We start from the raw sequence: 218,293 nt of genomic DNA, 5'->3' as shown, positions 1-218,293 counted from the left end.
TTCAGGTTACATATGCTTCAGGTTACATACGCTTCAGGTTACAGACTCTGCTAACCCAGAAATAGTGCTTCAGGTTAAGAACTTTGCTTCAGGATGAGAACAGAAATTGTGCTCCGGCAGCATGGCGGCAGCGGGAGGCCCCATTAGCTAAAGTGGTGCTTCAGGTTAAGAACAGTTTCAGCTTAAGTACGGAGCTCCGGAACGAATTAAGTACTTAACCCGAGGTACCACTGTACTGTCTACTCTGACTGGCAGCGGCTCTCCAGGGCTTCTGTCCCACCCCAGCCTGGAGATGCCAGGGATTGAACCTGCGACTTTCTGCATGAAAGATGATGTTCTGCCCCTGAGCCACAGCCCCTCCCAGCAGTGGGGTGTGGGGGGGGGGGGAGATACTGCAGTGTGTATACCTGCATCCACTGTCGTGGATCTGATGCTCACATGCCCTCACCACTACTGGGGGGGGGGAACTCTGTTGCAATGGGAAATAAGGATCTTTTTTGCTTTTCTTCTGCTGATTCCTGCCTCCATCCATTCTTCTCTTACCAATAATGGACTTAGGGGATAATGTGTCCCTTGGGGGAGCTGGGCTGTAAAAGCCAACCCCCAATTTTTGTATAACACCACCGCCCCGTCCTGCCCCATTCCAGACCTAGTGCATGTCAATGCCCCCACAGGCAGGAGGTGGCACAGGAGCAGTGAGCCGTTTGACATGCCACGACTGATGCAGTTTCCCAATGCTCTGAGTTCGGATGCATTTGCCTGTCACTCTGCAGCTAAGTTTCCTGGCCTGGCCATGGCTGCAGAAGAAGTAAGTCCCTCGAGGGCCACAGCTCCTGCCTCTCACAACTTCTGGCTCTGTGGAAAGTGGAGAGAGGGAGCAGCAAAGGTGTTAGACGCCACTCCCCAGTTGCCAGACTTTACAAGTGCCACCCCTCTGCTCCTGAATTTCTGTTGATTCCAGGATCACATTGCCACTGCCCAATTGAAGCCCATGGCTTCTCCCAAGGAATCCTGGGAACTGCAGTTTGCTAAGGGTACTGGGAATTGTAGCTCTGTCAGGGGTAAACTACAGTCCCCTTTAGGGCAGGTGCCTTGGCTCTCCAGATGCAACTGAACTATAACTCCTGTCATCCCTGACCACTATCTATACTTGCTGAGGCTCATGGGAGTGGTAGTCCAGCAACATCTGGAGGGCCAAAGATTCCCCACATCTGCTTTACGGGAAGCCGTGACTGCTGAAGTAGTTTAAACGTGCTTTAAATGGATAGTGTGGATGTGACCATGGTCAACAGGAAAGTTTTTTTGCAAGGAGTATCAAGTATGTGAGCAGTCAGAAGTGGTACCTCAGTGGTAGTCAGAAGTGGTACACGCCCCCCAAGAAAACATTTTTACCAACTCAGAAAGAAGTAGGCCTGCAGTGGGGAATCTGTGGCCTTCCAGATGTTGAAGGACTCCAACTCCCATCAGCCCCAGTGAACATGGCCAATGGTCAGGGGATGATGGGAGTTGCAGTCCAACCATATCTGGAGGGCCACAAGTTCTCCATTCTGGAACAAGGCCAAATATAGCCCCTCTCAATTATACTTCAACTCTTGTCTCACATACAGCGGCCATTTCTCACACCTCTGCAGTGGGATGCCCACCATGGTTGCTTCAAAGAGCTTCAGTGCCTTTGGGATGAGGCTTCTGTACCAGACAGATGCAGGCTCCAAAGTTTACAGAATGCAAAAGACAAGCCAGGCCTGGAGCCTGCCAGGAAGTTATGACTTATTTATTTATCACACATATATCACCTCTTCCTTCAGGAAGTTCACAGCAGCTTATATGGCAATAAATGGCCAGCTTTTTTGGCAAGGGAACCCCCAGCCAAGTCCAAAGTATGAGATAATGTAACTTCAGGGCACAAAATGTCTGCAGGGTGCCGTTTGCAATGTTATCTCTTGGCAGCTGAGAGGGAGAGGGAGCAAGACGGGAGCCCTGATTTTGATGCCACAGCCCAGAAGAAGGAGATGTCCTTCAGATGTTGCTGTACTACAACTCCCATCATTGCTGTTGTTGTTGTTATTTATTTGTGTAGCTGAAACCATAACAATACGTGTATAACTCCCTTCAGTCCTAGCAAGGATGGCAAATAGCTTGGGATGGCGGGAGTCGTACTTCCGCAGCATTTGGGGAGCCGATGGTCCCCCCCCCCGTCAGAGCAGCTGGCCCACTGACCTTCCTGCTACAAACCCTTAGCTCACGTGGCCCTTGTGGCCAGACACGCTCCAGGTTTGCCTCTCCTGCTTGGCCACTGGGAGGACAGGATGCCGGGCTGGATGGGCATTGGCCTGACCTGGCAGGGCTCATTTTAGGGTCTTAGAGGTGTTTGCAGAGCGTCTCCCATAGAAGTATTGATAGGGCAGAGGCTGGCTGTTCTTTAAAGATGAAAGACCACGAGGAGCATTCTCTTGTGGAGGGAGGGAGCATCTTTATTTTATTCATACACCACTCTTCTGTCAAGATTGGCTCCTGAAAGTGCTCACAATTAAGCTCACAAAAATATATAATTAGGGCTCTGTGGAGGTGTTGATGGCTGGGTGCAGACCAGCACCCACAGGGGGAAATGAGGCCCATGGATCCCGACTTATTCATTTATGAGAACATTTATATCCCTCTTTTCATAATAAATATCAGAACGACTTAAAACAATCATTCATAAAACCAGTGCTTTTTTCTGGGGGGGGGGGGGTGGGACACATAAAAGGTAAAGGTATCCCTGACCATTAGGTCCAGCTGCAGACCACTCTGGGGTTGCGCACTCAACCCCTAAACATTTTGTGAATCTTTGTACTTTTGTCCATTTACTGTATTTATTTTCCCAGTTTGAACCATAAAATGGTGATTTTCTTGAGTCAAAATGAGAGTACCCCTAAACATTTTTTTAGAAAAAAGGCACTGCATAAAACAATAGAAGAAAGACCATATGACCCTTCACCCGAAGTTCACAGGGCAGATCAGGGCTTTGTAAATTCATACAAGGACATTGAACCTGACTCTGTAGTAGTTGGAGCTTCCAGTACGGCTGTTTTAACAATGGCGTCACATGTTCTCACCCAGATGCCTCCATCAGCAGGCCTGCACCAGTTGGAGCTTCTGAACCAGGTCCAGGGGCAGCCCCACATGGACCACACTGCAGTAATCCAGCCTCAATATGACCAATGCATGGACCACAGTGGTCAGTAGATTGGACACTCCAACCTCAGCCACACAGGGCTGCCAGCGAGGTGTGCGGGTGCCCTTGAAGCAGCGGTGAGGGCTGGGCTGGTGCAGCTGCAGCGGGCTCCTTCCACTCCCTGCCCCCTGTGCCCCCCCCCAAAGGTAGCATATGCTCCACCATTGTGCAAACTGTCCTCCATCAACATCAGGGGGCATGGTTGTACCCAGGGGGGGCAGTGGGGTGAGTGTGAATAAACAGAAGGTAAAATCCACATTTGGTGCTCTGTCCACTTTTTCCTCTGCCAGCATGTGGCCCCCAGAACATTGCGTATCTGGCCCTTGACCTACAAAGGTTCCCTGCCCTTGCTTTAAATCACTGCCTAGTCCCCCTTTGAAAGCTGAGGTAGCTCAATGCCCAAGAGGGCAGGGGGCTCCTGCACCTGCGATCGTTGCATAGAAGAGACTTTCAGCAGGTGGAAGCTGACATTCCGGGAGCCCTCTTGCCTTTTGCGTCCGGCCACCCTGCTTAAAACGGCCTAAGCTGGTGGTCATGTTTCTACTCCAGTGTTCTCGGTGTCTGGTTCTCTGCTATTGTCAGGATTTCGTCAGTCCCTCTCTGAGCTACCCTGCCACACCCTCATTGCCACCAGCATGGTGAGCATCTCCTATGAGCAAAAGTGTTGGGACTATTTGTGGTGGTGGCAGCCATGGCAAATCTTGGGCCTGGCAGGAAACAGCAGGCAGACATCTGTTTGCAAACAAATTCCCCAGCAACCAACCAACCACCATGAAAAAGGGGATGTGAAAGTGAGCGGTGTGCTTGTGTGAATGGCTCACTCAGCTGCTAGACCACGCCTAGATCCTTCCTTGGATACTCTCAGTTGTCTGTTGTCCTCAGTGAATCCTGGTTTCCCATTGGGTTTTTTAAAAAATCAATCCATGTTCTTGTACTTTAAACAGCAGACATTAGCAGATGATATCGTTTTGTTTTGGTCAGCTGGCGACCCTGTTCATAGGTTTGCAGCCTACTGTATTGTGCTTTTGCAAAGACACACTGGGAAAATGGAATTGCACTACTGAATTTGGCAGGTGGTGCTTAGCAGTATTGCCTCGGATGAATAAACAATATTTACGCATTTTGCTTAGTTTTTAAAAGTGTCTCAAAACATTTTGACATCGCGAATTTGGATTCTGAAATGTTGCCAAGCTTCACATTTGTGTGACCCATGCTTCCAGCTGCAGTGACTTTCTCCCACTGATGGCAGTTGAAACTATGGGGAGGAAATGTTTAAACATCTGATCTTATTCCCCCTTCTTCCTTTTGAAACCATACATACAGAAAAGGCAAAATGACAACATGCTTCCCTGTCTATCTGCATCTACCCGTCTCCCACTTCTCTCATCAGTCTGCCCTCTAGATTTTCATCAGAGGCGTCTTCAGGCAGAGGGCTGGGGACTGTCTGCTGAAGGTGTGCTGGCTCTAGGATTTCCTGCCCTGAGCAAAGGCTAGGACTAGATGGCTTAGAAGGCCCTTTGCAACTCTATGCTTCTGTGATCTTGCCTGTCTTTTGAAGAGCCATGAACATTAGCCAAAGACCACTGAATGACTGAAGTGTATGAGTGTTAAATGAACATCCCTTAAGTGAACTGAAGTGCATAACAGGTGTGATTTTTTTTTAAAAAAACGTAAATAGTCATCAGTTGGCAACAAGTGATACAAATACATTTCAAAGAATGTCAGTTTTGCTGGTGCTCACTAATGTGTTAGAGAAAAGCAATTGCATGGGGAAGAGGATAATGGGAGACAATTGCTTGAGCTTTTGGTTTTCTGTGGTCAGTCCATCACTGAGAAAGAGGTTCTATTCTCATCAGGGGCACCGACTTATAAAAAATATTGGGGGGGGGGCCATACCGGGGTCCTGCCCCGGGAAGTTTTCTAAATTTTAGATGAAAATTAGTGAGTTTTAAAGTTTTTTAAAAGTATTTTAGAGTCATATGATCAACATTAGAACCCCGAAAACTCGACTCTCTATAACTCCACACTCCAGGAAACTCGACAAGCCTGAAACACTTTTTGGCTTTGAAAAAAGAAACAAAACATAAACACGCACGGTATTTTCATAAAAAGCTAATTTAATTTACAGTAACAATTATGCTTATAGACTATTACAGAGCAGTGAATATATAGCTCTGAAAAGACTGAAATGATATTTAAATAAATCCTAAACTATCATTAAAAGAATAAAACATAAAATATTGCTGTCGCACAGTAATAGCACTTTGATTAATAAGTGAAATAGCTAATTTAAGCTTACTTTGAATAAGGCTTAGGGTTCATTAAATAAAAATAATATCTCAAAGTTAATGCTTTAATACAGTTAATAAAGTTAATACAGTATGCCTAATACTGTATGTAAATACTGTAATACTGTATGTAAATAACGGGCTTTAATTGGGTCTTACACCCTAAAAATATTTAAGTATTTGAAAATAACTAATACAGTACTATAGTAATATAGAAATACAGTACTAAACTAGTACTAATATTTCTAAACTGAAAATTTAACATTCTGTATGTATTTAATTCTCTATTTTATAAAGATTTTAAATATCTGACAGTGAGTTTGGAGTAGCCCAATGCAAAAATCCTGAGGATCCATGTGGATCCATGCTTTGTAACCACGTTTTTGCACCACTGTGACCCTAGGCAACAGTGGGTGCATGATTTTTTTGGTGCAAGATGTAGCCATGAACATGCTATGTGATCTGATGGTGAATTTGGGGTGACCCAATGCAAAAATCCTGAGGATCCATGTGGATCCGTGCTTTGTAACCACGTTTTTGCACCATTGTGGCCCCAGGCCTCAGTGGGTGCGTGATTTTTTTGGTGCAGGCTGTAGCCATGGACATGCTATGTTATCTGATGGTGAATTTGGGGTGACCCAGTGCAAAGATCCTGTGGATCCATGCTTTGTAACCACGTTTTTGCACCATTGCAGCCCCAGGCAACAGTGGGTGCGTGATTGTTTTGGTAGAGACTGTAGCCATGGACATGTAATGTGATCTGATGGTGAATTTGGGGTGACCCAATGCAAAAATCCTGAGGATCCATGTGGATCCGTGCTTTGTCACCACGTTTTAAATGGGGAGGGAAGGAAAAACACAGAAGGGACAAGAAGCACAAGAAGGGTGTGCGGAGAAGCAGCTGGCTAAGAATGCAGGGGAGGAGTTTAACGGGGTGGGGGGGAGGAAAGGAAGGCAAAAGTCCCCCCCCAAAGCCAGCCCCCCCTCTCTCTCTCCCACCTGAGAGTCCCTAGAGCACGGAGAGGAGGAGGTGGTGGGCTGGAGCCTGCACGCAGTGTGACTAGGAAAGAATTAGAAGGAAGGACTCGATCCTTTCCTTAACCCTCTGCTTGCCAGGAGGGCAGGGGATTCCCTGCTCTTTGTTGAGTTTGAGCAAACGCAGCAACAGAAGCGGGTGGGCAGTAAGACCCTGAGGCACAATGCAGGAAAGCAGCAGCTTCCGCCTTCCCTCCGCCCGACCTTATTTTTGCCTGATTTTTGCCCCTGCGCTCCGGCTCCAGGGACCACACATTCGCTCAATAACACGCACAGACATTTCCCCTTACTTTTTAGGAGAAAAAATCTGCGTGTTATAGAGCGAAATTTACGGTAATAATTTTCTTAAATTATTGGGGGGGCGGAGCCCCCCCAAACGAATTTTTGAGGGGGCTCGGGCCCCCTCAGGCCCCATGGAGTCGGCGCCTATGATTCTCATTCTCCCATTGGATTCAGACATTCCCTGCAAAATCAGCACAGTAGACATCTTGCTCTACCTAATACCTTATTTCGGTTAAGCAGGCAGCAGCTAGGACTTGTAGTTTGCTCTCAATGACCATGGAGGGATGGAGAGGGGTGGAGGACATTTTGGGGGGAAGATAATAAAGGGGTAGGATGGGGACACATCATAAGGTTGCCAATGCCAACAGCTTACAGCCTTTGCATGTGGTTATGAATCGTGGAACCAGATGAGAAGACATGTTTGCTTGAAGAAACCTCTGGAGACGGCGCTTCCCTTACAAACTCACTCAGCTCTGCAGAGGCCCTTCTCTATCTATTGCCCACACAACCCTCCGCTCCCTTCATCCCAACCCACAGCTCCTCCCAGGTCTTCTGAAGACTTCCACCGACCCCAGTCTCTTCCCGCAGAGGCCTCTTCTTCCTCCTCCTGGCTCCTTCCCAGGAGCTGGCCACCCTTTGGGCATGGCATGTGGCCACACAGCTCAGGAACTGCTGCCAATCACCTTCCCACCCACCCAAACCCCCCTCCTCCCTTCCAAAGTCCAAGCTGTTTATGAACACATGCTCTCAATTTAAGGCCTGATCCAATAAGCATGTTTGATCCTCTGTGGCTGAGGTTGCCAGATCAAAATTGGAAGAATTAGGGAGAGTTAGAAGGAGCTGATCTGCTTCTCCTGAGGATGAAAAAGAGAATTATTTCTTTACAGCACAGTTTAGGCAACCCAATACACTGCCAGCCTTGGAGAGTGCTGGTCCTGTGCAAAGCTGAGGTCAGCATCCAGGATCCATGGGCAGCTGCTGGGTTCTCCTGCCCTGGGAGGGCCCATCGGCTATGAGCCCCCCCTAAAACATTGTCACAAGGTTCTGGAATGCCTGACATATGTATCATTCGTGGGCATAAAATGGCAGCCCCCATTTGAATTTCCCACAATTCCTCAGTGCAATCTCAGAAGTGCATTGTCAAGTGCTCCAAGGCATTGTGGGAAACTTAGAATGGCAGCATCCTAACAGTGACCAGAGAGGCAGCCACCTGGTGCTGCCACTTTGGGGAGGGAGGACCCCCTCAATATTGGAGCTGCACCTGCTTCCTCTTGAGCATCAAGCTGCACCCCTACAAAAATTGAAATTCATTGTGTGTCCTCCCCCCCCCCCCCCCCCGGAAAACAGCACTGGTTATAAGAGGAAATACCTGCTCTTGCATCTCAGCAGGAGAGTCTCCTCTCGCAAGGTCAGGCTGAAGAAGGAAGTGGGAAATGAGGTCAGCAACCCTATCAGTCTAACATCTGAGTGAAGGTCAGCACAGGTTAAATCAGGAGGACCCTCTAGGAAGCTTGGAGGTTCCTCTCTTTGTCTACTCTTTCCCATGCACGCACATCAGCCTTCAGTGAAAGCCGACACGTCCAACACAGGGCACTCAAATGTGGGGGAACACATGCCTTTGGATGTAGAAGATCCCAGATTCAGTCTCTGGGATCTTCAATTAAAAGAAAGATGATGTGAAAAACCACTGGCTGAGATCTGGAGGATTATGGCAGACAATACTAGGTAAGAGAGGCAAATTGCCAGACCTGGCCTAAAGCCACTTCCTATGCAAATGCATGCAGACTCATCTACATTACGAAGGCTGCCATCCTAGATCCACCCCACTGGGCAGGGGGTGGGGCTGGATGGGATGGAGGTCTCCCTCTGTCCAGCCAAACAGCTCTTATGTTCTTTGCTCATGGAGTGACACCAGTATCACTTCTCTGGCATGGAGCTCCCTGTTCCACCTTTTGATGGGATTCCCACCAAGAGAAGGAAGGCCCCAAAATGTTGTGTTCTGGGGTCAAGGGGTTGGGCCAGCCTGGGATCCACCCTAGTTTCCTCACTGCCATTACTTAATGGCATCAGGCCCAGTTGCTATGCCAGCTCACACACCAACCTGCTTTCAATGCTGTTTGAGCCTGCAGATGTTTTGGGGCAGCCACACTGCTTGATTTCCCATCAGTGCATATCCCATAACTTTCTGCTGAAGTCCCATAGATTTGTATACTACAAATGCTCTGTTTTATTTTTGTCCTGCTCCTGTTGTGCTATAGCCCCTCGGGACAGATATGACGCAATAGTACTGGAGAAGCATCGCAAAATGAATCCCCTGCTGATGCGCTAATATTGTGTCACGTGAAATAAAAAAATTAAGGTCTTATATATATAATAAATGTACCAAGCAAACACGTACATAAATATATAAACCACATGTTTGAAGCAGCACAGGAAAACAGCCCTGAAACCATTTTGACTCCCAAACTGACCAAAGGAAAATGGAAAAGCCTCCCCATTGTCTTTTCCTTCACAAATCCTGTCTTAAGGGTATGTCTGTGTATGAATAGGGTGAGCCTGTGATCTGGCTCAGGAAGCAAGTATATCATTACAAAAGACTGGCCAAGCTCCCCCCCCCCCCCCCGGGTTTCCAATCAAGTAACCATTAACAGGTCTGCCAGACAGGAGATAAACAACGCATTCAGATTTCTGTTGTAGACTGCTCTTTCTGTGATGTAGGTATGATGTTTCTGGGGGGTGGTCTTGGACTCCATGGCGGGCAATTTAAAATGTCTATATAAGGGTGGGCACACCTTGGTTCGGGGTCCTCCTCCTTTCCTGCGTGTGAGAGGAGCACCCTGTTGCAACAGTTCAATAAAGATCAGGCTTACTAGCTGCTGTGCTTCTCAATATTCTCTGGTTGGCCTCTGTGATTTTCTCTGACCGATGGAGAACCTACAAAGGACTTTATAAGGGCTCTTTTGTTCCCCATAAGGGAATAAGGGCAGATTTTTGTTTATTACACAAGAACATGCTGCCAAATACACCTGCAAGAAAACACCAGTCCGGAGGAGTCCCTGCTGAAGCACAGGTCAAGGGTGTCATTCCCGTGTATTCTGAACAAATTCAGGCCCTCCAATAGTTCACAGGCAAAGCCAGCAACCTGGCTGTGTTCTTGCAACATCCCTAATCCTAAACACACCGAGTACTAGTTCCTGCAACTTCTCCCAATTTCTTTGCGTGCAGCTGTAGGCATTACTCTGCCAGCTCTGTTAGTTTACTCAACCGGAGCCCTGGTTTCACACTGGCTTCAGAAGCAGGGTGTGGATCTAGTAAAACTGACCAGAGTGTTAAAGAGAAAAACCCAGACACCCGACATTTGCCCTCTGATCTAGTGCGTGTTTGCTTAGAACAAAATCAAGTGCCTGCAGGATTGCAGTCGTAGGTACACAAATGTATCCCCGCTTTCCATTTGTGAAAATGGTGGAGCGTCTTAATCATTAGGCTCGGAGCTCTCTGCACAGCACGACTCAGATAAGCCATAATCTAATGGAGAGCGTGAGGCTGAGCTGTGACTGTGATTGACGTGAGGCTGCAGTGGAAGTGCAGAGAGTGATAAAGCATGAAGCCAAGGAAAGGGGCCCTTGAAAAGGTCTCGTTCTGTGGTGTGTGTGTGTGCTTTTGCGGGTGTGTGTGTGTGTGTGTGTGTGTCAAACTGTTCCCACCACCTGGCTAATTATGGTGATATTCATCCTGGGGCCTGTGTTTACAGCGAGTTTCCTTTGAGTCGTCACTTGTCAGCAGTAGCTCTGAGCTGCAGGGAGCCAGGCCTGATGCAGTCTTTCTCCAGGCAGCAGATCACGCCACGTGCAGACCCTATATAGCCATGCCAGGCAGAGCGGAGCCCGGCTTGCCCGCAAAGTGGGATGTGAGTCCTCTGGCCTCCCTCTCCCTCAGCCACACGGTGTCTGGGAGGCAGCAGGATGCTCCTGAGCAGGGTGGAAGCCAGAGCGTGCCTGTATGTGCGAGATCAGGGGATCTGTATGTGCCAGATGCAGAGAGTGGAGCCAAGCCTGCTCCCTGCTCAGCACTGCCAGGGAGGAGTGCGCAATCCTGTGCACAGTTCCTGGGGAATAAGTCCCTTGAGAAGCAATGGAACTTACTTCCAGGTATCCATGCACAGGATTGCACTGGAAGAAGGGAGTGGGCAATCCTAAAACTGAACTACAGGCCAGGTTCACCTGAAGGGTCACTTCCTTCTCTAGTCCAGCATCCTGGTCTCACAGTGGCTGACCCCGGGGCCCCTAGGGAAGTCCCAGACAGGAAATCTCTTTAGCACTGCTTGATAGGGAGCATCTGCCCAGCCCAGTCACACCATCATTTAAAGCAGCGCCATGTCACTTTAAGCAGCTGTGCCTTCCCTCAAAGAATGCTGGGAGCTGCAGTTTGTTAAGGGTACTGAGAGTTGTCAGGGGATCCTTATTTCCCTCACAGAACTAGAGTTCCCAGAATTCCCTGTGAAGATGAGTTGATTGCTGAGCCACTCTGAGAACTGCAGCTCCATGAAGGGGGTGGGGGCCTCCTAACAACTCTCAGCACCTTTAACAAACTACAGCTCCCAGAATTCTTTGGGAGAAACCACAGCTGCTTAAAGTGGGGTCATAGTGCTGTAAATGTGTAGTGAGAATGTACCTCTGTCATCTGCCTCTGTGGGGAGATCCATTGGTGGGGAAGTCCAGCCCCCCCCCCCCATGAGGAGTATGCCAGTGCACCTGCCCAAGCAGCTACTGCCACCACCAGCATCCCTACTGGTGGTAGAGAGGCAGTGATGTAGGCTGGGCAGAGAGAGAGAATAGCTGGCCCAAGTCCACTGAGTGAGCTCTTTATGGCTGGGGCTGGGGGGGGAGGGCGTGTCCAACACTAAGTGCTCTATCACAGCAGCTCTCACGTAGCTCTCCTATATCATTTTATGGTGCCTAAATTCTGGCCCAGCAGTAGGGCTAAATCTAGTTTGCACTTCCACCAAGCTAACCTGGTGGTGCTTCCAGATGGCCAGAGAACTGAGCCTTTATCCTGGTATGTTTGCTGGGTGATTAGAGGATGTTGATTCTCATTTGTTTGTGGGGAGGGTGGGCAATCTGGTGTAAAAGCAAGTATTATCTTGCACTTTCCAGGGCATTTCTCTATCACTTTACTTAGTGCAGAAAGCACATTCTTTTCAAGTTGGGGGTTCATTAAACAACCTGAATTAAACAACCTGGCATGTCAAAAAATCCCAGTCTTCAGACAATTCTTTCCACTTGTCTGCCATGGAATATCTGTGTGTGTTGCAGATTCTGGGATGCCAGATTCAAGAGTGCATCCTCAGTTTACATGGGGTGATAGCAGGCTTGCTGGGCTTCGCATTGCTTTCATCATAATCTTATCCTTACCCCAATTCTCTCGTGCTTCTGACATGACTTGATTTAGGGAGGGTGTGTGTACATCTCATTTTATTAATCTATATGTGAATGCAACAAGCAGGTGTCTGGAAGCAGGTATATCATTTTGGGACAGTCTCCAGAGAACTGGCATTAGTGATGACTCCCTGGGAAGCAGACATTTTATGGCAAGCCTGGCTTTGCTGCTGCACAATAAGTGGAGCAGCCCTCCATGCTCTGTTAGTGAGTGTCCTGCTTCATCCAGTTCCCAACCAGATCACTTTGATCCCACCCTGTAAAACAGTTCCCAGATAACTGCTGTGCTGAGAAATAAAGAAATACTTTGATTAGGGAGGGATCAGGCTTGGGGTGTTTCCAGACTAGGGGCTCCTAAAAGCAAAAAAAGATATCTTGCACGGATGGTTATGCCTCCCATAACCAAGGGGGAAGTGTCTGCAGAAACAAAAGCAGAATCATGCACTAGTGCTGTAAAACAGAAGCTACATTTTCACAGTTAGAGAGGTAGAGTGCTGTGTTTGTGCCAGAACAGCTCACTATATTCCACTTGCACTAGACTAAACCAGGGGTCAGCAAACTTTTTCAGCAGGGGGCCAGTCCACTGTCCCTCAGACCTTTTGTGGGGCCGGACTATATTTTTGGGGGGAATGAATGAATTCCTATGCCCCACAAATAACCCAGAGGTGCATTTTAAACAAAAGGACACATTCTACTCATGTAAAAACACGCTGATTCCTGGACTGTCCATGGGCTGGATTGAGAAGGCGATTGGGCCGCATTCGGCCCCTGGGCCTTAGTTTGCCTACCCATGCACTAGAGGCTGTAACCCAGCCATGTGGGCAGGGGAGGAACAATGTGCTTAAAGCACACTACTTTAGCACTGGGTTTTTATTTTATTTTACTAAAAAACAGTTTTAACATTTGCACTAAACCTTTTTTTGTTTTGTTTTCATTGCTCAATTGTGAAAATCAGGAATGGGGAACCATTTCCTGCTGCCCAAGGCCTGCATTCCCTTGTGGGCATCCTGGGGGATGGCACCAATGGTGAGCAAGGACAGCAGAGGAAATGAGTAGAGCAACGGGTGTGACTCTTACCTTCTAGTCCACTGTAGGAGACTAGAACTTAAGCCACACAAACAGAGATTTCTACAGACCCCCCCCCCCGCCTCCAGGCAAGTAAGAGGCATCTTTGCAAGTCAGGCAGGCAAAGGCACTCAAAGAGGACATGGGTTAGAGAGAGTCCCAAGGGCCAGGTGGAAAGGCCCAAAGGGCCACATTCGATACCTTAGCTTGAGAATCCCCACCCCTACTGTAAAAATAATTGTTTCAAATGAAAGGGTGCTTTTAAAAGTTGGATTTTGTGTGCTCCTTAATGGAAAAGAAGTGGCAGAGGGGAAATGCTGGCAAAAACCAAGATGATGACCATGTCACCCAGGTGACCCATAAAGAAAGGCTGTCAGTTCTGGAGTAAACACCCCCCATGGAACCACCCCCAGCTGACCTGTGAATCTGAAAGTCTATTCCTGTGGAAGGATGAATCCTGGCTTGTCCCAGGCTGCCACCGGTGATGCACAGCTTAAAGACTGAGGTTCAGTAGGTAATCAAGGTCCTATGAGTCAGTGTGTCTGATGCTTTGGTGGGGGCAGCACAGCTGATTTCCCTGAGTCAGCCTTTCTTGGGGTTTCTGTGAGCTGTGTGACGCAGCATCACATCTCACTGCTTAGAAAAGAAGAAGTGGGAATCAGCTCTGATCCCTGGGGTGCTCATGGCATGCGGGAGAAGCATGGGCTAACTCATGTCTGGGGAACATGTAGGTGCCTGCCCCCATCTCCAAAGTCCCGGCACACACTTTCCACAGTATGCCACTCCAGGCTCTGTGGCGCATCCTGGGGCATTTCTGTTGGCCTGCTGAGCCCTTTGGCACGACACATCATTTGTTGTTCAGAATCCCAGGAGTGGGTGGTGGCGGCTCCCCCAACCCTCCCAGCCCTGGGGATCCAGGCTGCCGTTTACCATACAAGTAAAGGAATGTGAAGCTCCCCCATCGCTCCTTAGTCAGAGAGACAGACAGAAAACGGGAGCCTTCAACGGCCCTGTTTCCAAGAAGGGAATTTATTACTCAAAGTCTTGTGGCTGCAACGGTGCCTGTTCTTCTGAAAGGGCAAATAGAGTGTGTGTGTGTGTGTGTGTGTGTGTGTGTGTGTATGTGTGTGTGTAAATGCCATTTCCCTGTGCTGTTCTTGCTCAGGCAGGGGCGATCTAGGGTTTCCCTTGCTAAACAAGGCAAGGATGAGGAAGGCTGTGCAGATGCTGGCATTTCTCACGAGGGATTTGTTGTTCTGGCCCCTTATCACTGTGCAAAGAGATCCTAGCGTGAGGTCATCTTCACTCCATCCTGGCACCCAAGGAGTCACAGAGCACACTTGGGTGGTCACACCCACCCATGCCATACACTGAAGACAGTACCATGCCGCTGTAAACAGTCACTCCAAAGAATCCTGGGAAGTGTGGCTTGATAAGGGTGCTGAGAGGTGTTAGAAGATCCCTATTTTCTTCCTAGAGCTGCAATTCACAGAGTGGTCTAACTCTGTCACTCTTTCTTCCCAGGGAACTCTGGGAATTGTAGCTCTGTCGGGAACAGGGACCTCCTAACAACTCTGTATCCTTAAAAAACTACGCTTCCCAGGATTCTTTGGGGGAAGCCATGGCTATTTAAATGGGTGTACTAAGGGCTCAAATGTGCAGATGGAGCCATAGTTTAGCCACTTCACAACACTAGCAAATGGAATTCCTTACCCTGCAAACCGTTTCCTTCCTGTGAAGGGTAATTATTCAGAGAAAGGTAATTATTCAGAGAATAGTCAAGTTCTAGTGAAGGATAAATATTCAGAGACCACTCTTTGAGCATGCTCAAACTTTTTGTTATGGGATTTCCACATCCCCAAGAGAGGAGAAGTTCCCAGGAGAGAGTTCTTGGTTTTGGTTTCATTTGGACAAAAGATAACTGGAAATTTATGGAACTGAATGTAAAGTCAAGAGAAGGTCAGCCTTTGGGGTTGCCCTATCTCTAATTAAGACAAAGGTGGGAGATCACAAGCCCCCTGGGAATGCACTAGGTCCCCACCACCCAACCTCCCAGCATTAAGTCACAGGATTATTCCACTTCATCCATGGGAGGAGGGGACTAATATGTTATTGGGGTAAGATTGTCTTGGAAAGCTTATAGCAGTGTACTTCATCCTTGGGTTCCCAGATGCTGTTGGGCTACAATACTCATCAACCATGAGTTGTAGTCCAAGAACATCTGGGAGCTCAAGGTTGAAGAACACTTCCTGGGAGGCAGGACACACTGCTTAGGAAGCTGTGCAAGAACTTGACTGTGCTTGAAAGGGCAGAATGAGCAATAGGAAACTCCTGGCTCCACCCAGCACCCTTATGGGAGGCCTCAGTGTGGCCATTCTACAGTGGAGGCTGGTCCGTTAGGAGAAAGGGGGCCGTGCCCCCCCCAGCCACAGTCTTGATTCTGCCAAGCCACCTCCCTTCTTGCCTACAGCCAACCCTTCTTGCCTACAGCCAACACTCCCACTTTGAGTGGGACATCCAGGAATTACAGAAGCTACCCCAACTTCTGAATGGATCCCGGAATGTCCCATTTTTGGGTCTTGCACAAGTTAGCTGTTACAGAACTCAGCAAGGAAGAGGGAGAGGACCAAAGGAGAATTTGTTGCCTCCAGTTGTAATTGGCTTTGGCTCCACCTACTGTTGAGTAGTTCCACCTTTACTCTGTCACCCAATAGCATTTCTCCATCTTCTCCACACAGAGGACCTACTACTTGCTTGTTTTTCCTCTTACTTCAGACATAGCCAAAGAAACATTTATTATTTCTAACCTCCCTTGCAAGCCTGAGCTCATTCTGAGCTTTAGCCAGCCTGATTCCCCACCCCCACCCCAGCAACTGTTAGCTATTCGCGTCTACTCCTCCTTTGTGATTCCTCCTTTCTTCCATTTCTTATACATGTCCTTCTTAACTCTCAGTTCATCTGTAAGCTCCTTATGCTGCCACACCGGTTTCCTGAGATGCCTCCCACTTTTCTTTCTTGTTGGAAAGATGTGGAATTTGCACCGGCTAGAAAGGAAGCAATGTCACCACCCCAAAACATCTGTACGCACAAACAGTACTGAAAGCAGGACCAGATATGAGCTTCCTGCTAGCATCAGCACAGATCCTCAGGAATGAGCAATAAGGAGGATATTGGTGGGTGGAAACTCCTGGGCACTATACTGTGTGTAAGGATTGCCAAGGCTTTGCAGGGATCAGGGCTGGTGTGTTTAACCATCACCGGCACACAGTTAGCATTGCTCTGGAACAAGCACAAAGGCCTCATCAAGAATCTACTCGGGGAATTGTTGGTAATGAATTATAGACACTGGAAGAGGGCCATGTTTAAACTGGATGTACACTCTAGCCAATTTAAGCTTAATGTTTGAATTACAGATGCAAGGACTGCGGAACACTGATTTAAGCATCACTTGTGAAAACAAACCTTAGGCTTTATTGCAATTTGTAACTTCTTTACAAGGCCCTGGGCTCAAGCCTGCCTGGAAATCAAACCTGGCATGGAAAGAGTTTCCCCCAGATCCCAAGAAGTATGGGGAAGTTTGTTGTGACTATGAGAGGGAAAACACTCGGCATATGCTCAGTAGAACTCCTTAGAATTATCCTTTCGCACTTTTGAGGACTATGCCATCAGATCAGACTTTTTTCTAGTGGAAAGATCTACATCGTACATTCAAGGCACATTAAAACACACAGCTTCCCCAAAGAAGACTGGGAATTGTAGTTCCCCCTGACAGAGTAGCAGTTTCCAGCTTCCTTAACAAATTATGGCTCCCAGGGTTCTTTGCAGGAAGCAACATGCTTTAAATGTGCTCTGAATGTGCATAAAATGCCCAGAGCAGGAAGGGCTTACCAGGCCTTGAAATCAAACTCCTTCTGGAAGTCCCAGGAACTTATTTCAGTTTTACAAAACATGCAGAAATAATAACAACAACAAGCCCCTTTGAAAACATACGGAATGCCATTCAGAACTAGTCCCACACATTTGGAGTTAGAGTAAGGAAAGGGCAAAGTTCTCATCTCACGGTATCTAATGATGGACTGAGAACACTGCTACAAGATCTCCACTTTTTTCGGAGAGCTTTGAGGGGCAGTGCCGCAAGGGTTTGGCTTCTTTTGAGACGTGCAGAGTTTGTGTAAGTTGGGGTTCATTTACAAATATGCAAGCGGAGTATCCGTGGAGATAAGCAGCATGTGCATTCCTGCCGGGCAGCAGATCTGCACCCTCGCATCAGATTCTCAGTGAGATGTACTTCATCCCAAGATGCTCAGCCTTGGGACTGGTAAGGCAAGAGGCAGGAAAGGCAGCAGTAGGTGGAGCCCGGGCAAATGACTGGCAAAGCCGCCCCAGTTTGGTTATAAGCAAGAAGGCAGGCCGAGGTGGGGGCTGGCAGAGGGCAGAGGAGGATGGCAGGCGATGGCCAGTTCGCCTCCGTGAACCAGCTTGCCTGCTTCCTCTTTTCTTCTGCCTCTGCCCTGAAAGCCCCACCCCCGACCCCCACCCCACCCCCTCATACACACACAGCCTGCCTCCTTTATTTGATGTGGCCCTTTCCAAGCACTGAAAAGAAATGCAAATAATAACTGAAGGGTGTCTTCTGCAACATGTTCTTGATGCAATAAAAGTGCTTTTGGGGTGGAATGATTCTGCTTCCATTTGTTCTGTGATGCTGCCCCACTGCTCCCACATTATTGCTGTCTGGAGGGAGCTGTAGTGGAACAAAAATGGATCATGAGTTAACCCAAACATTTGTAATATAAAACATTATGTTGGAGTCCAGCAACATCTGAAGTGTCACAGGTTTCCTACCCCTGCTTTAGGCAGAGGAAAGGAGATTGAGGACAGGAGAAAGTGTCTTGCCTCAGGTTTCCAGGCTTCCCAGCTGAATGAGTTTTAACTCTTGACTTTCGAGTTCACAATCCAACTGCCCTCTACACTCTCCCTACTACCCTGAGCCACTATTTCTCCGTCGATATTTTATAGTGGAAAATAACACTTGTTTTGCATTAAGCGAACAAGCGATTCACAGTGTGACGGTGAGAGAGCCAAATGAGTGAACCTAGACTTCTGCGGAGTCTTGCAGTCTGTGCTGCCAAAGGCTTTGTGGGCTGGTTTTTTATTTTCTGATGAAATAGTAACTTTGAAATGCACATGCTCCTGCAACTCTAAATGCACCATCCTGCATTTCAATATAATCAATTTGTAAGTTTTTACAGTCACATGACACATCTCCATCCCAAAATATTAAACACTTCCAAATTTCAGCTTTAGCCAGATTGTACAAACCCCCGCCCTGCTCCTTCCAGTCAAAGAGCACTTGCCTGCCAAAGTAAGCTCAGTTTGCCAAGTAAACCCCAGTATTAGGTACAAACTGTACACACAATGAAAGAGTAAGTGCTTTGTCTGTTAGGGTGAAGACAGATGTACCATTTGGGGGGATCAGTTTGGCAGCAACCTCACTGCTAATGGTAAACGCCCCCTCCCCCATTCTGGGTTGAGCTCTGTGGTGGGGTGGGAGAAGGAGAACATTCGGCAGCTTTTAAAAGTTTCATTTTTTATTTGGAAAAGCCAGTTGTGCACCAATTTGCTGAATCCAAATGGAACCTGCAACAAAATGTTGCAGTGTGAAGTTTCCAGTCTTCTTCCCCAGTCAGTCAGCATCCCTTATCATCTGAGCATTCTCCTCACTGGGCAGCTGTGGAGGTTTCCCCCCTCAGAGGTTTTTTTTTAAGGGGTGCTCACACATTCGCTTGTACTTGTGTACAAGTTGTCTTTACCTGGGTTCAGCTGCTCCTGAGATGAGCCTACATATGTTGATTTTTTGGGGTGGGGGTGGGGAATCATCATGTGTAGCTGTTTCCTGAAGAAAGAGATACTGTATTTTGCTTCCAGGTTGACTGTCTCTGCATGCTCTCCGTGAGGCTTTGGTCAGGCGCAGCCTTTCCTTTCTAGTGACGTTTTGTGCTTCTGCAAACCTCAGGGTTCCCCAAGACAGCTGCTCCCTCCCTCTTGCACATGTATGATCCTGTTTGTTTCTTTTTGTTTGTTTACAGAAGCAGTAGTACTCCCTGAATGGCAGAAATAGAGGAACTGATTGATTGATTGATTGATTGATTTCAAGTGTTGTATTTATAGAGTCTGCTTTCCAAAAAGCACAAGTTACAGGGAGGTGGGAGGGAACCTTTTCGATTGTGATGGCATCTGGCTGACATCACCCACCCAAATCTCTCAAGTGCCAAAGGGAGGTTGGCAGCCCACCTGAAGTCTGAGAGAAGTGGTATGACTGAACAAGCATTTGGCTTACTGTAGGGCTGGTGAACAGTCCTAGTTTGCTCCTCTTCCATTAATATCAACCTGGTCTGCAGAAACTAGAATCAATGGGGTTTCCGGTTCCTATCTGCCTTAATGGAGGCAGCCCCCATGACACCACAGGGATAAAAGGCAAAGAAAAACAAGAATAATAGAGGGTAAATCATTCTTGGAAATTCCTACCACAGAAGGGCTGAACTGGCTTCACACGCAGTCCGTCTCGGTACCTGGCTGTCACTTCAGCATGGAATGTGGGGCGGCAGGGAGGTGCTGAGTGTAAAAGCACTTTGCCTAGCAAAAACCCTCCTATGCCGCTATTAAGAAGCAGAGGTTCTCCTGTTAATTGGATTTTTAATTGGATTTAAAGTCAGGCATGCTCTGAGAGAAGAACTGCGGAATTGCCCAGCTGCATTGATCTGAGGTTTGGAACTGAGAAAAGATTTTAATCGGTGTGGGCGGTGGACGGCGGAGAGGGGAACCTCCGGTTTCCTGTTTACTTTGAGTTTCTTTATTAATGATTTGGCAACCCTCTCCAGATGCAAAATTTCAAAGATACAAAATGAGGTTGGCTTGCAGTATGGAATATAACTTGAGAATAAAAGAACAGTTAGCTGAGTGTGGTTTAAAGAGATGGGGGGAGAGCCCTAATGCTGGAATGGATTATCTTGGAAAATTAGAGCAGGTACAATCTCTACCCCCCTTAAAAACAACAGAGAAGAGATACAAATTAAGTGGACTTTGGCCAAAATGCAGTTGTAAAGATGAAAGGAATTTGGAGCCATGGACCAGGGAGGCATGGAGACTTCGATGCTGATTAATGAAAATGAAATACTCCAAGACCTCCTGTGGCAGAAGCTGGATCCCTCTTTCTTGGGCTGTGGAAATTTCTAGATGTTGAGAGTAGTGAGAAAGAGTGGGCTGTTGGAGTATGATGTTGCCTGGAAACAACGAGCAAGATGAGAGCACGATGGGAGGGAGCTGATGAGATATTTTGAGAATTCTCCAGGATTATAGCCCCACCCCAGTTGCACTGAGAGACAACAGCAATTGGAGGAATTTCAAGAACTGGACAACAGACAAAGGACTTTATATCTGGACATATTCAGACTGGGACACGCAGAGAAAAGGAAAATAATTGGAGCACCTCATTTGAAATCCTATGGAGAGTTAGATAAGATACAAATAGTAATTGCTAAAAATGCAGCTATTATCTTAATGATTAAAATACCAACTGAAATGTAATTAGATGTTAATAAACCACAGCAATATAAGAACTGGACAAAAAACATTGATCAAGGAGTGTGGGAAACCACTTTGATTAAATTGTATGAATTTGGAATTAATTGTAATTATTTTGATATTAATTGGAATCTGTATAACTGGCAAAACTGTGGTAATATTGGGTGAATATTGGAAAATTAATTAAAAAAATTAAAAAAGAAAAGAAACTAGAATCAATGGGTGAAGTTTGTTGCAGCAACATAGCGATGAGCATTACCACCTAATGCAGGGATGGCCAATGTTGTTGCACTTCACCTCTTAAAATTCCTAGCCATGGGGCTGATGGGGGCTGGAGTCCACCAGCATCTACTCCATTTTTATTAGGTTTTTAGTGTGCCAGTTCTTGACTTGATTTTATTTATGATTTTTATTGCTGTTCTGGGCTATCTCAAGCGCCCCCAGTAGACAGAATGGTGTGATATGTACACTTTTAAAAATAGGATTTTATGATGCCAGTTTCTGAAGGTTAGGAATCTTGAATTAAATTCTTATATGCACGTGCACATGCACACACACACACACACATTAAAATGGGTTAGTAGTTAACTGCCATATATGGAGTGCCCCCATGCTTGTGCTGACTGCCCTATATTTAGGGCATGATGACATAGTAAGGGTAAGTGGAATCATTTTCCTGGGAATTAGTTCAAGGTAAGAGCCTTCTTGCTCCACACTTGCTGGCTCTTCCCATTTACTGCTTTGTTCAACAGGTAGGGTTGGCATCCATTCTAGAAAACAGAATTAAAGCAGAGTTGCTGCTTTGTGCCTGGAAACCAGCAATAGTTTTTAAGAGAGTTGAAAGTGGTTTGAGAGAGACTCCACTTCCTATGATGTACAAAGAACCAGCAATTATTATTCTTTTGCCCCCTTGTTGCCTCTGGATTAGCAGGATTGAAAAGTTTTTTTGAAGCAACAGAACCTGTTTACGATCCAGAGGCAATTGTGGGATGAATATACACACCACAATCAGTTATCCTGTTCCTGTACAATGCGCAGCAATAGAAGGGTGGGAGATTGGTGGGAGACCTGGAATGCAGAAGAATGCCAGCTTTAAACCCTGGACCCTCCATGTCATCTCATGTAGCCAATTTAGAGCTGAGCAGAAATGCCCTCTCCCAATTTGCCACCCTCTGGGGGATGGATTGAGGCTGATTGGGGGGGGGTATAGTATGTGTGTTGGGGAGGGGAATGCATTGTCTCCAGGTGCCAGACCCCAGCAGCTCCCAAGAATGATGCCAAAATGGTGTAAGCTGAACCTGCCCCTGTCACTATGGGCAGAGCCGTTTTGGTAGTGGCACCCAGCTCTTGTATTCTCTCACCAGACAGGCCCAACTGGGACTCAGATTGGGAGTTTTTCGGTGCCGGGGGAAGACATTCTAGGCTTCTGAAACTTTGTGCTTTTAATTTTAAAATGTGTATAACCTCCACCTTCTTATATCTGTTTTGCTTTCCCCCTTGTTGGATTAGTGTTATTTTTATTGATGTTCTACTGCTTAAATTTGTTTTTATACTGGCGTTGTGTTAATTTTGTGCTGGTGCTGCTTTTGCTTTGATTTTTTTCGCTGTTAATTGATCGTATTTGTATTTTACTGTTTTCAATGGATGAGCTGTCCAGGGGATAGGCTTAATTGTGTGTATATAAATGCTGAAATAAATCAATACAGCTAAATACAGCTTTGTCTTTCAAAATGCCTCCAGACAGACACCTGTTGCTTGTCTCCACTCTATAGCTTCAGAACAAAAGGAGTGTTCATAGCTCAGAGGCACATCATCTGCTTGGCATGAAGAAGGTCCCAGTTTCAATCTCCTGCACCTTCAGGTAGGGTTGGGCAAGAGCTTCTGCCCATGAGTGTAGACAATCCTGGGCAAGATGGACCAATGGTCTGACCTGAAAAGCAGCTTCCTCAGTCCATGCCTCCACATCTAGTCCCAGTAAATACTGTGCACAATGAACACTTACAGTACCTCCTGAAGGCAGCAGCAGCAGCAGCAATAACAAATTCCCTAGCCAGGTGACCAGTCTAATAATCCATTGACTTTTGGAAGGTGCTACAATGCAGACAGAGAGTTCCTGTGTGTCATTTCCTCCTTACAATGCCTGTTTCCTCGCAAACTCTTGGATTTCCCACAAGGCGCTTTTCCTCCCTGCGCAGGGGAGTGAGGATGTGGCTGTAGTGGGGGTGGGGGTGGGAGGAGAGTGGCCTTTGTAAAGCCAAAGTGGGCTTCCCTTAGGAAGCTGAGAAGACAGTGGCTACCATGGTTGGTAGAAGATTCAAAGGCGAGGGGACACCTTAGCATGCATACCCACCACACATATACACAAAGCGTACAAGCATTTGAATTCCACAGAGCAGTTCAAAGCTGTGCTGCATTTCCACTGGTTTGGGAAGAAGAGTAGCTCTGCAGTAAAGCATCAGCTCTGCATGCAGAAGGATGCAGAGCTGGGCATGTCCCCTGCCAGTCAGTATAGAGAATATTATTATGCTATGTGAACCAGTGGTCTAACTCAGTACAGGGCAGCTTCCTGTGTTACTATGATGCTGTCTGACTGGTATCGCTTTATGAGCTACAGTTCCAGTTTTCTTGCAGATGTACATTCTATGATTCTATGTAATGCTGCTCCCTTGTCCAACCATGGTCAAGTGATATGGCATGTCCCATGAACTTGTTAACTTTGTTGCACCTGGTTCTCTCTCACATGAGCATTCAATCTCCCACCATCCTAATGCTAAGCACAGGTAGACTGGTTAGTATACCCTTTTCTATGCATGATAAACTGTGATTAGCGTTAAAAGTGCTGCACAAATAACACTAACTAGCCCCAGCCCTGTTACTTGAAGGAGCGCCTCCACCCCCATCATTCAGCCCAGAAACTGAGGTCCACCTCCGAGGGCCTTCTGGCCGTTCCCTCACTGTGAGAAGTGAGGTTACACGCAACCAGGCAGAGGGCATTCTCAGTAGTGGTGCCCTCCCTGTAGAACACCCTCTCATCAGTTGTCAAGGAGATAAAGAACTACCAGACTTTTAGAAGACATCAGAAGGCAGCCATGTACAGTATAAGGAACTTCTAAATGTATGAAGTTTTATTATGTTTTTATAAGTGTTGGAAGCTGTCCAGAGTTGCTGGGGCACCTTTCCAGTCCAAACATATCCAGCACCTTCCAATGTTCCTCATAAGGCTTGGCTGCTAGACACCTGGTCATCTTTGTTGCCCTCCTCTGCACACCTTCCAGCTTGTCAACATCCTTCTTAAATTATGGTGCCCAGAATTGGACACAGTATTCCAGGTGTGGTCTGACCGAGGCAGAAGAGAGCAGTTCTATGACTTCCCTTGATCTGGACACTAGACTTCTGCTGATGCAGCCTAGAACAGCATTGGCTTTTTTGCTGTTGCTTCACACTGTTGACTCATGTGAAGCTTGTGGTCCACCAAGACCCCTATATCATTTTCACATGTACTGTTAGTAAGCCAGGTGTCCCCCATCTTATATTTGTGAATCTGGTTCTTCCTGCCAAGTGCAGAACCCTATATTTGTCCCTATTGAAATTCATTTTGTTAGCTTGCACCCAGATCATTTTGAATTCTGATTCTGCATTCTGTCGCATTAGCTACCTGTCCCAGTTTGATGTCATCTGAAAATTTGATGAGCACCCCCTCAATTCCTTCATCCAAGCCGTTTATTAAGACGTTGAACAACAACAGGCCCAGGACAGATCCCTGCAGCACCCCACTTGTCACTTTTTTCCAGGATGACGAGGAACCATTAATGAGTTCAATTGTAAATGGTTCTGGCCACTGGCTGAACTGCTCTGAACCAAGACAGAGGTACAGTAGGCAGGAAAAGCATTACAAAAGAATAAGAAACCACTCCCTCCTTGTAGTTTAAAGAAATAATCCATGCCTAGACAACTTTCCTCCACAGATGACGACACTGGCATGCTAACTGCCTGCCCAGAACCTTTCACTGTCTGCCTCAGTCCTCTTGATTATCCACCAACCCCCATCTCTACTCCTGCAGCTTGATATTTCCTTATCAGGAAGAGCGGTTGAGATGCCTGTAAAACTGAATTGCCTGCCTGCCTGTGTTTAGCTTTCAGAGACTTCAAAGGAAAGCATCAGCCACAAAAGCAAACAATGGATCTTGTCTTATGTTTAGAATCCCGTTTCCGTTAGACTGGGCTGGGGTCCAAGGGACAACGGGGATGGCAGTGAAGTAAGGAAACCCGCCACAGCCTGCACTGAGTCAAAGAATGCAAGTGTCGTTCCTGATACTGAGAAAGCACCCGCTCTGAACAAGTTTACCCTTGGCTAGGGTCATTGACTCACGGGGCCATAACACCCTGTGACTCTAACAAACAACACATGCCATATACTGTATTTAAAGCACGTCCCCCTGCAAAGAATCCTGGGAACCGTAATTTGTTAATGGCGCTGGGAATTGTAGCACTGTGAGGGGTGGACCACAGTTCCCAGGAATTTTGGGGGAAGTCATGTGCTTTAAGTGCATGGTGCGTATGCAGCCCATAGAGCAGGCTTTGGGATACTGACAGTTGCTAGTTTGCAGGGAGGTTTCAAGCATATACTGGAACTTTCAGTTTGCGCAGTTGAAGTGGATTAAAGGACTTCGTCTCCTAGCAAAACAAATCCTCTTTAAACAAGAATCAGACTTTTCACAGTTTAGAAAGTGATGGTGAAATGGCTTGGAAAGTTTGGGATGAATGAATGACTAACTAACAGGAAGATGTGTAGACACGCTGCAAACAAATCAGGATGAATGCTCATTGTCATCTAACCAACCCGCAAACACATCAGAATGAACACTCAGTAAAGACCAGATGCAGTCTAAATTCCAGGATGAATGCGCAGTAAGCCAGTCGTGTGCAGAGGCCCTTCTTGTCCATCTGCCACTGACTCCGCACAGCAACCTGGCCAAATCACTTCTGGGCTGCGTGTCACTCGCAGCTGCACCTCTCCTTTTCTCATCACTTGTAGCAGATGTGGGAACTGGCTCTATTGTGATGCGGCTGTGAGGTGATGTCATCTTAGGGTGCCCGTGAGTTCTGCTTTGCAGTCCTCAACTTGAAGGGCTGTTCAAGCCCAGATTCAAAGTCATCCACATATGCAGGTCAGTGCTGGATGGCACCAACATCCACATAAGGGTCATACACATGAGCCAACCTTACATGTCACACATTCACATATTAGGAACATAGAAAACTGCCTACACTGACTGGCCTCAGCTCTCCAGGATCTTGAGGCAGGTGGCATTCCCTACCTGGAGATGCCCAGGATTAAACCTGGGGCTTTCTGCATACAAGGTAGATGGTCTACCACTGAACTGTGGCCCTTCTGTGTTGAGAAATGGAACAGTGCCTTTGAAGGCTCTGTGAGGCAAAATGTTTGCATGGAGTAGCTCCCCATGTGGCTGTAGCTGCGTATTTCGACCTTGCTGCAGCAAGCTTCTTCTGCTGCTGCTGCTTCATTAAATTTGTATACCACTCTTCATCCATAGATCTCAGGGTGATTCACAACATAAACAATATACAATATAAAAACACAAAATACATAATAAAAGTATGAGCAGAAACAAGCCAGTCATCTAGGGTTGCCACATTTCAACAAATCTAAAAGACCACCAGATGTCAATCAGCCAAAGGCCTGGCTGAAGAGGAACATTTTCGCCTGGCGCCTAAAGATACATAATGAAGGTGCCATCTGAACCTCCCTGGAGAGAGCATTCCACAAATGGAGGGTCACTGCAGAAAAGGCCTGTTCTTGTGTTGCCACCCTCTGGACTTCTCAAGGAGGAGGCACACGAATAAGGGCCTCAGAAGATAAATCTCAGGGTCCAGGTCAGATCACATGAGGAGAGGCAATCCTTGAAACATTGTGGTCCTGAGACGTTTAAAGCTTTGTAGGTCAAAACCAGCACTTTTATTGGGACCCAGAAACTAATTGGCAGCCAGTGAAGTTGGGCCAGTGTGATGGCCTGGGAGTCTGATTCAGAAGCTGAACCTGAGGAGTCCCAGCCTGCACAGGAGTCCCCGCTTCCAGGGCCGGCTGAGCTGGGGCAGGGACTTGGATCTGAAGGGCCTGCACCTGTGCCGGATCCTCAGGAGCAGACACCAGATGTATCCACTCTGGCTCCGGAGGTGATTGAGGGCCCATTGCCTGCAGGTGCGCCTCTCCCAGCCCTGTCAGGGGAAGGTGAAGCTCCTGGGTCCAATAGCCCTCCAGCCTCACCTGAGCTGCAGAGGCTCAGGGCAGAGAGGCGGAGGGAACTAAGTTCTCTGAGGAGGAGTGCTCGCCTTAAGGCCAGGAGAGGCGGGTCACCTGTGGGCCGGGACTGCCTCTGGCCTCAGAGGAAATAAAGGCCAGTCAGCCCAGTCCCAGGTTGCAGAAGCAACGTCGTTGGAAACCTGTTTCTGCCAGCACCCAGACCTGTCTTTCTGGAGTTCCCAACCACGCCCGGCTTCTTGCTTTGAACCCAGCTTCCCCCTTGGTGGACAGTCTCCAGACCCTTGGCCCAGGACCGGAGTTTGACCACGCCTCACGGTACGCCCCCCCCCCTCGGGACCAGCACAGCCAGGATCAGTGCAATATGCTCAATCTGTCTTGCCCTAGGTTACCAGAGCATAGACAACAGTAGTTAGGCAGTCCCTGTCCAGACAGGGGTGCAGCTGGGCCACTACCCAAAACTGATGGAAGGTACTCTGCGCCACAAAGGTACTCTTGCAAACAAAGGTCCGTATAGTAAAAGCTCTGGTTTTCCCAGTAGTGATGTATGGAAGTGAGAGCTGGACCATAAAGAAGGCTGATCGCCGAAGAATTGATGCTTTTGAATTATGGTGCTGGAGGAGACTCTTGAGAATCCCATGGACTGCAAGAAGATCAAACCTATCCATCCTGAAGGAAATCAGCCCTGAGTGCTCACTGGAAGGACAGATCCTGAAGCTGAGGATCCAATACTTTGGCCACCTCATGAGAAGAGAAGACTCCCTGGAAAAGACCCTGATGTTGGGAAAGATGGAGGGCACAAGGAGAAGGGGATGACAGAAGACGAGATGGTTGGATAGTGTTCTCAAAGCTACCAGCATGAGTTTGACCAAACTGTGGGAGGCAGTGGAAGACAGGAGTGCCTGGCGTGCTCTGGTCCAGGGGGTCACGAAGAGTCAGACACGACTAAACAACTGAACAACAACAACAACAACAACTCTGCTCCACTGAGGCCCCCTGAGCCTCAAGCTCTGAAGCTACATCTAGATTTTGGATTTCTAGCACAAGTGTTCATTGTCACTGCCAGGGTTGGTCCAAGACACTCTGCTAAGTACAGCAAGGCAAAGGAAGAAAGGCAGTCCCCCAGGCCTCCCATTCCACATACAGAAGGCAAGCAGAGAGCAGCTGAATGCTAATTCAAGACTTGCAATGGGGCAGCATCCACCACCACCACTGAGGGCAGCAGGCTAGCTTAGTGGGAACAGGGCAGGCTATGTGGCACACATAGTTCTGTCCTCTAACACCTGATGCCACTCTCGGCCGCTTAGCATCTAATGGTAGGGCCGGCTCTGGCTAATACTAAGGCTGGCCCTGGAAACAGCTTCACAGATTTGCCAGGCCCTTAACCCAGGTCATTCAGAGATGGGGTGTATGACCAGGCCCCCTCCCACAACTCCCCTGCTGTCTGTGCTGAGATATAGCACTCCTTTCTGGCGGACATTAAGAGGACATCTTTACTTGTTCTAGAGTCCAAGGCATGTTGTTCTAGGGATTGTTGCCCCCTGAGACATCTACTGTCTCCCGGTGAAGGAATTCCAAGATTCCGTGTTTCATTTCACAGGATGCTGCTGGTCTTTATGGAGCTCTGAACTCTGCTCACACCACTGCAGGCTAGAGATAACAACTCTGCCTTTGTTTACATGACCATTTATCGAGGATGAAAGAGAGGTGAGTCAAGAGAGAGCTCCCCTATCTTGCCAGTTTTTCTCTCAAGCCCAGACTCTGATTCACCCCATAAATGTGTAAACAAATGAAGACCTTGACGTGAATCGAGGGCCTGATGTGGTCCCAGAAGAGCAGCTTACAGGCTTCCATGGCAGCAGCATCCATATTAATCAAACATTTTTGTTATGGGAGCAAGGAGTGTGGATCTGATTTGGTTCCTGGGCATTTCAGTGTCTTGTTAAAACACTGCAATTTGGCTCATGCCTCGCTTTCAACCATGGTTGTTATCCTTGCTATGATTATGATTATATTTATTTGTATCCTGCCTTTTTCCCTGACAAGGACTCACTAGGGTTTTCTTACATTTTTTCCCTCATATACTGTATATAGAACACTTTTCTCTTGGATTCGCCTGGAGCAGACCCCATTGTGCATTTCCTAGTGGATTTATTGTCATTCCAGAGAATTAGGAACATAGGAAGCCGCCTTACAGGGAGTCAGACCATTGGTCCACCTAGTTCAATACTGTCTCCATGGACTGGCAGTATCTCTCCAGGGTTTCAGACAGGGAGTCTCTCCCAACCCTACCTGGGGATGGCAGAGATTGAACCTGGGGCCTTCTGCTGGCCAAGCATATGTTCTACCATTGAACTATGGCTGTTATTGGGTGCATCCTGTGATGCTCCTTTTGGCATGGACAGCCAAAGACATATTGCTGCCTGAAGCAAAGGACAAGATGACCCCACCCCCCAATTTCACATGCAGAGACCAACTGAACTGGCAGTTGACTAGAATGTCAGCACTGGAAGCAGAAAAGCACCCTCCTGCGCCCTTGAGTGCAGCGGGCCACCTTAGGGCAGAAATACCTCAAGGAGCCTTTCCCCATATGAACTGACCCAGATCCTGAGATCATCCTCTAAGGCCCTTCTTCATGTGCCTCCTCCACGGGAGTCCAGAGGGTGGCAGCATGAGGATGGGCCTTTTCTGTGGTGGGTTCCCACCTGTGGAATGCTCTCTTCAAGGAGGCTTGCCTGGCACATTCATTATACACCTTTAGGTGCCAGGCAACAAAGTTCCTCTTCAGCCAGGCCTTGGGCTGATTGATATCAGTATATGTCTTGTGTTCCCAGGAACACAAGATCTCTAACCAACAGCCGGAGCATAATTCAGATGAAACCTATAGTCCATAAAAAGGACTTTACCTGGCACAAGGCTAAATGTCAGCAAAAGACCATGGCAAAGACCTTCTTCCTGGACCTTTGCTACCAGATCTCTGATGGTGTGAGTGCCTAGAGAAGAATTGATCTGACAGATTGGGCAAGCTGATGTGGGGAAATGCTATCTTTTAGGTACTCTTGGTAGGTCTCAGGCTGTTGAGGATTTGAAAGGTCAAGGCTTTCAACTTTGAATTGTGCCTGGAAATTCAGATTGGTCTATTGTTGGACAGATATTTTAGTACTGGCAAGCTACATTATGATCAACGGATCTCAGTTAACCGCCTAGCAGCTGCTGGGTTGTGAACCAGCTGAAAGTTTCAGAACAATCTTCAGAGCAACCCTACATACAACACATTCCAGTGATCCCTTAAGAAAGATACTGAGAGGGGGAAGTGGTGGTTTAAAACAATGACAGAAGTTTACTAAACAAAGATGGAAGAAATTGGGAGGAAAATGGCAGTTTCAAGCAAGTGTAGAGGTGTGAGTAAACCAGGGATGGAGTAATACTGAGAGGTAAAAAAGCAGAAAATTTAAACAATGGCAGAGGTTGGAGTAGAGCAATCGGGGGTAACACTGAAGTGCAGTCCCATGCCGAGGGGGGTGGGCGGCTAGGTACACTTGCCCTGGGCCTTGGAGGGCTAAACCGGCTGGGGGGCCCTACAAGGAAATGGCTGCTTTTTTGTTTGGATTTAGGGCCGCGTGAGCAGTGTGGTCGCATCTGAGAAGAGGACCCTGCCGGAGCCTTGCGCCTCCTTCCCAAAGCCCATTAAGAAATGTAACTTTACGAATGTGCTTGAATTTGTTTTCCCCTCCTTGCCATCTTTCCTGTTATATCATGTCTAAATTGTGAGCCTGAGGGCAGGAACTGCCTTAGTCCTGATTTTTGTAAGGCAGTCTCGAGAACCCTTTTGGCTAAAGGGCAGGAGATAAATGCTGCCAAGAGATAAATATTACATCCCTATCTTCATACAAAGGTTGAGTACCATTCACACAACATTTTCTAATGTATCTATTTTATTCTATAATTTAACATTCTTATTGTTACGTTCAGGAGGTCACTTCTTGCCATCTGCTACAATGTGCAATAGCCTCTCAAGCTCTGGCTTTTAAAACAGGATGTGTGAGTAAACGGACCACAGCCATTTCCTTCTTTAAAACATAAAAATGTTTAAAAGGGTGTTTAATCTGACAACAGATCTGGTTGTACTTAATCTAGAATAGCTGCTACTTGACCACATTCAGCAACATTTGCTCAATGGATTGACAACTATTTGGGATGGAAGGGGCGAGTAAGAAGCCAACATAACTGTGTGCACACTTAATACATATAAATACTATCTATTGGGTCTCCCAAAAGAAAGACAGGGATACTGATTTACCAATGACAGATACCAGGAAACAGAGCTTATCCTTGATAGATACAAACCGATGGAAGGCACAAGTGGGTCTTGCAAGGAAATGTTGCTGTGTGGACTCCCCACGTTCAGGATAATCCATTCTGTTCCCTTTTGCCTCTTCCTGCTTTTCCTTCTACACACCCCAATAGTCTTCCTGTGACCACGGAGCAGGCTCAGTTATCAGGCTGTTTAGGGGTTGTTCTGCCTCCCTGGCCCATGATCTTTTGTCCTTGACTGATACTCCATTGTGGTGCATGGGTGCGGCTGGCACTTGGAGAACTGAGGTCGCTACTGGGATACAAGATGATGATGATGGAACCTGTGGATGAAGGCTGCACCAGCTTCATGCACATTTTAGTTGGAGATGAACTTAGCAACCCGGCTGCTTAGTGCGCACACCTGGCTTGCAGAGTAGGAAGGGACCACGAGGGTCACCTAGTCTGAACTCCCTGCAGCGCAGGAACTTTTGCCCAACATGGGGCTTGAACCCAGAACCCTGAGATTAAGAGTCTCATGCTCTACCAACTGAGCTATCACAGCTAATATTACATTCATATCCCACCTTTATCTCCAAGGAGCTCAAGCTGGTCACACACTTATCCTCACAGCAACCCTGCGAAGTAGGTTAGGCTGAGAGACAGTGACAGGCCCAAAGTCACCCAGTGAGCTTCATGGCTCGAGTGGAGATTTGAACGCTGGTCTTCGAGGTCCTAACTCCAGCACTCTAACCACTGCACCACACTGGCTTTTAAGGATGAACACATGAAAAGGTTGCTGCTGATTTCTACTCGGCTCAGTGCATTCTGACAGCTGGTCCAAAGGTCAATATGTTGGCCAGACAGCATTTCCCCCTGCTTGGCTGACAACTCTGGCATGAATCCGCATTAAAAGGGTTACCACTCCCCCTCCCTTTTTTAAAGCTGTTTGTTGTGCTCCTGTGTCCTTAACAGCAGCCTGAACTGCAGATGTTTGGGACCCTTTTCCTAGCAAGCAAGGAAGCAAATCTGGAGAATGCTTTTCCTGATTAATTGTCCCACGAAAGGTTGCTGTTAAAGAATGGCACCCATTTGAAAAGTCGCCAACCCTAACTCTATAGAGCCTAAGTACAGCTCTGTTAGGTCCAGACCAAAGTCTTGCACAATGGGGCTTCCCTTGTCTCTGTCCCCACTCAGCAATTTTTCTGTTTGCATCATGGGCAGGTAGGGAAATGAGAATGAAACCACACCCATGTAATATTCACCTTAGAGCAGCAAACCTCTGACATGACCCTTAGGAGGAAGAAGGGCTGAGCTCCTGTAGATCTGCCCTAATGAGACACCTCCCTTCCTTGACCCCACACGACCAGCCAAGGCCGAGTTGCGGAGGGCACATAACACCCTGCTCCCTCACCCTGCCATTTGTTTGCCTGGTTCGTGCCGCTTCGGCTGGGCAGGGCCTCCCTCTCTCATTTCCTCTGTACATTGTTCTGAGTTTTTCAATATGGGGAAATACACAAAAATTATCCCTGTGCCTTTGCCAAAAAATGTATTGATGGGGGATGGAGCTGGCGCCATTGAGTAATAACAGCGGTTACAGGACAAAGAGGAGAGTGTGAATTTGGGGAGACTCCTTGGGCTCTTTCAAGATGGCACAGTGCTAGTGGAGTGGTGGGCAAACTTGTGGCCATTCAGACATAGTTGGACTCCATCAGGCCCAGCCAGCACGGCCAATGGGATGATGGGAGTTGGAGTCCAGCCCCACTTGGAGGGCCACACTTCCCCATCCCTGCACTAGTGACCAGTGTCTTCCCCTTCTGCCGGACGACGAGCTCCCTTCCCCACTGCTCTCCCAGGACCAGAAGTGTGAAGAAGGAGGAGCAAAGAGAGGCGTGTCAGCATAGTCTCAGATTGTTTGGGGAGACTTAGGCAGCTGTGGGAAGGCAGAGACTTTCAGTCTCCCCCACTGCCTCGTAGGAGCAAGACCAGCCCAAGAAGAGATGCTGTGCTCATCCAGCCTGGCACTCCTGAGCAGATCCTGTTTCTTCTATTAATGTCACTCAGGGGCATAGTGTGGTGGGTTCCCGGGGGGGGGGGGGCTGTGGTCCCAGGTACACTATTTTTGAGGGGGCGTAAACCAGGCACCCCCAGCGTGGCCCAGCCTCTCCACCGGCTAAGGGCTGTGTCAGCCAGCCAGGCTCCCCCCTGCGCCAATGGGTAGGCGGCTCTGTGTGGCCCCTCTTTGCTCCAGTGGGGGTGCCATCACTCAGGCAGTGCAGGTGGTGAGGGCTGGGATGACCCCCCCAAAAAAAACTGGCGCACATACACTCTCCCCACTCACCAGTCACCAACTTAACACCACTGACTTCACTTACTCTGTGTAATTTATTGCTGACTTGCACCTGACAATAAGGTAGTGGTTAAGAAGACAAGCTGTGTGCTGGGAAGCCCAAATGTCAAATTTCACCCAAGCCTTGAATTTTCTGGATGATCTTAGCCAGCTCGGAGGGTAGTGAACTACATTCTATTCACAGTAAGCCTATCAAAATCAGTGAACTGGGTTCATTTGACCCCTTTGTTGGGTCTGCTCTAAGTAGGACTCACATTGGCTACAACCAGTGTTTTTTTCGGGGGGCACAGGGGTACGCAAACCCCTAAACATTTTGTGAATCTTTGTAATTTTGTCCATTTACCATATTTATTTTCCCCGATTTGAACTACAAAATGGTGGTTTTCTTGAGTCAAAATGAGAGTACCCCTAAGCATTTTTCAGAAAAAAAGCACTGGTTACAACCTATTGTTGTTGCTGTTGTTACTTTATGTGGCCTTATCTCTCTACGCTGTCCCTAACAGATTCTGCAGGTAGTTTTAGGACATATTGAGAAAGCACCACTGGTTTAGGAAAGTGATGAATTAATTAGGGACGAGGGGCTGGGATGTGCTGGAGATCAGCTGATGAGAGTGTGGTGCTGAAAACACCAAGCTTGCAGGTTCAATCCCCATATGGGACTGCATATTCCTGCATTGCAGGGGGTTGGACTAGATGATCCTCAGGGTCCCTTCCCACCCTACAGTTCTACAGTTCTATTATCTATAAGAACATGTGATTAAGCACCTCAGCTATAAATTTCTGCTCTGTCCCATGCATTGCTCCTTTCCAAGTACAGTACATCACAATGTACAGGGACATCTAGCGGTTAAATAACTGCACTGCAGGGATATAGCTATAAGTAGAGATAGAGCCTTAGACAGAAACATGCCATTATTCCATGGTCAGGATCGGGGAGATGTATTCAAGGGAAGGTCTTCTTATGAGTGTGTGGGTGCCACACTCCCCTGTTGTGAATTTCAGACTCCCCTGTGGTATGAGTTTCTGGGTGCCAGACAATGAACCCCGGGACTCAGCAAACGTTAAATGATAAATCAGGCCGGTTTCCAGATGAGGAAATTGCATGGGATGATGGAGAACAAAAGGAAGGTGATGAGCCCTTGGAGAGAGGAGGATCTCTGCCAGAGGGCAAGTGGCAGGGGCCCCTCTCTCAGCTCTGAGTCCATCAGAAGACAAAGGCAGAGATTTAAACTAGAGTTTTGTGGGGCTGGGGTGCGGCCTGGTAACAGGCTGGAGCAGGGCTCAGAGTATGATGGTTGATTTCTGTTTGAATGCAAGGCTGTGGCTATGGGAGCAATAAGACCTTCTTGGGGTGACTATGCTATGAACCCCTCCATCGATGTATATGGGATCACATCCTCTACCACACTTGAGCTCAGCAGACCACTTTAGGGGGCACAGGATAGGCTTTGCGGCAACAAAGGAGAATGAGAGCTGCTGCCCCCTCCAATCTGCTGCCTGAAGTGGTTGTCTCACTTTGCCTCATGGCAGGGCCGGCAAGTGCCTGGAAACAACATGTTCAGTGCACATGGGCCAATATGACAAATCAGGACAGAAGTCTTGGGGAACCAGTGAGCTTTTTCCAAAATCTTTTTTGAAATACCGACTCTATTCTGAATTAAGCTGAGGGGAGTTCACTCTCATGCTGCCATTCAATTTCCATGTTTGAATCTTCTGTTTGCTTATCTCTCTGTAGTCTGAGCCTGGACAAATGTTTCTGTGCTGTTGGGAGTTTCAAACTAATGTGTCTGATCCTCCATTTTAATACAGAAAGTGGCAGGAAATGCCATGTAGTTTTAACTGTGCCTCTTTCAGTCATTTGCAGGCTTGAAGAAACCATCTTCTCTCTGCAACTTGTCACTGGACGCATGAGAAAGTCTGGCCAGGATCAGCTTGACCTCCCAAGCAACCCAGCAATCCTGGGCAGCAGCTTTTGGAAGGCTGCTCATAAAGCAGCCTGCAGTCTGAGAGATAAGACTCAAAAGAACTAAGAAGAGACTTGCTGGACAGGAGCAAAGCTCCATCTATCCAGCATCCTGTTCTCACAGTGACCAGCCAGATGCCCAGGGGAAGCCCAAAGGTGGGACACACAAAGAGCAGTACTCTGGTCCTCTGGCAAATCCCAGCAGCTGCTGTTCAGAGACATGCCTGCCTCTTCTTTCCTGCTCATCCCTAACATTTGTGTGATGCAGGCAAAATTATATTGCTCCACATTTTACTCTTAACCTTGTAGGCTGCTATCACATTCTTTTCTACACAGAGATCTGTAACGCTCACAACTTGCTGCTCAGCTTTTTCTCCTCCGGCTAGTCAATCGTGGGCTGTTGCTTTAGCTCTTGAGCCAGCTGTCTGAATATCCATCTGGATGATTTTCTGGATCCTCCCCTGAGCAGATCACACAGCAGGAACAGGTTCCTTGATGATGTGTGCCCTGTAATTAGACTCTGCCACAGAGGCCGATGGCTCCCTCTGATGAGCCACCCACCAAACCCAGTTTAATCCTCAGCCATAGCTGAAATAAAGGGAAGGGGGTTGCAGCAGGTGACCCTGGATGACAGCAAATTTATCCACGGTTCCCAGTCCTAAAATTATAATCTATGTCATGCTTGCAGTTCCTTCCCCACCCCAAAAAGTATGCCCATGTGCCTTAATTTATAGTATCTGCATAATTTTATATATCATTTATTTTACATGTGTCTTTACTTTACATTATAAATAAAGAGGAGGAAAATAAACTTCTCAGAGGTAATGAGACACTGCTATTCTGGTTCAAGGTAAAGTGAAAGCAGGGTCAGACAAGATTCTGTCCCCCCTCCCCATTCCATATCTGGCTCTCCTCCAGATGCATTCATCCTCATTTGCTTACACAGAGTTTATGCAGAGGTTAGATTATATCTGGTCTTTATTCAGCATTCTTTCTGATTCATTTGCAGAGATAATATTTGACAGTGAACATCCCTCCTGCATTCATCCTGGTTTGTTCGTGGGGTGCTAACACGTCTACACGCTAAACACACCAAATGTTCATTCACTCCACACTTTTTAATGCATTTCCCACCCTGGTTACTTTCCTAGCCACAAAAGCCTGTTGTTGTTTTAAGTGGATTTGCTGCTCAAAGGTGGCAGAGTGCTTTAATCCATTTCCATTGCACAAACCTAAATTTCCCAGTATGCTCTGAACCCCCCCTCCCCACAAAACACAGAGGGTCCGGAGGCAGCCACAAGGAAGCCCCTTGGAGTGCGGTTGAATGCTGTTTCAACACTGACCCTGGATCAGGCTCCTCCTCCACTGCTGAGGACAACAGGCTAGTCTGGAGGAGCAGGGCAGGCTGTGTGGCAGGCACAGTTCCGTCTTCTAACACATGGCCGCTGCTCTCTGCCCCAAACCATCTGCCGCCTGAGGAAATTATCTTACTTCCCTACATCATGGTAGGGCTGGCCCCCAATCAGCCCAGCTTCTGTGGTTTGATCCCCCATGCCATGGGTGCTGTTATAACTCCAGGTTAACCTGTGCGTTTTTAAAAATTCCAGATGATTACCATCAGTCAACATTTTCCCTCCCTCTCTCTCCTGTCGACCTATTGCTCTGCTTACCAACAACCCTGAATAAGAGTTCTGAAGAGCTTGAAAGCTTGCACACTATTTCGTAACAGTGTAGTTGGCTCTAATACGGCTTTCAGATGAACTTTGTTACAGCAAGTGCAATCCTGGAAACAAAAAAATCCTGAAGTTCTGAAGCCTCCACTTGCATTGCCCACCTCTGTCCCCATCACCCATTTTAGTTTTGCTTTCTTCATGAGAAAAGCATGTTGTTTGGGTCCCAAGTGGACAGGGTCCCCTTCTACGAGACCTGGCAAAATTGCAGACATGAAGTGGTACTGCTGCTGCTAGGAATCCTTACATTCTAAGAATAGAGATGCAGGCTCAACTCTTCTCTGGACACGATGGGAAACACCAGAGCCCAGTCTTAAAAGCATGTCAATTATGTTTTGTGTTGTTGTTTTCAAAAGTAATATAACAGTAGCTCAGTGCAGACCAAATGGCACTTTATGCATGCTCAAAAACACACTCTCTTGTTCCATGCATCTCAACAGTGCCAGCCCCGGATCTTTTGCTTTGATGCATTGCCCAGATGGGATTTCATTGGCAAATTTAACAAAAGCTGATGCGCTCCCACTGAGCTATGGCCCCTCCTTTGCTTATCCTACCAGGAGATTCCTACCTGCCTTCTGCCCAAGCCTGGGCCTATGTGTCTCCTAGGCTGCTTGGTGCTTTGTGGGTCCCTAACCTGGAGCTTTGCCCAGTTCTCCTGCCACTCGACCAGATCTGCCCTGGCGCCACCATGCCATTTTCTATTCCCTGCCCAGCGATCACCGTTACTGCTATTGCTGCTCCTGTTTTCCAAAAGACAGAGAGAAGAGAAGCACCCGCCCTGGTGTCGACCCCTTCTCAATTCCCACTCTCCCAGCCTGAAGTCATCATGGTTACTGGTGTGTTTGTTTACACTTCCCCTCATCATCAACTCCAAGCCCCCCCCCCCCGCCTTTCGCTCTCTCTTCCCCCACGAAGGGCCTCTCCTGGATCCTGCACAGGAGCTGAGGATGGGATTCTGTGATGAGTCACCTCGGAGGGAGAGGAGGGAGGGAGAACAGGCGCGTCTTCCAATCAGATGGCCAAGCGCCATTTCCACCCCTAAGGCGTCCGGGGGGGGGGGGTCGTCCTCTGCAGCTGCTGCCTTTGCCAGAGCTAATGCGCTGCACGTGTCACCGGGCATCTTTCCCAGACCTCTCTGACCACCGGAGCATCTGCACCCCCCACCCCACCCCCTGGGAATCAGAAGGAGGGGGGAGCTTGAAACCACGCCCCTCCCTTTCACAGATACAAATGAGCCGCGATGCTTTTATAGCCTTTCAAAGCAGGATCCTAAAACGGGGTGACAGGAGGATACCGCGGCTGCCCCCGACCACCCGCTTCCTTCCCACTCAGCCGGCGCCCAGGAAAAGAGCATCTGGTTTGCATGCAGAAGGTCCCACGTGCAATCCCTGGCTCCCCCAGGGAAACCCTGGAGAGCTGCTGCCAGTCAGTGTAGGCAGTATTGAAGTAGGCAAACTCTGCATAAGGCAGCTTTTAAGTTCCTATGAAAGGTGAGCACACGTCTTTCTTACTTTTCCTACAAGGAAGGCAAAGTGTTCTTAGTCTCTTCAGTTGGGCTTATGGGATCAACACAGAAAAATAAAAACCCCTCCTTACCCTCCCACTATATATAAGGGTCTGGTAACTTCTGTTTCAGTGTATCTGAAGAAGTGTGCATGCACACAAAAGCTCATACCAATAACAAACTTAGTTGGTCTCTAAGGTGCCACTGGAGAATTTCTCAATTTATTTCGACAGAAAAATAAGTTTCTGTTGCCAGAGTGGGGAACCCTTTTTCAGTCTCAAGCATAACGGTGCCGTTTCTTGCATGTGGCAACAGACAGAATCTTGCCAGTGCCATTTCAATATTGTGTTCTAACCATATAGCTGCAATTTAGTTCCACCTACCTCATTAAAAGACAATTTTGAGAGGCTGACGTATGTTCCACAAATCTAATGATAAGTCCTTCTTTGACTGTACTACTCCATTTTGCAAGGGAGGGGGCCACATTTTTAATCCTTGCTGCATATAGCATACCGGGAAGAGGACGAGGTTTGGACCTTTTTGGTGTGCTAATTTTATACATGTTAGGAGTTATCTTTCTTTTATGGGGGGGGCACTGAAGAATGCAACTTCCCCTTACATTTGGTTTTGTTGAACACAGTTTAACTTTTAGTTGCTCCCCTGCCACTGAATCTCTCAGTGCCTTCCTCAGCCCTGAACTGTTCCTCCTTGGAACACTGATTCCTAGTCACATCCACAAATTGGGATCACAATATCGTAGCCGTGCCCCCTCCCCCCCCCGTGCCCTTGCCTTTAGAACATGCTGTTTTAGCCACACCTTCTCTATTGGACTTCAATATGCATACTGAATAGGGCTGCCATACATGCAGATTTCCCCATACATGATCGGGATTTCAAAGGCAGAATTGATGTCTGGGGGGAATTTCCAAAATGAAACTCAAGAACTTCGGGGTTTCCTGGTTTTTACTTTTTGAAATATAGCAACCCTGAAGGGCTGATTCACATCTATTGATTATTCTCACTGGGACCTAAAACCTGCTTCCATAGAAAACTATTTTATCAGAAGTGATAAGAAACTTCTTTGTGGAAGGGCTGCTTCACAAAACCACCTAGGTCAAAACGTGATGTTGCTGCCACAAGATCAGCCACAGCCCATCTAGGGCCAGATCTTTATGCCCAGGGGAAGTTAAAAGGCCTTTATCCCTTCCTAATCCCCTGCAGTTGTACCTTCTGCATCATCCCCATCCTTCCTGCACCTGCTGCCCTCCAGAGCTTCCTGCCTATTGGCCTTGCTGGATGGCGGCTGGTGGGAGTTACAGAAGCATGCAGCTGTAGAGTTGGAAGGGAGCCAAAGGTTCATCTAGGCCAGCCCCCTGCAGGGCAGGAAGCCAACAACATTAGGAGCACCACAACCTCTCCACCCCTACCCAATATGACCCAACATGTGACAATGTTTCTCTGTGCAGACAAATTTGAGCCTGATTTCTATGAAGCAGAAATTAGCTGTCCTCTGAACATGGAAAAATTGTCACAAACAATTACTAAGAAGTCCCACCAGGCCCAATGGAACCCTAACCCACTCAGAATCTTTAATATAAAACACTTTTTCTTTACCAATCTAGCTGAGTCCCAGGTCCTATCATAGAAGAGGTATTTCTCCACTAGCCTCCTATAACTTTTGCAACGGCTTATATTGAAAATATTTTTTTCCAGTTGCAGGCCCACTAATCAGCAACACCTTTCAACTCAGATAATTAAGTGATTAATCCATGAAATTGTGCATGATCCTCATTTCTCATGTATGAATGCAAGAACTTCATTCCACCCTGTGCAAAATGCAACCAGTCCTTGACAAAGGGCCTGTGGGGAGGCTGCACATGCAGCAATTTTATACAGCAAGGCTTGGCAAGGCAGGCAAGGCATGCTGCACCCAGCTGGCAGCGCACAGGGAAGTTTATGGAGGTGGAACATAAGCAAGTCAAACGAAGTGGCCAGGACTGCAACTATTAACACCCTGGTGTCCTTCATTCCCAGCTCACTTCAAATCTTCCCGGGCTGATATCCATTCCCTGAAGCTCCTGCTGCTTCTTTGCAGCTGAAACCATTATTTCTAGTACATGTAAAAACATTTGACAGTACTTGGCAAATGTGTATTCCTGCTTCCATTCTTTGTTTGGCCAGTGTCCAGAGGCTTCCTTAAATTTCCTTGCAGGGGCTTCCTTAAATTTTGATGTCCTGAGGACAGCAGCTCTGATTGTTGGAGTCATCATTACACTCCTGATAAAAGGGCTGTTCTGTTTGTTTCCTGGTTGATTTGAACTTGAAAGGCTCAGTTGTCCAGTACAGTACTTAAATCTAGGAGCAATGCATTTAAAAACACAAGGTGTCATACATGGTTAATTTATTCATTTAAGACCAAATGATAGTACAAATGAAACAACAAAATAAAAAAATACCATAAAACCAAACTATGCCTTGAAATGCAAGCTGAGCAAGAAAGTCTGTCAGGTGCCTGAAGTTCAGCAAGGAGGGGGGCTGTCTAATCTCAGCAGGGAGGCAGATCCACAGACTGGGGCCCACTACATGCATGGCTTCTGGTAGTTCTAAATCATGAACCTGAGCCTCAGGGTACCACCAAGAGAGTCTCCCCCAAATATCTCAGTGACTGGGGTGGGATATAAGGAGCCAGGTGGTCCTTACGATATCCTGGACCTAAGTCTTTAACAACATTGCAAATTAATACGAGAACTGGTAACACATGGGCAGTCAGTGCCAGCTTTTATGCACTGGTGGTAGTCTGTCCACATCAACCCTCCAGCCACACCATTTTGCACCTGCTAGAGCTTCCAGGCCAGACACACAGAACTCCTTGCAATACTTGTGTCTTGTGGGTGACCCACGGCCAACTTCAGGCTTGAGGGGGCCCTAGACAATGCGTCCTCTGGTGGGCCCCTCTACTAGTGGGCCTTGCAGGGCTTTTCTGGCTGTGGTGGCAACACTCCCCTTTAGATTACTACAATGCCCCAGAATAATGCCAGGTCAAGTGCATTGTGGATAATTAATAGGGTGGGTAGCTTCATTGGCCTGGCATCATTCAGAGTGCAGTAAATAAAGTGAGGCCTGGGCAAAGCGCCAACATCCTGAAGCCTTGGCAGCTGCCCAAGGATGCTGGGTGCTGATGCAAGCCCTGCACCGGGAAGTTCTCCTGCACACAGCTTCCATTTGTACTGATGATGCTCATGCAGAGTACAGTTATTTTGGGAAAAGGTATCTGAAGACGTTTCGTCTATTACGGAACAGATGATACAACCTGATCAGTGCCTAGCTTTAATAAATCTGTTGTTAGATGGCCATAAGAACTAATCTTTCCTACATGTACAGCTAGACACTGATTAGCACAGTATTGGAAAGCAGATGCTCCAGAAGTTCTATGGAATAGAGCTCTTGTGGAGAAACCATCAAAGCATCTTGGAGCACTAAGAAACACAAAGACCAAATCTGATTTTGAAATGGTAAAGTACATTTTTCTATTTAATACACAGGAAAGGACAATACTGTCTCATCACCACCAACTCATGGCTCACTCTCAGACAATCTGTTAGGATGGAGGCTAGAAGACACTTAACGGTGCATTCAACTTTAAACTATTATACAAATCTGCTTAATTTTTGATTGTATAAGTTACATTACATATGCAGGGAATGTTTCTTGTGGGATATGGGTATAGCAGGATTGTTTGTTATATTTTTCTAAATGAAACTGAAAAATAAAGTTGTCATTTTTAAAACTGGCTCTGTTGAGGACCACTAACCACTACCACTCAACTTCTGGACTATAGTTCCCAGGGTTTTCTGGGGACAGGGTATGCCTTTTAAACTTGCTTGTGATGTATATATCCTTTAGAGGTTTGCTTTAAAAAACACACCTATCTTACATCCTTAAGGAGCTTTTCAGATATCCCAGTCAAAGAACTATCAGGTCCAGCACTGAATCATATGCATTCTATCATCTCATGAAGAATTTCAAAAACAGCTGTTCAATTCCTGTTTTTATGACATAACATAAAACAGTGTCATGCCATAAGCCATCATTCCCCGGATCACTGAAATTAAAGCCATCTGGATGGACCCTTGGTGAGACACAAGGCAGGGTCTCCCCTCAAGTGACAGTCTCACAGAGACCCAGCGTCATCTTTTATAACATTCCTAGCACATCACATGCCATAGCAGCACACAGTAACACACAGAGAAAGGAGCAGAGAGAGAAGGAGAGAAAGAGAGAAGCACAAAATCCACGGCAACAGCCCTCCTGGACTTGGGAGGTGGACGCAGTTTCCATGTGACATTTCAAACCATGCTGTTGACTCAGTCTGGGTGGGGACCTGGCAACTGAGGCTTGGAAAAAAGCAGGACTGAGAGAGAGAGAGGCTAGGCAACTGTGGCAAATGGAGAGCTGAACCCTGTCCGATGTGAGGCAGCTGAGCATCTGTCAGCTTGCAAAGTCATGTATTCGCATTGTAATGCAAGCCCAAGAGGGGGACATAGAAAGTGTAAACCACAAGAGGTTTTCCCCACATAAGCAGAGCCCTACTGGATCGGGCCAAAAGACCCATCTAGACCGGTAAAGGTAAGGGATCTAGACCAGTATCCTGTTCTCAGCAAGCAGATGCTCACACAACGCTATCCCTACATACTGTCCCTGCAGCCTGTGTTTAGGGTTTGGTAAGGTTCCTGTTTTCTCCTGCCTGCCTGGGATAGCAAAACAGGATGATGACTGTTGCACACCCGGCAGGGCACAACGCAGGCATGCTGGACTGCAAGCCCACTATAAATTCATGACCTGGACCTGGTCCTCACCAATAGGGAGGTAGTAAGGGAACACTTCAAAGGAACTACTTCAAAGGAATTCAAATCTCCAGCGCCTGATGAGCTGCATCCAAAGATACTAAAGGAGCTTGCAGGTGTCATCTCACAGCCTTTGTCTATGATCTTTGAGAACTCTTGGAGAACAGGTGGGGTCCCTGCAGACTGAAGGCGGGCAAATGGTGTCCTTATCTTCAATGGGGGGGGGGGAGGAAGACCCAGGTAACTACTGACTGAGCTGCTTGACATCATCCTATGTTCTGTTGTTGTGGTGATCCTGGAGCAGATCTGCAAAACACAGGCCTGCTGAGCCAACTGCAGTCCTCCAAGCCATGCATGGTGTTTGCATCTGTCTGTCTTGGGAGGCAAAGGAGTGTGTCTCTGGAGAATGACAGCACTCACGATGGCCGCGGGGACCAGACCTGCTGTCTCCTGCCTGCATTGTTTTCACTGCATTAGCAGCACCAAGGTGACCTCGCTGGGGCGCAAGCCTGGGCAGTGTGTATGGAGGTCCTGAGCTGCCCAGACAAGAACCCCCCACTCTCGGCCCTGCTGATGTGGACCATCCTGTATATGGCAACCTTGCATTTAAGAGCTATCCTGAAATACAGACAAGCAAGATTGCTGGTGGAGGAGGCACAGAGCACTTTGTTCCACCCTGCACTGATGTAGAAACCAAGAGGGAAGCCCCCTCCTCTGCACCCAGCAGAGAAATGCAGCCTTCTGTCCCTCACCTTCCAGCCCCCAGCAGATTAGGGAAAATAAAAGAAAGCTAATAACTTTTGATGGTTTTTTTACAAGGCTAGTGTGCTCTGCCCAGGATCATAAAAACAGGGTGGGTATGGCAATCATACCTCTGGTACGCCAGTAGCCAGTGACAAATAAGGTAGAGTCAGTTTGGCTTAATGGTTAGTGCTGGAGTAGGATTTGGGAGACCAGGGATCTGAATCCTGGAGTAGGATTTGGGAGACCAGGATTCAGATCCCCACTCTTGCCATGAAACTCACTTGGGTTGTTGTGAGGATAAAATGGGGAGGGGGGGGGGGAGAAAACCAAGTATGGTGAGCTCCTTGGAGAAAAGGTGAGCTACAGATGGGATAAACAAATAGAGCAAAGAAGATGATAGGAACCGGCCGGAAGAGCTGTTGGTAGATGGAGCCTTCCCCAACATGTGTGGCTGTTGGGCTTCATCTGATATGCAACACCTTCTTATTTCTGAAAGGAAGAAAGAGATTATTCCCTGTAGTTTCCACCTCTGGAAGCCTCCCAGAAGAGCCTGCTTTGGCTGCAGCTCATCCTGTGCAGAACCATTGAAGGACCATCATGCAGGATGGTTAGGAGAGCTAAAAGGCCTTCGCTGGCAGGCTCTGAAAGGACCTCTCTCTGGGTCAGAGCTCAGGATGGTCTAGGAAGCAGGACACTGACATGTTCCAGGTGTCTCTCCAACTCTGGCCAGCAATTACTTTGCTTCCCAAGGCCAGAGGATGTCATTACACATCTCTTGGCTCAGTGAGAGTTTCCAGATTATCCGCTTTCCCTGCCCAACCACCCCACCTCCCATGCGACACCGGAAATTCACCAGTAAAAGAATATTTTTTTTTTCCATTTGGGAACTTTCACTGTTGCTTTCTAGCCAGTGCGGTGTAGTAGTTAGAGGGCTGGATTAGGTTCAGGCAGACCAGGATTCTAAGCCCTAAATTGGCCATGAAGCTAACGGTGGCCTTGCACCTCAGCCTAGCCTGCCTCACAGGGCTGTTGTGAGGATGAAACAGGGAGGGGGGAGACCAAGGTATGCTGCACTTTTACAAGAGCTCTGTTCCTAGATCAAAGCAGAGGGTTAACATTTGGTAGCACTAATGGCACGGTGCTATCAGGTGTTGTTATTTTGGGGCTGGGGTATTCCACTGCTCCACCACCCTCCCTACCATTGCCTCTTCTTTCCATTCCTGGGGAGAAAGAGCATAGCCTAGTCCAGAACTGGATCCGCGGACAAGACGGTGGCTCTTCTCCCTTTTACCTCCACAACATCACCTAATTTGATTCCCTCTGTGGGTGGTATAAACATGACCATTTGGGCAAGTTACTGCAATTTATTTAAAAGCATTTCTAAGCTGCTTAATATTTCACAAATATCTAAGTGGTGCACACTATGTACAATATAAAAACAATATCCTTTAAAACAAAAGTAAAGCCAATTTAAAAAACAGTATAAAAATGTATAAAGGGATAATATTGTCACCAAGCAGACTCAAAACCTACCCGTCAAAAGCACCCTTCAAAACTGAAATCAATTTTAATATTTTTAATTGAATTTTCAGCTCAGATTTGCAAATACTCCTGAATTTCATATCCTGTTGGTTGCTGCTGTGGTGGTAATGGTAAGGGGTATCCTGTGTAGCCAATTTGTTCAGCATTCTAACACCTTGTCTTTTATAGCAGTTGCAATCTGTTTCTGCTGCACAATTGCATCCATAATTATCCCAGTCAGATGCTATCAGAATCACACCATTTGTTGACTGGGCAATGCACTGATGTGAAGGATCAGAAAAACAAATACAGCCATTAACACAATGCTGGCCACTTGGGTTGGTGTTGCCTCTTGCCAACATGTTAAAATGAGGAGCTTGGCAGAGTTGGAGAGTTGGCAACAGCCCATGAGAGGCACTTATCTCAGCCTGTTTCCTCCAGTCCACCTGGCTACCAAAGAGAAGTTCCATTATCCTGATTTCTGTTTCCTTGAATACCTAGCATTTTTGAATAAAGTTCATGGGTTATCCAGCCAGAACTGGGAGGGAGCATGTGAGGAAGAGTTGGAGAGCCAGCAGCAAGTAAAGAAGAAATAAAAAAACCATTGTCTGTACAACTTCAATAGCCCTTTTTTTTTGCTTGAGAGACAAATTCCCTCATAGGCAACCTTATGGGAATCACATGCCAGGGTAGATTGGGCTAGAGCAGGGGTCAGCAACCTAAGGCCCATAAGCCGGAAGTGGCCTGCGGAGGTCATTTGACCGGCTCCCGAGCCACCCCCGAACCATGCTGCCCGCTCACACACTGTGCTAAACTTCCACAGTGCCGGAAATCGCATCTGTGCACATGTAGACGCCAAAAATTGCAGGTGCGCACATGATCCAACCCACAGAGGGATCTCTGTGGGACCGATCTGGCCCAGGCAAGATAAACCTTGCCAACCCCTGGGCTAGAGGCAAAAAAACAGTCAGGCAACTACAGTGGTACCTCCATTTTCAAACATAACCCGTTCCAAAAGACTGTTCATGTTCTGAAACATTTGATAACTGAAAACTCAATATGGAAGCCTCAATCCGGAAAACTCAATACAGAAGCCACGTGGCATCTTCAACTTCCGAAGCTTGATCGAAAACCAAAGCATTTACTTCTGGGTTTACGGCGTTCGAAAACCGAACTGTTCGAAAACGGAGATGTTCGAAAACCGAGGTACCACTGTGTATGACTCTTATTACCTTCCAGCCATAGACGAGTCAGTGATGTCTATGCACACCTTAGTCCTCCATAAGGACAAGCAAGAGGCACTGTCAGAGTTCAGGAGCACATTCCAGCCAAATGCACTTGAGGAGAGTGTGAGGTGTGTGGCCTGGGCAGTGGCGTAGGAAGGGGGGGTGCGGTGGGTGCAACCCACCCTGAGTCTCATGACTGAGGGGGGTGACAAAATGGCAGGCAAGTGGGCGGCACACCTCGCACCCAGCGGCAGTAGCCCTCCTCAGCCGTGGCGAGGTGCACCCGGCTGCAGCAGCTCCGTGGCGGAGAGCGGCAGCAGAGTGAGCAGCAGCTTCCCCGCCTCTCTCCTATCCTGAACTGTGGCACATGGGAGGGCACCCTCTGCGCCCCGCCCCCCTCGGGAACGTGCCCACCCTGGGCAGCACGGGCATGTGCTCTGTTGCTGGGCCTGGGGAGAGTCCTAATAGAAAAGACTGGAGGGCCACATTCAGCCCTCAAGCTTGAAGTTCACCACCCCTATTTTATCAGGAGCTGAAACAGAATTTTCCTATCCTTATGGGTGTCTATAATCTAATGATGGAATTGTAACTTGGGAATTCTACTTTTCCAGCATTTGTTTATTAAGATCTTGGTCGCTTAGAGACATTTTGGCATTTCTGTAATCCAGCATTTCCAATAATGTCATGAATGTGATTCCACATTCTTAAGCATCTTATTAGCCATGATGTTTCTTTAACCTTATCATCAGATTCTTATCACCCCAAGATGCCAATGTCTTAAGTGATTCTTGCCAAGAGGCAGCAAACAGTTCCAAGCTGTTGTCTGTTGGCATCCATCTGTCTCAAGAGACAATGGAGTGTGCCGCCGGGGGCAAAGTCTAACTGCTGTGTTAGCAGCCCTGAAGTGATCTCCCTGGGGCACAAGCCTGGGCAGCGTGTGTGGAGGTCCTGGGCTGCTCAGACAAGACCCTCCTCTCAGTCTCACTGATGTGGTCCAAAGGAAAGCAGAACAAGTCACCTGGAAGGAGGCATACAAAAGGCCATCCAACCGCCTTAAGGACACCCCTCCCGATCTGTGTAGGGTTTACTCCATAGCCTCTTCTTCTCCTGAAGACATCTCACAAGGCATTAGAGGTTTAGGATCAGAGTTTTCCTTCTCCTAGATGGGCTCCCTTCCAGGTTTGACAAACCCCACCTGCCCCTCACTTCCCTCTTCAGCACTTGCAGAAACTGCCTTCTTGACCATTGGACCCACTATCGGTCTCGTCCAGTCAATCCACCAGAGCCTGTTTTCCCATGCAGGGGGAGCCCCTAAATCGCCAAGGGTCTGAGACCCATTAGCTCCCCTCACCTGGTTTAGCTGGCCAATTGAAGCCATTCCTGGGGTGTGGCTGCTGTCACATGCTGACAGCTTCTGGGAGCCACAGGCGAGAGCTGAGTGCAGGGTGGGGACCAAAAGTGGGCAAACTAACTCAGAAGGAGCATGATGTGTCCCCCATCAGAGGTGCTATCCCTCTCCTAACATCCCATACACTCCACAGTTCCACTTTTCTATCCTGGTTCAGTCCATCGTCCATCATTCACTGTTTGCTGAAAGAGGATTCCTCAGGCCTAGCTGGAGGCATATGCCCCAGAGCCGCTTCAATCCTGTCACGGGAAGCAGGTTCCAGCGCTCAGCCTAGCCTCCTGTTAAACCCCAAACCAGCCATCCAAAGGCTGCTCTGCACCTGTTTGTGCATAAGCTCTCCCTGAGGCAGCCCCTTCCCCAAAGCAAGGAAATAAGAAAGAGGTAATTGATTGTATCCCTCAAAAGGAAGCAATGTGTGAGCAATCAGGCAAGTCAGCACATGCTCCCCAGCTGGGAGCCATAAATCCCCTGTCCCCATGGGACCCTATGGGAACGGAAGCCGGGGTACCGGAACTGCGCTCTCTCCCAGGATGTCCTGCCTGACCTAGCTGACGGAAGTGTGCCATGTGCTGCTTCCTGGAGCCCCTCGCTTGCTGCTGCTGCTGCTTCTTCCAAGCTTTGTGTTGGCCCTTTGTCTCTGGCTATGCGGTATAGAAGACTCCAGGGAGTCAAGCAGCACAAGGGCAAGAACCTTGCCTGTTGAGCAGAGGAGCTGCGCTGCCCTCTGTACTGAGCATGTGCTCCTTCCCTCCCACACATCTGGACGAGGCACTGGCTCCACATGACAAAGTCAAGATCTCATTCTTTTCTTACAGCTTCAGCAGAAAACACTCATTCAATCCCCCACCCCCCAAAAATACCCCATGACAAAACACGGCTGGATTTCCCTGCTGCAGATGTTTTTCACATCTGGGCTGAAGAAGACAGGATGGGGTGCTCCATACCCAAATGTCTATGAAGTTACAATGTTTCCCTCTGGGTTAAAAGACGGGAAGGCTCTTTGAGGAACCGTTATCACAATGGCCAAACTATATATGCAGCGTGGGAGGAATAGTAATAATCAAAATAAAATTATTATTATACCCCGCTCATTCCCAACCCACTGAAGTGCTGTGGGTGGAACCTGCCGATTAACATAAGCCAGTTAAGGGGACCCTAGGGAGAAACCTTTAAACCCGTTCCTGGGATCTTATCAAGCTCTTTTGAATCTCTAAAGGGTGCCGCTGATTCATTGATGAGTCTTCACATTTGCGGGCACATGCGCTAAACCCTGTCTGTGGTGCCTACCCCTTTACCCCAAATCATGAGACAAGAGACCAGAGTATGGGTTCAAATTGGCCACAACTTTATTGAGCTTCAGATGTGGGAAACGTGGCACAGGCCTTGGGAGGTAACCCTCTCAGCCCGCCTAGCTGAGGATATGCAGGCAGTTGAGGTCCAGAGAGAGGGGACTGCAAAGCACAAACTTACACAGCATGTCCTTCCACTGATCTTGTCCTGGAAGTTTGACCTACATGCCGCTGCTCTAGGGCCAGGGACTCCCAGTTTTTGCCCTTTAACGGGCCCTGCAAGCGCCGCCGCATGGGGAGGGAGCATGAATGCATCCCCCCGACTTGATGATAGACTAAAGGCTACCTTGCCAAGGCCTAAAAACTGCCAAAGCTGTGACGAAGGTGAAACCTACCAATGCAGGGGAAATTCCTTCCTGGTTCTGAATATAGCCCTGAGCCCAGCTTCGGCTGGGGAGGGCGGGATATAAATAAAATTTTTTATTATTATTATTATTATTATTATTATTATTATTATTATTATTACAGCAACCATCTTACGACTGCAGCAGCACCCGCTGACCTGGAACGCAAAATATTAGCCTGTAAAGAAAGGCTAAATTGGAGATTGCAGACCTAGGATGAAATTATGGAGGCAAGAAATTATTATTTTGAGGATGGGTGGGTGGGTGGATGATCCTGGAAGGAAGAACAGCAAAAGAGGCTTGAGCCGAGGAGTCAGCCTCTTTTCTTTTGGCCTTAGGCCCACCCCCAGCCATCCTGCCATTGTCCTCCCTGGCCGAGAGTGGGCCAAAGGCCGGCTCAAGCAGGTGGGTGGCACCCGCCCAGGTGAGCTGCAAACCCTGCCCACCTGTGGGGAAGGGAGAGCGGATATTCTGTCACTGAGAGACCAGGGCACAGATCCCTACTATGATTGGCAGACAGGATCTGTTGGTAGGTTTGAGTTTGGTTGTATCAGGGCCAAAGTACAAGCTATGTTAACTGGGAGTATCTTAAGCCCCACTCAGCTGAATGGCACTTTCTTCTCTGAGACTGCGTAGACACCACACATTTAAAGTTCACTAAAGTCTGGGGCAACCAGGAACGGGTTGCCATGCCCTTTAATTCAATGTTTATCAGTTTTGTATGTTGTTCTAGTTGCTGGTTCTTGGGGTAAGTCCCACAAGTTTGAAGTCTGTCTTCTCCTACAGTATGATATGGCATATGTGTGCTCATCTCCTGGTCTGCCCCCTTCCCATCCACGATTCTGACCCATTTTTAGCCTTTCTGCCAGCAGATTTTTGCAAGTGCAGGAGCTGCTCCAGTGGCACGTGCTGCCAGAATAGCCAAGCGACTACGGCAACGTCCCTTTTATGGTGTCCTATTGGATGATCCATCAGTATCACAGGGCTTCCGTTATATCCTGTATCTCCTCAGTCAATGTACTTCAAGTACCGGATTGCACCCAAGGCTGCAGTCTCCTATGCATGCTTAGCTGGGAGTAAGCCCCATGGAATGTGCTGGGAGTTGCTTCCAAGGAAAGAGATGTAGTTGTATGAAGTGTGAAACTAACAAAAAAGCAACCTAGGAATCAGCTCTACTGTTGGCCACAATGTCTGTTTGTGGTTGTCTGTGTTGGCAGCTCTGTCCAGTTATCCAATTCAACGTTGGACATCACTATTTTTTCCATCTAGAAAGGTGGATCCAGGAATCCAAATTCCAAAGCAAGTACGGTAACTTTGCAAAATTACAGAAGATAAGCAGGCTTGCTTGCTTGTAAAGCTCTGGCCTCCTGCCTCTGGCCAGAGAGGTACAAGGTGGGACAGCAGCTCCAGCTGCCCTCTGCCCATATGTGTGCTGATGGAAGTTTCAGACTAGGGAATGGTGCCTGCTTGGGAAGGACCAGCTCTTCCTTTCTCTGCTCTTTACATCTGCTCAACATCAAAGCCCTGCCCATTACAAATGTCACATATTCACACCAGAAACTAGGGCCAAATGTTTCACAGCAAGGGACTGATTAACAAGTTTCCCCTTTGCTTGAACATCACAGTGAGATTCCTTTGCTTGGCTGGTGACCTTATGCCAAGTAGACAGACTGAACGAACAAACAATCAAACAAACAAACAATGAAAATATGAAATTCAGCACCTGGGGTGGGGGCTGAAGAGGAATCTACCCTCCCTCCCTCCCTCCCTCCCTCTCCTGGTCAAAATAAGAGGTCATACCTGACGGGCATTTCATAAATAACTGGCACCTTGAGCCTCCTAGATTCAAGAAAACAAAGGTCAAGGAGAGAAGAGGCAGGTGGGTTATGTGATGCTGTAGGGGAAGAATGGGGAAACTGTGGCCTTCCAGATGTAGTTGGTGTAGATCATCTAGCATGGCCAAGATGTAATTCAGCAGGTTCCCCATCCCTGTCTTAAACCTGTCTTCATCAGGAAGACTAGAACTGGGGAAGGAGTGGGGAGCAGCTAAGAGAGTCGGGTCTTGTGTCATTTAAAGCATTACATGCTCCTTCACCAGCACAAGCTGGCCTGACATCCCACTGCGTGTTCCTTAATCTAGCAGCAAATGCCCATAAAATGGGAGCCATGTGCATGCTTAAGGTTTCTTTCTGTGTCTCCGACGCCACTTTGCCTGCAGTCTTTTCACAGTGCCAGATTAAACTCTGTGGAGGCCCCTAGGCAGTCTAAATCTTGCCCCCCCCCCCCAATCTAGTGGGATAGCATTGAACCAAGAAAGCTTGACTGTAATTTTCTTTCAAGATCAAATCAATATTTGTTGTTGTTGTTTAGTCGTTTAGTCGTATCCGACTCTTCGTGACCCCATGGACCAGAGCACGCTAGGCACTTCTGTCTTCCACTGCCTCCTGCAGTTTGGTCAGACTCATGTTTGTAGCTTCGAAGACACTAATCAACCATCTCGTCCTCTGTCGTCCCCTTCTCCTTGTGCCCTCCATCTTTCCCAACATCAGGGTCTTTTCCAGGGAGTCTTCTCTTCTCATGAGGTGGCCAAAGTATTGGAGCCTCAGCTTCACGATCTGTCCTTCCAGTGAGCACTCAGGGCTGATTTCCTTAAGAATGGATGGGTTTGTTCTTCTTGCAGTCCATGGGACTCTCAAGAGTCTCCTCCAGCACCATAATTCAAAAGCATCAATTCTTCGGCGATCTGCCTTCTTTATGGTCCAGCTCTCACTTCCATACATCACTACTGGGAAAACCAGAGCTTTTACTATACGGACCTTTGTTGGCAAGGTGATGTCTCTACTTTTTAAGATGCTGTCTAGGTTTGTCATTGCTTTCCTTCCAAGAAGCAGGCGTCTCTTAATTTTGTGGCTTCTGTCACCAACTGCAGTGATCATGGAGCCCAAGAAAGTAAAATCTCTCACTGCCTCCATTTCTTCTCCTTCTATTTGCCAGGAGGTGATGGGACCAGTGGCCGTGATCTTCGTTTTTTTGATGTTGAGCTTCAGACCATATTTTGCGCTCTCCGCTTTCACCCTCAATAAAAGGTTCTTTAATTCCTCCTCACTTTCTGCCATCAAGGTTGTGTCATCTGCATATCTGAGGTTGTTGATATTTCTTCCGGCAATCTTAATTCCAGCTTCGGATTCATCCAGCCCAGCCTTTCGCATGATGAATTCTGCATATAAGTTAAATAAGCAGGGAGACAATATACAGCCTTGTCGTACTCCTTTCCCAATTTTGAACCAATCAGTTGTTCCATATCCAGTTCTAACAGTAGCTTCTTGTCCCACATAGAGATTTCTCAGGAGACAGATGAGGTGATCAGGCACTCCCATTTCTTTAAGAGCTTGCCATAGTTTGCTGTGGTCGACACAGTCAAAGGCTTTTGCATAGTCAATGAAGCAGAAGTAGATGTCTTTCTGTAACTCTCTAGCTTTCTCCATAATCCAGCGCATGTTTGCAATTTGGTCTCTGGTTCCTCTGCCTCTTCTAAATCCAGCTTGCACTTCTGGGAGTTCTCGGTCCACATACTGCTTGAGCCTTCCTTGTAGAATTTTAAGCATAACCTTGCTAGTGTGTGAAATGAGTGAAATTGTGCGGTAGTTGGAGCATTCTTTGGCACTGCCCTTCTTTGGGATTGGGATGTAGACTGATCTTCTCCAATCCTCTGGCCACTGCTGAGTTTTCCAAACTTGCTGGCATATTGAGTGTAGCACCTTAATAGCATCATCTTTTAAAATTTTAAATAGTTCAGCTGGAATACCATCACTTCCACTGGCCTTGTTATTTGCAGTGCTTTCTAAGGCCCATTTGACTTCACTTTCCAGGATGTCTGGCTCAAGGTCAGCAACCACACTACCTGGGGTATACGGGACATCCATTTCTTTCTGGTATAATTCCTCTGTGTATTCTTGCCACCTCTTCTTGATGTCTTCTGCTTCTGTTAGGTCCTTACCACTTTTGTCCTTTATTATGGTAATCTTTGTACGAAATGTTCCTTTCATATCTCCAATTTTCTTGAACAGATCTCTTGTTCTTCCCATTCTGTTGTTTTCCTCTATTTCTTTGCATTGCTCGTTTAAGAAGGCCTTCTTATCTCTCCTTGTTATTTTTTGGAAATCTGCATTCAATTTCCTGTATCTTTCTCTATCTCCCTCACATTTTGCTTGCCTTCTCTCCCCCGCTATTTGTAAGGCCTCGTTGGACAGCAACTTTGCTTTCTTGCATTTCCTTTTCATGGGGATGGTTTTCGTTGCTGCCTCCTGTATAATGTTGCGAGCCTCCATCCATAGTTGTTCAGGCACTCTGTCCAGCAAATCTAAATCCTTAAACCTGTTCCTCACTTCCACTGTGTATTCATAAGGGATTTGATTTAGATTGTATCTTACCGGCCCAGTGGTTTTTCCTACTTTCTTCAGTTTAAGCTTGAATTTTGCTATAAGAAGCTGATGATCTGAGCCACAGTCAGCTCCAGGTCTTGTTTTTGCTGACTGTATAGAGCTTCTCCATCTTTGGCTGCAGAGAATATAATCAATCTGATTTCGATGCTGCCCATCTGGTGATGTCCATGTGTAGAGTCGTCTCTTGTGTTGTTGGAAAAGTGTGTTTGTGATGACCAGCTTGTTCTCTTGAAAGAACTCTATTAGCCCTGTCGTTAGGCAGAGGGAGGGGGCTGCCTTGGGTGGCAGCTGCTGAGTAGCAGGGACCTGAACTGCACCTGTTGGCCTGCTACCCTCAGGCAGAAAGAAGGACATTGCCCCATCAGCAGGTCTGAAGTAAGATTCAATTGCCAGACTGGTCCACTTTGTAAATGGAATGGGGAGGAGCACCATCTTGCACTTCACCTCACCTCAGGAGGCAGCAAAAATACCTGTTGGGCTGGGCCAGGCCTCCCTGGTCAGCTTCTGATTCCTAGGCTGTGCCTTAGGTTGCACTCCTAGGCACCTTACCTGGGGAGTCAGTCCCACTGAACACAGTGGGACCTACATCTGTCTAAACACACCTAGGAGTGTATACTTAATATTTTAGCCTTGCCTGCGGCATTCAGCACCTTTGCACATGGAATGGTAGCTTATATCTCTTTTATGAGATGACTCTGAGAGCAGGTAAGGTTTATCCAAAAAGGGCCAATGCCCAATGGGCTTCTCTTAGGAGGAAATTCTATAAATAAGTGAACTTTAAAGAAAAGGATTGTTTCCTGGTGGACACCAATTTCACTTACCATGCTGGCTGAACCTCTAAAACAGGGACGGCGAACCTGTGGCTTTCCATATATTGTTGAACTACATCTGCCATCATCCTTGATCATTGGACATGCTGGCTGGGGTTGATGGAGATGGGAGCCCAACAGCATCTGGAGGGCCACAGGTTCCCTTTGCCTGCTGAACAAGCATCTCTGTTTCGGACGGCTGGGTTTGTTTTTGTTTCCCTATTTGGAGACAGCTTATTCAACTAGCCTGGATGTAAGGGCTTTTATAGTTAAGGTGAACACCTCTTGAGGACATCCATTCTTAATTATGGGGAAGGGGGCACAGTGGGACACAGTGTAATAACATTCCTAGGAGCATATTGTGTGGGATTCCTTGGAGCCAAGGGGTTTCCTATTGCCCTAGGCTGAAGCCAGCCTGACTGCAAAGGCATAAATCACCAGGGAAAGGGCTTGAGGGCAGGCGCCGGCCAAACCTCCTTTAGCCCCTATTCATCTCCTTAGACATGCTGGCTGAACTCTGGGCCCATGACAAAATGAAGGCGCCTGAGCTACATGTCAGAACTTAGCAGAGGCATAAATCGTCCTGTGAGCAGGAGCCAAGGAAGAGCCTGGCCAAGTCCGCCTGGGGTCAGCATGGGAGCGGAGATGGAGAGAAAAAATGGAACACACAAGATGAAACGGTCAAATCGGCTATGATAAAATGGGCACAGGACATTGGGTACAATATCATGTTTGCTGACTGGGAAAGGTTATGGACCACCGGTCTGAAATTCACGGCATGTAATGCCTTGAAAGAAAATATTATGAAAATGATATATATGGTACATGACCCCAGTCAAGCTCGCAAAAATATACCATTTGTCTGATAATAAATGTTGGAAATGTAAAGAAACTGAAGGAACGTTCTTTCACCTCTGGTGGACCTGCCCTAGAGTTAAGGCTTTCTGGGAAATGATATATAACGAGTTGAAAAAGGTATTTAAGTATACCTTCTCTAAGAAACCAGAGGCCTTTCTTTTAGGCATCGTCGGCCAGAGGGTGTTAAAGAAGGACCGAACATTTTTTATGTATGCAACAACAGCAGCAAGGATACTAGTTGCCAAGTACTGGAAAACCCAAGATTTACCCACACTGGAAGAATGGCAGATGCAACTGATAGACTATATGGAGTTAGCAGAAATGACCGGCAGAATCCGAGACCTGAGAGAAAAAGCCGTGGAGGAGGACTGGAAGAAATTCAAGGACTATTTACAAAAATATTGTAAACTGTATGAGTGTTGAGAAAGATGCAAGATTATAAATAATATGGCACCATTAAATTAGTTGAAAGGAATATGAAGATAAGTGAAAACATATGAAAAGCTAATCTTTGGTTAAATAATATGTTAAAATTAAGTTTTTAAGATTGGGGTAAAATTATTTAACATTTGGGACATAATATCTGAAAGTTATAAAATAAGAATTGAAACAAGGTAATAAATTGCTGGACAAAGTTTGATAAACTTGGAACACAGGAACGAGAGACGTGAGGAAGTCCAATGAAGTGAAGAAAGTATGATCATTGTAAAGTTATATGTCGTTTTGTTTGTTTTTTACATTGTATTAAGAAAATTTTGAATAAATATCTTATAAAAAAAGGAGAGAAGCAGCCAAGCTGCAGCCCTTCAGTCCTCAAGGGCCAGAATAATAATAATAATAATAATTTTTTATTTATACCCCGCCCTCCCCAGCCAAGGCCGGGCTCAGTGGGTCACGAAGAGTCGGAAGGGTGTTGTAAGATGACAGTAATCAAGAAGCAGCTTGGGTCCTTAGAATCGAAAGCTGCAGCTTAGTCAATGGGAATCATAATAATGGAGTGAGGCAATTGTTAGGGTTGCAGACTAGCCGACAGGATAGTGGTGTTAGGCATGAATCTGCACCATTAGTAGTGGTTTCCACTACCTGCCTGTCATGCCAAAATGGCAGAATCAAGAAATACTGTGTGGGTTTTGGTTTTCTGGGAATTAAAATTGTTCCTCCTTTATAAATCAAGTTGCTAGCCCTCATAGTTATGGTAAAAATATTGGAGGGGGGGACCTCTATTTCCCCTCCCCATCTTCATTCACCACATTCCTTGCTCCAAAGTTTCGGTTCTTTGAAAACCTGAATCACACTAGCATATTGAATTAGGCAAAAAGTTTTTCCATCTTTCCCCCTGGTCACAGCACATTGGTTTCCTGGCCATCAGCTTCCTGTTTACAGAATTCTGCTGCTGCTGCTCTTTTGTGCTTTACAACACAGCCTTGCTTTAGGGTGCTGTCCACAGAAATGTGCAGGAAATTGGGTGAGAGAAAATGGAGGGTCCAAAGTTTGCAAAACTCCAGGGTTTTATTTCTAACTCTGCCCAGGTTTCTGTGAACATAGGAAGTGGAGGAGAAACGGCCTATAAGTCAGGCCCAGCAGTAGCTGACAAAGAGATGGATGGCGTAAGCTTAAGAAACTGCAGTATCTGCTTGGCCAAGGAAGGAAACTGAGCAGCTTGAGCTGTTTTGGCTCCATGGGTTATCTCAAACTGTCCAAGCTGTGGCTGGAAGCCATTGAGTATGAAAGTGAGCCAGAAGGGAGGCACAGACCCGCTGCCTTTTACAATTAACTAGGGGAAAGATGCCCATTTAAAGGGGGGGGACTAGTATCTACTATAATGTTTCTCAAACCTGAGCCCCCAGGTGTTGTTGGACTACAACTCCCAACATCCCTAGCTAGGAGGACCTGTGGTCAGGGATTGTGGGAGTTGTAGTCCAATAACACCTGGGGGCTCAGGTTTGAGGAAACAATGTGAAACCTGTGGCCCTCCAGACTCCCAGCAGCCCGAGCCAGCTTGGTCAATAGTCAGGCATGATGGAGTCCAGCAGCAACTGGAGGGTTACAAGTTCCCTATTCTTGGTCTACAAGGGTGTGTGTGTATGTAAGAACTATACGTTTTGTGCACAGACACACATTGCTCCCCGCTCCGCTGCATGGGATCTTTAACAGTGAGGGTTTTTGGTGGGGAGACAGGAAATATGAGTGAACTCTGACTTTCTATGTCTGCGTTTTGTGTCACATTCAAAGCAGGGACTCCTCCATCCCTTGTTGGACTCCCAGATCCAGACCTTGTGCATCCCTCCCTGCCTGCTGCCCTCCAAGGAGATGAATGGGTTGTAGTTTCAAGGTCACCTTCAAAGGTAGCCCCACACAGACCGTGTTGCAGTAGTCAAAGCGGGAGATAACCAGAGCATGGACCACTCTGGCGAGACAGTCTGCGGGCAGGTGAGGTCTCAGCCTGCGTACCAGATGGAGCTAGTAGAGAGCTGCCCTGGACACAGAATTAACCTGCATCTCCATGGACAGCTGCAAGTCCAAAATGACTCCCAGGTTACACACCTGGTCCTTCAGGGGCACAGTTACCCCATTCAGGACCAGGGAGTACTCCCCACAACTGCCCGCCCTCTATCCCCCAGAAATAATACTTCTGTCTTGTCGGGATTCAGCTACAATCCGTTAGCTGCCATCCATCCTCCAACCGCCTCTAGACACTCACACAGGCAATGTGGAGGAGGTGGTCACCATCTTGTCTTTTGCCTCAGGTAGCAACATTCTTGCAGGAAGTTTGCCAGTGGGAGCCGAGATTGATGTGGATGGCCCACCTGGTGGAATATTGTAATCTCTGAACAGGCTCTGCTTTGTGAGGAAACGGTCCTGGAGGCAGGGAATGGTGCTTGGGGATGCCCAAATTAGGATTGCAACCCTGAGGTTGGGCTTTAAGCCAGAACTCGCAGTCCCTGGCCAGGAGAAGCTGAGTGCAACTATATATGGCAAGCAGCATGATAACATCCTCAGAGCCTGTGGAAGGGTGTGCTCAGGGTTATGTGGGTGAGAGTTGCACGAGATGTCCAAGGTTCGGGGGACCCAGTTCAAAGAGATGTGTGTCACTTACAGAAGAGCAATCTGACTTCCTAAAGCCAGAAGTGGGAAGGCAGGGGTGGAAGCCACATGCAGGACTATCAACAGCACTGCACTGACCGGTTGGTTTGTGAGTCTGGGGCACCAGGAGTCTCTAAGAAAGGCCAAACAGTAGAGGCTGCTCCAACCATTAGGTGGAATGAGACACTGCCCCACCAGCTCAGCCTCAGCCATCCCTCAACTTCTTTCTTTCTGACAGCTGGCCCCTTGGTTTCCTCTTCAGTCTCTGCATTCATAGGATCATAGAATTGTAGAATTGGGAGGCACCCTGTGGGTCATCTAGTCCACCCCGAGATACAGGCATCTGAACTAAATGCCCTTGCAGACATTAGCAGGGAGGAGGATGATTTGGCTCTGCCTGTCATTGGCTCTGGCTCCACCTGCGGTTTGCCTCCCTGCCTTCTGTCCTGCCAGCCCCTATGGCTATGTGCACCGCTGGGGTCAATGGTATGATTTTTGCTGCCTGAGGTAGGGTGGAACATGGATACAGCAAGTGTACTCCACAGCCTTCTGCAAAGCAGCAAATTGGAATATTTTCATTCAGATGCCTAGTGCGATGAGTACCCTTTTAAATTATTAATTAATTTATTAATCTAAAAAATAAACACCAGAGACACCCACTATGGCAAGGTCATTATTAGGGTCTTTTGCACTGGGGCCCAGATCTCCTGCTGCTTCCTTCCATTTTAAAAACTTTTTTTAAAAAAGGTTTTGCTTACAGGGCAGTTTTCCCTCTGGAAACTGGCTTAAATGTATACACATATAAATTAGCAGATAACATGCTATGCACATTTGTGTCACGGCCACACTCCCAGTCTTTGCAGGACCCAGCAAGCAACAGCCCAGTCCCAGGGATGCAGAGGGGGCAGGTGGTGGAGGCAGCTGGAGAGGGGGCAAGGGCTTCCCTTTCTCAAGGGGTGAAAGTGCCCGTTCTGTGCACTGCTTTTTGTCCTCCTGTCATGCAAACTTTAGCCGTCCCCACCCTCATTGCTCCCAGTTCCTGCTGGCCCCATTTTCTAGATACTTTCCCCCTTCCATCCTCCTGCCATTATTCCATACAAATTTCAGAAGCAGAATAAATCATGCACATTAGGAAACACATAAGTATATTCGAAATAACTTACTACGTGAGTGTAGATTTTTATGTCATCAAAACACACCCTTCACACACTCAAGAGGCGTGAGCAGGCTTGGGGGGGACCCCAAAGTGTGCAGAAGTGCAAAGAAAGAAAACCCTAGGGGGAACCCCCTCTCCAAACAACCACAGTCACAGTCACATTATGCATTTAAAGCACTCTGATACCACTATAATTGTCATGCCTTACCCCGGTGAATTCTAGGAACTGTAGTTTGCTACGAGTGTTGATCTCACCAACCTACAACTTCCAGCACCCTTAAGAAACTGCATGAGTGGTAAAGTGCTGTAAGAGTGCTTAAACTGTGACCAGAGTTTGCTCAGTGGCCAGGGATGCTGTTTGGGGGTGAGTGCAGAAAATAGGGGGGGGGAGTATCCTGGGAGAAGGGATGCATGTATGTATGTATGTATGTATGTATGTATGTACAGTACCTCTGAACAGGAGCACCTGCACTGCAATGTTTTATTTTATATTTCACTTCTTATTCATCTAATGGCAGGATTTGGTTCTCCTAGTGTGGAATTCCAACTTTTTGTGTTCCAACTATACAAAGCTCTGAACTATATAGCTCTGTGTGTGTGTGTGTGAGAGAGAGAGAGAGAGAGAGAGAGAGAGAGAGAGAGAGAGAGAAAGAAAGAAAGAAAGAAAGAAAGAAAGAAAGAAAGAAAGAAAGAAAGAAAGAATGTCCTGTTCTTCTTGCCGGTCCAGGAGTGTTACACAGGAAACCAGAGTCAGATTTTCCGAGTCTCCTGGAAAGACTGAATGAATGTTAATCACATCTCAGCTGCTGAGTCAGAAGAGCAGGCCGTGCAGCCATGGTGCACCTTCCAACATACCTCACTTGGAAACAGTGCCCAGATAGAGTCAATGGGCACAAAATAGCTGTAGGATCATGGAGTCTGCCTGGCAGAGCTGGACACACATACAAAGGAAAATTTGTAACTATTTTATTTGTGGCAGGGGAAACTCCACTAGTATCAAATTGCCACAAACTGGCTGGACAATAGGAGGAATCCCCTGGGGAATCACCACCAAGGGAAGAAGTCTCAGGGCCTGGGGAGTGATGGTGGGACAACAATGAAGAGGGAGAAAAGGTCGTGTTGGAAGCTGAGGAGGTAACAGGGCTTAGTGAGCAGGGAGAGTCTGTGGCAGAGCGAAGTCCAGAATCAGAGGCAGAAGCAGAGGCTGGAGAGGCAGAGATGAGTCAGGCTGGTGAAGAGTTATGGGCAGGGGTGCCAGCTCTAGGGGGCAGAGCCCCTTTTGGCCCCCTCAATATTTGTGGGTAGGGGCTGTGCCCCCTCCAAGTCCCATAAGTGAGGAGGCGAAGCATGGAGACCAGTGTGGCTTCAGTGGCCGGCTCCTTCTGCTAATCTTCTTCCATTCCAGGGGAAGGAAGGCTGAAGCAGCCTCCCGCCAGTGGTAGGAGCAGGAGGAGCTGCCAGCTGCTCCATTTCTTTCCCTCTGCTCCTTTTAAACTGGAGATTCCAGGGATTGAAATTGGGACCTTTTGCATGCCAAGCTCCACAACTGAGCTATTGTCATACAAGGTAATATAACAACAACAACAACAACAACAACAACAACATAATACCACTCCAACAACAACAATAATATAATACCACTCTTCATTAAAAGATTTCAGGGCAGTTCACAGAATAAAATGTCATCAAAAGTCGGGGGGGGGGGGGACAGGACATCTTTGCCTGACAGTTAAAAGATAGTTGTCTAGGGAAGTAGTTGTACAATTTGGGTGCCCACACTGAGAAGGCCCTCTCTCTGATAGCCTGACCTCAGTATGTGGGAGCCCCTGAGTGTAGAAGGACCTCTGATGAAGATCTTAAGTGATGTGCAGATTTGTGGAGGAGAAGGTGATGCTTTTGTTTTCCTTGCCTCCTTCCCTGGAGATTCCAGCTTGGCTCACTTGCTTGAATGGGAGTTAAGAGTCCATCAAGAGCAGCAGCATCACGAGAAACATTTTTGCTTCCAGGAAGTTTGAATGCTAAGGAAGCAACTGCTGACATCTGGAGAAGGGGAGACAGAAGCAGCTGATGTATCATGCAAGTACCAATATATGGTCTGGAGGCGAGACCTTTTACATCTAGGGTTCAGCTTCACCATTATTTGGAGTATTGAATCATCACTGTCTGGAATGCACTTCCAGCAGATAATGCTTTCTGCAGACTAGAGGGGCACATTTCTTGTCTTCAGCCTAGTGATTTGTTGTCTGGTGTCTACACCAGGTGGGTGGGAAACCTGTGGCCCTCCAGATGTTCCTGAATGACAGCTGTCATCCTCCCTGACCATTGGCTACACTGGATGGGGCTGGTGGGAGTTGTAGTTCAGCAACATCTGGCTGGCCACAGGTTAACCACCCATGCACCAATAATGCTAAGCTCAGGACTCTCATGGTGGGGACTTTCAATCCTTTCCCAGGACTTGAGAAACTGAAGATGGATTCACCTGGGAGGTTGTCAGTCTGTTCATTGCAGTTTGCTTGGGTGACTGATAATCAGCCAAGTAGCCTTGCTGCTTAGATGCCTCAAATGGAAATTGAGCCGTGGCAGAAGAGAGGAGCGGGGATGCTGAATCTCCTTTGCAGGCCATTTGTCCTCTAAATTGCCCAGCTCCTAAGACTGATCTAAATTGCTTTCCTCTCCTCAGGGTAAAAGGTATGTGGAACTGGGATCTGTTTATTACATATATTTATTAACTAACTAACTAACTAACTAACTAACTAACTAACTAACTAACTGGCATAAGTACATAGGAAGCACCATCTTGCATTCAGCCTTCAGTCCAGCAAAGACAGTCTATGTTTTCCACAGTGGCCAACCAGGTGCTCTTGGAAAGCCCCAAAGCAGAACATTTTAACTGATTAAACAAGTTCCCCAGTGGCTGGTATTCAGAGGTCATCTAAAGGCCCCTCCAGACGTCCTTTTTATTGGGCATTTATGATGATTTGGGCACATGGTGGCATTGGGGAGATTAGACACAATCCTGCTTTCAATTCTGTTTTTACCCACAATATCTGGAGGGCCACTGGCTCAGCCACATTCGGTTTAGCATGGAGTACACAATGTTAGCCCCTTCATGGATCACTGCCTTGCTGTGGTGAAGGGGCTTGAATAACCTAGAGAAGCTATGAACTATGCCGTGCAGGGCCACCCAAGATGGACAGGTCATAGTGGAGAGTTTTGACCAAACGTGATCCACCTGGAGCAGGAACCGGCAAGCCACTCCAGTATCCCTGCCAAGAAAACTCCATGGACAAAGACAACAGGTATATAAAAGCTGGAAGATGAGCCCCTCAGGTCGGAAGGCGTCCAACATGCTACTGAGGAAGAGCAGAGGACAAGTACAAGTAGATTGAGCTGATATGCCTGGAAGCGAAAGGAAAGTCCAATGCTGTAAAGAAAAATATTGCATAGGAACGCCAAATGTAAGAACCATGAACCTGGGTAAGTTTCTACAAATTCTACAAGGCAGGCTTAAGAAGTAAGTGGACCGAGAACTCCCAGAAGTGCAAGTGGGATTTCGAAGGGGCAGAGGAACCAGAGACCAAATTGCAAACATGCGCTGGATTATGGAGAAAGCTAGAGAGTTCCAGAAAGACATCTACTTCTGCTTCATTGACTATGCAAAAGCCTTTGACTGTGTCGACCACAGCAAACTATGGCAAGTTCTTAACGAAATGGGAGTGCCTGATCACCTCATCTGTCTCCTGAGAAATCTCTATGTGGGACAAGAAGCTACAGTTAGAACTGGATATGGAACAACTGATTGGTTCAAAATTGGGAAAGGAGTACGACAAGGCTGTATATTGTCTCCCTGCTTATTTAACTTATATGCAGAATTCATCATACGAAAGGCTGGGCTGGATGAATCCCAAGCCGGAATCAAGATTGCTGGAAGATATATCAACAACCTCAGATATGCAGATGACACCACCTTGATGGCAGAAAGTGAGGAGGAATTAAAGAACCTTTTAATGAGGGTGAAAGAGGAGAGCGCAAAATATGGTCTGAAGCTCAACATCAAAAAAACGAAGATCATGGCCACTGGGCCCATCACCTCCTGGCAAATAGAAGGGGAAGAAATGGAGGCAGTGAGAGATTTTACTTTCTTGGGCTCCATGATCACTGCAGATGGTGACAGCAGTCACGAAATTAAAATATGCCTGCTTCTTGGCAGAAAAGCAATGACAAACCTAGACATCATCTTAAAAAGCAGAGACATCACCTTCCTACAGGCCTCTGGGTCTGCTCTGCTGGGAGACCACCTCCACCCTCACCTGTCAGCAACAGCCATTCCAGCAGACAGAGGAGAGCTGCATGGACTCTCCCTCCGCTCTGCTGAAAACTAGCAGCTTTTGGCTTCTTCTCATCACCAGCTGGTAATTTGCTTTCCACCCCCCACCCCCACCTCCAAACCCCTTTTCCTTTTGTGTCTTGTCCTTATGTCCTACGGCTGACAGTTACAAGCTGCTCTGGGACCCCTTTTTGGCTGAATACAGGGATAAAAGTGGTTTAAATAAAATGAAAAATTCTGGAACTGTGCCGTTTCAGGCTGCTACCAGCCCAACTATCTAAAATTGGAAAATTAGCATGTTAGGGGAAAGCTGGGCTTGAATTCTTCCCCCGACATCTAAAGCCTCTTTAGGTGTTCACTGTGAAGACATGACAAGGGCGGCAGGGCGGCACACCCAAGCCCTGACAGGAGACCATTGCTCAGGGCAACCAAGATGACCAAGGGGGTGGAGCAACTCCCCCGGGAAGAAAGAACGCAGTGTCTGGAAATCTTTAAAGAAATGATGAGTAAGAGTCGACGTGATAGAGGTTGATGAAATAATGCACTGTATGGAGAAAGTGGATAAAGTCCCCCCCCCCCTTTCATCACACTTCTGGGCATCCAATGGAGTGTCAGGTGAGATAAAATAAAGCACATAGTTAAACTGTGGAACTCCCTCCCTCAGGAGGCTGTGATGATGGCTACCAACTTGAATGACTGTAAAAGAGGCTTAGAACCGATGGCTGTCCTTGGCTCCTAGCCAGGGTGGTTCTGCTCCACCTCCGCAGCTGGAGGCAGAAATGCTTCTGAATTCTGGTTGCTGGAAACCACAGCAGGGCAGAGGGCTCTGGGGCTCAGATTCTGCTGGTGCAGGCACAGGCAAACTTGGCCCTCCTGACGTTTTGGGACTACCACTCCCATCATCCCTAGCTAACAGGACCAGGGGTCAGGGATGATGGGAGTGGTAGTCCCAAAACGTCGGGAGGGCCAAGTTTGCCTTTTACAGTCATTCAAGTTGGTAGCCATCATCACGGCCTCCTGAGGGCTGAGTTTGCCTATGCCTGTGCTGGTGGGCTTCCTATAATAGGCATTTGGTGGGCCACTGTGAGAAGAGGTTGCTGGGCTAGAAAGGGCATAGGCCTGACCCAGCAGGCTCCTCTTAGTAGTGTGAAGGTGTGAAGAGGGATTGTGAACATGCTTGGCCCGTAAGTTGTTCCGCTTAGAAACCTCCCTGCACATCATAAGCCCTGGTCTGAGCAGGCTTCCCAGTTGCCGTTTGGCTTCTAAGCGTGCTTGGAGTGGGGAAAGGCCAGTGCACACACTTTTGTACCCCCTACACTTTATAGTTCTATAGAAGAAGAAAAACTCTGAGCCTTGTAGCCATACTCATTTGTGAGACAGGCTTCAGGAGTAAACGCTGAGGAAAAATCCATACTTGCTGGCCTGCAGGGCATCTTTAGGAGAAGAAAGGCTAAGGAATAGACCCTACAAAAATCTGAAGTCCCTAAGATGGTGGGATGGCGACTTGTACACCTCCTTCTGGCAACTCCTGCAACAAAGCTGGTGCCCAACATCTTGCTCTGCTTTCCTTCTGAGCCCATCAGCAAGGCTGAGAGGAGGGTCAAGGAACAGGAGGGGAGGGGAGAGGACAAGGATCTGTGGGTGGATGGGGGAGATTCAGCTGTCATGTGTCTGCTCCTGTAGGAAAGTTGGCATTAGATAAACCAGCTGGCCCTTTCTGCCATCACCCTGGCTCTTTCAGCACTCTGGCAGCATCCGCTGCTGGGCAGCCATCCACCATCTCCTTGCAGAGCAGCCAAACCCAGGCTGTCCCCTTGGCTTTTGCCCCCAAACTGCCGCTGCTAAATCAACATCCCTTCCACCCTGGAAACCAGAGGTGCTGTGAGAAGAGACACTCTGATCCTTTCCATTGGCCTTTCTTTGATGTGTGTTGCAGACTTGGGAGGAATGGGAGAGCTGGACCTGGATTTGGGCATCAAGATCAGAGGAGGGATTGCCGAGCTATGCCAGGTCTGATGGGAACTTTAGTAGTGCACTAGGTAAACGGGGTTTCCATGCACTGCTCTGGTTCGCCAGAAGTGGCTTAGTCATGCTGGCCACATGACCCAGAAGCTGTACACCGGCTTCCTCGGCCAGTAAAGTGAGATGAGCGCCGCAATCCCAGAGTCATCCACGACTGGACCTAATGGTCAGGGGTCCCTTTACCTTTATCTAGGCACGATAGTTGATGGGGACACAATGGGCTCTCATGGGCAACTGACTGGCTTTGTTCCAAGGATCTGGAATGCGTCAGTTGCCTGTCAGAGTGGAGACTGGACTCCTATCTGCCAGATTTGGCAGAATTGCTAAGAGGTTTTTAGGGAGAAGCGGTTTTTAAAAAAATCAATGTGCTGTTTTGGAGCGAGCACTTTTGCCTGTCTGCTTTCTTCTGTGCCCATATTTAGAAGCTCCATCTCCTTTGTAGGAGAAAGCACCAAAGGATTGCAGTGCCTTTGTAAAAAATTATTTATCTATAAACATGAAGGTCAGTCAGACATTTTAGGGAGCAGGGCAGCCAAACACACAGGCAGATTGGTTTCCAAGTCGCCACTAGGGCAAAATGTGTAGATTTGTAGGTCTGGCATGCCAAATGCAGCTACACCAGAACAGCATTATGACGTCTGCAATTCTAATTTTTAAATTTCCTTTCCTAATGATCTGTAGCTTTGAATTTGCCTTTTCACAGCTGTCTAACACTGTGGCACATGTGACACAGAATAACATTGCTTCCCTAAGTTTATTTGAAAGTAAGTGGCACTGATCTCACTGGGGTTTCCCTCTGAGAAAACGTGTTCCAGACTGGCAGAGTTAATCTCATTTTTTTCTTTTTCTTTTTTCTTGTGATTCTTTCTGATTTAATCCTCAGTCAATGGCAAAATCCTAAACATAGCTTCACTGAAAGAACCCTTGGCTTTTGCTAACCCCGAGAAAAGTTTCAGCCTTGGGTTTGAATTAGGAAACCCAAACTTGGGTTTGAATTAGGAAAATGTGAAGAAATGAGAATGCCTCTGAGCATATTGAGAATGCCTTTTCCTGAACAACGAAGAACCTTAGTGACAATTTCCAGAAGGGCAGCTGTGTTAGTCACTGCGGGAGGCAGTGGAAGACAGAAGTGCCTGGCATGCTCTGGTTCATGGGGTCATGAAGAGTCGGACATGACTAAACGACTAAACAACAACAAAGCTGCAAAAGCAAGTGGTTAAGAGCGCTGCACTAGGACCTGAGAGACCGAGGTTCGAATCCCTGCCCTGCCATGAAGCTCATTGGGTGACCTTGAGCCAGTCACTCTCCACCTAACCTACATCACAGGGTTGTTGTGAGGATAAAATGAGGGAGAGAATTCCTCCAGCTCCCTGGAGGAAAACTGGGGCGTGAATAAATACACAGAGGGTCGGTATTTCCCTGCAGGCAAATTTGAGGTCTAGCACTTGTTATTGCAGAATGAATGGTAAACCAAGGTAGTTGTTTGTTTTTTTTAAAATGTATTTTTAAAAATATTTATTTTTAAAAAGAACAAGTTGTTGGAGAGCTTCTATAAAAACACAGGCTTTTCCAGACAACAACAGGATGATAAAAGCAAGGAAGGAAAACCGGGGCTGTTGGTGATATTGTGAGGAAAATTTATTAGCATTTCAAAGTCCCAACCATACAATGGAGGCCCAGTTGGCAGAGTTAGTAAGGTGGTGATGAAGACCTCACAGCTTAGCTAGCTTCCTTTGGCTTTTGTGCAGACAAACTGTTCAAAGGGAAGCTTCTTGCCTCTGCAGCTTCATAAGGGAAGGTTCATACTTAACATTTGGTGCTCAGAGTGTGTGATTCTCCCTTCCACCCTTGATCCTGAGTCGGGGAAATGTTTGAAAAGTTAGCTTATACACATATTTTGCAATTGGTTATCCATCTGGTTGCTTTACAGTTTGATTATCATAATTTGCATTGGTTAATTGATTAGCTGGAAAGGCCTCATTATTCCTTTAGCACTTCCAGGAATCATTTGCATTTTAAGAGCCCACAACCCAGCTAGCATTCAATCTCATTGCTTTCAATGGTATCAATGATTAATGTGCTTAAATCTCTCCCATTGAAACCAATGAGATTTAAACAGTGCTTTCTCCCTGACAGGATAGTGCACCGTTTCAACTACAAAGTGCGTTAAAAACAAAAAACCACATTGTGTTAGGTCGAGGACAAATGTGAAAGTTCAGCCATTCCCAGTTTACAAATTATTATTCTCTATAAGTGGCAAACAGAGGCAGCAAGAGACCATGTGATTCTAGGGTGCCACAGGAACAGCAGGAAGTCGAGTGAGCACTGTATACAACCACTAGGATCCCTGATTGGTTGCAAATGCCTTATTCCATTGCTGGAGACATTGGCTAGATGGCAGCAACTTTGTTAGACTTGGTAGAATAAAGATTTACCAAGATCAAATTCTCAGGCCAACTGAATTGCACTGAACCATACTTTCAGAACAACCCTATGCACATTTTCTTAGAAATAAGGCCGACTGAGATCAAATTGTATGTTTAGGGTGCACTCCACTCTATGCTCCACTGAACACAGTGGGACTTGGCTCAGTAACCGTGAGCAGGATTCTGTTCCAAGTCCTTCTGAAATGAATGAAACCAGACCCATTGCTTGCAGTGGGACCCGGAGCTCAATCCTAAGCCCCACCACATTCAATGGGGCCTGCTCCCAGGCATAGGTTTCTTGGAAGCTGCTCCATTGATGAGGCTCTTCCCCCTCTGCTTGCATCACGCAGGTCACAACCACAAGGCAGAAAAGAAAATCCGGCTTGGTGTGTTGTAAACAATGCAGGAGAAGGAAGAGGCCCCTGCGCCAGGCACGCTGCCATGGCTTTCCAGGGACAAGGTGTTTCCTGTGATTCCGTCAAGGGCACGACATTCCGTCTCCAGGAATTGGTCTGGAGCTGCGTGTGGTTTGCTGCATTTGTGTGTGTACAAGAGGGTGGGTGGTGTTTCTTTGGGTGATGGTGTTGCTATTGCCTACATTCATGCAATAAAATGATGCACACTGTGCAGGAAGTGGATAGAGAGAAGGTTTTCTTCCTATCCCATAATATGAGGGGTCATCAAGTGAAACTGAATGGTGGGAGATTTGGGGCAGATGAAAGGAAGCAGTTCTTTTGCTCAGTGCAGTTAAAACTATGGTGTTTGCTGTCACAAGATTTGGTCTGGCCACCAGCTTGGCCAACTCTGATAGGAGATTTGGCTATTTTCTGGAGACTAAGGCTATCAATGGTTGCTAGTCATGATGGATGGCTGTGTCGCCTCCAATCTCAGAGGAAGCATGCCTCTGCAACTAGAGAGTCTCTAGGGGAGTGTGGCACTCATGTCCTGGTTGTGGACTTCCCATGGGCTGGCCACTGTGGGAAGCTAGATTCTAGGGGACATAGGTATTTGATCTGATCCAGCAGGGCTTTTCTCATCTTCTTAAGGATGCAGAGGATCACGGGAAACTGCCTTATACAGAGTGAGAACCATTGGTCCATCTAGCTCAATACTGCCTCCACTGGCTGGCAGTGGCACTCCAGGGTTTCAGACAGGGAGCCTCTCCCAGCCCTACCTGGAGATGCCAGGGGTTGAACCTTCTGCATGCCAGGCAAGTGCACTGCGACTGAGCAATGGCCCTTCCCCAATGCCTACATTTGCCTGTGCTCATACTTTCTCAGTACCGTACAGAGCAATTCTTAAGGGAGAGGGAATTTTTGCTCCATCTGACTCAGCTCAGTTTCTTACTCGTTTTTGGCATAACCCAAGATTTCATCCTCAATATCAGACTTGCAGTTTTGAGTTTTAAGCTTGCAGGGGACATATTTTCACTTTGGGGATGGATCCATGTCTTTACATAAGGTTGTGTCAGGAGACGTTTTAGCATCCGTAAGGAATGTTGCTTGAGGGGTGAACTTTGCCCCTTGGAACAATGTTGTCCCTAGTGGTCGGCCATGTTTGAATTGTCATAGTCCTCCAACCCCCTATTGCCAGTCCCACTCCCAGCAGTGGGCAAGCAGGGGTCCCCCTCTCCCCATCAAAGCTGCAGCTGTGGAACTTTGAGCATCACCAGAGCTCTTCAAGGAAAGAACCAAACAAGCCCTTTCCTGACCGCAATACATTGATGCTCCACTGAGGATAAGTCTCTCCTCTTAGGCCTACCTGGAGATGCCAGGGATCAAACAATACTAAGTGCAAGGGATCCCTTACAGCAGTGATTCTCAATTAGCTAAGTACTGCAGACCCACGGCTTTTCCAAAGCCAAGCCATGGATGTCCTACTTTTGAAATTTTTGATATCTCTGTGATAGTCTTTGTTATGCAAATAGAGCCACAGATGGCTGCAAGGAATGTGGCCCTCAGGCTGGTAAAGGGTCCTTGCCCCTTGTTCAGAATATACATCTGGGCTCACATCTGCACTCTGCCTAGCCCTACCTTACAGGATTGTTGTGAGGATAAACTTAGGAGGGAGAAACTAAGCATACAGCCCTGAACTCCTTGGAGGAAGAGCGTGATAACAGTACTCTAAATAAAAGAAATAATTCAGGCTTGCCCATAAAAATCGCCCTACAGATGCAGTGATGAAGATGATAAGACACACATTAGGAAGCCCCATTGAGAACAGTAGTGCTTACTTGCAAGGAAACATGCAGACCTTTGTTCTGCATGTTATTCCCAATTTATTAACTAGTGAATGGAAAATGAGTGACTTCTCCAAGGCAACCCAGGAAAACCATGATAAATGGATTAGCCAGGATTCAATTTTAGGCATTCCAGATCGATGCCTCCAAACCGGGCCACTTCCGACTGCTATCCCAGGAGAAGGAACTGTTTGCAAGCCGCATTGGATTAAATAGTTTTGCCAAGGACATCTTGAGAGCATCCACAGGGTAGCCTTCCAGCTGACCAAAAGATTTGGAACCCATCAAGCTTCCTGGTTTTGCCTTTCAAAATAGGCTCCACCTCTGGGACCTCCATTGTCTTGAGATGCCCAGGGGCGGCTTAAGCTGTTGTTTTCTAATGACATTTTATCAGGAGTAGTTACTTTCCTAATGATGTTGTTTTGTTCTTGTGTAAGATTTCCGGTTGGATTCCTTTGTGCAAAACTTGGAGAGGTCCTGGCCAGATTCTCTCCCCACCCCCCACCCCAATCCTTGACTGCCTGGCTTTGTTTCTGTTTACTTGGCTTAAATCCTCTGCAGCCTTGCCAGCAGAATCTGGTGTCTATTGCATCTCCAGGCAAGGCTAACTTTTCCCGCATGTGCTCTGACGTTTTGGGCTGGGACTTGGAGTCCCTGGGTGTGTGTTGCATGCAGCTGTGTGTGTCATGTGGTATGGCATGCTTTAAACTTGAACATTCCCCTGGCCCTGGCCCTTTCTTGAGTAAAGATGTGCAGCAAACAGACATTTCCAAACAAACATTTATACATTGCTTTTCTAATACAAGCATCTCTCAAAGCAGTCAACAACAAAATGTTTTTTTAAAGTTACTGTCAGGACAGAGGATATTAGGGGTGGGAGTGAGAAAGTATGAAGAATTTATCAGCTTTGCCTAAAATTACAGGAGCAAATGTCCCAGGAACAACTACTGTGACAAGTCATCCATGGAGATTGTGGTTTCCTGCTCTTAATCATCTTCTGGCTCCTCTTTAATTGCATTGCAGACTTGTACTGCAGATTAAAGAATGTGCAGTCGTGTTATCAGGCCAACTTGCGCTGGGGAAGGAGCATCTAATTTTTTATGTTACACAAGACTTTTCATCAGGCAGAATAAAAAAAGAAACCTCCATGCCTAGCTACTCAAACCCTCCTCTTCAGCCCCATTCTGCCTGATGACGACAGGCTGAATCCAGGAATTCCCATCATCCCTTACCATTGGTCAGGCTAGCTGGGGTGGGAAGGGACATGGAGTCCAGCAACATCTGCAGGGCTACCGTTCTTGCACACTTTCTCTGTAACACAAGCGAGTGTGACAAAAGAGATGATGATAATACTACGTGTCATCCACATCGTATCATGTTCCAGGATAAGCTGAGTGTGATTTTTGCATTTGCCCATAGTTAGCATAACATGCAGAACACACACACACACACACACACACACACACACAAATATATATATATATATATATATATATGGAGGTTTTGGTGTCCTCGGGTGTCTTCCCGTGTAAAAGTTGGGGTGTCTAGGCGACGTTTCGACGAGGTCTCACTCGTCATCTTCAGGCTGGTGCTTTCGGCTTCTTGTTACTGGAACAGAGCGGGATCTCAATGTTTGAGTTCCTATAAATACTGTAGAGGGGGTGTGGTGTCTAGCCTCCAATGTTCTGGGCAGAGAGGAAGTTCCCAGGCTAGTGTGCCTTTTCTTCTTTTGTTCCTTAATTACTTGAGAGATACCTTGAGTGATTTCTTGAGTGATATCCTGAGTACCACTTAGGTGGGTCATTAGGTGTGGATTAGTTGCTAAAGTCTTTGTGTCTTGACCTCTTGAACTTTGTGAAGAGTTTTCCTGAGAAGATGGCTGTATTGCACTTAGTTGTGCTTTGGCTTGGCTTCGTGTATAGGGGCGAGCTGTGGTTTTGTGGCTTGTGTCAGCCAGATCTGTGTAGGGATTGCAGGGGGGTGCAGCATCCGGAGGTGCCACCATGGATTGGCTACTGGATGGTGTCAGTAATTCATCTGTGGAGAGGGTCTGGGTTTGGGTCTGGTGTGGTTGATTGGTGTTGGCGTTCTGTGTGCCTCTGGATCTGGTGTCAGTTTTTGTGGGGAGGGCTAATTTCCAGATGTCTGGCAAGCGGGATGTGTCGTCACGCTTGTTCATGTTCATATATATATGCTTTCGTAGATTTTCACGGGTACAGGAATGCAGGTTTTGGTGTCCTCGGGTGTCTTCCCGTGTAAAAGTTGGGGTGTCTAGGCGACGTTTCGACGAGGTCTCACTCGTCATCTTCAGGCTGGTGCTTTCGGCTTCTTGTTACTGGAACAGTATATATATACTGAGGATATTTGCAAATAATCAAGTCAACATGCTGGCATGGTCATTTCAGCCAATGAAAATGAGCAGTGGTGCAGGATAACATCTCTTTGAAAAACAACCAGAAAGCCAGATTAAAATAAAATACTTTGGCCTTTTGATTTAAAATCTGCATGACTTCAGCCCATTAGCCCCATTTGGGTTTGAATTTTGCTTCCCAGTGCCAAGAGTGGCTGGGGAAACCCAGCCAGATGGGTGGGGTATAAATAAAAAAATATTATTATTTCAAACTTTTTAAAATTAGTATGCAAATTAGTATGTTAACAAATATAAAATATAAAAGAAATATAAAAGAAACACTGCCACAATGTGTAGCCAAAAGATTAAATTCAAGAAAAGTGCCAGGTTGACAAAGGTTGGCTCTTACTTATACTGCATCATTTGGGAAAACAACTTGCAGGCAGGAGGCACAATAATATAACATAATATTGGGGTGAATAATTAAGGGTCCCTTTTGTATGTTCTCTGCAGTATTGGGAGTGGGACCTTTGCACATTTTCTTTCCCAGCCAAAGTTCCCTAACAGCTTTTGCCGGGTTTTAAAGTTGCCAGTGGGGGTGTTCTTCAGACACAATCAGTGATCTTGGGAGAACATTTTTCTGCAATCATTCTGCTCCAAGATATATTTATAAACTCAGATGGTTTGGGTTTTTTTAAGTCTAAAGATATCCTGTTTATAAGGGATAGGTAATTGTTTGCATATAAATCTTCTATATTTGGCGTTAAGTAAATACAGAACTATTTAATTGGTTTTAACTGCTCAGTTTGGCTGCAGGAGCTTTGATGTCGCTCATCCTTCAACTTGCAGTGGTGGGGAATCTGAAGATGGCAGCGTGGCTGATCTTGTTTTCTTCTCCTTTGATCCTTACCGAGGCATTTTGCAAACCAAAAATGAAAATTATTTAGCATGTTTATCCCGCCTTACGTCCAAAGAGCTCAGATAAGTTTGTTAGGCTAGCAACAAACTTCATTCCTACTCTGGATGCCATAGGTGTCTTGATGCCACCTAAAGACCTTGGCATTTCAGGAGGCTGATTGCCACTCACCTTGGTGCCTTCCAGATGTTTTGGGCTACAAATCCTATCAGTCCTGGCTTATGGGAGCTGTAGCCAAAACTTCTGGAAGGCACCTGGTTGATGAAGACTAGCCTAACTACAGATGTGCTATCTGCAGGTTGGCAGGGTGGCATAGGCAGGGCAGTGTTGCAATCCTGGCTTCCCAATGCCAAGGGCAGCTTCTGCTTGCCAGTAGGTGAAGAGGCAAGGCGTGGGAGCTCAGCATGTTGTCTGTGCTGGGGCAGAGCTAATCCAACACTCCTGCTGCTACTATTTTGAGGCTGGCTGCAGTTATGCCCTGGCAATTGTGCATTAGCAAGGGCATGGTTTTCACTTGCCATGGGGTGCAATGCAACTAGGAGGGCAATGCATAGCTTCTTGCCTGAGACCTGCGAAACCTGGAGCCAGGTCTACCTGTTGAATACAGGCTGCAGCAGCATACCAGCCCTCAGTCCAATCAAAGGGCACCACCCGACTGCCAGTATTTTGCAGGAGATTCAAGTGCATACTGGGAAATGTAGGTTTCCTCAATTAAAGTTGATTAAAGCACATTCATCCTAGTGTAACAAATCCACTTTTTAAAAACCCAGGAGATCTGATAAATTCATCTGGTCCTCAGTTTAAGAATCCATCTCCAGAATCCAGGTGATTCTAGATTTTGAATCCAGGTGATTCCAGATTTTCCAGTCTACATTACTCCATGAATTACCCAAGAACATTTGTTTACCAAGTTTTTGCCATAGGCACTGCATCCAGATGTCTGCCACAGCCATCTTCCTGTTGCTCCAGCTACGCTCCAGATTGGGGCTCCCCTAACACATGGAAGGATTTCTCTTGTCCTCCGGCTTCATAGAAGCCAGCAAAATATACAGTTTAGTCCAATGTAAGACTCGAGGGGACAGTTTTGCTTAGGAGGAACAAGACTCTGGATTGTTGTTGTCTTTGGTCTGGTGGCACACGGCATCCATACTGTGCAAGTCCTGCATTCAGTGTCTCATCACTGTTAATGGCTTGCCAACCCATGAGTAGAATTGGCAGCTATGGTTGTGGAGTCAGGAAAGAGCAGTTTGTGTGTGAGAGGGAGGACTGCATTTTTTGGAAAAGAGAGTGCAATTTTCCATCCCCCAGAGAAGATTTATTTGCTGCTTCCCTATTGGCCCAGGCTGCTTCCTCCAGCACCTGGATTTGCTATGGTTGTTCAGCGGGAGGTGTGAGGATGTGTTCCAAAGAGATGCATTCTTCCACCCTCCTGGTTCCTGAGATCTTTTTGTGTTAATAAAGAACCCACCTCTCTCTGTGTGTGTGTGGTGTCTGAGGTTCCTGCTTCTCCATCCCCTCGCAGCCATTTCTGCAAAAACACCCAGGAAGGACAGCCTTCTGCTAAAGGGGCGCAGAGAACTGGATGCGGCAAAAGGCAAACAGGCTGCCAGCTCATCATCTGGTTTGCACTTCCCAGGCACAACAAGGAGCATAAATCCAGCCTGTCATGCCCCTGGCTGGAAATGGTGGCTTTCCCTGGTCTCGTAAAGAGCCAACAGATGTAGCAAGCGAGCTTGGAGAGCCAGCGGGTGCCCACCCAGCGGACTAGAAAACATCTCTTCAGACAATGTTCCCATTTTAAAAGAGGTGCTGAGTGCTCTGCAACACCACACAGGAATGTGCAGAAAGTGGTAAGGGAAGCAAGAAGCAAGAAGCATGGGGAGTGGGGAGTGTTCGTCTCCTTTCTCTTGCTCAATAAGTCATGCTGGCTGGTGCCTTTAGGGCAGGAAGCAGGGAGGCCCCGGCTGGGTGGAGCCAGAGCCTAGGACAGGCAGAGGTAGAGCCTATGACAAACAGAGTTAGGGAAGCCTGTTTTGTCCCCATCTTCTTCCCTGCTCAGTTCTAGGAGGCAGCACAGAGACCAAGGAGGAGGAAACTGGCAGCAGGTGCCACTCACTGGAATGGCTGCACGGAGGAAGGCAGGCAGGCATGTGGAATACTCACCACAAAAAGAATATTGCAGAGTTGGAAAAGGTTCGGAAGAGGGCAAGCAAAAGGATCAAAGGGGTGGAAAAATTCCCTTACAAGGAAAAGTTGCAGCATTTAGGATTTTTCAGTTCCGAGAAAAGGCAATGAGGAGGTGACCATACAGAAGTTTATAAAATTTTGCATGGCAAGGAGAAAGCAGATGGAGAAATGTGTTTTCTCCTAACGCTCAAACTTGTGGACATCCCAATGAAGCTGAATGCTGGAAGATTCAGGATAGATAACATAAAGTACTTCTTCACAGATCACATAATTAATCTATGGAACTCGCTCCCCCACGTGGCAGTGAGGGCCACCCACTTGGATGGCTTTAAAAGAGGACTGGACCAATTCAGGAAGGCTGTGCTCTACCCATGTTGGAGGCAATGTGCCTCTGAGTCCCAGAATGCTGCTGCACTCAGGTCCTGCTTGCAGGCTTCCCACTTGGAGAACAGGGTGTAGGACCAGGTGGGCCACTGGCCTGACTGGCAGGCCTCCTATGATGTTATGCTCAGTAAGTATGGGTAACTTCAAACTTGCCTTAATGGACCAGTCTTCAATGTTAATAATCAGGAGCATTTATTGCGGGGTTTGAACATTCTGGGGCTCAGTCTTTGACTTCACTGCCAGGGTTCAAAATCTCAGAATATTGCATGCAAGAATAGAGGAAAGGACCTCTGAGCAAGTACAGAGTGCATCTCTTTCACTTCAGGGAAGCAACTGAGTATTAGGGAGTGGAGGGCAAATTGCCCAAATCAGACTGCTTCTTCCATTTCCATTCTCTTTCTAGAAATGCTGCAGGAGTGGGCTGGGTCCTGAACTCGTGGTCCACTGCAGTTCCATTTTATGGAGGAGGGCAATCTGAGGAGCCAGAAATAGAGACTACAGCAGTGGTAGGGCTCCTGTCAAGTCCTCAGATGTTACTGGACTACAGCTCCCATCATCCCTGACCACCTGTCAGTCTGGCTGGAACTGACGGGAGTTGTAGTCCAACATCTGGAGGACCACAGTTTCCCCATCTGCAGCCAGGAGAATCTAAGGAGGCTTTTTACTCCTTCTGGTACACAGGGATAATTTGGCATAGCCACAAGGGGAGTGGAGGGGGAGAATGATGCCTATGTATTCCACCCACTCCAAACATGCAGTTCCTTTAGCCCAGGGATCAGCAAACTACGGCCTGGGGGGGCGAATGCAGCCCCCCTGACTTGTAAATCTGGCCCGCAGACCCTGCCTCCCACTTGGTCGCTGGCATGACTTCTGGGTGGGCGGCGAAGCTGGCATGGCTTCAGAAAGCTCCCGCAGCCAATCCGAACCTGCGACGTTTGGAATTGCGCACAGGGGAGGTGACGGCGTGGAGCAGAGCAGAGGTGGCACTGCCGCCCCCAGCACCTGAGCTGGGTTTTCCCCATGACGATGGTGCATGCTTGGCAGGGGCCCCTGGCTTTCCCTGGGCCTCCACCTCCTCCTCCGCCTCCTCCTCCTCTGCCATTGCTTCTTTTCCTGCTGCTGCTTCTCCTCCTCACTGATGCCGCTGTGCCCCCTTTCTGGGTGGGTGGGATATGAGGAAGAAAGAGATGCCACCGCCATTGCTTGGGCCTCAGGCGGGGGGCTGCTCTCCGTCTTTCTGTGGCGAAGTGGAACATGCAAAGTGGCAGGGATGAACATTTCAAGAAGATTTGTGTGGAGCCGGCGATTACGCATGCACACAGAGACCTTGCCACAATATTGTTGTGACCACTGCATGGTGCGCACTTACCCAGGAGTTGTTGTGCTCTGGTGGGATGTGATGTCAACTTAACTTTTATGCAGAGGGCAGGCTCACTGGAATGAATGGACCTGGGTTACGCATGGCCACTCATGTCAACGGATCTACTCTTGAGTAAAAAATAGGGGTGCGACTTCTGTCTTGGGCCTGGTCTTATTCAACATCATATATATATCAACGACTTGGATGATGGACTCAAGGGCATCCTGATCAAATTTGCAGATGACACCAAACTGGGAGGGGTGGCTAGCACCCCAGAGGACAGGATCAAACTTCAAAATGACCTTGACAGATTAGAGAACTGGGCCAAAACAAACAAGATGAATTTTAACAGGGAGAAATGTAAAGTATTGCACTTGGGCAAAAAAAAATGAGAGGCACAAATACAAGATGGGTGACACCTGGCTTGAGAGCAGTACATGTGGAAAGGATCTAGGAGTCTTGGTTGACCACAAACTTGACATGAGCCAATGGTGTGACGCGGCAGCTAAAAAAGCCAATGCAATTCTGGGCTGCATCAATAGGAGTATGGCATCTAGATCAAGGGAAGTAATAGTGCCACTGTATTCTGCTCTGGTCAGAAAAATTATTTCCCCAATCATTTTTGCCTAAAGAAGGCAAGCTTCAACTTCCAGCAAAGCCACTGTATAATAGTGCCACTGTATTCTGCTCTGGTCAGACCTCACCTGGAGTACTGTGTCCAGTTCTGGGCACCACAGTTCAAGAAGGACACTGACAAACTGGAACGTGTCCAGAGGAGGGCAACCAAAATGGTCAAAGGCCTGGAAACGATGCCTTATGAGGAATGGCTAAGGGAGCCGGGCATGTTTAGCCTGGAGAAGAGGAGGTTAAGGGGTGATATGATGGCCATGTTCAAATATATAAAAGGATGTCACATAGAGGAGGGAGAAAGGTTGTTTTCTGCTGCTCCAGAGAAGCGGACACGGAGCAATGGATCCAAACTACAAGAAAGAAGATTCCACCTAAACATTAGGAAGAACTTCCTGACAGTAGGAGCTGTTTGACAATGGAATTTGCTGCCAAGGAGTGTGGTGGAGTCTCCTTCTTTGGAGGTCTTTAAGCAGAGGCTTGACAACCATATGTCAGGAGTGCTCTGATGGTGTTTCCTGCTTGGCAGGGGGTTGGACTCGATGGCCCTTGTGGTCTCTTCCAACTCTATGATTCTATGATAGGATTATTTTTCTTTACTGATATTGTGAATGATGATAGCAAACTTGAGTCAAGAACAAAGAAAGTGGATTCTAAAGCAGTGCACCTACTTTTGGGCCACCCTGTAGTTTTAGGTGAGAATCTGGGGTGGCCAAACAAACTATGGTTAAGGAAAAGTGCTGGGTCCACCCACCATGGGAAACCATAGGTAAAACAAACCAAGTTTCGTAAGCAAAGAACAAACAACAGTGATAATTTGATGGCAGTAAATAAAGCTTAGTTAAGCTGCTGAGGTCACACATAATGCTAAACCTGTGAGACCCAGGTTAATGTTGTGTTGTTGTTTAAGAAAAATAAGCCACCTTTCACTTTTAAAATTAAACTAGGATATAAAATGTCAACTAAATTCATGTTTATGGAGCCCCTGCTTATGGCCGACTGCAAAAATCTCCCAGCTCTTCCACTTTAGTGAAAACAAAAAAAATCCAGTCCTGCTCACTTCATGACCACTCAGTTCTAGTCAGACATTCCCACCTAAACACATCAGTATTTCCTCCCTCAGCAAATCAAGTTTGGGGCTGGAAGTGGTTAGTGGAGTCACTGCTTGACTCTGGTTTGAACAAACCACAGTGGCCGCTATCTCCCTGCAGAAATGCTACCTTGGCCCACATTGCCCTGTCTCAGCCACTTCCAAAAGCTCCTGGGTCCACTTCCCTCTGCTGTCTCCTCCCTATTAATTGGCTGCATTGCTGATCTGTTCTTACTGTCAAGTAATTCAGCGAAAATCTCCCTTCCTGTTACTCACACCAATTGAAACAGTCATGTTCCCCCTGCCCTAATCCTGGAAACTACTTTGTTAAGGAGACCCCTATTCCCCTCACACAGCTACAATTCTCTGAGTTCCTTGGGGAGGGGGATTTTGGCAGTTGTAGCTCTGTGAGGGGAATGGGGCTCCAAACAACTCTCAGCACCCTTAGCAAACTAAACTTCCCAGGATTCTTTGGGAGAAGCCATGGCTATTTAAAGTGGTTTAAATGTATAGTGAGGTCCCAACGGGAGCAGTGACTTGGAAACTAAATTCTATCAGTTCATCCTAAAATTTGCATTAACCTTTTCTGTTGCCTCTTCACACTGCTGACTCATGCTCAGCTTGTGGATCAACAATCCCAATATCATATTCACATATATTGCTTCAATGTTATACTAAAGGTAAAGGTACCCCAGTCGCAGATGACTCTGGGGTTGCGGTGCTCATCTTGCTCTGTAGGCTGAGGGAGCTGGCGTACAGCTTCCGGGTCATGTGGCCAACAGGACTAAGCTGCTTCTGGCGAACCAGAGCAGCGCACGGAACGCAGTTTACCTTCCCGTTGGAAGTACCTATTTATCTACTTGCACTTTGACGTGCTTTCGAACTGCTAGGTGGGCAGGAGCTGGGACTGAGCAACGGGAGCTCACCCCGTCACGGGGATTCGAACCGCCAACCTTCTGATCGGCAAGTCCTAGGCTCAGTGGTTTAGACCACAGTGCCACCCGCGTCCCTAATGTTATACGACTAATATTAATTTTCCACCCTGCTCCAAAATGTGTAAAGTTGCTTTTGTTTCCTGTCACATTTCATTTTGCCAAGTTTCAGCATCATGTTAGTTTTGTCTTCTGAGATATCCTTCACCCATTTGTAAGGAATCTCTCTACCCATGTAAGTTATTGAGATAAATGTTGAAGAGGGTCAGGGTTGAGGACAGAGGCCTATGATGGTCTGGACACGGAAATGCGATGCATGTGGGTCACTGCGCACCAGAGGACACATTCTGGGATCTAAGAGCCAACACCAAGTAGTTCACAGGTTGCCCAATTACATAACGGAATCTTGCCAATGCGTCCTCAGGGACTTGATGTGAATTAGTGGAAATGCCTGCACTTTCTGGTAGCACCTGATATCACATAATTGCTAGGATGGTAACTTGCAGATATGCTCTAAGGTCACGAGGAAGCTGCTGGAGCAGAGTCAGGCCTGGGACACCTGTGCAAACTGTGGACTATCTCTGGGGATTCAAAGTTACGTTTCATGCCAGCCCTTGTTCTGTGCTTTCTGGACGCCAACATAATTACATATTTCACACCCCCAGCCAAGTGAGACAGCCTGGGCACAGAACTGGGGCCAAAGCTGGGTTTTTCCTGAGCCTGACCTCTCCCTGTGTTTTTGCTACGTATTAAGAATCCACATTCAAAAAACGAGCTTGCTATTTGTACACACGATTCCCCCAGCCCGTGTTCAGTGTCCTGATTTTGGATTGCTCTCTCAGCTCAGGCAGAGCAGAAGCAGCGCAGTGAAACCCATTTGATTCTGAACAGCCAGGGTGTTTTGAAATCATAGATGCCTTCTTAAGCAGAGAGCAAAGAAGCAGCCGCAGTCCACGGTCTTGGAGTTAGTCAATTCCCCAGCCGATGAGCTGCTTGGCTCTGAAAAGGAAGAGCTTGGGATCTTCCCACAGGTCCAAGCCAGACGCTTTTCTGTGGGTAGCTAGAACCACCTACGCACTGAGCTGTCCAGTTAGTGAGGTCACTGTGGGAATTCTCTGTGGACATGCAGAAAAATGCTGTGTCATAGATCTCCCACTGGCTGCGTGACACCCTCCCCCCCTCTCCAAATATATGCGCTGGCAAAGTTTGTATCCCTGATTCAGAAGGCAAACATTCTTGCCCTTTGCATGGAGCCACAATCCTGGCCTTAAGTCATCAGAGCTGTAATAGGCAGCTAGATTAAAGGCAGTGGTGGGGCTAAGGATGGGGAGGGGAGGGGAGCAAACCTCCTGCCGATGCTAAGAGGCAAAGTTTGTGCACACTTTCCTTCTCTCTTTCCCCTCCAGACATTGCCAGTCTTTGCATCCTTTGGCATGGGACCCTTAACAACCAGGGGCTCAGACCTCCACCACTACCACCCCACCCCTTTCACCTTGCATTCGCTGTAGTATGAGTGGGGAACCTGGGGCCTTTTGGGACTTCAACTCCCATCATCCCGAGCCCAGACAGAGATGGTGGAAGTTGGAGTCCTATAGCATCCAAAAGGCCACAAGTTCCTCACCCACTTTTTGAAGAGTCCTGGCATGGCCAAGGAGCCTCTTCTCCCTCTTCCCGCCCCCGGGGCAAGTGCTGCCATGGAACCACCTCTGGTGGCACAGCCAGGGCCAGCCCAAGACATTTTACTTCCAGAGATGAAGGGCAAAGCAGCGCCCGCCCACCCCCAACCCATGGGCAGAAGCAGACACTGCTGGCAGCTGATTCTTAGGATGCTTCCAGAGACACTTACACTTCTCGGGTGTGATTCAGTCATGTTTCAGAAAATTCTAGTTGCATAATTGACATGCATATGGTGCTCCTGCGTTAACAATCCCACAAAGCAAATTGATGGGGAAATGCATTGGCAAGTGAGAGATAACAGTTGCATGACTCTACCAACCTACAAATAAAGCAGAATGAATGCTCAATAAAGAGCAAACACTGGTCACATCCACACCATGTGACTAAAGCACTCCTACACCATTTTTAATAGTCAAGGCTCCCCCCTGCCAACCAGGAACCTCAGTTTTGTTCAGGTTGCTGGGAAATGTAGTTCTCAGCACCCTTCACTAACTACAGTTCACAGGATTCTTTGGGGGGGAGCCATGACTGTTCAAGTGGTATCAGAATGCTTTAAACAGATGGTGTGGGTGCCCATCTCCTTGCAAACAAGTCAGAATGTTGTAAACTGCTCTGAGATCCTTGGATGAAGGTGGTATATAAATTTAATAATTATTAATAATAAATCTACTGTTTATTTTGAAAGTTTTTGTCTGTCTGTTCTCTATGCTTTTGATACAACTTAAGATATCGCAACCAAATTTTGCACAATGCTTCCCAAGATCCAGGAGCAGGTTTGGTCTGTATTCAGTTACAATTGAATGCCATTTTGAATCAATATGGCAGGCTGAACATTTTAAAATACACTGATTTGCTCAGGAAAGCAACTCTACTTCAGCCCTCCCTAGCAGTGTGATGGGATCCTCTACTGCTCCTGAGGGTTTGCAGCTCTCACAGCTCTGATCTCTAGCAGTGGGGATCAGCAGGCTCAAGAATATGCCGGGGGGAGGGGGGGCTACCACTGCTGCCTTCCAGCATCTGCCGCCAAGTGGCATTGCCTCACTCTGCCTAATGCTAGAGCCGGCCTTGGCCAAAGCCATTCATCTCCAGAACGTACCTTTCCACTGGCAGGATGCTGCTTTCAAATTTGTACAGTAATTAAGAGTACCTCTGAGCATGCACAAAGTGCCATTTACACAGCAACCATAGCCCACCCACTTCTCCCTGACATATAGGAGCCCGTCCCTCCCACCCCCTCAACAAAGAGGGTTTTGCTTTTAAAAGCTGCCCTTGTGCTGTGGCAGCTCTCCCTTGAGCTATTGTGCACTGGCCTTATTTAACTTGGATTGGTTGGAGACTTGGGGAAGGACCCTGTGAGAAAGCTTCAAAGACCCTGGCCTGCTGCAATGGATAGGCCAGCTCTAGGCAGGCACTCCCCATGAACTCTTTCTCCTATGCAGGCCTGCAGAGCCTTCCAACAATAGCGCTCTGGCCGCCTGCTCAAGAGTCCAGCACACAGGGTTACACTGCCACCTCTGGGCAGCCTTGGGTACTTGAACCTTGAGTATCGGACTTTTGGCTTAGGCACAGCCTGCTGCAGCCTGGAACACTTTGTCCCTCCACCCCAACAAAGCTTCCATGTAGCAGCACAGAAAGCATCTTGGCTGTGAGTCTTGGAAGACCTCCTCCCTCCTTGCAGGCTTTCCCCCACCTGGCCTGGGAGAGCCAGGCCCCAACTGACTTCAGCTACAGCAGCTGAGGCTGCTGAACACACTCTTGGGCTGGGGGACTGCTGGGGGGGGGGGCGTTGTTGGCAGGGGCACCATAATTTTCTTTGTATCTTTCAGATCTTATTCTGATTTATGCGGAAATTACTCAGTTTGGTTGTGTACTTGTTGATGGTTTTTTTTTACAACTACTTTCGTTATGTTGAAATTAAGTCTTTTTCATGTTGCAAGCCCCCTTAAGCATGGTTTTAACTATGGAAAGGTGGCATACAAATAAAACTATGCATGTACCTGGAGGGGAAGGAGAGGGCTGAAAGGAATGCCCTTGCCCCACAGTAGAAAGGGAGTTGCTAGATGCAAGTCAGCTGCTGTTACGGTAGCTATTTGCTACAAGCCAGAGGGAGCAATGGACATTTAAATAAGAAACGTTCTAGGAATATTCACAGAGAGCAGTTGAGCATCGAGTAAACGAATGCGGCCAAAACAGGCACTAGAAAAGCAGTAGCCAGACATCATTGTGGATGCAGGGGCACAGACCCCGTATGCGTGCAGGTTTTTATACAAATCTCCTTCATGGGGAACCAATGGCTGGCACAATGCACCCCAAACTCTGGAAGAGCCAGTGTGGTGCAGTGGTTAGAGTGCGATCCAAGCGATCCAGAATCAAATCCCCTCCCAGCAACAAAATCCACAGACAGACCTTGTGCCTGCCATCCTTTTCCATCCTAAACTGCTGCACTGCATTGTTGTGGGAAGAAAATGGGGAAGGGACCACACAGGCTGCCTTGAGCCTTACGGAGGAAACGTGGGAGAAGCACATAATGAATAAAGCATGTGGAAATGTTAGCTCCAAAAATATAAATACCCACCCCATTCCCATGTACTAATAGTGAAATCAGCCCCTAAGTGTGGATCTCTGTATGTAGCCAAAACAGCAACACCCATGCACAAAAGAAAGGTACCACTATAATAATAATAATAATAATAATAATAATAATAATAATAATAATAATAATTTTTAATTTATACCCCACCCTCCCCAGCCAAGGCCGGGCTCAGAGCGGCTTACAAGCAATAATAAAAACAAGATGAATGATTACAACTTAAAAACAAAAATAAAATACAACATTAAAATAATGGAACATTAAAATATTAAAATGTAGCCTCATCGCAGGAAGAGAAGGAAAAGAAAAAAGAGAGGGAGGGAGGGAATCACATTGGCTCCAAGCCAAAGGCCAGGCGGAACAACTCTGTCTTACAGGCCCTGCGGAAAGAAATCAGATCCTGCAGGGCCCTGGTCTCATGAGGCAGAGCGTTCCACCAGGCCGGAGCCAGTGTGGAAAAGGCCCTGGCTCTGGTTGAAGCCAATCTAACTTCCTTAGGGCCTGGGACCACTAGGATGTTGCTATTTATGGACCTTGAGGCTCTCTGTGGGGCATACCAGGAGAGGCGGTCCCGTAGGTACGAGGGTCCTAGGCCGTGAAGGGCTTTAAAGGTCAAAAGCAGCACCTTAAATCTGACCCTGTACTCCACCGGGAGCCAGTGCAGCTTGAAAAGCACTGGGTGAATATGCTCCCATGGCAGAGACCCCGTGAGGAGCCTCGCTGCAGCATTCTGCACCCGCTGGAGTTTCTGGGACAGCTTCAAGGGCAGCCCCACGTAGAGCGAATTACAGTAGTCAAGCCTGGAGATGACCGTCGCATGGATCACTGTGGCCAGGTCGGGGCGGGAAAGGTAAGGGACCAACTGCTTGATGCGGCGAAGGTGGAAAATGTTGCCTTGGCTGTTGCTGTAACTTGCGCCTCCATAGAAAGGGAGGCGTCAAGGATTACACCCAAACTCTTAACGGAAGGCAATGGCACTAATTGGGCCCCCGCAAGAGAAGGGAGTTGGTCCCTCATCCCCATGCCATCCCGACCTAGCCATAGGACCTCTGTCTTCGAAGGATTTAGTTTCAATCGGCTCCCACGAAACCATCCAGCCACAGCTTCCAAGCATCTGGTCAGTGTGTTCGGGGCCGAGTCAATGTGGCCATCCATCAGCAGATAGAGCTGAGTGTCATCAGCATATTGGTGACAGCCCAGCCCAAAGCTCTGGATAATCTGGGCAAGGGGGCGCATAAAGATGTTAAAAAGCATCGGGGAGAGAATTGCGCCCTGCGGCACTCCACACACCAAGGAGTGGCGCGACGACATTTCCCTCCCTAGTGCCACCCTCTGTCCCCGACCTGAGATAAAAGAGCACAACCAGTTACGGGCTATGCCCTGTATCCCCACGTCTGCAAGGCGGTGGTCCAGAAGATCATGATCGACCATGTCAAAGGCTGCTGACAAATCTAAAAGGATCAGCAGCCCTGACCCGCCTCGATCCAGTTGTCTACGGAGATCATCTGTTAGGGCAGCCAGAGCCGTCTCCGTCCCAAAACCAGGACGGAAACCGGACTGAAATGGATCTAATGCCGATGTTTCCTCCAGAAACCTACCAAGCTGCTCAGCAACCGCTCTCTCAATTACCTTACCCAGATATGGAAGATTTGAAACTGGGCGGTAATTGGATAGGTCTAAGGGATCTAATGAAGTTTTTTTTAAGAGTGGACACACCACTGCTTCCTTCAGTTCCCCTGGGAATGTCCCCGTGTCAAGGGACAAATTGATAATTTCAACCAGGGGGGTCCGTGCAACATCTGGACACTCCCTAATCAGCCAAGACGGGCACGGATCAAGGAGGCAGGTGGTGGGCCTACCAACCTGGAGGAATCTATCCACATCAGTAGGGAGTATGATCCTGCGACATCACTAGGCTTGGAGGAACCACCAGGTTTGCAGATTGTGGTTAAAAAACACCGGGGGGGGGGGGGGAGAACCCTACTGAGGGAAGGATCCCCACCATAACAGTCCAGTGAGGAATGAGTATGTTCAGTGGTCACTGAATGCCAACTGACTGAGGAGGTAGACAGAAAATGGAACGGAATGGAATATCCTTGGAAGGGTCTGGCTGGCCTCAAATGACCTCTATATTAGATATAGCAATGTTGCTCCTTCTTCTTTGTTGATCACCATGAATATCCACATGTCTTTCTACAATGGGGAGATAGGTTTCTAGGTGGGAGTTGATCACAGTGCGGATCTGCCAAAGATGCCTTCCTCTCAGCTCCTTTTCCCTTTCGTACAAGGTATTTAATATTATGTATGCATAGTGCAGCTCTTAAGGGAAAACGGAGTGGAGGTGGCTGGGGAAAGATTTATCCCCCCGTGGCTCCCTAATGCCAACTGACCTCTCTGACTCACTGATGGCGGGAGCAGCAGAAATGCTCCCAGAAGGTCAGCTCAATTTCACGGCCAAACACAAGAGTATCTGTCTGCCAAAGGCAGCAACACATGAAAATGCTCCTTGCAATAGCACCAATTGTACAAGGGGACTCCAGATGCAGCTCCCAGCACCCCCAGTGACAGAAGAGTAGCATCAGCAGAGCAGAGCCCCCCCCCCATGCCAACTGATTATTCTTTGTTGAAATCAAAGCACAATTCTTAAATACTTTGGAGGAGGAGGGCAGTGCCACTACCAAGGAAAAGGCTCTTTGCAAAAACAGGGTGGAATTATTCTGCTGCTGAAGCCCTGCTCACCCACCCCAGCCAGTCTTCCTTAGATGCCTGGGTGAAGGAAACAGGAAAGCAGGAAAGGGAATCAAAGACCAGGGGTTATAAACAGATCCAGAAAGCTAGGGTTGCCATATTTTGAAGAGCAAAAAAGAGGATGCTATGATGACTCTCATAGTGCAATTCAAAGTGTTGGTGCTGACCTTTAAAGCCCTAAAAGGGCCTCAGCCCAGTAGACCTGAAGGAGCGTCTCCACCCCCATCGTTCAGCCCGGACACTCAGGTCTTCCTCCAAGGGTCTTCTGCTGTTTCCCTCACTGTGAGAAGGGAACCAGGCAGAGGGCCTTCTTGGTAGTGGTGCTCTCCCTGTGGAATGGCCTCAGAATGGCATCAGATGTCAAGGAAATGAACAACTGTCTGACTTTTAGAAGACATCTGAAGGCAGCCCTGTTTAGGGAAGTTTTTAATGTTTGATGTTTTATTGTGTTTTTAATATTCTGTTGGGAGCTGCCCAGAATGGCTGGAGAATCCCAGCCAGACGGGTGGGGTATAAATAATATATTATTATTATTATTATTATTATTATTATTATTATTATTATTATTATTATTCCCCTACTATACGTAGGCTAAAGAAGCTGTGATATATTACTGAGGAGGGCAGGAGAAGAGAAGAGGAAAGCAAGTTTTCAGCCACCTGTTATGGCTAAGTCTCATCCAGAAAGTATAGCCAAAGACATTTAGGTAAATTTAAATAATTCACCCAGACAGAGATTATACCCCTGAAAAAGAGAATGTGTTCTGGGAAAAGAGGACACATGACCACCCCACTTAGGACTCTGTGGCTGTTCCCATCTCATCTTTTATCACACCTCCCTGCACCAACTGAGAGAAAGAGAAGCGCCCAGTGCAGCTGCTGTGCCTCAGGTCTGTTGCAGAATGTTAGCAGTTGGATGCACCACCTCAGAAAGCTACAAGTTAAGTTTCAACCTCTCTCCATGTGCTACATTACTGAAGACTTCAAAGTGAGATTGTGACAAACAGCTGTTTCAGAAACATGCATATCATTCAGGTATATGGCTGAAAGTCAGAAATGGCTGCCAGCATGATTTACTATGCAATCCTATTTATGTACACTCAAAAGCAGAAGTCAGTCCCAGGAAGTTAAATGCAATTTACTGATAGGGGGACACGGGTGGCACCGTGGTCTAAACCACAGAGCCTAGGGCTTGCCCATCAGAAGGTCGGCTGTTCGAATCACCGAGATGGGGTGAGCTCCCGTTGTTCGGTCCCTGCTCCTGCCAACGTAGTAGTTTGAAAACACGTAAAAGTGCAAGTAGATGAATAGGTACCAGTCCGGTAGGTAGGTAAACAGAGTTTCCATGCACTGCTCTGGTTCACCAGAAGCAGCTTAGTCATGCTGGCCACATGACCCGGAAGCTGTCTGTGGACAAATGCCAGCTTTCTTGGCCTATAGAGCGAGATGAGCGCACAACCCCAGAGTTGTCCACGACTGGACTTAATGATCGGGGGTATGTTGTAAACAAAATTGCTCTTTTCCCTTACGGGGTATCCAAGAGCCCATATAGAGTCCTTACATAGGTTCCCTATTGGTAGGAGAAAATAACAGAGGCCAACCAGAGAATATTGAGAAGCAAAGCAGCTAGTAAGCCTGATCTTTATTGATCTTTTGCAACAGGGACCTCACTCACCACAACACAGGAGGGAGGAGGAACCCAGAACAATGGTGCTCAAGGCCTTATATAGACTTTTGAAATTTCCTGCCCTAGAGCTCAAGACCACCCCTCCATACATCATACATACATCACAGAAGGGGTGTAACCTAGGACCACCCCCCAGATACATCATACCTACATCACAGAAAAGGCGGTCTAAAACAGAAATCTGAGTGACTTGTTTATCTCTTCTGACAGGTTACCTGTTTAATGGTCACTTGATTGGATTGCCTGCTTACTTGATTGGATACCCTGGGGAGCCTGGCCAGTCTTTTGTAATGATAAATACTTAGTTCCTGGGCCAGGTCACAGGCTCACCCTTTTCATACACAGACATACCCTTAAGACAGGATTTGTGAAGGAAAAGACAATGGGGAGGCTTTTCCATTTTCCTTTGACCTTGCAGAGAAAACATTTGGTCAGTTTGGGAATCAAAAATGTTCCAGGTCTGTCTTCCTGTGCTGATCTATGTACGTGCTTGGTTGGTACACTTATGAACATTTAACATATATCTAAGACATCAAAATTCCTACCACAGGTACCTTTACCTTTAAGCAATGCATAGGATTGCAGTCGTGATGCATTATTGTTTTGGGGGGGAATGCTAATTTGTTTTAATATTTTTTCAGTAACACTGACCCATGAGATTGTAAAAATGGGAACGAAAATCTTGCTAAAGGAGGCAATCAAACAATTTATTATCACCACCACTATTTCCCACTGGATTTAACATTTCCTGAATATCTGATTGGACATTAGTTGTAAGAGGGATTCCGATAGTTAATGTAATTCATCTAACATTTGCTTTTATTTCTCCTTATGCGCCAGACTAAAAATGTCACTGAAGTCTGCAAGCCAATATTCCATAACCTTCTCAGCCAGCTGTCCAAAAATACAGTCCCTTCTTTCTCCATTTAGAAGAGCTTCCCTTCTGGCTATTAATCCAGTTCTAAACTTTGTTTCCAGAAAAACTCAACGCAACTATTGGGATTTCAAATGGAAGTTGAACTTTCCCCCAATATTTGTTCATTGTGGGATGTGCGTACGATATGTAAGACAATTATCAGCCCTGTTTCTGTGTGATCATGGTTCTCACCTTGACAGACAGCCACTATTAGTGATGGTTATTTTATAAACCTGGAGAAATTGAGGTGAAGTCATAGCCATACGCGCAGGACCACACACGAGGCCAGTAACTCTGCAGACTTGAGATGGAGTCTGGAAGTCTGCCAGGCGACAAGGACAGACATTTCAAGAAAGGAGGTGATGGTTCTCCTTTGTGTTATTGCTGAACTTTTCTTCATTTAACTGTACACTGGGCTGGGCTCTCATTATTTATCTAGAGGATTTATATCCCATATTTCAGTCAAGTGACCTTCAATGTCGATTAGAATGGATTATAATAATTCTGGAAACCAAGTCTTATGAGGAATGGGTATGTTTAGCCTGGATAAGAGGTGACCGAGAGGAGACAGGAGAGCCATCTTCAAAGGGCTGCCACATGGGGCCGGGAAGCAAGCTTGTTTTCTGCTGCTCGGAAGGCTAGGAACCAATGGATTTCAGTTACAAGAAAGGAGATTCTGCCTAAACATCAGGAAGAACTTTCTGACAGTAAGAGCTGTTTGACAGTGGAACGCTCTCTGCCGGGAGGTGGTGGACTCTCCTTCCTTGGAGGTTTTAAAGCAGAGCCTGGATGGCCACCTGAGATTCCTGCACCCCAAGGGGGTGGACTAGATGACCCTTGGGGTCCCTTCCAATTCCACAGTTCTATGAGTCTGTCATAGTGTCTCTGCACTCATTGGCAAGAAAAAACAGCTCATTTTCCCTTATGGGATATCCAGGAGCCTGTATGTTGTTTTCCTATAGGTAGGAGAAAATAACAGAGGCCCACCAGAGAATATTGAGAAGCAAAGCAGCTAGTAAGCCTGATCTTTATTGATCTTTTGCAACAGGGTTCCCTGCTTACCCCCACACAGGGAGGGAGGGAGAGGAACCCCGAACAACAGTGCACAAGCCCTTATATAGACTTTTGAAACTGCCTACCCTGTAGCTCAAGACCACCCCGCAAAACATCATACATACATCACAGAAGGAGGCGGGCTACAGCAGAAATACATCAAAGGGGGTGGTCTACAACAGAAATCCTGTTTTGTCAGGATACCTGACAATGGTCACTGACTGCTCCATCTGGGTTGCCTGGCCATTCCTTTTGAGATGCTAAATACTTACCGTATTTTCCCCTCTATAACACGCAGATTTTTTCTCCTAAAAAGTAAGGGGAAATGTCTGTGCGTGTTACTGAGCGAATGTGTGGTCCCTGGAGCCGACTGGTGTGAGTGAAGACAAAAATCAGGCAAATATCAAATCGTCCGGAGAAGGGAAGCCTTGAAAAGAGGAAGCTGCGACCAGGGAGAAGAGTCAGCGGAAGAAGATTGGAAGAAATTTAAAGACTATTTACAGAAATATTGCAAAATTAATGAATGTTAGAACGATGTCGGATAGAAATTTAGTGGTTTCCAGCTGTAATGCTTTAAGAGAATATGGAATAAAAGGTTTAGAAACAGGTTAAAATTTATTGATAAGGACTTGCTGAACTAACAATTTGAATTGGAATACAAAAAAGGGAGGTACGAGGAGGTCTGAGAAATAAGTTAATGGAAAATAAGTAATGGAAACTGTGTTTTAATTATTTTCATTTTTGTATTTTTGTTATTTTTTCTTTTTGATTTTTATTGCATTAATATTGAAAACTTTAATAAATATCTTAAAAAAACAAAAAAAGAAAAGAGGAAGCTGCTGCTTTCCTGCATTCTGCCTCAGGGTCTTACTGCCCACCCTTTTCTGTTTCGTTACTGTGTTTGCTCAAACGGAACAAAGAGCAGAGAAAACCCCTCCCCTCCAGGCAAGCAGAGGGGAAAGCAGAGCGTCCTTCCTTCTAATTCCTAGGGACTCGCAGGCAACATGCAGGTGGGAGGAAGAGAGAGAGAGAGAGAGAGAGAGAGAGAGAGAGAGAGAGAGAGAGCGTGCTGGCTGGCTTGGGTGGGTGCGTGGGAGGGAACTTTTGCCTTCCTTTCCTCCCTCCGGTAAAACCCCTCTCCTGCATTCTTAGCCAGCTGCTTCTCTGCACACCCCTCTCGTGCTCCTTGTCCCTTCTATGTTTTTCCTTCCCTCCCCGCTTAAAACGTGGTTACAAAGCACGGATCCACATGGATCCTCAGGATCTTTGCATTGGGTCACCCCAAATTCACCATCAGATCACATAGCAATGATCTGATGCAAAAACAGGGCTGCAATGATGCAAAAACGTGGTTACAAAGCACGGATCCACATGGATCCTCAGGATCTTTGCATTGGGTCACCCCAAATTCAACATCAGATCACATCGCATATCCATGGCTACAGCCTGCACCAAAAAAATCATGCACCCACTGTTACCTGGGGCTGTAATGATGCAAAAACGTGGTTACAAAGCACAGATCCACATGGATTCTCAGGATTTTTGCATTGGGCTACCCCAAACTCACCGTTAAATCATGTCTGTGGCCACAGCATGAAGCACAAAAATGATACATCCACTGTTTCATTCAGAATTTTTTTTCTTGTTTTCCTCCTCTAAAACCTATGTGCGCGTTATGGTCAGGTGCGTGTTATCAAGCGAAAAATACGGTAGTTCCTGAATCCAGGTCACAGGCTCACCCTATTCATACACAAATACGCCCTTAAGATAGGATTTGAGCAAAGAGACAATAGGCTTTCCCATTTCCTTCCTCACTGCAGAGGAATATCTGAGGTCACTGGGAGTCAAAAGGGCTTCAGGATTGCTCTCTTGTACTATTTCAAACACATGGTTTATATACTTATGTATGCGTTGGCCTTGTACATTTATGAACATTTATTTTACATTTGGGACCTTAGAATTCTTATAACAAGTGGAAAATAAGAGCAAGTTTACCTCATTGCTCAGAAATAGAGTACGTTTTGCACCATTATCCTTCACTGCCAATAAGCAGGCTTTCTAAAAAAAAAAATGGAAAATTGGAAAAGGGGCAAAATATTTCAAAGGGTAATTCCCCCCCCCCCCATACACACCATGGGTTGGCTGTGGCTGCTCTCTTGGCGCTGCTCCACTTCCAGCAGAATGGCCTTCATTGTATCATACAAACTAAACACCCAAAGACTTACACCCGATCCCACCAGGTGCTTGGGAAGAAGTGTGAATTCCTCCCATGCAATTACCTCATGCTGTTTGGCATGGCAAGGTGTGCGAGAGAGTGTAAGAAACTGTCAGTCACATCCCACAGGTGAGACCTGTAAACATGCAGAACCACCAGTATTAAAGCAGCGTCATCTGGTGAAGTCATGGCCAAAGCATCCGTGCCTGGGGATTCATGGGCGGGGGGGGGGGGGCACTGCAAATAGGAGGCTGGGACGTTCCAGAAACTGCCAGTAGTCAAGGCCTGGCTACAGTCTGTTTAATGCTTTTTATACCCAACTCCCCTTGGAGGGGGGACGCAGGTGGCGCTGTGGGTTAAAGCCTCAGCGCCTAGGACTTGCCGATCGACAGGTCGGCGGTTCGAATCCCTGCGGTGGGGTGCGCTCCCGCTGCTCGGTCCCAGCGCCTGCCAACCTAGCAGTTCGAAAGCACCTCCGGGTGCAAGTAGATAAATAGGGACCGCTTACCAGCGGGAAGGTAAACGGCGTTTCCGTGTGCGGCTCTGACTCACCAGAGCAGCGATGTCACGCTGGCCACGTGACCCGGAAGTGTCTCCGGACAGCGCTGGCCCCTGGCCTCTTAAGTGAGATGGGCGCACAACCCCAGAGTCTGTCAAGACTGGCCCGTACGGGCAGGGGTACCTTTACCTTTACCTACCCCTTGGAGGAAAGGCTACAACATTTGGGGGCTTAAATCTAGAGAAAAGGTGATGAGAGGACAACATGATTTAGGTGTATAAAACTATGCAAAATGTGGAGAAAATGGACAGGAATTTTTCTCCCCGTCTCATAACTCAAGGACATCCAACAAAGGTGAACCTGGGAAGGTTCAGGGCAGAGAGAGGCCCTTTTTCATGCACCAAAGTGGTGATGGCTATCATTATAATAATAATACCTTTATTGTCAATGTACAACCTGTGTACAATGAAATTAACCGAGCCTCCCCACCCCCATTGCACTCTGTGTGCTTGTTGCACAACACACCAACCCTGAAAGTCAGTTGCACTATATTATTTTCCATTCAGCAGCCTAACAGCCCAACTGTTGATGGCTCCAAAAGAGAGTGGGACCAATTCATGGGAGATAAGGCCATCGCTAGCTATGAGCCACAATGGTTGAGTTCTGCCTCCGCTGTCAGAGTGCTGCTGGGCTCAGGTCCCCCTTTTGGCCTTCCCACAGGCAGCTGACTGGCCACGCTGAGAGCAAATGTTAAACATGACCTCCTTTTATGGGCTGCTCATTTCTGGAAGCCGTCAATGAGTTTTGGAGCACGTTATGTTAATCAAACATCCTGTATGTAATATACAAATATGGAAGCCTCATTAAGTGCAATAAACTTTTAGTTAAACCAGAATAACATGTTCCAGTACCACATACCCAAGTCTCCCAATTTTCCAGGGACAGACCCAGAATTATGGAAGACATCCCAGCTTCTGATTTGATCCTGGATTCCGCCCCCCCCCCCCCCCAGTGCAGCCGAGCTCAGGGAGGAACCTGAGCCAGGGACTGTGCTGAGCAAAGGCGGCTGTGAGGGAGCACCCCGCTGCCTCTCCCTGGTCTCTCCGTGGCTGCCACCAACGGCCTCCTCCCTTGGGCAACTCGCAGCAGCTGCTGGAGAGCAGGCTAGGGGTAGGAAATGCTCTGCAGGGGAATGGCAAAAAATGTGGGGGGATCAAGGAGGGTCAGTGGGGGGGGGGAGTGAGAAATTTTCATCTGAGGAATGTTGGAGGAAATGGCAACCAAAACATGTGGACTGCAGGTGACTCTATGTTCAAAAATAATAACCAGCAACATTGTATCTGGGGGGCTTATCTTTCTCTGTCTGAAATCATGCATGGTCAGAATCTATAATACTTTGAACAAAAGCAGCCAGACTTACACCCCCCATGAACTCCTTAACCAACCAACCAACCAACCAACCACTTCTGCTGCCTGAAGTGACTTTTATCTAGTACAAGGTAAACACAACAGAAAGTCAATCACATTGTAGGGGCCATGAAAGGGGAGCTAAAGATAACAAAAAGATTAGCACATCCTACTTTATGCAAACAGGAGAGGGTTTTGCATTGAAAAAGCAGGCCAACTCCCTCAGAAATTGTCACAACATTCCTCTTGAATGCTGCCTGGCAAATTACAAGCATTTCTAAGTGGAATTTCTTAGAGAGGCTTTGAAGGAGGCTCTTGCAATCTGATGTGTCTCATAGCTCAGAAATCACAACCAAACTCCAGACTGGCAGTTACAAAACTGTGGCAAAGAGCAGTGCGGTAAACTGAGGTCACATCTACACCATGCATTTAAAGCACAGTATTTATTTATGAATCTATAAGCCACACTTTCATAAAAATATACCAAGGCAGAGTGCAACATGCAAGGATAAGATCAACCAAGAATTCATAAAAGCTGCATTAATACCATCAATGAATACTAACTGGCTCTACTGCTTTAACTGTCACCCCCCCCCCCGAGAATCCTGGAAACTGTAGTTGTAGCTGAACAATAATTGGGGGCTGCTGAACTGTCCCTGTCCGGAGGCACATGCTGCTCTTTTTGTCCCTCCCCCACCTCACAATTTCCCTTTCCCAAACAAACAGCTAAACCTACTACAGGCTGTCAAGATACAATGGGCTGGAAGCTTGAATGACGACCTATTTAGGTTAAGCAAACAGAGGGTGCCTGGGCAAGATGCCCTCGGTGGGCTTACCACCTTCACACCTCTGTTGCTCGCTGGTTGGCCCATTTTCTCTGGTCGTTAGTGCTGCTTGCTTCTGTGACTCCCTGCCTGCTCACTCAGGGGAGGGAGTAAGGTAGGTAAAGGTACCCCTGCCCGTACGGGCCAGTCTTGCCAGACTCTGGGGTTGTGCGCCCATCTCACTTAAGAGGCCAGGGGCCAGCGCTGTCCGGAGACACTTCCGGGTCACGTGGCCAGCGTGACATCGCTGCTCTGGCGAGCCAGAGCCGCACACGGAAACGCCGTTTACCTTCCCGCTGGTAAGCGGTCCCTATTTATCTACTTGCACCTGGAGGTGCTTTCGAACTGCTAGGTTGGCAGGCGCTGGGACCGAGCAACGGGAGCGCACCCCGCCGCAGGGATTCGAACCGCCGACCTTTCGATCGGCAAGTCCTAGGTGCTGAGGCTTTAACCCACAGCGCCACCTGCGTCCCCAGGGGAGGGAAGAAGCACTTAAAACAAGGAAGAACATGAGGGTCGGGAGGCACCGTGGGTTGGCAGCCCTCCTCTCTCTGCTAAGTCTCCACAACACCAATTCCCCAAAGTGCCAGTCCTGAAAACATTTGAAAGAGGGCTATAGGATACCACCCTGTGGGGCAGTCAGAGCAGGACCTTGGGGTAAAGGTCTGTCCAGGGCCCAACTCAGAAGAATGAACAAGAGGGTCTTCCCAATGCAGCAGGGCCTGCTTGCCACGTTTTGAATTTAAACGAAGCAATACATGTTAACACTTTAAAATAAAAGTGGGGGCAGTCCAAACTCTAAAATGTCCTAATAGCAACACTGATCCCACTAGCCTTTACCAGTTTTCAGAGTAAGCGGTCTTTCTTGAATTAGAGATCAAGGAGGCAATAACATATTATTAACTAGAATTCTTTTAATAATTGCTTTTAAATTATTTACAGCCAATTTCTTTTTGCAGAAACACAGTCAGAAAAAAGGGATAAATTTAACTATTCAACAGAAATCAAAATAACCATTTCCTCAGGATCTAGAATTACCACGCCAACAGAAAAAAATCTACAAAGGTAGCTGGGAAGTATTTGGGGGCTTAAACTTGACAACGCAACTGTTTGGGGTGAATGTTTAAATTCTCCAAATAAACCTCTAATTTTTATTCAGCAACTAAACATGCCCCTTCTATTGAAGTAACCCTGACTGAAGGATCTATCAGTGTCCAAATTGTGTATTTGCCAAAATTCTTGACAAGTCATTGGAAGGGACAGCTTCTGCCACAGTCCTCAATTTGCAGCATCTGCAATTAAATAAAAAGCAAGCAATTTTAGGCCCTAAAATAGAAGCCATGATAATCCACGCACAATGTGTCAGGCAAAATGGCTTTGTGATCCCACTAACATAAAGGCCATTATCTCAAAACAGCACCGCCGATCCTTCTCATAGTTTACTTGCTCCCAGAGATATGAAGGGAGGGCAAAAATATCACAACAGGTTAAACACTCAAACTGCAAGCAAACAGAATCTGTACCACTCTTTGTTGATATGCATTACAAGATAACAGAGTTTATACCTTCTTACAGCCATATGAGGAGCTGGGGAAGTGTTTTAATGTTTACTTGAACAAAATGAGCTCTGTCACACTATTCCTGTATGTAACTTCAGGCAAAGAATGCATTCTCTGAGTTCTTGCTAAAATGAAATTGCTATAGCAGTTCTGGAGTAATTCAAGAAAAGAGCCATATGATGGTAGCAAGGCTATCAAACTGAGACAGGTACTAAACAACATGTGAGGAGTGAAATCCAGAGGCAAATTCATCTTCTTGGGTCAAAAACAAGCACATCACAATATATTTAACTGCTTTATCTCTGAGCACCAATGATTTATCCTGAACAAGGTATTCAGACTACCTAAATGACCATATTTACAAAGTTGGGATTCTGAAAGTTTGATATTGAATTACTGAATTTTCCACTGTGTTTGAGGTATTTTCCTTTCAAAACCATCTATTTTAAGAGATTTAACTCTGCCAATCACTCATCAAGCTTAGATTATCAGCAGGCCAATGGGATTTATCAGTGCAGAGTGGAGGTTTTTGATATTTTCCATCCTCTGAATCTGGGACCAAGTTGAAAATCCTCTGAACACATGGAAATCTTTATTATTTCCATCCTTCAAGAAAATGCAGAATTAGTGACAGCCAAAAGTTGACAATAGCTTAGAGGTTTAAAATTTTATATACTGTACTCTACAGTACTGAGTTTTGCTTTCCTAAAGAATGTGGACAAAATGTGTTACAAACACGAGTCCTGCTAGGCAATTCTTTTCTAGATGATTAATTTTTTTTAATTGAAAAAGGGAAAAAGGAGAAAAAGAAGGGATGTTTGAATTGCTGTTCTAAAAACAGTGTGCCTAATGGGGCATTTTAAAATGCAGAACTACTCTAAGGTACTTTCAACTGCACCATGACTCAACCCAGCTGCTCATGTTATCTCCTTGATTAACTTAAGACTACATTAATGCCTCTCACTTCCTTTCACTTAACTTGGCTCCACACAACCAGAGCAGAAGGTGATTTGTGTACACACACCACAACACAAGCTAAAGGGCACTTTGCAGAATTTGAAACTAGTTATACAAATGTGGAGGTTTTAAGAGGTCTTATGAACCAACAAGTAGGTCAGGCCGGTTCTGATTTCACCTTTACCCAGCTTCAAATCAGAGGTGTCTCCCTCTAGTCTTTCTGTATGTTTTAAAAGCCACTTCTCACCCTCAGGAAGGTGGTCCAAGGAAAATTGTTTCCTGTTTATGCCAAGCTCCTGCTCCTTTCTTTGACCACGCCTGCATATACCTCAAATATTTGCTCATAGCATTTCCCAGTTCTTCCTATAAAGCTATTGTCAAGAAAGACGGGATAATTTCATGTTCTTCCACCTCTTCATTGCCATAATCCCCTCCAGGTGGACAAGGAAAGAATGTGTCCCTTGAAGTGTGTTCAGAATTAGTCACTGGCCTGGAGCAAATAAAAAATATTTCCAGGCTCCATTGTTGTCAGCTGCTCCAACAGAGTAGAAGGGCAAAGGCAGGGCAGCATTACAGAAGCTGCAACATGGAGTTCCATTTCTCAATAACCTAAAGAGTGACAAATTTAGAGAGGGCACACCTCTAAATTTCAAATTAAAACCTTTGGGCAGCTGCAGATCCTTCCTATCCCCTTAGCCTTAAGGAAAAGCTTAGATTAAGTACAGCAGGAGTACTTAACTCCCACATTTTTTATTATAAAAAGTGAATGTACCCCCAGAGGTATTTTTAACATGAATGTTGCTGAGCAACTTAAAAAGTGGTAGCCTATTTGTATTTGCCAGCTGGCTGCATTTCCAGCCTGCAAATGTTTATTTTTGCCAGCCTGTATTATTACTTATGTAAGCTGGATAGATGGGAGTGCTCCGTCCATCCTCTATCAGCCTCCCATGAGCAAACAGCAGGAAAGTAAAACTTCTTAGGGCCAATAGCTTTTGACATTAGCAAGACTGGGTTTCAAGTGCAGTACTGCAGATTCTCTTGGGTAGTTCAACACTCTGGACCCTAATGGTAATTAGCACCAGGGGAGCTGCCAACACCTGGAGGGCCACACTTCCCCATCCCTGTCTTCATCAGGCAAAATGGGGCCAGGGAAGGGAGGAGGAACAAAGCATTTTTTCTTTATTTCAGCTGAAGGCAACCATGTTGGGGAAGGCTAGATTGCATGATAATTAAAGGGTGTAAAGGATAATGTATCCATGTTAAGTGATAGCCGTTTTTTCAAAGCAGGAAGTCTTGCATAAGGAATTATTATAGATAGATGTACACACACACACAAGAATTAATTTCTCCGTTTTTTCTGTCATTTACGGAGCACTGCCTCTACTCTCAGCACAGAGAGGGCACAGCTGGGGAAAGCTCACTAGTCACTGCAGAAAGCTACAGCGTGTTGCCACCAATTTAGTTACTGCAGCTGTTAGCATAGGAGCTGCCACCATATTTATTTGTCTTGCATGAAAAATAGTACATTCACACATACCGTATTTTTTGCTCTATAAGACACACTTTTCCCCTACTAAAAAGTAAAGGGGAAGTGTGTGTGTCTTATGGAGCGAATGCAGGCTGCGCGGCTATCCCAGAAGCCAGAACAGCGCGAGGCTATCCCAGAAGCCAGATCCCTCTTGCTCTTCTGGCTTCTGGGATTCAGAATATTTTTTTTCTTGTTTTCCTCCTCCAAAAACTAGGTGCGTCTTATGGTCTGGTGGGTCTTATAGGGCGAAAAATACGGTATTCCATGGGAAGAAGCTGAAGTCTGGAAACAGAAGAATGGAAAGACCTTCACACTTCTCCTTGTATCCACAACCCTTAAGAGGGAAGGGGCATTTTGTCACCACAGGGATAGAACAAGGGGTGGGGGAGAGGAATGCTGAGCTGCTCAGCCACTTCACCCGGGAAGGGGACAAAAATAATTCCATGCAAACACATTCCTGGTTGTTACTGCACATGAGATCTGAAGAGGGGGAGACTTTGTAAACCTAATGCAGCTGTTCACCACAAAGCTGCCACTGAATTTAGCAGGAGGGGATACTGAAAACCCCCACAACTGTTTTGGGCTCACTTAAATACCAGATACTATTTATGCTCCCAGACGGGCTTCTTCCAAAGCACTCCTAAACTTGTATTTCAAGGCAGCTGCTTGTCAGGAGGCAGAGGCAAACAGTGCCCTCTCTTGTCCAGTTAGACTAGCAAAACTAAAACTCTTCATTCAACATTCCCATTCATATATACAATCAATGGGCAAAATGCAGCTGAACTAACAGGGGCCAAGCCATGGTGCTGTCTTAGTTATGTGTGAACCTGGCCTCATGGTTTGTCTTACCCAAAACTCACAAGCCTGTGTTCTGTTTCTTCTATGACTTATCACTTGCTGCTTGACTGGGGGAGATAAGCCTGATTTTAGATTTAACACTAAGCCAGGGTGGGAAACCTCAGACTAAAATGTAACCCTCCAGACCACTCTGGTCCTCAGAATTCTTCCCTTCATTGACCCTGCTTTGCACCTGGAGTGATTTTGCCAGGCTGGAATGTGATACTGAGCTGTGATGATGCCTCTTACTTGTCTGCATGGAAGACAGAGAGGGGTATGCAAGGGGGTATAGAAAGTAGCTTACTGTACTACGGTCAAATTTACATCTATTGCTCTGGCTCCACCCACCTAGCAAGTCAAGGGGCCACACTAAAGTGACAGGGGACCTCATGGTCCAATGTAGACTATGGATACAGTTCCAGCATCACTTACTGTTCTTCCATGGTAGTACATGTGGCAGGGACCTTGGAGCTCGTAGTCCTGAAGCTAGCTGGTTCTTAAGTCCCACGGCTGGGCTTGATCCAGAACTGTGGGGCAGGGGAGGGGAAGGAATGAAAAATTAATGTGTTCCTTTTTATTTCACACATGTGAAGTAATTTAGAAACATAATCCATTAAGAAGCGAAGCGAAGCGAAGCGAAGCGAAGCGAAGCGAAGCAAAGCAAAGCAAAGCACAGCAAAGCAAAGCAAAGCACAGCAAAGCACAGCAAAGCAAAGCAAAGCAAAGCAAAGCAAAGCAAAGCAAAGCACAACCACCATACAGGCCACTTCTGCATTACCTGCTCTAAAATATGTATTTGAAAAAACAGATTTGCCAGTGCCATCTACTACACACATACAGTAATCCTTTGGGCAGTATCATTCCCATATTAGAGATGGAGAATTAAGGCTGAGAGAGTGGCTTGCTGAAGGACACTCAGTAAATACAAAGCAGAGAAGTCCACTGGGAGCTTCCAGATCACACCTAATAATTACACTGCAATAGCTCTCCGATATCTCAATAGTGTTAAACAGAAGGGTAACAAATAACCCTGTAGAAATAATTCCTTCCAGTAGCACCTTGGAGAACAACTAAGTTTGTTATTGGTATGAGCTTTCGTGTGCATGTACAGCTCATACCAATAAGAAACTTAGTTGGTCTCCAAGGTGCTACTGGAAGGAATTTTTTTATTTTGTTTCGACTACGGCAGACCAACACGGCTACCTACCTGTAAATAAAACCCTGGTCTTTGACACCTGAAATATATACTTGTAATCTGTTTTTTAACTTTTTAATTTTTTATTCATTTAAGCTGTCCTGGTGAAGGGAAAGGAAGAAGTAAAAAATAATTATGATAAATATGATGGGCTGGGTGAAGGCTAAGAAACTCAGACTAAAAAATGGAAGGCACTGTGGACACGGAGTTCCTTGGTCCATGATTTGGAGAGATATCCTGCTCTAGACAGCATTGCACTTCCCTTGAAAGAACAGATTTGTAGCTTGGGACTTGTCCTGAAGCCACCTATGTCACTGGAAGCTTAGGCGGCTTGAGCTTTGGTTGGTTTGCCAGCTAAGGCCTTCCTTGAACAGCTATAGCTCAGCTAGTTATCCATGCCCTGAGAAATTCCAGGCTGGACTACCACAATTCACTCTACATGGCACTGGCCTTGAAAACAGTCTTGAGGTTCCAAGTGGTGCAAAATGCAGCAGACAGGGTGTTAATGGGTGTGGCTGATGGTCTGCATATGATACCTATTTGAAGCAACTTCTCTGGGTGCCAACTGTCCTCTGGGCCTGATTTAAGGTGCCTATGATGAGAATGAAGGCTCTGAAAGATTTAATTCCAGACATCTGAAAGAATGCCTCCTTTCACATTGACCTGCCTGTGCTTTACAAGTTTTAGGGGGGGCATTTTTGGTGTCTCCATGCCCAATGAGGTTTGTGGTGTGGGGGCCCATGGGAGAGCTTTCTCTGTGGCAGCTCCACTTCTCTGGAATGACCTTCCCTCTGAGGTCCATCTCACCTCAACACATTTTACAGTCAGGTGAAGAAGCACAGATCACTTTGGACAGGCTTCTAGACAGGGATGAGGTGCACTGAGAGTGCTTTGATTTAACTGCTGCTTTGTAATTTTATTGTTCTGTGATTTTTTGTGTTAATTACCTATATTGTTGCTGCATTTTGTTTTAGCTTCATGTTAATTTTAAGTGTATGCATTTTTTGCCCTGGGGCCTTTGGGTGGTGAAGGGCAGATTATAAATGCTCTTTTCACTCTTCAGGCTAAGATAAAGTGCAGTAAACAAAGTAAAAGCTCTGGTCACTGAAATAACAAGGTTTAAAACAGTGAAAAGCAACTTGTTAACTAGTCTTGAAACACATTCATGCTGAGTGTTTGTTATGTGCTTAAAAGGGACAAAGATAAAAACCACTTGCTGCTTATCCACAGTTAATACAATGGAAGCAGCCAATTTATAAGGCTGAGACAGACCAGACATTACTCCTGGTTTTCCACCTTTAAATTGTGATTACACTTTGCAGGTGACAATATTATTTCCAACTCTGAGCACTAATAGTCTACAGATTCCCAGTTGCTAAAAGGATTATTTGTGATGGGTCATGACAAACTAAACATGTTGCCAGGTTTTTTTTTTTTATATACAGCTGCCTGGCAGTAGGTCTTTTAGCAGTGCAACTGAAACAATGCTAGGGAGAAGGAGATGCATGGAACCGCCTACCTGCCACAGTCCATTATGACTAGGGACTGTCAGACTCAGAAGATGGAGAGTAATGCCACTATAAGGTACTGGATCTACAACATAATGCAGTTCTCATGCCAAGGAGGAGCATCCCACAAGGCTCATTGCTAGGAAACAGTAGAAAGTTTTCCCAGGGATCGAAAAATTGTCTGACACTGGTTATCAACCAAGACTTCTGGTTGTTGTTAGGACTGCTTTCTCAGAAGGTGCAGTGTCTTGTCTCAGAGACTATACTCCCACGGGTCCAAATTGGGGGTGTTGTTCCAGCAATTGTGCTGTGCTTCATCCCTAGTGGGGCTTGTTAGCTGAATCCCACCCTGGATTCCAATCTGTCTCAAGTAGCTGCTTTAGCTAGGAGTGCTTATGTCCAAGCTTAGGTTAGGTCACTAGCTGTGGCTGTTCCTGGGTCAATATAGCATGGCCTCAGCAGTCCATGTTCCAATGCCCTCCCGCTTGGATTACTGCATTGCCCTCTGAGCACCAACTGTGTGATTGGAAGGCAGCTATTGTAACACTAATTGGATTGGAGGGTGAGGATTCCTGGGACTTTATAACTCAACCACTGGGAAGAACCTTGAGGCTAAGTCATGGCTCACTGCAAGTTCCTGGTTGGATTTGGTTCCTGCTATGCAATTGTGCTGCTTGTGAGTGTGCAGGACGTCCAGAAGCTTCCACAGTAATCCAGTTTGCTATACAGTGGTACTTCGGGTTACAGACTCCACTAACCCAGAAATAGTACCTCGGGTTAAGAACTTTGCTTCAGGATGAGAACAGAAATCGTGCAGTGGCGGTGCGAGGCCCCATTAGCTAAAGTGGTGCTTCAGGTTAAGAACAGTTTCAGGTTAAGAATGGACCTCTGGAACGAATTAAGTACGTAACCAGAGGTACCACTGTAATCCAGTATTCCCCAATCCAGTATTCCTGGCACCCCCCAGAAACTTTGGACTACAACTCCCATCTGACCCAGGTTGGGGAAGGTTGAACTGTGTGTGTGAGTGTTTGGGGGGCAGGGGCAGACAGCAAGAAAAGCTTACATGAAACAAGCCTCAGTATTATGAGAGCTGTCATCCTGCCAACCCACACAACACAATGGAGGAAAGACAAGCTTGTCCTTCCTGAGTAGTGAAAGAAATCACTATCATTTGTGCCTCCAAAAAAGGAGAGAAGCCATCCTGCACAGAGCAAGAGGAGTGCAACTTACTGTTAGGTTGTAATGCACACTGCCATTCTCAATATAGAAAAAGAGACACAACACTCATCAAAACTCTCCCCCATTTGTTAGACCTATGCAAAGATCTGAAGGAGGCATATCCCCCACAAGTGTAAGCAAAAGCTTACATTGTTCATGATAACTCCCAAATAATTTTTTAAAAAAGAATTACTTCTCTGTCCACAACAAACAAGAGCAAAGGAAGGAAAAGATGAAGATAACCTTCATCTTCGCAGTGCCGGATAACCCAACTTTACCTGCTTGCCTCACCATGGTGGCTTGTGCCCCAAATGAAGACAGAGTTTGATTGGCCTGCTACGTCTGTCAAGAATAACAAAAATATTACTGAAGCCACATAGGAGAAGCATGGAATAAACACCAGACTTTACTAAGGAGAATACAACTGATGCAGTTCTGCCTGAGCAAACACAGCCATTTAATAAAGTAATTTACCTCAAGTTCTACAACATATCATTTTCTTCCCAGCACAGGTGATGGAAAATAATGGCTCGGGCAGAACAGGTGTTTGAAAAAAGCATTCCTTCTTACTAAGATCATTACAGTTTCAGGAGGGGACAGGCCCTTGGTATTGCAGATGTTCTAGCAAAGTATCAGAAACACAGAGTCTCACCTCTGTCCCAGTCTTCTTCGCATGGAGGAGATTGCCAGGAGCTTACCACACTAAACTCTCTTCTGCGGCTATCCCCATGGATTGCTAAATGAAAGAAGTTTATTTGTGAGAAAAAGCATTGTATGAAGTGCCTAACGCACTTTTCTAGAACAGCACAGCCCTTCCTTGGCTACCGGTGTGACAGAAAAATGGACCTACCGTAAATTTCGCTCTATAACACGCAGATTTTTTCTCCTAAAAAGGAAGGGGAAATGTCTGTGCGTGTTATAGAGCGAATGTGTGGTCCCTGGAGCCGAAAAATCAAGCAAAAATCAAATCGCGGGGCTGCACGCTGCACAGAGAAGCGAAACTTGAAAAGAGAAAGCGGCTGCTTTCCTGCATTCTGCCTCAGGGTCTTACTGCCCACCCTTCTCTGTTTCCTTGCTGTGTTTGCTGAAACGGAACAAAGAGCAGGGAAAGCCCCTCCCCTCCAGGCAAGCTCCGGTGCTGCTGGGGGAGAGGGAGAGAGAGGGGGGAAGGGAGAGGGAGGGGGGGGAGGGAGGGAGGGAGGGAGGGAGGGAGAGAGAGAGAGAGAGAGAGAGAGAGAGAGAGAGAGAGATGGCTGGCTGGCTGGCTGGCTTGGGTGGGGGAAAACTTTTGCCTTCCTTTCCTCCCTACCCCTCTCCTGCATTCTTAGCCAGCTGCTTCTCTGCACACCCCTCTCCTGCTCCTTGTCCCTTCTGTGTTTTTCCTTCCCTCCCCACTTAAAATGTGGTTACAAAGCATAGATCCTCAGGATCTTTGCATTGGGTCACCCCAAATTCACCATCAGATCACATAGCATGTCCATGGCTACAGCCTGCCCCCCCAAAATCACACACCCACTGTTGCCTGGGGCTGCAATGGTGCAAAAACGTGGTTAAAAAGCATAGATCCACAGGGATTCTCAGGATCTTTGCATTGGGTCACCCCAAATTCACCATCAGATCACATAGCATGTCCATGGCTACAGCCTGCACCAAAAAATCACGCACCCACTGTTGCCTGGGGCTGCAATGGTGCAAAAATGTGGTTAAAAAGCATGGATCCACAGGGATTCTCAGGATCCTTGCATTGGGTCACCCCAAATTCACCATCAGATCACATAGCATGTCCATGGCTACAGCCTGCCCCCCCAAAACCACGCACCCACTGTTGCATGGGGCTGCAATGGTGCAAAAACGTGGTTAAAAAGCATAGATCCACAGGGATTCTCAGGATCTTTGCATTGGGTCACCCCAAATTCACCATCAGATCACATAGCATGTCCATGGCTACAGCCTGCCCCCCCAAAATCACGCACCCACTGTTGCATGGGGCTGCAATGGTGCAAAAACGTGGTTAAAAAGCATAGATCCACAGGGATTCTCAGGATCTTTGCATTGGGTCACCCCAAATTCAACATCAGATCACATAGCATGTCCATGGCTACAGCCTGCACCAAAAAAATCATGCACCCACTGTTGCCTGGGGCTGCAATGGTGCAAAAACGTGGTTACAGAGCATGGATCCACAGGGATTCTCAGGATCTTTGCATTGGGTCATCCCAAATTCACCATCAGATCACATGTCTGTGGCCACAGCATGAAGCCCAAAAATGATACATCCACTGTTTCATTCAGAATGTTTTTTCCCTTGTTTTCCTCCTCTAAAAACAATGTGCGTGTTATGGTCAGGTGCGTGTTATAGAGCGAAAAATACGGTAATTTCCCAACGCCCTCATCTTAATCTGCCCAATTCTTTAATGACCAAGCACAGGTAACATTTTTGTAAACTGAGCAGCAATGCTGTGGTGGGCGGCAGGAGTCTAACAAGAGGTCGGCCAGAATTATGCCTGTGCTGGCCCTGTAAGGACAAGTTTTCTTCATGGCTGTGATTAGGGGTTTGAACCCATCTTTGTGTTCAAAGCTGTCCAAGCTGTATTGGTTATTTTATATCTTGTCCATCTTTGCATAGCCAAACTTACCTGCTGGAGAAGAGACCTCAAACATCTAGTGAACAGGAGGTGTGAGTTACCCACAATTTTTATGACCCTGGCCCTTCTTGTCTTGTATTAACTCAAATGCCAAGTAGGTTTCATCTTAATGTGAGTAATTTTTGATACAATATTCAACAATAAAAGTCACTAGCCTGATGAAGCCAGGTGCTGGAAAAACTTGCAAGCTCAGCAAGAAAAAAAATATTATTCTACCCATACTACTTCAAATCACAATCAAACAGGCATCACAAACGTGTTATAGATTCAAAAAGGAATTATAGAAGACTGAGAGAAATCCCATTGAAATGTTAAAAGTCAAGGTAAGAGGCAGCTGCCAGCCATTAATTCATACTGAAAAATTTCTTACCAATGTCTTGCTCAATGCACCTTTTGTCATCACAGCTTGATATGTGTTGACTGATCTCTTCTCTGGGCACCTGATGACGGGCATTAAATGGGCATGTGACCAGTTGCTGCACTTTATCAGGATGGTTCTAGAAAACAAAGATATGGCTATCTTATTTTAAAGCTATGCAATACAGAACTATCAAACTATATACAGTACATATATTTCAGACAACCCTGATTATGTGCATGGCAAAAGTTATTAGCTGTAGAACAAGCTAATACAACACACCAACAGGCTCACAAACATGGAACTAGGAAATCAGGAGTTCTGTCCTAGCACCTTGAAGTCTTGATTTGTGTACGCATGCTGTGAAAGGTCAGTGGTGTTTTTCTTTCCATGAAGTGTTAATTATTTTATTGTAAAGAGATTAAACAATCAGGCTAGCTGGGTATCAGTTCACCAATGCCTTAACTAACAGCATACAGTGGTACCTCAGGTTAAGTACTTAATTCGTTCCAGAGGTCTGTACTTAATCTGAAACTGTTCTTAACATGAAGCACCACTTTAGCTAATGGGGCCTCCTGCTGCCGCCGTAGCCCGATTTCTGTTCTTATCCTGAAGCGAAGTTCTTAACCTGAAGCACTATTTCTGGGTTAGTGGAGTCTCTAACCTGAAGCATATGTAACCCGGAGCGTATGTAACCCGAGGTACCACTGTATCTGTTACTTAAAGACAGCAGCATGGTCCATTGCAGTTTTTCTCTTCACAAAGCAGGTGGCTTTTTCTAGCTTGTAAGCAAGGGCTTCCCCTGGAGGAATGGGGTGGGAGAAGAGCCTGCTTTCAGGCAAAGTTAGAAACAAGGGCTTTTTCAGAAGAAGAGTCAGGAAGAGTTGCTTAGACATGCAAGCACTCTCGTGGTTAGTCTGCTGGGCTGGGTTTGGACATTCAAAGAAAACACTGCTTTGTATTATGCACAAAGCAGGCCTTTATGCCTGAGAAACATCTACCTTTCCACTGGGCCTGACCAAAACGTCCTTCACAGAATCACAGAACTGTGTAGTTGGAACAGACCCTGAAGATCATCTAGTGCAAAACCCCTGCAATGCAGGAATCTTGATTTATGACAATTGGCCATACAATCTCTGCTTAAAATCCTCCAAGGATGGAGAGTCCACCTTGCAATTGGAAGGTTTATATATCCTAGTACCAAGTATTGTAGGGCTAACATTTCTCTACCCATTATGTAGTTCTGGAGATATATTGAAAAAATGAGCATCAGGTCAGATGGCTGGTGTGCACTTAATTGGAGGGCGGTTTCAGTTTATCTCCACACTGTCTTTTTTAAAAATGTCCTTTAGTTGATAAAATTCATCTCACACAAACTGCAAAGAGTAACAGCACTGGCACATCCCAAGCATCAAGAAGCATATAGACAGAGGTGATCCAGCTGACACAGTATACTTGGACTTCCAAAAAGATTTCCAACAAAGCTTTCAAAGACTCATGAGTCCGCTTAGCTCAATCAGAAACTGGTTAGATAACAGGAAGCAGAGAGGAGGAATAAATGGACATTTCTTCTAAAAGAGGAATGTGGAAAGTAGAAGTGCCCCAAGTAGGGCTGGATGATATCTGGTTTTCCAATGTTGTAAAACCATATTTACTCGAGTCTAATGTGCCATTGAATCTAATGCACGCCTTAATTTTTGCAATGTAATTTGGCCAAAAAAGGTGAGAAGTAGATTTGAGTAAATATGGCGTATCTCCAGCTAAGCGTTGAAATACAGTGGTACCTCAGGTTACATACGCTTCAGGTTACATACACTTCAGGTTACAGACTCCGCTAACGCAGACGTAGTGCTTCAGGATGAGAACAGAAATTGTGCTCCGGCGGCACGGCAGCAGCGGGAGGCCCCATTAGCTAAAGTGGTGCTTCAGGTTAAGAACAGTTTCAGGTCAAGTACGGACCTCCGGAACGAATTAAGTACTTAACCTCATGTACCACTCTACAGTGATGCATCATGATGTCTGAAATAACCCTGAAAAAGGTTGAAAAAGTGGCTGAGCTGTGGAGGGAGGGAGGGACCAGGAAGAAGGGAAGGTGGCTGCCCACTTGCTTGGGCGAAGGAGCTCCTGCCCACTCCCTCCACAGCCCAGCCCTGGCAGAGGGAGCCTGAGAAAGTGCTCTTTCTTCTGCTTGCCTGCTCGTCTGCCTTCATCTGAGCAGGTGGGGTGGGCTGCCTCTTTCCAGGGGTGTAGCAAGCCCTGCTGGCACCTGGGGTGTGTGTGTGCAGGTGCACGCTAGGGTGCGGGGCACACTGTGGGGCGGGGTGCACACCAGAACAACTGTGTCCTGAGGGCGTCTGAGAGGAACGCAGCTGACATGCGCAGGCCCTGTACTGCCTGAAAAAGCAGTGTGGGGTTTGCTGCCGGAGCAGCTGTGTCCCTCCCGGACACCCTCCAGCTAGATTGGCTATTGGCCTGATTCAACAAGCTCTTATGTTCTTAAGTCAACTATAAAGCCACAAGATACAGGCTCCACACAGTCAATAATAGAATCTACATTTCCTACCTTACGACACTTGACAAGGTGGTAGGGGAATCTACATGCCCTGATTTTATGATTCTTGTCATATGGACACTGCATTAGTTTATCAGGATCTGAAGGATCAACTAGAAAAAAACAAAGATGGAAGCATGTTTTGTGGTCTAAAAGATGTATCAGTTAAAAAGTGGGAACACACTAATATAATGAAATTAATCAGATAACTAAGAAAAGCTATTGGTTCTCAGTATTCCATAACCGCAGAATTACTTCAGGTTTAGTGGCTAAATACACGCACTTGTAAGATTTAGGTGATTAGGGTACTAAACAAAGAAAATGTATTCAGTGGTGCAAGACTGCTGCAGACGTTAATGAGCACATTTATGAAATAAAGCGCAAGTTCCAAGGAACTGAATCCCTGAAGCTACTCAATTAGGCAGTCCAATTAAAAGAGTTCTTCAAGGAAATTGAAGAGGTATGGCTACATTTTCCCCAATGGTCTCATAAGACAAGTGGGTCTTGGTTCGAGTGCCTTTGTATTAAGACTTTGCTACAGAGCATCATATTACAGATTTTGCAGGTTCCTCTGTGCTTTTACTTCAGAAAACATGAAAATCCTATTTCTGGTCTTCACAGTTATGAAAGAAACCCACAAGGAGTTTGGCAATAGTCTTACATTTGTCAAAACCAGAAGGGATTGGAGAAGCCTCTTAGTAGGTCTGGAGTTGGTCTTTTAGTCATCAGGTGTAAACTGCTTTCCTTTCCTTCTATATCATTATTACTAGCAATATCCTCTATGAACTAGATCTCACCGGTGGCTGAAGTGCCCCCCTCCAGCCCCCGTGGCACCCAGTGCTGAATCTCCCCAGCTGCACTGAGAAATAACTACCATAACTACCAAATCTAGTAATAAAACATGCTCATAACATATTGTATATTGCTAAGTAAATGTATGCTGTGCTTAAGTATAAATCATTTATCCAACGGCAGAGTTTTGTATGGATCACAATGTTTTATTGCCTCATTTTCTCCTCTAGTGAGCTTTGCAGCTGAATATTTGAAACAGTCTCCCACACAGAGTCAAAACTGTGGAACGGTTATCAGCACAAAAAGAAGAAAGAAAAAATTGGTACTTGCCATAGTTGTCTTCCATCTCCAGATTAGAGAAGCTATGGTAACTATGCTGCTGAGTCTCTGAGATATAATATCTGCCCTAAAGACCAGAAACCAGAAGGTAACAAAACCCATTTTGGTTAAAAGCAAACTCAGTCATACAGAGATTAGATGTACATAAACTAGTCTCATATATATGGAGCAGTTATTCCCCCTCAATTTCCCCTTGATTCTAAAAGCTCATTAATGACTGTACCAAAAAGCAAACGTATAATCTCCTACCTGCATATACACTTTTATAGCACATTCCCATCAGAGACACAAAAGCACCTGGCTAATGCTACGAAAAAACAGGGGAAACTTAAAAAAAAAAATACATACACCTTATTGCTTTATTGAGTTTTCATAATGGGTAATACAGAAACCCAATAATGAACCCCGTCTTCCCTACAAATAACAAAAATAATTAGTATTTCCTTCCTAATGGGCTTACTTGTTTTTCTTCACTTTGCACATAAGCCGATATTTTTGAGGCAATTATTTTAAACAGTTTTATACTTTTGCCAAAGCTGGCATTACAGGCCACCAGTCTTCCCTAAAATAACGGGATTTTTCAATTTCCTGTCTAATAATAATAATAATTTAAATGTTGCCCACCTGGCTGGGCTACTCCAGGCACTCCGAGCAGCTTCCAAAGAATGACAGCACAGTAAGATATTAAAAATTAATTAAAACGTTTAAAAATTTCCTTATTCAGGGCTGCCTTCAGATGTCTTATAAAAGTCAGATAGTTGTTTATTTCCCTAACATCTGATGGGAGGGCATTGCACAGGGCAGGTGCAACTACTGGGAAGGCTGTGTTAATTTGTGTATATGAGGGCTTGTGTACACACCAGATTTCACCTTGTTTCTCCCCATCACACCACCATCTGTTTTTCAATTCAGTGGGGTTTGCAATGGGGACATGACAGTGTAGGGCTGTAGCAATGGAAGACACAGAAGACCCACTTCCTAGGAGCTAAACGTGTTTGAAACAAAAACAAAAAAACCCCAAAACGGCAGCTTTTGTAAAGCTTCCCTGCCTGGTAGCAAGTCTTACTTGTCATGCAATAATATGATCAACTATTACAAAAGACAGTTTAAATGGGGTGGGTGTTTACACTGAATGCACAGCCAATGTCTGCAGTACACTTACCAAGATTGGGTTGCAAATTCAGTTAGTGCGGAAAACCTCACTTTCATACCACTTTCATGAACAGACACTTCTCACCCACATGGTTTAACAATTAAGCCATATGAACAAGGAGTACAGAAAAGTGCAACTCTTCTGTGTTCTGCAATTTTTCGGGGTGGGGACAGCAAGTGGGATGCTTATGTAAAGTATAAGTTTTCTAGCAACCTTAAAGGTAAACCTTAGCCCTCAGCAAACAAGGTACCGTAGATGCCGGCGTATTAGGCAACTGGGCGTATAAGAGGACCCCCCAACTTTTGCTGTTAAATTATAGAGTTTGGCCGCCCACCAAGCGCTCAGTGACAGAACAACAGGGCTGGTGCTGCCCAGGGCGGGGAGGAGGGGGCGGCAGAGCTCTCTGCATCCCCCGCCACCCTGGAGGCGAGCGGAGGGTAAGGACGAGCGGGAGGCGGACCGAGATAGAAGAGGAAGACTGTGGGCACAGCGCAGGGGTCAGGAGCTGGCAGCCAGGATCATCCCAGCATGAGGGAGAGGGGGGGGAGAGAAGAGAGAAGGCACAAAGTTAGGGAATGCCCAGGAATGGGCAACAAACAACTCCTGCCTTTAGGCTGCGGGGGTTCAGCACCGTTGCATTTTGTTTCTCCAGGCAGATGGACACATGCACAAAATCAGGGTTCCATAAATAGGTGTGGAAAGAGAGGCAGGCAGACCTATTCCCGCCCCCAGGATCTATCCCATATTGAGATGGCCTCCTTGCACAGCTGTTTCCTGTCCCCAGTGTGCAAGGGTGCCAAGCGCCGCCAGGGGCAGAGCGTGCACCCCTCCGCTGCCTCTGCCGTCGCAGCAGCAGCACCCAAGGCGAGGTGTTTGGTGCGTGGAAGTCCCTCTCTCCCCCCGGGAATCCGGCGGTCCCCATGGTGGCAGGGCGGGCGGGCGGGCCCCGGCCGAAGGGGAGGCTGCCCTGGTTGCTGCTGCTTCGGGAGGCGGCTCTTACCATCCTTCTGCCTGTCGCTGTTCCAAGCCAGCCGCCGCCACCTGCCACAACCATACCCGGCGTAAAAGACGACCCCCGACTTTGGAGAAGATTTTCCGGGGTTCAAAAGTCGTCTAATATGCCGGAATCTACGGTAACATCCTACTGGAGAATGTGTGAGTTGTCACACATTGTGCTCAAGTTCCTCAACTCATTAAGCCCAATACCACTAGCACTGTGGAAAGTCTGGACATCTAAATATAAGTGGCATTGGAATGTGCACATTTTTAATGATCATCAAAACCAAGATGCTAGTACCAAAGATTTTTAAGTTACCTCAGTTATGTAAACTCAACATACACCTTAGAGAAAGCTGAAATTTTATCAAAGAGGAACTAAGCTGCCAAAGTCCTGCTCTGCCCTGGCAGCATAATCACCAATATTCTTTTAAACTGTTTAAAATATACCTTGTGACTCATTGTTGGTCTCTGTTTTCTTCTCAGTCTGAATTCAGAGTATTATTCTATTCCTAGCACAGCTGGGACGATCAGGAACAGCAAGAAAAGAACAGACAAGAAAACCAAACATGTATGTTCATCTATTAACTTTTTAAAAACTGACATTGAACAGAGGGAGAACCCAGTTTGAGGCACATAATTTCTTTTTCTATTCAAGACTAATTATTACAGGTGTGTTGCTGAACTACAACTCCTAACAGCCTGATCAAGTATGGGCAATGGCCAGGGTAATAGGAAGGCCTAAGAGCCCATTCCTAGGGTAGGGGGCTGAGATCCCTTTGCACCAATAAAATCTTTGAGGGGGCTGGGACCCACTAAGTTGAAGAAAATTCCTATTCAAATGGGGGGGGGGGTGCGTGTGCGCCATGTCATGTGATTGTTTATGAAGAGTCCCAATATTTTATTCATCCCAGTCTGGAGGACCCAATGTTACGCAGTCTTCTTTTTTTTTACTTTATCATGTCCTGACAAGAATCCTGTGTGGTCTATATAGCACGGGGGCAGCAACTTGAAACATAAGATACTTGCTGGATTCGCCCCTGCCTGGAAAAGGCTTGCACATTACAGGACAGCAGTTCACTTCGATTTCTTTTGAAACGTTTGAGGTACCACCATAGCTTATTCTAGAGTTAGCAACTACAGTGGTACCTCAGGTTGAGTACTTAATTCGTTCTGGAGGTCCGTTCTTAACCTGAAACACTTCTTAACCTGAGGTACCACTTTAGCTAATGGGGCCTCCCGCTGCCGCTGCGCCGCCGGAGCACGATTTCTGTTCTCATCCTGAGGCAAAGTTCGTAACCTGAGGTAATATTTCTGAGTCTGTAACCTGAGGTACCACTGGACAGGAATTCTACCCGGCCCTTTTAGCGCCCTTGCACCTCTTTACAGGGTCTCCCTCCCAAGCCCCCCGCCTTACCCGCCGGCCTCGCCAGGGAAATGGCGCTCTCCGCCCAAGGCGCGCGCCTCCTCTCCCGCTCCTCTCCCGCCCCCGCCGCGCGTGCGCACTCGCTTCTCTGCCTTCGGCCGCTGCTTTCGAACGCGCGCCTCGCGGCGCCAGTTGGGCTCCGCCCCCCCCGCCTCAGGCGCCTGCGCGCAGCCCCGGCGGGAGGGGGCGGCGGAGGCGAAGGGAGCCTTCGAGCCGGCTGCTCCCGCCGATGCCCAGAAGGGGTGTTAGGTGAGAAGCGGCCCTTCGCGGGCCATCCAAGTGCCGCTCCCTCGTGGGGGGTCTTCCTTGCCTAACTCGCTGGAGGGACATCAAAGGCGTGGATGCTCTGAGGGGGGCGTGAAGCGGGGGGGGGGGGTCCCAGTCCCATAGGCAGAGCGCAGCCGGCGCCGGAGGATACAAATCTCCCTCGGGATCTGCTGCTTGGGCGGATCCCACCATCGCCTGAGGGCAGCCCTGGGCGGGGGGGGGGGCTGTGCAGGGCCGGATTTAGATGGAGAGCGGCCCTCCCCCATCCCCCACCCCCCACCCTCACGACTAGAGGAACGTGGAAGTGTTATAAACAAAACTGAGTGAAGAGAAGGATGAAGATGGGTATTTCAAATTCTGAAATTCTCAATTTCTCCTCTAAAGGACATAAGATCTTATTCTTAACTTAAATACCATGGGGATTTTCAAGAATGCATAGAATTAACACTGAAAAACTTTTGCAATTACTGAACTTTGTAAACCTGCTGTGGAATAAGCATACACTTTTAGGAAAACGAAGTTGTAATGTCCTTCAAAAAAAACCTTGAGTTTACAAATTATATTGCCTGGGAAGTGTAAATAATATGATCACGATTACCTGACAGTGTGGTACTTTTAGAATCTACTTTATGCTGTCATTAAAAAGTCAGTTTTAAAATGGAAGTAAACTACAACCATCAAATACAGTAAGGCTAAAATGTTTTTTGCAATGTACGGAATGCTCAGTGAGACATTGTGGCCCTTAATTCATTTTTAATTCTTTTGAGTCTTGAAAAACTCCTCTCTCCTGAGTTAGTGACCATAAGGCTAAGAAATAGCCGCAAGATTGCTTCCACATTAGGAAAGGCCATCTGAGTTTTTTCTTTGTGTATAATTTGATAAAGGTCTGTATGAGACAGAGAGTGCTCTGCTGTAAGCCTATGGCTTTGTGTCACATAGAGGTGAAAGTGCAAAAGTTCATCGCTAAGTTTCAGGTCAATATCTTCTGGGTATGCTTCCATCAACAGTTCATAGAATCATAGAGTTGGAAGAGACCACAAGGGCCATCGAGTCCAACCCCCTGCCAAGCAGGAAACACCATCAGAGCATTCCTGACATATGGTTGTCAAGCCTCTGCTTAAAGACCTCCAAAGAAGGAGACTCCACCACACTCCTTGGCAGCAAATTCCACTGTCAAACAGCTCTTACTGTCAGGAAGTTCTTCCTAATGTTTAGGTGGAATCTTCTTTCTTGTAGTTTGGAACCATTGCTCCGTGTCCGCTTCTCTGGAGCAGCAGAAAACAACCTTTCTCCCTCCTCTATGTGACATCCTTTTATATATTTGAACCTGGCTATCATATCACCCCTTAACCTCCTCTTCTCCAAGCTAAACATGCCCAGCTCCCTTAGCCGTTCCTCATAAGGCATCGTTTCCAGGCCTTTGACCATTTTGGTTGCCCTCCTCTGGACACATTCCAGTTTGTCAGTGTCCTTCTTGAACTGTGGTGCCCAGAACTGGACACAGTACTCCAGGTGAGGTCTGACCAGAGCAGAATACAGTGGCACTATTACTTCCCTTGATCTAGATGCTATACTCCTATTGATGCAGCCCAGAATTGCATTGGCTTTTTTAGCTGCCGCGTCACACTGTTGGCTCATGTCAAGTTTGTGGTCAACCAAGACACCTAGATCCTTTTCACATGTACTGCTCTCAAGCCAGGTGTCACCCATCTTGTATTTGTGCCTCTCATTTTTTTTGCCCAAGTGCAATACTCTCCCTGTTAAAATTCATCTTGTTTGTTTTGGCCCAGCCATGCTTTCTCCTGAGTCGTCTTTTAGCTCAAGGAAAGTTAAAAATCTCTCAGTTGGCAAACCTTCTTCAGGTGATACATATCTGATAATTAAAGTCAGCTGATCAGTATGTGAAATGTGGAATCTACTGAAAAGCTGAAATATCCAGCCTTTCTCACATCAGCCAGAATTGCATCCTTAACTTTTTTTGCCATGAGCTGAACAATTTCCTCACATACAGTTTTTGACAAATAAGAGGGAATGCCTGATCCAGAATGTCCATACCGATTGATATGAGCATGTAAAAATGGATCAAATTTTGCCACTAGTTCTAAAAGGCCAAGATAATTGCTGTTCTTTGGCGATCCAAAGTGTTCATCATCTCCCCTGAATGGTAAGCCTCGTTCTACAAGAGTGCATTATTACAGTAAGAATTTTCTCCATGACATGCCACCAGTACTGCTGTTCTGTTTTTATTTGTGCCTCTAGCTTGGAAGTAAACATTTTCCTTCCTTGTCATGTAGGCCAACATGGCATTCCTATGCTTTTCTGAGTTTTCATGACTTTGGATAAGATGACGGTTGTGCCAGTCATCAAACCCTTCGTTAGCTAAAGCTGTGGAAGAAGATGCAAGGTCTGGAAAGTGTTTACAAACAAAGCAAAAAAATCTGCCCTTTTGAGGGAGAATATGCAAGCCACTCTCGGCTATATGTTTCCCCATTTGCTTTTGTTGAATAAAAAATAGCTTTTGTGCAAAACCTGGACTACTTTTTGTACACTTGTTTGGAATTTAAAAATGGTCCACAATGATGCAGAACTTGAGAGGAACCCCTCTCTACCCAGTAGGATACTTCCTCATGTGATAATTCTGACCACAAACCAACATCTGGTACAGTAGATATATGTTTGGCATCATCTTTATCTGCATCCGGAACACCTTGGACTTGGCCTGCTATCATATCAGGTGTGAACTGCAAAATCTGACTATACGCATTCTTTTCTTGTTGCTCTTTAGCCTCTCCCTGCCCAGTAAGTGACTCTTGAATTAGTTCTATTTTTTCAGTTTGAGCTAGTATCATGGGTGCTTCCCCATAATTAGCTTGCTCAGGGGGTCAGCAAACATTTTCAGCAGGGGGCCAGTCCACTGTCCCTCAGACATTGTGGGGGGCCAGACTATATTTTGGGGGGGGGGGAATGAACAAATTTCTATGCCCCACAAACAACCCAGAGATGCATTTTAAATAAAAGGACACATTCTACTCATGTAAAAACATGCTGATTCCAGGACTGTCCGTGGGCTGGATTTAGAAGGCGATTGGGCTGGATGCGGCCCCCGGGCCTTAGTTTGCCTACCCATGAGCTTGCTGTTCCACTTCCTGCTTCACTGTTTCTCTTTCAGGGAGGTTTTTGTCTGGTTGAATGCTTGTAGCTGGTTCAGACTGAATAGCTTCACTGCTGACTCTTGAGTGGTTGATGCACAAAAGCAGTGATTGGTCTTAACTTCATTATCATAGCATTTCCGAGTCTCTGTCTCTTGCGCTTGCTAGCGCCACTTTTAAACCTTTAACTCATGCTTAGATTAGAATCTAAAAATAAGAATAAAAATTAATCTTCAACTGGGTATACTCTGTCTTCTGTCACTCTTCAGTAGCTGCCACCACTCACTGACTTCCCTATGCCTTTCTTGAGGGGCAGTGAGACCCCTCTGGCTGACTCCTGGGGTTTGGAGATGAAAACCCCTAATTTTGTGTTTCTCCTGGAGGCTTGGCACTTGCACATTTTTGGGCTTTGCCCCTCCCAGAACCCTTCTTAAGGCACTGGTAGAGGGCAGAGCGGATGAGACTGTAGGCACAGCACTAAACAAAGAACAAATATTTTCTTGACTGTCTACAAGTAACAGGATTTTAAACACAAAAGGCACTTTAAATTAAACACAGAAAAGGAAAACACCACTGGGCACAAATAAAATAAGACAAAACGCAGTTCCTCTGACTCTGAACTGATCCCTATACTTCTGTCCGCCCTCAGGATGAGGTCCAGTTACCAACCTGCAGCCTGGCCTCCTGCCGTCTATAGGTAGTTCTGGATCCCTCCAAGGATCCCTTCCCACTGCTGCCTTCCCTGATCCCCAAGGCTTCTTTCTGCCAGTGGGCAATCTGCAGTGCATGCTGCAGGCACCAACAGGGCTCTGTGAAGTGTGAAAGATAGACTTCTCTGCCTGGGAGGGGTGAGGCCAGTGCCAGTCACATGTGCTTGCCTTGCTCTGTTCAAGCCAAGAAGGAGGGAAGGAATGGAAGAGACTTGGGACAGCTTGCTTGCGTAGTCTTATCTGCTTCATGCGGCCTCCCACTCACACACTCCCACTGATTAAAGTGTAGCACGTACCACTACTGACCTGACCCTTGAGCTGAGGAAGGCTGTACAGCTGGTTGTTGACTCTCTGGGCCTGCTGGTTCTGGATTCTGAGATGGTGTGAGGATACTCGTCAGATTTCTGCGGTTAGCAGAAGAAGGAAGTTCCAACCAAATACAGGAGCAAAAAAACGGTCAGTAGACCACAGTCTTTATTGTTGCATAACAGGTCTCCACACAGAGTAAGAACATAGGCGGAAACATCATTGATACATCATCATTATGTCACAAGGAGGGAGAGGAGTCGTGAGGTTACCCAAGTTTATCAACTTGCCCTGGGTATCAGATCAAGTTCCCAACACCTTAAGTACCCGCCATCAATGGATGTTCATTGTTTCCCTCAAGGGAGGGGGGCTGTGTACTTGACTGTATATTCCAAGGATCATGGGGGAGGGTGGTATCCAAGTTGAGTATGTGACCTCTCCCTTACAGGATTATGGAGGAAGACGATGTTCGAGTCCGCCTTTCCTTTTGAAGCAAAATGTCATTGAAATGGGGGAGAAATTTTGGGAGAGGGGAGACTGCAGTGCTGGGGAGCGGGCAGGCTGGCGAAGCCCCCTAGATTTAGAGGCCCGAGTTCCCCTGCCCTCGCATGAAGTCTTTGGTTTACAATTTTGGGAGAGGGAAGACTGTCTGCGGTGTTGGGGAGTGGGCAGGCTGGCAAGGCCCCCTTGATCTAGAGGCCCTAGGCTTCAGCCTACTTAGCCTATACATAAATTCGGCCCTGGGGCTGTGTCTCATTTTGGGCACCGTGAAAGGATAGCAGGCATAGGGCTAGTTGTTCAGTTAGCTGTTGGGCTTAAATCCTTTCTGCTGAGGCAATTTTACAAATTTAAAATACTTAAATGATACAAAGTTAGCCTAGGGGTGGGGAAAGAAAGGAGACCACCAGATTAGCATTTTTCTAATATTTTGGTTAGGGAGGCAACCTATGATTTGTCTCGGGTATAACTTGACCAGCCTTGGGTGCAAAATGTGCCTGGCTGGCCTTCATTTGCACTCGAGACTGCATAGCAGGGGTATGACCAAGGGTGTGGGTGAAGAGGAGCATTTTAGGAACATGGTCAAGGGATCCAGAAAACAGAAGTACCGGTCAGAAGTTGGGTCAGTCTGGGAATACAGGCAAAAGGTTTTAAAAATGGAGCATAATGGAGACTGAAAAGGAGGTAAGGTCACTCCTAGGAGTCCAAGTGGGGTGATCTGAATGTGTCATGTGAGGGATAAAGACATTTTTCTGAAGATACGGACAAGGGTGTCAAGGGTTTGTTGGAACAGCCTTACACATGTTTATCAGGAATAAATTGCATTGAAGACATAGAATTCTGGGGAAACGGGCATATAATTGTTCTGTAAGTGGAGAAAAGCCTTGGACATAAGTAAAATGTAAGACAGCCACACATATATAGAAGAGTTCTTTTGTACAGTTCTCTTCTTGGAACAGCTGCATCTATCCTCTCACCTGCACCTTTTTTTCTTTAAACTTCTGTGTGTGTGAAGCTGTCTTTTTAGTTTACTGCATGCCCATTCTCTGATTGCTTTGTATAAGAGTATCCCTGCCTCCCATTTGTTTCAGACACGTCAAAATGCCCGATCCATTTTAAAGCTGTAATAATCACAGTAAAATTGCTTGCAGTGTTACTCAATGGCCCGTAAATATCATTAACTCACATCTCAAATAGATAGAATTTTCAATCAAAGACTTGATAGAGCTTTTCAAGAGAATAGCTCTAACTCAGCCTTCATTCATTACTTTCATTTATTGTGAGGAGGGGCTGTTGGTGTGTAAACTGTTCTGTTTGGTCCTTTGAAAACCTGCCAGTTGAAGGTGAAACAAGCTCAGACACAGTTCACAAGTCTTTGCCTCCATTAAAATAAGTGGCTTATTTCCTGCTCCTTTTTAGGCTAGTCTCCATCAGTAGAAACTAGCTACAATGATGTAACCATACATTCTATTCAGAATTCTAGCTGTCAGGCCCCACGATTATTATTATTATTGTAGTAGTGGAGTATTGTGTGTTTGACAGCTTCATTGCACAAAAGACATTCAATGGGTGAATGTTTTACAGGTCCCTTCATCTCAGTATTGGCAAAACAGCTGCTCTTGAATTTTTGCCTGCTTTGCTGCTGTTGAACAACCTTTCTAGAGGAAAGAGTAGTAACCATAGTGCCAACATTAGATGATTTGGTAAAATACTATTTTTTAAAAAAATAATATTTTTATTCATTTTCCACAAAAGAAAAAACACACAATTTTTTATACAATCAATTCACATTTTATCACACATTCATCACTTTTTTTGACTTCCCTCAGCTCCTCTGCCGATCTTTCGTTTGCATCAATATTATTAACGCATTTCTTAACTTAGTATTTCCTTTAGATATCTCCTTCCCTCCTCTTATTTTCTTTTTAACAATATTCCTCTGTTTTTCACAGAGTCTCTTGAAAACCAACAAACGTTATCTGTTCATCACATATGCCTTTCAGATAATCTGTAAATCTTCCCCAGTCCTCGATGAACTTTTGGTCTCGTTGATACCGAATCTTCCCTGTTAGTTTGTCCAATTCTTCATAATCAGTCAATTTCAGTCTCCATTCTTCCACCGTCGGTAATTCTTCCTGTTTCCATTTTTGGGCCAGAAGTATTCTCGCTGCTGTAACTGCGTATTGAAAAAGTTTTCAGTCTTTCTTACTTATCTCATTTCCTACCAATCCCAATAAGAAGGCCTCCGGTTTCTTAATAAACTTATATTTCAACATCTTTTTCAATTCATTATATATCATTTCCCAGAAGCCTCTCACCTTTTTACACTCCCACCACATATGATAGAATGTCCCTTCTTTTTCTTTACATTTCCAACACTTATTACATGTTTTGTACATTTTAGCTAGTTTTACTGGCGTTATATACCATCTACCGTATTTTTCGCCCTATAGGACGCACCGGCCCATAGGACGCACTTATTTTTTGGGGGGGGGAATAAAGAAAAAAAATTATCCCCCCCGAGCCCCAAAGAGCAAAGAAGCCATAACAGCGAGCAGGATGGATCCCGCTCGCTGTCCTGGCTTCGTTTTTAGCCTTGGGGCTGGGGGTCCAGGAGCGAAGGCAAGGTTGCGCAACCTCGCCATCGCTCCCGGAGCTTGCTTGTGGGGCAGGGGGTGGGGGAAGCCTGAGCTTCCTCCATCCCCAGCCCCCAGAATGGGTCCGGGAGCGATGGCGAGGTTTTGCAACCTCGCCATCGCTCCTGGAGCTTGCTTGCGTCGCTGGGAGCTGGGGGTGGGGGAAGCAGGCGGTTGCGCAAGGCGTCCTCTGGAGGGCGCCCCGTGCTTCGGGTTGCAAGCTGCCGCCCGCAAGCCTTGCGAGCCCGCTGGAACTCCCCCCGGGCGCGCAAGGTTTGCGGATAGCTTCCTGAAGCCTGGAGAGCGAGAGGGGTCGGTTCGCACCAACGCCTCTCGCTCTCCAGGCTTCAGCGAAAGCCTGCATTCGCCCCATAGGACGCACACACATTTCCCCTTCATTTTTGATGGGGAAAAAGTGCGTCCTATAGGGCGAAAAATACGGTATATACCATTTTCATCACATTTTCCTTTAACGCAGTACATGCCGTAAATTTTAGTCTTTCATTCCATAATTTTGACCATTCATCATATTGTATATTATAACCAAAATCTCTGGCCCAATGTATCATTACCGATTTAACCTCTTCATCTTTTGTATACCACTCCAGCAACATTTTATACAAATTTTTATACTCATTATTCAATATCTCTAGTTGAAATTTTGATTCTTTTTCTCTGTATCCATACATTTTACAGTCTTTTTTAAACATTTCACAGACCTGATAGTAATGCAACCAATCATAGACAAATTCTTTTACTTCTTCATAGGGTTTCATTTTCCATTTCCCTCCTTCTTTAACTGTCAATTCTCCATATGTTATCCACCTCCCCCTCATATTGATCTTTTTTACGCTCATCACTTCTAAGGGTGAAATCCAGTGGGGGAGTTTAAATTCCAACAAATTTTTATACCTGTCCCATACATTTATTAACGACCTTCGGAAGATGTGGTTTTCAAACCCTTTATGAATTTTCTTCTTTTCATACCATATATAGGCGTGCCAACCAAATCTATTATCAAACCCTTCCAGATCCAACAATTCTCCAGGTAAAATACTCATTTTTGGCGGATTTTACACAGCTGGGGGGGGGGCAGGTTCAGGTGAGCAGTGAAGGCGGAGGTGAGTGATTGAGTAAGATAGGGTTGCCAAGCTTCAAACAGTGAAACTACAGACAGAAAAGTTGTTGAGCTTTTATTAGTTTTGTCCAAAGTTAGAATAACAGAATCTGAGAGTTGGAAAGGGATCTAGTCCAACCCCCTGCAATGCAGGAATCTCTGCTAAAGCATCTGTGACAGATGGCCATCCAACTCTGATTGAAAACCCCCAAGGAAGGAGAGTCCACCAGCTTCCTAGGGAGTCTGTTTTACTGTCATTTCACAGCTCTCACCATCGCAAAGTACCTTGTGATGTTTAGTCAGAATCTCCTTTCCTGTAACTTGAATCCATGGGTTCGGATCCTGCCGTCAAGAGCAGGAGAAAACAAGCATGCTCCCTCCTCCATGTGACAGCCCTTAAGATATTTGAAGATGGCTGTCATATCTCCTCTCAGTCTCTTCTTTCCCAGGCTAAACATACCCAGCTCTTTCAACCGTCACGAAGAGATATGCCTAATAATTGAAGCCTGGATCATGCTTACCTAATTATATCCATGTTTTCTCACCTTAGGATTTGTCGCCATCTCCTTAAATAATAGATATAGCAAAGTCTAAAGAATGTGAAAAACAAAACTAGGTGAAAACATTTAGTCCTGGGTTTCCTAAGGAAAAGAGCATTGGCCCTGGCCAAGTTTCACTGTATGTAAAATAAGGATTAGGTTAAGGCTAAATGTTACTGACTAATGTCTATTGTAAAGACCATGGAGGGTTTTCTATTTATTTTCAGCTGAAATAGTATTTAATGTGTTAAAGATCCATGTTGTCCCCACAGCAACCCTATGTCAGGTTTCTAGCCTGTGTCCGGAAATACATTTTATGCCTTTAAATTATGTGATGGTAGGGACTAGGGAGACAAGACAACCATCTGTTCTGGGTAAAACAAGGGCTGCCAACATGGTGCCTGGGGGCATACAGAGGCCTTTATTTGCACCCACAGGGTCTCCTAAAATCAAGCTTGAAAGAATCATTTTAGCCAATAATACAGAGGTGCAATATGTAATTGTGTGTGTGATGTCCATGCCAGTATCTTCAGTTTGCAAATGCTCACGGGTCCAAAAATGCTGGCTTCCCTGGCTAGGAAGTCTCCAGTTTATGCTGCACAAGTGGTGAAATTCCTTGTGCCCTGCTGCACAAAAAAACTTAAATGCACAGCACAAATACCTGGATAACAACTCTTAATTATATGAGAAACTGCTATTCTATCCAGTGCTCACATCTGATAGCAAAGATGCAAAATGGTGGCTACTAAAGGCTACTTAATGAATTCATGGCTTTCATAGAATCATATAGAATCATAGAGTTGGAAGAGACCACAAGGGCCATGGAGTCCAACCCCCTGCCAAGCAGGAAACACCATCAGAGCACTCCTGACATATGGTTGTCAAGCCTCTGCTTAAAGACCTCCAAAGAAGGAGACTCCACCACACTCCTTGGCAGCAAATTCCACTGTCAAACAGCTCTTACTGTCAGGAAGTTCTTCCTAATGTTTAGGTGGAATCTTCTTTCTTGCAGTTTGGATCCATTGCTCTGTGTCCGCTTCTCTGGAGCAGCAGAAAACAACCTTTCTCCCTCCTCTATGTGACATCCTTTTATATATTTGAACATGGCTATCATATCACCCCTTAACCTCCTCTTCTCCAGGCTAAACATGCCCAGCTCCCTTAGCCGTTCCTCATAAGGCATCGTTTCCAGGCCTTTGACCATTTTGGTTGCCCTCCTCTGGACACGTTCCAGTTTGTCAGTGTCCTTCTTGAACTGTGGTGCCCAGAACTGGACACAGTACTCCAGGTGAGGTCTGACCAGAGCAGAATACAGTGGCACTATTATACAGTGGCTTTGCTGGAAGTTGAAGCTTGCCTTCTTTAGGCAAAAATGATTGGGGAAATAATTTTGCTGAAAAGGCAATAGACTACCCAGCTGCAAAAGAGGAAGACTCTTACACTTTTTATAATTTGTATGACAGAAGTAGCACCTGCTGAAATCCCCTTTGACACAACTATAGCAAAGGTGTAAGAGCCTCCTCTCTTACATCTGGCTACCCTTGCTGGTTGTTTACAACCACACAAGCGGTACAATTTGTTGTTTAGTCATTTAGTCGTGTCCGACTCTTCGTGACCCCATGGGCCAGAGCACGCCAGGCACTTCTGTCTTCCACTGCCTTCCGCAGTTTGGTCAAACTCATGCTGGTAGCTTCGAGAACACTGCCCAAACATCTCGTCCTCTGTCGTCCCCTTCTCCTTGTGCCCTCCATCTTTCCCAACATCAGGGTCTTTTCCAGGGAGTCTTCTCTTCTCATGAGGTGGCCAGTCTTGGAGCCTCAGCTTCAGGATCTGTCCTTCCTTTGAGCTCTCAGGGCTGATTTCCTTAAGAGTTGATAGGTTTGAGCTTCTTGCAGTCCATGGGACTTTCAAGAGTCTCCTCCAGCACCATAATTCAAAAGCATCAATTCTTTGGCGATCAGCCTTCTTTATGGTCCAGCTCTCACTTCCACACACCACTACTGGGAAAACCAGAGCTTTTAGTATGCGGACCTTTGTTGGCAAGGTGATGTCTCTACTTTTTAAGATGCTGTCTAGGTTTGTCATTGCTTTTCTCCCAATACAATACAATACAAGCGGTACAATAGCCACCCCTATAAACATTATGAGTGGAGTTCAACTAATGAGTCCTGTTAGTAGAAGCCCTGTGCAAGGGCTTTTGCTGGCACATTGAGGCTTCCCTCCACGCCTCCTGAAAGTGGCTCTGAGGGGGTCAGGAGAGTCCCCAGAACAGCAGGCAAGGGAAGGATGTTTCCATCTGGTAAGCTGAAATGGTTGTCTGGAGAGAGAAATTGCCTTAGGGTGGTGTTGAGTTCCTTTCTATATTTCAGGTTTCTTAAGGTGCTGTTACCAATGAAGGAGCATGTGAGAGATGTTTAATCTGAGCAGAAGTACAGCCATGAGATTTGGTCATTGGGCAAAGGAGGGTAGGTAAGAAAATGAGATAGTTCAGCAGCCCTACAAAAAGTGAAAATGCTTTTGCTGTTCTGGAGCTGTTGTTTTGACCTTCTCAAGGTTACAGATAAATCCCCTGAGCAAATGAAAAGATCGGCGGCCGTGGAGAGTGAATTGCTCTCTTGCCGTGGTGCACTTTCTCTCAGGCTTGTGTTGCAATTCAATAAAATCTGAAATGGGGAAAGAACCTTGACAGGCGTATGTCAAAGTAAAATTACAGGGGGGTTGCTGTCTGCATTCAGTAATTTTCCTCTTTTCCACTTCACTGGTTTTAAGAATGCTCACTCTCTCTTGCAGAGAGCCTGCTGGTGGTGCAATTTAAAAATGCAAATGCCTCATAGACAGGAGGACTTTGTAAGAAGAATTACATTTAAACAAAAGTCTTTTGCTTTAGAGAGTTGTTGAATTAGATTGACCACTCACATTTGATTAATCAATGACAAACAGTTTCCTCTGGCCACATGGTGGGAGTGTTGTCTAGAGGTTTGGCAGATTCTCACCCAGTTTCTAAATTCTCAGATAGCCAAGAACTGGATGCAAGACCTAACACAATTTTGGATGGGAAGTACTTGGGACTTGCAGCTCAAAAGGCAACATGGAACAAGCTGCTGGGATTTTTGTTGTGCTTTTGAGTCTAAAAAAGAGTATGTTCATGTTAGCGGCTTAGATGCATCAAAGTCACATAGTGCATTTCATGCTGTCTTTGCATGGTGGGAAATGTCTTCATCTAACACAAATGACCTTTTTGATCCTTCCCCCTGCAACCACCCCAACTTCTATTGTTACCTGCACATGTGAGTTCACCTGGGCATGTGCTGCAACTGTCTCAAACATTTGTGAAGTGAATGCAGTTTAATGTTAAATTGAGGCTGGTTTGAGAAATGGCAGTATTGGTCAAACTATAGGATCAATATTGATAACGGCTAAAGTTGTTTGAATGCAGCTTCCAAAACTAGCACTGGGCGCAGAGTAGGTGGTACAGTAATGTGAACATATCTGAAGTCTGAAGTCCTACTGAATACAGTACATACAATCTCTCTTAAACATCTTCATTTCAACACGAATACTTCGAATGAGTTAAAAGCTAAATAATTCTAAGCACTCGTCCTCAATGCAGTTTAATGTGGATTTGAAGCTGCTAGTCTTTTTGCAGCACCCATATGACACCCTCATCCAATTGACAGTCTGCACTTCCCTCATTAAATTCAGGTTTTTCTGATCCACAAATAATCATGTAAGGGAAGAAAACCCAATATAAAATTGCATGTTGCATGACTGTGGATGCACTGAAGCAAATTGTGTGGGCGACTCTCCCCCCCCCCATGTGGTGACATTTTTCTGGGTGCCTTCTGAGTGTCATATCCCCTACTTCTGTTTTGTTTGCATCAGCCCAAAAGAAAGGATGCAGCCTGCCCTTTTCTCACCTGCTGTTGCTGAAGATTCATTCTTACTATTTTTATTTGTAAAGCAGCTGTTTTGTGCAGAACTTCTTTTTCACAAAACAGTTGTATTGAAAATTAAAATTTGCCCTTGCAAGTGCAGCAGGCAGGAATGGAAGCAGCAGGTTTTTAACTGCCTTAAGGCCCAAATACACGCCCACAATGGACCTCAGGTTTCCTGGTTTGGAGGTATACATAGCTTTAAAGGTTTTTTACTGTGCAAATCTGGTATATGAACAGGTAAACAAATGCCTATGCACATAATGGACTTTTGGGTTTCAACGTATGTTGAGCAGGAAAGTACTCTTACAAAAGCCTGCCCCTTTCTCCCCCAAGCAGTGGCCAGATTTCATGAGGCCACAGGTACACACACAGAGTTTGTGTCCTTTGGAGAACAGAAGACATGTCTGAGACTGTCATGCTTTAAGAAATAGGGTTTAGTCACCTATTTACAGTCTGCATGGATGGAGTCCAGATCTTACAGCATGGCTCACAGAAGCGCAGGGAACTTTCCTCCAAAATGGATCTCCCCCTTACTTCCTCCTTCTTCTGTCCAGAAACCCTTGTTTCAAATGTCCCTTTTCCTGTCCCTCAAACATTGTTACCCCAGCAACCTTTGTGACATCTGACTCCCTAGGCCAAAGAATCCTTCTATGGCCCATAAACACCTTTTTGTAATGCTAACAGGTCTGCTCTTCCCCTAACCAGCCAGGCTGGTTTGCATACAGCAGCCCAGGAATATCCTGAATTCCCTGTCTGACACAGTTTTGTACTTTAATCCATATCACAATCAACAAAATCCTAGTATTTATTCGGTCTTAGTGTTTAGGTGGATCCCCCCTATTTCTATAACACCATTCATTGAGGGGTGAAGAACAAATGCATCCCATAATGCACTGCGGTGGGATATTGGGAAACATATTTTGGCGGCGCGCAGTTGAAGGCACTCAACTCACAGTTGAAGGCACTTCACAGTGTGAAGGTGCACAAGCATGCACACTGAAACTGACCCATGCACACACTGTCTCAGTGTGGACACAGCTTCAGTTGCAAAGCACTTCATCACTACCAGGATCCAGTGGTCCTTTCTCTTACATTAGATTGGGATGGAGATTGGGGATGAGCATTGTGTGTGCTATTTAGGTTTTCAGGGTGAAGAAATTTCATACACTTGTTTCCTCTGTTTTTCTAAGGGACAGCACAAATTGGTGCCCTTACAAGTTCCACTTGTCTCAATCAGATACCACCTCCCAACTTCATTACACCTTCATCATCAGCTAAATTATCCAGACAGATGTCTTCCTTATCCTCTTGTGGTTAGCACCTCAGTGTTTCTGTGTTATGAAAAAGGTTAGTTATACAGACCCAAGCTTTTCCTCTGCAATCACCCATCATGGCTGGATTAACAGAAACATATTGGGAGGAATTCAGTGTTGCACTAACACAAATTTTCCATTAGCACAAGCATTTTTGCTTGCCTGACTTTCCCCTTATCCGCACCCCCAGAAGTGATTTGGAAAGCAAGTCTCATTAAGCTAGCAGGTTCGGTGCTGGTTCCTGCTAGTGCAACTACTTAGCTGAATCTGATCCATTGTATATTCCAGGGCTGCTTGCCCCATGTATGTCTTTCCTTTGGTCCATACCCAGCTTGTCATGACAGTCTGACTCTTTCTAGATACCAAGTATTTAAAGGTACTAGGTCACTGCAAACTATCACAGATCTCTAAAATGTGTCTTGGCGTACTCTTGATTGCACTTAATGAAAGAGGCAGGAGTTCTCTAGCCTGCCTCAAGCAATTCTTGCAAATCTTTTAGGTAAGACATGTCCAACCTGTGGATCCTGATTGATCAGTCGATCAGGGGGTTGATCTTGGTCGATGGCGGGCCCAAGGCACCCCGAGCACAGCACGCTCCTCAATAAGCAGAAAGACAGTGGCTCCAAACACGAAGAGAGCTCTGCAGCCCAGCTGGTTTGAGGAGAGGCAGGATCGGCATCGCCTGCCCACCCATCCCTGTCCCTTTGGGGGAAGCAGCCAGCACCCACATGCCCACCCTGTACCCATCCCTGCACCCATTGGGAGCAGCTGGTGGTGTGCACCCGCCCACCCTACACCCATCCCTGGGTGATATATCACTGCCAGTTTTTATATTGGATCGTAGATCATACCCTACTTGTTGGACATGCCTGTTTTAGGTCATTCTCACACTGCTTCCTGCTGTTGGGGATTACCACTTTGAGAATTCATTCCACTTTGGGAAATACATAGACCTCTATTGGAAAGTGGGTGAACAGAAGGTCACGGTTCGAATCCCCACGACGGGGTGAGCTCCCGTTGCTCGGTCCCTGCTCCTGCCAACCTAGCAGTTCGAAAGCACATCAAAGTGCAAGAAGATAAATAGGTACCGCTCCGGCGGGAAGGTTCCGTGCGGTGCTCTGGTTCGCCAGAAACGGCTTAGTCATGCTGGCCACATGACCAGCTGTACGCCGGCTCCCCCGGCCAGTAAAGCAAGATGAGCGTGGCAACCCCAGAGTCGGTCACGACTGGACCTAATGGTCAGGGGTCCCAGAATAATGTGGTATATTGGTTAAGAGTATGGGTAGGCAAACTAAGGCCCTGGGGGCCAGATCCAGCCCAATCACCTTGTAAATTCAGCCCGCAGACGGTCTGGGAATCAGCGTGTTTTTACATGAATAGAAGGTGTGCTTTTATTTAAAATGCATCTCTGGGTTGTTTGTGGGGCATAGGAATTCGTTCATTCCCCCCCCCCCAATTTAGTCCGCCCCCCCACGGTCTGAGGGACAGTGGACCGGCCCTCTGCTGAAAGAGTTTGCTGACCGCTGGGGGTTAGAGTGTTGAACTTAGGACCAGTGAGAAAAGTTCAAATCTCATGCATATATGAAGCTCACTAGATGGCCTTGGGCCAGTCACTCCAAATATCATGGAGCCATTGCGAGGATAAAAGGACCATGCTTGCATGCTTAGCCACTTGGAGGAAGAGAATAAGGGGGAAATTGTAGGCAACTGGATTTATAGAAATTTTATTGGAAAAGTATTTTTAAAAGCATTTCTGCGTTTTAAAAAGGTATGTATTCTGCTGCTCCTTCTGGAGAATCCCTGTGGTGATCTTGCAGTGACATTTTGATTATTTTTTCGCCATTGGTATCCTGACAGAGTAGATTAGGATGGTCCCCAAACCTTTGCAGTAGATTTCCAGAGCTGATAAAATATAGGAGAGCCTCTGGAGAGAAGGCAAAAAAAATTATTTCATAAAATGTAATTGTAAGCACCTCAAAATGGTTCACAACAAGAATAAAGTCACATCATTAAAAGCAGTTAACAGCTATTTAAAACATTCAAATAATAATTAAAATCAGTGATAAGCTAAAAACAGATCAAAGCACCTTGCAAACATTCCACCTAGCTGGGTAGGCTTATCTAAACAAAAAACTGCAGATCAAAGCAGTTGATTAGGCACATATGGGATAAGAGGATCTCACAAGTACCCTAATGCATTCTCGAATCCATGTAGCATCAGTTGTGCCAAGTTTGATGAAGTTGGAAGGGAGAAGGGTCCCATAAGAGCAAGATATTAATACAAGGATTTCTCATCCGGGCACAGCAAGGGCTAATCAACTGTTCTCACTCGCCAAACTGAACAGGTTTAACACTCCAAAAGATGAGTTCCTCAAAGTTTTACTTGTTTTCTACTGTACTTAAAAAAATACTTACCGTTCAAAAAAGGAAAAAGGAAGATGTAAATTTCTAGCTCCTCTCACCAGAGTAGCTATATTAAAGAAAAAGAAAATGAAAGGACATGCCCATTATAAACAAATCCTGCAGCTTTCAAAGAGGACTTTTCTTTATTTAGCTGACCAAACAGGTGCACTTAGCTCAAGGCAAGGGTGGCTAACACTTGGTCTGGATACCAGATCAGCCGCTGCTCCTGCAACTATTTCTGCAGTGGCAGCAAGAAAAAAGGTTGACACAGCTCTGTTGGGAATGCTAATTGTTTCCTCCCTGGTAATCAGATTTTCCTATTTGATGGCCATGGAGGGACAGTAAACTCCATCCTGATCTGTCATGGACTGGTTGGACTCAGAGGAATGGTGTGAGGCACCAGCTGGGGAACCCCCTAAGGGAGGAAGGCTCAGAGCCCAGGGTTTTGGTGGTGGGACAATGAGTGGTCAGGTGAAGAAGACTGGGAGGTGGTGGTGTCGGAGGCTGAAGAGGTAGCAGGCTTTAGTGAGCAGGGAGAGTCTGTGGCAGAGAGAAGTCCAGAAGCAGGAGAGGAGCGAGGCCAAGAGGCAGAGATGAGTCAGGCTGGTGAAGAAGCCAGGGTGTCTCCACCTCCTGCTGCAACAAGTCCCCCCCCCCCCCGGTTTCCCAGATCAGTTCTCTTCCACCACCACTTCCTCCCCCCCCCCCCATAGCTGCCATGACCACCCGGGTTTAGGGTGGCTTGGGGGAAGACCAATCAATAAACCCCAATTATCAGGAGATTCCAGGGTTGGAGCCAAGAATTCATTCTTCACCACCAGAATTCTCTGTTAATCCCCATATGACATGGTATTCCAAGTGTCTCAGGCACTACATTCAGATCAAGGCAAATCCCGCCAAATACCCACCCCATAATGCAGGCATCATAAAAGAATAAATCTGCCTTACCTAATCTTAATACTTTACCACCATCCCCCCCCCCCCAAGAAACAGCTAAGGAGTCCAACTCCAAATATCAGAAAAGCAAACGAAAGCAGGAAGCCAGGTAGGAGTTAGCAAGGGGGCTTGATAGATTGAGGCAAATGGGTTTTTTATCCTTCTGAGGCCTGGCAGCACCGTTGTCTCAGGCCAGCCACTCCTTAGCTGTAACCAGTGCTTTATTCTTCTTCTAAAAAAAGATGTTTAGGGGTACTCTCATTTTGACTCAAGAAAATCACCATTTTATAGTTCAAATCGGGGAAAATAAATACAGTAAATGAACAAAAGTACAAAGATTATTAAAATGTTTAGGGGTATGCGTCCCCCTGCGTCCCCCCAGAAAAAAATTCTGGTTGGGTGATGGTAGGAGGGGGTGGAGAGTAGGGCTGTGTGATAAATCGCTATACTGGTATTGAAATAACATTGTGATAAGTGTTTCAACAAGGCAATATGCAGGGAACAAAAGTTCTGTTTGAGGATAAACCCTCACACAAAGCAGTGAACACTTTCATTTTCAGGGTATCTTTCCATTTAGAGCTCAGCTAATTATGCAGAGCCTGCTGACAATCCAGGAGGGACCTCCCACAGAACTAAACAAAGAAAAGGAAAGCACTTCTTTCTTTCCTCACACTCACCCCCACCAGTGAAAAAAAGAGGGGGAAGAGTTTTCTGGTGCTGTTTATGTTGTTGGTTCCCCTTAAATAGCTTTCCTCCATATTAAAAGGGAAGGCTTTTTTATTATTTAAAGGAAACTGTCCTTTTGCCTGCTTGCTTGCCCTCCCTCCCTTTGATAAAAAGGGAGAGATTGGTGGGATAGGCCCCTTCTGGGCGGGGGGGGGGGGGGACAAGATTTAGCAGGCTGCTTTATGTTGAAATGCGAGGTTGGGTGCTATGTGAGATGATGGGAGAGGGTGTTTTTCAGTAAGCAGTGCAAGCAAATGTGTTTCTACTCACAAGCAAGCCCTACTGAATTCAATGAGGCTTGCTCCCAGGAAAGTAGAAGTACCGTATTTTTCGCCCCACAGGACGCACCCCCCCATAGAACGCACCTAATTTTTTTGGGGGGGGAATAAAGGGAAAAAATATTTCCCCCCGAGCTTCCCCCAATCCCAGCCCCCAGAACAGCCTGCTATCCGCAAGCCTAGGGAGCCACGCCGGTCTCCCCAGGCTTGCGGAGAGGTGCGCGAAGCCCGGGCGCGCTCTTGGGCACGCACCAGGCTTCAGAAGCAGGCAGCTCTGCACGACCCTCCGGAGACCGGCGCGGCTTCGCGCCGGGATCCAGAGGGTGGCGCAGAGCTGCAGGAAGCCCGGGAAAGCCTGCATTCACCCCATAGGACGCACACACATTTCCCCTTCATTTTTGGAGGGGAAAAAGTGCGTCCTATAGGGCGAAAAATATGGTAAGTTTAGTTGAACTCAGTGGGGCCTTTAGATTAGTTGAAAATATTAAATTTATTATATGGAAGTTTATTTAATATTTTTATTGAATCTACTACTTCCTTCCATTTTAAGACCCTCCACCACTGCAGGGAGCCTCAGCAAGGCCCTCGGCTGCTGTGAGGAGGTACGGCAGGGCCCTCTGCCACCGCGGGGAGGCACAGCAAGGCCCCCTGTCGCCACAAATATATATTGTGAGATATTGGGATATTTAGCTGGTGATATAATGTGATGTTGAAAACCAGATATCGCCCAGCCCTAGTGGAGAGTCTTATGAAGGCACAGCTGAACAATGTTACTTTAACTGCTGGAGTTTTAGACTGACCTTGGACAATGGTGTGAACTAGATAAGCAGGTGCTGTAAATTTGCCAGCTCATTGGGAGGGGGAGAGGTTAGGAGTCTCAGCATTCTCATAAATCCAAGTCTCTCAAAATAGATCCAAAGTTCTATTTCTGCAATCACCCCCAGGGTTAGTGGCACATAATTCCTAGATTCTGACACCTCCTGCAAGCAGGGGGTTAGAATTTGGGGTGAGCAGGATAAGAGTTGGGGCATTATTTATTTCCCTTGCATAAAAAAGTCTTACACTCCTCCTGCATAAACAGGAATTGACATTTGGGGTACTGAGAAGCATTCTACCTGTAATCCTCCAGGCTGTGGGAGGAGAAAGCAATGAAATGGCCAGAACTTACAAAGCAGCAGCTTTCAGATAAAGGCACTGTGGACTGGAAAAGCCTTAATAGAACTTTACGTGTCCACATTGCAACACTAGCTAATCCAACTACCATAAAAAGTGACCACAAATCAGGTTTGAGAGATGGAGGAACCATGCAGGGGACAACAAAAGAACACTGGAATGCAACTACTGTCATACCTTGGGTTGAATGTGCTTCGGGATGAGCGCGTTCGAGTTGCGCTCCATGGCAACCCGGAAGTAACAGAGCGTGTTACCTCCGGGTTTCGCTGCTTGCGCATGTGCAGACGCTCAAAATGATGTCACGTGCATGTGCAGAAGCACCAAAATGTGACATGTGCAAACGTGCATACACGGGTTAAGTTTGCTTCTAGATGCAAATGGGGCTCTGGAATGGATCCCGTTCGCATCTAGATGTACCGCTGTACAATTGGTGAAGTGGATCCTCTGTTCAAAAAAGTAAACAAAAGGCAGCAGTTCCATAGACAGGGATTACTATGGAAGCACCTCTAGTTGCGGAGCTGGAAAGGGGTAAAAACATACTGATTGTTGCTGTTCTCTGTAGGTCAAATTCTATGTTTATGTGTCTAAAGTTGCACATCTGTTTACGAGTCTGTGTTCAGTAACTAACACTGTCAAAGTTCCCCAGCTAACCATTTAAACCTTTCCATGGCTTATGTGTATAGTGTCCTTAGTCATTTATTTTAAAAGAACGAGTCCTCTTCATCTTAAAATAACAAGTCCTCTTCAGTGTATGGAGAGACAAGATAAGTGTTAAATATAGTCACAAAAGCCAGTTCTGTCAGAGAGCAAAGCCACTGATGAAATATATTTGAGAGCTGAACTGATAAATTTCCAGTAATAAATGTTTTTTAGGTTTGTATTACAGCCTGACAGTGTGTAAAAAGTAACATCAGCCCACCTATGTGTTAAAGCAGATGTAGCCAATGTGGTGTCCTCCAAATTGTTGTAGTACTAGAACTCACATCACCCCTGACCTTTGGTTATGTTAGCTGGGACCAAAAGAAGTTGAAGTCTAACAGGCTTCCTCAACCTTGGCCCTCCAGATGTTTTTGGCCTACAACTCCCATGATCCCTAGCTAGCAGGACCAGTGGTCAGGGATGATAGGAATTGTAGTCTCAAAACAGCCTGTTTAAGAACATACGATGGTTACTACATTGACTTTCCCTATGCTGCCAAGTAGGGAAATAGGCACAACAGCAAAGTTACTTGAGTAGATTCCTATTTTATTAATAGCAAATGTGAGTGGTGATTATTTACTCTTGGAAGCGAATGCGTCTTAAGAAGTGCCTCCAGAGGTTAGAGGGGGATACCCTCTTTGTTGGCATTTTTGCTCCATTGGCATTTGTATCCATGGTGTTTGCTAGCCAGGCTCTGAATACAATTAGATTTTCATGAGGCTACAAAGGAACGTATGTAGTCTTACCTGGTGCCAAAAACGAAAGGAGGAGCAGGATATTCAGCAGCATCTTAGGAGAGAGTAACAAAATCATTAGGCAGAGTTCTGATAACGGGGCACTTCATCCCCCTTGCCATAGTCACTCGCATATTACAGGAGTACTCAGACTCCAGATTGGATGGGCTTTCAGGAGAGTCTAAATTGGATCAAGTGACACTTCAGAGCAGTGGGGTTTTCCTGATGTTCTTTGGAATACCTATATGAATTGTTTCCTTGAAGAAAAGTTACAGATTTGCTCTGGGACTGCAAATGGTTGTTAACACCCTCATTTGCCCTTACTACAGCATTATTCTATTTATAAATCAGCTACATTTTTGCAGGTACTATACTGCGATTAACAAGGTAATGGGGAGGACAGAAGAAAACAAAATTAGAGTTCAGTTCTTAGGCTGTACCAGAGCAGACATTGGAAACAGGGCTACTCCTATTAAGCTCTTTGGGGAGACCAGCCCTGCTGAGGCCCTCTTTCTAATAACCATTTTGATTCCAGCTTGTCATTTAATAATTACAATGTGTTTCCGTGTGCTGCTCTAGTTCACCAGAAGCGGTTTAGTCATGCTGGCCACATGACCCGGAAGCTGTACGCCGGCTCCCTCGGCCAGTAAAGTGAGATGAGTGCCGCAACCCCAGAGTCGTCCGTGACTGGACCTAACGGTCAGGGGTCACTTTACCTTTATGCTATACGGTAAAAATTTAAGCCTGAGATTATATTATTTGTTTTCCTCTGGAGTCCACATGTATTTCCTTATAACTTGTGTCATTTTGATTGCAAGCCCATGGACCAGGGGCTGTCTTGTTATAGTATTGCCCTTATGTAATAAACTGCTCCGATGCTTTAATAAAAGTTACAAGAAGCTATGCATTCTGCCTCCTCAGCAGCAGGTCACTAGAATAACTCAGAACAATCTGACCAGGACAATGAACTTTGCAATTTCTTCCTCTGGTAAACTTTCATGTTCTGAGGCAGAACATGGGACAGACACTGGATGAGGTGCCATTGTCATCATTTCCGGCAGCATCTAGCAGGCCGCTGTTTGAAATAGGATGCTAGACACTTTGTCCGATTCAGCAGGGCTTCTTCATGCATGATAATTCTGCCAAAGAGGCCCAGTTCCTTACAAAAGTGCCAAGCTGGTGCCTCCAGGTTAAGCATGTTAGAAGGTTGTGGAGGGAGGGGATAGTCTAAATGCAGCTTTCTTTTAGTAAGCCAAACACATTGAAATTCAGCCAGGGTGTGGTGCAACCCGGAAAGTGTGTCTTTGCACAAGTGGAAGAAAAACAACAACTCACCAGCCTCCCAGTCTTCTTCTGGAGGGGGGCACTGCCAGGCTGTCACCTCTTTGATTCTGTTCTTTGGATCACCTCTGCTTGAAGTGACTATCAAAGTATTAAGAAAAGAAAAAAGTAAGGCATCTTGGTTTTGGAAGTTAGTTCTAGTTTCAGAGATGGCTGCTCCATGCTTTGATATTGTGTTTGTGTGTTCACATCAGGTGCATCTTTTCAGACACTCCTGCTTAAACATGGGGAGGCCAGGGGTGGAGTGAGCATACCTGGGGTCAGGGTTGCCAACTATAGGGGGCTCTGGGTGCCTGAGCACCCACAAAATTTTTGTTGTGGGTGCTTAGCACCCATACTTCAGGGCCGCTGACGCAATTTACAAGGTCACGCAAGGCCTCAAGCAGCATCTCAGAGGCTTCGTAACCTGACTTCCAGTGCCACTGGAAGTCAGGTTCCCAGGCTGGGGCGTGCGCATGTAACGTCATGACGTCTTGCACACTGGGCACCCATAACCGAGGGCCCAAGGCTAGGGTAAAGACGCCTGGTGCCCCTCCCCAAGGTAAACCCTCACCGTCTCTTTTGAATGCATGAACAGGGCTACAGCGAGTTATGGCTATACCAGTGGTTTGTGTGTATAGCTATCACCACCAAAATATCCCAGTTTTCATATATGAAGTTTTATTTTAGGCTATCAAGTATAACCAACCATTTTTAGTGGAAGGTATACACTGTATACTAGAATTTTAAGCTGGAGCATTACCTGTTCCCCACATTCATAAAGGCTCCTCCTTCCGGCTAGGGAACGGTGATAAATTCAATTCAGTTTGAATTTCAAGGCAAATCTACCCAATTTGCACTTTCAAAAATGCTACATGAACTGAAACACAGACATCCTTCAATATTCATTCTTTTTCAATTTTGTAATGTAGTTCTACAGGCCTGCCTTTACTTCATGTATAGATTGCAACCTCCTGTTTTATAGTTTGTGACATAATGCCTAGATCCTTACCTTACAGCACTTCTCCCTTTACTTGTTTGACCAGTAAGTACTTCAATCAAGTTAGTTTTTAATTTTAATCCCATCTTCCATTACATCACACACTTCAAGAAAATGGACTGGCACTCAGCCAAGTCACTCCCCCCACCTGAATGCTGCTTGTTACACCCACCCTGCTCAGTATAATCCATTCATTACTTCTTTCAGCCCAGCTTTTACAACCAGTTGAATGCTCAGTATGCAGTGCAATCAGAGCATGTATCTCCAGCCTAGAGTGCCCAGAGCTTTGCTACAGACAGCAAGTTATTAAGTTTTCTTACACCAGCAGCATCAATATTATACACACAGCATGCTCTGCTGGGGTTTAGAGCAGACAGGAGCAATTCTCTTACCCTCCAAGACCTCTGGAGAAACTTTGTTCTCACAAGTTGCAATGTGCAATTTTAACTCCTGCTTTGGAACTCTGTGACGGGCGTTGTAGGGGCATGTTGCGAGCTCTCTGGCGATCTTCTGGTTGTTCTGGGAAAAAGACATTAACAGTGCAGAGCTAGGCCTCCATCAAACCCACCCAGCACTCAAGAATGAAAGGGGACGTTCTCTACTATGATAACATGCCCACCTAATCCATGTTGGTTTCATATGGGATGATCATAGATTCTATTCCTCTCTAGAGAAGAGTAGTAGAATAATTGAACCCAGCATTCTTCACTGGATCCACCATGGCTTTCCTAGAAGACCTCGCTACCTGGTCAGTCCTATTCACAGAGAGGGGACAGAGGGGTAAAGAACCTGTGGCTGTCCAGATGTGGCAGGACGTCAACTCCCATCGACCCCAGCCACTGGTCACTGTGCAGGAATGGTGGGAGTTGGAGTCCAGCAACATCTAGAGGGTCACAGGTTCCCCACTCCTGGATTAAACAAAGGGTGTATATTTGAAAAACAACAACAACAGTTAAGTTAATGATTCTTCACTCTACAACCCACTTGGACAAGTCATAGAATCATAGAGTTGGAAGAGACCACAAGGGCCATCGTGTCCAACCCCCTGCCAAGCAGGAAACATCATCAGAGCACTCCTGACATATGGTTGTCAAGCCTCTGCTTAAAGACCTCCAAAGAAGGAGACTCCACCACACTCCTTGGCAGCAAATTCCACTGTCGAACAGCTCTTACTGTCAGGAAGTTCTTCCTAATGTTTAGGTGGAATCTTCTTTCTTGTAGTTTGGAACCATTGCTCCGTGTCCGCTTCTCTGAAGCAGCAGAAAACAACCTTTCTCCCTCCTCTATGTGACATCCTTTTATATATTTGAACATGGCTATCATACCACCCCTTAACCTCCTCTTCTCCAGGCTAAACATGCCCAGCTCCCTTAGCCGTTTCTCATAAGGCATCGTTTCCAGGCCTTTGACCATTTTGGTTGCCCTCCTCTGGACACGTTCCAGTTTGTCAGTGTCCTTCTTGAACTGTGGTGCCCAGAACTGGACACAGTACTCCAGGTGAGGTCTGACCAGAGCAGATTACAGTGGAATACAGAATACAGTCCTTTCACTATGAACAGATGTACCAGTTAGTAAGCCCCCACCCCAGAAAAACCATTGTGGACTTTGTGAAGAATAGTTCCTTTTTTATTTTTAGGACTGCTTTTCTCTAGAGGGCTAGAATATCTAAATCTGTATTGACTTTACTTATAAGAGGATTAATGGAGTGCTGGTGTAATTTGCAAATATGTGAGAATTGCACTAACTGCTTGGTTTGTGTCTTCCCCTATGTCTGATTTCTGTTCAGAGTTAGGATGCCAGCTGTGGTGGGCCTCTGGAAACAGTTGAAGGCCACAGGCCTTTGGCAGGACTCCTCCATCTCCCTTTCTCCAAAGAATGTGTGTCTGTGCATTGCCAGCTATAAAGCCAAGGCTGCATTCAGCAGCAAAAGGCAGTGGTGCATCTCTCCTCAAATGTGAACCTCTTTGTATATTTGAAGCTCTTCAGTTTAATTTCTAAGACCAACTTACTATAGCATAGTTTATGATGCACGAACATCTCTTAACTTTATGTATATAGTGTGTTTGAATTGTCTTGTGTCTTGAAGCAATAAAACACTTTACACTGAACTGTGTTGTGGTCAAGGAGTTTCCTTCACTGTTGACTCTGGAAAGGCTGACCGCTTGAAAGGGAGAAGACTCTGAAGCTTTGCTAGACTACTCTGCTGGTGCTGTGCAACTCTGGTGGTCACACTGATATAGGTGTGATACCAAGATGCTATCACGGGGCATGTTATCAGAATTAAAAACCACACAATATCTCACTGCAAGGTCACAAAAAACAAAATTGTTAAAATTAAGAGTCCTTCCAATAGAAGAACATGTGTACCAAACAGGAGACTCTAGACTCGCTCAAATGGCTTCATTGTGCAATTTTGTTTGAACTTGTTTACATCTGTTTGGATGTTCAACATGTCACATAACCTCAGATCAGAGCTAACTTTCTCTGCTTTTGAAAAGGGAGCCAATGCACAAAGTGGTAATTAGATTTCTGCTTGCTTTCACCCATAGGAGCCAGGGTAGCTCATTCTTCTGTGGTGAATTAGCACACTTCAACCATTTCCTACAAATCCAAGATGGGCAAGACCATTTTAAGAAGAGAAGTTATTTGTGGTACCATACCAATGCTCTTCTTTCCCCCCTCCTCTTACCTTTCTGCATTTCACCAAGTGGTAAGGTAACCTGCAGGCTCTGATCTGGTGGTTCTTATCATAAGGGCATTGGACAAGCCGTTCAGGATCCATGGAATTAATATAGGACTGGCTGCGTACTGTGCTCCTAGCAGTGTTTAAGAATGAGATGTTACAAAGCATCAGGGCAAAACCATACAAGAGAGACACATGGTCTGAAGCCTAAGAATCTGACCCTCTGCTGAGATAGCTTATTTGCTCAGAAGTGCTGCTTTCAGACATTAGTTTAGAGCACAAGAGCCCTGGTTATCAAACAACATGTCAACCTAGTCTAGCCCATTTATACCAGATGGATGGGGTATAAATAAATTTATTATTATTATTAGCAGCATCCCATTTCTAGCAGTTGATGGCCAGATTCAAAATCAACCGCCAGGATATGAAGGCAAACAGCCCTCCATGTTAGCTGCCCCTACCCCTCAAAGTTTTCAGAGGAATCATTGTTTCAAAGATTTGGAGATTACATTTATATTGATGCCAGTGCTGTTGACCCACTAGTCCTCTGTAAGAGTGTACAGAGGTGTACCTAGTGGGTGGATAAACTGGCTTCTGCTGGGGGCACAGGCTGGGGGGGGGCACCACAAATGCCACTGCTATCATGGGGAGATCAAATGCAGAAGCAGCTTCCCATCCTTGCACCACAGCACAAAGGCATACAGTAAAGTTAATTTTTTTTTGGGGGGGGGTATTGATACAGCTCTTTACCAAGGGCACAAGGGACCCTAGGTACACTTCTGTTTGTCTTGTCCCATTTATAAAACCATCACATCACCACATTTGGCAATGATATCCCTGTTCATTATGTGTTGTGAAAAATACCTTCGTCACTCCTATATTTATGCCAGTTTAATTGGGCAACTTCTAGTATTATGCAAGGGAATATGTTTGCCAACCATTCTGCTACCATTCATAACTCAAGCCTCCACTATATGTCCTATTTTCTAAAGAAAGAATCTTCAAACAATATAGCTTTTCCCCATAAGCATCTGCACTATCATTTTGATTGGCCCCTTTCTTGCATTTTTTCCAGCTGTATTGTGCCCTTTTGGGAATGCACCAACCTCGCAGTACAGAGCAATACAATAATAATTATCATATTTTAGCACAGTAGGCATTACAGTCCCGTCAGATTTATTTCCAATGCTTTCCCCAATACTCCCCCTTACAAAGCATGGATTTTGCTTTTGCCATTGCAGAACACACTCTTGATAGCTCAATGTTGACCCCTTGTTCTAAGATCTGTGTCATTGCTGTTACAAGGAAATTTGGGGTTGCCTTTTAAAGAGTAAAGTGACATCGTGGTAAGTGACACGAAACATCCTCCTCTGCCATTTTATTTCCCATTCACCTAGCTGGAAGAAATTACTTTGGAGCTGCTCACAGTCTGCTTTGGCTTTCACCATCCTGGTGATATGGGCTTCCTCTTTATGCTCTTCAGCAAGGAGGTAGACAGGCTATGGGAGGGAGTTGTACCCAAGAGCCCCCCCCAAACCTGGCACCAACACAACCTAGTCTCACAGGATTGCTGCAGGGGGTTGTGGGGGAGAAGAATGTGTGCTGCCTCACTGTCTATGGAGGGATGTCAGGACTACAATGCAGTAGATAAAAATAAAGTGTGTGTGTGTGTGTGTGTGTGTGTGTGTGAGAGAGAGAGAGAGAGAGAGAGAGAGAGAGAGAGAGAGAGAGAATATGAGAATGAGAATGACTATATAAGGCCTGTTGGAGTTATACTAATATGACAGGAGGACCCAGCATTACTTTCAGTTGCAAAAGTCAGCTATCATGGCTGTGTGTAGAGACCACACAGTTAGGGCAGCAATCTCCAGATAACAAAGCATTTGCTAATTACTTGTCCTTGGACAAGGAGGATTTATAAGTTACTCTGAAAAGGCAGTCTGGGCATCCCACTGGGCAGGACAATTCTGCTCAGCAGGAAACATTCTCAAGCAATAGTGGCAGAGAAATCCTGAGTAGAATTCCCCTCCCAGACTACTAGAAAGCCTACTTCAGAAGGCAGCCAAGATCTTTTGAAGACACTGAGGCAAGGACTGCCAGGAGTACCCTTCCGTCTCTTACAGCAAAACACAACAAAACAAGGAGTTCTGTGGCACCTTAAATACTAACAAATTTATTACTGCGTAACTTCCATGGACTACAGCCTACTTCCTCAGATGCATCAAGGCAAGAACCACATCAAATATTCAGAGCCTATAGCCCAATGACTTTTGTGGGATGTTTCTTCAGTAAATATTAATCCTGGCTTTCCAGCACTAGTGCCCCAAAGTGGCTTAATAAATGCTACAATAAATTCAGGGTTCTGCAAACTGCAATCCTATTGACACTTAACCTGGGAGTACAGTCTGCTGAATGCAATGTGATTTCTGAGTAAACATACATTAATTGTAATGTTCCTGCTGTTGCAAATAAAAATATGCCCTTTTCCCTTATGGGGTATCCAAGAGCCCATATAGACTCCTTACATAGGTTCCCTATTGGTAGGAGAAAATAACAGAGGCCAACCAGAGAATATTGAGAAGCAAAGCAGCTAGTAAGCTTGATATTTATTGATCTGTTGCAACAGGGTGCTCCCCTCACACGCAGGAGAGGAGGAGGACCCAGAAAAATGGTGTGCAAAGGCTTATAAAGACTTTTGAAATTCCCATCCTCTAGATCAAGACCACCCCCAGAAACATTATGCATACATCACAGAAGGGGTGTAACCTAAGACCACCCCTCAGATACCACCTACATCACAGAAATTTAAATGTTGTTTTTCTCTTGTCCTTGTTTATCTCCTGTCTGGCAGGTTACTTGATTGGATTTCCTGGGGAGCCTGGTCATTCTTTTGTAGTGGTAAAATACTTATTTCCTGGGCCAGGTCACAGGCTCACACCTTATTCATATCTTAAATGTGTCCTTAAGACAGGATTTGTGAGGAAAGAGACAATGGGGAGACTTTTCCAGTTTGACCTTGCACAGAAAACATTTGGTCAGTTTAGGAATCAAAATGGTTCCAGGTTGGCCTTCCTATGTTGATCTATGTATGTGCGGTTATGAACATTGCCATATATCTAAGACCATAAAATTCCTATCACACTGTGCAATAGTCACATTAATTATTCAGCTTTTTAATTTGTTCAACCAAGCAGCTAAAAACACGCTGGCCCCATGGCTTAACGACAAACTGAAGATTTTACAGATTAGTTCAGATTTTTTTGAGTGGTAGTTGTGTGCTCCTGAATCCCAGCTTTGACCTACCACATATTATATCTTTGGCAGATTGATCACTTCAAGATTAACAATGCTCTTTTTTCTTTTGTAAAATGTTCACAGATGTGTGTGACACCCACCCCAACCAGCCCTGCTTGTGGCCTCCTTTAGTGCTTGTTCCTGGCTGGAATGTGCCCTTGGAACTCTGATAATGCTTCTTGCTTGCTGGATGGAGGGGGGTAGAGAGAGGTGTGCAAGTGTGAATAAACTAGTTTACTAGACAGAGAGAAAAGTAGCCTTTAACGCTCTACCCGCTTTTGCCTTTGGCCGGCCACCCCTGGAATGCAGCCCAGAGGAATCTGGCCTGGGGGCTAAAAAAAGTTATCACTCCCAGGGGGTAGGATTAACTTCTGTTTTTCAGATTAGAGGCTTATAAACTCTTGGTTCCTTGTTAAATTTTCTGATTGTGCTCCATTTTGAACTTGTACAAATAAGGAACTGCTAACCAGTTTCAAAATTACACTTTGGGCCCCTTAACTCACTTGCCTGGCTCCTTCAGCATTGGAATCCCCCAACTCAGCAGCAGGAAGAATAATGCTGGGAATCCTCTCTGCACTATCAAACATCCTGCCATCATCTCTGGTTTTAAACACTAATGTTATTAGAAACAGGCCCCGACCCGGCACCTGCACAAGAGGTTATGAGCCTGGAGCTGCTTCCTGACCGCCCCATGCAGGCACAAGAAGTTGCACACCATTCCAAGAAAGATAGGGTCATCTCCCGGGTCCTGGACTGGGTGTGGAGGGGATGGCCCAGCAGCAGGCCTGGGCCAGAATTCGCTGGCTACACAACCCGCAAACATGAACTGTCGGCCCACAAGGGGTGCCTTTTATGGGGAAGCAGGGTCGTTGTTCCCCAGCCCCTCCGCAAAAGGGTCCTCACAGCCCTTCATGAGACACACCCAGGGGTAGTAAGAATGAAGGCCCTTGCCAGGAGTTATGTGTGGTGGCCGGGGATTGACGGAGAGATAGAGGCCTGGGTCAAACACTGCCAGGCCTGCCAAGAATCCCGCCCAGATCCCCCAAGGGCCCCAGTCCAGTCCTGGGAGTCCACCCGAGCACCATGGTCACGCCTGCATGTGGACTTCGCTGGCCCCTTTCAGGGGAAAACATTCTTCATAGTGGTGGACTCCTACACCAAATGGCTGGAAGTTGCACTGGTACCGTCCACTTCTACGTCTGCAGCCATCCGGGTACTACGCAGGCTGTTTGCAACCCACGGGCTCCCTGACACTCTTGTCTCAGACAATGGGACTGCATTTACGTCAGGAGAATTCCAAACCTTCACAGCGCAGAACGCCATCCGCCACATCCGTTCGGCGCCATTCCACCCTGCCACCAATGGCCAAGCAGAACGCATGGTGCAGACCACCAAGGACACCCTTCGCCGCATGACGCAAGGGGATTGGGAGTACCGCCTTGCCACATTCCTCCTAGCACAGCACAGCACCCCCAGCTCAACAACTGGCCGGAGCCCCGCTGAACTACTAATGGGTCGGCGCCTTGCAATCAGATTGGACCGCCTTCACCCCGATAGAGCTCAGGATGAGGTAGTGGTGGGGGAAGGCAGGAACCCCCGGACCTTCAAGGCCCAGGACCCAGTGTACGCAAAGAATTTTGGGGCAGGCCCAGCATGGGTACCTGCCACAGTCACCAGGGTCACTGGCCCCGTGTCGTACGAGGTGCTAACGGATGGGGGGCAATGCTGGCGCCACCACTGCGACCAGATACGGCGACGATTCCCGGGAGAAAACCAGGAGGAGGAAAGGTCAGAGGAGTCCCAAGGGAACAGCGGGGCAGTGAGGCCCATAGAGCAGGAGGGGGCAGCAGGAGAGGCAGAATCAGTAAATACAGAGAGGACCTGCGAGGCCGAAAGGGCACCGGAGCCAGAACCACGACTGAGCGAGCCGGTTGCGCCAGACCAAACAGGCCCATCACAGCCAGCATCCTTGGAACACGAGCCAGAACCTGAACCCCGGACCAGGGAACACCCCAGGCCACAACGCACACGTAGGCCGCCGGCGTACCTTGAGGACTATGAATGCGACCTCCCAGGCAGGACTGGAACTTAAGAGGGGAGGGGTGTTATGTACTGAGTTGAATAGGATCCAAACTGCAGCAGTCTGATTGGTCCTAGAACAATAGGATCCAAATTGCAGCAGTCTGATTGGTCCTAGAACAATAGGATTCAGAATGCAGCAGTCTGATTGGTCCTAGAACAATGCAGCAATATGATTGGTTGGCAGGAACCACCCAATCATGCTCCAGATATAAGTGAATCCACAACCTGATTGGCTTACAGTAGAATTCCAGAATTAGCCAATCATGTGCAGCCCATTGTGTAAATAATGTATATAAAGCAGATACTTTGAGGGGACATTCATTCATTCCTCCTCACCACTATGAGCTGAATAAAGAGCATGAAATCACTTTGCGACTCTGAGTATATTTCAACTAACCATAGTAATGAATTACTTTTCTTCTCTATATGAAGATTTTAAACTCATGGGGTTGTCTCCAAATTAAGGTTAGACCCACTGAAGGCCCATGTTAGTCATGTCCTTGAATCTCAATCCATTTCCACAGGCTGGAATTAACCCTCGATTCACCCCATCAGGTCCCCTCACAGTCCCAGGATAATCTCCCACAATTAAAATTATACAAAATTAAACACAACCAGAAAGCCTTACCACATACAGTGTCCCAAGGTGCCGTTTGAAAGCAACTCCTTGCTAAAGCTAAGCAATGCTGCGTCAAGTCATTCCCTAGGTAAGAGAGGGTATACCATAGGAACCACACGCACAGCACTTTGGGTTCCAGGATAGAAAATAAAGGGAAGACAACAATAATACCAAGGCTTTACCACCACAAACACAAATTAAGAGCACCTTACCTTCGACTCAGATTCGTTGATAGCCTTTTCTACACCCCAATCCCATTACCTGATAATACATGGAATCACTTGCCTTGTCTGCAGCTGGCTGGCTTGGAGATAAGGGGCTGACCAAATCAAAGAGGCTGGCTGGCTTCAACAGCTGCTGAATCCAAAGTGACTCAGGTTTTAACTTACCCTGCTGTTTAACTGTAAATCCAGCCAATGGGATGGTGGCTTTCTGAAGAACTTTGTGACATCATTGTAACTAAGGCACCTATTAAAGCCATAGATACCTGATAGATTTCACTCTTTCTCTAAAGGCAAGTCTTGCCGGGATGGAAGGGAATTTGCATGGCCTTGGCCCTCTCCTCTCATTAAGAGAGAGCAGTAGTGTGCATACTTGCCATTCCAAGCTACAGCCTTGGGCAGCCGTGCCTTGCCAGTTGCTGGGAACTGGCACATTAGTCAGATAGAAGACTTCTGTACTTTTCCATGTGTAAGACTATTCTTTTAATTCAAAAATCATGTTCAAAATTTGGGGTCGTCATATATGGGTAGTGCAATGTGGGAACATGGGATTGGTTGCTGCTGCGAGGCGGAGATTGTCACTGGTAGCTGTGGCAGCGGCTGGTGTTGATTTGCTGTCCTTGCGGCAATTCAGTGGGCGATTTGCTGCTTTTGTCGGGGAGGGGACAGAGAATAGTTTGCTTTGTTGATGTGTGCGAGTGGCATTGTTGGTCTGTCATGGGAGCGATTTTTGGCATTACTCCCCTAAAAAAAGCTCGACAACTTTGGAGGACCCACCCCCTTTCTTAAATTTATACATGGAAAAATTTGGTATATTTCCTCAGAAAATAAACCACCATGCTTGATAGCAGAAATATGAGTTCTTTCCGCCTTCCCCAACAGTTACCATGTTATTTGCCATTTGAAATGGTGGATTTGATTTAAATAAAATCTATTTAAATCACTAGTCAGTAAGACTTGATGTATTTTTATTTTTTAACAGAAAGATTTATTCTTGCTGGTATAAGGTTTCATTTTTGGAATAATAAATTTCAGAGTAGTTTTTACAGTTATATCAAAAATTACTGATTTGGTTTTACCATTAGAAATACATTATTGCAAGGCTTAAGAAGTTAACTGTTTACAGTTGTACCTTGTTTTGCAGCAGGATCTGTTCCGGAGCCCCAGCCGTTAGCCAAAAAGGACGCAGGGCAAAGCACTGTGTCTGTGCACGTGCATGGAGCGGTTTGCGTGTCTGCACATGCGCAAAGCGCAATTTAGCGTGTTTGTGCATGTGTGAGCTGCAAACCCAGAAGTAACCTAGTACTTCCGGGTTTGCTGTGGACATTTGCTGGAATAGACGCTAGACAAGGCAGACGTTTGCAGAGGTATTACTGTATAATTTGGACAGCTGTTCTGCTGTACTTTTTCTGGAGAGGCGGGAGGGGGGGAGAGATACAGTTGGTAGGCCTGGGCTGGAAGAGGCTTGCAGAAAGAGCAGGCTGAGGAGAAACAGGCTGGTGGAAAGCTGGAAAAGGGGAACCAAGGACTGGAGCAGAGAACGTCAGGACTGAAGTTCCAGGTAGAGACTTTATCGTTTGGACGAGCTCTGGGAAGAAGGGCCTCTTACTAGTTGACTGGCAGGCACTTCAAGGTCTCGCCAAGGTCTTACAGATCCCTGTTACTAATTCCTCCTCCTCCACCACCCTTTGGATTTGCTTCTACATGCAGGTGCCTATTCTGTACAGTTAAGTGTCAGTGCAGTTGTTGGGACCTGGTGGGATTGGGAAGAGTTTGCCAGCCCTGAAGTGCCTTCAGCACTTGCCTCAAGTCCGAGTTGCACAGACATGCAACTGACTTGCACAATCATTACACAAAGATCCCAAGACTTGTGGAGTATTCTGTTCACAAGGTTTGCACTTTCATTTTTACTGCTTCACACTTACTAGTAACTTAAATAGAAAACTATCTTTAGAAAGATTCCCCCCAAAGCATTTTATTTTTAAAAAATCATATATATATATACATATATATATATTTGCTTTCGTAGATTTTCACGGGTACAGGAATGCAGGTTTTGGTGTCCTCGGGTGTCTTCCCGTGTAAAAGTTGGGGTGTCTAGGCGACGTTTCGACGAGGTCTCACTCGTCATCTTCATGAAGATGACGAGTGAGACCTCGTCGAAACGTCGCCTAGACACCCCAACTTTTACACGGGAAGACACCCGAGGACACCAAAACCTGCATATATATATATATATATATATATATATATATATATATATATAATTATTTTTAAAAAATCATTGATTTTTATTCACCCTGGTTTGAAATGCCAGATGGAACCCGTTAGCTAATGTTTGTGACCTGGTGATAAAAGGCAATCTTTTCTTGTTTCCTGTTTGACTAGTGTGTGGTGTGTGTGGTGTAACGGAATTTATTAATTTATTTTTACATTTATATACCACCTTTTCCTCCAAGGAGCTCAAGGTGGTGTGTACATGGTTCTCCTAGCTAGTTCATCCTCAAAACAACCCTGTGAGGTAGGTTAGGCTGAGATGGTGACTGGCCCAAGGTTGCTCTGTGAGCTTTGTGGATGAGTGGGGAGTTGGACCCTGGTCTCCCAGGTCATAGGCTAACAGTCTAACGCCACACTAGCAAGATATTTGGAAGTATCTCTTCCGAAGTGCAGTGGGACCTACTTGCACCATGTAGGTTTGTGTTGGCTTGCAGTCTTCAGCTGAGGGAGACCTAAAGTCAAATCCCAGTTTAGCCATGATGCGGGCTGACAGCTTTTGTACCAATTACTGCCTCTCAGCCTAAACCACTTAGCAGGCTTGTTGTGGAGTGTTGCACAGCAGTTAGAGTGTTGGACCAGGACCTTGGAAGACCAGGGTTCAAATCCTCACTTGGCCGTGAAATTTCCTGAACGACCTTGGGTCTGTCACTCTTTCTTAGCCTAACCTGCCTCAGTATTGTTGTGAGGATAAATCAGAGAGAGGAGAAGCTTTTATCAATGAATCATTCTTTTTATTTTCATGCTGTCTTTCCAAAGCTAAAACCATGCTCAAGGCAGCTTACAACATGTAAAAAATTACATAATTACAGACTTAACAAAAGTAGCCTTCAACAATAAATAAAACATCAAAATGTACACATTGGACAATTTCAACACAAATCCTGAGATCTAAAAAAAGATACAAAAATAATATACCATAATGGTCTGACTATAAGCCTCACTCCCCCCCCCCCCCAATTCTGACCGTGAAAAGTTAAAGCACGGCTTAAATTCGCGACCTTACAAAAATGGGCTTTTACGATATCGCTGCTGAACCAGACATATGGTAAAATGAAACTGGTGTGAGTGCCTGCAGAATTTTAAGAGAGCAGCTTATATTCGGGTATTGTATTTTTTTTCTCTCCCCCCCCTCTTGAATTTTAAAGCTGTGGCTTATATTTGGGTGTGGCTTATATTCAGGCCAATACGGTAAATAATAGCAACAACTGCCCACCCTTGAGTGCCTTGGAGGAAAGGTGGAATATGAATCTAGTTTGTAGAAACTCGACACACACACACACCTGACATACGCAATGTTTCTGTTATAAATTCATAGAAAATCAACCCTACATCGGATCTACACCGTTCCACTTTTATTTTGCTCCATGAAGGAAGGACTATCAAAAGGGGATGGTTTAATCCAGGACAGGCTGTACCAACCCTTGAGTGTACCAACATGTATGCAGGAGCCCTGCCAACTTTGATGGTCCTAGACAGAAGACCATCAAGGACACAAAGAACTTGCATATGGGAGTGGATTCAACAAACAAACAAACAAAGGACAGTGATCAGCTCTTCCCTCTGGGGCAGGAAACTGCCACCTCCCTTTGTCCTCTGGAAAGTACTTATGGGGAGGGGGAAAAGGAAGAACCAGCCAGGTGACAAGATACTCAGGTTACCTCCACAAACTCCTCCCGCAACCCCTCCTTTTTGTGATGTATCAGTGATGTAGTTGTGTAGTTTTAGGGGTGTAGTTTGGGGGGTTAGCAACTAATAAAAGTTTGGGTTCTCTTTTGTTTGGGGTTTCCAACTTGTTCCACCTTGTGACAGGTGGGAGTCCTGTCGTGACAGTCTTCAATAAAGACCAAGCCTACTGGCTGCTGTTTTGCTCTGGTATTCCTGGCTGGTGTCCTTGTTTTTTGTCCAAGGGAGCCATCAGAGTTCTCCATTAACAAGCTTCACCTCCATAATTTCTATCCGCTGTCCAGCTTGAAAAAGGCACCAGGAGAAAATAGGGTAGTTCTAATTTTACAATAGGTGTGGTTTGGCAGAAGCAGCAGAGTTAACTGTCTAGCAGGAAGAGGTTTGCTTCCACAGAACAAAACTAGCATGATCTGCAGATCTGCTTTGCAACAGAGCTGCTGTGCTGCTCAAGCGCTCCAGCCACAGGAAGTCTCAGCCCCCAAGGGGAAGCAGCCTTCATCGCTTCTCAAGGGGGAAGTGTCAGGAGACAAGCTTGGGTGCAGCTGCCGGCCCCAGTGCGAAAGCAGCAACGCAGGCCCTCTGCAGCTTGTGTTGCTGGGTGTGGCCACTGCATGGCACCCAGATCTCTTACCCCCCTTTTAAATTTTTCCCTTGAAGAGATCACGGCACTCTATTGCGCCTCTAGTTTTGAGGTCTTGCTTCAAGTGAAGACTGAGAGGGCACTGAGAATTCAACAGGGAGATGTCTCTGCCCTCTGTGTATCAGCACAAGTTTGCGGAGAAGCTGACCATCCTCAATGAGAGGGGAAAGGGGGTCCTTGTTCGCATGTACAACATCAAGAAGGTAGGAACTGATGTGACCAGGGGCAGGTCTTCGTGTTCTCTGCAGGGAAACGGATCTGTGGCCAACTTTGAGAAGGAAGTCATAGGGTCTCGTGGTTTGGAAAGGGGGTGGTGAGGTCCTCTGCCGTGCTCTGTTCTTGGCTTGGTGCAAGAGGAGAGAATGGCTCTTACAGCCATGGGTGCAGGTAGCTAGAGATCAGGGCTGCTAGTTACTTTTATTGGGTTGAGGAAGTCCTAGAAGCGGCAAGACGCAGCTCCTATTTTGATCCCAGTTGTGAAAGCATGATGCTCACCCCCCAACGAATATGAACTGGGAAAGGTTCAAGGAAGAGTTCATGGCTCCTCACTCAACTGCTGATGCCTTCTTAGAAGCGGCTGGCAGTGGATCTAGTGGGTTAATGGAGGAAACTAGGGATTCTTGCATACTGCTGCTCTGAAAGAAAATACTTTTTTTCTGGATCTGCAATCGGTCTCAATTTTCTCTAGCTGCCAATCCTACTTCCTTGCTTTCATCGGTGCTAATCAAGCTGTTTCTTCAACTCCCAGCAGAAAGAGTTTTCTTTATTTGTCCAGCCAATTCCTTCCTCTCTTCAAGACTCATTTTTGACCAGCACAAACCTTTCCTGAGCCACCTTAGTGTTCACATATCTACTGCAACTTGGGTGCTCCTGACTATCCCCCTTTGTCCATCTCCTGTCTGCCCATCTTAGTCTTGTCCATCGAATACATATCACCAGTGGTTGGAGTGGCAACTGCTCCGTATCTGTGATCTTGATCACTGTTGCATTAATGCCGTAGAAAGGTTCAGCAGGCAGAGGAAGATGTGGTAGCGGATATAAACTGCATATGCCTGCCCTCCTCCCTGCTGGGGAGCTCAGGGAAGCTTACATTTTATCATCACAACAAGAGGTAGGTTAGACCTGGGTGTGTGAGAAACTGGCCCAAAGTCATGCAGTGATCTTCATGGGGCTTTGAACCCAAGTGTGCTAATCTAACTTTTTGAACTGAGCCATTTGTTTGGCTCTTTAACATGTCTCAGTAGAAGGTCTGAAAAGACGTAAACAGATCTTCCACTAGCTGAAACCTTGGAGCTATTCTAAGCATTTTAGCAGACAAGGAGATACCACACGCATGTGGTTCCTCTTCCTGTTGCATGTGAGTGTTGGCTGAGGACTCTCTGAAGCTTCCTCTTTCTGTAGGGGCAACAGCAGATCCGATCACAGCTTGCAACAGAATTGTCTTGTAGGCGGCACCTCCTTTCCCCTTCCGGTTTTGATCATGATCTCTACTGCAAACTGTCGCAGGTTCCACCACATGTACATCACTTGCATTTTACCTTAGTGAGTGATTTGAGCTTGCTATCTGATTACTGTGGATGGGCCTGTGGTTTTTTCTTTAAAGTGCCTCTTGAATTGGATTTGACAAAACAATTTTCTTTTCTTAAATGGCTGTGAATGGTCCTTTGAATGGGTGGTTCACTGACAAGGTTGGAATGGTATGATCTGAGAGGTGAATGCTTGATCTTGGCAGATTCAGTATGACAGTGACTAGCTAAGCTGCTATTCCTATTACTATTACAGAGAAAGTTGAGAGTTGACTGTATGGCTGTATGCTCTGTATGGTTTGTATGGGATTTGGAGTCTCTATGGGGATCTGATGTGTGGTTATGGATCTGTTGATTTGTAGGAGTGCCTGTTGTTTGCCTCCACTTATTAATAAAGTGACTGTTGCTATTGGTTATGATCTTGCCATATTAAATATCTGGTCTTATTAGAGGAAAGGGAAGTGGGTACAGCTTTTAACACAGCTGCTCATAGGATAATAATCCGTAATTGGAAAAAATGTGTCAACTGGAGGATTGGACACGAATGCTGACCCTTCTTACATGCAAAGAGCTAGGAATCCCAAACCAACATCATGAAATCAATGATCAACCAGTCAGATTGAATCAAATTGAATTATCTTCCTACAACTATGTTTCCTAAAGTGGTTTAACAATCTCTTCCCAGGGAACACGGGATTATAGCTATGTAAAGAGAACAGGGGTCTCCCAACAACTCCAAGCTTCTTAACAAACTGCTTTCCAGGATTCTTTGCAGGAAGCCATGACTGCTTCAAGTGACATGATGCTGCTTTAACTGTGCTGTGCTGATGGGGCCTTGCTTAAGTTTAGTGAGGTCAGAAATTAGATATTCTGGGAGACTGCAGTGTTCACGGGTGGAATCCAACTTTTGTAACATCCCCCTTGCTCTGCTGTTATGCTTATAAAAAGGTAAAGGTAAAGGTACCCCTGCCCGTACGGGCCAGTCTTGACAGACTCTGGGGTTGTGCGCCCATCTCACTCAAGAGGCCAGGGGCCAGCGCTGTCCGGAGACACTTCCGGGTCACGTGGCCAGCGTGACAAAGCTGCATCTGGCGAGCCAGAGCCGCACACGGAAACGCCGTTTACCTTCCCGCTGGTAAGCGGTCCCTATTTATCTACTTGCACCTGGAGGTGCTTTCGAACTGCTAGGTTGGCAGGCGCTGGGACCGAGCAGCGGGAGCGCACCCCGCCGCAGGGATTCGAACCGCCGACCTTTCGATCGGCAAGTCCTAGGCGCTGAGGCTTTAACCCACAGCGCCAGGTCCTATTGCCACCAAAAGGCACTCTCTCTCTCTCTCTCTCTCTCTCTCTCTGTGTGTGTGTGTGTGTGTTGCAACTGCAGTAGGGTAAAGGGTTAAACTTTCTTCTCCCTGGATGCTGTATTCCTGATGAACAGTGCTACCCGCTTCCCCTAGAAATTAAATAGAGCAGCACAATTGGCATTTCATGTTGCTCAGTTCTGAGTGCAGCTTTGTTGACTTTTGCAGACATGTATGGATTCCCGGACCAAGCCAAGCTTCTTCACCGAGAAGACCATGGAATCCTCTATCAAATACATCAACAAGAAGTTTCCCAACTTGGACACACGGAGCGGCACGGTGAGACCCCATGTCAGAGCTGGAGTGGGGAGTTGGAGGGATTGTACTCTCTGGGAACAGAAAGTGGCCATTGCTCTTCTCCTGGCTTAAACAAAGTAACTTCTGCATGAGAAGAACTGCTGCCATCCTGGGTGTATTCTAGGGGTTGAGACAGGAGGCATTTTCTTGATGGCCCCAAATTCCAATTACATTATATCAACTAGGATAGAGCATAGGTAGAAATATGTTCTATCCCTGATTAGTAGGAAGCTGACTTTTACTGAGCCACACCACCAACCCATTTATTTAGCCTAGTATTGTCCATGTGGACTGGCAGCAGCTGTGCAGGATTTCAGGTAGTGGCTTTTAACAATCCTATCTTGAAATGCAGAGAATTGAAACTGGGACCTTCTGCATACAAAGTATGTGTTTGACCATTCATAATCCACATGAACGTATGAATCTAGTCAAGGGCTGTTTTCCAATTGCTCTCCAAGGAGACCTTTCCTTTTCTAGCCCTGATACCTCCTGAGGTCCTTTCAGCTGGAGCTGGCAAGGGCTGAACATAGGACTTTTACCTTGTAAACATGTGTGCTATCACTATATCTCCCTGTATATATTGGGGAAGGCCTAGATGATATTAATTGCTCTTCAGGAATGAAACGTTTGTAAAGCTGGATGAGTTCATCAGTCTCTTAAAAAAAATAGATAAATGGTAAGTGTCAAGCAGGGGAGGAAGGACTTGGGCCACTCCTCCCAGTGATATGGAGATGTTAGGTAGCCATTGTGCATTTGTTCCAGTCTGGAAAGACTTGGCGCTGTTGCCCTGTGGCCTGGAAGCAAGTAAGGCCTAAAACCATGCAAGCTTATTCTGAATTCATTCTTCCTGTGCTCAGTGGAGCTTATTGCTAGTAATTGTGTTCAGGATTGTGGTGTCAAACATACAAAAGATACTAATTAGGGTGACACTAAAAAAATGAACAGAAGGAGTAAGCCTAAATGTAGCCAGAGTGTGATTAAAAGGAATCCAACAGTTTTCAGATCAAGTATTTTACCTGAATTCTTGGTGTTTTGTTTTTTGGTCAATTGCTTTTGTCACTTGAGTTACCTGTATAACTGGACATGGAGCCTTAATAAAACTCAATATATATAATTTGTTTTTGCAAAAATCCTGCTGAAATTAAAAGAAATACAAGCTCATTTCTTTAAAATGATGGTAGGGAAAAAACCCACCAATATCAGGGGCCAGATCGATAGCTTTAGGGAGTCCATTCCCTAGCAAGGGAGCCTCTACTGAAAAAGCTCTGCTCTGTTTCCCAGGAGGAATGAGGTTGCTGGTGGTCAGTCATACTTGTCCATGCTTTGTTTGCTTTTCTTTACAGCAACATTTGGGACCAGTATACAAGGAGAAAGCAGATATTTTCCGGGCACTCACTTCCTATTATCAAACCTTTGTGGATGTAATGGAATTCCGGGTGAGTGTTATTAGGGATTTGAGATGTTGCTTTTGAGGCTGCTGTTGGTTTGCCCTGGTCTGACTCAAGAAGCCTTCTACCTTTTTGAAAGAGGAGAGCAGTTGTTCTGTAGTTTTTCTTGACCTCTTTGTGTGAATGACAGGGATGACTGCAACTGTTGAGTGCTAAGCCTTTGTGGAGTCTTTACTAGGCCAGAAGTCTTCTCCTTGCATATAATAACTTTGGCTGACCAGATGAAAAAGAAGACTCCTTCACTTTTAATAGCTGTGCAAAAGTAGTCATTTCAGCTGAATGGTAAGTTATAATAAAGTGAAATAATAGTCATAATGCCAAAAAGGTCATCAGAGCATTTCCCACTTTGGCATTGCAGAATTTGGGACATGGCTGTTGTCAGAGCGAGTGGTTTCTGCATTATTACATTCTTATTATTATTTATTATATTATATATTATTTATTAATAATATATATAATATAATATAATTAATAATATATTATAATTTATTATATATTATTTATTACCCAATCTTCCATACCTGGGTAAGGTAATTGAGAGAGCGGTTGCTGAACAGCTTGGTAGGTTTCTGGAGGAAACATCGGCATTAGATCCATTTCAGTCCGGTTTCCATCCTGGTTTTGGGACTGAGACGGCTCTGGTTGCCCCCTAACAGATGATCTCCGTAGACAACTGGATCGAGGCGGGTCAGGACTGCTGATCCTTTTAGATTTGTCAGCAGCCTTTGACATGGTCGATCATGATCTTCTGGACCACCGCCTTGCAGACGTGGGCATACAGGGCATAGCCCGTAAATGGCTGTGCTCTTTTATCTCTGGTCGGGGACACAGGGTGGCACCAGGGAGGGAAATGTCGTCGCGCCACTCCTTGGTGTGTGGAGTGCCGCAGGGCGCAATTCTCTCCCCGATGCTTTTTAACATCTTTATGCGCCCTCTTGCCCAGATTATCCGGAGCTTTGGGCTGGGCTGTCACCAATATGCTGATGACACTCAGCTCTATCTGCTGATGGCCACACTGACTCGGCCCCGAACACACTGACCAGATGCTTGGAAGCTGTGGCTGGATGGTTTCGTGGGAGCCGACTGAAACTAAATCCTTTGAAGACAGAGGTCCTATGGCTAGGTCGGGATGGCATGGGGATGAGGGACCAACTCTCATCTCTTGCGGGGGCCCAATTAGTGCCATTGCCTTCCGTTAAGAGTTTGGGTGTAATCCTTGATGCCTCCCTTTCCATGGAGGCGCAAGTTACAGCAACAGCCAAGGCGACATTTTTCCACCTTCGTCGCATCAAGCAGTTGGTCCCTTACCTTTCCCGCCCCGACCTGGCCACAGTGATCCATGCGACGGTCATCTCCAGGCTTGACCACTGTAATTCGCTCTATGTGGGGCTGCCCTTGAAGCTGTCCCAGAAACTCCAGTGGGTGCAGAATGCTGCAGCGAGGCTCCTCACGGGGTCTCTGCCATGGGAGCATATTCACCCAGTGCTTTTCAAGCTGCACTGGCTCCCGGTGGAGTACAGGGTCAGATTTAAGGTGCTGCTTTTGACCTTTAAAGCCCTTCACGGCCTAGGACCCTCGTACCTACGGGACCGCCTCTCCCTGTATGCCCCACGGAGAGCCTCAAGGTCCATAAATAACAACACCCTAGTGGTCCCAGGCCCTAAGGAAGTAAGATTGGCTTCAACCAGAGCCAGGGCCTTTTCAACACTGGCTCCAGCCTGGTGGAACGCTCTGCCTCATGAGACCAGGGCCCTGCAGGATCTGATCTCTTTCCGCAGGACCTGTAAGACAGAGTTGTTCCGCCTGGCCTTTGGCTTGGAGCCAATTTGATTCCCTCCCTCTCTTTTTTTCCCTTTCTTTTCCTTCTCCTCCTGCGATGAGGCTACATTTTAATATTTTAATGTTCCATTATTTTAATGTTGTATTTTATTTTTGTTTTTAAGTTGTAATCATTCATCTTGTTTTTATTATTGCTTGTAAGCCTCTCTGAGCCCGGCCTTGGCTGGGGAGGGCGGGGTATAAATTAAAAATTATTATTATTATTAATTATTATCATCATCATCACATTTGTATCTTACTGCATTTATATCTCCCCTTTCCTCCAAGGAGATCAAGGTTGGGTACCTTGTTCTCCTCCTCCTCCCCATCTTATCCTCGCAACCTACCCTGTGGGGTAGGTTAGGCTGAGAGACAGTGGCTGGCGAAGGTTACTCAGTGAGCTTCACAACTGAATCCTGGTCTCATGTCTCAGCCCAGCCCTCTAACTGCTATGCCACACTATCTCTAGGTGGATTTTAACTTGGACACTTTATTTATTTTTATATTAGCAGTCTCATACTTGCTATTGCTTGGGAATTCTAAGAAACCAAAAAACCATGCAGATTTTAAATCAGTGGCTAAAATCAGTGCAGTTTTGAAAGGTTCAGTTGCCATCTTGATATGAAATGGCATCCATTTGCCTCCAAACATAAATGAAAATCTGTTCCTTGATCCCAAGAACCATCGTGCAAAATTTTGTTATGATATCTTAAATGTATGGTGAACAAACAACTTTCCAAAATATATAGTAGATACAGTATTTTATCCAGTTCTCCTTCCAAATACATTTTATTCCCCAGTCCTTCCTCACAATAACACTGGAATGTAGGCTAGGCATGATTACCCAGTTAGACCAATCGAGGGGTGGGGGTGGGGTGGAGCCACAGCAACACCCTCTGGCAATGTAAAACCTGCTCAGATTAAACCAGAAAACAGATTCTACTGTACAAAAATAGAATTAAAATGAAAAAGCAGTCACATCTGTGGACAGAGGACATTTGCTAAATAAGCAAAGATAGCAGCCAAATAAATAATCCTGACACATTTATGCTTAATAAGAAAGCCAGCCTTTCAAGACGCAACAGTTTTATAAAAAAGAAAGATGAAGTGTTCATGTCTGTTTTAAGGCTACACAGAGTTTACAGTTGAATTCATAATCAGGTAGATCTTTAATGTCCAAGGACAGAAACACAAACATCTGTCAGTGTCATCAGCAGCAGTCTCGAGCAAAATCTAAGATGATTCATACAGCTTTGCGGGGGCATGGAATGGGGAAAGGTAAATGGTTTCATGCTGGGTTGATCTTTGCAACCAGACTGTTTTAAATTGGTGTGGGTGACTGTTGTATAAAATTGGAGGTTGGCTTTTGCTGCCCAACTCCCCAAAGGACTCTGAGTCCCCTATATCAGTTAGAGAAGAATGGATGGAAACAGGATCCAGTGAAAGCAAGGCAGATCTTTATTTTTCTGTTGCAACAGAGTCCCACCCCTCTCCTTCCAAGGAGGTGAGAGAGCCCAAGAACAAAGTGTGCAGAAACCTTTAAAGACTTCAGACATTTCCCAACCCCTTAGCCAAAGAAGACCCTAAAAGCACCATGCATACATCACAGAAATTTGAGTGTGTGGGTTCTCCTGTGTGCCAAGATACCTGATAAAGCTTTACTGATTGTATTACCTGGGCAGTCTGGCCTTTCTACCTTAGTTCTTGAATCCTGGTCATAAGCCCACCCTAGCCATACATCAAATATGCCCTTAAGACAGGATCTGTATGTGAAAGAACTACTGGGAAAGGTGTCACCAAGTTATTTCCTTCTGTAGAGGAAATTATTTATAGTCATTAGGAGAACCAAGATGGCCTTTTTGATTGTTCTGGGTGCTAAAATAATGTGTACTTTTCTCAGGGAATATTTCCTACATTTTGAAGAGTAAAGATAGGTTTTATGTGAAGTGTGTGTGTCTGCTATGTGTGTGTCCCCTAAAATTTTTATAATGGCGACCTTGGGCCAGTCAGTCTCTCCCTCTCTCTCCTCTCATCCTCTCTCTCTCTCTCTCTGAGTTTAATTCACCTCACTGAGTTGCTGTAGTAATGTGGGGAGGGGAAGAACTAAGTACAGGCCCTTGCAGGAAAGGTGGGCTATAAATGCAATAATAAAAATGAATGATATGCAGCAATGGAGTGTGTGGAGTCCAGTTCTCTACCCCAATAGCTTCATTAATGCTAATATTTCTTCTTTAGGACCATGTCTATGAGCTGCTGAACACTATGGACGCCAGCCTGTGCCATTTTGACATTGTGAGTATCTTTTGAATAAAGTATGGATTGTAAAGTGTTGGCTTCTGAGAATTAAAGGCAGATGGGCATTAGTTTTAGTTTAATGCAACTGTGGACCATCTTGATGCTGGGCCATTGGCAGCTTAGAAAGTCAGTTGGGGCTTCCGGCTCCTGTCTGCCTTAATGGAGTTACCTCCCACGACAATGGGACAATGGGAGATCGTTGGCAAAGGTTAATCAAGGATGATTGAGGATAATTATCCCTGGAAATTCCCCCCAGGGATGGTGGGAACGGGCTACACTCGCTCTGGCATAGAATGCGGGAGGCAGGGAGGCACTGAGTGCAAAAGCACTTTGCCTCTTGGTAACCCTCCAATGATGCCATTAAGAGCAGAGGTTCTTCTGTTCTTTAAAGATTATTTGGGATTAATGTACAGACGCGTGCTGGAAATGATGGGACAAGATCAAAAACTGCCGAATTGAAACAGCTACAAGGTTGTAAAAATTTGAATCGGAAAGAAGACTTCATTCAATCTAAAAAACAGTATGTGGGGGGAGGAGCCAATGGCTTCATTATAAATGCTTTGTTACATAAATGACTTGGCAAACCCCCTGAGAATGCAAAAAATAAATAAATTCATATAGCAGGTGAAGATGAAGGGAGACGGGAGTATAGATATGGATTACAATAACAAAATGAACTGTGTGAGGAAAACATAATAGTATGGAATAATTTTTAAAAGCCTTGGAATCTCTATGAAGTTAATTTTTATTTTCCCCCTGGCTGAGGGGAGGATGGATTGGACTTTGAGGACTTGCCAGGGCTTTGGTGGGGCACCAGATCGCTCTTCTACAAGAAACTATAGCTAATTTCTTCAGCTGGACGGAGAAGAGAGAACTTGGAGGCTTGCCAGGGATGTGGCAGGGTGCCAGGTGACTCCCCTCCTGGGACTGGAAGTAATGGCAATGGAATTTTGCAGCTGCAATCAGAGGGGCTGGAGAACAAAAGAGGAGAGATCTATCTAGAGTGACACCAAGTCAACAGCTCCACAAGGCAAGACGGAGGTCGGGAATAATCAAGATGGACATAATATTTGACAAAGACATAAAGGAACAATGGATTAAGATTAATACCCTGGACAGGAAGAAGAAAGGAGAATTTGACTAGCGAACTTATAAATTACTAAATGTGTTAATATGAATTGAAGTTAAAACATTGTAGCTGTGGTGTAAGGGATTTTATCAGGACTGGATTGTAATTGGATTGAGCAATAGTGTGTAAGCAGAATTAAAGGGAACTAGTAGACCTTGAAGTCCAGCAGGCAGGGAGCCACCTAAATTTTATAATTGGCCATGTGATTGATTTGTATTTGAATTGTAATTGTATTTTGGTATTGATATTATAAGGCTTATATTGGATTTTTGTAATTCAAAATTAATAAAAATTACTTAAAAAAAGAAAAAAAAGTCAGTCGGGTGGGAATAAGGAGGCAGCAAGGCAGCAAGGAGTTGAGCAGATAGGAAGCAGCTATAGCAGAAATCGTCACTGCTCCTGCTGCCCAAGCAAAGCTCACGCCTGACCTGAAAGCTTTTATAGATCCCTATCAGGTGAGGATAAATCAGTGGGCTGCCTGGCTGGGCAAAGCCTAGAAGGAAGTTAGAGCCCTTTTCCTGAGTTGACTTACCAAGGGGCAGCCAAGCATGGATTCTTAAATTCCCGGCTCTAGCTCTGGACAGGAGGTGAATGTCCTCAGTATGTGGAGAGGAAAATGGAACCTTTCTTCCCATTCCTTTTTCTGATGAAAACCCCACTTCCTGAAAGCTGCTGTTGGACTTCGTAGGGAAGCTGCTATAGGTGCAAATGGACCACAATTCAAACTTTTGGCTATTGGCAGTTTGCTCACTGAACTGTCAGTATGATTCATCTAACACATGAATGCTTGAGGAACTGTGTCTTTTTTCCATGAATCATAGGTTTGGAAGGGCTGGGCAAGGAGATGAATAAATGTTCTCTAGTACATTTTTTTAAAATGTCCAAGTAAGGAGATTTTCATTACCTCTCAAGTCTGTTGCTGAACTGATCTTGCAGCATAGAAGTTTTCCCTCTAGACTTAGCTGAGCTCCACCTTCTCCTTTCATCTAGTCTTGCACTCATTGGGAGGGATTGATCTCCTCTTCCTTCTGCCATAAAAGAAAAGTATTTTGAATTTTGAATTGCCAGTTCTTCACAACTAACTAACTTTTGTAGCCCTCAAAGCAGCACTTAATTCATCAGCCGGAAGCAGGACTCCACCTAGTGCCTGTTTAGTGCTAACCATAGTTTGCCCCAGTGTCTGAACTGGCAAATTTATGGCTTAGTGTTTTTCCTCCGGAACAGAATTGGAAACTAGAACTTAAATGCACTCTTGATTCTGGCAGTGGAAGGCAAATACTAATTGTGATTGACACTTGGTCCATTGTGGCAAACGATGGCTACTGCTAAAAAAGGAAAGTAAGGGAGAAGCTGTGTGTCAGAGAGGAGGGGGGTTCATGCAGCCTTTAGGCTCATTTACAATCCTCCAACATGGCTTGGAGACGCACACAAAGTGAGCCATTGTCTAAGACAGGGAATGAGGAACGCCTTACAATCCCATCACAATCTGCTTAGATAAGGGATGGGGAGCCTGTGAACTTCCAGGTGTTGTTGAGACTATAACTCCATATCGCCAGTAGCTGGGAATGATGGGAATTATAGTCCCGATAACATCTTGAGAGCCACAGGTCCACCATTCCTTACCTGAGCAGATTGCGCTGAGATTCTAAGAAAAGTGCTGCTGCCAGGAGTCAGAATCTGCCCAGAGTTGATGAAGATGTCAATACATTTCCCTTTTTATTAGATAAATAAAACTGATTTTTCTTTCCTTCTGCAGCATCTAAACTATGACTTCACCAAGAATTACCTTGACCTGATTGTCACCTATGCATCTGCCATCTTACTCCTTTCTCGAATTGATGACCGCAAAGCCCTGATTGGCCTGTACCAGTGTACCCATGAGATGATCCATGGATCAGGGTCAGGGTCCATATATTCCACTCCCTTGGTCCAATAGTGCATTCCTAATGCCAATAGCAATCCCTAACAGGTGGATGTCTGGCCTTCTCTTGACAAGTATTGAGGAGGAGGTAACATTCCTCCCACCCCAACAGCTATTTTGCTATTGTATGCTATTATAGTTAAAAGACCATTCCTCACTTTTAACCTAAATATGCCATCTGTAGCTGAAACCTACCATTTTCTCAAACAAATCACTCCCCCCCCCACTTCTTTGCCCCCCAAGCTAGCCCATCTATTGAAAGGTAAGTTCATTAAACACCAGTATGTTGATATGGAAAACACAGTTCCTCCCTCTGCTTTCCTCCTTAGCAAGAGGATTGCATGGAATGTCCTTGTGCAAATGTCACAGATACCTGTGACACCGCTGTTGGTGGTGACCCACACATTTCATTCTGCCATGCCTTCACCCTTTTGAGAAATTTACAAAACAATGCTTTTGATTTGTTTCTGCAAATTTTCTAGAAACAGGGCACTCCATGATGCCCCTTTCCACCAGCAGCACTCAAGTCGTCTCTTATCCTGGAGGAGAAACACCAGCCAGGCTTCCACCTCCTCCTCAGCAATCCCCTTGCTTTTCTTTATTCCCCTCACCCCACCACCAGTATGGGAGCACACATCTTCTTCAAGAAGGAAAGAAAGAAAAAAGCAGTGAAATAGGCCAACCCCACCCCATAATCCTGTAATCACCACAGCATGAGAATCCCTTCTCCTGCAAGGCCACCCTCCCACACTTTTGGAGACCAGGTGTTGCATTCTCCTGTATTTTGTGTTGTTGCCTGGATTGGCCCAATAAGGTTCTCTGGAGCCCGGGGCTTCTGTCATTGGAGCACTCTTGTCATGTTTTGCAGTGAAATGGGTGGGCAGTGTCAGTGATGGAGGAGGGCTTCTGTTGCTGGCAAACACCTCTGACTCATTCCTTATCTGGCTATAGTGATGCTAGTTTCCCTCGGTTGGGTCAGATGATACTGGAGTATGAGAATCCCTTGCGCAAGCTGATGGAAGAGTTTGGGCCCCATACCAAGGTGAGATTAAAATAAAGAATGAAGTGGGAGGCTTGGGAGGCACCAAAGGAAAGTGTATGAGGACAGTGTGGTGCCCACAGGCCTGGCATTTGGGTCTCAGCATTAGACTCTATCTCCATTAACTTCTTAGCACATCCAGATTCACATTATGATTTTGGAACATGCATTCTTCCTGCGTGTGTTGCTGTGTTCTCAAGAATGGGAGTGTTGGTTTCTATGCAGTATCTTTAAGCTGCTTTGTCCTGAATCAGACCAGTGGCTCATCTAGTCTTGTCAAATTGTAGAGTCTGACTGGCAGTGGCTCTCCAACATCTTGGAGATCTTTCCCAGTGCTTGGTCCTGTGAGATCCCTTTTGTTAGAGATGTGAGGAATTGAACATACAAGGTGTGACTGGAAAGTGAACATACAAGGTGTGACTGGAAAGTGAACATACAAGGTGTGACTGGAAAGTGAACATACAAGGTGTGACTGGAAAGTTCAAAGAGTGGTCATAGAAATTGGAGAGCAAGAAATATTCGAACATACAGTCGGCATCGGAAACCCATGAAACGCTCACAATTGTGTACGGAGATGAAGCTGTAACTCAAAAGCCAGTGTATGAGTGGTTTAAGTGTTTCCATGAAGGGAGGCAACCATTGAAGATGACCCTTGGTCTGGCAGACGGTTGATGAGCAGAATGACGGCAAATGTTGACAGAGTTCGTGAGTTATTGAAGTGGGATCAGCGTTTGTCCATCCGAATGATGATGGAAGAATTGCATATTCCATGTGAAATGGTTACTGAGTTGTCCCACCCTCCATATTCTCCCCATCTGGCCCTATCATATCTCTTTCTTTTTCCAAAACTGAAATCTGCTATGAAAGGGCACAGATTTTCCAACATTTCACATGTCCAAGCTGCTGTGACGAGGGAACTGAAAGCCATACGAAAAGAGGACTCCTCCAGAAGTTTCTAACAGTTCTACGAATGTTGTCAATGGTGCATTGTATCAGAGGGGGCCTACTTTGAAGGCCTGTAACGTATGTATGTTCAAATATTTCTCGCTGCCTGATTTCTGTGATCATTCACCAAACTTTCCAGTCACACCTTGTTGAATCATAGAATGGTAGAGTTGGAAGGGATCTATTCCAAACCCCTGCAATGCAGGATCTCAACTAAAGCACCCCTGACAAACGGCCATCCAACCTCTGCTTAAAAATCCCCAAGGAAGGAGAGTCCACCACCTCAGAACCTGGGAAGTGATGTGTGCAAAGCATGTGCTGTACCTCTGATTTGTGGTTCCTTGGAGGTGAATGTGGTTCTGTAGTTGGAGAGAATGAACATTCTTTGCTCCAATTTCTCATGGTGTTGGCTGAAGGTAGCCCAATTACAATTCTTATTGTGAGCTTCTTCCCTTTTCTTTTGCTGCTTCACAAGTATATACAAATAACATTTTGAGAAATGTGTGGGGAGTTTTGGTGGCAGCCGTGACTGGAACAGGAAGTAAAAAAGAGGGAAGTAGGTAAACTGCAAAACCAGAAAAGCTAATAATCAAGTCATCCACATGCTGGAGGGGGGCGGGGCGGGGTAGAGAAGGGATAGGGGAGGAAGGAGGACAAATTTATTCAGCTTTTGAACAAACACTGGATGATCCCAAAGCAAGCAGGAGCTAGGTGAATGTGTCTGTGTTTCAGAATTGGTCAATCCAGTTTAAAATTTCGGTTAATATTTGGATGATAGTTTGCCATCTGTGGGTAGAGTACAAGTTGAGGAAAACACATAAGTGTGGGGCACTTGTAGGGGAGAAGTAGTGGGTGATCAGTGGATACTTAACTTTCCCTTGTAAATACCTGTAAATCTGGCTGAAGCTGAGCTGTGGGGGAAATTCCTCCAGGGGAGCATTTGCAAGAGAGAAAAAGCAAGTATGGGAAGATTTAAGTGCTCCTCCCACCTGCTTGATGCTTCTTCATGTCATGTGTGCCAAGGGTAACATGTAGTTCTGCTTTCTTCTCTCTCTCTGTCTCTCTCTCTGTCTCTCTGCGTTTTGTCATTTCCTGCTGCTAACAGAGTTCTCTTTCCAGGCGGTGAGCAATGCACTTCTTTCGTTGCACTTCCTCTTCGCCCGTAGAAACCACTCAGCTGATCAGTGGCGAAGTGACCAACTCTTCAGTCTGATCAGCAACCCCGCGAACATGCTAGCTCCTGCCAGTTCAGACACGGTGAGCGTCTCCGTGTATAGAGACAGTGACACTTTTGCTACCTCTCCAGCACAGCCCAAACTCAGGCTTTCTGGAGCATCTTAAAATCAGAGGCCTGCATTTTGGATCAGCAGAGCTCATATATGCAGGCTCTGCCCTCTTGTAGATGTTTCTTGAGTTTCAACAGACTTCAGTGAGACAAGTCACTGTTTCCCAGCATGCAGTGCAAGCTGATTGTGATGTCATTGAGGCTATAATGCTGACAAGTTCTGTTACTATTGGCAGTTGAGCTAGAACAGGGATGTGGAACCAGTTTGATGGCAGTGCTTTGTGGGCATCCTGCGGGGTGGGGGTGAGCACATGCCACCCAGGCGCACCAAGGGATTTTCAGTGAAGGGGCTGGGCCCCTCAAAGTTCTGCAGCAGCCGTGCACACACACTGTGGGGTGTGCTCATGTCACAGGAGTAAGCCGTGGGGTGTCCCCACGACACATCATCACTTGTGCAGGCTGCAGGAGGGCACTGGCGTCATGTGTGCATGTTGTAGGGTGTGCTGATGTTGCATGGCCCTGGCCCTCTCAATCATGGCCACGGCCCCCTCAATCATGATGCCACCAGAGGGTGAGGCCACAGAGACAGAAAAGAGAGCAGGGTAATGGATGTGAATCTTCAGTTTGTACAGTGGGCTCCTTTCCACCTGTAGACAAGTTAAGGTTCTATGTGGGCAAGCAAGAGGTATTTCCATGGTTCCGGGCACTTGAAAAAGGCCTGAAGCAGGGCCAGTGAAGGGGGTGACCTAGAGAGAAGGGGTTTGGCCTTGGGAAGAGATATGGCTTGGGGAGAGTCCCAGAGGCTGCAAAAAGGGAGTCTGGAGCACTGCAGGCCTGAGTTCCCCCCACCTCTAAGCAAGAGAGTGAACTGCTGGCTGTTCTACCAAATGGTTCCCATGTGCACCCAGTGAGGCCTTGCTACTCCAGACCTCGTAGAAAATTATGCTGCACATGTTAAAAAACCTTAGTAGAGGCACTGAGTATTTAGGAAGATGATGATACCAGATTTCTGTAGGCAGAAAACTCATATTTCTTTCCTGTTCCCAGATGGCCTGTGAATACCTTTCTCTGGAGGTTCTTGAGCGATGGATTGTGAGTAAGTGGCCACATTGTTCTTTGCTGATCTGGTAGGCTGGGGAGGATCCAGGCTGGATGGTCAACCTGGAACCTTGACTCAGTATAGCAAGAAATCTTATCCAGAGCTGGATAATCATAGCCAAAAGGTGCAGAAATTGTCCAAGATCATCTTCATTGGCCGCAGTGGGCATAGGCAGACATATGCTTGCGCTCTGGGTTCCCCACCCCCTGCCTCACAAACTTAGCACCCAGGTAAATTCTAGGGCAAGAAACGCTATGGTTTGTAATGCATTTGCTTGATTTGCACAATTCATTTTGCTCCTGGAAGTGGGTGGCAGGGAGGGGCTAGGTGCTGTACGGAGCAGGGAGGGTCGGAGTCCATTGCTTCCTTATCCTTGCCTTTGACCATCTTCTACCCCTGCAGTTGGGTTCTTGCTGTGCCACAGCTGCCTGGGCTCTACCCAAAGCTGTCTGGATCTGTGGCGGGCAGCTCTCCGTGGCTCTCTCTACATTGCTCTAGTACGGGATGAAGTGCTTTCTATTCACAAAGTGGCAGAGGAGGCCTTCAGCAGCATCAAAGGGTAAGAGACCTGTAGAGGTGAGATAGACCCACAGGCACATTTTGGCAGGTTTGAATCCCCTCTTTTGCACTAATCTTAGAAGCACAGGAGTGGTACAGTTGTGAAGACTATGACTGGGAAGACCTGGATCCAAATTCCCACTTGACCATGAAGCTCACTTGGGTGAGGCTTGGGTAAATTGCCAACTCTTAGACTAACCTACCTGACAGGGGTGTTGTGAGGATAAAATGGGGGTGAGGGTTGATGAAGGGCTGTGCATAGCACCTTGAGCTCCTTGGAGGAAAGGCAAGTTATAAATGTGCTTATGAGTGGGAGCGTCCTCCTGTTTTGTATTTGCTCACCCTCTGTATACATGAAACTGCCATCCACTGAGTCACACCTTCTGTCCTTCACGGCCAGTACTGCTGATTGTGACTGGCAGTTGCTGTCCAGAGAGTCAAATGCAGGCCTTTCCCATACTTTCTTCCTGACATCTTTATCTGCAAATGCCCTGGATTGAACTTGTGACCTTCTGCATGTACAGTATGTTCTCTCCTGGAAAACATCACAAGAGACAAGGAAGCTTTGGGGTAGCCATTTTAAAGTGAAGGGTTTGCCACTGGATTTTAAAAACCATTCAATTTTTTAGAAAACTTGTCCTTGCACAAAGTTGGCTCTGCTTGGATGGACGAAGCAACAGAACACAACATAATGTTTTGGAGGGGTTTGGCTGTGATCTCAGTGTCTCTCTCTCTCTGCACAGTTATGGAAAACGCATAGCTGATATCAAAGAATGCAAAGAGCACGCGGTAGCAAACAGGTAGGAATGACCCTTGCTTTCTTGCTCATTGCTTTGTCTGCCGTGTTACTGCCTAAGTCTGCACTGTGGCTGCTCCAGGGTTTTCCTAGTAGATAACCAGGTCTTTTCTGCTTAATACTTTGCCTCACTAGCTTTACCTTTCCCCTCATGTCTGAAATTTGCTTCCCAGCCCCATTTGACCGATGTCCCCATCATCCCTATTTCTTCATTGTATTCCAGCAGCTGCCCTTTGTTACTGAACTTGCCACCTTTTGCCTTATAAACTAGATGTCCTCCGTTAAGACTGTGGTCCTGTACATCAGGGGTGACTAACCTTTTTTGGCATCTCGCTGCTTTCAGCCATGGCCAACCTTCTGGGTGGTGGCCGGGCCAGGCGAAGGGGTGGCTAAAACTTGGTGTATCCATTCCAAACGCTCAGGCACACACAGACACTTGCCCACATCAGCTATCTGTGTAAAGAAGCTGTTAAGACACAAGCTCTCTCTCTGCTCACCTCATCCAGTGATGGGTCTAGTGGCCAGGAAGGGGACAGTTTGACTCCCCATTGGAAAAACTGAACTCTGCCCACCCTCTAGCTGTGTCTGCTTTGTTATATACCGTATGTTTCTGCCACCACTACCAAAATCAATCAGTTCTTGGAGGGCTTGTAAAATCTGCTTGGAGGACTCGATCAGACTTCCAAAAGAGGGGTTAGCCACCACTGTCGTATGCACTTGCTCCCACTTTGAAGCCCCACTGACGTTAGTAGGACTAATTCCTGAATAGACATGTAAAGGATTGCACCATAAATCTCCTTTGGAGAAGGGGGAAAAGGTAGCCCCACTTTTCTGCAGCTCCTCCTGCATGTTCCCTCTGAGGTCCTGCCATCCACCTGCTCCCTCATCTATTGCACAGCACATCTAGGAGTCTGCCCAGCCTGAGCATTTGGTGGACAATTCTAGGCATCATGCGAGGGCATCCAGTTGTTCGTCATTTAATAGATGATGGTGCTTTTATTGCAATTTTCTGCCTCTAGTTCTAAAATAACTTGACCAGCTTTGGGTACTATGTACCTTGACTGAGTAGCTGGGCATTGTCATTTGCTGCTGCTTGTGGTGTGTCAGATGGGCATGGGGCAGCTGTCATCTTCATGTGTGAACTCTCCAGCGGTGTCTTGACAGTGGGCAGCTGCATCGAGGTCGGCGCCATTTCCTGAGGAATGCTGTACGGGAGATGGAGACCATTCTGGCCAACGAGCCAGGGCTTTTGGGGCCAAAGGCAAGTAGATAAGAGCTGGGAATGTGGGAGAAGACAGTCTTGCATGCATGATGTGTTTGAGCTGGGCAAGTGGGCAAACACGTGTGTGTGTGTGTGTGTGTGTGTGTGTGCGAGCCTCTATGCATTTGCCTGTGTAAGTGTGCCTGGGAAGAGGAAGCCAAATGTAAGGGTGTGTATACATATTTATTACCTGTTAATTGAAAACAAGCAATTATAGATTGATTTTCGAATTAAAATAATGAAATGTTAACATAAAACCACAGCATAAAAACAGTGCAGAACCAGAAGAAGGTATAACCAGGCAGAACCTGAATAATCACAACCATGCACCTGACGTTAAACTCCAGCAAAGCCTGGGTGAACAGCCAAGTCTTCAGCTGACGCTGATAACTCATCAATCTTGACCCCTGTCATAGCAGGGAAACTGTCCCAAAGCTGGGGCACCAGCACTGAGGACCCTTTACCACATGTTGCTGCCAAATGCTGTGTTGACCTTGTATTCGAGTCTGACTTGATACGAATGTGGTCCTTACCTATAGTGGCTTAATTTTTGACATCATCCAAACCACAGTAGAAAGAGGTAGGGCAGGAAGGGTTGTCCAAAAAGCAGTACCTGTTTTTATCCTGAAATTCATGTAGTTTCTGCCTCTTGAGAATCAAAGCTTTTACTAAAAACAAACCATCTGATTTCTAGCTTCCCTGGTTGCTTTATCTTGATAATGTATCTGAGCAGTCCTGAGGGCACCTGCAGCAGTCACTACAAGCCAAATTGTATGCAGCGGGTTGCATCTTTTAACCACCGGCTGCTCCAGTCATGAGTAAAATGAAAAGTGCGATTTAAATGGCAAAGGCAGCTCCCCCCCTCTCTGCTTCTCTTCCTTCCAGCAGGTTTTCTTCCAGTCAGGCAGAGCTTGAGGGAAAATGGCACCAAGAGTTTCCAGGAGGGTGTGTGTGTGTGTGTGTGTGTGTGTGTGTGTGTGTGTGTGTGTGTTGCGTGTGTGAGGAAAGAAATCCTATATAGGAACATTTATGTATTTATAGATCTATGTAGATCTATTCCATGCATTAGTATTTATGCTTCCAGTTTTCACCCTTCTGCTTTTCTCATCTTTGCATATTGATGGTCCTCTCAGGTCTCTCCTATTCCATGTTCCCTTTCTCCTTCATCACTATGGTAGCAAAAGGAAAATTTGAAGCACAGGAAAACATAAGCCAGAACAAGCTGCAATCAACAAAATGTCATTAATTTGCATGATGGATCTCCCCCCCCCCCCCAATTTTAGGCTTCTCATTATGCAATACACAATTCAAGGACATCGGCTAAGTAGAATAGCTTTTTAAAAAGTTAATGTGCAGTGTCAGGCCATATTGAACGTCCCTTTCTTGAGCTGGCCTTACTGATTTGAAGGGAGGGAATATTTTTCTCACAAAGTCCCTTCTCCCTCTTTCCCCCACAACAGGCTGTTTATGTCTTCATGGCCTTGTCCTTCTGCCGTGATGAGGTAACCTGGCTTTGCCGACACAGTGAACATGTTAGCAAGAGCAAGAACCCAGAGGAATTCACTGACAGGTACTGATTTGGGTGTTTTTTTGCTTAAACTATTTATGAATAATCATCATATATACACGTGACCCTGAAACACAAAACCAATACACAAATCATAATTTCATTCCGATATTAAAAAGTTCTATGTCTGCATCTGTTCTAGAATTAGAGTCCAATTTTCCTGCCCCTGAAATATCTCTTTGTGTGACGTTTTTTCTTTCCCACAAATCTTTTTATGACATGTACTGATCGGGTGGGTTCCAAGAATGGGGGGGGGGGGGTGGCTTGAAGATGAGGTGGAGAAGATGGATCCCAGCATGTTGAGCACAGATGGATCTTGCCCCCCTCCAGTTCTTGACCATGTAGCGCAGAGTGAACCCGTGAAAAGGAGGATGCAGCTTCTGTACCCCTAAGAGCTGGCTAGAAGGAGGGATTACAACCGTTCTCCTTGGTCTCACATTTTGGGGCAGTGCCATGTGAGAATGGAGGGAAGGGAAGAAGCTAATGCTTGTTGGAATTAGGTAAAATTCCTCTGGCATGAACTTGGGGAGTATTGTATCCAGGCTGGCAGGTCAGAGGTGTGTCTTTGTGGGTGTTAACAGCCAAGGGAACCTCACATAGACAGCATACTAGGACACCTAGTTCATAGAATCACAAAATGGTTGAGTTGAAAGGGACCCTGGGGATCATTGAGTCCAACCCCCTGCAATGCAGGATTATTTGCAGCTGCCCATATGGAGATCAAACCTGCAACACTGGCGTTACCAGACCACACTCTTAACCAACCGAGCTCTCCTCTCCCTACAGTTCATCCAAAGTCTCATCTATGAGACTTCAATGGCATTCTGAAAGTTAGTCTTAATCTCCTTTTTTAAGAAGGCATTTGGGTTGTAGTTAACTGCTTTATTTATTGTATTGGTTTATTAATCTGCTGAAATGATTCTGTAGGTGTACTGTGGGACTGTGTATTCTTCCTTACCCCACTATTTTTTGTGTTCATTTTTAAAAAATTCGTCAGCTGCCTTTTTATAAGGAAAGGTGGGGTTCCAAATGTTTTAAATAAGCAAACAAATGTTCTGTCCTGCCTCTCACCAATAGCTACCTGGCTGAGCTGCTGTTTCTGATGGAAAAGCTCCGTCGCCTCGTCCGACGGCACCAAAATATCCTCCAGCGCTACCATGTACAGTACTTGTCACACTTCGATGCCCAGGTGCTCGGCAACATTATCCAGGTATGGGAGCTGCAAGGAAGGAGGAAGACGGACGTGTGGTTGGTGGGATTATGTGTGGTAGTCTCTAGGAGCTCCCAATTCCAGTGAGATTCCTTAGTACCAAACAGATGTGAGAAAGGAGAGAATGGGCAGAGTATGATAAAAATGCTGCAGATTACCAGTGTTTCCCAACCTTGGGCCTCCAGCTGTTTTTGGCCTACAACTCCCATCATCCCTAGCTAGCAAGACCAGTGGTCAGGGATGATGGGAATTGTAGTTCAAAAACAGCTGGAGGCCCAAGGTTGGGAAACACTGGATTAGGCATATATCAGTGTTAGGGCTGCATGCTTTGCATGCAAATAAAGGTAAAGGTAAAGGTACCCCTGCCCGTACGGGCCAGTCGTGTCCATCTCACTTAAGAGGCCGGGGGCAGCGCTGTCCGGAGACACTTCCAGGTCACGTGGCCAGCGTGATGAAGCTGCTCTGGCGAGCCAGCACCAGCGCAGCACACGGAAACACTGTTTACCTTCCCGCTATAAAGCAGTACCTATTTATCTACTTGCACTTAGGGGTGCTTTCGAACTGCTAGGTGGGCAGGAGCTGGGACCGAGCGATGGGAGCTCACCCCGCTGCGGGGATTCGAACCGCCGAACATACGATCGGCAAGTCCTAGGCACTGAGGTTTTACCCACAGCGCCACCCGCGTCCCCTCATGCAAATAGTCCCTGTCAATTTCCAGATTCCCAGATTGCAGATACTAGAGCAGACTGCTAGTGAGAGTCGACAAATCTAAGAGTTGTAGAGTTGGAAGGGTCCAAAAGCCTCATCTAGTCGAACCTTCACAATGCAAAAAGAGCAGCTTTTCTCAACCCAGTCCCCTACAGATATTTTGAATTACAGCTCCCTTCAGCGATGATGGGTGTTAGTCCAAGAACATCTATTCTGGGGGGCATCAGGCTGGGCAAGGCTGAAATGGACCAACAGGCTAGCATGGTATAAAGCAGCTTGACACAGTCTGCTGTGATGCTGTAGAACAGAATCCTGTTCACAAGGTGGGTGCTTGCATGAAGTAGGGTGAAGCAATTTGCCCTGGGTGGACAGTGCAACCCCTGCCTCTGCTGTTGCACCGCTAACAGCCGCGCCACAGCTTCACCTGTGCCACTGTTGCTGCCACCACAGTGCCCTTGCCCTCAGCACTAACACGCCCTCACCCCTGCCATTGTGTCATGGTGGCAGTGTGGACACAACAGTGGTGCAGGGAGAGGTGCCAGATCCGCTGGGAGTGGGGGCAACACGTTTTGCCTACGGAGACAAAAATCCCAGGCCTCCCCACAATTCACAAGCCAGAAATTATACAAGAGAACAAAGGGGGCACTCTGGGATTATATCCTTGTCCTGAGGCCATCATTTCTTGAGTTTATGAGTAGCCTCACTGCCCAAAGACACTCAAGGGATGTACAGGTTTAAAACTGGCACATCAATTGATTAAATAATCACATTCACTGAAATCCATTGCAAACAAGCTACTGTATATAAATGCAAATAAAGCACTGGCCCCATCTCTGAGCCCTATTGCCTCTCGCAGGACCTGACTGTGTGCCCTGAAGAGGAGTCTGTGATTATGTCATCCTTTGTGAACTCACTCTCATCCCTAACCATCAAGCAAGGTAATTATTGTGTCAGCTGGAGGTTGCTATGGATGGATGTGGGCATTTTAACCCTTCCTGTACAAGAGTAACTCAAATTGAGTGCCAAGGGAGGGCTAGGCTTTGTGATTGGAATATTTTTGGCAAGTTGTGCATAATTTGTGTGGTTTTGTTTGAATCCTGCTTGTGTTAGCAGTGGGGTGGGGAAAATCTTTCTGACTGAAGGAAGCTCTGCCGGCTTTGGCTTCTGAGAGGTGAACCCAGAGGCTGACCCACATTCAAGGCTATGTGTGGATTTGACAGGGTTCCTGGTGAGTCATAAAGGTCAATGGTCTCCCCATTGGGGAATGAACCCTGGTCTCCCGGGTGACAAGCAGGGATACTTATCACTGTACTAACGAGGAGTTGACCGGGTCCTGATGCCTAGAGGAAAGCTGTTGGCATTTGGTGTAAGGACAAGTTGTAAAAGGTAAAGGGGACCTCTGGGGTGCGGCGCTTATCTCGCTCTATAGGCCAGGGGAGCTGGCATTTGTCTGCAGACAGCTTCCGGGTCATGTGGCCAGCATGACTAAGCCGCTTCTGGAGAACCAGAGCAGCGCACGGAAACGCCGTTTACCTTCCCGCCGGAGCGGTACCTATTTATCTACTTGCACTTTGATGTGCTTTCGAACTGCTAAGTTGGCAGGAGCAGGGACCGAGCAATGGGAGCTCACCCCGTCGCGGGGATTTGAACCACCGACCTTCCGATTGGCAAGCCCTAGGCTCAGTGGTTTAGACCACAGCACCACCTGCGTCCCATAAGGACAGGTTGTAGGTGCAAGTAAAAACAGAACCCACTTCATCCAGGAACAAAGGGATGGTACTTAAACTCTTTATAAACTCCTCTAGAAAGGGCTGTCGGAAGGCAAATCATTTTTCTAGGAGGAGGCCTGTCTTCCCACTGCAATTTTCTCATCTGTAAGGCCTTTGAATGGTGGGAGATACCCCTGTGGCTCTTTCTAGCGGCTTTGCCTCTGTTAAATACTTTTCTTCTTTGCAGTTGAGGAGAAGAAGAAATTTGAATTTTCTGGGCTGCGGCTGGACTGGTTCAGGCTGCAGGTGAGATTCTTTGCCAGGATTTGCTCCTCTTCCTCTTCTGCCCCAACAACATGCCGGTGGAGACGGTGTCCTGTGCAGTGGGAGCCCTTGCTGCCTCTTAGGACTTTGCATGCTGCCTGCTTGGCCGAGGGGCTGGGGCATCTGGAGGGCATCACAGTCAAACACATAGGGGAGTGCTGGCTGGTCTTGTTTATCCCCACTTGAAATCCATTTTTTCCTAGAAGTTGGGAGGAGGAGAAGCAGGGGAAATTAGCTGCTTAAGGAGAGAGGCACGAAGAGGTAAACAACAGGCAAAACAAGCTGCCCAAGTCTCCTCCTTCCCCGTGTATTTAAGCCTTATCCTGCTTTCTCTGTTGTTGGTGCTGGGAGACTGCAGATAGCCCATGGAGCCAGGCTGCTTTCATGTGGGAGGGTTCTGAGTGAGGTATCACTCTGTGAATCACTCTGACATGACAAACCCTGTGTTGCAGTTCACACACTGAGGAAGTAGGGGCTAAAGAGTCTTTTGCCTGTGCTGCTAGCCTGGAAATACAGAATTATTTATTTGATTGATTGATTGATTGATTGATTGATTTATATACCACCCTTTATCTAAAGAAGCCAGGGCAGTATAGAGCATTAAGAACATAATTTACAGAGCATTTTTAAAAAAGTAATACAGAGCATAATAATAGCATAATAATAACAATCCAAATAACAGCCCCCCCTGCATCTAACAGGCCATAGATTATTTAATGACCAAAGGCCTGTGTAAAGAGGAAGGCTTTCACCTGGGGCTAAAGACATGTAACCATGCAAAGTCTAAGTTGTTGGCCTTTCAGCCTTTGCCAGCTTCAATATACATCCCTCTTAGGTGCATCAAGGCTGCCCAGCCTTTGTTTGAAGACCTCAGGTGGCCTTTCTATTGACAAAAGTTGTTCCTGTCATCAAGAAGCATTTCTTGATGCTTTAGCTAAAGTTCTGTCTGTCAGTCTGTTTCTCTCTCTGTTTGTGTATTCTGATTTATCTGGTACATCTATGGTAGCGGATTGGCTTTCTGACTTCTGCCATTGTCTTAACAGTGGCAACAATTAAAAAACCTCCAGTCTTTCCTAAATTCAGTTGCCAAAAAAGAATGCTTTGGGGGATATCGAAAGAAGTGGTACAGTACACCTCAGGTGCCTGCCCCTCAACTTACGTGCAGTCAAAGGAATGTGCGGCATCGGGAAATAAATAAATAATTCAATTCAAACCCGGAAATGGTGGGAAGAAGCTGGAGAGTCCTCATAACTTATGAGGAGACCCTTCCCGAGGCCCAAAGAGGATGTCAGTGAGGCTGGAGGAAGCCCTGAAGAGACTGGGGGCGCAGCGGGGCTTTGCTCAGGCTGCCCAGCCTCCCTGCCTGACAACTGATGTGCAGGGTTGCGCAGCCGCCACCGCTTTCCTGCATGTCCCCCAGCCTCCTGCCGGCCCCAGAGCTTCAGTTCTAGTTGTGGATATTTTTGGATGCAGTATTTTTGGTATGTATTGGAGAAAGAGCGGCAGAGAGGGTGTGTAGAGGGTGCTCCCCACTTCACATGATTCCACTTATGTATGCAGAAGCCTCCATGTAAGTGGGGAGTCCCCTGCATAGCACTTGTGAGCTTGGTTGGGGAACTGATCACAAATTCCTGGGATGAGCATGTGCTCAGAGGCATCCTGTTCTTTAACACTTAACATGTGTTTGGCTGGCTAAGTCGCTGTTTTGGACCTGCCTCTTGTTGGTGGATCTCAAGGCTCTAGTAAATAACAAAAGTAGATTCCACATTCCTGAGGTCTGAACCTGCATATTCCATAATGACTGAGTCCAACATTAGCGTGTGTGTGTAAATGAGCCATCACAGATTAATTACTGCACGTGCAATTTTACTGTTTTTTGATTAACACTCAAAATGTAATATTGCTCATTTGAGATAGTCACATGTTCAGTTGAGAAGAGTCAAGTGTGTGATCAAATGATGTACATGTGTATGTGAATTGGCCCTGTCACTCTGTAATTTAGAGCAATCTTGCTGTTGGGGCTTGTCAACCTGGGAAGGTAGCCCATCCAGGAGAAGAAAAACTCTGATCCTAAACCTCTGCTGCCCAGCGGCTATACTCATTCATGAGAAAGGCTTCGGGAGTAAACCCCAAGGAAAAATCCTGGAAGAAGATTCCCCAAGGAAAAATCTGTACCCACTGCCTTGTGGGACATGTTTGGGAGAAGCAAAGACTAAGGAGTAAACTCTACACAAATCTTGACTCCCTAAGATGTTTGGTTGGCCTTTTGCATGCCTCCTTCCAGCAACTCCTACAGTCCAGCTGGTACCAAATGTGTTACTCTGCTTTCCTTTGAACTGTATCAGTGAGGCCAAGAGGTCTTGTTGTCTGGGCAGTCCAGGACCTCTACACACGCTGTCCAGGCTTGCGCCCTGGAAAGGTCACTTACTTCAGTGTTGCTAACGCAGCAAAAGTAATGTGGAAGGCAGCAATTACAGATTGCTGGTCTCTACAGCCACAGCAGGTGCTGTGATTCTCCAGCAGTTTGGCTTCGCTCCTGGAAAAACACCCCGTTGTCTCGAGACAGAGGGATGCCAACAACAGCAATGTACTACTCTCAGTGTTTAGGGTGAAGTGTCAGAGAGCATGGGTTCTTTCTCCCAAGGAATATCTTTTTCCCCCTTCCACTAGGCATACACCAGCGTCAGTAAGGCTCCCTTGCAACTGCGGGAGAATCATGACATTGCCAAGGTGATGAATCTCATCGTCTTTCACACTAAGATGCTGGACTCTGTGGAGGACTTGATGGTCGAGACATCGGACCTCTCTATATTCTGGTGTGTATATGGCATGGAGGAAGGGAATAGTGACAGCAGAGCAGATTTGGGGCACACAGGGTGGAGTATGTCGGCTACCAGAACACATGCATCCTGGCATAAATGCAGTCAAGGCATTTAATTTGCATAGTTGTCTGGTTTGGTTTTACGTGGCAAATGTTGGGGGTTTTTTTTGAAGGGAAGGTTAGAAAATAAAGGCCCCAACATAGGCAGGTTCTTTGGGTTATAAAGAATGAAGAAAAGAGGGTGCCAATTCACACAACCATCCTGGCTGCAGTGTGGTACTGTTTGTTGCCGGCTCAGATTGTGCTAAGGAGGTGATGAGCAAGTGTGTGAAATGGGTGTGTGAGTTGAGAAAAATAAGGAGGAGGGACTAAGAAAAAGGAGATAAAGATGAAAATGGTGGTGCAAAGGGGTTTGCAAAAAAGGAGGGAGTAGGAGGCCTGGGAATGGTATTGGGGATGAAGGCAGGGATATGAAAGGGTCTGCAGAATTGGAGAGAATGGTGGCTTCATCATTGGGCAGAAGGGGAAAAGGGTGCTTCATAGTTGCAGCACAAGGTTGTAGGTGTGTGTGGAAGAGGGGTTGCACAAAAGGAGTGGGAGGAGGAGGCATGGACATGGGGATGAAGGTGAAAACTGGTGCATATAGAAGCACCTATTCTTCTATGGGGAACAACCATAGCTCAGTGGTAGACCATCCACCTTGCTTGTAGAAGGTCTCCGGTTCAGTCTCTGGCATCTCCAGGTATGGCTGGGAATGAGCTATGAAATTCTGTTGACCTGCTCTAGTCAAGGCTTATCCACACTTCCTCTTCTCCTGCTGCTTTTCCGTGGGAAAACCCACTCTATGGCACTCAGTTGGAGCAAAGGGCAATTTGAGTGATCTCTGGATTAACATTAAAGGGCGGATTTTCCCTGGGAAAGGAGCAGGGCCTGGGAAAACCACTCAGACCCATGCTTAGGAAGCATGGGTCAAGCAGAAACTGCCCAGACCCTTGCTTTCTAGGCATGGGAGAAGTGGAAGTGTGAATGAGCCAAGATATTTCACATCTGGCAACCAATGTGCCCCTTTGGATTCAGATAGTACTTGGGTAGACGAGTCTAAAAAGCCCAGGTCACAAATTTTCACAGCCCTCTAGCGACTATGGTAGTTTATTTACCAGAAGTAATGTGTTTAGGGAAAAGCCTCCTAGAAGGCTTAGTTTGGTCAGAATTGAGTACAGTGGTACCTCGGGTTAAGTACTTAATTCGTTCTGGAGGTCGTTTCTTAACCTGAAACTGTTCTTAACCTGAAGCACCACTTTAGCTAATGGGGCCTCCCGCTGCTGCCATGCTGCCGGAGCACGATTTCTATTCTCATCCTGAAGCAAAGTTCTTAAACCGAGGTACTATTTCTGGGTTATCAGAGTCTGTAACCTGAAGCATATGTAACCTGAAGCGTATGTAACCTGAGGTACCACTGTATACACTACCAGAGTTAAATACCTTACCTCTGGTAAATGAGCCACGTATCCGCTAGAGAGCTGTGAAAATTTGTGTCTTGGATTTCGTCTATCCATGTGCTATCTGAAACCAAAGGGGTGCATTGGTTTTCACACATGAATTTTCCTCCCAGCTCTCCTACCCCCCTACCATGGTTTCTCAACTTTTAAAAACCCATGACCCCCTTTAGCTAACTTTGACATTCCATACACACACTTTGAACCTGGCTTCCTTAATTATTTTATTTGAGTTTTCTGATGGATTGAAATTTTGTGACTTTTAATTATTTACAGTACTTACTTTGTACATAACTTTTGGAAACCCTCCTTCCCCACCCCAAAATACTTATATGCAGTGCTGAGCTCGATGGACTTACAGTCTTACTCTGCGTAAGGCAACTTCAGGTGTGCCCTTGATTGCTCCCACTTGCCCTGGTTCATGCCGTCTCACTTCCTTTAACAGTTTCTATGTGCGCCTCTTGGAGAAACTCTTTGCATCCACCATGGAGGAGCCATCAATGTTGCGCTATTCCATTGCTTTCCCGCTTCTGTGTGCCGACTTCAGCCATGCCTCCCATCCATTGTGCCCCGAGGAGGTGCGTATGCATGGGATGGGGAGGGCAAGGAGAAGCAGCTGGAGCTGAAAGAGCAAAGACGCCAAGTGTCAAATCATTGAGAGTGCCCTTACTGGGCTTATATGAGTTCGGCTTTCATACCCCTGCCTTGTCGTCAGAGCCGGGTCCACTTTGAGATACAAATGTCAAATCCTGCACCAAGATAACCAGAAAAGCAGAACTTTGTCCACTGTATTCATTTATGTAAATGAAGCTTATTATTTGAATAATTTATTCTGTGGGGGTTTGAAAATACAGGGCCAGATTCAAGTAACCTGGTGTACTAGTACAAGGACTCTCAGGAAAGCAATGGGACTCTCACATTTCCTCCAGAGGGTCAGGAGAACCCCCAAATAGCATGGGGAGGGGAGGGGAAATTGTTCCATCTGGCAAGCTGAAATGCTTTTGCAGACGGAAGGATCATAATTGTGTGACGCTGAATTCCACCCTTACTTTTGTTTAATTTAAGCTGCAACTTTCTAGGAAGTAAGCCTTACTGAACACGGCAGACCTTTCTTTGGATTAAAAAATGAATAGGATTCAGCTGGCAGGCCTGCAGATTTATGCTCACTTTACTCAAGAATAAATCCCACTGTCGGTGGACAGAGAGCTTTGCTCTCCTGGAGGCTACCGTGACAGCAGGCCTTTGGAGCCCCATTCTTTTAACCCTGTCTTGTGACAATGAACAAGGAAAGTGCCCACTCACGGCCTCTGAGAGGGGCAGCCAGCAGAGACCTGCAGCAAGCATGGCACCTAAGGCTGCCTTGTAGATCTCAGGCGCTTCTTTCTTTTCCTGGTTCAGTATCCTCATCTGCAGAGCTGTGCCTTGGGGCTGTGCAACAATTTCCTGGAAGAGATGGCTAAACAGGCTTGCACTTGTATCCTGGATGCCTCTGCTGAACAGCGCAACCTGAGTGAGCAGGTAGGAAGCCAACTCCTTTATGGGCGCTGGGCAATGGGCATCGGAGGCAGATCTGGGACTGGCATGAGGAGAGTGGGGAAAGTGGCAGTATCCTAGTGGAGTTCTGTGCAGCATAGGATAGCACAATCACTATTCTGTGATTGGAGCATATGGGGCAGGGGACAGAGGAAGATCGGGCAGAATGTATGACTAATTCAGCTTGCCAGACATTTCCTGGGCATGTTGAACTCAGAAATGATGGTTGGCCAAAATGGAATGCAAGAGGGAAACCCAGGTAGATAAAATCTGATTTGGAAACTTGAAACTTGGAAACTTGAAGATAGCTTGCACTTTGAATGACAAGTTTGAATCCTCCTGTTTTATTATTGTGTTACATTTATTTCCCACCCAATGCAGCTCACAGTAAAATCCAACGTCTCATAAAGAGGCAAAACTACAATAAAATGGTATAAAAATCATATGAGAGCAGATAAAAACAAAAAAAACTGCACGGATTGTTGGCTTGATGAATCTGGTTTGTTCTTCCTCTCTGCATGAGGCCTGTGTTGTGTACTTGTTCTTGGCTGGTCTGCAGAATGAGCATTGATGTGCAAAGGATCTTACGGGCATAACAGGTTGATAATTCAATCTCTTCTAGAATACATTCAAATAAGCATCAAAAGCTGAGTTAAATCTTACAATCGTGGTTGCAGTCTCTTGGGCAGGACAAAGGAATGTTGAGCTCAGAGTGGCTCACAATAATCATCATAACATTGCAATCACTGTATTATCAAACACAGTTGCATATGAACGAAGCAAACAACAACAGCAACAAATTCATCAAAACAATTAATACAATTCAATACTGTCAGGGTACAGTGGTACCTCTGGTTACGTTCTTAATTCATTCCAGAGGTCCGTTCTTAACCTGAAACTGTTCTTAACCTGAAGCATCACTTTAGCTAATGGGGCCTCCTGCTGCAGTGATTTCTGTTCTCATTCTGAAGCAAAGTTCTTAACCCGAGGTACTATTTCTGGGTTAGCGGAGTCTGTAACCTGAAACGTATGTAACCCGAGGTACCACTGTAAATCAAAATATTGGAAAGAGCTGCTGAGCACAAGCCCTGTGACAGATACATCTTCTCACTGGGAAAGTGCTTCCATCTTCTGTCAGTGGAGCAGGCAGCACTCTCCCAGGCAATGAGATCCTCCACACTTTTAATGGAATGGAACACAGGGTGAAGTTATGCCAATGAGGCTGTGTAGCTATGATGAAAGAGGTTCACTCACTTCTCAGTGGCTCCTGTTAAGTCTTGGATAGTTTGGGAAGGAGCAAAAACTGCACATTTCCCTGGCACTGAGAGAACACTCCCACATGCAAGAGGAGTTCACTGTGGCTGTAGGCACAATGCAAAAAAGGGGGCAGCTGGAGTGAGGAATCCGCAAAGGATTTATCAGAATAACTGCCTTGTACAGATTCCTGGTGACCAGAGACCATGCCTGGCTGTTGCAGCAAGGATTGCCCAGGGAATAATTTTTCTCCACCCCCACCTCACCCCTGCTACCCTTGTGTTCTGAACCACAGACCCCAAGGAGAGCTTGTGCAAGTGATTTGGTGCAGGGTCACCAAAAATGGATGCCTAGAATGCCAGAATAGCCAGTTCTAGCACTTTATTAAGGAAAGATGTAAACTTATAACACAGCGTGCAGGGCCTCACTGGCTTTACACACACGAGAGGGGCACCACAACAGTGAGAGGTCCTCATGACATGTCTGCGCCCAAGCAAAGCAGCATATGTCAGTTTCCCCAGAGCCTCCCATCACACCTGGCTGGTGAGGCCATAGATGACAGCTATCCAAAGCTTCTCCCCTCTCTCGGCTTAGAGCCCAGCATCCCAAACAAGGCCAAAGATAAGCACAACATCAAAGCAAGCCAACCAGCATATATCAAAGCAAGAAAATGTAAATATAGACAAACTCATTATTTCAACAACTACCAATTATTTTGGGGGTCATCTTGACTACCGAGATGGTGCTTGCAGACCTTCCAGAACATTTCCCCTTTGGTTCAACACACCTTGTGATTTGCAGCAGACCCTTTCTTAATACACCCACCCACACATAACCCCCTCCTCGCCTCTTGTATGTCTCCCAGCTCTTACCCAAGCACTGTGCTGCCACCATCAGCAAGGCTCGGAACAAGAGGACCCAAAAAGCATCGTGCAAAAAGGGAGAGCCAGAGAGGGACAAGCCTGGTGCAGAGAGCCACCGGAAAGACCGCAGCCTGGTCACCAAGTAAGGCCACAATGAACCCATGCAGCACGTCATGGGCAACGTTAATGCTTAGACTTCTTCATACCAGCACGATTGAAGCTTTACGGCAGTGTTTCTCAAACTTGGGTCTCCAACTGTTGTTGGACTACAACTTCCATCATCCCTAACCACTGGTCCTGCTAGCTAGGGATGATGGGAGTTGTAGTCCAACAACAGCTAGAGACCCAAGTTTGAGAAACACTGCCATACGGTTAAAACAGGACCAAGGGTGCACTTAAAATGATACCACCCCACCAGTCAAGCATGCAAAGATCTGTTTGGTGGTTAGCATGGAAAATGCCATTAATCCTAGGTGTTTTGCAAGGTGTTTCTATGGCTCCAACTAGGGGGCGGGTCAAAACAAATGTTGTGTGCATGCTCTCACATCTCCTTACGTTCTGGAGTTTTAACTTAAAAAGCAGTCATGGCAGTTCCTTTTTTTTTATTGAAGCAATGGCTGCAAGAAAGGGGATGTTTAAACTTCCCACCATTTTTCCCTGGCTGAAATTGCTCACTGACCTGAAGCTATTCATAATTTCAGAAATAAAAGACAGACATAATATAGTATATGTATTTCCTGCCCAGCAGGGCTAATAGCAGCTTTGGAGAGGGGAAGCTTGGTCAGGAAAACAGTACAGGGGGAAGTGATATTTTTCTGCAGTGGAGGAGGGATCCTCAAATGGGTTGTTGCAGGACTCTGCAAATCAGGCTACTGTTTCCACCCAGGGGGAGAGGATGACATCCCTAGTTACTTCCTGCCCACCTTCCTATGCAGGGCATGTGGAAGGGTCCTCCAAAATTGCTGCTCCAATCAAAATTGGAGCATTCCTGGCCCCCACCCCAGCTTCTTTTTGAAGTTTGTTTTAAAGTCAGAAGATCAATCACGTCTTATTTTAGTTGTAGTGGTAAATAAGGCTAAAGCAGCCAGAGGTGGACAATGTTTCCCATGCACATGGCAGAAAGCTTGCCTATAGCTATCCTGCCCCCCACCCAAAAAATGTGGAATATTCTCCCACAAAACATGGCACGGTGGTGCCACTGCAGGGTCTCTCGAACAAGAGACTTGACAGTCAGAGGTGGAATGAATGAGCTCCAATTTTCCCAGCAGTGACGTGCAAGTCTGACACTGGGAACATCCATAGCTCCTAATGTGTATTTGTGGGGTGGGGTGCTTCCCTGAAGGGAGAACTAGAATGGCGGCGGTGTCCTTAGGGAACCAGAGGGTGGAATGAATGGGAGGACCCAAACCAGCTACACTCTGTGTTTTTGGGGTGGAGTGCAGGCTTGGGAGAGTGATCGATAAACTAATGGCATTTTATGCTTTAAATGACTTGCTACATGTTGAATATTCAATATAATTGGGCCTGTTTGACCAGAGATAGCGCATTTTGGTTATAATAGGTTGCATTTTCATATACATATTGTGTGTGTGTAAACAGACATAATCAGAAGAGCAGGGAAAGGGAAGACAGCATATCCTACTGCCCCTCCTTCTGTCCTTGGCTCTTACATCTGACCTGCGAAGTGCTTCTGGAGTTGGACTGATGAGGTTCTCGCCTGGCCAGTACTTCTCTGCCTCTGCAAACCAGGCAGTCGGTATCAATTGCTCTAACCCACTGTCATCTTCTCCCCACCCCCACTTCCAGTCTGGACAAGCTGCACCTGACGCTGACTGAGATCTGCTGGAGCCTGAACGACGTGACCAGTTTTGCTGTCTTTGAGCACACCGTGACTCCAGCAGAGTACCTCAGCAGCCAGTTGGAGACACGCCTTAGCAGGTACAGGACGTGAGGGGCGCAGCAGGAAGTGATGTGGCACTATTCATTATGGGTCTGTTCTCGAGAGAAGCCATAGAAGTACACAGCTATGGCGCATGTACTACAGCTTTTGCTCAGTAGTGCCGATTATGTGGGATAGGCAGGAAGGTGACAGTGGGGTGGATTTGTTAGATATGAACACCTGAGTCTTGCTTAATTACACTGAAGTGTAATTACACTGATGTGTAATTAAGTTGGCTGCCCCCAAAGTGCTGCTGCTGTCCTCTGTCCCATTCACTTGCTTCTGTTGGCTTAGTGCTTCAGTCCTGGTGACTGCATCTCCTGAACATGTGCTGGTAAGATTTCACAATTTGAGCTAGCTGACCTCGTATTTAGCAAAACTTAACTTAATCGGTTCCTCTGCCTCTTCCATGGAGTTTTCTTAGCAGGGATACTGGAGTGGCTTGCCGGTTCCTCCTCTAGGTGGATCACGTTTGGTCCAAACTCTCCACTATGACCTGTTCATCTTGGGTGCCCTGCTCGGCATAGTTCATAGCTTCTCTGAGTTATTCAAGCCCCTTCGCCACGGCAAGGCAGTGATCCATGAAGGGGTAAAATTGAGAAAGGAGTACGACAAGGCTGTATGTTGTCTCCCTGCTTATTTAACTTATATGCAGAATTCATCATGCGAAAGGCTAGGCTGGATGAATCCCTAGCCGGAATTAAGATTGCCGGAAGAAATATCAACAACCTCAGAAATGCAGATGACACAACCTTGATGGCAGAAAGTGAGGAGGAATTAAAGAGGGTGAAAGAGTAGAGCGCAAAATATGGTCTGAAACTCAATATCAAAAAAACGGAGATCATGGCCACTGGTCCCATCACCTCCTGGCAAATAGAAGGGGCAGAAATGGAGGCAGTGAGAGATTTTACTTTCTTGGGCTCCATGATCACTGCAGATGGTGACAGCAGCCACGAAATTAAAAGACTCCTGCTTCTTGGTAGAAAAGCAATGACAAACCTAGACAGCATCTTAAAAAGGGGAGACATCACCTTGCCAACAAAGGTCCGTATACTAAAAGCCATGGTTTTCCCAGTAGTGATGTATGGAAGTGAGAGCTGGACCATAAAGAAGGCTGATCGCCGAAGAATTGATGCTTTTGAATTATGGTGCTGGAGGAGACTGCAAGAAGATAAAACCTATCAATTCTTAAGGAAATCAGCCCTGAGAGCTCACAGGAAGGACAGATCCTGAAGCTGAGGCTCCAAGACTGGCCACCTCATGAGAAGAGAAGAGTCCCTGGAAAAGACCCTGATGTTGGGAAAGATGGAGGGCACAAGGAGAAGGGGACGACAGAGGACGAGATGGTGGGACAGTGTTCTCGAAGCTACCAGCATGAGTTTGACCAAACTGCGGGAGGCAGTGGAAGACAGGAGTGCCTGGTGTGTTCTGGTCCAGGGGGTCACAAAGAGTCGGACACGACTAACCGACTAAACAACAAACCAAACTTAATCAGCAAAGCTGTTGGGGTTAGGTATTGCGGCAGGTTCTGACAGCAGGCTTTGACTGCCATGCCAGAGGCGAGGATTTTTGCCATTTACCATCTAAGCCAAAGGGTGTTTCCTCTGGAGACTGCCTTCTGCTCTTTTAAAATGCCCATTCAGTTACCAACACCTACTAGGGTGCTATTTTGATACTGAGGGCTTTTTTAAAGAAGCATGTATCTGTTGTGAAACTGTTTTGATTTGTCTTTGTGGAAGTATTATGGGTAACAATGTATTGTAGGTGTTTTCATATTTTAATTTTTGTTTCGTCATTCTTTGTGGCAAAGTGCTTATGACTACAGTAACTGTATGGAGAAAGTCAGCAAATCAAGTGATTGCTGCAAAGATTAAAGTCCCAGAGCAGAGCTGGCAGGATCACAGCGAAGCACTTGATATTCTCATCACCCTGACAGGAGCTGGGCTGGGCTCAGTGCTGGCTAATTAGTTGAGCAATGGGGAGCAGATGCTCAAACTTCGCTAATTTTCAAAGGACCACTATTTCCCCCAAAGCAACAGCATTCAGTCCTTGCAGTTCTCCCCATGGCTGCTTCTTGGCAGCCAGTTGGAAAACTCAGGCTTGTGTCTCCTTCACTGGCTACATTTATGTTTTTCTCGTACTGCCATCTACCTCACCCCCCCCCCCCCCCGCCACTGCCAGTAGAGCACAGATTTCAGTCCCAAACATCCAAGTAGATATCACCTGTCTTCCTTGCCTGGAACATCACCTGATCCTCAGTGCTCATTAAGAAAACAGGTTATTCAACATAGCACTGCATATTGGGAAACTTTAGCCTGAGAGGTAGGCAGAGTGATGACATCAATCTCCCAACTGTGTAGGGGCTGTGGTGTTGGGGTGCTTTTTTCTTTTGGCCAATGTACATCCAATAACCATTCACATCCCCACCCCCAGGTCTTTGGTGCGGCTGGCAAAGCCAAACCCAAGCTCCCCAGAACTGGCACGTCCCTCAGAAGCGTTGGCAGGTGTGCAGGCCTATACCACTTTCCTGGTTTCACTGATGCATCGCATAGGTCTGGATACTGGGCGCCTCCTCCGCAATGTGCTTCTGCAGCAGACCCAGCCCCTGGATGCAAGTGGGGAACAGACCCTCACCACACTCTATACCAACTGGTATGTGGCTGGGGAAATGGAGGGGCTGGTTGGGGCATTGTACTGTCATAGGGACGCGGATGGCGCTGTGGATAAAACCTCAGCACCTAGGACTTGCCGATCGTATGGTCGGCGGTTCGAATCCCCATGACGGGGTGAGCTCCCGTCGTTCGGTCCCAGCTCCTGCCCACCTAGCAGTTCAAAAGCACCCTTAAGTGCAAGTAGATAAATAGGTACCGCTTTAAACGGGAAGGTAAATGGTGTTTCCGTGTGCTGCACTGGTGCTGGCTCGCCAGAGCAGCTTCGTCACGCTGGCCACATGACCCGGAAGTGTCTCCGGACAGTGCTGGCCCCCGGCCTCTTAAGTGAGATGGGCGCGCAACCCCAGAGTCGGTCACGACTGGCCCGTACAGGCAGGGGTACCTTTACCTTTACCTTTACTGTCATAATAGGCAGGACACAATTTGTTTCAAGACCCCCCAGGACGAGCCCCTGAATCTGCTTTAAATGCCAATATTTCAGATATTAATGAAGAGAGTTCTCCTAAGTATATGCAGGGAGCTTTCCCTAAGCACTGAGCAGCCTCACTCATGCATATGGAAAAAAGGTCAGTAGCAGTAGTAAGAGAGGCAGGTAGGTGTCAGGTAGTTGTTACTCTGGGCCAAAGTCCTGTTCAAGAAGGTTTTCCCATAGGCATGGCTCCCCTCCCCCACCTGCTAATCAGCTGACTCCTCCAGCAGCATTTTGTTGAGCTAAATTATATCATGTTTCCTTTGCTGTCACTCCCAGGTACCTGGAGTCACTCTTGCGCCAAGCCAGCATGGGCTCCATTGTCCTTTCCCCATCAATGCAGACCTTTGTCAGTATACCCAAAGAAGGGGAACAGACCTTCAGTGCTGAAGAGTTTTCTGATGTTTCAGGTAGGTGCTCACACACCCAGTCTGGAGCACCCAAGGCTTAGTTGCAGTAGTGGTTCTTGAGCTGAATTTGGCAACAAGACTGGCCACCGTGATGCCACGATGAGTGGTTATTCGTCCAGGAATGGAGAGGGGTGGGGTCAGGATCTCACTCTTCAAATACCCAAGTGCCTGTCACATAGCAAAGACTTGTTCTTTCCCGCCCTAGCCATCAGGACTAATGTTACTTTAGGAAAAACCTTAATGGTAAGAGCTGTTTGACAGTGAAACCATTGGCGATAGGCTCTCCCTTGCTCCTTTGCACAGGCATCTGTTTATGATGCTCTTGCATTGTGCATTCCTGCATTGTGACAGTGGTTGGACTGAGCTGTCTATGAGTGCCCCTCCAATTGTATGGTTCTGTGACTTTGCTACTCAATAGAAGTCACAAAATCCATTAGCAAGCCCATTTTTTTATCTTGGGCAAACAGTCATGTGGATTATAGTGGATGTTTAAAACTGAAGAAGCAATCCATAGAAGCAAGTATAGAAGCTGGAGCTCAGGAAGTTGGAGGAAGCAGAGAGTAATCCATATCTGGCTGCCAAAATATTCATGGTTAGGATTTGACCTGTCCTGAAAGGAGAGGAGGAAAGGACCTGTCCTGAGAGGAGCCAGTGAGAGCTTGAGATGTCCTGCACAATGCAGAGAAAGGTGGGCAAGGCCTCTCAGTTTGTCTAGCTGGCGTAGGCCTCTGTTGCTGCCTGCATCATCAAGAGAGGAACCAGCACTTGGCAGACATCCACAGGGAACAGCAATAAAGAATTGGCCACACTGTGCCTGCTGCTGGTCTGCAAATGATGCTGTTGCCTTTTCCTCCCTCTGCAGAGATGCGAGCCCTGGCAGAACTCCTTGGGCCCTACGGAATGAAGTTCCTAAGTGATAACCTCATGTGGCACATCACCTCGCAAATGGTGGAGCTGAAGGTAGGAAGCCAGGAGGAGAAGGGAACTTGCTGCAATTTGCTGTCCTGCAACTCAGCTCTGCCATATCGTGTGAACAGTGGTTCAGGGGCACTGATTAAAACAGAACATCTGAGTGTTATAAATGTCCTTTTGCTTTGTGGGAAGGAATGGGCAGGTTGGAGCTGGACTGCTTTTGTCAAAAGGAGCTTCCGTATGTCTGTGCCTCTGTTGATTCACACACATCAGTGGAACCAAGTGATTTGCTGTTTGCTGTGCTGCCGCTGGGTTCTCCTGTGCGACTGATCCACAGGGTTGAGGGAGTTGGTCACCCACTGATGAGAGTACAATCCTGGTGTGCAGGGTGGTGCATCAGGCACCACTCAGTTGAACACTCAAGGCTATCCTTTGTTGTCAACCAATTGCTCAAGGCCTCAGAAGGAAGAAAAGAGAGTTGTCTATCAACCATGTGCCTTCTCATCCTAGTTTGTGACTCTGAAACAAGCTCTGGAGATCCTTCTTCCTCAGCATGGCATTCTCTTTTTTCCTGTGAGTGGGCCTTTACAGCCAAGCAGACCATCGTCCCGTCTCTTGGCTGGGAGTGTTTGGGGCCGCAAGGGTGGCAGCATCAAGCTCCTTCCCTCTGGGTTGACAGCCAGGGAAGACACAGGTGTCCATCACCTCTCTGACTGGGCTGCTGTTCCTTCATGGTTGGCCCCTTGGGCTCAGCCCCTATCTCCTTCCCCTTCCACCCTCTCTCAGCATCTTGCCACCTCTCACCACCACCTTAGTGTGGGGTGGTGGGGTATTTCTTGAACTCATGCACAACATCAGGACCATGGTTGGTGCTGAGCTGCCCTGTCAGGACATCATCTGTATGGCCAGTTTTCAAAGTCTGTGTGATAGAACTTTATTTTCTTCTTTTTAGAAACTAGTGACAGAGAATATGGATGTACTGGTTCAGATCCGATCTAACTTCTACCAGCCAGAGCAGATGGCCGCACTGCTACCCCGCCTAACTGGTAGGTGATAGGCAAAGGTTACGCACAGCCTCAGTTCTTCTGTTCTCTGCTCCAGAAGCCACCAAGCAGCCACCTGAATGGCTAAATTTGGAGTGAAGCAACAGCTGAAATAGTCCTTTGCTGCTTGTGAGCAGCGATTTTTAAAAAGCCATTGCAAATAGGCAAAGGAATTCTCATGAATGTAGGTTTGTATAACTCAGTAAAGTTCAGAAAACACTCCAGAAGATGTAGCACTGTAAGAATGCCTGCTCAAAGATCCAAATAATGAAACCAGATTACACATCCCTACTGGGGTTTCTGTCCTAAAGTGGGTTGGACTGTACTGCTTTCCATAGAACTAACCAAGCAAGTTATGCACATCCAGGAATTCTGTGGCTGCTAGAAAATTGGGACCAATAACCATGTGTTATCCACAGCCGCCGAAAATGTTCTGAAGAGGATGACCATAATTGGGGAGATTCTGTGGTTCAGGTCCCTGGCGCAAGAGGGCCTTCAAGAGGTGAGTGATCGCAAATCTGTGTATGTATTCTCAGCCACACCCAGAGCAAAAACATTCATTCCTGCTCCTTGATTTCCTTTTGATCATGCTGGATGATAAAGTATAATGGTTTTATGCAGCAGGACTTATGGGGAGGGCAGACAATACAGCATTATAGCAAGCAAGAAGAATCAGCACTTCTCGTTGCATCACTTCTTGCATTCTGACTCTTGGCAGGTGTTCACCAATCACTGCCCTTTTCTGATGGGCCCCATCGAGTGCCTGAAGGAATTTGTCGATCCTGACATGGACATAAAGGTGAATTTAACTCTATTTGGTATTAAAAATGCCTGGGAAGAGTCTGTTATATAACTTAGCTTCTGCGAGGTGAGTCAGTTCCCCTGTGTGCTTCCCGAATGCTACTGTGACAGTAGCCTTGGTTCTTTGAATCCCACATTCCCGGGCTTAGCATGTCTGTTTCTCTTCAGCCTCTACCTGGCCCCAAACGGTGTTCAGATGGTGGGTTCACATGTGGCATTATCTTGGGTGGAGGTAGGGAACCATTATCACCCCTCGGGCTGCATTCCTTTTTGGTGAGCCTTCTGGGGCCCACATGGCAGTGGAACAATAAACGTATTTTTTTACCGCTTTTGGGGAGGCTTGTGTCTATGCACACTCGCCCATTCCTCTCTATCCTCCTCCCAGGCAAGCAAGAAGCATGATCAGAGTTCGAGGACACATTCTAGCCAGGCATAAACACCCAAGGAAGATGCAGAAGAGGGCTGATAAGGGGTGTGGCCTCAGGAGTGTCCCGAGAGCCAGATAAAGAGGCTTCGGGAGCCACAGTTGGGTCTGAAGCTGCCCCTTCCCAATCTAAGAAGGGGCTGTGAAAATTAATGTGTGGATTGAAAGACTAAATGAAGTAAAGTCATTGCTGAGTACGATGGGAAAAGCTGCTTGCTGCCAAAACAGACTTGATAAAGAGACAGACGTAGCATTCTATTTTCCTGCCTGGCACACAACTAAGGTGCAGCTGGACTGCTCTGCATGCTCTCCAGCTGCATCCCTCTTCCCTTACAAACTTAAATGTGCTCTAGTTACAAAATGATGGAAGTTCCTAAATTATGCTGAGTCCCCAGACTTTCTTCCTTGGTCTGTGACACCTCCCTCCTCCTCCTCAATAAAAAGGGGTAGAGTGTGAATTGTAATTTGTTTAAAAAGTGGCACAGCATTACAGGCCTCCTAATCAAAATGTAATAATGCCGGCATGAAGTGAATGGCACTGGGAAGCGCTATGTTGTGGAGCTTGCCAATTAAGCTTGGGTGACCTAATATGATTCCATTGGAGGCCCTGCACAGGAGTCTGGTGGATCCATCGCCTTAGGTAATTTCAGCCCAGTTCTGAAGGCTCAAGGTTTAGGATTCATGCTGTGCCATCATTCCGGTTCCATGTACTCTGCATGGCTGAATAGTTTACATTGAAAGCCATTGCTGCAAATAGTAGGGAGGGGTCGGGGAGCAGAGGACATAAGCTCATCTCTCTGCATTAGTCAAACTGTTTGAGTCCTCCTCTGCCTCCATTTGAGGCAAGGGTGTATCTCTGTTCCATTTCATTTATCTATATGCCACTGTGGGGACTGGTTGTCCTCCCCTCCTAGAAGCTCTGATCTGCCATGGTGCGGAGTATCCTTTGACATGTCCTGACTTAAGCGTCTCATTCATTGTTGATTGCATCATGGCATTGAGGTTGCAACCTTGAGAGGCTCCCGCAGAGAGTGTCATCTTGGTGTGTGATACGTCAGTTGCAGATCCCTCCACACCCCTGTACTTGTGGAAGTCTTTGGGTGTCGGATGAGCAAATTGGTCTGTTTGCGGCTCAGCTGCAGGGTTGGGGCTGCAAGAATAGCCAGTATCCTCCCTTCTGGCTGGTTCTGCTGTTACTATGCTTCTAGCAGTTGCAAGGTGCAAGTGGAACAAAGGAACATAGGTGAGTGCCATATGCCAATGCTTGTCAATCCTAGTCCAGGATTGTCTTCTCTGACTCCTGAAGGCCACAGGCAGAGGTCTCTCTCTGCCTGTTACCTGCTATAATTTGATGACAGTGGTGTTGTCTATGAGCCAGTTTACAACAATAGGAGCTGTGTAAGGCAGCCTTCACAAACCGGGTGCCTTCAGGATGCTTTGGACTGCAGCTCTCATTGTTGAGCTTGCCCTGTTTCTCCAAGGGATGGGAAGGTCAAGGGGCACAACATTTACCAAGGTGGGATTTCCTTTGTTCAGTGCAAACTGTGCTTGAGTAAACCAATTGAAATGAAGGGGCATGACTAACAGGTGGGTCTACTCAGAGTATAAGTTGGTTGGATACAGCTCCAGGAAAACAAGAACTGAGTAAAAGGCCTAGGTTTAGGGCAATCCAGGTTGCAAAACTGCAGTTCCTTTCATGGGTGACAATTTCATGGGTAGCTTTATCTGGGCTGCTTCATGAAATTCTAGAGGTAATTGGAGCCTCTGGAAATCGCAAGGAGCATTGAAGTATGTACTAAAGCTGGAGTGGGGAGCCTCACCTGTGCTCCTCTAGATGTTGTTGGACAGCATTTCCCATCAACCTTGGCCGTTGGTCATGTGGGCTCAGGAGGATGAGATTTGGACTCTAGCATGCATGCTCCTGCATGCTCCTGCTAAAGGCCATGCAGCTCATGTTTTATGGAGGTGCTGGATGCAGAAAAGCAACGGTATGGTTGAAAACTACTTCTTAATCATTTGCTTACAAACTTTCTACCCAGATTTCTCTTGCTGCCTTGTGTCTCGGTGTACAGGTGACCACGCCAGGAGTTCTGGCAGTTTGAATTCCCCTACTGTGGAATTGCTGAACTTAATGAATTCCACAAACACGCCTGCCTGCATTGAATATTGCTCTGGGTCCTGCCACTAGGGGCATCTGTTCACCAGAGTATTTGGCTCTTGTGCCATCCCTGTCCCTAAGGTCCATGAATAATCATAGTTTAGAGGTCTTTCTTTGCAAGATCTGCAGTGTGCTGTGTTTAGATTAAAAAACATGGCTTCTAATGCCAGGGCTCAATCCAGGGCTGTGCAAAGGAATTTTAAATAAGATATTACCTCTTTCCTTACCCCTAAGTAACTGACCTGTAGAAACCATACATGTGCTCACACGTGTATGCATGCATGCAAGGGCTTCCATGCCAAAGGGGTGTTACTTCAGGTGGGCTTGATCTTGAGGGCTACCTTCTCAGAGATTAGGCATCCCAGTGTTGTATCTAGCCTAGGGGACTTTTGGGGTATCCTGCTTTTGTTGCCCCCCTGCCCAGTTTTTAACTTCCATTATTCCTACTGTCCAGTACATAGCTCTTTCCCCCTTTACAAATTCTTCTCACAAGAGCCTGCGCAAAGTTCCATTACCCAAATACAGCACCACATGCAGGAGGGGGTCTGATTTCTATTGCATGTTTTGTGTTTGTGCTGGAATCGAAAGAGGTTTTTTTGGAACTTGCAGTTCTGCACACCTGCTGACTTTGGGCAGCCTGCAACTGCCTAAATTTAGAATGTACTGCTTGGTAACGGCTATGCTGCTTTAACTTAGAGGTGTGTGTGTTTTGCTGTTACTGACAAGGACCAGCTCTGTAGTGATGTTGCCACATCAGCATCACCTGAGGCTTCTGGGAGGCTGTATCCTTGCTGCTGTTGCAGCCTCAGGTGTCCCCAAGGGGGGCTTCGCTGGCTGAGTGCAGGAATCCAGCTGAAAGGAACTGCTGCCCTTGTTGCATAGCTACATGTAGCCCTGCTTAGCTTCCCTGCAGTTCTGCTGCCACCGTCCTCTTTTCAACTGCTTCGAGACACCAGCTCTTCTCTGGGTTTCTTTCAAAGCAGCATTTCTCCAGGGGAGGTGGGCAGAGCTGGCACTGTAGGTTTCTCTTTCCCTTTGAAGAGTAAGCTTTTTCTAATGTTCCTTCCCTCCTCCACCTTTTTTGATAAAGAAAAAGCAATGGCAGCAGAGTCTCAACTGTTGCACTAATGAAAAAGGCCACGTCCCACAGAGCTTTTTAAAAGCCGTTCGTGTGCATCTTAAAGGAGTATTTCCTGGCTTATCCTGGTGTCACTAGGTGGTGCTGTTTCACACACCTCTCTTAATTCCTCATTACCATCCACACAAGCAAATGCCTTTGGGAGCAAAGACATGGGTGCTCTCACCATTTTTTCCTTGCCAGGCCTTAAGAAGAAGTAGGAACAGGCAAATTCCCTCAAATGGGCTCTGGATCAAATTGGAAGGGAGCCCAAGCTACTTTTTGGTGGGAGGAGCTGGGGGTTGGGGAATGATCAGTGGGAGATCTGCCCATCTAATGCCTCCTGGTTGCTTATGTGTGTGTGTGTGTGTGTGTGCGCGTGTGCGTGCGTGCTGTTTGTATACAAATAGCATTGAGATGGACCAGCAGCGAGGGAAATGGCACTGACACTATGCAGGTTGTTGTTGCTGTTGTTAATTTGCCATGCCCTCAGGACACATTTCCTGCCACACATAGGTGAAAAGTGACAGTTCAGGCCAAGCCATGTGACATGTGCTTTGGGGGATGGGGATGCCTGCTGCATATGCATGAGATTGGAACCCTGGGGCCAATGCAGGTAATCGGCCACTGAGCATCTATATGGAACTGGAGCTTGCAAAGGTCTGATTTACAATGCCCAGCAGGATGGAGACAGTGTCTCTCCTTTCTCAGTCCCCATTTTGTTTGGCTGATTCCAAAACCAAACATGGCTAGAAGGACTTGGCCAGTCGCACATTTTGTAACCCTGCTGTGTAGGGCTAGCCTTGCTCCCCAGAAATTTGTCTTCCAGGAAGATGGAGGGACACTCAAATTTCAAGCCTCGGCAGTGAGTTTCTTTTTCACTCGGCAGATTTCTCTGATCTTTCACTAGCTGGAGAAGACAGAATGTGAAGCAACAGCCAGGAATTAAGAGTTAGAAAAATATTTAGAAATAAGTTGCAGTGTTTAACCACAAGGGTGATTAATTGGCACAGGCTGCCCAAGGAGGGGGGTGGGTGCTCTGTCATTCACAGCCTCTTGAATCAAGATGAGAAGTGTGTTTCACAGAGATGCTTCAGATAGTGCACAAGAGTGGGCTCGAGGCAGCTGGAGCTGGTCGCTTCTGCTTTTAACAACTATAAATGTTTTAAAACTTTTTCCAACCCCCAACTGCCTACTGTGCCAACTTACATGAAATCTGCAGAAGCCTTTCATGTTTAGTTAATTTCTCTTCTCTCTCTCTCCACAACTCCCTCTCTTCTGGAAGCAGCTAGAAATGCAATTCCATTTCATATGTTTACAGGGCTAGTACTGTGGCCCAATTTATGTGATACAGGAGCAGTCATGGGCCCCACCTCCCCTGTCTCCACACATGAAGTGTGCCTGCCATGCATCAACCAATACACACGGAGGACTGATTCACATGGTTCTTCCTCCTTATAGAAAGGAGGTCATGCAACTTGGGTTTACACACTTGAGGGCTTCTGCATGAAGCACGTTGCATTGCATGTTACATTATGTCCGTGTGCCTGCTGTAAAACATGCAGAGACTAACCAGCCAAATAATTCAGCAGAATACTATTCACATCTGCAAAAGTTTTGGAGCCGTCATACTGCTTAATTTCTAACTAGAGCATATCCTGTAACTTCCTGCTGAAATCGTGTAACTTTTCATACCACAGACATTCTTTCCCCCCTCTTGGTGTGCTGCTATAGCTCCTGAAGACAGCCATGATTGGGGAAGCGTTGGGGAAGCACCGCAGAACAGCTAATAAAGCAAAACAAATCCACCACTGGTGCACTATTATTGTTTGAAGAACATATTGCAGGATACACTTGCCTAGAAACACCAGTCTAGCAGTTCCCTTCGTGCCAGTGGTGCAGTAGGTGTTGTTGATGCATCCCACCTCCATGCCCAGAGGACTTATAAGCTATACAAAATGATTCACAGGAAAGGAGAGAGAGCAAGGTTTTTCAGTGAACAGTAGGGATGTGCTAGAGAGAGTGATGATGGCAAAGGGAGTAAAGGTTGTTTCAGGAAGGTGAATTAAAATTCCTGAAAGGGGGGTTTGGAGATTGTAGTAAAATTAAGGACCTAAGCCTTTGGTTGTCTCGTTTCATGTCTCGTTGTGATTTGAGCGTCAGTTCCTCAGCTTTCATATCGATCGTATTCATTGCTGCTGCTGCTGCCAGGGAGAGGGAGCACGAGGGAGATTTCTCTGACTGCTCAGATCCAGGGAAGCATGATAGGGGTGAAGAGCTGTCAGAAAGATCCTAGTGTGGGAGGAAGGGAGTGTCATCATGCCCGCTTCCCTAGCATTTTTCTCAGCTAGGTTTTTATGTCAGCACATTTGCCTAGTGCAAAGAATTGGAGGATCCTAAATTAAGTGCCTTCTGGACAAGATTGCACCTGGCAGCCTTCTCTGACCACTGTTCGAGGCCTCTACATCTACTTATTCTTTTTACTCTTGTCCCTGGTACTTGCAGTGACTGCTGGATCCCAGCCGCCATTTTCCCTTGCAATATTGCATATGCATACATAGGCACACTTCAAAAGAAAAGTCCCAAATGGCCCAGGCCCAGAATAACACAAGGAGCATCTCCTCTCTTATGAACCATTCCATAATACAGACACTCTAGGTCTCTTCTCTTTAAGAGGTTATTCTATCTGCGACTCAGAGTGTAGCATTCTCAGTGGTGACACCCCAACTTTGTAAGGAGTCCTCTAAGAAGGCTTGCCTGTGCCTGGCCCTGGGGCGTTTCTCAGCCCTTGAATGGATACTTACTTAGCTTTTGAACTCTCGGGACAGCTTTTCAGCTGCCAGTGCTATTCATATTGGGTATGGTTTTTCTTAAGATGATCCTTTATGGTCATATTGGACTATTGTTTTATTGTGGATCTGTGTTCTGCCTTGAACAGCTTTATGGTTGGAAAAGCAGCTGACCATTGTGAAGGACCAAATCAAATAAATACATGGGTAAATAAAAGGGAGCATAGTAGCTAGGCTCAAAACTGTGGGTCCCCAAGAGGTTTCCCTCCCCCGACCCCATTAATAAACCAGGACTTGTGTTTCCTTGCTCCACAGTTCGTTTGATTCTTCTCAGTGGGACTGATTCCTGACACATGATATTACTTGGTGTTCCCATTCTAGAAGCCCTGATTTGGTTGTTTATGCTGGGTACTTCTGGGCTTAGTAGGATTTGTCTCCATGTCTGTATATGCCATTGATGCAGCAGGATGGAGCAAATGTCCTGATGGGTCTCTCATGTCTTATGCAATGTATTTACCATATCTGAAATTCTGTTAAATAGCGCAGTGTTTTTTCAGCTTGAAATTAGGTGAAATGCCATGTCTTAGCTAGCTTTGTCTCTTGCGTGAGTCCTCCTGTAAGATTTTTTGTTTGCTCTCCTTAGTAAACTAGCAGCAAAGTACAGTGGTACCTCGGGTTTAGAACTTAATTCGTTCCGGAGGTCCGTTCTTAACCTGAAACTGGTCTTAACCTAGAATCATAGAATCATAGAGTTGGAAGAGACCACAAGGGCCATGGAGTCCAACCCCCTGCGAAGCAGGAAACACCATCAGAGCACTCCTGACATATGGTTGTCAAGCCTCTGCTTAAAGACCTCCAAAGAAGGAGACTCCACCATACTCCTTGGCAGCAAATTCCACTGTTGAACAGCTCTTACTGTCAGGAAGTTCTCCCTAATGTTTAGGTGGAATTTTCTTTCTTGTAGTTTGGATCCATTGCTCCGTGTCCGCTTCTCTGGAGCAGCAGAAAACAACCTTTCTCCATCCTCTATGTGACATCCTTTTATATATTTGAACATGGCTATCATATCACCCCTTAACCTCCTCTTCTCCAGGCTAAACATGCCCAGCTCCCTTAGCCGTTCCTCATAAGGCACCGTTTCCTGAGACACCACTTTAACTAATGGGGCCTCCCGTTGCTGCACAATTTCTGTTCTCATCCTGAAGCAAAGTTCTTAACCCGAAGTACTATTTCTGGTTAGCGGAGTCTGTAACCTGAAGCGTCTGTAACCCGAGGTACCACGGTACTACCCTTTCTCCATGATGTGTGCTGCCTCCTTTTTTTAAGTGCACAGTTTTGTTTTATAAAACATGGAGAGCAGTAAAATATTATATTCCCCACCTGCAGTTTTACAGTCCAGAATCCTACCACCTTATTTTTGTGCATGTGCCAACCAGGCCTGATATGTTGCAGTGAGACCAAGAGACCAAGGCCCAGCAGCAGCATTACTAACACCTGTTTCTGCCCTTCATCTTTCTCTTTAGGTGACCTTGAGCATCTTTGAACTAGCCACAGCTGCCGGGGTCCCTTGCGACATTGACCCTGCCTTAGTATCCGCCCTTTCCAGCCTCAAGAAAGGTAAGAGCCAAGGCTTGCCCATGTTTCCATGTACCGTTGTGATAAGACTGAGCTTGTAGGGCTGTAAAATGTCTTCCCTTTATCTACTAGGCAAGAGATCCCAGAAGGCAAGCATTCCTAGTATCAGGAAAGCTCCGCTTTCAAAGGAGCTGCACAGGGAATCTTGCCAGGTGGTACATCATCTCAGCACTGATAAATATTTAACTCTGTCTCTAGGAGGCTGTCACTGCTTGGATGCTGTCACGGGTTTGTTTGTGTTTTAAAAGGCCCACTCCCAGGCTTCAGCCAAGAATCTCAGCTTTCCTGAATTTTGCTTTGTGCCTTTCCCCGTTGGCAGTGGCAAGCTTTTGATCTTCCAGTACATGCACAGCCATTTGCACACCTGCATCTCACCAGTGGGCTGAATGCTATCCCCCTGCCTGGAAAACACTCATGTATTTAATAGCCTCAGGCCACAGACACAATTGATGCAATTTGTCTTCCTCCAGAGCTTTGCTTCTCTGTGCTGCTGCTTCCTTTTCTTCACATTGGACCCAAAATCCAGATAGTTTAGGCCTAGGGTGGACTGTGGCCCTCCGCATTTGGCCTGCCAGGCCATTTCCCCCAAACCATGCCAACCTGCCCAACACCTAATATCATATGTGGTGTCTAGTATGCAGCAGGTAGAGATGCAGTTGGGCAAAGCAGGATTGAACTCACTGTGTGTCAGCTGATGCACAGGAAGCTCAATCTTGCTTAGCCGCTCTCTCCCCAGTGACTTCGTGCCTGGGATTACTCAAGGCCTGCACAAGGATAACGTCACGCTGGTACCATCTGCCAAAACCCAGGGGTGGGGAATCTGGTTGTCCTATTGGGTAATTGGCAGGTGGGTGGCCCTGCCCATCTATCAAAATTGGCCTGTGAGGTGAAGGTGGGAGAATCTGGCTCACTGGGCCAAATAAGTGTCTCAGCCCTGGTTTTGGCAGATGGCATCTGTGTGTGACATTGTCCTCCTAATGGCATTGAGGCCTTGAATAATCCCAAGTGACTGTAGTAGCTAAAGCTCCTCTTCTGGAACCTAGAAGTCTGTCCTTCTCTTAAAATAGCAGACCAGAATCAGAGGAAGCCGTCTTATACTGAGGCAGACCATTAGCCTGTCTAGCTCAGTGCTGTCTGCAGTCATTGTGCAGGGGCCTCCGGGTTTCAGACCAAAGTCTTTGCCAGACTTACTTAGAGTTGCCAGGTATTGAACTCAAGACCTTCTGCAGGTGAAGTGTGGCCCTTTCCTGAGCTTCTCTGATGAGATAGCCTGTGCTCCATTGCCTTCAGGGCAACCGTCTCTTCTTCCTTCACCACAACATGGACAAGAGACATAGAAACCCAGAGTGGAGCTCAGACAAGGACTTGGGAGACCAGTGTTCAAATACCTACTTGGCCATGAAGCTCATTGGGTAACCTTGGACCTGTTCCAGGCTTGTAAGCGGGTTGTTGTGAGGATAGAATGGAGAGGGAGAGAGCCATCTAAGACACCTTGAGCTCCTTGGAGAAAAGGTGGGGATATGAATGCAGGAATAAACAAACAAGCTTGCCACCTCACCACCTTCACGGGTGCAGACTGCAAGAGCCCTAGGAGCACTAGAGCACAGCTAGCCAGCCATAGCTTTGCTGGGGTTATATTGGCGGCAGCAATAATAGTGGCCCATGTGCCCCAGTCTAGCCCTTCCCTCTCTACCCTTTTGAGACTCTTGTTGGTACCTGAGCCTCTTAAAAAATTTCTCCAGCCCCTGCCCCATAACTTTCTTGTCTAAATCAGTGCCATTTTTCATGCATCAGAATGCAGCTGTGTTTCTTCCCAGCATGGTGGCAAAGCAAAGAACAGCAGTAGCTTAATCTCCCTGTTTTAACTGACACAGGGACTTGAGATCATGGGGGTTTGAGGCTTCCATTCTTTAGTTCACTCTCAACTCCAGTCTTTGGTTGCTTGTAGTTTCTGCTTTCACTCCTCTTCTCTTCCCAGCTTTGCATCTACAATCACTAAGGATCATAGAATTGTAGAGTTGGAAGGGACCCTGAGATCATCTAGTCCAACCCCCTGCGATGCAGGAATCTCAACTAGATCATCCCTGACAGATGACCATTCAACCCCTGCTTAAAAACCTCCAAGGAAAGAGAGTCCCCACCTCTCATGGGAGTCTGTTCCAGACTTTTGTTTTTAGCTGGGGCAAAACCAACCAAGCAATTGCCTCCCTGCACTGCTGGCCTCAAACTGAGCCTGTGCTATTTCCTAACATGCTCTAGGACCAGCTTGGGGTGTGTGTGTCTGAATCCTTTTGAGAGCTGCAGGCATGCTATGAGTGGGGCTACAATCAAAAGTGGGCTTAGTAATGGATATGACCTGTAACTTTTTGCAGCCAGGGAAAAGGCAGAGTCCACAAATAGGAACATCTCTCTATCCAGGCAAGTGAGAAGCATTTTCACAGCTCAAGGAGCCATTCCAAGAAGGCAAAATACTCAAGGAGGACTGGTGGGAGGGGCAGGGCTGGGGGAGAGTCTGGAGGGCTGAATAGAGATGCCAGGAGGGGGCGCATTTCTAACCTTGGCTTGAGTCTCCCTTCTGTAGAACCTGTCTTGGTAAAAGAGGTTTTTCACAAGGCTGGCCAGCCTCTCAAAAATCTTGCTTACTATTTTTCTTGCTGCCTTGGGAGGCCATAGTTCTGTGACTGCAGCTAGTCTACCTCTTAGTCACTGGCTACATTTCCAGGGCAATTGTTGTACAATAGCTCCCCCCGCCCCTCCTGCCCCACCAGTCCCAGGCTTCTCTCCATGCGAGAGGGCTGCTGTCAAAGAGGAGTGCTGTCCTGATCCTCCCTGGCTGGAAGAGGGGTGGGCTGGCGTTTCTTAGGCTCTGAATCCAAGCAAGGCAGACACAGATGCTCAATGGTCCATGCTGCTGGGAGCGCCTGGCTGTCTAAGGTGCAGTAGTCCAGTCCCTGCACACACCCACACCCACACACCACTGCCAGTGCTGAACTTTTTCTCTTAGTTTCTTCTTCCATGTCTCACCGACACACACGTGTCGATTCAAGCGGAGCCAAGCCGTGTCAGTTCTGTTCAGCTCACCAGCTCCATCCATCAGATAATTTATTGGCCTGTCACAGCTGCTACAATTCTAAAAAACCACCACCCTTTTTTCTGCTAGGGTTTTTTTTTTTTTTTTGTCAAGTCTGTTGAGCAGCCGAGCTGGGGGGGGAGAGGAACCAACAGTGTAAATCAGGCTTATTACTGAAATCTCTTCCTATACATCATTCCTTTTGCCTCCCTGATAGACAGCTCTTCCACAGAGGAAGACTACAAGGCTGCCTGCTTGCTGCTGGTCTTCGTAGCCGTGTCTCTGCCGCTGCTGGCCACGGACCCTTCCTCAGTCTACACCACCGAGATAGACGGTAAGAAGCAAGGTGCAGGCTTACAGCTCCCTCCCCAAACCTCCTGTATTGATCCACTCACTCATGGAAAATCTTCAAGGCAGAGATGCCTGCCACGTATTAGTCACAGTGACTGCAGGCGGTGATAGCTTCCTGCTCAGCACCTCCTTTTGCTCAGTGATTTGCGATATAATGCTATCATTGTCTGTATCTGTATGGAGGCCGGCATTTCATCCCAAAGAGGAACTCAGGATGAGGCTATGCAAGATAAAAGGGCAGGGCAGGAAGTAGGTGTGTCCCTCATCCTAATGCAGGAGTAGCCCACCAGTGAACTTCAGACAGCTTTGGGCCACAGCTCCAATCAGCCAGCAGGGCTGCATTTTGCACCACTTTACGTTTCTGGACCATCTTTAAAGATAGCGCCACACACTACAGTTTACAGCAGCCCAGACTGATGTTTCAAAAGCATAGGTACCAGGAACATTTAATAGGAGCCACACAGGAAAGTGGGAGAGGTGGAGACCTGAATGTAACAGGGAGAAAAGAGATCTGGTTTGCATCAGTCCATTCTGTTGTGTGTCCACCTTCAAGGCGGTGCTTAACTGAGAGGGGCAAGGCTCGCACTTACCTCCATAGACAAGTGCCAGTCTCCAGGTCCATTTAGCTGCTCAAAAAGTTTGGAATTGGTGTAAGTTTCTCCCCCCCCCCCGTGTGTGCGCATAGGCTTCATCAACAACATCCACTGCCTAGCCAAAGCCATCATCCAAGTATCGGCTGCCCTCTTTACAATCTACAACAAGAACATTGAGACTCATCTCAAGGAATTCCTGATGGTAAGTGAAGCTCTTGTTTTTCTCTGGGCGATAACATGCATTGAACACCACCATGTAGAGCTTTGGGGGCCCAGCATAGCTGGGGTTATCTATCCACAGACAAACCCTTCAACCTTGATCAGTATAATACTGTTTGTAATTATGAGACGTGCTGTATAAACAAAGACAAAAGTAGTAAGCCTGGAGAGAAGCTTGTGTAGCATAACAGTTAAAAGAATGGACTATGTTAGAAGCTTCTGATTTGAGTCTCAGCTTAATTGCAGACTCCTTTGCAGTACCATCTTATAACATGTCTACACAGAAGTAAGGCCCATTGTGCTCAATGGCACACACTCCCAGGGAAGTGGATATGAGATTGCAGTCTTAAACAAGCCTCAGCATTCTCATCTGCAGTATTAAAGGGGCAATACTGGCATGCGGGTGGTGCTGTGGGTTAAACCACAGAGCCTAGGACTTGCCGATCAGAAGGTCAGCGGTTCGAATCCCTGCAACGGGGTGAGCTCCAGTTGCTCGGTCCCTGCTCCTGCCAACCTAGCAGTTCGAAAGCACATCAAAGTGCAAGTAGATAAATAGGTACCACTCTGGCAGGAAGGTAAACGGCGTTTCCGTGCGCTGCTCTGGTTCGACAGAAGCGGCTTAGTCATGCTGGTCACATGACCCGGAAGCTGTGCTCCCTCGGCCAATAAAGCGAGATGAGTGCCGCAACCCCAGAGTCGGTCACGACTGGACCTAATGGTCAGGGGTCCCTTTACCTCTACCTTTATTCATACTGGACTACCTCACAGCGCTGTTGTAAGGATTAATATGGTAATACAGGTGAAATGCTTTGAACACTGAACATCTGAATGTGTTATCTCATTGCCTGTTTGTTGTTATTCACAAAAGCTGCCGTCTTCCTCTCCAGCGGCATGCTCCTGTGCAGGCTGGAACTCTGTGTCATGTGAACTAAACTTAAAAATCAGATGCAAGGATTTCTTCATACTGTAAGATCTGTCTCTTTTTTATCAGGCTTTGAAAAGCACTCACCCTGGGACTGCATGATAAAAATGTTGCTTGCCTGGTTTTTGAGAGTCCTGATAAGGGGAGCATTTGCAACAGATGCCTTCTGCTGTTCTGAACAAATGCTCAGGAATGTGCCATTCAGCTAAATATGCTGCATTTGTGGTACAGGTGGTATACTAGATGATCCCCCCACCTGTCTTTTTCAATGCCCTAATAATAAGACAAAAATATTTCCTTGCTTTTGCTGTTCAGCCTACTGAAAATTGAAATTTTGCTTGCTAGTGAGGAGTTGTTGATTACTGAGAAGCAGTTTCTTTTTAATTTCATTTTCATTTGCTGAAAAAACACTGAGACTATGTGGACTTATACATGGTGGGCAGATCTGAAGTCTCCTGGTTGATTTTAATTATACAGTATTCTTCCAGTGTGGTCACCATGGAAATGTTACATATGGGTCAGATTGTGGTGTGTGTGTCTGAAAATCCATTGCCACTCACCTGTCACATCTGCTGGGGTCTTGACAGACCATTCTTCGCTTCCCCTTTGGCCTGCTGGAAACCCCACTTGGGCATTGCCACAGCCAGACACAAAGCTTGTTGCCTTCTCAAGCCTCTTGCCTCCTATTGGCCAGAAACAGAGAATGCCCATAATCTGGGCTGCCACTTGGTGCAAAAGGAAAAAGGGAAAAAGCAGTCTGCGAATTCACAGGTGTGACCAAATTATCTACTTAGGATTTTTCCAGAGTTGGCAGACAACACATACATTGCTCCCAGGAGCACTGAGACACCAGATTGAATATGATTGCAATTTACTGCTGGCTCCTCCATGGACTTTAACTGCCTGTGTGCTCAATTGGGGATGGATCCCAAGGCCTTGCAGATGCCAACAGATAGCTTTCTTCCTGCTAACATTTAAGGCTGCTCGTGTATCACGCAACTGTATTATCCCATGGCTGGCAGTATGAGAAGAGTCAATCCCGCTGGCTGTGGGTGATGGATAGAGGGACTGCTAACCATGATCACTTTCTTATTTCTGGCCTGTAGGAGTTGGTATGATTTATTTGTTGATTAGCTGCAATGGCAGTTTATGTTTCCAGCACCATCACACCAGGTGAAACGTTTCCTTTCAGCTCATTTCAGCAGAAATCCCATAGTAGGCAGTCTGGTGCATTGGAAGTTAGTGGACTGGCAGCTGGATAATGTCACCTCCCCCAGCAAGCAGAAATTCAACAAGGATAGCTTTTCCCATGGCCTGGAGGTGAAAAGATGGAGAAGCATTTCACTGTTTGAATTTCTGCCTGTTGTGTAGGAGATCTATCAGAACAGGAATGGCAAAAAAATACCTGGAAGATATGTTCTTTTTGCAACTAGCTCTGGCATATAGAATTAGATGTGCTCCTGCTGAGATTGTGAACCAATTAAAGATACCCTAGCTTTTAACTTGAGCTGATTAAATTTACATATTGCACAAAAGAAAGGTGCTTTTATGAAGATTCTGAAGAAAAACGACAGTTTCTGTTTGGCATGTAATACAGTGGGGTTTTTTTAAGGGTTCTTTGTTTTAAAGAAAGAAAAGCCATTTTCATTATTTTAATCACATCTGGTGGGATGGGGAGGCATATGCACCTTGACCCTCTTTGGTTGCTGCATTTGACTGCTGTTTGTTTTAAATCTGTTTTTTTAAATCAGCCCTGTATTTAACAACTCATCTGGTAGTCATAGGTGATCCAGAATTGCATGCAGGCAAGAGAGAGGGCTGGCAGAAGACAGGTCCACTACATTTCAGCTCTGCCAGACTGTTTGGTTTCCATCTTAGCTGTGGAGGAAGAAAAGTCTCTCCCACCACCACAAGCATGGAAAGCCCAATGTGCTATCAGAGGCAGAACGGAGTGATCCATTCCTCTTTTTTTATATATATATAAATATTTATTAGAGGTTCCAATTTAATACAGACATAAATACCACAAAAAAGAAACAAATAATACACACAAAAAAGAAAAATACAAAAATATCAAAAAGGAAAAAAACAAATATAATTCCCATCACTTATTTCCATTACCTTATGTCTCGGACCTCCTCTCACCTCCCCCTTTTGTATTCCAAATCAAATCTTATTTCCGCAAATTCTTATTATAACTTAATATGAATTATCTTAGCTTATTACTCAACCTTTACATTACAGCTGGTAACCACTTAATTTCAATCCAACATCATTCTAACATTCATTAATTTTACAATATTTCTGTAAATAGTCTTTAAATTTCCTCCAGTCCTCTTCCGCCGACTCTTTTCCCTGGTCTCGGATTCTGCCGGTCATTTCTGCCAATCCCATGTAGTCGATCATCTTCATCTGCCATTCTTCCAGCGTGGGTAAATCTTGTGTCTTCCAATATTTTGCGATGAGAATTCTTGCTGCTGTTGTCGCATACATAAAGAAAGTTCTATCCTCCTTTGACACCAATTGGCCGACCATGCCCAGGAGGAAGGCCTCTAGTTTTTTCAAGAAGGTATACTTGAATACCTTTTTCATTTCATTATAAATCATTTCCCAGAAAGCCTTAATCTTTGGGCATGTCCACCAAAGGTGAAAGAATGTACCTTCAGTCTCCTCACATTTCCAACACTTGTTATCGGGCAAATGATATATTTTTGCAAGCTTAACTGGGGTCATGTACCACCTATAAATCATTTTCATAATATTCTCTTTTAAGGCATTACATGCCGTAAACTTTAAACCGGTGGTCCATAACTGTTCCCAGTCAGCAAACATAATATTATGTCCAACGTCTTGTGCCCATTTAATCATAGCTGACTTCACCGTTTCGTCCTGAGTATTCCATTTCAGCAGCAAGTTATACATCTTTGACAAGTTCTTTGTTCTAGGTTCTAACAATTCTGTTTCTAATTTCGATTTTTTCACCTGGAATCCAATTTTTTTATCCAGTTTATAAGCTTCCATTATCTGATAGTAACGAAGCCAATCTCGTACTTTACTTTTTAGTTTCTCAAAACTCTGCAATTTCAATTTGTCTCCCTCTTGTTCCAAAATCTCACAATATTTTGGCCATTTGGACTCCATATTAAGTCTTTTAAATGCTTTAGCTTCCATTGGTGACAGCCACCTTGGAGTTTTATTTTCCAATAGATCTTTATATCTTATCCAAACGTTAAACAATGCTTTCCTGACAATATGATTTTTAAATGCTTTATGTACCTTAACCTTGTCGTACCATTCCTCACCCACCAACCCCCTTGGCTAGGAGTAAGCACCCACTCTTTTTACTTGCTCAGAAGGCTAGCGGCCTGTGTTTTCATGCTGGCTGTAGAGGAGGGAGGGGCCTTTGCAAAGCTAAGCATGCTACTAGCAGCTGCCCCCCATCAAGTAAAACAATAGAAATACTTAACTAATTGACCAGTTGCGTGGGTTCTGCCCCCCCCCGAAAAGTCCTGCTCCCACCCTAACAAAAGTTCTGGCTGTGCCCATGCTCTCTCCCAAGTTGCTTTACCACACGTGGAATTAATTTTTTTCCTAGTGGGGAGAAAAACAGATTGAGGAAGGCAATTTTGAGCAGAAAAAAATGGCTCCAGGGGTTAAGCATCTAATCTCAATACCTTTGGTCTTCCTCTTTTTTGAATGCAGCCTCCCCCACTGCTTTTCATTAAAATAATTTTTTTTAAAGTGGTTGCCTGCAACTGTGCTAGCTTATGTTAGAGAACACAAACATTTATTCCTTTGGACCCTATATTTCTTTGTTTAAGCAAGGGTTGTTGGAAGGGCACAAAGCCTGGAGACTTCCCCAATTTCACCAGTATGCTTCTTCAACCTACAAGTAAAGCTCTGATTAATTGTACCCGTTAAATTTATTATGTATTATTTATGTATTATATGTATTATATGCCACTCTTCCTCCCAAAGGAGCCCAGGGCAGCAAACATCGGTGATAAAACAGTAAAAAAAAAAAAAAATCTTTAAAGTGATTGCAGTGCAGATGCAACCTGGAAAGATTTTCCATCTCTGGCTGCTGTTGACCACAGGCGGTTTGACTTGGCTTTTATTGTCTTTTTCCTGTCTTCCTAGCTGGCCTCTGTTAGCCTCTTACAGCTGGGACAAGAAGCTGACCGGCTGAAAACCAAGAACAGGGAATCCATTTCACTCCTCATGCACTTGGTCAGTATCCTATAGGGGAAGGAGTTTGAACAGGAGGGGGGCTTCCTCTGAACACTAGCAGAGGAAGGCAGGTGCGGGGGGTGCGGTGCGCACTGGGTGTCAGCCGTGAGGGTGGGTGACATCGCCGCATTACCCCCCCCCACTCGCTGTGCAGGTGGCGGGCCGCTAGGGACGATGCAGCCATGGGTGGCTAGCGGCGCCCCGCCCCGTGCGGGCAGCAGGCGGCTAGGGAAGCTCACCGCGCGGGCGACTACCCTGCTCCCACACCGCTCCGCCCCTGCCTCTGAATTGCACTCATATGAGAAAAAAGAGGGCCTCCTATGAGAATACTCATATATAATTTTTCAGTTCCAGCTCCTTTAGAGTTCAAAGTAAGGCAGGTGTGTGTCCAGCAACAGAAGCTTCAAAGAGCACAGACTTGTTGGACAAGCAAGCAAAGCCTGATGATGATCTAGAAACTATTATAAGGATCAGGGAGCATCAGCTAGCCCACTCTGTCCTATTTTCCCTCTCCCTCCTTCCTTTTCCCTTCTGAATTGTGTCCCTTACATTGTGAGCCAATGGGTACTAACAGCCTTGGTTTTTAATTTCTGCACAACACTTAAAGCTCTTTAGAAATGGCCCCAGAGTTCCCTCCTTTGGCTGGAGGTGGGTAGGAGCAAACCGCCCAAATGCCCGCCTGGCAATCCTTGGGTCCTGGACTGAAGGGCCTTCAGCAGCTTCAAACCCTTGCATCTTTCCATATAGGAATCAACATGCAAATCTTTTTTGGTGTGTGTGTGTTCTTGCTCATTCTGCTTCATAGTCCCGCCCTGACAACACCTCAGTCCTCTCCTTCTCTACCTTTAAAATGGAATTAATTATCAGTGAATGTTGCAAAAAACAATAATAGCTTTATTTTTAAACACTTCATGCTTAAAAAATGCTTTATAGACATTGGTGCCTGTGCTTTTTTTCTGGTGGTACACAACAGTACACAGTACAGCACCCTTTTCTAGGAAGAAAGTCTCTCTCCATATATATATTTCTCTCTCTGTGTGTGTGTGTGTGTGTGTGTGTGTGTGTGTGTTTGTCTCTTTGCCAGCTGTCAGCTTGGCTACTGGGCCTTCAGCTGCCGCTGCCTCTTCTGTCCAGGTTTGCTGCCTGCCCTCGCATCCTTCCATCTTGCTGCTCACCTCCCTCCCTCCCCCCCCCCCGTCTGTCTGTCTGGCTGTCTCCCTTCCTCTCCGCACCCCCCCCCCGGATCTGCTGCTCACTTGTGTCTTAAGGTGTTGGCCAATGTGGGATTGATGTTTCAATATTGGAAGGGCTTTGATTTACAGTAGCTGCAGGTCAGGCTCCAGGATCTGCTTCCGGGGGGGGGGGGTCCTGTCCATACCCCCCACCCTTGTCCCCCACTTGCCCTCTCCTTCCGTCTCCTTTATTTTCCTGCTTTCCCCTGAGGTGTGTGTCTGTGTGTCCCCTTTCCCCTCACACCCTTCGCCTTAAAAAACAACTGCCACCCTGCTTTAAAAATAAAATAATAATGGTCTGGCAGAAACATCGGCTTCTCCACCTCTCCCTTGCTCCTGGCTCCCCTGCTTTTTCTGCCCCCCTCAGGCTGGCTGGCTCTTCAGTAGCAAAGCGACAGCCAAGGGCTGCCGAGGCTGAGCTCTCTTTTTACCTTGCATCTCACTGTGCTTTGCTGCTTTGAGGGGTGGAAGATAAGTATTTTCTTGATTGAAGCTTATTTTATCAGTCTGCAGGAAGTCGTCTGGATGCATAAATGGGGCCCCAGAAGCAGGAAAGTCAGATTGTCCTCTAGGCTCCCTTCTCCAGCCTGTGCGGAGGAGCTGCTTCGCAAAGAGGCAGCAGATCAGCGCTGGCCATGCTTCCAAGGCTGGCTAGGAACAGAGCTGTTTTGATAAAAGGACAAAATTAAACTGCGTTATAAGTAGGGTTTTAAAACATATTAAATGACACATAAATGAGGAGGATGACACACACAAGATTTTAACATGCACAAGCAGAAATCATGATACCTACTCTGGATTTAGCCTCAATGTTTGAAATATGCTTCTTTCTCTCATTATGGAGCCCCATGATTTCCCCCTCTCTTGCTTATGTGCATGTGCAAAGTGTCTTCTGAGCCAGCCTTGCCTCCATAATGCTCACAACACATCCTATTATAACCATCTAGTGGGAACATTAAGCCTCCTTGGTGCAAACTTTCTGCTCCTTTTTCTTCTATATTTCCTTCTCTTTTGCACAACGCTCCAAACTACATTTTAAAGAAATAGATAGACAAGCCTGCTGCTCAGGAGGGGCGATGGAAAGGTGAAGGCCCTGGTTATATAGCGGAGACTACGGAGAAGGACTATGCTGTAGGTAACCTATCTGGCATGCTCAGGTGCAGGTGAGGCAATGTATGCCTGGTAATATTCTCTTGGACACTGGAAGCCAGACTCCTCCAAGCAGAGGGGGCAAGCTGAGGCTACAGCTGGATGAGGACCGTGGTGGAGGTGAAGGAGCAGATCCAATATATGCCTTGCTAGTTTGCCCACTGCCATGGCTCAAGCAAGGGAGCCAAGCCATGTGGCATGGGTGGGGTGCAGTTTTGAAAGTGGCTGATAGATGTAGGACCCTCAAGATTTTGCGGAGAACAGGTGGGCCCGTTCATTTTGCGAAGGCCAGTGGTGTTGGCTTTTTGTTGCAAACTGGCAGCACAGATGTAGTCCTTTGAAGGGGAGCCTCCAGTGAGGAGAGAGCCTAGTGGTTTCAGGCCAGGTGAAGAGATCCAATCTGTAGAAGCAAGAGGACACACTGGTACCTGAAGCAGCGCAGGTGATGCATCTCCATTAGGAGCTCCTGTGGCAGCAGGAGATGGTTATTGATTCTTCTACTGATGGTAGGAGACGTCTCAGCTAGGGAGTGCCTGGATTCCCCGGAGGGATTGATATTCGCCAGGCGAACTGCTTTTGCGGCAAAGCAATTTAAATGCAAATGTTTCAATCTGGAGCTTGCGAACAAGCTGGCCAGCATGGCGTTCACTCTCTGTCCCAATTGGAGGGCTGGGATGGCTGCTCCTCTGACACTGGCTTAGGCAGAACCTTGCGGCTCTTGGCTGATAGCTGGGATGTGTTGGAAATGCAGGTCAGTGGTGTCCCAGCTTCTGACCTGTTCAAAGTGGGGGAAGTGATTCCACAGAGCACAGACCTGCCTGGCCTTTTTGTGAAAAGCTCCAGGGAAAACAGATTCCCCAACCTCCCATCACAGGCAGATAGCTATTGCAATATGTATCTGCCTGCCATGGAAGGTTTGGGCATCTGTTTTCCCTGGAGCTTTTCACAAAAAGGCCAGACAGGCCTCGATCAGGATGCCTTGAGGTGTGGAGTTAGATGATCTGACCTGCATGAGCACTTCTAGTTATCTGATACCTTCATTGCTTTATTCCCACATGCAAAGGGCTCTCTACATGCCCTGATTTTCTGTTCTCTACCTATCACAAGGAGTTGAGAGGTTGCAACTTACCACTCCAGATTCTCAAAGCAGCCAGACTGAGGTTTGACATTGTGTCCAAACTAAGAGACCTTTTTTTGTAATATCAGTGAGAGGTGGGAATGTAAACATTGTGTTATTTATTTGGAATTCAGAACCTGAACATCCTGGGCTAAAGGCAGATCATATTATGGTGGTTTCCCTTCTCTCCAGAGTTGAAGGCAGGTTTGAAAGAGGACTTTCTGCTTGTGGTGTATATACACTCTTACCTCTTTTTCCTCTGATAAACCAGTAGTGTAATCTGTACAAGGAGAGAAGAAAGTGCGTCAGAAGAAACGTGTGTGCACATCATGGGACGTGATCACGTCTCTCCCCACCCACTTTGCCTCTCTCAGAAACCTGCCTCCTTGGTGTCAAGCTGCAGTATGTCAGCTGGCCAGCCCCCAGCCAAGGCTCCGGGGTTTTTCCATTGGAACTGTGGAATTGGCATAGAAACAGATATCATAACACAGCAAGACTGCAGAGTTTACCATAGTTTTTAGGACTGTTGAAAGTGGTTTGACACAGGTTTCATTTCTCTTTTGCTACATTTTTTGCCCTGCTGTGTCAACTCTGAGGTGAAACAGGTTTTGATACCATGTTTTTAAAAACTGCCAAAACCTGTTCAGCAGACGTGAAAGCAGGAAGAGTGTGCATATCACAAGCCCTCCTTTAAACTGCCTTCTGCTCTCTGGGATGGGGTGGTATCATTGGTGTCATTAGGCAACATCCAAAATATATTTGGGGGTACAGAATCTGGATATTTTCTGCACCCAGTATGCATCATGCCATGGCCCTTGAGCGAGCTGGCAGTACGAGGTAACCACGTACACATTTTCCCTGCCTCTTTTTCAGCTTGTGGAGGAGTCGTCCTTCTTGACCACTGATATGCTGGAGACCTGCTTCCCTTACGTGCTGCTGCGCAATGCGTACCGAGAGATCTCCAGGAGCTCAGCCTTGAGCCGGCTTCCTACACATTGACAACCTTTTCCCTTCTCAGAAGGTCACAAGCTGCAGCTGCCCAACACCACATAAATGCAGAACTACCTTAGAAAAGATAAACCAGGTAGCAGAGGATAGTTAGAATTGGTGCTTCTCTTACGTGCCTTAAGTTACAACCTAATGGCAAGAGTGTCGAACTTCTAGATGTTTCTGCAAAAGAGCTGCTGGTGAGCTTGCTTTGGCTTAGATAATTGCTTGTTCACAAAGCTGAGCAGTGGGCAGCAACATGCTAATTTTGTATGCCACTTCCATGACAGTTGCCAGCCCCTGTCAGGCTGCTTATTAGCGCCAGAGATGCCACAGGCTCTGCCATTTGCGGCTTTCATGGTTTTATTAAAAATATGCCACATTTCATTTGCCAGTGTTGAGATCCCATTTAACCCAGGACTGCCCATGCCATCACTTTTGGCTTAGTAGTTGCCCCTGCAACAAAGCCTAAGTAAAGAGATCTGCTCACATTCTTCCCATCTTCCTCTTGCTTCTGTCTTCCTCCTGTCAAAATTTAGATTGTAAGCTCCTTAGCAGCAGAAAAGCAACTTTAAAACATAAATTAAAGCTTAGATTCTGCAAAGTGTCACAAACTTCAGTAGCTCTATGTCAATAAACAATAACAACAACAACTCCTCAAAAATGTCTGAGACATACACATGCCAGAAATTTAAGCTGGCTTTCCAGTCACGCCTTCCTTATGAAAAATCCTGGGAATTGCAACTTTGTGCCAGCTGGAAAATACTCTTCTTCTGCTTGCTGTGCCCTTGCTTTTCAGGGGGACTGTTCAGTGGCAATGAGGTGAGATGGAGCCAAATAAACAGCCCCACCAGGGGAAGTATGGCTGACAGGTAAGGCCTGCGTTTTTGTGAGTAGCAGGGCTCACTCAGGTGCCGTGCTGAGCCCTGCAGGGTGAGGCAAAAAGTGGGTCCAGTCTCCTTATCGTCAGGCCAGGTGGCAGCGGTGTGAGAGAGTTGTATAACTTAGAATCCTCGAGCCTTTGAGTTGGAAGGGTCCTTGCTCATCAAGTCCAGCCTGATTCTTTTGGGCAACAATAAACTAATGGTCCTTGTCTAAACCCTTTTGTATCTTTTTTCCCCCTGAAATACCTTTATCATATATGACTTTATTTTTTGCTTTGGACATTTTCAAATACGAAAATGCATTTAAAGTCACTTGGTTTTAAGAAATAATAAATACTTTTAATGGAACCAATTTATCTCACTTGCTCTGTTTTCTCGGTGCTTCATTGTGCTTTACATGTAAACAGTTTATGACAAATCCCTTTTTAATGTTTTATTTGCACATTTAACAAGAAAAAGGGGGAAGCTAACAAAGGGGGGAAGTGAAGGGTGGGATTCGACTGAGCTTGTGTGCACAGAATGAGGTTGGCTTGTGCAATGGGACTCGCGCTCACCTTGAGAACACACAGGTGCTGATATTGTTAACAGCTTTTTTAAGACAAAGAAACAAGTACTTTTTTACAGAATGCATGATGAACTATGCAACTCATTTTGCCAGCTATTTGTAACAACTACTAGCATATAATTTTTAAAACTTAGTATGTATGACTTACACAATGGCTGGGTTAGCTCAGTTGGTAGAGAATGAGACTCTTATTCTCAGAGTTGTGGGTTTGAACCCCACGTTTGGCAAAGGATTCCTGCATTGCAGGGGGTTGGACTAGATGACCCTCATGGTCCCTTCCAACTCTGCAGTTTTATGATTCTACATCCTCAGTGTTCGAATGTCACATGTGTCTGACGACCAGATGCTGAGTTAGGTGTGTACATCCCCATTGTGTCTTTCTTGTGAACCTGCCTCCAGCATCAGCCTGGCCTTTGGGGGAAGAGGAGGCCCAAGCAGACTGTTGGTCCAACTCCAGATGTGCTTATGTTCAGACTGCTTCTTCTGAGTCCTGAATCCCCAGAAGAGCAGTTGGAGCATGATATTACTGCAAGTATGAACTAGAGCAGGAGCCCTTGACTGAAGAAGCAAAGAGGACATTTCTCAATTCTTTCGGTCCATCTTAAGGAGTCCAGATCTGCCCTGGGTGGCTTCGCTTCCTTCCACAGGCATAGCAACCATATTGTTGTGCTTCAGAGGGGACAGACAAGCTGTAAAACGTGAGTTGTAAACCTGTCTATTCCTGAGCTGACTCATTCCTGAGAAACTGCAAGCAGCCAA

At 46.4% G+C, this 218,293-nt stretch overlaps 3 protein-coding genes and 5 long non-coding RNA genes across 16 annotated transcripts; 4 read left to right on the top strand and 4 right to left on the bottom strand.

Annotated features, from left to right (window-relative positions):
• The first annotated feature begins 65,541 nt into the window (after positions 1 to 65,541).
• Positions 65,542 to 70,210, top strand: LOC310840114. Its single transcript, XR_014561813.1, has 2 exons — positions 65,542 to 65,750; positions 69,934 to 70,210. It is a non-coding gene; the product is annotated as an uncharacterized lncRNA (long non-coding RNA).
• A 26,873-nt stretch (positions 70,211 to 97,083) lies between these two features.
• LOC310840116 lies at positions 97,084 to 98,456 on the top strand. Its single transcript, XR_014561816.1, has 2 exons — positions 97,084 to 97,398; positions 97,773 to 98,456. It is a non-coding gene; the product is annotated as an uncharacterized lncRNA (long non-coding RNA).
• LOC310840084 (gametocyte-specific factor 1-like) lies at positions 98,180 to 116,468 on the bottom strand. Of its 2 annotated transcripts, none has more exons than XM_083729278.1 (9): positions 116,340 to 116,466; positions 115,373 to 115,443; positions 112,765 to 112,840; positions 111,655 to 111,755; positions 109,104 to 109,230; positions 106,741 to 106,824; positions 106,367 to 106,430; positions 102,597 to 102,691; positions 98,180 to 98,575 (listed from the first exon to the last, which is right to left on the bottom strand). In XM_083729278.1, the coding sequence occupies exons 2-9, from the start codon at positions 115,382 to 115,384 to the stop codon at positions 98,562 to 98,564; spliced, it is 573 nt and encodes a 190-aa protein (XP_083585404.1). In that variant the 5' UTR covers positions 115,385 to 115,443; positions 116,340 to 116,466; the 3' UTR covers positions 98,180 to 98,561. The 2 variants fall into 2 exon arrangements, with proteins under 2 accessions (XP_083585404.1, XP_083585405.1); XM_083729279.1 differs by lacking the exon at positions 98,180 to 98,575 and adding an exon at positions 100,148 to 100,170 and having other exon boundaries at positions 116,340 to 116,468.
• A 61-nt stretch (positions 116,469 to 116,529) lies between these two features.
• Positions 116,530 to 129,609, top strand: LOC310840117. Its single transcript, XR_014561817.1, has 3 exons — positions 116,530 to 116,597; positions 127,940 to 128,039; positions 129,453 to 129,609. It is a non-coding gene; the product is annotated as an uncharacterized lncRNA (long non-coding RNA).
• A 2,917-nt stretch (positions 129,610 to 132,526) lies between these two features.
• LOC310840078 (gametocyte-specific factor 1-like) lies at positions 132,527 to 168,500 on the bottom strand. 5 transcript variants are annotated; one of them, XM_083729269.1, is made up of 8 exons: positions 168,352 to 168,500; positions 164,362 to 164,485; positions 142,777 to 142,903; positions 140,480 to 140,606; positions 139,103 to 139,189; positions 137,780 to 137,822; positions 133,234 to 133,288; positions 132,527 to 132,742 (listed from the first exon to the last, which is right to left on the bottom strand). In XM_083729269.1, exons 1-7 carry the CDS (start codon positions 168,449 to 168,451, stop codon positions 133,267 to 133,269), a joined length of 630 nt encoding a protein of 209 aa, XP_083585395.1. In that variant the 5' UTR covers positions 168,452 to 168,500; the 3' UTR covers positions 132,527 to 132,742; positions 133,234 to 133,266. The 5 variants fall into 5 exon arrangements, with proteins under 5 accessions (XP_083585395.1, XP_083585392.1, XP_083585391.1 ...); XM_083729266.1 differs by lacking the exon at positions 133,234 to 133,288 and having other exon boundaries at positions 132,527 to 132,646; positions 132,677 to 132,742; XM_083729265.1 differs by lacking the exon at positions 133,234 to 133,288.
• Positions 145,345 to 145,911, bottom strand: LOC310839829. Its single transcript, XR_014561677.1, has 2 exons — positions 145,793 to 145,911; positions 145,345 to 145,731 (listed from the first exon to the last, which is right to left on the bottom strand). It is a non-coding gene; the product is annotated as an uncharacterized lncRNA (long non-coding RNA).
• On the top strand, positions 149,281 to 217,317 carry NCKAP1L (NCK associated protein 1 like). Of its 4 annotated transcripts, none has more exons than XM_083729158.1 (31): positions 149,281 to 149,455; positions 156,639 to 156,749; positions 158,111 to 158,203; positions 162,269 to 162,325; positions 165,214 to 165,356; positions 166,330 to 166,420; positions 168,482 to 168,619; positions 169,695 to 169,743; positions 170,149 to 170,305; positions 171,048 to 171,104; positions 172,265 to 172,361; positions 173,822 to 173,931; positions 175,006 to 175,138; positions 176,703 to 176,784; positions 177,803 to 177,861; positions 180,550 to 180,695; positions 182,642 to 182,774; positions 183,595 to 183,714; positions 185,849 to 185,988; positions 187,653 to 187,784; positions 190,219 to 190,437; positions 191,206 to 191,336; positions 192,199 to 192,296; positions 193,201 to 193,294; positions 193,711 to 193,793; positions 194,010 to 194,090; positions 202,104 to 202,197; positions 205,503 to 205,619; positions 206,322 to 206,431; positions 211,511 to 211,600; positions 215,972 to 217,317. In XM_083729158.1, the coding sequence occupies exons 2-31, from the start codon at positions 156,645 to 156,647 to the stop codon at positions 216,095 to 216,097; spliced, it is 3,285 nt and encodes a 1,094-aa protein (XP_083585284.1). In that variant the 5' UTR covers positions 149,281 to 149,455; positions 156,639 to 156,644; the 3' UTR covers positions 216,098 to 217,317. The 4 variants fall into 4 exon arrangements, with proteins under 4 accessions (XP_083585284.1, XP_083585286.1, XP_083585285.1 ...); XM_083729160.1 differs by lacking the exon at positions 149,281 to 149,455 and adding an exon at positions 150,332 to 150,353; XM_083729159.1 differs by lacking the exon at positions 149,281 to 149,455 and adding an exon at positions 150,427 to 150,547.
• LOC310840100 lies at positions 173,418 to 175,149 on the bottom strand. The gene is made up of 2 exons (XR_014561792.1): positions 175,010 to 175,149; positions 173,418 to 173,530 (listed from the first exon to the last, which is right to left on the bottom strand). It is a non-coding gene; the product is annotated as an uncharacterized lncRNA (long non-coding RNA).
• Positions 217,318 to 218,293: the final 976 nt, after the last annotated feature.

Source organism: Podarcis gaigeae (assembly GCF_964106915.1).
Source record: "Podarcis gaigeae genome assembly, chromosome: 2".
NCBI lineage: Eukaryota > Metazoa > Chordata > Lepidosauria > Squamata > Lacertidae > Podarcis > Podarcis gaigeae.
This window is presented reverse-complemented; position numbering and strand designations above follow the sequence as displayed.

Coding starts and splice junctions, on each gene's coding strand:
- LOC310840078 (XM_083729265.1), bottom strand. CDS start 168,451: ATGACAAAACGCAGAGAGACAGAGAGAGAGACAGAGAGAGAGAAGAAA. Junction 140,607..142,776: donor ACTTGGTGAAATGCAGAAAG/GTAAGAGGAGGG, acceptor TCTTTTTCCCAG/AACAACCAGAAGATCGCCAG. Junction 139,190..140,479: donor TTCTCCAGAGGTCTTGGAGG/GTAAGAGAATTG, acceptor ATACTTTGATAG/TCACTTCAAGCAGAGGTGAT.
- LOC310840084 (XM_083729278.1), bottom strand. Junction 109,231..111,654: donor ACCTTGTCAAGTGTCGTAAG/GTAGGAAATGTA, acceptor TTTGTTTTCTAG/AACCATCCTGATAAAGTGCA. Junction 106,431..106,740: donor CGAAGAAGACTGGGACAGAG/GTGAGACTCTGT, acceptor TATTCTTGACAG/ACGTAGCAGGCCAATCAAAC.
- NCKAP1L (XM_083729157.1), top strand. CDS start 153,688: ATGTCTCTGCCCTCTGTGTATCAGCACAAGTTTGCGGAGAAGCTGACC. Junction 165,357..166,329: donor GAGATGATCCATGGATCAGG/GTCAGGGTCCAT, acceptor ATCTGGCTATAG/TGATGCTAGTTTCCCTCGGT. Junction 172,362..173,821: donor CAGGGCTTTTGGGGCCAAAG/GCAAGTAGATAA, acceptor CCCCCACAACAG/GCTGTTTATGTCTTCATGGC.